Raw genomic sequence first — 262,309 nt, 5'->3', positions numbered from 1 at the left:
GAAGTAAAAGGTGGCCACTGGCTTTCACCACAGAAGTTTCTGAAATACCAAGCCATCATAGTAGAGCAAGATGATGTAGAGATAGTAGTGACTAATATTGTCAGCCCAGCTTCTTTTCTCAGCAGAATCAAAGAGAAGCAGTACACCATGATTGCCTAGAAACCATTGAAGCTACCTACTCCAGCTGCCCAGACTTAAAAGACACTCCTCTAGACGATGCAAAGACCTAGTTCACTGAAAGGAGCAGCTACATTGCCAGTGGAAAGCGACATGCAAAGTACACAGTGACTACCTGCAGAGAGATAATAGAGTCTAGACCCTTACCAACAGGTACCTCTGCACAGAAGGCTGAGATAAATGCATTGACCCATGCCTTAGAAACAGCAAAAGGCATTCAGAGTTGTACATGCACATAGAGCCATCTAGAAAGAGAAGAGACTGCTGACCTCACAGAGAAAGAAGAGACAATCCAGCTGCTAGAAGCAGTTCAGCTACCTGAAAAAGCATATTAAGGCACACCAGAGAGTGAGCTTAAAATTAGAAGAAAGAAATGAGCTGGCAGATAGAGGGGCAAAGAAAGCAGCAAAGAGTGAAGTACAGATTTTCCTTGAAGGTAAGCCATAATACAATAATACTAATCAAAAGAGACACACAACTACAAGGGGTGGGCTGCCATTGAAAGAGAGCTAGTAATCCCTTCCCATTTTCGTAGTTACTAGTGAAAGAAGAGCACTAGAAAACACACTAAAGCCTAACTACTTAAAAGCTTTTTATAGAGTGTAGCTCCTTTCTCAAAATGACCAAGGCTGCCAGTCACAAAGAGTGCATTGAAATGAAGTGTTGACTTTGAAGTAGTAATTTCCACAAGCTTTCTAGAACATACATCTGATTGAAAGAATTGTTGTCAGGAATTTATATGCCACTATTGCTCAAGTAAGCCGACAATGTGATCCTTGACTCCAGACTAACCCCAAAAATATCCCCCCGGCCGAAACTCAGTCAGACTGGGAGAGGCCATGGGCCTGCACAGCAGTAGCAAATTAACTTTTCAAAATTCCCAAGGAAAGGGGGGTATCAGTATTTACTGGTATTGGTAGATACATTTTCAAAGTGGCCAGAAACATTCCGCACCAGAACTGTCACAGCTCAAGAAGTGACCAGATTATTTTTACAAGAAATAATACCACACTTCAGAGTTCCAGCCATGATATCCTCAGATAAAGAATCATACTTCATTTCCAAAGCAGTGCAACAGATTAGTGGCCACCTGGGCATAGATTAAGAACTTCACACTCCATACTGCCCCAATCAAATAGCCAAGTAGAGAAAATGAATCATTTGATTAAGCAGCAGATTGTAACACTGAGGCAAGAAGTTAATCTACCGTAGCCCCAAGCTCTTCCACTAGCACTATTGCAATTTCAAACTAAACCTTGAGCTAAAGGAATGCTGAATCCTTTTGAAATGCCTTATAGAAGACCATATAGAATACAAAGAGAATATCCAGAATGTCCACCTACATGGTAGCTTTAAGCAAACAGCTCAGAGAAATTGAGAAACATGTGGCTGGAACTCAGAGCAAAGAGTTAGATAGCCTGGAGATGATGTATATGTTAAGTCTCTTACAGAGAAGACCTTAGAACCACAGTGGGAGAGACCACTGCAGGTACTTCTCACCACCTTCACTGCAATCAAAATCAAAGAGCAGAATGCCTAGATCCATCACTCTAGAGTGAAGAAAGCCCTAAAAGTCCCTTAGAGAATGATACCAGAAGAGAATGAACTGAGACTAAAACTTACTCGGGCAAAATGAGTATATTGCAGTCGAGAGTAGTTCATACTTTAGTTTACATAATTGTTTTGTATGTAATTGTAACTGAAGTTTCAGAACTAAAGAGTACCTCTATCCAAAGCAATGCTGAATAGCCTTAGTCCCAAGCTTTTAATCAGTATACTAGATCCATAAGAGAACCTTCTGAGATAAAAGATTTAAACGTATCTACTGTAGTAATCCATGAAAATCAAGTATATGAAGAGCAAGAATGGCAAGAATGAGAACTGTGGACACTTCAAAGAATCAGAAGAGAAGAAACCAAAGTAGGGTGCCAAGTCATCAATAGGACGGCTTATGAGAGACCAGATTCAGTTAGTGTCTCAACCTCTCCTAGTGTATATGAACACCAAGAAGTCTGGGATAACCTGAGTGAATCAGACTGTTGGTGTAATTTCACCTTGATACAGTCTGTAGAAGTGACCTGCCTTTGAGCTCGAGTTGCTATCAGACTTTCATTTAAATTCAAAGTAGACACTGCACTTTTTACAACAGCAGGGCCTTATACAACCCCTACTAGTTCAGACTCTACCCAAACTTGAACCTAAAGTGTATGAAATAGGCCCCTACGTAGTAAAAAATGTGAGTGAACAACAGCTATTATTCAATCTAGAATAGTCTCTCAAACGTGTGAAGTTGATAATGCAAATTAACATCTCAAAAATCCAACCAGCCTGCTCCTCCTTCCTAAAAACATCCTTTGAAGGCTAGACAATGTAGTTACAAAGACAGGCATATCTCAAGAGAAGAATAAGAAAATATCTAACTGGCATATTAGAGACAAGATTAAGAGTTTTAAATGAAATTGATTCAGAAATACTGATGAATAAACTAGCCACTGCAGCAAGTAGCCTAACAAAATTGAAGCAGCCTTTACAGTCAGCTCTATTAGCATTAAGAACTAGCCAGTGGCAGATTTCAAAAATACTGCCAAAGTGAGAAACGGCCAGAGACCAAGACCACAAGTTGATAGTAGAACACTTAGTACAGTTCAAGATAATGTGTGTTTAGCTTTCAGTTGTATACAAGCACAGTTATAGATGCAAGCAACAGCAGCTCTAATCATGCGAGAAAGGAGTGAAGGTAATTTTCCAGCTGAAATTCGGAAAATTGTGTGAGATAATGCAACAGATTTTGAAAGGAAGTTTCAATCCTAGTAGACTATAGTGAATTTCACCTATGATCCTGTTTCTAATGTAGCCACTGCCTTTGTGCTTACCATATATAATGCCACTGTTTATGTTATCCATCCCATCATTGCCCTAAGATTAAACCATAAAAAAACAATACCCTACCCTTCAGAACATAGAGTGTAAGCACGAAAGATGAATGAAAAGTGGCAAACAGTAAACTTAGAATCCTGCATTACTAAAGAGCAGATGAAATTCATTTGAGAAAGCAATACTATGAATACCCAAGATGTGTGTCTAGACACTGAACAGAGTATTTGTCACTTTGAAATTCATCCAGTCACTGATCAGAAAACTGTGCTCGTATATACTAGAAAAAAGTGCGTATGCCTGAGAACTGCCTGTGCTGCTGTAAAAATTGATAGCAATGATGTTATTTTGTCTAGTAGAAATCATTCTAATTTCTGTATTTGTAATTTTTTTAAGATTATTGAGTGTGATTTTTTGTACTCAGCCCCAGTGACATCCCACCAGCTAGTTAAAACAAATTACACAATGTAACACAGATTATCACCTACCCCTATTGAGATAGACCTTACATTAGTAAAACAATTAATTAAGCACCAAGACCTACTAGAAATCTTAAAGGAAATCCAAGGAAGTGTAAAGAAAACCTTAATTACTGTCCAACATGATACAAAAGAAATAACTAGAATTCAGCAAAGAATAGAACAAAATGCAGATCATCACTAGTGAGATGTGATCTTTAAGTAGTCACCAACTACAAATAGAATCTTTAATAAGTTGTGTCATCCCATTGTAGTTTTGTTAATATTAGTTGAAATAAGCTTAAGATCATCTATTATATTGTTAATTTAGAACTAGAAAATACTACAATGAATAGCTGTATTAACCTCTTTGTCAAACGTACATAGTAAAGCATTAAAAGACATTTATTGTCGTAAAAGTTTGCATTAAGTAAAAGAATTTACATATTTCCTTGGAAAGGGGGGAATGAGACAGAGTAAAAATCCATTTTGAATTAGGTGAAGTGTCTAAGAGAAGTGAAAAGTCTGTGAAGCCAAAGCTAAAGAGAAAAACTGCAGAGCAGAGATAGTGAAGAGACAGAAAAAACCCCAGAAATGACCACAAAGTCGATCTGCCCCCGACCTAAGAATTCTTTGAATAAAGAAGAACTGGCAATAAATGTCACGCAGAATGAATATATATGAACCTATTGTAAAACTGTATGCATATGTATTTAGAAGGGAAGATAAAAAGAGACCTGAAGTTCTCAGAGGTACTCATGCCTTTTGAAGAGAGTTTTCTCCGCATGTGTCCGACGCCGTAATAAAACATACCGAGCTTTACAACTTTTATAAAGTTGTGAAGTTTCTTCTTTTCTCAGCAAAACACTTGTGGAAAATGGGAGAGATTTCACGATTGCACATTTCCCCGGGTGGCTACTATTCGTGGAAATTAAGAGCCACAAGAGAACTGTTTTTCTTGTGGAGAAGTCTCCATAACAAGACGGACTTCTCTCCCTAAGTGAACTGAAGAAAGACTATTCTAGAGGTGGTAAACTAAGTGAAAAATTTAGGTTTTGTCTCTTTACATTGTCAGTGGGAAAGAAAAGGTTGTAGGGGGAGGAGAAGTGTCCTGAAGGTTTTGTTCTGATTCTTATTACTCTTTCTTTTAGTTACTGTAAATAAAATTTTCTTTATATCCTTTCAAAGTTTTGAGCCTGCTTTGCCTTTCTCTTAATTCTACCTCACAGCAAGAAATGAGTAAGTACATTCTAGTAAGTGCACTAGTGATTAGCCAACACTGAACCCACCACATTAATTAGTACATTGATCGGGAAATCTAAAATTAGCGAACCAAAACCACTACCACTAGGTTGTTTCAGAGTTTGGAGAGCCTCTGGCCTTTGGGCATACACAAGAACCAATAAAACCAACAGGGAACTCCCTCTCAGTCTGGATTGATGTGCGGTTGCCTGTAGTTTACTTGCCACATTGAGCCCGCATGTTTAGTTTCAGAGTTACTTTTAGTCCTTCTGTGGAAGTGATGATCTTCCAGTCATGGAGTTCTTCTACTTGTCCTTTTATTCTGCTAGTGTGAGTCCATCCTCGTTCTGCCATTTGTACAGCCAATTTGGTGGTCAGCAACACCTGAAAGGGATCTTCCCACTGGGGGATTAAAGGTTGCTCTTTCCATTATTTAACCATTACCCAATTCCCAGGATTGACATTATGAGTTTTTAAATCTAGGATAGTAGTCTGAGGGAGTATCCCTTTTCCCCGCAGTTCCTCTAGACAGAACATATTTCTTGACACTGTCTTCCCCTTCTTCATAAGTGTCAATATTAGTTGGTGAAATCAGAAAGGGTAAGCTGAACATCATTTCATAGGGTGAAATCCCTAAATCTGATCTAGGTCGTGTTCTGATTCTCAGCAAGGCTAGGGGTAGGCACTTGACCCGTGACATTTGGGTTTCAATCATCCATTTAGGCAGAGTTCTCTTGAGAGTTTGATTCATCCTTTCAACCCGCCCTGAATTCTGTGGGTGCCATGGAGTGTGTAACTCCCATTCTATACCCAGAGTTTGGACCACCTGCTGTATTATTTTGATGTGAAACGGGTTCCTCGATCTGAGACGATATTGTTCACTATTCCATACTGGAGAATGATTAGTTCTAGAAAAGAGTTTTGCATACAACATTGGCAGTAACTTTAACTGTTGGTACAGCCTCTACCCAGTGGGTTAGATGATCTGTTATTACTAACAAAAATTGAGGGAGTTCAGTGAAATCTACTAGGATACTTTGAAAGGGTCATAAGGCTAATTCTCACCCTCGTCAGTGTGGTCCCCTCATGACTTTTTTGCTTACTTTTTGGCATATTGCATACTTTTCAGTTATTTGCTTAGCTACTCCAAAAATTCCCATGCAACCCAAATTTCTCAGGAACAGAACACTCAGTGCTTGGGTACTCCAATGACTCTTATTATGCATGCTTTCTAATATTTTCCTTGCCAGTGGTTTATTTAACAACTGTCTCCCATCAGATAACATCCACTTCCCTTTATTGCCTTTTTTTGCTCCTATTTCAAGGAATTTCTTTTCCTCTGTTTTACTGAATACTGGTATATCCTGAATTTCTCCAGTAGGGGTCAGGATCATCATAACTTTCTCTTCCCCTGACTCAGCTGCATTTTTAGCCTCTAAGTCGGCTAAGTTGTTCTCTCTTATTTCTAAGGGGATCCCTTTCTGGTACTGCCGAATATGCACCACAGCAATTTCCTCTGGCGACTGTAAGGCTTCCAATACTTCTGAAATAAGCTTTTAATGAATTAATCCTTTCCCTTTTGAGTTTAGTGGTCGTCTTTCTTCCCAGATTTTCCCAAAAGTATGCACCATTCCAAAGGTGTGCTTGGAGTCAGTATACACAGTCCTCCTCTCATGTTAATTTCTCAAGGGCTCGTTTCAAAGCATATAAATCACATGTTTGAGCTGACCAGCTGGAGTGCAATATTCTCTTTTCTATGGTTACTAACTTCTCATCTATTTTAGCATATCCTGACATTCGCTGCCCCTGAATCACCCTTGAGGATCCATCAATGTGTAATCGCTTTTCCCCCTGAAGGGGTTGGTCTGTCAGATCTTCTCTCACTTTGGTTTGATAGTTTATAATTTCTAAGCAATCATGCAGTAGTTCTTCTACTGCTTCTCCATACAAAAACTGGGCAGGATTGAGGTGCTTATCTGTAATTAGTTCCAGATCATCTTTGTCTATTAAAATTGCTTCATATTTTAGCACTTGGGAATCAGTGAGCCATTGTTTTAGCTTTCTGGTTCAAAATATTTCTAACTGTATGTGGGGTGTGCACTTTCAATTTCCTCAGAAGGTAATTTTGTGCTTTCTTCTACTAGTAAGGCAGTGGAGGCTACTGCCTGGCTACAGATTGGCCACCCTCTGCTAACAGGGTCTAACAGTTTTGACAGATAGGCCACTGGTTTTATGGACCCCTGCCATTCTTGGGCTGGACTCAATGAGCTACCTCATTTTCCACATCTACAAATAGGTAAAAAGTTTAATCTAAAGCAGGAAGACTTAGAGCAGGGGCAGTAATCAATTTTTGTTTTAAACTTTTAAATCTCTGCCCATCCTCTTTTTCCCATGTAATCTCTTCTTTTACCAGTTTTTCATACAGGAATTTACCAGCTTGAGTGTACCCTTCTGTAGCAATGTACTTAAACAGCTTAGGCTACGGTGTGCTCCAGGCAAACCATTTTTAGTTATTCTTATCAGAACCCTCTGGAATTTGCCAAGGTTACTAAGACATAAATTGTGCTAAATTATGAAAGAAGAGGCTGAAAAACAAAATGCCAAGACCACAAGAACTAGATAAAGGAGGGCCTTGAAGCACTGGACTGCAACCAATCATATATCCTGAAAAGTGCACGCAGACCGCATGGACAAGATAGCGGCACCAATCAAGAAATGCGTGATTGCGTGTGCAGTAGTATTGAAATGTATAAATAGAGCATAATGTAAACAATAAAGTGGCTTCTGCTAAATCACACTGATTAGCTGTCCAGGAGTCCTGTGCTCCTGCATGCTGGTGAACTACAACGTGATGATGTAGACCGGACCCATTGGATTCTGAAGGGGATCTGCTGAGCAAGAAGGTGGGAGGCCTTAGTCGGAGAGCACTGTGGCAGGACCACGGTCAGGGGAGTTGGAGGACGGCTCCAGGAAAAGGATGCTTATGCTGCAGCAGACACTGGGAAAGGTGAGGCAAGCGGGGGCTGGTAGGATGGGAAAGGCACTGTCAAAAGAAGAACAGGCTACGTTAACTGTCCTCCAGATTATTCTCTCTAAGAGAGCAAATGTCCTGGGGTGACGTTATGATGCTTGTATCCCCATTCATCTGTTCTGTGCCTTTAAGAACGGCTCTGAAGAGTGGAAGTTTTGTTTGGGTTTCTCTTATTAGGGACACAGAGACGAGCAGTACATAGGGCTGTTTTTCACTTTTTGCTTTCAGCTTGCTGCTTTGCTTGCTCTCCTTTCTGCTCTCGCTTCTGCTCTGCTTTGGCCTCTGCTTATTAGCTAGTTCTAGCTAAACAGTCCACATTCCTTCCTGGACTGTTTCTCCTCTCCTGTTTCTGTGACCATCTCGAACCTGCTCCGGACTGGGACCCGGGAACACCGAAGGTTTGGCTGCAGCAGCTGCCCCAGCACCGGAGGGACTGAGAACAGAGCAACAACCCCCGAAAGAGACTTGCTGATTTTGTCATCTTTCTCAGAGCGGTGTCATCGGGTATTGCTCATTTTGTGTGCTGGGGGGTGTTGTGCCAGTCAAATAAACAGGTTCTTTCCACCTCTCTCCAAGGAATATTTTCCCGAACCGGTTGGGGGGAGGGGCCGTGTGGGTTTTGCTTTCTGGAGGGGCCCTCCTTTGCAGATTCTGTAACAAATTTGCCCTAAACCAGGACAGCAATTAAGTATGATCCAGAGGTCCTGAAAAGACTGTTGAGATGGGGTCAGGACAGAGGACTTTGTGCCACCCCTAAATCTGGAGTTCGATGCTCATCAATCAGATGGTTGTTTCCCTTCACTTTGTCAAATGGTGACCCCGACGTGATACTACGACACACCACGGAGGAGTGAAGAAACGGGTCGGGTTCCCAAGTAGCAGCCGGGACAGCAAAAGCGCGAAGAAAAAAAAAGCGGAGAAAAAAAGACGCCGAGACGTGCCGTGCTCTAGGTGATCGTAAAGGCGAGCCTGGCCGAAACGTGTGGCCGCGACCTTGAGGAGCTGCAAAAGCGCTTACAATTTATAGGTATGGAGAGGCAAGCCGCATATGATCTTTTTATTGCTTTTTTGCAGAAAAGGCAGATTAAAGGGATAGATTTGCAGAAAGAATTACCGGGACTTTTAGCTTATGGTTATGATAGAGGAGTTTTCCTTAACCCCCATACGGTTCACGAGTTAACGGAGTGGCGTAAATTCGGTGATATATTATGGCAGGCTACTTTAGAGGATGATAAAATTGCCAAGAAGTTGGGTAAATTATGGTGGGTCATTCAGAATGAATTGTTGCAGTTTCAGGCTGAAAAAAAGGCTGCTCAACAGGCTACTGCCGCTCATGACCGTAATAAAGATTACGCTCAAGATAGGGAATTCGATAAGGAGACGGGAAATCCACTGGGCCCCGCAATGAGGACGGTTTTATTACCTGCCTCACCGCCCCCCTCGACAAGCCAGGCTACACAGAGCGCTTTATTACCCGCTTCACCGCCCCCCTCGACAAGCCGGGCTACGCAGAGCGCTTTATTACCTGCTTCACCGCAGGCTACACAGAGCGCTTCTGAGCCTCCCGTACCTGCTGTATCACAGCAGCCATGGCCAAAACCGCCTAGTCAGTTCCCAAAAAGCAATCAGCCGATCCCTGGGGTGGATAATGACATAGTGGCGGCTATTGCGAGGGAAAGACGGGACGCGTGGGCTGCCTTGGCAAGAAATGCAATGGAAAAGGGAGATCAGGAGATTATAAGTGTGGCTACTGAGCTGGCTTGTCCGGTTATCTTCAGTCCTCAGGACGGGGGGGCATGCAGGCGACTATTACTGCTCTTGATTGGAAATTGTTGTCTCAACTACGAGCTACTGTGAGTCAGTTTGGAGTTAAAAGTGAGCCAGCCAAACAAATGCTAGATTATATTTTTGATACTAGCCTCCTTCTCATTAATGATTGTCGTGGATTAGCTAAATTGATTTTTACCCAACATCAGCAATTGTTATTTAATGCTCATTGGCAAGCGCTTGTTATCAAGTGTGTGGCAGTTCAGAGGCAGCTGGGTGACCCTCTCCATGGCATCACTGTTAATGAGCTTATGGACCTGGGATCTTTTCTTCGTACTGAGGCACAAGCTCTGTTGGGCCAGGAGAAGTGCCGGGAGGCTTTGAGGTTAGTTAGACTCGCTATAGAAAGGGTGAAAGAACCAGGAGGGGTACCTGTGTATATGGGAATCAAACAAGGCAGAGAAGAATCGTTTGGCTCATTTATTGATAAAGCTGCTTCTGCAATTGAAAGAGCTGGGGTACCCGAATATATGAGGGGAGCGCTACTCAAACAGTGCGCTCTTCAAAATTGTAATTCTGCTACTAGGAACATACTTAATACCCTAGGTGCCACTTGGACTATAGAAGAGGCATTAGAGAGAATGGCCCTAATACCTACCGGACAGCAGGCTTTTGTGGTAGATGCGATCAAACAGTTAGGAATAGGCTTGCAAGAACAGGCAAAGTCCTCTCAGAGTCAGGTGTTAGCTGCTCTTGCACCGCTCAAAGTGTCAGCTGCATTGACACCAGCAAATAGAGGAGGCCGCATGAAATGTTACCTGTCGCAGACATTTCTCCACAGAAATCCTTTCTTTCAGATTTCTGCGTCTTCGGGAGGCCAGAGGCCTCCGAAGAGAAGGTAAACAATTATTATCAGCTGCTGTGGAATGCAACAGGAACACCTTGATTGGCTCATTTCCTATGTTTATAATTAAGGGCCAATCACCAGTGCAAGCTAGGGGACTGAGTCCTTGAACACAACTTTGTTGTGGGGCTTCTTTTCTATCTCTTCCTAGCTAGCCTAGCTGCTCTGCAAACCTTTCTACTTATTCTTTTTAGTATAACTATAATGTATTATATCATATATTAATAAATCAAGCCTTCTGATTCAAGAAACAAGATTCACCATCTCTCTATCACCAGCAGCGCCCACTCAGGCGCAGTAATAGTTACCCATGCGGAGGCATGGGCCACATGCACTGGGAATGCCAGGCTGCTGCAGGACTCTGGTGCCAGAAATGCCGTTCGGACACTCATAATACGGGCGCTTGCAGACAGAAATTGGGAAACTTCCCCAGGAGCGTGCTTCGCAGTGGCCACGCCCCAACACAAGTTGCCGCTGCAGCAGCCACAGCACCCCCTCCTGCCTCCAACCCGCCATAGCAGGGAGCCTCGGCATGGACCTGGCAGCTGCAGTAGATGTTACACTGATGACTCCGCACCTGCAAAAAATCCCGACAGGGATCCAAGGACCTATTATCATACAGAATAAAGCGGTGGGTGGTTTGCTCTTCGGAAGATCATCTGCATCTATGTTGGGACTATTTGTTTTGCCTGGCGTTATTGACTCGGACTATACGGGAGAGATTATGGTGATGGCATACACCCCTTTTCCCCCATTTCAGATTAATAAGGGACAAAGGATTGCTCAGTTGGTACCACTCGAACAAATGACTAAGGGAATGCAACCCATAAAAGGTCAAGACAGGGGAGAAAGTGGTTTTGGCTCGATGGGATGCCTTACCTTGTTGACTCTAAACCTTTCTGAAAGACCCAAGAAAAGGGTAGAAGTAGAGTTCAAAGGACAAAAAAGGTCATTCTCAGGCCTACTGGATACTGGAGCAGATTCCAGCATCATTAGTCCTAGCTGCTGGCCTCAACACTGGCCTTTGCAGCCAGCAGCCACTGCAGTAACCGGGGTCGGAGGATTTACCCTGGCTAGCCGTTCGCCTCCCCTCTGAGCTCACATAGACGGAAACCAGCTCACAGCGATTTTTTCAGTGGTCCAGCTACCACCTACTGTTCAATGCCCTATAGGGCGGGACATTATGGCCCAGCAAGGGGTGGTTTTGACTAATGAACACCCTTTGGAGTAAAAGCCATTGCTTGGACTTTCCCAATTCCCATTACCTGGATTGTTGACACCCCGGTATGGGTTAAGAAATGGCCTTTGAAAGGGGAAAGTCTTCAACACGCACATCAGCTCGTCTCAGAACAATTTCAACAGGGGCACTTGTGCTTATCCACCAGCCCCTGGAATACTCCAATTTTTGTAATAAAGAAGAAGTCTGGAAAATACAGGTTGCTCCACGATTTGCGTGCTGTTAATGATCAGATGGAACCTATGGGCTCATTACAACCTGGATTACCTAACCCGGCCATGATTCCAACGGATTGGCCTCTGCTGATTATTGACCTAAAGGATTGCTTTTTCACTATCGCCCTCCATCCACAGGATATGCGACGGTTTGCTTTCACATTGCCTGCGATTAACAGAGAAGGACCTGATCAAAGGTTCGAGTGGACCGTGCTTCTGCAGGGAATGCGCAACAGCCCCACCTTGTGTCAGCTTTATGTTAATGCAGCATTGCAGCCACTTAGGAAACAATGGCCTAATACAGTGATATATCATTATATGGATGATGTATTATTTGCTCAGCCTATGCCTTTTACACAACAACAAATCCAGAAAATAAGGACCACACTGGCACAATATTCTCTAGTAGTAGCTCCTGAGAAAATCCAAACAACAGCCCCCTGGAAATACCTGGGATGGTCCATGACAGAACAAACCGTCAAACCTCAGAAATTACAAGTAAAAACAAAGATGACCACTTTAAATGAAGTTCAAAAATTTTTGGGTGATTTACAGTGGTTAAAACCAATAGTGGGAATACCCAATGAACTACTCCATGAGTTGCGCCCACTGTTAAAAGGAACTGACACAACTTGTCCGGTGTGTATCACTGACAAACAACAGCGGGTCATTCAGCAAATTGTGGACTGTGTTACATATGGGCATGTTTATCGAAGGGATCCAGACTTACCCATAGACTTGACCATTTGGAATGGCCCACAATATCTTTTGGGAGCACTTAGGCAATGTAAACAAGAAACGGGGGAAACACGGATATTAGAATGGATCTCCCCTCCGCTACAGCAAACTAAGACTCTTTTTCAAAAAATTGAAATGTTAGCGGATCTAATAAAGAAAGGCAGAGAAAGGATGTTGCAGGTGGCTGGGGCAGAACCAGCTACCATCAGGATGCCAATGAAAAAGGATACTTTGGACTGGTATTTGATTAATTCAGAAGAACTGCAGGAAGCTCTCTTAGGTGCATGTTGCCCCATTGAAATAGATAAATTTCGACCAGCTCTGATTCAGTGGATAGGGGATTGGGACTGGATAACTCGCCCAAAGCGAGAAAATTCTCCTATATCAGGTGCCATTACTGCATTTACAGATGCTGGCAGGAAGTCAAGAACTGCTGCAATAACCTGGCAGGAAAAGGGAGTATGGAAACATCACATTCTGCAAGCGGAAGCAGTGGACAGCTTACAAACCATGGAGTTGTTAGCAGTGGTATGGGCAATGGCACAGCTTAAGGAACCTTTGAATGTTGTTACAGACTCTTTGTACTTTGCAGGAGTTGTAGCAAGAATTGAAGACGCTTCCATAAAAGAGGTGCAAAATCAAAGACTGTATGAACTATTAATGCAGTTGAAGAGGGCTACAAGGTCCAGGGAGCATGCTTATGCCATAATTCATATTAGAAGTCACAAATGGAATGTTGGTTTAGGAGAAGGGAATGATAGGGCAGATAGACTGGTCACCATCACCCAAAGCACACCTCCGTCAAGTCACCAATTGGCACGAGAAGCCCACTCAATGTTTCACCAAAATGCAAAAGGCTTAAGTAGAGAATTTAAGATAACACTTACAGAAGCAAAAGCCATTGTGAGGGCCTGCCCGACTTGTAGTCACCATAATGGGGGAAGTGGTTTAGGCCTAGGAGTAAACCCACGAGGCCTGCAAACAAACGAATTATGGCAAATGGACATTACACATGTCCCTAGTTTTGGCAGGCTAAAATACGTACATGTGTCTATTGATACTTATAGCAAATATATATGGGTGTCGTGGGTTGACAGCCTTTATCCCAATATCGTGTGTTGTGTCTGGCAGCTGTGCCTTTTCTCTCTTCCCCCCCCCCCCGGCCGTCTTGCTGCGGCGGGGCGGGGAAGAGAGGGGGGAGTGTTTGACCAGGCCTTTTTGCTTTTGGCTTTTGCTGCTTGGCTTGGCTAGCCGCTTTGCTTGCTTGCTTTCTGCTTTTTTGTGCTGTTTTTTTCCTTTTCTCTTGCTCCCTCTTTCTTACCCTCCCCTGAAGATACTGGACCGGCTCCGGACGTGACCTGAAGACGTCCAGGACATCCGAAGCTTGCAGAGAAGCGCCGCGCCCTCTCAACACACAGTCTGTTTTTTCTGTTTTCTTTTCTTTTCTTGTGTTGGGGAGTGTTCTTTTGTTACTTGTAAATAAATAGGTTTTGTTTTCCACTTTGCTCCTCCGAGAAATTCCTTCCCGAACCCGGTGTTGGGGGAGGGGTGGTTGGAGGTTTGTTTTGTTTTTGGGGGGCTCCCTTTTGGAGATTTCCCCTAATTTGTCCTAAACCAGGACAATGGGCAACGGCTCAGACAGGAGAAAGAGCTATACACATGGAAAGGCATTTGTACAGTTGCTTTGCAGTGATGGGTACACCAAAAAGAATTAAAACGGATAATGGTTCTGCCTATATCAGTCAAAGGATAGGGAGATTCTTAAGAAGTTGGGGAATTGAACATGTTACAGGTATCCCAAATTCCCCAACAGGGCAAGCTATCATTGAAAGGGCACATGGTACCTTGAAGAAGTATTTAGCCAAGCATGAGGAAGTAACTGACCCCCAGGTGAGATTGTTAAAAAGTCTATTTGTGATTAATCACTTGTGTGTATTCGGAGATGTAGGGAACCCCCGGCAGAACTGCACTATAAGACACAAGAGATTGTTGAGCAGAAAAAGGAAATATGGGTAAAATACCGAGATCCCAAGACAGGGTTATGGAAGGATCCTGCTAAGGTCCTGTTCTGGGGAAGGGGATATCTCTGTATTTCCACCCCTGCAGGAGCACTGTGGGTACCTGCCAAGTGGACTAAACCTGTTCTTGATGCAGCGATTGGTGGACCAACTCACGGAAGAGGACAAGGACCATCTAGAGAAGAAGCTGCCCCTGATCCTGCGACCACTACTGCTACAACTGAAGGGACACTCGAAAGCGATCGACAGGGCCGTAACACGCCGTTGCCGGACGGCCAGGGAACTGATTGACATTGTCGAATCATTATCATCTTTCCACATAAGAGGACGGGCAAAAGAGAACTGCCTTGAATGCCACAGCCCGAATTGTGCTGCTTGGGTTGCACTGTGTTGTGGGGGTTGTGATAGGACCTTTTGGGTGGAACAGTCATCGCTTCTGCATTTGTGGTGTAGCCCCTGTAAATATAAACATACATGGGAACATAATTGGGAGTGGGCACTATGGAATCAGACAGGGCTAAACACTGCCTCAGCTTTAGATCTTTATGAATCTCACGAGCAGAAAATCTTGGCCTACTATCGGTGGGAGGTACAGTGTATTTTGAAAAGAGTTAAAGCTAAAAGTGCATCATACATAGCCTCTGCAAGGTGTAGAAAACTGGTACCCTTAACACAACATTCCATTGTAGGGCCCGTAAGAGGAGATCCCAATAAGGCATTAGATCACTGCATTAGGAGATTGCGGAGGTGTGGACTACAGGTATTGGGAACAGTAAGGTTAAAAACTGATAAAAAAAAGATGGTAAGAGAAAGAACAGAAAAATGAGGTTCGTTTTTGTTATATTGCTTAGTGTAGTGGTGGCTGAAGAAGTAAGGGTCACACACTTTGATCAACCTAGAGATAATATATGGATAACACTTGCTAGACAGATTAACCAGTCATCACTTTGTCTCAGCCTTGGAGGAGTTACTAACCCATTTCGAACGTGTTTGGTAGGACTTCCAGTATTGTCTCCTCAAGAATTTTGCAGTCTTATTAATAACCGCACTTTATGCATGCGCAATATGACGAATATTAAATTGCCCTCACAAAGAGGGTATACTGCCAGTCAGAGTGACGGCTACCGCCAATGTTTACTAATTCAATCACTTAATACTCCTTTGCACTCCCCTCCTGAGGAGTTAGATCTTTTCGGAAGTGCAAACGCTAGTATGACCAGCACTTCCAACGGCGGATGGTTCAGCTTTGATTCCTTAAATCTTCAACAGGTGAATCAGCATAGATGGACATGGGCTACTCTGGATTCATCCCTAAGTCTGGACACGGTGTCCAAGCAACTTTATAACCAATATAAAGGCTCTAGTATCATGACACCTAAGAAATTCCCCACAGGGATATTTTTAATTTGTGGAGATAGAGCCTGGAATGGTATACCAGCCCAGCCACAGGGTGGACCTTGTTACTTAGGCAAATTATCATTATTTCACCCCAATATATCTATATTAATGCAACTAAGCCAAAATACAAGCAGACAGAGGCGTAGCTTACATAACTAGACTGTAGTCAAATAGGGGATCCATGGTTCTGGAGTAAGTTGAAACAAGTGGTGATTTCAACTATCCTGCCAGGAGGTGCTGCGAACAAAGCGATGAATTTAGCAAAACAACTAGGGTGCTGGGCTAAGGGTGAATTAAATAAAACATCACCGATATTAGATATGTTAACTGCAGATGTACAAAGTGTTAATCATGCTGTTTTACAAAATAGAGCTGCTATAGATTTTCTGCTTTTAGCACAAGGCCATGGGTGTGAAGAGTTTGAAGGGATGTGCTGCATGAATTTATCTGATCATTCTGTATCTATTCATGCTAAGATAAAAGAGCTACAGCAAGCGCTTCACAATCTCAAGGAAGAAGAAGGATGGGGAATTGATGAATGGCTTAAAAGTTTAGGATTGGGACCATGGTTAAGAAACCTTGACATGTACGCTATAGGGATATTAGGTGTGCTTTTAGTGCTTTTACTTATTTTACCTTGTCTTTGTAGTTGTGTCCAAAATATGGTTGGTAGGATGATAGAGAAAACTTGGCAAACTAACCTCCTTGCTCAAAAAGAAAGAAACGGGGGAAGTGTGGAGAGCTTGGTTCAAACATGGCTTAAATAAAGAGGCCATGAAAATATACAGCTGATGGAAAAGTAAAAGGCAGCTGTAAGCAGCAGTTCCCAAGCCTGTTTCTGTAAATAACTAGGTTCTCAGGCACATTTTTACAAACAGCAGGATTCTCAGGCAGTCTTTTCATAACAGGTAAACATTCTGTCCTTGGCTGTTTTGGGAACAGACATGGATGTTTTGAGAACCCTTCATATCAGGGTGAGAACACAAATCTTGGTTTCAATAAACAAACCACAGGTATTGAAAACAAAGGGAGGGGTTAGTGTTTGATCTGTAGCCTATGGTGAGCTCGAGTTTTGCAATATGTATGAACTTAATTAACACGGTTATAAAAACGTGCCTTTTGGATCAATAAATCTGGAGTTCGATGCTCATGAATCAGATGGTCGTCTCCCTTCACTTCGTCACCCCTGGAAAAAACTGTGCGTGCACTGTTTTGACTTTCTTCTTTAACAGGTCATTACAGAGGCATTACCAACCTCTCTAATTGGTCCAGGAGCATGTCTATCTTCAGAGCGATCAGAGATTGTCTCTGTCAGACATGGTGGGAGCTTCTAGTAGCTTCTCAAAGAAACCACTTCTGTGGCCGTCCCCCGCTGCCAAAAAACCAGGCCATGCCAAATCAACACACAAGGTGATATGTATTTCTATGTATTTATGACTTTCTCATGATTGGAAAGAGGCTGAAAGAAAACACTGTGTATGACTGTATAATTTCCTCTCAATCTTTATTAGGCACTTTGCAAACATTGGAGAGATACAGCCCCAAAGAGCTTGTAGTCTGTAGAACAAGACTCAATCTTACTATTCTACAGTGGACAAAGTTAAAAAATTAACACAGCAAATATTAGCCAAGTCCTCACAAAGATCTGAGGGGATGAATGCCATACTTTGACCAAACTGAAAGTCAAAATATACTTCTAAAAAATTGTCTTCAATATAACAGAAATAATGGTTCAAATAAAGTACTGGTATTTTAGCTAATTCTTACATCTAGACAATATTGACATCTTAGTTTGTGAGGAATTTAAAATTTTGTGAGCTAAGTCACAAGGAGAAAAAAGAAAATCAATTTAGAAATAGTAATATATGGAGATGGCCTGCAAATACTTTATTTACATGAGAAATACTGCTTTAGTGACTGTGACAACTACTATACTTGGTTAAATGACAGGTCTGCAAGAATAGGACATAATACTTCTAATCCTCATTCCCTGCAAAAGTTTTTATCTTAAACCATATAAGCAGCTGCTCTTTATCCATTTGAGTACTGTTGAAAGAAATAACATTACTCAGGATAATGTTAGTAAAATCTAATTCTCTAACTATTGTACCAATTAGTCTTTATAGAATGTAATTGTATGAACTTTAAGATATATATGTATTTAGATATATATATATATTAACATTGTTTACTGCACAGTCATTGTTAAGTAAGCATGATTAAAGGATGCCATCTCATTGCAAAGAGAAGGACAGTCCCCACCCTGAAGCATAAAGAATACCCCTAGACTACTGAGAGTTAACACCAGCATCCTAGCTACTCTAACACCTCTGTGAAACACTCCCATTTTCTGGCATCATAGGTAAGTAACTGTAGCAAGATTGACTGCAGGGATGTTTAGATCAAGAAATAACAAGATGGATGATGATGCCTCTTGTGGTTTAACATGAGCTGGTAAGTAAGCACCACGCAGTCACATGTTCATTCCTCTGCGGTGGGATGGGGGAGAGAATCAGAAGAGTAAAAGTGAGAAAACTTGTGGGTTGAGATAAAGACAGTATAACAGGTAAAGCAAAAGCCACATATGCAAGCAAAGCCATTATCAGGTACTTTTGTCAGGCAGGTGTTCAGACATCTCCAGGAAAGCAGAGCTAACAGTTACATGGAAAGACAAAATGCCATTTCTCAAAATGTCCCCATGCCTCCTTCTTCCCCCAGCTTTATATGCTGAGCATGACATTGATATGGAATATCTCTTTGGTCAGTCAGGACCAGCTGTCCTGGCTGTGTCCCATCTCAGCATCTTGTGCATCCCCAGCCTACTCACTGGCAGAGCAGTGCAAGAAGCAGAAAAGGCCTTTGCTCTGTGTAAGCCCTGCTCAGAAACAATGAAAAACATCCCTGTATTATCAACACTGTTTCAGCACAAATCCAAAACACAGCACAATACTGGCCACTGTGAAGAAAATTAACTCTAGCCCAGTCAATACTAGCACGTGTGTCCTAGGGTGAGGTTATGATGCTTGTATCCCCATTCATGTGTTCTGTTAATGTTGGATATTATGTTCTGTACTTTTAAGACTGGCTCTGAAGAGTGAAAGTTTTGTTTTGGTTTTCTTATCAGCCTGGCGGAACACAGAGACTGCGGCTTTTTCTTTTTCTGCTTTTGCTTTTAGCTTTGCTTGCTCTCGCTCTCGCTTGCTTAGCTTCTGCTTGCTTTTGCTTTTGCTCATTAGCTAGTTTAGCTAAACAGTCCAAATTTCTTCCTGGAGTGTTTCTCCTTTCCTTTTTTTGACCATTTGGAACCTGCTCCAGACTGGGACCTGGGAACACCAAGAGTTTGCACCTTGTGGCTGCAGCAGCTGCCCCAGCACCAGAGGGACTGAGAACAGAGCGGCCACCCCCACAAGAGACTTTCTGAATTTGTCATCTTTTTTCAGAGTGGTGTCATCTGGTAATGCTAATTTTGTGTGCTGAGGGTGCTGTGCCTGTTTAATAAACAGGTTCTTTCCACTTCTCTCTGAGGAATTCTTCCCAAACCGGTTGGGGGTAGGGGCCCTGTGGGTTTGCTTTCTGGAGGGGCCCTCCTTTGGAAATTCTCTACCAAATTTGCCCTAAACCAGGACAACATGCTATAGAATTATATTTGCTTTGCAAAACAGCAGTATGAGTTAAGTAGTAATTGGTCAAATCATATTGTACCTTGATGATTGAAACATAAGAGCCTGGTGTAAAACACATTGGGCTGCCCAGCTGTGTTGGATTTGCATAGATGGGTTTATAGTGTGTGTGTGGGGGCACAGAGGCAGCTTCTCTGAGAAGCTGCTAGAAGCTTTCATGTCTGGCAGAGCCAATCCCTGATGGCTCTGAAGATGGACATGCTGCTGGCCAAGCCTGGGCCAATTAGAAATTGCGATAATGCCTCTGTGATAACATATTTAAGAAGATGTCCTAGGTTACAATATTAAGATGTATTCTATTCCCATCCTCAAGAGCTGTTGAAACCAGGAGGGGCATTGCTTTTTCCTTATCTCCTGTTGATGGGCCCATCAATGCCTTTCCTCATGACTCTGAGATAACTCCCTCTGGGAGCCATTTCTGTTTAATGGACCCACCGCATGACTCATAGAATGATATCAGCCCATTGTGAGATGCTCTGCCCAGGGAGGAGGAGCTAAGCATCCCCACCTGGATATAATTTGGGATTTGGGACACAACAAGCAGTCTTTCCACTGGGTTCCCAGAGGAACAGCTATCTTTTCCACTGGATCATCAGAGGAAGACTACACTCTTTTCTACAGGATTACTGTTCCAACAGAACCACATCTGCTACTCCAGGAGGACTGCAGCCACCAATCCAACTGGACTGCTACCATCACCCTAACTAGCAAGGTGTCAGGTTGTATTCTGACTTTGTCAGTGGTTTTTCTTTTGTATTATTGTATTTTGGTGCTTTTTTCCCTTTTCCCTAATAAATTGTATGTCTGACTTGGAGTCTCTCACTGGTTTTGGTTTCAAACCAGAACAGAAGAAAATCAAAACAAAGTGGGGCACAATTTTTTCCTAGCCAGAGAAGAGGAGGAGGTGGTGAGAACATGTGAGGGAAACAATATGGAGACACCAAGGTCAGTGAAGAAGGAGGGGCAGGAGGTACTCTAGGTGGTGATGCTGAGATTCCTCTGCAGGCCGTGGTGATGACTATGGTGAAGCAGGCTGTCCCCCTACAGCCCATGGGGGATGCAGAGATATGCCTGCACCCTGGGAGGGGAGGTGCCCATAGAGGAATAGGTGGATGCCTGGAGGAGGCTGTGATCCAGTGGGAGACCTGGGAGAGAGAGAGAGAGGGCCCTTGCTTCCAGGCTGAAGTAGCCTGTCCTTGGAGGACTGCACCCCATGGAAGAGTGACCCACACTACCACACTGTAGCAGTTTTGGCAGGACTATTTGCCTCTGGGAGGGACTCACGTTGCAGCAGTTTTGGGAGGACTGCTGCTTGTGAGATTGGAACTATGTTGGATAAGTTCATGGATAACTGTCTCCTGTGGGAAGGGACCCCACAGTGTAACAGGGGAAGGACTTCTCTTGCTTAGCCAAGTGGAAAACCTCAGGTCATGAACTGACCAAATCCCCCACACCTTGTCCCCTGTGCTGTTGGTGGGTAGGAAGGAGGGGTTGAGGGAAGAAAAGGTGTTTTTAAGGGCTTATTTTACTTCTCAGTATCCTCCTATGATTTTGTTAGTAATAAATTCACTTTGTACCTCTAAGCTGAGTTGATTTTGCCCTTGTAGTGTTTTTCTCCTGGTCCTTATCTCAACTAATGAAACCTTCATTAAATTTTTCTCTCCTCTGTTCAGATGTGGCAGGGGAGGGTGAGCAAGTGACTTTAATGGGTGCCTGGTGTTTGACCAGTGTCAAACCATGACACCAGTTTGAATGGGATACTTCATGCACATGAATAAAATAATTACCCTTATAATTCCATACTTTGTGTCCTAGCCTCTCTCCTCAGTTGGCACGGGCAGTTTCAAAATTTTTGTGACATGAGATTCTTAAATTACAAATATTTTGGAACACAGACTTTGCATTTTATGGGGAAAAAAAGCTTTGTTGGATCTAGACTAAAATTACTAGTCTTATTAAACTATTTTTTTCACAATAACAATTTCAAATCCCAGCTACCAGAAAACATCTAGCTTCTCACTTTTTCTAGATGCCCTAACATGGTGCACCTACAGCTGTCTCCTTTTGTAGGAAGGTGTGAAAAACACATTCACTCTCCTGTGAAAATTTAAACAGTTTAATAAAGGACAATAGGAGACAAAGACAGTAAAGCAAAGATTACGGCCTTGAAGAGCACACCTTCACCTTCGGGGATACCCCTTAAATACCTTTTCCATTACATCAGTCCATTGCATATTCATAGACCCTTATGCATATCCATAAACTAGTTTACATTTTCTAGGAACTATTTTACATGGCACTTCCTTGGGTCCGCCTTTTTAGAGCATGCGTGTTTCTTGGCTGTGGTTTTGGCTCCTTCTCCTTATCACTTCAAGTTTGGGCCTTGGTCCACACTTTCTTCAGACGGTGAGTGCTGATAGTTGGCATATCTGTCGTAGGTGTCCTCATTACATGTTCACTGGATGTTATCCTGATCAAACAGACAGTTCACTCACAACTATATCAGCTACCACTACTACTATGTCTAAGTTTTTGTTAATAGCAGAAATAAAAGCAAAGTTATTTTAACATTATACATATAACATTCATCCTAATATTTGCAAAAAGCCAACAACATAATATGTATTTATAACTGAAGGGGAAGGAAACCAAAAGCTGGGCAAGTTGCTTGCAGTGCTGTACTGGTAATGCTGTAACCTAATGCAGGAATTTACATCTACAGGTTTACTCATACCAGGTAAATTAATCCCAGTCAGGCCTAGGCAGGTATACAGCCATCCCAGTGCTTCCACAGAGCCCACCTCTAGCAAGGTCGAAAAACTGTTATGTCAGTGTGCAACCTCCCTGCGATGGAGCCTGCAGGCTCCAGAGGTGGCAGACTTCAGCAAGCATGGGCACAGGCACTCACACCCCTCTTCCTCTCCCCCTAGCTCACCATTCCCATCTTGCCCTATGAGGAGTGAACGCGGAGGAGGAAGGAAGGCGAATACACACGACCCCAGCAATGCGAGAGGCTAGAACCATTCCAGTCCAATCGCGGCAACACTCCCCTGCAGCGATATGTATCTAGCCTTCTAGAGCAGAGAAGGTCAGAGTCCGGCTAGCTGAGGTTAAGGCTGACACCTCGCTGCATAACCTGCCGGCACCCCTTGGCGTCGTAAGGCCTCGGGCTGTGCTGGTTGCGGACTGGATTGCTGCTAAACGACGAGAAGGAAGGAGCTGGACACTTGCCGGGGGGCTAAACTTGGTTTATTGGAAAGCCCACGATGTCCCAGCGAATGACCAAGAACAAAGGGTGCTTAGGGGTTATAAAGGGAAGGAGTGGACCCGGGAGGGGTTTATAGAAGACCAATAGGGGGAGAAGAGGGGATGAACTTAATACAAATGACATAGTGGAGAGCCCAATAGGTACCAGGTATGGGAGGGGCCCTGGGGCCACAGCCAACCACAACCCCCAAAGAGGAGAAGCTTCTGGAATACTAGGTGGAGTGGGGGGTGATTGACTTGGCCCAGAGAGGACAAAAAGCATACATATAAGGGAAAATGGGGAGGAGGAATTATATAACCTAACAGATTGACAATAGAACTGGCAGGGCTGTGGCGGGAAAACTGAGGACGGCAGAACCATTTTACACAAAATGGGGGGAGCAGATACATAAAATGGGGGAGGAATTAAATGAACTTAATGAACACACTACAACACTCCCCCTAATGCAGCAGGAAAGACAAGGAGCTGCGACGATATAAACACACCTACTACCCTTTCCCCCTCTCCTTCCCTCCCTGTAGCTTTTTCAATCACATGTTGCGAGGAGGCAGGGGTCAAGGTGTCACGTGAGAGCAGGAGTTTGGGATTGATGACCCAGACTGAAGGGGAAGATGGTGGTGGAGAGAGTGTTTCTGTTATTGGCGACTGTACGTCCCGCCGAATTTGAGGAGGTGGAAGATGGCAAGAATGTCTTTGCTAGCCCCGTGTCCACTTTGGAGGTGAGAGCCCGCCCGTCCTGCAGCTTCCCTCCCTCCTTCCCTGGTGCAGTCTGTTACTGCAGGGCTCAGTCATTGCCCAGACCCCTGTGGTAGAGTGTGATGGTGCCGGTTCCAAGGGGGCCCTCTCCAATTACCGGAGGTCTCTTCCTACCCCATCTCGGCCTCTAGCTGTTGCCCTCTGGGAGCAGCGGCTCCTCGGCCTGTGTCATTTGGTAGGGAGAGTTGCCTCACCAGGGGCCCTCTGGGGCCCTCAGCCCCACATGGACTCAGTTGCTCCCCTCAAGTCTTTTTATCTGTCCAAAAAGAGCAAAAAACAAAACCAAACCACAGCAAAGTCTTTCTCCAAATATCACACCTATAATTGTTCAAAGAAATCAAGAGTCTGAAAGACCTAAAAATGTCTTGTGAATGCATCTATAGATCACTCTTGCTTTCTGTGTTAGGAGTCTAATAAAGTCCATTACAACTGTATATGTAAATACTGTCTAGTTCTGAAAAATGCTTATATCTTCATTATCATGGGAACTTTTTTCTAAGGTGTAGCCATGTTTCACCCCAACTAGGTTCTTATGGAAAATATTTGTTTCCCCTGTACATAGTTAACTATTTAAAAAGAGAATTGTCTGTGTTCCTCTTCCTGAAGAGTTTCCTGCCCCTTATGATAGGATCACTGTGTATTTATATTTTGCTCTCTTGTTGGTCACATCAGTAAGTAAAGAAAGAGGCTCTTAACTATGTTTTTCAAAGGCACTTGCATTCTGTGAAGTAGTTTAAAAATGTTGGGATTTTTTTCTTTGTAGATAATTTGTGCAATGCTACAGAAAAATTGTGGAAAAATACTGTAAAGGAATAACAAATTATGTGATTTGTTCACCTGCAGTTGTCAAGAACTGTTTTAATAGGACTTATGCACATCTGTGTGTGGTGCAGGGTGTATTATTGGAATCTTGTTTTGTACTTTCAGAAAAACCAATAAAACATAAATAATTTCTTTATTGACTAAACTCCTAAGATATGTGATAGAATTAATGCCTAATCTGCAGTCTAACAATGAAAAGTCCTCATCTTAATGATTAAAAATAGTTACTGAAAACTTCTATAGCTGGGGAAAAAAGTGAAGAAATGCACTTCATATTGAGTGGTTTGGTTGACAGCTCTGTTGTGCTGCGTTGCTTCTGTGGTCAGTTTATTTGGAAGAAAGTAGTTAAGTAGTGAAGAGTAGCTTCCTTGCTTCAAGAGGCACTTTGAAGACAAAGCATGTTTTTACTTTTAATCAAATAGAGTGCCTAGGAAAGAATCCTCCTCTTGTGAATTTGTAGCCAGTTTGGAAGGAAGAGGCCATGAAGACTGAGTTTGAACTTCTCCCTACCTTAAAGCAAGATTGTTTAAGTGTACAGGGCACTTAGTCCAGAGAAGAATGATTTGACATGGTATGGGTCTAATTAAACTTATACATTTGAGTGTTGCTATAGTCCTATAATAAAGTACCTGTTTGTAAATGGCAATGGCAGCTCTATTAAAATGAAAACAGAGCTGACTTAATCCTGATCATGTGTTTGCTTGCTGATTAACTAAGAGGAGAGTATGACAGGTTACAGTGAGGTCCAAATCCAATTTATGTGAAGATTATAGCACTTTAAGAGAGTTTCTAACTGTTTTAATCTTGGAGCTGTTACCTTGCTTTTTGCATTATTAATTTCTGTTCTTGCCCCCCTCCCTCCCCCCCTCCCCTCCTCTCTTTTTGCCCCTGACAGAAGACATGCTGTTTTGTTTTTACCTATGTGACGTTGTTCACAGGGGTCTCAGGTTGAGGGAAGAGATGAGGATTTGACTCCATGTTTCAGAAGGCTTGATTTATTATTTTATTATATATATTACATTAAAACTATATTAAAAGAATAGAAGAAAGGATTTCATCAGAAGGCTAGCTAAGAATAGAATAGGAAAGAATGATAACAAAGGTTTGTGGCTGTGATTGGCCATTAATTAGAAACAACCAACATGGGCCAATCAAAAATCCACCTGTTGCATTCCACAGCAGCAGATAATCATTGTTTACATTTTGTTTCTGAGGTGTCTCAGCTTCTCAGGAGGAAAAATCCTAAGGAAAGGATTTTTCATAAAAGATGTCTGGAACATACCTACAATTTGGCTAAGCTAAGCTGTGGGAAAGCTGTAAAACCGCTAATACTTCTTCCATATAACTTCAGTGTTAACATTTGTTTTATAAGAGGAAATTTTGTTAACTTACCTTTGTTCCAACAAAATATAAATTTCATGTATATTATGAACAGTAAAAATGAAACTTTGAGATTTCCTATGGCTGCAAGGAGCTGTCTATTGCTTGAATGAAGCTAACTTGTTCACTTAATCTCTGAAAAACTGGTAAGAAGGACTTGGAGACTTTTTTCTGCATAGAAGAAATTACTACACAAAATCTAGATATAAGCCTTTCCAAAAAGACCTTTATAATTAAACTACATTCAGAATGCTATCAAGCTTATTCTAGATATTTCTGTAACAGTTTTAAATGTAAATGAAACTTGAGGAAGTGGTTTGGGGTTTGTTTGTTTTTTGTTTTTTTTTTTTTTTTTCATGACAAAGTAAAAGAGCTGCTGACTAGTTTGTAAACTTTCTTCGTTCTTATTGTAGGAAATGGAAATAGCTGACTGGGCTTCCTTTTTGTACATCTTGCTTGTTTCTTTGCAATGAAAGAATGTTTACTGAAACACTTATATATTGATATGTGACAACTAGTTCTCTGCTATTTCCCTTTTTTCTTAACAGTCAAGTCCTTCATCTGTAGAGCCAGCAAGTATTCCTACAAAAGACCTCAGCACAAACGCCAGTGGTCCAAAGCCAGTAGAAGTCATGCCAGATGACAATAGCGAAGACTTCTTTGCTAGTAACTGCCTTTTTTTTTCCCTTCTAATATGTCTGCATAGACTCTTTTCTTCTTAGACTTAAAGGGGTGTGCTTTTGTGAGGAGGAAAACCTTTTTATGCTGTAAAAGGTAATTTCCATGTCTTTAAGTAAATATGAAATGCAATTAAAATTCTGATTTTAAGCTTAAGCAATTTAACATTGTAAATCTTAGCCATTGTTCAACCTTCTGAAGATATACTTTCTGGAAAATTCAGTAAGTAATATGTTCCTTTGGATAGTAAGAGTATTGCTAGTCTTTGTCGATCATTCTTTATTTGATTTAATGATCACCTATTTAATTGAAGTCCTATTATCTTCTGCAATATACTGTCATTTATGAACTTGAAATAATTTGCAAGAAAAGTGGCATACTATAAAAGGAAAAACAGCTGAGTAAAACTTTTGTACAAAATTTGTTCTACTGTTGTTAATACATTTAGCTACTGCTTGAATATTACTGTAAAACTGTTTTGTAGTGTAGCCTTTTCTTTTTGAACTGGAAGTAGAAGAAATTATCTTGCTTATTAGGGAAATTAAAGTGATATGTGACTTCTCTTAAGGGTAGATGAGTCTCGTTTAAATTTAGTCGTAAATTAAAATTGGGGATTTTTCTCACCAAATTTGTGTGTTGTCATCTGAGCAGTAAACACTTTATTACACTCTTGATGATATATATTTTTAAAATGGAACTAGTAAGAATTACATACCAAAGCAATGTCACTTTGAGAAGCTTATTTGGTAGAAAAGTTAAATTTAAATGTCTTAAGCTTTTGCCAGTGATGTACAGAATTTTTTCTTGTGCGACTCTAGCTTTAGTTAAGTTTGATTACTAAATACATATTTGTCTGTAATATGTACTGTCACCGCATAGTGTGGCAGTACTGACTACTTAATAACTTGTTCTGCTGATGGTAATAGAGCATGTCTTGTTATGTAATAATATTCAACTTGGTGTGTGTCTAAAAACACTAGGCAAGTTAAAGACTTGTTTTCTACTGTAAAAACATTTGTAGTTGTTTCAGTCCTTTTTTACAAATATGAAGACTGATAATTCCAATCATATTGCAAGCTGGAGGGTATTTTTATTTATTAAAAGACTTGTTTTATTATTAAAAAAGAAGATGAGAAACAGACATATGGGATCAGTCCTGGCATTTCACTAGGGTAAGATTTAACAATACTGGATGTTTTGGAGAGATGTATGAAAGTTTTGATAAGTAATCAGTCAATGATACTTATTTTTGATCCTTGATCAGTCACTGCTTTGATGTTGGTTTTCTACAACCTATTTTTTCCACACATGAATTATAGTTACTGTCACAATTACAGGTGTAGAAGCATGTATTATTCAAGAAAGGCGATGTCACAGTACATATTCTAAACATTACAAAACATGGTTTTAAATATTTCTTCTCAATGCTAATGCTTTTCCTATTAGCAAGTCAGTTGGCAGTCTGCTTTGAATACATTCCTAATCTTATCTTTGTTTGTACCCTGATGTAATTATTTTGAAATAAAGTTCATAGCATTTAGTTCTGGGCTGCTTTATATAGATAAGTTTATACATGTGCCCATTACCTTTGTTCTTATCAAATTTATATTTGCATATATTTGAACTTACATTCTATCAGTGTCATAAGCAAGTTTATTGATTCATTTGCAAACTCTCTAAAACAGTCTCAAGAGAAATGGAGAATAATTAGGAATTCAGTGATAATTCTATTAGTTTTGTATTTCTATTACCTGATCTTGTGATCTACAAAGGCTAGGAACACTTAAATAGTACAAGAAAGCTTTATTTTAAATTTGGTTATATAGCTTCAGTATATGAAGCCAGCTTTTTATAACTGTAGGGCCATCTGGAATATATATTTTAGGAAATCAGATTCCCATTTAGCTAGAAAATATTAAATTAAGAAAAAAGGTGGCTGGACTGAATACTGATGGAATTCAGGCAGAAACAAGATGTTAGCAGCCAGATTGTTGCAAGTGAATGGAATACAGAAAAGACAGATAAATGATTTAATGAGTTTGAGTTTTACTATGGAAAACATATTTTTAAATTCAAGCAGCATCCGGCTGTGAAAGCATCTCACATGCTGTACTGCACTGCAGGTCTAATATGACTAAAAGTGATTTTTAAAAGGTCAGTTCATGTCCATATTCGTGTGTTCTTTCTGTATCTCAATAGGAAAGGCCCAGCAACAAATGGATTAATGAAATAGCCATTTTACTAAGACAAAATAAAAAGAGCAAATCATATGTCCTTTCAGATGGTGGGAACCCTGTGATCATGCAGAAACAGATGGACTTCAGATGTGTTTCTCTCATGGCATGCTACACAGATTCTGTCTGTGGAGGGAAGCTCCATCTTTTTTGTATTTGAGCTTTTATAGAATCAATAGAATGGCCTGAGTTGGAAGGGACCTTAAAGATCCTCTAGTTACAAGTCCCCCTACCAAGAATAGGGACACCTTGTACTACACCAGGTTGCTTAGAGCTCTATCCAACCTGGCCTTGAACATTTCCAGGGATGGGCTATCCACAACTTCTCTGGGCAACCAGTTCCAATGCCTTACCATCATCAAAGTAAAAAAAAAAATTCTTTATATTGAATCTATACCTATTCGCTTTTAGTTTGAAACCACTCCCCCTTGTCCTGTCACTACATGCTCTTGTTAAAAGTCCCTCTCCATCTTACTTGTAGGCTCCCTGTGGGATCTCAGCACCTCAGGACTGAGGTGCAGAGGGACCGAGACCACCCTTGGGGGGCTCGGGAGTCCTGGAATGTTGCCAGAAGTGTCTGGTGGCTGGACTTTGATCCTACACAGGAGACGACACCTGTATGAGGATGGGAGGATTTCACTGGGGTAAATGGTGAAGGGATAAGTTAATTAGAGTGTAAGACACAGGGTTTAGGATTTCTGTACAGGGGGGTCTAAAGAAGTAAGATGGAGGAATTGGGGCATGTCCTGTTCTTCTTCTTCTTCTTCTCGGCCTCCATCTTCCGTGGTGATGTTGGCACTTTGGGATTGGTTATTACTAAAAGTGCACTGGTTAATAAGGGTAAAAGGTATTGGGGAAAAATGATAAATATTTTATACGTAACTTCGAGTATAAAGATAGGTGACCGCCCCGGGGGCTCTCAGAGTGTGCTCATGGCTGGCTGCTGTGCAGACCTCTGTCGGGCCAAGAGAAAATCTTTTAGATAAACAATTAATAAACACCAAGACCGAGAAAAGATCTGGAGCCTCTTCTGGTCGTTTGAAGCGCAGGTTGTCCAAGGCCACCCCGGGCCTTTCCAGGTCACCTAAACAGAAAAAACCCGGCAGCTCCCTTCAGGTACTGGAAGGCCATAATTAGGTCATGCCAAAGTCTTCTTTTCAGTCTGAACAAACTCAATTCTCTCAGCCTTTCCTCATAGGAAAAGTGCTGCATCCCTCTAATCAACTTGGTGGCCTTCCTCTGGATCCACTCCAATGGGTCAATGCCCTTACTGCGCTGGGGACTCCAGAGCTGGATGCAGCACTCCAGGTGGAGTCTTACCAGAATGGAGTAGAAGATGGGCAGAATCACCTCCCTTGCCCTGCTGGCCACACTGCTTTGGATGCAACCCAGGATACAATTGGCTTTCTGAGCTGCAAGTGCACATTGCTAGCTCATGTCCAGCATCTCCTCCACCAGCATCCCCAAGTCCTTCTCAGCAGGGCTGATTTTGATTTGTTCATCCCCAGCCTGTATTGATACTGGGGGTTGCTCTGACCCAGGTGCAGCATCTTGCAATTGATCTTGTTAAACCTCATGAGAATTCCATGGGCCACTTCTTGAACTTGTCCAGATCCCTCTGGATGGCATCCTGTCCTTGAGGTATGTCAACCACACCACATAACTTGATGTCATCTGCAAATTTGCTGAGGGTGCACTCTGTCTAGGTCATTAATGTCACTGGTCCTAATACACACCCCTGAATATTACAGCGTCCTGAGTGGGTCGCTGGTGGTGAGAGAGAGGCGGTGAATCTTGTTTCTTGATCAGAAGGCTGGATTTATTGATCTATGATATATAATACATTATGACTATACTAAATAGAATAAAGAGAGAAGTTGCAGAGCTGCTAGCTAAGCTAAGAATAGAAAGAAAGAATCTATATCAAAGTTGTGTCCAGGGACTCGGTCCCCAGCTTGTTTCTGTGATTGGCCTTTAATCATAAACATGTGCTTGTTTATAACATGAGACCAATCAGGTGCATCCTATTGCATTCCACAGCAGCTGATAATAATTGTTTACATTCTCTTCTGAGGCCTCTGCCTTCCAGAAGATGCAGAAATCTGAAAGAAAGGATTTCTGTGAAAAAATGTCTGCGACATCTCACCTTTCTAAATTGTATAAATTAAAAGAAAAATGCTGATATGAAATGAACAGGAAATTTCTTCACCTGTAGAATATACAATAACTAACATATCACTAAAACAATCCTACAATCTAAGAAAACGCAAAAAACCAATGCAAAGAAAATTCAAGTCCATGCAGCTGAATTTCAGGAACAGTCCATCAGCTGAAGTTGTTTCTTTTGGAATATGTGAGAATCCTTTTTGGTCCTGAAAACAGCATAACACAATTTTAAACAATTTCAAACAATTTGAACAATTTTGCAATGTTCTTTTCTGGCCCTTCAATGCTTCAGTGCTTCAGAGATGCTGCCCGGTCTTTTCAATCTTTTTTATTTAATTTTTTTTTTTTTTTTTTTTTTTTTTTAAATCAGAAAAACAAAAGAGCAGCAGCCAAGCAGAGCAGTGCCAGAGAAGGAAAGGCCCTGGGGGCCCTGGCCCATGCTGGACCAGGAACCCCAAAACTGGCCCACAAAGGGGGACCAGGACCGGTAGGACAAACCAGAATTCCCAGAAACATCAGGAGGCCACGCAGTGGGCCCGGCCTAGGAACTTCCTGAGCCCAACGGCCCAGGCCAAACCCATGAAGCAGGCTCTGCATTCCCACAGGCCGGCACCCTGCTGCCAGCACAATGGCAGCACAGGTAGTGAGATGCTTCTTTTCCCCAAAACCACTGAGGCATGCCAGCAGCAGGGAAATAGAAACCTTCCCCAGCAATCCCATCTGGGGTCTGGAGATGTTTGTTTCCCACAGCAAACCAGCTATGGTCTCCTCCAGCTGTGCCCTCTCCCTCTGCAATGCATCGGGTTTGTCTCTCATCCGCCCCATGGCATCATCCCCTTCGGGCTGGGGATCAGAGGCAGGGCTCTCGGGATGCACCTGCCCCCCCATACCACTAGGACGCAGGAGAGGCGGTGGCCTCCATGGGACCATCCCCGAAAAGCCACCCCCCAAACCGCTGAGAATGCTGATCTTAAAAACAGGCAGCTGGACTGCCGCAACAGTCAGCTGGCAGGCAGCCCCCGCTCCACGGAAGGAGAGACCCCCTGCCGGGGCAGCTGCTACAGCAGCCAGTCTGGGATGGTCCGAGTTCGAACAAGCCGCCGGTGCCAGGGCAGTCTCTGATGCCGACCCGGAGGGCAGAGCCTCCGACAACGGCACAGCCACTGGGGCGGCCAGTCTGAGCGGCGAGAGGGCCGATGGAAGCGGCGGGGGAGAAGCTGGAACCGGGGAGGGAAGCACGCTGGGTGTAAGATCAGACGCGGGCTGCCCCGAGGTTCCTGCAGGTTCGGGGCCGTCTTCCACACCATCCTGAACAGGGACTGTCTTGGCTTGAGGCGGTGAGGAGGCCGATGGAAGCGGCGGAGGGGCCGAAGAGATCTCCTCCTCCGCTGAGCCGGAAGCTGGAGATGGATCGTCGTTGCCTAGCAACTCAGCGGGGACCGGAAGTGCTGTCTCTTCTGCCTTCTCCGACGCAGGCGCTGGCAGGGGCGGGGAGGCCTGTGAAACCGTGGGCAGGACCGCCTGGAGAGGCGGAGACGGGATCGCCTGGAGTGACAGAGCTGGCAGAGGCGGAGAAACCTCAGAGACCGGTGCTGCCCCCATGTCTGAAGGCGGAGTCTGAGAGGCCGGCTGTGGCAGCACCGCCTCCTCCCATCCCCCCGGAGAGAGAGAAGGGAGGGAAGGAGAAAACTCCCTCTGAGCATGCTCCGGAGAAAGAGTAAAAAAAACTTCTTCACGCGGCGAAGTTTCAGCCCCCCCCCGCTGCGAAGCCAGGGGGGCCGGGAAGCCCAAAGTCATCCCCCACGGGGTCTTCTCCCAGGGACGGTGGAAACAGACCCTGCCCATAGCAGTTAGAAATCCATTGAAAGGTAGCTGCTCTTCGTTTCAATACTGGGAAGAGCTTTATAAATGCTGGCTAGATAGAAGGCAAAGGACCCCCCTGACTGTAGACGAACTGGAGAATGGAGTCCAGGCATTCCCAGACAAAAACATCCAAAGCATATAGGACATCAGTAAAGAACCCAAAAAGCTTTGCCCATCGAAAGAACTCATAGAGATCTGTTGCTGACAGAAAAAAACCATCTTCTCTACACCAGTGTTGCCAGAGGGCAATAAGCTCCTCCTCTGAAGGAGTAAAACGAACCTCTTCCTCCAAGGCATGTGTCTGCCATACGAAAAGCCACAAGCTACGAAGGGCTGGTTCATCAGGAAGGGAAAAGCAAACAGTACCTTTTGAAAGAGTCCAGCTTGCTCTGGCCAGCTCCACGGGTCTGCTGCTCATTCTGAACATCTTCTTGAAGGTTTTCCAGAAGAAGGTTCACTTGTGGTCAGCCTTGGCTGTGAACTCTGTCCAAATCAGGATCTTCAGTTCTTCAGGTCCTGGCTTGAATCCATTTCTGTGGTCACTTCAAAGCAACCATCACAAGCTACACATACAGGATTTTTACCCAGTGCAGCAATTTTGCTCCTCTGGTCTTATCAAATTAATCTTTGCTCTGACACGAGGGGTCACCAGATATTACAGCGTCCTGAGTGGGTCGCTGGTGGTGAGAGAGAGGCGGTGAATCTTGTTTCTTGATCAGAAGGCTGGATTTATTGATCGATGATGTATAATACATTATGACTATACTAAATAGAATAAAGAGAGAAGTTGCAGAGCTGCTAGCTAAGCTAAGAATAGAAAGAAAGAATCTATATCAAAGTTGTGTCCAGGGACTCGGTCCCCAGCTTGTTTCTGTGATTGGCCTTTAATCATAAACATGTGCTTGTTTATAACATGAGACCAATCAGGTGCATCCTATTGCATTCCACAGCAGCTGATAACAATTGTTTACATTCTCTTCTGAGGCCTCTGCCTTCCAGAAGATGCAGAAATCTGAAAGAAAGGATTTCTGTGAAGAAACGTCTGCGACACCTGAAGGACATAATATAATATTGTATCTACTACCCATTAGTGATCTTCCATGAAGAGGGGGATGAAGTGGCAGCACATAGTCTGAGGGCAATCAAAAAGGATTTCAGGGCCTTGGGATGGTTGGTAAGGGAACCTGGGGCACAATGTATATTTCTCTATATACTTCCAGTTGAAGGCAGCAACGTTGGAAGAAACAGATGGGCTGTCTATTAATACATGGCTCTGCAGCTGGTGTCACTACCAAGATTTTGGGGTTTTTGACAATGGAATGGCCTACACAGCACTGGGCATGCTGGCATCAGGTGGGATTCACCATTCTTAGTGAGGGAGGAGAGTCTTTGCCCAGGAACTAGTGGGGTTTATTGGCAGGGCTTTAAACTAGATGTGATAGGGGAGTGGGAAAATATGAGGCTTGTCCCTGGCAAGCTGTGGGATGAGAAGCAAAGGTTTGAGGAACAGGGTGCTAGTGAGGGCCCTCTGCTGGTAACTCTGAAATGTACTGGTCACATTGAAGTACACTTGAAGTCTTACAGAGATGAGCCAGGGACTCCTGAGGTAACAGAAGTCAACAGGGAAACACCAGGGAAATATCTCACAGAAATAAAAGGGTGTTCCTCTAGGAAGGCAACATGGCTGACGCCCCAACTGAGGTGCTTTTACACCAATGCATACAGCATGGGCAACAAACAGGAGGAGTTGGAAGCCACTATGTTGCTAGAAAGTTATGACCTTGTTGCCATTACTGAAACTTGGTGGGATGAATCCCATGACTGGAGTGTGACTATTTATAGCTACAGGCTGTTCAGAAGAGACAAGAGAGGAAGGAGAGGCACATGGATTGCCCTCTACATCGAGAGGTAGATCGAGTGCAAAGAGTTGTGGGTTGAAAGCCTGTGGGTCAAAATAAGAAACCAAGGAAACAAAGGGCACCTTGTGGTTGGTGTTTACTACAGGCTGCCCAATCAAGGGGAACCTGATGATGAAGCCTTCTTGTTCCAGCTACAGGAGGCATCATGCTCACAGGCTCTTTTCCTGCTGGTGGACTTCAACCATCCTGACATCTGCTGTAAAAGTAGCATGGTGAGCTGTAGACAATCCAAATGACTCCTGGAATGCATGGAGGATTGTTGGGAAGTATGAATGACAAGAAAGTCTCACAGATACATATGCTCATCATAAAGATTTTTGAATGTAGAATCTGAAGAAGGAATAGACATGGAAGCAAGTTTTGATATAGAAGAAAATAATTGCTGAGCCAGTCTTACTGGATAACTAAGAAGGCAAAGGGTATGTTAGTTAGAAGGGAGTTTTTATGACTTAGAGCAAAGGATAAATCCACCTCAAACAAGAAGATATTTTTACCAAGCAGAAAGATACCACAGGCAAACAAGACTGCCAATGTTGCAAGTAGAAAAAATGTCTCAGAATTTTCCACTGCAAGAAAACTGTTCTAGCTTAAACTGTAATGTATTAACTTTTAGTGATTGGAGAATAGTAACATGAATGTGGTAATTATAGTAGTTATGATAGGCTATAGATAAAAGTTAAGGTTTATATTGGTTCTTATGTATTAAGATGCTCAGCAAAGAAAAGTATATAATGCATTGTAGCCAAAATTAAAGGGTCTCCAGGCTTGCCTGCAGCTGGAGCTGACAGCTGTAGGCACAGGCTCTGTTGCCCATGATCCTGGACTGCTGTAACATCTTGGATGTAATAAACTGCATTTTGAAGAGCCGCCAGGAGTCCCGCATCCCTCATTATGGCTCTTACAGAGGATAACTTTCTGATCCAGGTAATAGACAGTCCTACCAGAGGGGATGTGATAGTGGATGCATTTATCATCAATGCAAGTGAGCTAATTGGGGATATTAAGATTGGAGGGAACCTGGGCTGCAGTGACTGTGCACTGGTGGAGTTTGCAGTCCTGAGGGATATGGGTCAGGTTAGGTGTGAAGTCAGGCCCCTGAACTTAAAGGAAAACAAACTTCCAGCTCTTCAAGGAGGTAGTCAATAGGATCCCCTAGGAGACTGCCCTCAGAGTCAAGGGAGTAGAACAGAGCTGGCAGATTTTAAGCATGTTTTCCATAGAGCACAAGTGCCAGCAATCCCCAGGAGAAAGAAATTGAGTATGGAAGGCAAGAGACCAGCATGGCTGAGTAGGGACCTGCTGGTCAAACTAAAGGGCAAGGTACTCCACCTGGGTCAGAGCAATCCCCAGTATCAATACAGGCTGGGGATGAACAAATCAAAATCAGCCCTGCTGAGAAGGACTTGGGGATGCTGGTGGAGGAGATGCTGGACATGAGCTAGCAATGTGCACTTGCAGCTCAGAAAGCCAATTGTATCCTGGGTTGCATCCAAAGCAGTGTGGCCAGCAGGGCAAGGGAGGTGATTCTGCCCATCTTCTACTCCATTCTGGTGAGACTCCACCTGGAGTGCTGCATCCAGCTCTGGAGTCCCCAGCACAGTAAGGGCATTGACCCATTGGAGTGGATCCAGAGGAAGGCCACCAAGTTGATTAGAGGGATGCAGCACTTTTTCTATGAGGAAAGGCTGAGAGAATTGAGTTTTTTCAACATGGAAAAGAGATGTCTATCTTGTACTGAGGAGCCCAGAACTGGACACAGAACTCTAGATGTGCCTCACCAGCGCTGAGTAGAGGGGCAAAATCACCTCCCTAAAGCTGCTGGCAATGCTCTTCCTAATGCACACCAGGATACTATTGGCCTTCTTGGCCACAAGGGCACACGGCTGACTCATGGACTGCTTATTGTCCATCAGGACCCCCAGGTCTTTCTCCACAGAGCTGCTTTCCAGCAGGCCATCTCACAGCCTGTATTGTTGCATGAGGTTATTCCCCCCAGGTATAGGACTCTGTACTTGCATTTGTTGAATTTCAGACAGAGTTCTTTTCTGCCTGTCTCTCCAACCTGTTGAGGTCCTTCTGAAGGGCTGCACAGCCCTTTGGGGTATTGGCCACTCCTCCCAGTTTTGTGTCGTCAGCTAACTTGCTGAGGAGGCATCTGCCTCTTTGTCCAAGTTGTAGTATATGGTAGAGATAATTCATGCTGTTTATGTATAAAATATTGTAAAATCCAAGCTATGTCTTTTGACCACCCCAGCCGGGAGCAGGAGTCTTATTTGTATTTAGTTAGTTCCCAGACAACATTCAGATAATAACAAGTCTGTTAATGTATGAATGGGACCTTCCTGGGCAATGATCGATGACTTCCCTGGAATGTAGGAGTGATCTCGCACCTTGAAGACTGCATCTACTACACTCAAGCACCGAGGCGCCACCTTGCTACATGTGAATGCGGACTCTTCCCAAGTGTTCTGACAAACATCTAGACATCTGGAATCACTTTTGTCTATCCCTGTACATGTATGGCCCCAGTTCTGCATGTGAAGGGACACAAAGGAACATTCAGTCATCTCTGCCTCAGGCAGAATAAACTGTATATAAGCTCACTGCATGAAGCAGTCGGGGTGAACCAAGGGGGAGACTGACACTTTGGAGGTCAGATCCCGGTTCACCCAGTGCCGATCCCAGGTTTGACGCTGCCCGAGGCTGTGGTGGTTTTTTTTCTGATCGAAACTCTGTTTTGCTGAAAATCTAATAAATGATTGCTAAATTTTCTTATAAATTTGGCTCTCGATTTGATCATTTATAACACAAGTCATTGATGAATAACTTTAACCATAATGGGCCTATACTGAACCTATTCTACCTGGAGGCTATTGACAGGCCTCCAACTAGGCCCTGTGCCACCAATTACAAACCTCTGGAATCTCCTATTCAGACAGTTCTCAATCCACCTCAGTGTCTACTCATCCACTCCATACTTCCCAAATTTGCCTGTGAGTGTGCTGTGAGAGTGTCAAAAACCTGGCTGAAGTTGAGGTAGACAATACCCACTGCTCTCCCCTCATCCATCCAGGCAGTTGTTTGATTGTAGAAGGCAATCATGTTGGTCAAGCATGATTGCCCTTTAGTGAGTCCATGGTGACTACTCCTGATCACCTTCTTGTCATCCATCTGGAGAGATGGCTCCAGAATGAGGCACTTCATCACCTCCTAGGAATTGATGTGAGGCTGACTGGGTGGTAGTTCCCTGAGTCCTCCTTGCCCTTTTTGAAGACTGGAGTGACATTTGCTTTCTTCCAGTCCTTAGGCACCTTTCCTGATCACCATGACCTTCCAAAGATAATCATGAGTGGCCTAGCTATGATGTCCACCAGCTCGCTCAGCACTCTTGGATGCATCCTGTCAGGGCCCATGGACTTATGGATGTCAAGTTTGCCTAGGTGTTCTCTGACCCAATCCTCCTTGATCAAGGCAAAGTCTTCCTTCCAAGATTCCTTTACCCTGGTCTCCTGGGACAGAGATCCCTGAGGGCTGGTCTTGTCAGTGAAGACTGATGCAAAGTAGGTTCAGTAACTCTGCCTTCTCTGCATCCTCTGTTACCAGGGTCCTGCCTCCATTTAGTTACAGGTCCATATTGTCATTTATTTGCCTTTTGTTACTGATGTACTTGAAGCAGCCCTTCTTGCTGTCCTTGACATAATTGGCCAGATTTAATTCCAGATGGGTATTTGCCTTCTTTGTCTCATTTCTACTTACTCTGACAACCTCTCTATATTCAGTCCAAGTGACCTGTCCCTGCTTCCATCTCCTGTGTGTTTCCTGCTTACGCTTGTGTAACGACAGGAGTTCTTTATTTATCCATGCAGGTCTCTTGCCCCTTATTTCTTTGCCTGGAGGAAGTGATCCTTGAATACCAACCAACTCTCTTGGACCTCTTTTGCCTGCAGGACCTGTTCCCATGTGTCATGGCACGAGTGGAAACTTCAGACAAGCCCTGCCTTAGCCTCAGATTTGGCAAGAGTTTAAATTCAAGGAATCACTCTGGCCTAATGATGTGTTCAAATGATGGCAAATCAGATTTATTTATAAAAAAGGAATTATTTAATTAACAGACAAGAGGTAACGGGTGAAAGTTCTTAATCAGAATTACTTACTACACAGATTAAAACTAAAGAACTACCAGTAGATTACAGCATAACATAAAACAGTACATGATTTCAAGGTACCTGTATTAAAGCAAACAAAGGAAATAGTATTGATTAGTTCAATGTAACTTGCCAACAAAATGACAATAGTGTACACAGAGTCCTTTCACTTAACCTCTGGAGAGTAACTGTAAATCAGGCATCCCTACTCCTGGGAGAAAGTCCACATGTTTCCAGGAAAATGTATAGATTTCTGCTTTGTGAAAGTCTGGTGTGGCTTTTATAGTTTGTAAAGTGAGGTGTCTGTCAGTCAGAAATCCAGCTTATCTTTCCAGATCTTACTTCAACAGTAAGATGTTTATTGGCAGTTGGGAAATGCCAGACCATTGTTAACTCCATGGCACCAAAATAACTCACTACAAGACAGCTTGTCCTATTTGAGTTATCTGACCTGTTAACAAACAACAGATAAGCTGGGGGGGGGGGGGTGAGATGCCCTGCTACACTGTGGGATTCTTCCAAGAAGCTCCCTGAAAAGGCTAAAGTTATCTCTCCTGAAGTCCATGGTTACAATATTACTTGCTGCCTTGTGTCGTGGCTTGAACACTGGCCAGATGCCAGGTACCTATGAAAGCGACTCAGACACTCCCCTCTGGATCTGGACAGAGGAGAGAAATTATAATGGAAGATTCATGAGTTGACATAAAGACCAGGAGAGATCACTTAGCAAATACTGTCACAGGCAAAACAAGCTCAACTTAGAGATAAAACTTGAATTTTATTACTAACAAAATCAGAGCAGGATAATGAGAAGTAAAATAAGACCCTTAAAAACACCTTACCCCACCCCTCCCTCCTTCCCAGATCTACCTCCTATCCCAGTGTTGCAAGGAGACAGGGAATGGGGGTTATGGTCAGTCCATCACCAGTAGCTTCTCCCGCTGCTCAGGGAGAGGAGTCATTCCTCTGCTCCACCGTGGGGTCCCTCCCACAGGAAACAGTTCGTCACAAACTTCTCTGACATGAGTCCATCCCATGGGCAGCAGTCCCCCTCAAACTCCTTCAGCGTGGGTCGCTCTTCCATGGGGTGCAGTCCTTCAAGGACAGGCTGCTCCAGCATGGGAGCAGGGCCCCTCTCTCCACAAGTCTCCCACAGGATCACAGCCTCCTCCCAAGCATCCACCCACTCTGGCGTGGGGCTCCTCCACAGGCTGTGGGTGGACATCTGCTTCCCTGTGGACCTCCATGGGCCGCAGGGGGACAGCCTGCTTTGCCATGGTCATCACCACAGCCTGCAGAGGAATCTCAGCTCCAGTGCCTGGAGCACTTCTGTCCCCTCCTTCACTGACCTTGGTGTCTGCATAGTTGTTCTTTGCACATGTTCTCACCCCACTCTTCTCTGGCTGCAATTACAACTGCGCAATAACTTTTTTTCCTTTCTTTTTAAATGTATTATCACAGAGGGGTTACTACCATTTCTAATTGGCCCAGCCTTTACCAGCTGCACGTCCATCTTTGGAGCCACCAGGAATTGACTCTGCTGGACATGGAAGAAGCTTTTAGCAGCTTCTCATAGAAGCCACTCCTGTAGCCCCCCCTGCTACCAGAACCAGGCCATGCAAACCCAATACACCCTTCATGACAACAGTCCAGTCATGTGAGCTATCCCACCATGTCTCTAATTGCAATGAGATCAAAGCCCTGTGACTGCACACAGATCTCTAGTTCTTCCTGTTTATTCCCCATACTGTGTGCATAGGTGTACAGGCACTTTATAGAAGTGGGATTTTGTGTCAATATCTCAGTAGGGTGCAAGGAATTCCCCATACTCCTGTCTTGTGATTACATCTTTGGCTGCTTGCACTTGCTGGAGGTATCCCCTCTTAAGCGTTCTTTTGCTACTTGGGTGAGCACTATAGTTCTCCCCCTCCCACATCTTATCCCTGGTGAGCCTGGCTATGTCCCTGTTCCCCTTCAAATCTAGTTTAAAGCTCTCCCAACAATCCCTGCGGACTCCTGAGTCAGGATCCTTTTATCCATTTGAGACATGTGGACATGAGTTTTTGCCAGCAGGTTCAGTGTCATTTAAACTGCCCCATGATCAAAACCCCCAAAATTCTGCTGGTAACACCAGTCTCAAAGCCAGGTATTCATCTGCATGATTTTCCCATTTCTTGCCCCACTATTCCCTGCAAATGGAAGGAAAGAAGAGAACACAACTTGTGTGTCGGTTTTCTGCTTCCTTTTTCTACCTCTGTCGAGGTCAGGATTGAAGGCATTTGAGATGCTAGTTCGTGTTCAGACTCAGGTGTTTATTGTTTCTTATCAATGTTACAGTCTCACAGCAGTGAGTTCTGCAGTCTTTCATTAGCAAGGCACAAAATGGCTAACTATCTCTTGTTACAAGGTCTTTTAAGGCTAAACTATCCAATTAAGAAATGACACGTAAATTATTTTCTCTTTTAACCCACTAACTGATCACTTGAAATCCGCAATGCAGACTTTTTTGTCCAATTACAAAATACCACCCAAACCCATGAAGAAGGAAGAAGAAGGTAAAGAAGAACAACCTGTCTCTGCCCTAAAACCTCCATCTTTCTTCATATTTATTACTATAGTCTAATATTACGATCTGGGTTCTTGGGGTCTGTCTGACCCCGGCTGTCGTAGGTGTTCCAGATAACGAAGTCCCCCTAAGCACAATCTGTCTAGGTGTTCCAGGCAGGCTCCCAGCCGCAGGCAACCTTAGCAAGCAGCTTAGCTCTTAAGTGAGATCAGCTCTTCGGTGAATTCAGCTCTTTAGTGATTACAGCTCTTTGCTTGCTAAGTGCCTCGGCAGATGCAGGGATGAGAGAGAAGAAGAGCTGTGTGAGGTTCCACAGATGTGTCTTTATTGGCAGTCTCTGTGAAGAGTGTCAGGGACAGTTCTTCTGCCAAGCTGGGCAGAGGCAGGGGTTTATATAGGGTACATGGGTTTTGGGAAACAGTCCAATAGTAAGGGTCAAGGTGGATATGACCAATGGTTTTACACAGAGACATAACAAGGGTCCAAGGTGAAAGAGGGGTCTTATGGTCCAGTCATCATGACTAGGCATTTCTTAGGCAGCAGACTGCCAGGGAGGCCTTGCAGGCCCTGCGGCTACTACATCCTAAAACCCCAAACTCTAAGTTTTCTACCCTGTGATATTACACACTTCTAACCAACTACACACCCCAAATCCCAGTGCTATCAATAAATTTTGGAAGCCGGTTCCATGGCCTCAGGTCAAATGCAGTGCTCTCCTGGGGGTCAGTGCCTGTGTCCTGGTTTGAAAATGAAATTAGTTTTTTGGGATGCTGTGGTCAATCCAATCAGTTCTCAGATTTAAATATTGGCACCTGGTGTGGCCACTGAAGACATGGATACACCTCTGAGAACACAGGGGGTTAAAAGCAGAGAACTCCCAGGAGGAAACTCTCTTGGTTCCAGTCTGTGAAAGAGGTCAGACCTCCCCTTCCCAGCTGCGGGCTGGGAGGGGGAGGGGAAGCCATGCGGCCGGAGTGAGGTAGGCCGGAGCCTTGGACAGAGAAGGGGGGGTGAAGGCCCCTGCAGGATGGAAGGGTGGAGGAGCACTGAGAGGCATCGGGCAGCCACCCTCCAACCCCGGGAGAGAGAGAGAGCCTGTGCCTGTGCTACCTTGAAATTTGATATCATGTGCGGGCAGGCTGGCCGAGAAGGAGAAGGGGAGTGCAGTGAGAAAGTGCCCGGCAGGGCAGCGTGGGAGTTCTGGACAGACAGAGCCTGAGATTTTAACCCTTTTCTTAGATGATGGAAACCTTACAAATGTTGATCCTCCTGGAGCTGAATGAGAAGAGAGAGATGAAATAGGAAGAAATGGGCAAGTGCGATGAAAGTTTGTGCAAGTGAAAGATGTCAGAAGTTGAGAAGAATCCAAAGTGAGAAGAGATGATGGAGTCGCCTTTGACTGGACTTTTCTTGTATAGCGATGGACAGAACCATTTTTTCCTGTGACACAGAGACTGCATTTAGGGGGAGGTAACGGCTTAGAGTCAAGAGAGTACAGTGATGTTATGTGAACGAGTGCATGAACAGAGACGGATGAGAAAGGTGTTGTCCTCTGTCTTCAGTGGAGAAGATGATCTCAGTTCTTGAGACCCCTCGGCCCCAAGGGGTGAATTTGGAGGGGATTGGAGTCCCGAACGTAAGAGACTGTTGCTTTTTTGGAACTGGGCAAAGCATCCTTAAAAGAAGAACCCTAGAAGCAGCCCTGGTCCATGTGCAGTGGTGAGAGCACTGTACGTAGAAGGAAGATGTCACGATAGCAAATGATCTCTGGGTAGTGCCACATGTGACATGGAAACACAAGAGGTTTCAATTGTGTTTCCTGGGGAAGCCTATGGTACAAGAGAGACTCCTCTTTTCTTGATGAACTGGGAATTGATTATCTGAGGAGTAGTAACTTGATTGATATCCAAAGTTTTGTCTCACTGTGCTCTGTTAGAAATTTGGGGGGAGGGTCAAGGAGGAAAAATGTCTTTGGAAGGTTTTCATTCTGAGTTCTGTGTGTGTTTCTTTTTACATATAGTTGTAAGTTAATAAAGTTTTTTTCCCTATATTCCTAAGTTGAAACCTGCTTTACTCTATTTCTAGTCACATCTCACAACAGACATTAAAAAAAAAAATATTTTCATAGAAGCACTAACATTGCGCCAGCATCAAACCATGACAGCCTGTCAGCACAAAAAGTCTAAAATTCTCAGCATCCAGGGTTCCAATAGTTGTGCTCCAGTTTCTTTGACCAGTTGTCCCAAGGCCCTGATGTCCCTCTTGATTGTCCACAGTCTTCTTGTTGCAACTTGGTCAGTACCCTGCTGGAAAACCAGTAGTGAATAATGGTCAGTGGGCTGTACCAGACTGGGAAGTTTCTAGGTGATATCTCTTACCAAGACCCTAGGGTGGGCAGCACATCTCCCTATAGGTTGGGTCCAGTTGGCATATCAGGCTCTCAATTCCTTTTAAAAAGGAGTCACCGATGACTACTACCTTACTTTTTTTCTTAACTGTGGAGGTCATGATGCTGGAGATTTCTCTGCCCTGCCCTAAGTGACGTCTCCAAGCTGGATGGACCTTCATCTACTTCCTCATTTCCCTGGTCCTCAAATTCCAGGGCCTCATATTTATTGTGTAAGGGCACCTGGGGAAGTGAGGTAGGTTGGGAGGGATTTGTCTGCCACCTGGAGTAGAAACCCATTTCTATTCTCCTCCGTCTCTAAGGTCCCCTCCATCTGGCTAGTGGTAAGAGGGTAGGGGATCCATTGATTCTTGTGAAGTGGATGGCAAGTCTGTTTGTCTGAGGCTTGGTAGAGTGAGGCTTCCCCAGTCAATCTCTTCTTCAGAGTCCCTAATACTTCTTAGTCTTTTTACTTCACGTCTCAGTTAGGCCACTAGGCTAAGTATATTGTTGACCTGATTGCACCTCACACAGCTGTTCTTTCTTCTGCCTTCAGAGCATCCTAGAGTACTGAAGGAGCTATCAGCTATTATGCTAGGACACTCTTGATCATCTACCAAAGGTCTTGGGAGTTCCCTGCTGACTGGTACCTCATGGAGAGGGGAGAGTTTAGATAAGTCCCTGCCTTTGCCCAGGTTTTTGGCGGTAGGCAGCAGTTTTATTGAGGTGGCCAGCACCCCAAAACTTACTCTTCTTCACAAGTTCTTAATAATGACTGATCAGGTCTATTATAACATGAATTATTTATTCAATAGACACAAGGAAAACAGACATTAGACTTTAACAGTCTTACTTACTGCACAAGATAAACAAAAGAGACGCTACTAGTAGGTCCATGAGGCAGTGCACGATAATAAAGGTACCTATACTACAGCTAGCGAAGAAATAGTATAGATTAGGAGCCAATGTCACATACTAACGAATTATAGTGGTGTGCAGAAATCTCCTTCCTCTCAATCACCAGGAAAGTAACTCAAGGCCGACGTCTCAGCTTTTGAAGAGAGCTCTTCACACACTCAGAGAGTGTATAAGAGATTTGTGATTTTATGAAAATTATAGTGATCTTTTATAGTTTGTAAAAGTGCGATGTCTGTCAGTCATGAATTTTTACTTCTCCTTTCCCATGCATTCAAGGCAGAATGTTTATTGCTGGCTAAGGATGTTCTCAGCCAAGATAATTCACCACAAGACAAACCATTCTGGCCTGGCTTAGCCATCTAGGGGGAAAGCAGATAAGCTTTTGCTTTGTCAGGGTGAGAGGTCCTGTCACACCTTGGCAGTGTTATTCCACTTTACAAGAAGGGAGCAAGGTAAAACCCAGGGAAGTACAGACCTGTTAGTCTAACCTCGGCTTCAAGAAAAATTATGGGGAAGGTTATACTAGGTACTATTGAAAGGCATTTAAAGTACAGTGTAATCATCAGGCACAGTCAATATGGATTCACAAAGCAAAAGTCCTCTAAGTAATTTGATATCCTTCTAGGATAAGGTCACTCACCTAGTGGATGAAGGAAACGTGATGGATGTAGTTTTTCTGGATTTTAGTGAGGTTTTTGATACTGTCCCTCACAGTATTTTCACCAAATTACCGAAAACTGAGTAAAATAAAACTCCTTAATGTCACAATATAAGCAGACAGGACTCTTGTTTCTTCATGCAGAAAAGCCCAATCTTTATTGCATAGCTCATATTTTTATATGTGTTAAATCCAATTGGTTAACGATATGCTGACAGTTCATTGATCTCTAAATGGCCATTGTGCATGTCCATCAAACTTCTCTATTTTTAGATAGTTTACATATTTTTGTTCACTGATTCTCATGAGATAGATTTCTTGGTTTTGCAGGTGCAACCTATTTTTCTTACAAGAATAGATTGTTATGCAAACTGATTTTCATTCTCATAATTCTTTCTCATGGGAGCTTAACAGGCTAGCTGCTAGCTGCACCCACCTGAATGAGCAGGCCTAAGCCATAGTATCAGAAGGCCTTTCTTTTATAATGTTTTTACCTATATGCAACACCTTAACATCAGTTTTAGTGTTAAAGAGGGCATAATTTATTCAGGCACCTGGAGTGGCATGGGGGATAACTCCTCCTAACATGCCCCCTGATTGTTACAAGTGTGTTGCTCATATACAGTCACTACACATATTATAATTTTCCCATTACCATAAAAAGCCTCCCCATGTTCCCCAAATTCCCCAACTCAGTACTTGTTTTGGCTGTAGCTGCATTCCTGAGCCCAATGTCTCTTCTTTATCTTCCAACATCCTTGCTTGGAAAACTATTTCTGCATGCCTTGCTTCTCTGCTAAAGGTGCACAGACAGTGTCTTCTCTGCTAAAATTTCACAGTCACAGTGTATTTCTACTAAAAGCTCACAGTTACAGTAGAAACTGAATTAACCTTTTTGGTATCAGTTCCCCTCTCTGAAACTTCTCAATTTCCTTAAAGCCATTTGACAAATTTCAACTCAATCTTTACCTATAGTAGCATACATTCCCACAAGATTATGAATGATCATTTTGTGTACTCAGCTAATAGTAAGGCTGATAGTTATTATGATTACAACTATAATTGTGATGGTTTCCAGTATTCCAGCTAGCCATCTTCTCAGGGACCATCCCCCAATTCCTTGAAGAATTTTATTGAACCAATTAGTTTCAAAGGCCTTTTGGATAGCCTTGCTATCCTCAGCAACTTGCCACATTTTCTTAAGTTATTTTTGGAGATCTGTGACATTTGGGATGTGTACACAACACTGTTCTCTATTCAATTTTAAAATTTTAAAGCCCTTGTTCTTTGGCCAGCAATAGATCTAAGGCTAGCCTGTTTTGTAATGTCGGTTTAGTATTTGCCTATTTATAATTTGAAATCCCCTTTCTGTGGCTTTGGATAGTTTCCTTACTTCCGAGTTAGATTACCTAACAAAATTCTGTTTTCTAGAGCCATTTTTCCTGGTAAGAGAAAACTCTGTAGGGCCCATTCAAACTGTATGGAAGCTGAAGGCCCTGTCCATTCATCCTCAGTGTCTCCTTCTATCTTACTCTGATATTGGGCTCTTATGAGCTGCTTCTCCACATTGGGCATAAAGTTAACCCTAAGGTAACTAGCTAGGTGGTCAGTCCAAGCAGGAGTCAGGTGGTCCAATATCCATCCAAAGTAACCCAGACAGTGTAACCTTCCCCAAGTATTTCCATCATCCTTCTAAGGGTTTTTTCCAGGTACGAGGTTTGCTTTGGACAGTTTTACATTCTGGCATTTCTGAAACATTTTGGGTGTGATTTTTAGTAACACATAAATCTAACAACCCAGCTGCTTCTTCTCCTGATGTTGGTCCAGATTATGGGACCCTGTTGGACACACTTGCCTCTTTTTTTTTTCCCAAAAAAAAATTTCTATCATCTCTTGGCCCCCAAGTTATCAGATCTTCAGAAATACCATCTCCTCATCACCTACATCTCTCCTTCCCATCCAAAAAATGGGTGATATTTGCAATTACTATTGACAGATCTATATGGATAATTCACTAAAGAATGTTTCCCTGTTGAACTGGGGATAGGGAGGGAATCTGTAATGCTGGACAGATTGTGCATCTTACCAAACCCTTGGACTAAAGTTAATATGAAATTTTTTCAGCCCCTTCCCCTAAAGACAAAAAGATTCCCATAAATATTAGTCTATGCATTTCACTACTTGTGTACAGATGTCTGAGATTTTCAGCTGCAGAGGTCCAGTGCTTTCCATCATTCACTCTGAGTTGAGACCCTTCTTAATTTGCATGCAGTGAAACCAGGAGTTAAGTCCTTTTATATTTACTGCCATCCTTGTAGTCAACAGAACTAGATAAGGTCCTTTCCACTGCTCCTGAAGTGGCTCCAATTTCCAGGTCTTGATGTATATGTGATCCCTGGGCTGAAATTAATGAACTGGAGTGTCCAGAGTAAGAGGTTCTGAGAGAATGATAAACCTTTTTAGTTAATTCAAAGATTTTCCCAATCAAATTAAATATTGTTCCATTTCCTGTTTCCCAAATTGTTCCTCAGATCCTGGGAAAGTTTTAACAGAATACTGTCTCCCAAACATCAACTCATACTGTTGCCTGGAAATGGAACAAATCTTCCCAAAAAATGTTGAAGTGATAATATAAAAGCAAATTTTTACTTGAAAGCCTTCAGATACACAATATGGTGAAAACTGCCCGTGGTACAGTAATTCTACAATTTTATAAGGTTAGTTGATTAGTATGCCTATCATATATTGTCCAATTAAGTTAGTTGGTTAGGTAATAATTCCCTGGGTATTGCCCTACTGGAAGTGGTCCAGGGGCTTCATTGCCCCACTTTTGTTCGGTCTTTCCAGGTTCTGGTTGAAAAACAGAACATCCTTGTAGCTGGTTCTCTTCTCAGAATAAGACTAAACAGTATTTTAGGAATGTGTTAGAAGGTTAGCTTATTCCTAAATGTAGGGGAAAAAGGTAAGAAAAGTACTAGGAGCTACAGCCATGCATTAGAAATCTACAAAGCTACACATATTTGAAAAATATGAAAAAGCTAAAAGTCTTAGGCATCAATATGGGCTTACTTTCAGGTTAGTTCAGGGTTGCACTCTAATTAATAACAAAGCTAGTGGTAACACCTGTGGTCATTTCGAGGAAGTTTCCTGACACAGTTTGCTAATTTGTCTCTTTAAAGTTTGATTCTATTTGCTCAACTTTTCTGCTAGATTGTGGTCTCCATGGAGTATGTAAATCTCAATTTAGACCCAACTGTTTACGAAGTTACTATAATGTTTCAGATATAAAATGAGATCTCCTATTAGATGACATTCCTATAGGCATCCCAAACCTGGGTATGATCTCTGAGGAGTGTCGTGGTTACTTCCCTAGCCTTGTTGGTGTGGCAGGGGAAAGCTTCTGGCCACCCGGAAAAGGTATCTACTAACACTAGGAGATACCTATATCCTTGTTGTCATGGTAGCTCAGAAAAATCAACTTGCCAGTAATTTCTGTGAGTGTTTCCTCTTTTAGTGATCCTTGGATGTAGTCTTTTTAAATTCCAAGGATTATTTTTAATACTTATTAGGCAATTTTCTCTAACAGACTTGACAGTTTTTGTCATATGGATTCTGAGTATCTGCCTTGGAGTGATTTATGATGATGGTCTATTTCATGATGATGATGGTATATTCCATGATCCTCTGTTTTATGCCCAAAAGTGGTTGCTGTATCTTTAAGGTGTGGGCCAGGGGAGGGGGGAGTTTTGGGATCTTTGGCAGGTTTTTTCAATGCCTCACTTTCCTGGCGTTCTGTGGTGTGGCGTGGTTGTAGTTTTACTTGGCTAGCTTGGTTTTGTTGGTCCAGGCAAGAAGCTTTTCCCTTCCCTGGCCTTGGAGAAGCTGCAGCAGCAATCCTTCAGCTACCTTTTGAGGTGAACTGAACATCGGGACCAGTGGGGGAGGGATTGCTCCACTCCAGCCCCCAAACCTCAGGAAGCCGAGCCAGGGAGAGAAAACACACAAAGAGACTCCAGCTCAGCTACTTTGTCTGCCATGGAGAGGTGGTTGATGCTAGAGAGTCACCAGATTTTCATCTGCTTCCCGAACTGCTGCGTGAAACTCCTGTTTGGTTGGTCGGTTGGGTGTTTTTTTTTCCTCTTTCTTCCCTAAGAGAGAAGCTGGCGTCATCTTGTACCGCTTGTTGTGAGCAGGTATTTTCCCTGGCATTCTGGGTTTTTGTTCCGGTGTGCATGTGGAGGGGTAAGGTCTGACAGATTAATATCTAGCAGTTATATACTTTTTTTTTTCCCTTTTCCTTGTGGGCATTCTGTTTGTTAATAAACTGTTTGTGGGGGGTTTTTTCCACTTCATCCATTAGTATTCATTTTCTATTGGTGGAAAGGGATTATTAGAACCCTTTTAGAAGAGACGACTCATTCCAGAGTGGCTTTTCCTATATTTGTTTCAAAAATGAGACAGTATCTGAGTTCATAGACTTGTCACCATAGCCATAGCATTGATTTCCTAGTGTGTTTGTTGGTGTTTCTCCTTTCAATTTGTAACATTAGCTGTGGTGGGTCTATCACCGTGTTATTGGAAGTTACTAGCCATCTACCCTCTTTATTCTGGGCTTTTAGGTAAGTAGCTAATTTTAAATCTTCCTGACTATATCCAGGGCTAACTTCTGGAAGCAAAATAGCTTTCTCAGGTATTAATGCCAGGATGTCTTGTTGTGCAACCTCTCATGCAGCTTTATCTTCAATTCTATTACCTATATGAATTTGGGAATCCCTATATTGGTTTGCTTTGCAATGTATTACAGCCACTTCTTTGAGCAGTTGGATAGTATGAAGAAGGGACAATATTTCTTGTTTATATTTAATCTGAGATGCCTATGCTGTTAATAGACTTCTTTCTTCCTATATGGCTCCATGGGCATGAACAATGCTAAAAGCATAATTTGATTCAGTCTGTATGTTTACTTTTTTCCCTGCTGCCAGTTCCAGTGCTCTTTGTAACACTATGAGTTCTGCCCTTTGTGCTGAGGTGTCCACAGGTAGCGGTGCAGCTTCTGTTACCTTGGTTAATGTTACCACTACATAGCTAGCTCATTACCTATCTTGCACCAAACAACTTGCATCTGTAAAGAACTCTGTCTCTAGGTGTTCTATGAGTGCATCTTGTAGGTGTGGTCAGCTTGCATAAACTTGCTCAATCATCTGTAAGCAATCGTGGTTTAGGTGCTCTTCCCCTTGCATCAGGGTCTTCAGGAATTGGGCTGGATTTACTGCTGTGGTTACTTTCAACTCCACATCCTCTTGCTCCATTAGAACAGTGATATTTCAACATACGGCTCAGGGAAATCCAATGCCCCCCTTTTTGGCCTAATGCAGTGGTTACAGTGTCCAAAGTGTATACTATTATCTTTTGTGCCAAAGTCAAATTCCTGGCCTCTTGGATAAGGAGAACAGTGTGTACTACAGTTCACAGGCATCCAGGCCTTCCCTGGCTTACAGTGTCAAGTTGTTTCGAAAAGTACTCCACAGGCCTTTTGAGGTCTCCTACGTTCTGAGCCAGGACTCCAAGGTCAAAGTGCTGTTGTTCATGCACAAAAAGCTCAAAGGGCTTTCTTAAATCTGGAAGTCCTAAGGCGAGTGCAGACATCAGGACTGTCTTTAAGTAATGGAACACACGTTCACTCTCAGGAATACAAATCAAAGGTCCTTCCAGGGCCTCCTTTAAAAGCTCATACTGTGGTTTAACTAAAAGTCCATAATTTGAGACCCACAGTCTACACCACCCTGCCATGCCCAAGAATTCTGTTACATCTCGGGCAGTTGCAGGTTGATGTACCTGGCAGATGGCGTCTTTTCTGTCTGTTCTGAATTTTCACTGTCCTGGAATATAAAAAATCCCAGGTAGATAACTTGTTGTTTCATGATTTGAGCTTTTTCCCAAGATACTTTGTAGCCTCCTTGGCCTTGGAAATTTAGAAGACTGATAGTCAATTCCACGCACTTTTCATTAGTTTCAGTTACGAGTAAGATGTCATCAACATCCTGCAGGATCAACCCTTCAGGGTTCTCTTTTTCCCAGATCTCTAATTCCTTTGCCAAATGGTTCCCAAAAATTGTTTGGCTATTTTTAAATCCTTGTGGCAACATAGTTCAGGCAAGCTGAGTCTTCCGACCAGTTTGGGAATTTTCCCATTCAAAGGCAAAAATGCTCTGACTTTGTTTATCGGGAGATATGCAAAAGAAGGCATTCTTCAAATTTATTACTGTAAACCATTGGTGAAATCTTGTAAGGGCTTTTAACAGGGTATAGGAATTGGCTACGACAGGGTAGATGTCCTGAACTATTTGATTGGTGTTAAGTCTTGCTTTAACCTGTACCTGTCTGTTCCATGCTTTTAACTGGCAAACTAAGTGTTATATTCTGATTTACATCCTATCAATAATCCAAATTCCTTGACATTTTCTATTAGTCTCTTGATTCCTTTTCTAGCTTCTAATTTTAAAGGATATTGTTTCTTCCTTACCAGTTTTGATCCAGGTTTTACGGTAATGCTTACAGGTTGAGCTCATTGGTATGTCCTGGAGTTTCACTGGCCCAAACCAAGGCTATTACTGCATTTTCTATGACTTCTGGTATTCCTTCAGAGTTGTCTGGTTCCAGTGTACCCTGTAACAAAAGTTCTGGCCTTGATGGCTTTAGTCCCAGATGACAATGATTATATTTCTCCATCTTTAAATATAATTTTAGCCTCCAATTTACTTAATAGGTCTTTTTCTTAAAGAGGAATCAAACAGTCCAGCACACATAGGTCCATCGTTTGCCAAATTTAAAATTATTGGTGTTAAGAATGTTTGGTTTTTTGTTCTCCTTGTTGCACCAACAATATTTACCATTCTTTGGCTTAATTCTCCCTGGTTTGCATTTATTACCGAACAAGTAGCCCCAGTGTCTATTAAAAAGTCAATCTTCTGGTCTGTTTAACCAGTCTTTGGCAATTTCTGATATCTTTGAAGAAGACTTCCTGTTTACACTTGGAACAGCTGAGCATGTTTAACACTTGAGTACAATATTGTACCGAAAATCTCTTTTAGATTACATATTAAGTTTTTGTACTGCACTCCTGAGTACTATCTCTTTCTTTTTTTCCTCACACACACAGACACACAGCGCACACACTGACATACAGTGTATACACCCTGAAACAAGAGACACATACAGACACAGTGCACAGAGTCACAGCACAGACACAGTGCACAGAAAGCACATACAGAGTACACAAGGTGAGGATGAGACAACATCAGCTGTAAAATGGTCACTTTCAAACTTCTTTCAGTCTTTTTGCCTTTCCATACGCAAAAAATAAAGCACATATTACATACACACAGAAAACAGTACAAATCAATTACTTTAAAAGCCCAACAGACACTCAGGTGCATTCCCACACTCTCTCAGTAAGCAGGCTCTATATATCTCACAGGCATCCCCATATTCATATGCCGTCAAACTCAAATCAACACAAACTATTTGCTCCCATGCAAACACTTCCAGAGTCCAAAAAGAATTCACAGCATCTGAGTAAATTTTTTCAACTGAGAATTAAAAATATCATCTCCCACTTCAGTTTTAGAAGAAACTATCCCCATATTCGATTATACAAGTAACAACCATCAGAAAGTGATTTCAACAGGTACTTCAGACAGATACAGAAAATTCCTGCAGCAGTTTCTGGGCTGGGGTAGGACAGGGAGGAAGGTTGCCCAGGCATGGTCATGGGTGCTGCTTGGGGCAGGGAAGTTGTGTGGGGTGGTGGTGGCAGCCGGGCTCAGACTCAGGCTCGGGTTTCTGTGTTGCAAATCTAGGGTTTTTTTCTTTTCTTCTTCCCCCCCCCCTCCCCCCACCACTGCCACTGCTTAGGGCCAAGATGACAGAGGCCATGCACTTCATGGTGGCTGAGTGGAGCCATGGCTGAGCTGCTGCTGCAGGGCGGGGGGCGGGGAGGGGAACTGCCTGCCCGCCTGCTCTTGCCCATGCTGGGAGCTTGGCATGCAATGCTCAAGGGGCAGGGGGCATGTCTAGCAGCACGACACAGAACAGTACACACAGACAACAGTTTTTCTCTCCCCATTTTTTTTCTTTTTCTCTTTACTGCATGTGCGGCTACTGGGAAACATTTGGTCGGGCATAGTGCTTCAAGTTCTCAGGGGGAAAATGAAACCCCTTATCCAGGCATGGCCAAGGCACTACAGCTACTCAGCCAGGTACAACACTTTAGGTTTCTAGACACAACAAAGGTGCTATAGCAGCTCAGCCGGGTACAAGGCTTTCAGAGGGGAATCAAACCCCTTATCAGGTCCCCTGGACCTGGGGGGGGGGGGGGGGGGGCTCTAACCCCCAGTAAGCTTACCAACAGATGGTACAGGGACTAAAAACCCTACCAGGGGCTCAAACCCTATTACCACAGTTACCAGAATTAACAGAAACTTAGTGTGGGGTTAGTACCCTCTGGTCAATAACCCCAAAATTTAAATGATGCCTTTTTGATGCCCAGGGATCTTGCCTCAAGCCCCTTGGTGGTCTGCAGTAGAGGGTCTCCCCAAGAATTCCTCTGTGCCGGCTGGAGGTCTGTCAACCATGGATCTGCAGAGGCTCAGAGGTCGAGGTCCCATCTGGGTTGACAATTACTGTCACCAAATTACTGAAAACCGGGTAAAATAAAACTTCCTAACACCAATTTTAGTGTTAAAGAGGGCATAATTAACTCAGGTGCCTAGAGTGGCATGGGGGATATATCCTAACATGCCCCCTGATTGTTACAGGTGTGTTGCTCATATACAGTCATTACACATATTATAATTTGCCCATTACCATAAAAACCCTCCCCAAGTTCCAAATCTCAGTACTTGTTTTGGCTGTAGCTGCATTCCTGAGCCTGATGTCTCTTCTTTCTCTTCTTTATCTTCCAACATCCTTGCTTGGAGAACAATTTCTGCATGCCTTGCTTCTTTGATAAAGGTCTGCAAACACAATGTGTTCTCTGCTAAAAGTTCACAGTCAGTGTCTTTCTACTAAAAGCTCTCAGTTACAGTAGAAATTGAAATAACCTTTTTGGTATCAGTATTCTTCTGGAGAAGTTGTCCAACTGTGGGATGGACAGGTTCACATTGCGCTGGGTGAATCGCTGGCAGAAGCTTAAAGGGTTGTAGTCAATGTGGCTACATCTGGCTGGTGACCAGTCACCAGCAGTGTTCTTTTGGGCTCAATTCTAGGGCCAGTTCTGGTCAATATAGAGTTGAAGGTACCATGAGCAAGTTTGCTGATAATACCAAACTTTGAGGTGCTGTTTACTCTCTAGAGGGACAGGAGGCCTTGCAGAGGGATCTAGATAGACTGGAACATTGAGCAATCACCAATGGGATGAAATTTAACAAGTTGAAATGCTGGATTCTGTACTTGGGATGGAGTAATGCAAGGCACAAGTGTAAATTGGGAGAGGCGTGGCTGGAGAGAAGCCCGTCAGAAAGGGATCTCCAGGTGCTGGTTGATAGGAAGCTCAGTATGAGTCAGCAGTGAGCCCTGTCAGCCAAGAGGGCAAACTGCATCCTGGGGTGCATTAAACACAATTTAACCAGACGATCAAAACAGGGCATTATCCTGCTCTATTCAGCATTGGTGCACCTTCACCTTCAGTCCTGTGTGCAGTTCTGGGCCCCACAACTTTAAAAGGATATGAAGGTCCCTGAATGTATCCAGAGGAGGGCAACAGAGCTGGTGAAAGGGCTGGAAGAAATGTCCTATGAGGAGGGCTGAGGACTTTAAGGTTGTGTAGTTTGGAGAAAAGGAGGCAGAGGGGTGACCTCATTGCTCTCTACAGCTTCCTGAAAGAAAGTGGAGAAGGAGGTGCTGATCTCCTCTCCCTGGTATCCATTGACAGGATGTGTTGGAATGGTTCAAAGCCACACCAGGAGAGGTTCAGACTGGACATTAGGAAGCATTTCTTTACCAAGAGTGTGGTCAAACACTGAAGCAGGTTTCCTAGAGAGGTGATGGATGCCCCACGTCTGTCACTGTTTGAGACATTTGGACAATGCCCTTAATAACATGCTTTAACTTTTGGCAAGCCCTGAAGTGGTCAGGCAGTTGGACTAGATGATCGTTTGTTGTGGTTTGACACTGGCCAAACACCAGGCACCCACGAGAGTCATTCACTCACTGTTATAGATAGATAATGCAATAGTTGGCTCTCACAATTCAGAGATAAATATTATGTGTATGTTAAGCGAAAACTTAATAGAGGTATAGTTGTGTTATTTTTGTATGTTCTCCCCATAGTCCTCTTTCCCTTCCCCCTTGTATTGTAGTAACTAGTCAAAGCATATAGGGGAGGGCAGGCTTGTTACTAGGAGGCACGACATGGCAACACCTCACCTCAAATCAAGTTGTAAGAAAGTGGTCTCCACCAACAGACGTCAAAGAAGGAGTTGACTGACAAGACTTTGGAAGGGGCTAAGAGTATAAAAAGCAGAGTATCCATTTTGTAAATGAGTATGTAGCTGCTAATCACAGAGACTCCCAGCACTGTAATTTTTCCTTATTCAGTCCTTTGTTGTATTTTTTTTGTTAAGGTTTAATAAACCTTTGAAATTTTAAAAGTGAGCTTTATTTCTCACCAGTACAGGCTCAGTCCAGGATATAAAACCTCATCTCTGTGGCCCTAGGAGATTTCGGACAAATGGCGCATCCCTGCTGAATTTGGTGGCTCGAACAACCTCTCCTGGTACTATCAGTGATTGCAGGTCGACACCCCGGAGACAACAAAGACTGGATAATGAAAAAGAAGAGGGAGAAGAAGAGAAAAAACCCCTGAAAAAACTGCAGATATAGAAGATTGTGAGTATTTATGCGTGTAAGAGTTGGGAGTATGCTTGGAGTGTGAGTGAGGTAGTTCCGGGAGTATGCTTGGGGTGGGTATGAAACTTAAAAGATCCTCATAATTGTTTTGGCCAGATTATTCGGCTGTAATCTGGGTGTACAAACATCAGCTCCAAGCAAGTAGTACACGGGATCTGTTCCAGGAGTCCGTTGGAGCTTAAGGACAATTGGGCAATTAGACATATAAGGCAGAACTCAAGAGCATCTGGGAATGTCAGATTGAGAGTTACCAGGTTTAAAGGCGGGATGCGGAGAAAAAGGGAGGTAGGAGACCTGTGGCCGGCAGGATGCGAACAAAAGAGGGGTAGGAAAAAGCTGCGGGCGGGATCGCCAGCAGGGGGAACCAAAAGCAGAGGCAGATTCATGTAAACTGTGTTCAGTAGACCTAAGCACAGTAAAGCTTAGCACAGGGCCGGCTCTGGCGGCAGCAAAACCATCATTTGGCGAGAATCGCATGCGCAGGTTTTCTGGGGGGGAGAATGCAGGTAAGGAGGAGAGCGGGCTTTCCTTGAGCAGAGCTGTGGTGGCTTCCCTGACCCACCAATACAAAAGAAGCTGGGGAGCAGGTCCACGTGGAGTGGCGCACGCGGCCATGCTTGTCACAGTAAGCTTCTGGTGCACACCAACCCAATGAGGGGGGGTGCAGCACAGACCCAATGTGCTGACTGTGATTGCACACATCACTGCTGGCGGTTGGGGACTGGCCAAGCAGTATGGGTGTCCCCAGACTGAAGTGCAGAACCGCAGCAGCTTCCCTATAAAACCTGCCAGCATAAAGCTGTAAGACCAGAGCGCTACGTGAGTAGGGGCACCTGGAAGTGGCAGAAAGCCACAGGCAGTGAGGGGGCTGCCAGTGTCGACTAGGACGGCTTTCGCTGAGTGTAAGGGCACCCGGCAGGGCAGGCCTGGTTGCGTGGGGTTTCCAGGCCAGGGACTGCGTGGGCCCACATGGGTGGTAGTGGGCTGGGGGCGCCCGACATGGTGACTTTCAGTGGTGCTGACCCGACTGAGAGTGACAGCAGCGGCCAGAAACACTGGAGCCCCGAAACACTAGTCCACCAGTGCAGGGCTGCTGGCGGGGAGGGCTGCACTCATAGACTGGGGGGGTTTGGAGGCATGGTGCTGCTAGCAGCAGGAGCCATGGATGACAGGGTCCATGGGTGGCGAGGGGCTGTGGCTGGGTGTGGCAAGTTGGGATGCATGGGGCGTAGTTTGCGCTCAGCACTGCCAGGGGTCAAGAGCTAGCTCTGTTATGCGGGGGTCTCAGGGGCCACAGGCGGGGGCCCACGTGGGTGGCTTTCGGTGATTGCTCCGTGCTAGTAAACCGAGAGGCATCAGAGAGCTGGACCATGGCAGCAAAAAGAGCAGCAGAGCCGACCTGGTAGCACAGGAGTCCCCAAATCACAAGCAGGTTGTTTTTTTTCGTTTTTGCTTTTCAGGAAGAAAGTAAGGTTCTTTTTTTTCCCCTTTCCTTTCTTCCTCTTTTGTTCCTTCTTCACTTGTTTTCTGTCTTTCTCCTTGTAGTTAATTGGGAAGGCGGGCCTTGCTGAGAGGGCCTGTAGTTGGCTGATTAAGATAGGACTGAAAGCAAGTAAGAAGTCCCCAAAAGGAGAAGGAGGATCCTTTCCCCTCTTCCCTTGCCCTCCTGTGGGCTGCTAAAGCTCTGAGCTTTTCTTTTTCCTTAATCTTTAGGCTTTTCATTTAGTAGTTACCAAGCAAATTAAGAAAGAGCGCACTGGCAGATGAGTTTTAGACTAGAGTGCGCCTGTTGTTTCCTGCCATAGTTTAGATCCCTGTTGCCTCTCAGAGCCACTGACCACCTTGTGGTTGGGGCTTGTCCTGGTTTAGGGCAAATTTGTTAAAGAATCTGCAAAGGAGGGCCCCTCCAGAAAGCAAAACCCACACGGCCCCTCCCCCCAACCAGTTTGGGAAAAAATTCCTTGGAGAGAAGTGGAAAGAACCTGTTTATTTCAGGCACAGCACCCCCCAGCACACAAAATGAACAATACCAGATGACACCGCTCTGAGAAAGATGACAAAATCAGAAAGTCTCTTTCGGGGGTGGTTGCTCTGTTCTCAGTCCCTCCGGCGCTGGGGCAGCTGCTGCAGCCGAACAGTGCAAACCCTCGGTGTTTCCCAGGTCCCAGTCCGGAGCAGGTTTGAGATGGTCACAGAAACAGGAGAGGAGAAACAGTCCAGGAAGGAATTTGGACTGTTTACCTAGAACTAGATAATAAGCAGAGGCCAAAGCAGAGCAGAAGCAAGAGCAGAAAAGGGAGCAAGCAAAGCAGCAAGCTAAAGCAAGAAGTGAAAAAACAGCCCTATGTACTGCTTGTCTCTGTGTCCCTAATAAGAGAAACCCAAACAAAACTTCCACTCTTCAGAGCCGGTCTTAAAGGCACAGAACAGATGAATGGGGATACAAGCATCATAACGTCACCCCAGGACAGGGCTGCTGGGGAGCACTGCACAAGCTCCTTAAGTTGGGCAGGCATGGAGAGAGTATAAAAAGCTAGTTTCCTCTTTGTGTCTGCCTTCCCATTGTTCCAAACTGGTGCAGCCCCATTTCTATGAGGCTGGAAGAGTGTGAAATGCCCAAACCAGACTGCCTGCCCTGTTTTACTCACTGGGCCCAGCTCTGTGCCCATGTCTAATGATTTCCTCTCTTGATCAGCTCCTGGGAGTTATTGGGGTACACAAAACAGAGAATACTTTAGACCTTATTAGTATAAGAGATTTGATAAACAAAATGCCTTGGCAAGAGCAAACAGAACTTAGAGAATTAAATCAAGATTGCAAGAAGATTAAATCAAACAGATTTACCGGAAAAAGAAAATTACATCAAACTCTGCAAGCAAGAGATGTTGTAAAATGCATACATTTGTTTATGTGATTTTTAACCCAATCATTGTGGTAAAACATTACTAGCCTTCCTAAAATACTATATAAGCATTTGTACTCCACAATAAATTGGGATTCTTTGACCATCACAGAGTCCCCATCTCTCTCATCATCGCCGATAGGAGTTTTTCTTCAGCTGAGGGCTGTGTCCTGAAAGCTACACTCTGCTTCTCCTTCCAGGCTCTCCTCCCACAGCCAAGAACAAACACTCTTAAGAGTGGCAGAGCTACAGAGGATCATGTCATAAAACTGTGAAATGAGCACAATTTCAGATCTGTACCTGCATATAAGACCTGTCATGCCAGTCATTTACTGTGCAGTGTCCTGCAGCCTCCTGCTCTAGTGGCTTCAGGAAGATCCTGCTTTGTGTGTAACTAATTAGTCAGCACCTGTGGCGAAGTGAGAGGGAAAGTCAAGGAGCTGCCAGCATGTGGATGTGTGTCCTCCTTCTGGCAGACATACTTGAGAAAGAGGGGAAAGAAATTGGAGATTTTCCCCGATTACGTCTCACTGCACATTACAGTTCTAATGCAGTAACATTTCCCCTTTGTTTGTGGCTTCCTCTGCTGTTTTAGAGTTGAGGGAGTATCTGGCTCCTGGCAGACTATTTTTTATAGTTTGTAGCCCTCTCTCCCCTGTGGTTTCACAGAGTCACAGAAATTCTAGGTTGGAAGAGACCTTTAAGATCATCGAGTCCAACCCATGTTCTAACACCTCAACTAGATCATGGCACCAAGTGCCATATCCAGTCTGTTTTTAAACTCTTTGAGGGATGGTGACTCTACCACCTCCCTGGGTAGATGATTCCAGTATTTGACCACTCTTTCTGTAAAATACTTCCTCCTTAATTCTAGCCTGTATCTCCCTTGGCACAGCTTGAGACTGTGTCCTCTTGTTCTGTCTGTTGTTGCCCGGAGAAAGAGGCCGACCCCCAGCTCACCACAGCCACCCTTCAGGAAGTTGAAGAGAGTGATAGGGTCACCCCTGAGTCTCCTTTTCTCCAGGCTGAACAACCCCAGCTCCCTCAGTCGTTCTTCATATGGCTTGTGTTCCAAGCCCCTCACCAGCCTCGTTGCTCTCCTTTGGACTCGCTCAAGCATCTCAACGTCCCTCCTAAAGTGAGGGGCCCAGAACTGGACGCAATACTCCAGGTGAGGCCTCACCAGTGCTGAGTACAGGGGAAGAATGACCTCCCTGCTCCTGCTGGCCACACCGTTCCTGATACTGGCCAGGATGCCATTGGCCTTCTTGGCCACCTGGGCACACTGCTGGCTCATATTTAATCGACTGTCAACCAGCACCCCCAGGTCCCTTTCCACCTGAACACTGTCCAGCCACACCATTCCTAGCTTATATTGTTGCAGGGGGTTATTGTGGCCAAAGTGCAGGACTCGGCACTTGGACTTATTGAACTTCATCCCATTAGATTCTGCCCATCCATCCAACTGTTCCAAGTCCCTCTGCAAAGCCCTCTGTCCCTCTAATAGATCAACACACGTTCCCAGCTTAGTGTCATCTGCAAATTTGCTAATAAAGGACTCTAAACCCTCATCCATGTCATCAATAAAAATATTAAACAGAACTGGCCCCAGCACAGACCCCTGAGGGACACCACTGGTGACTGGCTGCCAGCTGGATGCAGCACCATTCACCACCACTCTCTGGGCCCGGCCATGCAGCCAGTTCTGAATCCAGCAAAGAGTGCTCTTGTCCAAGCCACGGCCTGCCAGTTTGTCTAGGAGAATGCTGTGGGAGACAGTGTCAAAGGCCTTGCTGATATCCAAGTAAACAACATCTACAGCCTGCCCTGCATCTACTAGGTGGGTTACCTGGTCATAACAGGTGACCAGGTTGGTCAAACATGACCTACCCCTCCTAAATCCATGCTGGCTGGGTCTGATACCCTGGCCATCTTGTAAATTTTGCATGATGGCGCTTAATATAAACTGATTTGATGCTTCCTTCATCACTCAACTCCTCTGTTGTGTTCTTTTCCTTCTCCGGGGCATTTCCTGCTTCCCTGCAACATTGCCAAGTGTTGGAAAGAGCAAGAACAGCCTTCAGCAAAGCCCTGTGCCTGTAATGAAGCTAGTCCTTGCATTTCCAGCCTTGAAAACGATCCGTGCTAGAGGTGGGGAGGGTTATATTTACCAAACATGTTATATTCTTCTGTTTCCTGCAAGCAGAGTCCTGTTAGAACATCTGTCATGCTTTGAACTCCTTTAGCTAGAAGTTTTGGGCTGCCTACTTCGAATCCATAATGCTGCAGAGATTTTAGACAAAAACTGCTTTTTCTTTAAGTAATTGTTCTTGAAAAAACACAGAGGCCAAGTACGAGCCTCGGCTTAAGGGAGTGCTGCATTTTCTTCCTTTCTTTTGCCACCTTTTATCTTTTTCTCTGTGTTACACTAATCTTAGATTAAGTATAGCACAGAACAGTTGTTTTCCACTCCAACACTGGAAAAGTGCTACTTCTCTTTCAGGTTAAGAGAAGAGCTTGAGTGTCAAAACCTTGGATATTTTTTCCATGTATAACACAGAAGAGCTCTAAGAAATTACCTTTCCCTCTTTCAGTCTGAGATTTCTCATGTCAAAACTGGTCTAGCCTTTCTTGTTTGTTCAGAGAAGGAACTCACTGTCCACCAAAAATATTCTCTTTCCAGCATAGATTCTCTACTAGGAAAGAGATTTCTAAGTTGCCCTTTAGTTAATTATCTCATTGCCCCCCCTTCTGAACCTCACCAAAGGGAGATGACCAATAAATTGTCCCCAAAGACATGGTTCTATGTGGCCTTGTATTGCCTGCAAAGATACCGAACCTATCTTAAAAGTGTGTGAGGAAGAGAGCTAAAAAAATAAAACTTATAATAGCATGTTTTGCTTCCCCCTCCTGCCCCCATCCTCACCATATCGTGATCCCACAAGGAGAGATGCCTGAAGGGGGTCAGGGCCAAGAGGGCTCTAGAGAGTGCTGTGCACGTGTGCCAGTGTGCAGAGCCCCGGGTGTACACACAGGTGCTGTGCACGTGTGCTAGTATGCATATCTGCATGCACATAAGTTTTCTAGTGTACCCAGGTGTAAGTGAACATGTGTGCTAGTGTGCATAGCACTATGCACATAGATGTACTAAAGTGTACTCATGTTGTGTGCACACTCAGGTATAATTAAGTCTGTGTACATACTCTGTGAGTGTGCACAGGCTCTGCAAGTGTGAGTATAGCTCTGTGTTATGGTTTGGGCCTGGCAAAGCCAGAGCCCCCATGAGTACACCTTCTCCCCGGTGTCTGCTGTGAGATGTGACCAGGAATAAGCAAAGCAGGCTCCAAACTTAAACATAAAAAAAATTTTATTTACTAAGCTACACACAAACAATTACTAAACTACACACAAAAGAAGAAAGAAAGAAAGAAAGAAAGAAAGAAAGAAAGAAAGAAAGAACGAGGAAAATGAAAACCTCACAAAAAAAACACTCTCCCCCTCCTCCCCCCTAAATTCCCAATACAATACATCCTCCAAAATCACCAATTCTAGGTCCAACACCACCCTTTAGATTGCTCAAACTTTCAACTCCTCAAGAGGAGAGGGAGTCCTTCCATGTGTCATGGTGGCCTCTTCCGTCCTTGTTCCGGTGCTCTCACCACTGAACAGGGATCAGGGCTGCTTCCAGGGTTGTCTTTTTTAAGGATGCTTTGTCCAGTTCCAGAAAAGCACAGTATCTCACCTTCTCACCTTTGGGACATCTATCCCCCCCATATTTTATATACCCCCTGGGGCCGAGGGGTACCCACACTGAATCTTCTCTGGCACTGGGACATTTCTCCCCCTGGACTCAGTCTCTGTATCTCACGGAAACATAGCTCTGTCCATGGCTACACAAAAGAGTCCAGCATAAAATGCCACTCCATCTTCTCCCTTCTTTCAACATCTCTCACTCTCTCTCTCTCTGGTCCAGACCTCCATCACTCGTTCATTTCCTTCGTCCTGCTCCACTCTTATCACTCGTCTAGGAAGGGTTAATGTTCTGTAGGGTTTTCATTGTCCAAAAGGGGTTAAAAACTCCTCCAGGCAGCTGGACTCCTGGCTGCACCCCCCCCCATCTCCTCAGCTGGGCTGCCTGCTGCCAGCACATATTTACTGAATTTCAAGGTAACGAGGTAACCGACACAGGCTGCACTCTCTCTCTCTCTCTATCTGTCTCCGGGGGGGGGGGGGGGGGGGGAAGGCTGTCCGATGTCTCTTGGGGCTCTTCCTCCACCCTTCCATCCTCAAGGGCCTCCTCACTCCCATGTCTGTCCAGGCCCAGGCCTACCGCATGGCTGCCCCTCCCCCGCCCAGCAGCAGAGGCTGGACAGGGGAGAGATCCGACCTCGGTCCCTCGAAGTCCTAAGAGAGCCTCCCAGGGCCGAAGCTCTGCTTTTAACCCCTGGGTGTTCTCGGGGGTGTGTCCTAAAACCCACTGGCTACCCCAGGTGCCAATATCAAAATCCAAGCACCCATTGGTTTGACCACAACATCCCAGAATTCCCACTTCTTTCTGGTCAAACCACCACACTCTGTGTGAAATGTACGTGTGTTGATGTGTATAACACTGCACACATTGGTGTGCATAGCTCTATATACACGTGTTAGTATGCTCAGCTCCATACTGCTGTGCACAGAGTGTGGCAGTTTGGGGTGTGCAGAGCGTAGTTTGCGCTTGGCTCTGCCAGAGATCGAAGGTTGTTTCTGTTGTGCAGAGGAGGGGTGGTGCCGACCTGACAGGGTTAACCACAGCAGTCAGAGGCCCTGGGGCCCTGGTCCGCTGGTGTGGGCTGCTGGTAGTGAGGGCCACGCTTGTGGACCAGGGGATTTGGAGGTGTGGAGCCGCTGGTGGCGGGGCCGCAGACAGCGGGGGCTGCGGGCGGCGAGAGACTGTGGTGGTTCAGGGTGCGTGGGGCACTTCACGTGCGATGCTGCTGGGGATGGGGGCGGGGTCAGTTGCAGCATGGGACCGAGCAGACATGGAACGGGGACATGCGCGGGCATAGTGCCAGCTGTTGCCCCCAGCGCTGCCAGCTCAGCGGGGAGGGGTGGCAGCTTGGGGTGTGAGATGCAGTCAGGGCCCCCTCTCTCGACCGAGTCCCCCACTCGATCACAGCCTCCTCCAGGCATCCACCTGCTCCAGCATGAGCACCTCCCCCACGGGCTGCGGGTGGATCTCTGCATTCCCTGTGGACCTCCTTGGGCTGCAAGCGAGCAGCCTGCTTCACCATGGTGTTGGAGTTTAGGATTTTTCCTTTTGTTTCTTTCTCTCTGGGAATTTTCTCCCATATATTGCTAAGAGACACTAACGACTGGATACTTGAGACAAATGAAGTTGCCTTGGAAAGGGTTCGGCTGACTACTCCTTACCTGGAGGGTTTCTCTTGGAGGGTCTGAGATACCACAAGAATTGGGCTGGGGAAAAGGGGGCTGGGCACAGCTCTTAGCCCTCTTGCTCTCAGCTTTGAAGGACAATGGTGGAGTTGCTGCTTGCTGGGGATAGTATTCGCTGCTGCTTCTGCTGCTGCTGCTGGAGCCCAGCCCTGTCCTCCTCCTTCCGTCCTTAGAGAGCAGCCATTGAACTGGGACCTTATTGTGAGAAACAATACTCTCTTTCAAAAAATGTAAAAGGTTTATTAAAACCTTATCAAAAATGCAACAGAAGACTGAATAAAGAAAAATACAGCGCTAGGAGCAAAGGACTCCATCACCACGTGCTCATCCACAAAATGGATGTTCCACCCTTTATATCTCTAGCTCCTCCCAAAGTCTTGTCAATTAACTCCTTCTTCGCTATCCAGTGGTGGAAGTCACTTTCTTACATCTTGATTGCAGGTCAGGTGCAACCATAGCAACAAGCTGACCCTCCCAAATGCCCCTACTACTAAGGCCATCCTGTGATAACAATGCAAGGGGGAGGGGAAACATAACTATACATCTACAAAACTTCTCTTAACATATACTTAATATTCTCTCTTTAACTGTGAGTCAACCATTGCATTACTAATCTATAGCATTATTAATACCCTACTGTGACAGTGGTCACAAGGGTTCTTGGATGAGGGAAGAGACGAGAATGTTGACTCCATGTTCAGAAGGCTTGATTTATTATTTTATGATATATATATTACATTATAACTAGACTAAAAAGAATAGAAGGAAAAGTTCTCAGAAGTCTAGCTAAGCTAAGAATAGAAAAGAATGATAACAAAGGCAGCTGGATCCGACAGAGAGCGAGAGCCAGTTCTGCCATGACTGGTCACTAAATCAAAACATCCGCTGGAGACCAATCACGGATCCACCTGTTGCATTCCACAGCAGCAGATAATCATTGTTTACATTTTGTTTCTGAGGCCTCAGCTCCTCAGAAGAGAAAAATCCTAAAGAAAAGGATTTTCACAAAAAGATGTCTGTGACACCCTACCTCACTAAAAAATGGATTTTCACCATCTACTCAGGTGCCTCACGGGAAACCCTGGAATCCTGAGCTCTTTCCCCCTCCCAGGGAACCTCTTCCTGCTGTTTTCAGGAGCCGGGCTGTCGCTGCTCAGCCCCCCCCATTTCTTTGCCACTGCTCCAGGTTTTCGCTACATTTTAGCCCTGCACCCCCTGCCTGCCAGGAGTCCCGCGGTTCCAGCTACAGCTGTGGAGCTTCTGAATACATCTCATCTATCACTCTGTGATTTTGCTCATCCCTGCCATTCCAGCTTGCTGCTTCTGAAGTCCCTGCTACAGCTCCTTTTGCTATCCAGAGGGGCACCAGGATCGGCTGCCTTTGAGGGTTTCTAACAGAAGCCCCTTTTCCATCCTTTCTGCCGGCTGCGCCCGCCATTACCACGTGCATAGGCACCACTGAACTTGCACCACAGCGCCCCCTGCAGCCACGGGAGAATCATCACAACTGCCCTGCCTGGCCGGGGAGCCACCAGCACCCCTGCCAGCTGTGATCGTAGCTACACCAAAGGGGAAAGTGCCTGACAGCTAAGTGAAGGCTGTTACTGGGTTTCTGATTTTGTTTGTTGCTGCTGCTGCTGCTGTTGATGTTTGTTTGCCTTGTTATCCATATGCATAGTAATAAAGAACTGTTTTTCCTTTTCCTATATCTTTGCCTGAAAGCCCCGTAATTTCAAAAGTATAACAATTTGGGGGGAAGGGGGTCATATTCTCCATTTCAAGGGAGATTCCCACTTCCTTTGGCAGACACCTGTCTTTCAAAGCATGACACATGGTCATTGCCACGGCCTGCAGAGGAATCTCAGCTCCAGTGCCTGGAGCACCTCCTCCCTCTCCTTCTTCACTGACCTTGGTGTCTTCATGTTGTTTCTCTCACATGTTCTCACCTCCTCCTCTTTTCTGCCTAGAAAAAAACACTGTGTCCCCCTTTGTTTTGATTTTCTTCTTAAATATGTTATCACAGGCGTTACCATCATCTCTCATTGGCCCAGGCTTTGCCAGCAGCATTTCCATCTTCAGAGCCATCAGGGATTGGCTCTGCCTTACATGGTGGAAGCTTCTAGCAGCTTCTCAGAGAAGCCATCTCTGTGCCCTCCTGCTACTAAAAACCAGGCTGTGCAAAACCAACACATCATTATAGGTCACTTCCGACTAAAATATTCGATTTGAAATGTATGGTTTGCTGGTGGTCAAAATCAAGTAGTGGAGGAAAGAAAGCATAAAGGGTTTGCAGAGCAGAGATATACATACTCTTTAAATATAGATGAACTATCTACAATCTGAAGAAAGTAAAAATAGGTAGTTTGTTTTACTGGTCAGAATTCCTCATCTACTAATATTTGTATTTTACGAGTTGCGGGCTTTTGGTAGGGGGTGTATATGTATAACTTTTATGCTCAATATGCCTATATGACAATCAGCAGTTGTTCAGAATGCAAAAACTACATTTGACATAGGTGCTAAAAAAAGCAGTCTGTGGTGGAAAAAATGTCATTTATATTCATCATATATAGAAATGAATGATTTAGCAGTTTGTGACTACTGCAAAAGACTTTATGCAGCAGCAGAGAAAATTGTCTACTTAATTTTACTTAAACCTATTGGTCACTAGAAGCTCGGATGTCACCTCTAGTTTTACTGACGTATTTAAATTATCTGACCGAGAAATGGATGCTGTTTATAAATTATTTTATTAAACTTATGTATTATCACTTTTTAATGTTCATGCTTGGTATCTTTTGTGGTGTACATATATCTCTATGAAAAATATCTTTTTTGTGAACTCAAAATCTTTATCTAGAAGCCACAGAAGAAGTTTCATTGGACAGTCCAGTGAGGGATCCAGTACTTTCACCAGAATCTACTCCTGGAATCGCTCCTGTAACACCTACTACATTAGTAGCTGCCAGAATGAATTCGAAAAGTGTAACAGCCCCTGTGATTTTTGATAGGTACAGAGAAGAGGTACTGAGAATATTTTTAAGTTATATTTTGATGACTATGGAAATGTCTTTGTGTGTGTGTGGCATGTGTTTACTATTTGCAGGTTTTGGTTTTTTAATGCAGTTCCTAACTACTGGAACACTTCTTGTTAAAGGGAAGTATGCAAGAGAACAACTATTCTGTTTATTTTGTGTTTAATATGTATTTGACTCATCAAATCATATGTGTTCATTGCTTAGGTGATAAGAGATCTGTAGTATGAGGAGTAACATGCTCCATTTCTACAGGATAGGCATTGCAAAAGTGTGTGAAGGGAACAGGTGTTGAGCTATGTGTTAAAGATGTGTATTAATTGATGCTAGCATGTTACAGTTTTTAACTCAGATTTCTGAAGCTGCTGTTAATAAGGAAATTGAGGAAAATGTTGTTAGCATTATTCTGCATACTAACAAACAGATAAGGCTGTTCATAGTTTTACCACCTAATTTGCTATTTACATTTGTCATTCCATTCAAAGTCTGTGCATTGGCAAATACCATTTATTCTACAATATGCTCCTAGAAAATGTCACTGATGAGTGAGGTTTGGCAAATAAGACTGGCTTGGGACTTGATGGCTGCTTTCCCAGATTCCCTAAGTTGACATTTCATTCAGAATTTTTTTCCTTCTCAGCCTTGACACATTGTTCTGTCATGGTCTTTCTTTACTTCTGTTCTAATAAACTTATGTATATTGCACAAAAGATTAGGAAATTCTGTTATTACACAGCTCAGGGAAGTATCTGAAAATTCCATAGATGTTCCTTTCCTCATCCCCAACTCTTCAACCTCAGATACCATTAATAATGAGGAATATAGCTGTCTTTTGATTAGAAGCTTATAGAAACATTGCAAGTGAGAGCATTTTAGAACCTCTGTGCCTGCTAGGATTGGAGGAGATAAAATGAGCATTGCCCTGAGATAAATGTTTACTAAAGCTCTGAGTCCAACAAGTCTGAAGAAGTTGCCACACTAAAATATTTTCAGGAAGACTCAAAATGAGAAACCAAGATGTGAAATTATGTTCACTTTAAATTGGATGGTAGATCTAGAAGAGCTTTTTAGTCATTGAGACACACTGACTCTTCCTTCACATATATCCTTATCTTTGTACCAATATGTTGCTTTAATGCACATTAACTTATAAAAAATGACATACATTTTTCTAGATTGAAGAGGAAGCAAATGGAGATTTGTTTGAAATAGAAATCAATGTATAAGTCCCAGAAAAAATTGGTAAGTTACTTGAACCTATTATGTTAGTCTGTCTTATCTCTTAGAGACTTCTGAAATGTTAGTACAATTCCTTATTCAGTTATCTTTTGATGGTTTTAGCATGTGAATAAAAAGCTATTTCATGTGTATTTTGGAAAAATAAAGTGTGTGGAGGGATTAAAATAACTTACAAGTATTTTAATTTTATTACAGGGGATGGCATGAATGCTTATATGGCTTACAGAGTAACAACAAAGGTAACTAGTGCAACAAATATATTGGCAAATAACTTTATATCACAGCTGAGTAAAAGTATCAGTAAGTCATAACTAAAATGAATCTTTTTTTAGACATCTCTTTCCGTGTTTCACAAAAATGCATTCTCTGTTAAAAGATGATTCAGTGATTTCCTTGGCTTGCACAGCAAATTAGCAATGAAGTACATGCATATTGGTTACATTGTGCCTCCCGCTCCAGAAAAAAGTATTGTAGCTAAGTCTACTTTCTGCAAGGTTGAATGTATGCCTGTAATTTCAGTACTATAATATAAATGAAATATTTTAATACCAATTGTGCTTGTACAATAAATGTACATGGAACGTGGTAAAATGGCGGGACTTACTGTTATGTAAGCAAGCTCTGGGTGTAACTTAAAGTCCTCATGAAGAGACTTTCTTTGGCTATGGATAAGTTGGGAATACTCACAGACTGTTGGACCTTTCTCTAAAGACCACGAAGCTCCTACTTGAAACTTAAACTGCCAACCTTTCACTTCTTGGGCAGTATTTAGTCCCATCTAAAAGTGTATAGTCCACATGTTTATAATCTTGGAGAGAAGAAGGAAAAATATAGTTGTCTAGGCTGATTTAAAATGAGGCATCTTGAAGCAGAGAGCTGACAAAGCAGTTTGAAGTAGATGACATGCATTTACACCACTCACATGTTTATTGTATTTTACTTTTTAGGACTGATGTCTTAATATGAAATGTCCCGCTTTCAGGATTTAACACTGGTAGGCAGATAAGCACCACACAGCTGCCCAATCGCTCCCTCTGACAAGAGAATCAGAAGGGTAAGAGTGAAAAAACTCATGGGTTGAGATGATAAAGACAATACAAAAAGGAAGAGAAAAAAAAAACCTAATGCATAAATAAAATCAAAACCTAGATAAACAAGTGATGCAAAAAAACCAAATTGCTCGCTACCATCTGACCAACGCACAGCCAGTCCCTGAGTAACAGCAGCGCTAGAAACACACACTCCACCCTGTCACCTGTTTTTTTTGCTAAGTGATGTCATATGGTACAGAATATCCCTTTGGTCAGTTGGGGTCAGCTGTCCTAGCTGTGTCCCCTCTCAACTTCTTGTGCACCCCCAGCCTATTCACTGGCAGGGCAGTGTGTAAGAGTAGGCCTTGACACTGTAAATCTGTCTTGGTTTGAAAAGACAGGTGTGTGCTAAGGAAGGCAGGATCCTTCCCTAAATTGGAAAATGTAAACCCCCTCCCTCCAAATTTTTATAAATTTGAAAATAAGGGGGGCTCTCAGGCAAAGATATGGGATCAGGAATAACAGCTCTTTATTAGGGAAGAAAAAATAAATTTAAAAAAATAAACAATGCAGTAAAAGAAAACAACACTGACAGAGTCAGAATAGGACCTGACACCCTGTGGGTCAGGGTGTTGGTAGCAGTCCAATTGAAATGGTGACTGCAGTCCTCCTGAAGTGGCAGATGTGGTTCTGTTGAAGCAGTGATCTTGTAGAAGGGTGTAGTCTTCCTCTGAAGATCCAGTGGAAGAGGCAGCTGCTCCTCTGGGAATCCAGTGGAAAGGCTGTGCTAGTGTCCCAAAAATCTCTGATTATGTCCAGTTAGAAATGCTTGGCTCCTCCCTCTGGGCAGAGCATCTCACAATGGGATGCTGTAATTTTTATTGGTCATGCAGTGACATTTGATGGCCCATTAACAGCAAATGTTTCCCCAGAGGGAGGATTGGTTTGTGGAAGAGATAAAGAAAACTGCCCAATTAACAGAAGATAAATGCCACACCTCTAGCAGATGGCAAATAGAATACACATTGCCTTGCAATCTAGGACAAAGCCTTGCTCCGCAAGAACTAAAACATCCCAGTGTTATCAACACTGTTTTCATCACAAATTCAAAACATAGCACTATATGAACTGCTATGAAGAAAATTGACTCCATCCTAGCCAGATCCAGTACCATCTCCACCCCTTATTTCATACTGTTTACATCATGCTCAGGTCCCACATTATCCCATTCATTATTAACTACCACCACTCTTCCCACCCTTTGATATACACACAGACATAATTCCTTTAGTCTTATGGGCCATCCCTGTAAAATGTCCATAAAATGGCAATAAAAATGTCTGTTGAGTTTATTTACTCTATGACTTTGGGGTCTGGCTGTTATGGTGGTCACTCAAAACAGGCAGAATTGTGCGTTGTGTTGGAATGTTGTGTAACAAAACCAGCTCTGGTTGCATCACTGCTGTACTTGCCTGCTTTCTCATGAGATTCATGCTTCATTGGTTTGTGTGATTCTTGCTGTAATATCTTTGACATATGGCAGCCCCAGAAGTGGTGACATACAGCACCATAAAACACTGGCATCATACAGCAAGTCCACAACAGAAGGCTCTTCCAAGAGGCCAGGCAGGGTAGATAGTTGTTTAATTTTCTCCATACTCAAGGCAGTTATACCAAAAGCCCACCTTGAAGTACCCTCTCCCAAGATAGTCTATGCCAAGGATGCATGTACCTTCCTGGCCAGTCACAATAGGATGCTTTTGCCACTTACTCCCAGTTAGGCTTACCTTAACCTACAACACAGACAGTTGTTCGGATTCCCCTATCACTCCAGAAATACAGATGGGTTGTGCTCCTTTGTAACCTGATGGCATTAGGGTACACTATACACTGGTGTCAACCACAGCCTTATACTGCTTTGAGTCCAGTGTGCAAGGCCACTGAACCCACACAGTCCAGTAAATCCAGTTGTTGGTTTCCTTCAACTGGCTGGAGGCAGGGCCCATTTATTTCTGGTTGGAGTATTTATTACTTATTTTTTGTAACTGCATACCAGAAGTCCCTTCTTTAGGGTTAGAAGTAAGATCAGCCCTTCTACTCTGCCAAATAGAAACTGAAGCAGTGATTTTCCTCTATGGACATTATTGGAATAATACCAATATAGCCGGATGGGACGTGCCTGAGCTTGTCTGGCCCTTGGTGCTGAACCAAATAGCAGCTACTGTGGTGGTTTCACCCCAGAGACACTTTTGGCTAGCTGGATGCTGCAGCTGGGCACTTGGAGGCAAGTCCAGGCATGCAGGAGCTCCGGTGGCTGTGGGATGGAGCTTCCCTGTAACAGTGTCTGCTCCTCGGGTTTACCTTTGGCAGAGAAGCTTTAAGGCGATGGTGAAGGAAAGGAGTCGGTTCTGATGGAGGATTTTGATCCAAAGCTTTATTCTGGCCCACAGGCCTCTGAATCCAGCAACAGCTCCAACAGAACTCTCAAACCGCATGGTTGCTGGGTCTTTTAACCCCGTGGAGAGGAGGAGAGAAGGGGTAGGAATCCCACCAACCAGGTACATAGAAGGAGGTCTTAAGGTACAAAGGACACCTGGATGGTCCAATGCCCCTCCAGGGGTAGAGGGCATCCTTTGAATCTGCCAATCACTCAACGCCCTTCTGGAATTCCAGGATTGACAGACAGTACTCCGTGACACTCATCTGGGAGGGAATTATCAGGGGAGGGACCCGAGGTTCTGGGGTAAACCCTGAAATCACAACACAACAGGGCATCTGTTGGCTGTTGTGAGAAAAACAGACTTGACTTGAAGTATTTGACTCAAATTTTAAGAATTAATTACTAATTTGGGTATTGGGGTGTCATGGTTTAGGAATGGTATTCCCTAATTTAGTGCTGCCACCTAAACAACACCAGCACTTGCTTCCCCTCCCCCTCCAGTTAGAAGCAAAAAAGGCAAAGATCATGGGTTGAGATAAGAGCAATCTACAGGAAATAGCAATGAGATAAGAAAATTAAGAGTAACAGCAACAATACTAATAACAAAAGTGTACAAAGAGAGGGTGATTTACATGCAATATACTCACCAAGTCCGGGACAATGCAAAACAATGGCAAACAAACTCTCTGCCCAATGCTTTCCCTTGACTGGAAAGGAACACCCTTTATTCTCAGAGGCAAGAGAGAGTCCCTTTTCCCCACTATACACACACACACACACACACACACAACACACAAGTATTATTTCCATAGTCAATGGCCATCCTTCCAAGATGTCTGATGAGTTCATTTAGGTCATGACTGTGGCTTCTATATGTCCTTAATGTCTTTCAGGGCAGGAGGGCTGGTGTACTGTCAGCTGGTTGCAAGCTGCATCAGGAGCTCATGATGATGTATCTGGAGCAGTCTATATTCATTGTCCATGGTAGTTATGACAAACAGTGGCAGTGTCATTCAGCAACCAATATTATGCAATTCAACATTACAGACTGTTCTCAACCAAAAATCAAATCCCCTTGTGTTACACATCATGTTTCCCCATCCCACTGCATTACCCACCAAGTGCACCCAGGTCCTTGAGAAAAACAATCCCATGGATGGGTTTGTCTTTGCTTGAGGTGGCACTAATCCAAACTGTCTTCCCTAACTCATTTCTCATATGCACCAAGGGGACTTTATCCCCTCTACCATACATGGTAGTTTTGATTGGGCAGGGCCAGCTCAATTGGTAGGGCCTCTAATGTTAACTAACCAGGTGGACTTTGCTAAATGTAGATTCCGATGTTTGAAGGTCACACCACTCATTGTTTTCAATGTGGTTTTTAACAGTCCATTGTACCATTAAATTTTCCCCGAGGCTGGTGCATGATAGGGAATATGATATACCCACTCAATATTGTGCTCTCTGGCCCAGGTGTCTATGAGGCTATTTTTCAAATGAGTCCTATTGTCCAAGTTTATTTTTTCCGAGGTTCAATGTCACCACAGGACTTGCTTTTCAAGGCCCAGAATGGTGTTCTGGACAGTGGTGTGAGGCACAAGGTACATGTCCAGCCATCCAGTGGTTGTTTCCACCACTAAGCATGTAGCTCTTGTCTTGGTAGGTTTCTGTGAGTGTGATGTTATCAATCTGCCAGGCCTCCCCATATTTATATATAGTTTGATCATTGTCCACCATACCAGAGGGGCCTTACCCACTTAGGCTTGCTTGATTGCAGCGCATTTCACAGTTAGGGATAACCTGGGAGATGGTGTCCATGGTTAAATCTCCCCCTCAATCACAAGCCTATCTGTATGTTGCATCTCTTCCCTGATGACCTGAGGCGTCATGGGCCCAGTGAGCCATAAATCACCCTTATTTTGCCAGTCTAGATCCATCTGAGACACAAATCCTGGCAGTTTGATCCACCTGTCTGTTGTTACAATGTTCTTCAGTAGCGTGACTTTCAGGTCCGTGCGTGTCTACATAACATACTTTTACAGCCAACTTCTCTATCCAGGCAGCTGTGTCTTGCCACAATTCCAATTGATCTTTTTCCATCAGTTTACCTCCCCCTCCCCAGAGCATTTGTTACCATCCATGAGTCAGTGTAGGGGTAGAGCACGGCCCATTTCTCTCGTTCAGCCATATCTAAAGCCAACTGGATGGCTTTCAGCTCTGCAACCTTACTTGATCCACCTTGTCCTTCAAGCTTCTGCAACTCGCCATGTAGGACTTCATATGGCAGCTTTCCGTTTTCGATGTATCCCTACAATATGGCAGGAACCATCAGTGAAGAGGGTTTATGGTCTTTCACTCTCCAGTAGCTCATTATATGGCGGGGCTTCCTCAGCACATGTCACATTTTCCTCCTCTAATGATGACGATAGTCTGAAACTGTTAGGAGAGTAACTAAGAATTAGAAAAGTACAAGGCCGTGGCTAATTCTAAGTCTTGCACCTGCAAGATAGCATGTCCTTGAGCCTAGCTGTAGTATGATAACAAATAGTGAAAGAGACATGAGAAAAGAGAGATGTAACCCCTAAAGAATGAAGAAGAGCTGATGCTGTAGTGTGGCCAATAGACGGTGTAAATTACAGAATATTCATAAGCTTATTACTTGCTGTATAAGTGTCTGATGCTCTCTTCAATAAACGGAGCTTGCTGAACACTCATATTGAGAGTCTCGAGCCTTCCCTGCACCGAGACAAATGGCCAGCTGCAACATGAAACTTTCACTTTTGGGCCAGTTCATGATGACTTTCAAGATCCCTGGGCTAGTGGGCTTTCTTATTTGAGCTCACTGTGTGACCAGCAAGACCCACTTACTCTGCGTAGCATCAGTGGCATTTATGTGGAGGGGACTTTCTCTTTGAACATCCAGCTGACAGTCAGGGTGCCAGGAGGTGTTATAATAGCCTCCTCGAGCCAGGTCTCATAAGCTCTTGGAGGTCTATAACACACCCAAGAGAGCTCAGCTACCCTTGGAGGCATAAAAACCAGCAGGATGGCTTCTGTTGCAGTGTTGGAAACAAAAAGGTTTAATAAAAGGCAAAATAACAAACAGAGAAAAACTGAGAAAGGTGCAGGAGGTTCTTGCTCCTGGCAGAACACCTTACAAAAGTGATTAGTTTCTTTGTTCACTTCTTTTTCTAGTAAATTGCCCAGGCGGGACTTTTTGGCTTCTGTCCAATTGGCTATCCTTAAGTTTGAGGTGAAGTCCCCTAGGCCTGTGAGGTGGCTTTTTCACCTAATTAGGAAGAGAAACTTCTGGGCTTCTTTCCTTTTTGAGGGGACAAAGGATAGTTTTGTCACTCTGTCAACAGGGGGCACATTCCTACAAGGAGGAGCTGTGCTTTGGTGCCAATTACTTCTGAAGCAGCTCCAACCCCTTTCCTAAGATGCCAATATTTCTTTTTCCATTCAGGTGTGTCATGGTTGGGGGGGGGTGGGAGGGGGGGGAGCTTAGTGCAGTGTGGGTGCATCTAAATTGCTATTCTATACCACTTACATTATCGCTGGGGGGCATAGTTTCGGGATGAAAATGACCCCACCCCACGGAAGTGGCTGACATTTTTGTCTTGCTCTCTCTCCAGTGGAGGGACTGTCAGGATCAGCCCCTGTGGACCTGGGTCCTTCTCCTGCCCCACCAGTCCCCTTCCCAGTTTTTTATAGAGCATGGCTACAGGACATGGTGCTGAAGGGAAAACAGCAAAACACAAATTGACGTGTTGAACAGCAGCACAAGTGGGGAGGCTGCCAGCAGGGAGCCGACCAGGGGTATGGCCCCTAGTCCAGCCAAGGGGAGCCCAGATGACAGGAATGGAGTTGAGCCCCATCCAGCTGAGCCGAGCTAAAGGGAGCATGGCAGAGCAATGGGAAAGTGACAGTGACCCATGGGGCTGACATCAAACACAGTGAAGTGGTGGAGGCAGCAGCACAGGCACCAGTGTGGAACTGAGCCCAGCAAAATGGCAGCACAACCTGACTCAGATGACCTACCTCTCCATTCTCGGCTGTTGTCCCGGCCTGGTTAGGCTCAGGATGGCCTTGAGGCAGCCCGCGCTCCAAAGGACGAAAGGAGTCTTCAGGTTTTTCAGTTCTTCAGTGTTGTTTATTAATTCTTATCTACAGTGTTGTCTCCCGGCCCGACAGAGATCCGCACAGCAAGTCAGTCATGGGCACACTGACCTCCCTCGGGGCGGCCGCTTATTTTTATACCAAAAACTACGTGTAGGATATTTACCTTTTCCTCCCAATACCTTTCACTCTTATTGACAAGTGCAAATTGAGTAAGAACCAATCTCTAAGTGCCACCATCACCATCAAAGATGGATGACAAGAAGAAGAAGGACAGGACACGCCCCAATTCCTCCATCTTGTCTCCTAAAACCCCCCTGTACCGAAATTCTAAAACCTGTGTTTTCACCCTATAATTAATCTATCCCTTCACCATTTATCTCCACGTGATCCTCTCGTCCTCACACAGGTGTTGCATCCCGTGCAGGGTCAAAGTCTAGCCACCAAGCACTTCTGGCAACGTTCCAGGCTTTCCAAGCCCCCCCCCCCCAAGGGTTGTCTTGGCAACTCTGGACATCAGGAGTGATGTGCGGAGTTCCCACACCTACCATTGGGGGAGTTTTGTTCATTATTGTTTCTCATTGTTTCGGGCTGGGGGGGCAGAAAATATTAGCCATGGGACTGCCGTCACTATCTTGCTTTTGTTCCCGACAGCCAAGTGGCATGGCATGTGGGAATAGTCTCCATCTTATCTTTGCCTGGGGAAGCCATGTAGACATGGCCTACAGTAAGCATCCACCAACTTTTTCTGTTCCCAATGGCGAACACCTTTTTTGTGGGTAAAACATCTTCTCTTTTTGCATACTTTTGGTATTAATATTGCTGTTGTTACCGTGAGTTTCTTATTCCATTGCCTTTTGCTTTCAGTAAATTGTTATTTCAATTCATAATCTCTGCTTTTGTCCCTCCCTTACCAGAAGGGGCAGGGGAAGAGGAGTGGCTTATTTGGAGTTTAATTTCCTGCTGGTGTTAAACCACCACAGGGTGTAACAGGCCTTGAATCCTTTCTATTCCCAATGCCAGAACCCCAGGGGTCATCCTCAAGTCTCCCCAGGTATTTTTAGCCAGACGCTCCAGAAAGGACCATTCTCCCCAGCTTGCAGTGTAGAGCACATTTTCACATCTTGTCCTGTCCTGACTGGCCCAAGGGCTACTGCATGAACAATCTCCTGCTTAATTTGTTCAAAAGCTTGTTGTTCAGGACCCCACTTAAAACCATTCTTCTTCCTGGTCGGATGATAAGGGTGTACAATCTGCTTGTAATCTGGAATTGGTATCCTCCAAAAACCCTCAGTGCTTAGGAAAGCCTGTGTTTCCCTCTTGCTGGTTGGTGGGATATAGCTGCTAATTTGTTGACCATGTCCATTGGAATCTGATGATGTCCATCTTGCCATTTTACTCCTAAAACCTGAATTTCCTGGGCAGGTACCTTGACCTTACTTTGCTTTATTGCAAAATTGGCCTTCAGGAGGATTTGAATTATCTTCTCTCTTTTCTCAAAACTTCCTCTGCTGTGTTGCCCCATGCGATGATGTCATCAATATACGGCAAGGGTTCTGGAGCCTCACCCTTTCTTCTGGTGCAGTCTGGATGAGTCCATAGAAAATAGTGGGGCTGTGTTTTCACCCATGGGGTAGTCAGTTCTAGGTGTACTGGATGCCGCCCCATGTGAAAGCAACCTGTGGCCTGCACTCTGTTGCTAAAGGAGTGGAGAAAAATACATTTAGCAGTACTGATGGTGGCACATTGTGAGGCAGTGTCAACTAAAGCCTTATACTCTTGTGGGTCTCATGTGTCAGGCCATCAGATCCCCACAGTCCAATAGGTCTAATTGTCTCTTTCTTCCACCTGGCTGGAGGCAGAGCCTCTCTAGTCCTGGTCATAGTAGTCATTGCTCATTTCTTGTAAATATGAACTGGAGGTCCCTTCAAAAGAATCGGACATAACATCATCCCTTCTATTCTGCCTGAGGACTTGCCCACGGGAAACTGGAGTGGCATTAATCTGTCAGAATTCAGGACATCCCTCTGGCTGTCCTGGACTGTCAAGACCCCTGCCAGGGGGCTCAGAGAACCTGGCACAGAGCCCAAGATGCTTGTGGTTTTGATTATGACCCATGGAGCAAATTACCAACCTTATATGAAGATCTGCAACTCACAACAGTTTAAGTAGAATGATAGCGAATTTATCATGGGGTGGAAAAATATATTTTTAGGGTTTTTAGAATGGGGGTTCAAGGGGCAAGATGGACGGATCTGGGTGTGTCCAGCCTTTCTCCTTCTTATTGGCCTCCATCTTCTGGTGTGATGTTGGTACTTTTAGATTGGTTTAGAGTAGAAGCTCACTGTCTAACATAGGTGATAGGTATTGGAAAGTAATTGTAAATATTGTTTACATAGTTTTTAGTATAAAAAGATAACACCGCCTCTGAGGCAGGCAGGGTGCCTCTGACTGTCTTGCTGAGAGGACCTTGGCTGGACAGGAGAAAAAATTTTATAGATAAGATACAATAAACAATCTTGAGACCAAGAACTGAAGAGCTCTGACTCCTTCTTCGAGCACCAGACTGGGAAAAGAGACTTTCTAACGTATCTCAGGGTCACTCTGACCAGCTAGAGATCCCGAGATTAATCCTTGAAGACTTTCCTGCAGTGGCTATTCTTCCTCTCAACTCATGTACCCATGCTGCTAGGGCAGAGGTGGGTTTTCCATTACATTTCCTTATGTCCTCTCCATGGTCATGCAGGTAAAACCACAGGTTACTTCATGGTGTGTACCCTCTCTCTTGATCAGGAGGTCACTTGCTCCCAATAGCAGAGACTGGTATATACTGGAGGGGTATGGGACATTTCCTCTCTAGTTTGCTCCAGTCTTTCAAGTCTGTCTGCTGGCTTTGATACTCTTTCCACAGTGAAGGGGCAGCTCGGTAGGGAGGAAAAAGATGATCTTCATATTGACAGAGTTGGGTAGTCACCTGATGCACTCTTTGTTTTCTTTCTTTCATTGACATCAATGCCAGTGAGTTGGCATACAATGATGGTGTGCTCCACGCAAACTTCTGCCACATGGATTGTGTACACTGGATCTCATCTGGATTGACAGAGGACTACTCATTATTTGTTTCCCTATAGATTACCTCCAACAAGAACACACTTTCCTTAACATCCAAAGGGATTTCAAAATTCTCAAAAGCTGTTGTAACATGCCTCAAGGAAGAAAAGGGAGTGACAGACTGGAGAAAATCATCCTTCCCTGTTCCCCACACAGGCTGGGTATGATTATTAATAGATTCCCAGATAGCACTCCAGGCCAGAGCAGGAGAGCAACACTGAATACATATCCCAAAATATCCTCATTTCTTGTGGGATCTCAGCACCTCAGGATGGAGGTGCAGAGTGGCCGAGACCACCCTTGGGGGGCTCGGGAGTCCTGGAATGTTGCCAGAAGTGTCTGGTGGATGGACTTTGATCCGACACAGGAGACGACACCTGTATGAGGACTGGGAAGGTTTCACTGGGTGAATGGTGAAGGGATAAGTTAGTTAGAGTGTAAAACACAGGGTTTAGGATTTCGGTACAGGGGGGTCTAAAGAAGTAAGATGGAGGAATTGGGGCGTGTCCTGTCCTTCTTCTTCTTCTTCTTGGCCTCCATCTTCTGTGGTGATGGTGGCACTTTGGGATTGGTTATTACTAGAAGTGCACCGGTTAATAAGGGTAGAAGGTATTGGGGAAAAATTATAAATATTGTATACGTAACTTCAGGTATAAAGATAAGTGACCACCCCGGGGGCTCGCAGTGTGCTCATGGCTGGCTTGCTGTGCAGACCTCTGTCGGGCTGAAAGAAAATCTTTTAGATAAACAAGTAATAAACACCGAGACCAAGAAAAGATCAGAAGTCTCTTCTCGTCCTTTGAAGCGTCGGCTCTTCAAGGCCATCCCTGGGCCTTTCCAGGCCACCTAAACAGCCGAGAAACCGAGCAAGTGGCATCCCTGACCTATCTCCGGACATAAATCAGCAAAGAGAAACATGAAAATCTACAATTTCTCTTGAAGTTATCATGTGATAAACTGATATCCCACAGTACAGCAACAAAGTAATGCTGATTCTTTTCCCGCTCTGGAACAGCTCCCCATGAGGAGCACATATGGGAATATATACAGGATTAGGTACCATACCCACATGAACAGACTTACGGCAAATGCTTAGACCAAATTTGTTTCCAACCCACTCTGGGCAGATCTGTTGTTATCTCAACCCTTTATGCACCATGTTAGGCACCAATTAAGGCTGTCAGTGGTTTAGGAATGGAATTCACCAATTTAGTGCTCCCACTGAAACTGCACCAACACTTGCTTCCCCTCCCCCTCACATTTGAAGCACAAAAGGCAAAGATCACAGGTTGAGATAAGAACAATTTACTGGAAATTGCAATGAGATAAGAAAATTAGCAGTAACAGAAACAATACTAATAACAAAAGTATACAAAGAGAGGTTGATTGTCCTGATTTCAGCTTCAGTAGCTGGTACAGTGCTCTTTTGGATTCAGAATGAGAATAGTGTTGATAACCCACTGATGTTTTGGCTTTTGCTTAGCCATGTTTATCCTGAGTCAAGGACTTTTTTTTTTCTTGTCTCATGCTCTGCCAGTGAGGAGGTACACAAAAAACACAAACTGAGAGGAAGCATTGCCAGGACAGGTGACCCAAACTCACCAAAGGGATATTCCACACCATAGAACGTCATGCCCAGCATGGCCAAGAAACTGTGTTATTCAATACCATCTTATGTTATTGCCAGGTGTGGGGGAAAGGTACTCCCTCTCACTTCCAAGAAGAAAGGACATTCCTTTCTGGTTGAAGGAAAGCATCGTGGGCAGAGGTTCTGTCCACCATTTTTTCCCTCATCTTGGGCTTGGTGAATCACTGGCATGGTTTAAGCCCAGATGGAGATTAAGCACCACACAGCCACTCACTCAACCACCCCTCTCTCTCCCCCAACCCTGGTGGAATGGGGAGGAGAATCAAAGTAAAACTTGTATGTTAAGAACAGTTTAATGATTGAAAAGAAAATCAAATACACTAATAATTAAAAATTATAACAATAAGGGAAAAACAAGTGATGCACAATGCAATTGCTCACTACCCACTGACTGATTGCCCGATCCCCCTTCCCAAACCCAGATTGGCCACCCTTCCGGGTAACTTCCCCCAGTTACTAAAAACCTTTGATCACAATAGATGTATTACAGGAAATTGCATATTTCATCGTTCTGTTTCCCACAAAAGTGTGCAGCATACAGTGTTTGTGTTCTTTGCATTCCTATGTGGTGTTTTCATTGTAATTTGGCTTAAGATTATCTGAGCTTAATCTTTCAGTCATATCAGTTAGATTAATGATTTCTTTATGATAACATAACATTAGCATGATGCACTCTTCTTCAAAGGCATGACCAAGGTGAAAATAGGCAAGGAAGATTCTTCATCTGCTGAATTTGTAGAAAAAAGAAGAGCAGCATTAGAAAGGTAATGTATGTATCTAACTAAAACTTGTTTAGCGTCAAAAGGAATTTTAATATATTACATGGAGTCTGTAACTGGGATCTGAACCACTTGTACTTAGGTGGATTCTGGAGTCTGTACACAATTTCACAACTTTTGTGTAGAAATCGAATACTTTACATTAATAGGAAATATATAGGGAAAATTATAGTTACCTTTTTTCAAACAGGTAACTTGTTAAAACTGAGGTTGCAGAGTTCCAGTAAGAAAAACTTTTTTCAACTTACTTAAACACTGTAATTTTAAGGCATTAAATCACTTCAGTGAAACCATTTTATATAAAATTGACTGTTGGGCAGGGGGAAGGATGAAAGAAACCTTTAGTCAGTTGAAACTATAGAATAGTGGAATCATAGAATGGTTGGAAGGGACCTTAAAGATCATCAAGTTCCACCCTCCCAGCCATGGGCAGGGACACCTTCCACTAGACCAGGTTGCTCAAAGCCCCATCCAGCCTGGCCTTGAACACCTCCAGGGATGGGGCATTTCTGTGAGCAGAGTGGGAGCTTCAGACAAAGTTTATTAGAGAAACCTTTATTAGAGTCACAAGGTGCAGAAAAGACCCCTTTGCTTTCTAAACTCCTTCTCAGAGAGGAGTCTGGGTGTGGCTGGATCCAATCCTAGTCACAGACTTGGTCAATTGCACCTATACAATCTTTTAGACATAAACAATGGTTTATGTCTAAAAGATTGTATAGGTGTAATTGAACCTTTATACAACTTTGTCCCACAGGATTGAGGATGCCAACCCAGATATATTTATATAAAAATAATTTGGTTATTATTATAATGTTTAAACAAAATATCTTAATCAGAATTATTTACTACATAGTATAGTAACTATAGCTACTAGTAAAATAGCTATAACTATTAGTACAGTATAGTGCACTATTTTTAAAGCAATATTAAAGCAATTATATTAAAGATAGCAAATTATTATATTAAAGATAGCAAAAAGATTTATTAAATTGAGATTGATGTTGCTCACCCATACCTAGGGAGTGTGGGCAAATCTCTTTCACTCAGCCTCAAGGAGTAAACTTGAGGGATGTCCCCCTCAAGGGAGAAATCTCCACACATAGTCCAAGAAGAGATATGTTAGAAAACCCTGTCAGTTAGAAAGTGGGACTGGGATTTTATAGTATGAAGTACTGGACTGTTAGTCATTAGTCTCCAGGCTATCTGTGTCAGGTTAGCAACTTTAGGTAAGTTTTCAGTAGTATCCCTTGTTTGCTCCTTTATTAGGAACTTTGCCAAGTCTGCCATATCTTCACCTTGCTATCAGGTTATTTAACTTCGGGATTGATGAGTCAGACTAGTTTCAGCATTCTTCAACACCAAAAGCAGCATGACCTCCCTTCTCCATTCACCACTGGAAGCTTTGCAAATAGGGCATTATTTGAATTATTTAACCCTCACTCCAGGCAGAGCATCCTGCTGCAAGGGCTTCCACAGCTTCTCTGGGCAACCTGTTTCAGTGCCTCACCACCCTCACAGTAAAGAATTTCTTCCTAATATCTAATCTAAACCTACCTTCCTTCAGTTTGAAGCCATTCCCCCCTGTCCTGTCACTACATGCCCTTGTAAAAAGTCCTTCTTCAGTTTTTTTGTAGGCTCCATTTGGTACTGGAAGGCTTCTATAGGGTCTTACCAGTGTATTCCCTTATCCAGGCTGAACAAGCCCAACTCTATAAGCCTGTTTTTACAGAAGAGGTGCTCCAGCCCTCTGATCATCTTTGTGGCCCTCTGGACCTGCTCCAACAGGTCCATGTCATTCTGGTGCTGAAGACTTCAGACCTGGATGCAATACTCCAGGTTGGGTCTCACCAGGGCAGAGTAGAGGGGGAGAATACCCTCCCTCAACCTGCTGGCCATGCTTAAAAAGATATTATTGGTTTGCTGGGCCACAAGCGTGCATTGCCAGATCATGTCAAGCTTTTCATCCACCAACATTTCCCAGACCTTCTTCTCAGGGCTGCTTTTAATCCATTCTCTGCCCAGTCTGTACTTGTGCTTGGGATTGCCCTGACCCATGTGCAGGAACTTGCACTTCAACTTGTTGAACTTAATGAGGTTTGCACAGGCCCACCCATCAAGCCTATCAAGGTCCCTCTGGATAGCATCCCTTCATTTCAGCATGTTGACTGTACCACTCAGCTTGGTGTTATTGGCAACCTTGCTGAGGGTGCACTCAATTCCATTGTCCATGTTGCTGACAAAGATGTTAAATAATGCCAGTCCAAATATGGACCCCTGAGGAAGACCACTTGTCACTGGTCTCCACATGGACATTGAGCCATTGACCACAGCTGAGTGCAAACATTCAGTTAATTATTATCCACCAAGTGGTCCATCCATCAAATTCATGTATGTCTAGTTTAAAGACAAGGATGTCATGCAGGGCAGTGTCAAAAGTTTTGTACAAGTCGAGGTAGATGATAACAGTCACTCATCCACCATCACTGTAATCCTGTTGTAGAAGGCCATCAAATATTTCAGTCATGATATTCTCCTAGTGAAGTCATGGTGGCTGTCACCAAGCACTTCCTTCTTTTCCATATGCCTTAGCATAGTTTCCAGAAGGATCGACTCCATGAATTTGCCAGACACTGAATTGAGACTGACCAGCCTATAGTTCCCTGGGTCTATCATTTTCCCCTTTTTAAAAATGGGGGTTATGCTTCCCCTTTTTCATTCAGTGGGAGCTTCACCAAACTGCCACAACAGATATGATGGATAGTGGTTTAGCCACTTTGCCAGTTCCTTCAAGACCTGCATATGCATCTTATCACGTCCCATTGACTTGTGCACCTTCAGGTTCCTTAGATAGTCTCAAACCAGATCCTCTCCTACAATGGTGTTACAACACATCCCGGGAAATGAGAGTAAGCCAGGTTCTTGTTAATACATCTCTTGGGGTGGATTAGAATTAAACAACATTGGATGATCGATGTTTGTAAATAGATGTATTTAGGGCTTAGTTTAGAACAATTTGATTGCAAAGGAAAGCAAGTATGTAGCCATTTTGATTATCTATAACATTATCTATAATATTATCTGCCCCATCAGAATCTCCCAGGGGAAGGGAGGAGGAAGAGTTTTACAACCCAGTGGTTTGTGTAAGGGAGGGCAATTTAGCATGACAAGATCTTCCATCTCTTATTTCACTCATAGCCAATGATTCACCCTCTGTCCATTACATACCCAAAAGCCTGCCTCCCCCACCTCCAAACATAGCTCCAGCAAAGCACTCTGAGCCTTCCCAACTTAGAAATGCTTTGAGTCATTAACCCATAAAAGTCCAGTCTCTCATGTATGGGTAGTTCTTCATTCTCCCAATCCCTGCCTTTCCCTTCTGTGACTTAGCTGATGTCACTGGGACACTCGCTGGTGAAGACAAGCAAAAAAATTGTTTAGTACCTCATCCTTCTCCATGTTTTCCCTATTCCTTTTATCACCAGTATACCTACAGAAGCTTTTCTTGTTGCCCTTCATGTCCCTGGAGAGATTTCATTCTATCAGGGCTTTAGCTTTCCTAACCTTATCCCTGACTGCTCAGATAATCCCTCTGAATTTCTCCCAGGCTACATGTCTTTGCTTCCACTCTCTCTAGGCTTCCTTTTAATGTTTGAGTTTTTCCAGGAGCTCCTTGTTCAGCCATGCAGGCCTCCTGGCATTTTTGCCTGACTTCGTCTTTGTTGGGATGCATCACTCCTGAGCTTGGAGGAGGTGATCCTTGAATATTGACCAGCTTTGTTGGGCTTCTCTTCTGTCCAGGTCTTTATCCCATGGTCCTTTACCAAGCAGATTCCTGAAGAGGCCAAAGTCTGCTCTCCTGTATAACAGCCTTCTGATGACTTATATTGCATTAGCATAACCAGCTGTGTTTTGCTATGAGATAGCAGATCTCTGACACCCAGAACTGGCATAAAACTTGTATTGTTCGCATACCTTTGCTGTGGAAAGGTGTTACAAGACTAGATTAGATCACTCAGATCTGATCTAGTAGTTAGTTTATTGAGTTCTAATCAGTAAATGTAGGTATGTAAGATAGTTAATGAGTAAAGATGGATTAGCAGTCAATGCTCTATGATCTACTACACTTAAAGTTAGCATGCAAAACAAAGACCATTGTAAAATCTTACTCTATGTATCTAAATGTTACATGCATGCAAAAAATGTCACTTTGCAACCCATCGATGCCTGGTGTCAGGTAGGGGATCTCTCAGCTTTGAGGGGTAACCTTGAGAAGCATCTCCACTTGAGGGGAGATGACTGTTGCTTAGTCAGCTGCTATGGAGGAAGAGCTCAACAGACCCTGATGGCTGCACATATTGGTAGTGTCAAGTGACTGACTCATAGTCAGATTTTGTGCTGTGTTCATGCAGTTTCAGGCACTTATGAGCCCTGTTTCCAACTAAATGAGGTTTGTGGTTTTGGTGCTGTGTTTACTGATAGCCTCACACAACAGGATTAACTTTGAATAGGCCTACTTGTTAAGCACCTGCCCACACCAAAGTTCAGTTATTTTAAACAGGAAGAGTGTGCCCAACATATTCTCCACCCTGTGACTACAGTCAATCCATTTTACTTCCCAGAGTGGTGGTATGGTCATTTCTTGCCTCTGTGCCATAAATAAAGGGTGCCAAAGACATCACCTTTTTTATAGGCTGGTAAATACATTAAAATATTAGATTCTCTGATTCTTTAATATCAACATGTGTACTCATAGCTATTATACATTGAGATAATCACTGTAATTTGATATATAAACAAAGGGTTAGCAATAAACACAAAAATACAAAGATTAACAAGGCTACAATTGGGTGTAACATCAAATTCAAAGCTTCAGTTGACATTGTTGACCATTCAAGTAGTTCCCACCAGTGATGTTCTCCACTTTCTTCACTCTTTCTAAGACATGGTGTATCTCATCTGTGCCATGATTAAGGTACTTTGTCCTCTTTTTTTAACTCATTTTATCAATTGACACAGGTCTTTCTACTGCCACAGTTTTCTTACCAATGTGAGATTGATTCCTATAGGGGTAGGTAATAAATCTTGATACAATGTATAGTTAGATTGTAACAGGAGCTCAATGCCTAATGACATCCCATAATTTCACTAAAATTGAAAATACAGATATTTGCATATCTACAGTGGTGTTGTCTATAAATAGAAAATAGCAAAGGGTTCTATCCTGCTTTAATCCCAGCTGGCAACTAAGCACCACACAGCCACTCACTCACTCACTCACTCACTCTCTCCTGGTGGGATACGGGAGAGATTCAGAAGAGTAAAAGGGAGAAAACTCATGGGTTGAGATAGTTTAATAGGCAAAGCAAAAGACACACGCACATCAAAGCAAAACAAGGAATTCATTCACTGCTTCCCATGGGCAGGCAGGTGTTCAGCCAATTTCAAGAAAGCAGGACTCCATCACACCTAATGGTGACTTGAGAAGTCAAACACTGTAACTTCAGATGTGCCCCATTCCTTCTTCTTCCCCCAGCTTTATATGATGAGCATGACATCATACCGTATGGAATTTTCCTTTGGTCCACCAGAATCAATTGTCATGGCTGTGTCCCCTCCCAACCTCCTGTGCATCCCCAGCCTACTCACTGGTGGTGATGCCTTAAAGAACCTACAAATAAAACAACAAACTTTTGAGATAAAATTAATATAGGAGGTAATATAAAGGCTGGTCTTTATCGGAGGCCTCTAAGGGGTAGATATGAAAAATACCTAAAATGCCCACTCCCATATGGGGTGAATACAGTTTTATAAGTTTAGCAAATTAGCATAATTGACAAAAATCACCAATTAGCAGCACAAATGGTGAGGTAATTCCCCCCCGGTTCAACCTACTCTGAATCCTGTCCATTCAATACCATGTTCTCTGGCCCAGGTGTTAATAAGGCCCTTCTTGAAATGGGTCCCATTGTCTGACTCTATTCTCTCAGGGGTGCCATGTCTCCACAGGACTTGCTTTTCTAGGCCCAAGATGGTGTTCTGGGCATTAGCATGAGGCACAGGGTAGGTCTCTAGCCATCCAGTGCTGGCTTCCACCATGGTCAGCACATAGCACTTTCCTTGGTGTGTCTGGGGCAGTGTGATGTAGTTAAACTGCCAGGCCTCCCCATACTTATATTTGGACCACCACCCACCAAACCATAGGGGCTTCACTTGCTTTGCCTGCTTGATGGCAACACATGTCTCACAGTCATGGATAACCTGCAAAATACTGTCCATGGTTAGATCCACCCCTCGGTCTCATGCCTGTTTATAGGTAGCATCTCTGCCCTGATGACCTGAGGCATCATGAGCCCATCGAGCTAGGAACAACTCCCCTTTATGTTGCTAATCTATCTTTGATACCTTTGTCTTTGCAGCTGTGGTCTACCTGCTCATTGTTTTGGTGCTCCTCATTAGCTTGACTCTTGGGGCCATGGACATCTACGTGACGGACTTTCACAGGTAACTTCTGTACCCAAGACACAATGTCTTCCCACTCATTAGCAGCCCAGACTGGTTTTCCTCTGCACTGCCAGTTGGGCTTTTTCCACCTTTCCAGGCAGCCCCACAGAGCATTGGTTACCATCCAAGAATCGGTATAAAGGTATAGCTTTGGCGACTTCTCTCTTTCAGCAATGTCCAGGGCCTTGAGTTCAGAAAGTTGACTTGATCCACCTTCTCCTTTGGTAGCTTGTACAACTTGTTGTGGGGGGCTCCATAGGGCTGCTTTCTACTTCTGGTTCATCCCTATGATGTGACAGGAACCGTCAGTGAAAAGAGTGTAGTGTGTTTCCTCTCCTGGTAGTTGGTTGTATGGTGGAGCTTCCTCAGCATGTGTCACTTGCTCTTGTTCCTCTTCATCAGTGAGACCAAAGTTTTCACCTTCCAGCAAGTTTGTAATTATGGCCAAAATCCCTGGGCAATTTGGGTTTCCAATATGGGTGTGCTGTGTGATGAGGGCAATCCATTTGCTCCATGTAGCATCGGTGGCATGGTGAATAGTGGGAAACTTTTCTTTAAACATCCACCCCAGCACCAGTAGTCGGGGTGCCAAGAGGAGTTGTGCTTCTGTGCCAATCACCTCTGAGGCGGCTTGGACTCCTTCATAGGTGGCCAAGATTTCCTTCTCTGTGAGAGCGTAGTTGGCTTTGGACCCTCTGTAACTTTGGCTCCAGAATCCCAGTGGTCGGCCTTGAGTCTCCCTAGGCACCTTCTGCCAAATGCAAATGCAAATATGCAAATAGTACAAACAAAAAAAAACCCCACTGACAGAGTCAGAATACGACCTGACACCATGTTGGTCAGGGTGTTCGTCGCAGTCCTATTAGATGGTGGCTGCAGTCTTCCTGGAGTGACAAATGTGGTTCTGTTGAAGCAGTAATCCTGTAGAAGGGTGTAGTTTTCCTCTGGAGGTCCGGTGGTGGTGTAGATGGGCTTGGTCTTCCTCTGGGAATCCAGTGGAGAAGGCTGCCTGTAGTGTTCCAAATGTCAGATTACATCCAGGTTGGAATGCTTGTCTCCTCCCTCTGGGCGGAGCTTCTCACAATGGAATGATGTAATATTATCAGTCATGCAGTGAGACTCAATGGCCCATTAGCAGAAGACATCTCTCCAGACAGAGGATTGGTTGCGGAAGAGATAAAGAAATTTGCCCAATTAACAAAAGATAACTGCCCCACCTCTAACAGATGTCAAATAGAATACACACCCCCATTTCCAACCTAAGACACTGTACAACACATATCAACATCATCAGTGTAACATTTGTTCCCATTTTTTGGTCCCATACTCTCTGTTCTAAAAGATATAGTTCCATAGTGATTTAATCTTAGCGCAAGGATTAGGTATATAGTATATACCAAAGCATTGTGTATTTATAAAAACAAAAGCTATGGTTGTACTTTTGGTGGGGTCATAAGCAAAGTTGATTAGATACCACTAAGACTGGAAATCCTTTTCAAATTGAGTTGATTTTCTCAAAGTAAATTTTGAATCTCACTGGGTAATGTACCCTCATCACCTTTCTTTATAATTGCTGCTGAAGCTGATTGCACCCTGTCGTAGTTTGACACTGGCCCAACGCCAGGCACCCACTAGAGTCTCTCGCTTACCCTCTCCTGCCATAGCTGGGCAGAGGAGAGGGAAAAAAATGTAACGAATGCTTCATGAGATGAGATAAGGACCAGGAGAAAACACTTCAAGGGCAAAAGGGATGCAACTTAAGGTTGCACAGTGAAATTTATTACTAACAGAATCAGAGTAGCATAATGAGGAGCAAAATAAGCCCTTAAAACAACATTTCTCCCCAGTCAGTCTTTCCTTCCCAACGACAGTGCAGGGAGACAGGGCATGGAGGTTTTGGTCAGTTCATCACAGAGATTTTCTTCCACAGCTCTGGGAGAGGAGTCCTTCCCCTGTGAGACCATGGGGTCCCTCCCACAGGAGACAGTTTTCCATTAACTTCTCCAGTGTGGGTCCACTCTCATGAGCAGCAGCCATACTGCACCTGCTGCAATGTGAGTCCCTCACACGGGCAAACAGTCCTACCAAAACCGCTACAACATGGGTCTCTCCCCAGGATGCCATCCTCCAAGGACAGGCTTCTCCAGCCTGGAAGCAAGGGCCCTCTCTCTCCACCGGGTCTTCCACTGGATCACAGCCTCCTCCAGGCATCTACCTGCTCCAGCATGGGCACCTCCCCCATGCGCTGCAGGTGGATTTCTGCATCCCCAGTGGACCCATGGGCTGCAGAGGCACAACCTGCTTTAACATGGTCCTCACCACAGCCTGCAGAGCAATCTCAGCTCTGTCACCTGGGGCACCTCCTCCCCCTCCTTCTCCACTGAGCTTGGTGTTGCTCTGTTGTTTCCCTCATGTTCTCACCTCCTACTCTTCTCTGATTAGGAGAAAGAAATTGTGACCTTTTTTTTTATTTTCTTCCTAAATATGTAATCACAGAGGTATTACCAACCTCTCTCATTGGCCCAGGTTTGGCCAGCAGCAAGTCCATTTTCAAAGCCATCAGCCATTGGCTCTGATGGACATGGTAGAATCTTCCAGGAGTTTATCACAGGAGCCATCTTTGTGGCCCCCTCACTACCAAAAAACAGGCCGTAAAAACCAATACACACCCATAAGTGAACTTGCATACAGGTAAGAGCTAGAGAAACATTCTTCTGGGCGATGGTGTCTACAACTAGCTGGTGATCCTTCTCATTCATTCTTTCCCATTTAGGCAATATAACAGTGTCCTGGTTTAGGGCAAATTTGGGAGAAAACCTCCAAAAGGGGGCCCCTCCAGAAAGCAAACCCACACGGCCCCTCCCCCCAACTGGTTCGGGAAGGATTCCTAGGAGAGAAGTGGAAAGAACCTGTTTATTCAACAGGCAAAACACCCCCCAGCACAAAAAATGAACAATACCGGATGACAACACTCTTTCACCACTCTGAAAAAGATGACAAATTCAGAAAGTCTCTCCTGGGAGTGGTCACTCTGTTATCGGTCCCTCTGGCCCTGGGAATAGCTGCTGCAGGCCACAAGGTGCAAACTCTTGGTGTTTCCCAGGTCCCAGTCCAGAGCAGGCTTTACTGGTTCCAAGAAAGGGAAAGGAAACACAGTCCAGGGAAAATTCAGGCTGCTTAGCTAAACTAACTAATGAGCAGAAGCAAAAAGCAAGAGCAAAGCAGAAGCAAGAGCAAGAGCAAAGCAAAAAGCCAGGCAAAAAGCAAAAGCTACACTATGTACTGCCCTGTCTGTGTCCCGCCAGCTGTGGGGGAGCAGGCTGATAACAAAACCAAAAAAAAACATTCGCTCTTCAGAGCCAGTCTTGAAGGCACAGAACATAATATCCAGCATAAACAGAACAGATGACTGGGGATACAAGCATCATAATGTCACCCTAGGACAAACAGCTAAGAGACATTGAGTAGTTCCTAGTGCCAGCAAAGAAGATCTTAACAGATGTTCCAATTTATACAAATCACTTGTTTCCAAGCTTAATTTGTTTGCTAAAACTTCAGCATCTATGCTGTTTAATACTCCTAATCCTGTTCCCATAATGCCAATCACATCTCTCCTTGCTTGTTTTGGAGGTGAGGGTTTGCCCATGCAACCATGTCAACCACCCTGTACAGGATTTTGAAAAAAGCCAACCACTTGTTTTAAAAATTTAAAAGTTTAATAGTAATAAGATGGTTATAAAAATAGCAATACAAATTTGAGCTATAAGAATTTGGACAATCAGAATTAGGACAATAAAAAAGCAAAGAATTATGGAGGTCCGGATGCTTTCCTCAAAAAAAGCATGTCTGCAAGCAAAGTATTTACCCTTAAAAGCAATAGCCTGTTTTTATAAATGATCAAATTGGTAGCCAAATTTATGAAAAATTTAACAAAGATTTGTTAGATCAATAACAAAAAAAAAAAAAAAAAAAAAAGAAAAAACACCACAGCCGAGACAGCATCAGCCCTGGGTACAGGCGCTGGGTGATTGTGGTGGTTTGACCAGAAAGAAGTGGGAATTCTGGGATGTTCTGGTCAAACCAATGGGTGCTTGGATTTTGATATTGGCACCTGGGGTAGCCAGTGGGTTTTAGGACACACCTCCGAGAACACCCAGGGGTTAAAAGCAGAGCTTCGGCCCTGGGAGGCTCTCTTGGGACTTCGAGGGACCGAGGTCGGAGCTCTCCCCCGTTCAGCCGCTGCCGCTGGGCGGGGGAGGGGCAGCCATGCGGTAGGCCTGGGCCTGGACAGACATGGGAGTGAGGAGGCCTTGGATGATGGAAGGGTGGAGGAAGAGCCCCAAGAGACATCGGACAGCCTTCCCCCCCCCCCCCCCCCCCCCCCCCCCGAGACAGATAGAGAGAGAGAGTGCAGCCTGTGTCGTTACCTTGAAATTCAGTAAATATGTGCTGGCAGCAGGCAGCCCGGCTGAGGAGATGGGGGGGGGGGTGCAGCCAGGAGTCCAGCCGCCTGGAGGAGTTTTTAACCCCTTTTGGACAATGAAAACCCTACAGAACATTAACCCTTCCTAGACGAGTGATAAGAGTGGAGGAGGACGAAGGAAATGAACGAGTGATGGGGGTCTGGACCAGAGAGAGAGAGAGTGAGAGATGTTGAAAGAAGGGAGAAGATGGAGTGGCATTTTATGCTGGACTCTTTTGTGTAGCCATGGACAGAGCTATGTTTCCGTGAGATACAGAGACTGAGTCCAGGGGGAGAAATGTCCCAGTGCCAGAGAAGATTCAGTGTGGGTACCCCTCGGCCCCAGGGGGTATATAAAATATGGGGGGGACGGATGTCCCAAAGGTGAGAAGGTGAGATACTGTGTTTTTCTGGAACTGGACAAAGCATCCTTAAAAAAAGACAACCCTGGAAGCAGCCCTGATCCCTGTTCGGTGGTGAGAGCACCGGAACAAGGACGGAAGAGGCCACCATGACACACAGAAGGACTCCCTCTCCTCTTGAGGAGCTGAAAGTCTGAGCAATCTGAAGGGTGGTGTTGGACCTAGAATTGGTGATTTGGAGGATGTATTGTATTGGGAATTTAGGGGGGAGGAGGAGGAGAGTGTTTTTGTGAGGTTTTCATTTTCCTTGGTTTTTTTTTTCTTTTGTGTGTAGTTTAGTAATTGTTTGTGTGTAGCTTAGTTAATAAAATTTTCTTTATGTTTAAGTTTGGAGCCGGCTTTGCTTATTCCTGGTCACATCTCACAGCAGACACCGGGGAGAAGGTGTACCCATGGGGCTCTGGCTTTGCCAGGCCCAAACCATAACAGTGATCTAGGGTTCCGGCTTGAAATAAACAAGGGCCAGGAGACTTCTCCTTTTTAATGCCTTTATTAAAAGTGATCAGCTCAGGATTGGGCGGCTCGGCGGGTCTGCAGCGTCCCGTCGTCTCCCAGGGCGACTCAGAGGAGGAGGATATGCGCAGCTCTGTCCACCAGGGGCAGAGCTAGGGGAATTCGGTCCTCGTGGGAGCCTTTAGGGATGTCCCCGTCAGATGTTAGTTCGGTCCGGGTCTCCAGACCTCCCAGTCCTGGCCCGGGGGATCTCGAGAACAGGGTGAGGAACGACGAAGGTTTCCCGCATCTCTGCAGGCCCAGCGCCCTGCTCCTCACATCCAGACATCACTCCAGTCGCTCAACTCTTATTTGGCTCGTTGTTTTTGGGGTTTTCTCCGTGCAGTGGGGGACCCATGCTGCATTGTGGTCTTGGAGTCACTTTGCATAACCCCCCCCCCTACCTTCTCAGGTGTCTTCACTATGAGAAAGGTACAACTTAGCCTCGGGAAGGTCCCCACCCGTTACAGTTTCAGGAGAAGGGCCATTAACTCGCCCCAGCCAGGGCTTTTACTAATACAAAAACAACCATCAACGACAACGACCCGTGATTACAATAACAAAACACGCAGAACTTCGGCAGCGACAGTGATCTGGCTGCCTTTTTGTAACCTTTTCTCACAAAAAAAATATTAACCGAATTTTTGTTCATAACACGGCTGACAGAGAGACAGCATTTTCCCAGAGGTACATCCCGAGTGCTTCCAGTGGCCAGCTTATATACAGTTTATTCTGCCTGAGGCAGGGATCACCACATATTTCTTTGTCTCCCTTCACATGTAGAGTTGGATCCATACAGGTGTAGGAACAGACGAAGGCGAATCCGGAGATGCAGACGAATGTCTGAGTATCCAGACAGAAGCTGCATTCACATGTAATAGAATGATACCAGTTCCTGAGAACCGGGATGCAATCATGTCCAGGTGCAGGTCCTGTGAGCTCCTCGAGACATTCCATTCCAGGAAGGTCCAGATGCTATCATGTCCAGGTGTAGGTGCCAGAGGAAATCCTCTGTAATAAGCAGAGACCGTCCCATTCATACGGTAACAGACCTGATATTATCTTAAGGCTGTCCAGGAACTGGTTACAATAAGAATAGAACTCTGTTCCCAGCCAGAGTGGTCAGAGGCATAACTTTGAATCTTCACAATATTTTATACACATATATATCTACTTCTATATTATGAATTATCTCTACCATATGCTACACCTGTTGCATATTCATATATCTCATACATGATGCAAACATTCCTTTGAATCGAAGGATTTTTCTGTTTATTGTCAACTTCCCCCCCTTCATCTTGTAAATCGTGGTTTGGCTTCGTGAAGTCTGGAAGGAGGTAGAAGGAGCCTGATTCTTCCCGATAAGGAGGCAGTAATTCTTCTCTTTTCGATTTTACTGTCTTGTTGCTGTTATCGCTGTGCGAAGAATTTCGTGATTATCTTATCCAGTTCTTGAGCTAGTTAGAATAATTATCTTACATTGCATAGTTTTTATTTTAATATTATGTTATCACTTAAACTATATTTAACACACTACTTAAAAAGATCAATACAGTACTACAAAATTATTGCAACATAACTTTCCAACATAACACATATAGTATTTTTTTAATAATATGCATTTTTCACAGGATGCATTTAGGAATGGTGAGCAGGTGGGTTTAATTGCAGAGATATTAACTTGCATTGATAGTTCAAATTACTCAAGGACCATGATGGATTACACACCACTTGTTGCTACTCTTTTTTTAATAGCATAAGGTCCATCTTCAAAAACCTGTGGGGATAAGGTCACCAGTCTTATCACGGGTCTTAGAGACAGTAGGATGTATTGTGGACAGACTGTTCTTTTATTTCTATCTGATTCACCATTTTTATAGTTAAAAGGGTGTTTCTGTTTGTGTAGTCTAATAAAGATGATTCTGCATTGTGGGACAAAAAAGTGACAGTTCCCTTCTACCTTTTCAGATTTTAGCCACTTACTGTATTGTTGACTAATGACTGGTTTTGTTAATTTTTTTGTTTTATTCCCCAATATTCCTGTATTTCCAACAATCTTAAATGTATAATTTAGAAAGTACTGTGACGCTGTTGAGTCAGGGATGGATGAAATGAATCCATGGTTCAGAAGGCAAAAAAGAGAGAATCTTTTTTAAGAGGTAGCATCATTTTATAACCAGGATTGCTAAGGTGAAATCTGATTGGTGTCAAAGTAAAAACCTTTCACACTATTGGTGAACTATGAATAACACACTCTGAAGGTACATATCTATAAACAACATGAACAGAAAGAGAGATGATAATTGTTTTCATTCTTCCTCTCTAAGTTTCCCAGACCTGAAGCCTGGGAGAATTCTCTTCAACTGAACTGAGAATCTCCACAGTACTGCACTTACCATATTGATTAGTACAAATAAAAGAATTGTGAGCTTCCACCCCATGTGTTGGACTTGTCAATGTATAAACTGGATCTGATTCATACTGGAGATGATTAGTCTTGTGGCAAGGATAAGTATTCTTCCAGTGTTAGACCATCTCCAGGGAAGGTGTTTTGGTATTGTCACTGGTACTGTTCCTGGAAAGGGAAATAAAATAACTCTAATCAGGGAGACTGGATTGAATACCCTTTCTAGTGAGTGCCTAGGGTATATTCACCCTGAGCTAATATGATGTTTAGCTCCACTGTTGTCTTTTGTTTTGTACAGTGCTTGCCAAATGGCAGCAGCAGCTTGTCCAACAATTCAGCAAGAGCTGCATGAGCTATAGTGGGTGAATGTTTATAGCCATGAGAAAGTCTGTTAAGAGTGAATTGTAACCTATTGTATGTTGTTGGAGGTTAGGATTGTTCATTTTTTTTTCTTTTTCTCTCAGGGAATTTTTGCCCATATGTTCCCTAAGAGATAATAATGACTGGTACTTAAGAGAGACAAAAGAAGTGGCTAAGATGGGGGGAAAGGGGGCAGCTGCACTCTCCTAGCAGAGGGACTTACTTTTGGAAGGGCAGAGATACCTTGAGAAATTTGGTTGCGGGTTGAGAGGCTGGGCTTGGCTTCTGTCTCTCTTGCTCTCAGGATAGGAGAAACAGGCAGTGGTTGCCATGGGAAGAATTCACCACTACTGCAGTCTCGTCTCCTAGTGTCTTCTACTGTGAGTGAGGCTCTGCTCGTAAGAGCGCCCGTTGCACTGGGACCCTATAAACACCCTACTTGACTGGAAAGGACCCTCACCATCTACTCAGATGCCTCAGGGGAAAACCCAGGACCCCAAGCCCACTCTGAGGGAGCCTCTCTCAGTCACAGACATCTTTTGTGAAAAATCCTTTCTTTAGGATTTTTCTCCCTTCTGAGAAGCTGTGGCCTCAGCAACAAATGTAAACAATGGTTATCTGCTGCTGTGGAATGTAACAGGTGGATCCGTGATTGGTGTCCTGTGGATGTTTGGATTTACTGACCACTCACGGCAGAGCTGTTCTCGCTTTCTGCCGGGACACAGAACTTTGTTATTCATTCCTATTCTATTCTTAGCTTAGCTAGCCTTCTGAGAACTTTCTCTCTATTCTTTTTAGTATAGTTATAATGTAGTATATGTATCATAAAATAATAAATCAAGCCTTCTGAACATGAGGTCAACATTATCATCTCTCTCTTCACCCTGAAAACCCTTGCAAGCCCTGTAACATCTCTCGGCTGTGTTTGGGAGCCTGGCTGCCGCTACCCAGCCCTGTCGGTTTTTCTGCCACTGCTCCAGGTTTTTCGCTACACTGTAACCCAGAGCCCTGTGCCTGCTGGGACACCCCTCATCTCCTGTTACAGTTGCGGAGTTTCTGCTACATTTAGTGTACTACCCCGCGTGTGCTTGCCTCTGCCGTTCCAGCCACTGCTCCAAGGATCCTGTTACAGCCCATTTCGCTATCTGGAGGGACATCGGGACCGGCTGCCCCTGTGAGGTTGTAAAGGAAGCCCCTTTTCTATCTCTTCCCCTGGCGTGCCCCCCAGTAACTTCGTGGAGAAGACAACTGAGCTTGCGCCACAGCACCCCCTGAAGCCATGGGGGAATCATCGCACCTGCCCTGCCGGCTGTGACCATAACTACACTAAAGGGGAAAGTGCTTGACAACCGAGAGAAGGCTGTTACTGCATTTCTGTTTTTGTCTGTTGTTGCTGCCATTGCTGTTGCTTGTTTGCCTTGTGTCCTAAGTGTCGAGGTCCACCCGAGTGAACGGGTGACGGATGATATATTTGTGCAAAAATAACCAACAAGGCACAGGGGGTTTGCAGTAATAAATCAACAAAATGCAATTTTATTGAAATAACCACAGCTGATATGCGTTGGTGAGGGAATCTGGGGAAGAAAAGGATAAGATAAGGGAAGAGGGAGGAAAGGAGGACAGGGGGGGTGTATGGCTACTGAGACGTGACGCCGTCGTTTGGGGTCCAGCCGTCAAAGCTCACTGGGCATGTCCAGGGAGATCTCAAAGCACGGTCAGAACTGCACCCCAAAATATACTGGTTTTCGTTGGGGGAAGGGTGGCCGAAATAAGGTCTCCAAGAAGAGAAAAGAATAGGAAAAGAAGGAGGGGGTGTTCACTCCATTGCTTTCATGGCCCAATGCTCACAGGTGCATTTATTCTGGTCAGTTTTCCCCCCCTTCGTGCACACCTACCCCGAGCTGGAGGGGTGTTCAGTCCCAGTCTCTGGAAGGGGTGCCAGGGGGGTTTCTTGTACCGGGATTTCTTGTCTCGGTTCCTTGATGAAAAGGCTCACATCTCTGTTTGTCTGTCACGGTGGTTGAAGGCAGGCAAGAGGGGTCTTCTCTTGGAGGGGGGAAACCACCCCAGAGCTCAGACCAGCCAGGTCAGGAGGTAGGGAGAAAGTCCAGATCCATTGTTCAGAAAGGGCAGCATGCCCCCTTCGAGTTCAGCATGGCATGTTCTGCAAACAACACCCGTGAACTCACTGAATAAGCATAAGACTTTCCCTCCCAACTGGCTCAACAGTTTTTAACCTTTCAGTGGTCTTTCTCTTCATGACAATTGTGAGGCAAAAATGAAAGATTTTCGGACAGACTCTCACACTAAGGTGACTTTATGATGTTTATATTCCCAGTCATCTGTTCTGCTTATGCTGGATGTTGAGTTCTGTGCTATTAAGACTAGACCTGAGACCCAAGGAAGGCAGAAGCTGTGGTGTGCAGTTTGCAGAAGCTTCACTCTACTCCCCCGCATTCCTCACTCTCATGGACTGTGTTGTCTGCAGCACAGACAGTGGGAGGGAGCTCTCCTTTGCTTTTAGTTAGGGTTTTTTTTTTTGGCTAGCTGAGGCAGAGAAGTTCCCCAGACCGTGGCTTTTCTTTTTCTTGGAACTGATCAGCCCTGATCTGGACCAAAAACCCAGAAAAACACCAGGAGCTCATGCCTGTGGCCCACCGGGGCCTGGGACACAGCATTTTCCAGCGCAGGAAAAGGACTCTCTGAATTTGCCATCTCTTCAGAATGTAATATATGTTATGAAATAATTTATGCTTTTATAGAGAATGTATTTAATAAGATTGTAAAATCCAAATGAGTCTCTGACCACAAGCAGCCCAGAGGCAGATATCTACATCAGAATCTCGAAATTCCTGAAGGCAGCAGGAGAACAATACCCCGTTTACTTATGAATAGACATGGCCAGCGCCGATGATCCGATGATCGCTGCTCCTCAGAGTAATTGGAAGACTCCCAAGAATGATCATCACTCATCAGATACCATCGATGGAGATAACAGAAGTCACCAGAAAGATACATCTGAGTACTCGACTTCCCCTACCACGATCAACACTGGCTACTGCTCAGGAAACAGCAATTGTCCAGCTCTGCACAGTGAAAGAAACTTTCATGCATATGCAGAGTTACAATAGAAATCGGGACTCCTCTGCCTCAGGCATAAGAAATTTATAAAATAGCCTTGCTGGAAGCGGCACTCATGAACAGAGAGAGGTCTGATGTGATAGAGGTCAGATCTAGGTTCACCCAGTGCTGATCCTGGGCTCGATGCTGTCTCTTTGGTCGTGAAAAAAAAATATTTTTCGCATTTTGATAAATTTGGCTTTTCGATTGATCATTTATAACAAGAAAAATGAGAGGTTTCATTGATAAATATTATTCATCTTCGCATGTTTGTGAGTACTTTGCTTGCTAAATAAACAGTTTTTTCCACTTTTCTCCAAGGAGATTATTCTCCCTAACTGATTGGGGAAGGGGCAACTGAAATCTGCTTTTTTTAGAGGAGATAACTTCAGAAGTTTCCTCCCAAAAATTGCCCTAAATCATGACACTTTATTATGCATATACATACTAGTAAAGAACTGTTATACCTTTTGAAATAAACAAGGGCCAGGAGACTTCTTCTCCTTTTTAATGCCTTTATTAAAAGTGTTCAGCTCAGGATTGGGTAGCTCGGTGGGGCTGCAGTCTCCCGTCGTCTCTCCCAGGGCGACTCAGAGGAGGAAGATATGCACAGCTCTGTCCACCAGGGGCAGAGCTGGGGATCAGATCCTCTTGGGAGCCTTTAGGGCCTGCTGATCCCGTCAGATGGTGCCCCTCCCACTCAGTCGGCCTGGTCTCACCGCCGGGGTCAACTCCCATGGTCAGGGCGAGAGGGTCCAAAGGTGTTCCGCGTCTCTGCAGGCTCAGCACTCGGCTCCTCACGTCCAGACATCACTCCAGTCTCTCAACTCTTAGGTGGCTCGTTGTTTTTGGGGTTTCTCCGTGGGTTTGGAGTCGGGGGTTCCACAAAGCATTCTGGTCTTGGGAGTCACTTTGCATAACCCCCCCCACCTCTCAGGTGTCTTCACTATTCTGGGAAAGGTACAACTTAGCCTTGGGAAGGTCCCCACCCATTACAGTCTCAGGAGAAGGGCCATTAACTCGCCCCAGCCAGGGCTTTTACTAATACAAAAACAACCATTAACGACAACGACCCGTGATTACAATAACAAAGGCAGCAGCCCAGCAGTAGTGGTAACTTTTTCTCACAGAAAAAAATATTAACCGAATTTTTGTTCATAACAGTCCCCCCTCTTTTTCTTTGATCGAGCTTAAATTCTAAGCTCGCATCAACTCCCAATTTTTGTCTTGAATCTACTATAAATCTCTTGTGCACTTTGGTAATCATGGTTACTTAACCTTGTTACTTTCCTTGGTTTCTTCAGGTTGGTCTGCACAGCAAGTACTATTCTACTAAAACAGATAAATAAACATAGTAAAAAAAGCAATCCTCCAAGTACACACACAGTGAGAAAAACTACCTTTTCCCATACATCCTTTTTGAAAATCTCCAGGTTCTCCCACCCACTGGGATCAAGTGTAGGAGTTTGTTCTTCATTATTTACACATGCTAACCTTTTTATTTCGTTTGAAATGTTCCTAATAATTGAATTCTTTATTTTTAATACTGCCTGGAGCCAGATAACTTTGTTTAACATAGATATTGGGATCCGAATTTGGCTTTTACAATCTCTATTTCACTTTGCCTGTTCTGTTTAATTCCCAAATCATTATATATATGAACTCCCAAACTTGATCCAGTTTCTTTGGGTAATAAGAAAATTGGTTTTATCACTCTAGCGGTGCAGCTGCCAGATGAGATCAAACCTAGGGGTTTAAGGCTCCCCTGAAATGTGTTCCAAAAGGGGTTTATCTCTTTTCCAGTACACTCATATAAATACTTGTAAGAAACAATTTTTCTTACCATTTTCACCATTTCTTTGCTTTTCACTATATCTGCTGAGCTTGTTTCAGCAGCATCACATTCAAAGCACAACCAGGCTTCCCCTATAGAGCACTCTCCTAGGAGTGGCTGCCTAAAAGTGGCAGTATTGTATGCTCTCCAATACACTCTCTTATTTTTCTGGTAAAAGACCAATTGGGAGAGGTTAACACAATCAGGGTTAGAACTGATGTGGACTCTCGACAAGGAGCTCACTTCCTCCTCACAGAGGGGTTGGCAGCATTCATTGCACGGCTCAGCTGGGCTCCCCTGAGCACCACCAGCAATCAGAGCCATCAGTACTACCCTTCCCAAGAGTCCGGTATGGGCCATCTGCCTTCCGCCTGCCCACCCGGCCTTGCCTCTTGGGGAATTTTACTGAGGAAAAGCTTCCAGGCTCTTTAGAGTCCCTTCTATCCGCTTCTCTGCTTAAACCTCTCTTGGTCTGTTCCCTACCAATTTTGGTTTCCCCTCCCAGGGGAGTGTTCTGTAGAGGATTAACCTGGAGTCTTTAGAATTAAATTGGGGAACTTAACCAGACTTACTTATTTACAGTCTTAAACTTTTTACCAACATAGTTTACACAGAACAGTCTTAAAACATTTTAAGCAATATTAGAACTCTTAACAAACAATTTTTTCCACACAGTTTAGTCTTTTTGACTCTTCCTTCTGAGAGTCAACTTTAAATGTTTTGGTCCTTTTACCACAGTGTACTCAGGTGATTTAGCTTGTGAAGCAGATGAATCTTGTCCAGCGCCGGGGGGTGAGAGTGGTGTGGACTCTGGTCCAATGCCAGAGGGGGAAGCTGATGTTGGATCCGGTCCCGTACCTGGGGGTGAGACTGGCCCTTTTATTCTTGTGATATGAGTCCAACCTTTTTCTTTGGTCCGCACAGCTGAATTTGTGATCAGGAGCACCTGGAAGGGGCCTTCAAATTTAGGCATTAATGTTCCCGTAGTCCATGATTTTGCAAAACCCAATCTCCTGGACTAATGTTGTGAACTTTTGTGTCGAGAGGGGAAGTTTGAGGAAGGTATCCTTTCTTTCTAAGTCCCTCCAGAGTTCTTCCAATTATTTCTAAATACTTTCTGGTAGCTTCTTCCCCTTCCAGATAGTCTCCTGTGCTATAAGGTGTTAACAAGAATGGCAGCCCAAACATCATTTCATAAGGTGAAATTCTTATGTCAGCTCGAGGTCTTGTTCTGATGCGCAATAGCGCTAGGGGCAAACACTTCAGCCAATTCATCTTTGTTTCCTCAATCAATTTAGTTAATACATTTTTGAGAGTTTTGTTCATTCGCTCCACCCTCCCAGAACTCTGGGGGTGCCACGGAGTATGCAACCTCCATTTCATTCCTAAAGCCTCAATTATATTTTGTAATGTTTGGGACACAAAATGTGGACCTCGGTCTGAGTCTATGGTGTTCACAATACCATATCTGGGGATAATATTCTCTAGGATTGCTTTTGCCACGACTTGAGCTGTTTCCCTCCTGGTCGGGAAGGCTTCTACCCAGTGTGTGAGATGATCAACTATAACCAGTAAATATCTGTATCCTTGCACTGGGGGCATTTCAGTGAAATCTATCTGTATGCTTTGGAAGGGTCTCAAGGCTAATTCCCTTCCTCCAGGTGCTACTTTTCTCATAACTTTCTGGTTCACTTTTTGACAAATGATACACCCTCTGGTAACAGCTTTAGCCAGGCTATATACCCCGATGCATAGGTTATTTCTTAGGAAATGATCACATAGTCCTTGGACTCCCCAGTGAGTTAATTTATGTAGTTCTGTTAGCACTGTCCGAGCCAGTGCTTTATTCAAAAACACCCGTCCATCTGAGGTTAACCACTCTCCCTGTTGTCCTTGATGTAACTTTAAATCTTTTATTGCTTCCAGTTCTTCTTCACTAAATATTGGTTCTTCCCCTTTTTCGGGTGTCATTTTTGTCTTCAAAATTTTTACTGGATCCCCTGGTTCTAGAGCTGCTTCTTTGGCTATCTGATCAGCCAGTCGGTTTCCTTTAACTTCTAAACTGTCTCCTCTTTGGTGCCCCTTTATATGGACCACTGCTATTTCTGTAGGGCTTCTAGTACTGATCAGACTAGGTTCTCATGGGCTAAGCTCTTTCCCTTTGAACTTAAATACCCACGTTCCTCCCACATTTTCCCAAATGTGTGAACTGTCCCATACGCATATTGGGAGTGCATATTGGGAGTCCGTATAAATGGTTCCCCGGTCCCCCTCCAGTAAGTCCAGTCCCCTTTTCAGGGCATATATTTCACAACTTTGGGCTGACCAGCTTGGGGATAGTTTCCCTTTTTCTGCAATTTGTAATGTTTCTCCATCTATAATGGCATAACCTGAAGCTCTTTTTCCATTTACTACTCTCGAAGAGCCATGTATGAATAAGCTTCTTCCAGTTGCTAGAGGCTGATCTTCCAAATCTTCTCTTACTTTTGTTTGGAGATAAACCAATATTACCGCGCCTGAGTGGGCGCGGCTGGTGAGAGAGAGACGGTGAATCTTGTTTCTTGAATCAGAAGGCTTGATTTATTAATATATGATATAATACATTATAGTTATACTAAAAAGAATAAGGAGAGAGGTTTGCAGAGAAGCTAGGCTAGCTAAGAATAGATAGAAAAGAATCTACAACAAAGTTGTGTTCAAGGACTCAGTCCCCTAGCTTGCACTGGTGATTGACTCTTAATTATAAACATAGAAAATGAGCCAATCAAGGTGTTCCTGTTGCATTCCCCAGCAGCTGATAATAATTGTTTACCTTCTCTTCGGGGGCCTCTGGCCTCCCGAAGACGCAGAAATCTGAAAGAAAGGATTTCTGTGGAGAAATGTCTGCGACATCTCACCTTTCTAAATTGTATAAAAATAAAAGAAAAATGCTGATGTGGAATGAACAGGAAATTCCTTCACCTATAAAATATAGAATACTAACAATTCACTAAAACAATCCTACAATATAAGAAAATTGCCAAAAACAATGCAAAGGAAATTGAAGTCCATGCGGCCGAGTTTCAGGAACAGTCCAAGAGCCGAAGTTGTTTCCCTTGGAATATCTGAGAGTCCTTTTGGTCCTGAAACAGACTTCTGCAAAAGAGTTCCATCAATAGTTATCAAAAACCATTGACAGTCTTAATACAATTTAAAACAATTTAAAACAATTTGTACAGTTTTGAAATGTCCTTTCTGGCCTTTCTGTGCTTCAGCGCTTCAGAGCTGCTGCCCACTATTTTCAATCTTTTTTATTTAATTTTTAATTTTTTTTTTTTTTTTTTTGATCGAAAAGCAAAAGGGCAGCACCCGAGCAGAGCAGTGCCAGAGAAGGAAAGGCCCTGGGGGCCCTGACCCATGCTGGACCAGGAACCCCAAAACTGGCTCACAAAGGGGGACCCGTACCGGTAGGACAAACCAGAGTCCCCAAAAACATAAGGAGGCCAAGTGACGGCCCTGGCCCAGGAACTCCCTGAGCCAAACAGCCCAGGCCAAACCCATGAGGAAGGCTCTGCATATCCACAGGCCTGAACCCTGCTGCCAGCACAATGGCAGCACGGGTAGTGAGACGCTTCCTTTCCCCTAAACCACTGAGGCATGCCAGCAGCAGGGAAATAGAAGCCTTCCCCAGCAATCCCATCTGGGGTCTGGAGATGTTTGTTTCCCACAGCAAAACAGCTATGGTCTCCTCCAACTGTGCCCTCTCCCTCTGCAATGCATCGGGTTTGTCTCTCATCCGCCCCGTGGCATCATCCCCAACCCCTCCGGGCTGGGGATCAAAGGCAGAACTCTCTGGATGCACCTGCCCCCCATGCCACTAGGACACAAGAGAGGCGGCGGCCTCCATGGGACAATCCCCGAAAAACCACCCCCCAAACCGCCGAGAATGCTGATCTTAAAAACAGGCAGCTGGACTGTCGCAACAGTCAGCTGGCGGGCAGCCCCCGCTCCACGGAAGGAGAGACCCCCCTCCAGGGCGGCTGCTACAGCAGCCGGCCCGGGACGGCCCGAACTCGAACAAGCCGCCGGTGCCAGGGCAGTCTCTGATGCCGACCCGGAGGGCAGAGCCGCTGGGACGTCCGGTGGAAGCAGCGGGGGGGAAGCCGGAACTGGGGAGGGAACCACGCTGAGTGTGGGATCCGCCGCGGGCTGCTCCGAGGGTCCCGCAGGTTCAGCAGCGTTTTCTGCCGCTGACTCCGGGGTCCGCTGCGGAGGCGCAGCCGCAGTCTCTGTCGCAGCGTAAACAGGCAGCAGTGGAGCCGGGAGAGGCGGCGGAGCGTCGCTGTTGCTTAGAAACAGGTCAATCGCCGGAAGTGCTGTCTCTTCTGCCTTCTCTGATACAGGCTCTGGGGGGGCGGGGAGGCCGGTGAAACCGTGGGCGGGACCACCTGGAGAGGCGGAGACGAGATCTCCTGGAGTGACGGCTCTGGCAGGGGAGTGGAGGAAATCTCAGAGACCGGTGCCGCCCCCATGTGTGAAGGAGGCGGAGTCTGAGAGGCCGGCACTGGCTTGAGCAGCCGCTCCCATCCCCCCAGAGACAGAGAAGGGGGGGGAGGAGAAGGCTCCATCTGAGCATGCTCCGGAGCAAGAGTATAAAAAACTTCTTCGCGCCGCGAAGTTTCAGCCCCCCCGCCGCGAAGCAAGGGGGGGCAGAAAGCCCAAAGTCATCACCCACCGGCTCTTATGCCAAGGGTGGTGGAAACTGAGCCTGGCCATAACAGTTAGAGATCCATTGAAAACAAGCTGCTCTACGTTTCAGGACAGGGAAAAGCTTTATAAATGCTGGGTAGATAGAAGGCAACACGCGTCCCTCAATGTAGACGCACTGGATAATGGAGTCCATGCACTCCCAGACAAAAACATCTAAAGCATATAAGACATCAGCAAAGAACCCAAAAAGCTTTGCCCATCGAAAGAATTCATAGATATCTGTTTCTGACAAAAGGAAACCATCTTCCCTGCACCAATGTTTCCAGAGGGCTATTATTTTCTCCTCTGAAGGAGAGAATTGAATCTCTTCTGGCAAGGCATGTGTCTGCCATACGAAAAGCCACAAGCTACGAAGGGCTGGTTCATCAGGGATAGAAAAGTGAACAGTACCTTTTGAAAGAGTCCAGCTTGCTCTGGCCAGCTCCACAGGTCTGCTGCTCTTTTCCATCATCTTTCCTGATGGTTTTCCAGAAGAAGGTTCTCTTTTTGGTCAGCCTTGGCTGTGAACTCTGTCCAAATCTGGATCTTTAGTTCTTCAGCTCCTGGCTTGAATCCACTTTCTGTGGTCACTTCAAAGCAACCATCAAATGCTACACATACAGGATTTTACCCAGTGCAGCAATTTTGCTCCTCTGGTCTTATCAAACTAATTTCTGCTCTCACACGTCGGGTCACCAGATATTACCGCGCCTGAGTGGGCGCGGCTGGTGAGAGAGAGACGGTGAATCTTGTTTCTTGAATCAGAAGGCTTGATTTATTAATATATGATATAATACATTATAGTTATACTAAAAAGAATAAGGAGAGAGGTTTGCAGAGAAGCTAGGCTAGCTAAGAATAGATAGAAAAGAATCTACAACAAAGTTGTGTTCAAGGACTCAGTCCCCTAGCTTGCACTGGTAATTGGCTCTTAATTATAAACATAGAAAATGAGCCAATCAAGGTGTTCCTGTTGCATTCCCCAGCAGCTGATAATAATTGTTTACCTTCTCTTCGGGGGCCTCTGGCCTCCCGAAGACACAGAAATCTGAAAGAAAGGATTAAGGATTTCTGTGGAGAAATGTCTGCGACAAACCAATTCTAGACAATCATGTTCTGAATTCTCTATAGGCTCTCCCATTAGGAATTGTGCTGGATTGAGGGCATTTGATGTGATAAATTCTAAGTCCTCTGTATTCATTAGTATTATCTCATATTTTAATATTCTAGCATCGGTTAACCACTGTGGAGCTCTCTGTCTCAGTACTGCCTTAAGATCATGAGGAGTATGCACTTTAATTTTTCCCTGTAAGGTCAATTTTTGAGTCTCTTCTATCAGGATTGCGGTTGCTGCTACTGCCTGTATACAAACTGGCCAGCCTCTAGCCACTGGATCTAACAATTTGGAGATGTATGCCACGGGTTTCCTGCACCCTCCCCACTCTTGAGTTAATACTCCATAGGCTATACCTCCTTCTGCACTCACAAACAGGTCAAAGCCCTTTCTGAGATCTGGTAAGCTTAGGACCGGGGCAGAAGACAATTTGTTTTTTAAGTTTTCCAATTGTTGATCATCTTCAGCTGTCCAAATTAGGGGTTCTGGATCCACTAGTTTATTATACAGAAATTTCACACTCTGTGTGTATTGATCCAACCATAACTTACAATACCCGAACAAGCCCAGGAGTTTTCTCACATCTCTTTTCGTTTTTGGGGCTGGGAGAGCTAAAATACCTGAAATTCTGTCAGGGCTCAGTTTCTTATACCCTCCCCCTATTATGTGCCCCAAGTATGTTACTTCTGATTGCACAAATTGTAGTTTCCCTTGGGAAACTTTTAGTCCTTTCTCCCCTAGAAAATTCAAAAGTTTAATACTAGTTTGTCTGACCTGATCTTTTTCCTTTCCTGATACCATCAGGTCATCAACATACTGCAAGATCTGCACTTCTTGTTCAGGGACAAATTGTTCCAACAAACTCTCTAAAGCTTGTCCAAAGAGATTGGGGGATTCAGTGAACCCCTGTGGTAATCGGGTCCACCTTAACTGTTGTCTCCTTTTCGTACTCGGGTCCTCCCATTCAAAGGCAAACCAATCCCTACATTCTGTTGCCAGAGGACACGCCCAGAAAGCATCCTTCAAATCTATGACAGTGAACCAAGCATGTTCTCTTGGAATTCTGCTTAGAAGACTATATGGTTTGGGCACAACTGGATGTCTGGCAATGGTTCTTTTGTTGACTTCCCTCAGATCTTGTACCAGCCTATATTTCCCTTCAGCCTTTTTAACTGCCAGTATAGGGGTATTATGTGGTGACATGCAGGGTTCTAAAATTCCCTCCTGCAACAGTTGCTCAATGACTATAGCAAGCCCCTTCTTTCCTTCTAGGGAAATCGGATACTGTTTAACCCGTATGGGTGAGGTATCACCCTGCATTTTTATTGTTATCGGTGGAATGTCTAATAAGCCTCTCTTTCCCCCCTCAGCCCATACCTCAGGATTTATCTCTGCAACATCTCCTTGAGACAGCTTCATCACTTGTACTACCATCCTCCCTTCCCTTGGAACAATCCCAACCCCCAAATGGACTTGCAGGTCCCTTCCTAACAAACTTTTTTCTAAGTTAGGCAGATAAAGAAAATTAGCTTTACATTGCCTTGAGTTTCCAATTATTTTCACTTCTTCAATCACCGATGCTCTAAATGGTCTCCCCTCTGCACCCAATACTTCACAAAATTGTCTCCCAATTTCCATACCTTGTGGTGTTTTGTTGAGACAGGACTTATCTGCCCCTGTATCAACCAAAAATTCAAATTCCTCATTTAGGGGTCCCACTTCAAAGTTTACCAAGGGCTCTTCTAGATGTTTCATCGGGTCCCCTATAGTAAAAAGCCCTTGGCACCCCTCGTCCTCCCCCTTAAGAATCCTTCCTAAATTGTCCTGTTCCTTGGCTATTGCCTCATCAAGACTGAGCTTTTTACAAAACCTCCTGATGTGTCCTGCCTCCCCACAGTAATAACACTGTCGTCCTCTCAAAGGGACTTCTTGAAGTCTCTCCGTCCTTCGTGCACCGGTCAGTACTGGCCTACCTCTGCCTCCTCCTGGTGGTGGACCCACCCACCCTGCACTTTCTCTAGCTACTGCAACCATGATCTTAGCCTTGGCCTTTACTTTTTCTTCCTCCCTCCTTAAATACACCTTCAATGCCTCCTTTAATAACTCATGAATGTCCTTCTCTTGCCAATCTTCCATCTTTTCCAGTTTTCTCCTTATATCAGGCCAAGATTTGGTAACAAATTGGACTTTTAGCAGCATTTGACCTTCTGAGGTGTCTGGGTTTATTCTAGAGTACAACTGGAAGTTCCGCCTTAGGCGATTAAGCCAGGCAGCAGGAGCTTCATCCTTCTCCTGTGTACCCTCAAATGCCAATTGGGTATTAGTTCCTTTGGGAACTGACTTTTTGATCCCCCGTATTATCAAAGACCTATATTCCCTCATGGCCTTCCTCCCCTCCTCCTGGTTAGGGTTCCAGCTGGGCTCCGTTAATGGCAATTTCTGTTCACCTGTTGGCACCTGGGGTCCTGGACTGTTATCTTTCTCCCATATTTTTATGCCAGCTGCCCTAATCATCTGGACCACTTCTGGGGAAAATAATATACTCAGGATGGAATTCATCTCCCCCCAAGTGTAGATATTTGGACCTAGAAATTGATCCACTTGGTTGGCTATGCCCACTGGGTCCTCAACCAAATGCCCCAACTCTTTCTTGAATCCTCTCACCTCAGAAGCAGTTAGGGGAGTATTCACCAAGCCAACACCTCCCGCCATTCCTCCCATAGGAACCTCTGTGAGTGGAAAGAGTCTCTCTGTCTTGGAGGTCTTGGATCTGGTGCTACAGTATGGCCCATCTTCAGGTGCCAAACTACTTTGAGGGTTCTCTGGGTTACCCTGAACGTTCTGCCCATCAGCAGGTGTATTTGCTGATAGCTGTTTATCGGGTGAGGAGGCATTTGTGTCCCAACTAGGAGGAGGTAAAGGGACAGCAATAGGAGGGGGAGAGGGACCTGAGTAGATATTAAGCGGAGCTGGAGAAGGGGTGGAGAATGCAGCAGGTGGAGTAGGCACTTGTGGTGGTGCAGAAGGGACTGGAGGAGATACTGGGTTCATCATAGCGGAAGCTGAAGAGGTAGAAGGAGGAGTTTGAGCAGGTGGTAATGAGATGGCAGCCGGGGGAGGAACCGGACCTGCCATTTGAGGTGCTTGAAGAAGAGGATTATGAGGTGGAGGGGCAGAAGGAGGCAAATAATCCAGGGGGTCCCATCTTTTACTAGTTCTATCATCCCCTCCTTCATTCCCCTCTTTCTTCCTCTGTACCTTACAAATTCGCACCCCTTCATCCTCAACAGCACTCTTTAACCAGCAAGATACATACAGTAATTGCTCAGGATCAGTATCGCCTCGAGCTGTCAGATAATTATTTAGTTGTTGGCACATCCACTTTTCTTTTGTCCCACACCAATGCCATCCTCCTTGCACCTCTAATTCTGGCCATACTTCCATACAATAATGGATCATTTTCACTTTATCTAATGCCTCCGTGGCCTCTATAGAATCCCATTTTACTAACAGTTCTCCTAAGGGACTACTGGGAGGTATATCCCTCAGTCTCTTGCCGGTCTTTTTACTATTACACCCTCCCATTTTTCAGGTCTCAATAAAAAAGTCCCAAAGGTGCCTCTACTGACCGGGAATTTCAGAAAAAACCTTGTTTGAGGAGCTTCAGCCTCCTCCACTGAACTTCAAATTTCTGCCTGATGCTCAGGACTTTATACTGAAACAACTGCCCAATCTCTTGATTGCCCAACTTCCCAATGTCAGGTCTTACATCTATCGGGACTTAAACACACGAAGCTTCGGCCAAGAATCCGGGTCGTGCCTGACTCCCTCAGTCAGGAAAAACAACTGCCTGATTTTTAGTTTGCCTAACCTGCCAATTTTTAGGCTTCACTGTATCAGGACTTAAAAGCAAACCGCAGCCTCCTTCGCTGGGGTTTGTGCCTGACTCCCTTTGTCAGGACTTACTTTGCCTGCAGGGCTTGTGAAACACCCGAATCCTTCTCGGGACTGACAAATCTTACTCGAATCCTTCTCAAGACTTACAAAAGTGCCTGACCTCCCTCTGTCAGGACTTACTTTAGGTGCGTGCCATTCATACACAGTAATTCACTCCGCACGCCCGGAGTGGGGGGGCCCTTTATTCCCCCTTGGGAGACGACTCACTCACACTAATTCCACTTGCTTTCCCCTGTTTCCGGCCTGCCCCTTCGCAGGAGTCAGGAAACGCGGTACTGAGGGGTCCCTCTCACTTCGAAGGTCCGGCTGCCGGCCCGCGTCTCACTCACACACACATGCGCACGTCTCCCACTCCCGCCACCGGATTTCTCACCAGTCCAGTGCTCCGGTGCTCCTCTGCGTCGCTGTCCTTAGCCGATCTCTCTGGTCCTGGTAGCCAGCTGTCCTCTGAAGATCCAAGATGGCCAGTCCTGAGTCCTCTTGCGGCGTGGCTATTCCGGACGAGTGCCCCCAGCTGAAATAAACAAGGACCAGGAGACTTCTTCTCCTTTTTAATGCCTTTATTAAAAGTGTTCAGCTCAGGATTGGGTAGCTCGGTGGGGCTGCAGTCTCCCGTCGTCTCTCCCAGGGCGACTCAGAGGAGGAAGATATGCACAGCTCTGTCCACCAGGGGCAGAGCTGGGGATCAGATCCTCTTGGGAGCCTTTAGGGCCTGCTGATCCCGTCAGATGGTGCCCCTCCCACTCAGTCGGCCTGGTCTCACCGCCGGGGTCAACTCCCATGGTCAGGGCGAGAGGGTCCAAAGGTGTTCCGCGTCTCTGCAGGCTCAGCACTCGGCTCCTCACGTCCAGACATCACTCCAGTCTCTCAACTCTTAGGTGGCTCGTTGTTTTTGGGGTTTCTCCGTGGGTTTGGAGTCGGGGGTTCCACAAAGCATTCTGGTCTTGGGAGTCACTTTGCATAACCCCCCCCACCTCTCAGGTGTCTTCACTATTCTGGGAAAGGTACAACTTAGCCTTGGGAAGGTCCCCACCCGTTACAGTCTCAGGAGAAGGGCCATTAACTCGCCCCAGCCAGGGCTTTTACTAATACAAAAACAACCATTAACGACAACGACCCGTGATTACAATAACAAAGGCAGCAGCCCAGCAGTAGTGGTAACTTTTTCTCACAGAAAAAAATATTAACCGAATTTTTGTTCATAACATTGGCTCTGGTGATTTTTCCTTTTTTTCGAAATTTCTATTTTTGTTATTGATCTAACAAATCTTTGTTAAATTTTTCATAAATTTGTCTACCGATTTGATAATTTATAACAGTTATAATAATTCAGAGGGAAGGGGGTAATATTTTCCATTCCAAGGGACATGCCTGCCTTCCTTGGCAGACACCCGTCTTTTAAACAAAAGCATAGGTAAAAGCAAATCTTTCCTTATCTTCCTCCTGTAGCAGCACCTTAAAGAACATATATTTTATATCTAGTACTGTCATCGAGGGGTGAGCAGCTGCCTGAAGGGTGACAGTTAATGCAGCAATGTTCAGGATAGCAGTTGTGAGAGTGTTACCAAAAATTCAGTAAAATAAAATAACTCCATAACACCAATGTCACAGTGGTCACAAGGGTTTTCAGGGTGAGAGAGAGATGAGAATGTTGACCTCATGTTCAGAAGGCTTGATTTATTATTTTATGATAAATATTACATTGTGACGACACTAAAAGAAATAGAAGGAAATGTTCTCAGAAGGCTAGCTAGGCTAAGAATAGAAAAGAATGAATAACAAAGGAGCTCTCTCTGACTCTGTCCCAGAGAGAGCTCGGTCCTTGATTGGCCATTAACTATACACATCCAACATGGGCCAATCACAGATGCACCTGTTGCATTCCACAGCAGCAGATAACCATTGTTTACATTCTTTTTCTGGGGCCTCAGCTTCCCAGAAGGGAAAAATCCTAAAGAAAGGATTTTTAAGAAAAGATGTCTGTGACACACCAATGTAGCATTGAGAGGCAGGCATTCTTTATTCAGCTGGATGCATGAAGGGGTAGCTCCTCCTAAAGTCATGCACGATGAGTACAGGAAAGTTTCTGATTATATATAGTATTTTACATACATATTCATTGATTTTCCCAGAATAAACATAAATATGATAATCATTCCCCAAAATCATTAACATCGGAGTCAAGAGGTATTACAGAAAAAGACATCCTCAAGACTGAGCACCATGAACTATTTGTATTCCCCTTTCAGTGCTGTCAAGAGTGTGTATGGATTAGCTACTATTAGATGAATATCAGGGACCTTTTATTAATGGCCCTAAAATCTTGTACTAATATATATTCCCTAGTTTGATTTTTAACTGGTAATATTGGTGTGCTATATTCTGATTAGCACTCTTTCAATAACCTAGTTCTGAAAATTTTTCTATAAGCTTCTCCAACTTTTTACTTGCCTTCCCCTTAATAAGATATTGTTTTTGAGTTACCGGTCTGGTTTCAGGTTTGTGAGTAATCCTCACTGGTTTGGCCATCTTTGATCATCCAGGCATCTCAGTTGCCCACACCAGTGAGGTTACAGCATTCTCTACCTCCTTTGGGATTTCTTCCCACTCATTTGATTCCTGTAATATAAATATCTTTGCCTTGACTGTTTTTCATTCTGGTATTTGAATTTTTATTTCCCCATCCCGCAAAGTTATTTGAGCATCCAATTTTCCCAATAAATCTCTCCCCAACAAGGGGATTGGGCATTCAGGCATATACACTTTGGTGTGTCCTCCACTTTTTTCTTAATTTAAATAGTAATGGTTGTAAAAAAGGCATGTTCTCTTTCCTCCTTGTCAAACCCATAATGCTTACAAGTTCCAAGCTAAGTTGTCCTCTGTACGTATTTAGTGCTGAATAAGTTGCTCCTGTATCAATTTTAAAAAAATTACATTTTCATTCCCCAGCCATAATGTAACCAGGAGCTCATCTGAGGATGATTCCCCCTGGTCCCCTTCAGGGAAATCCTTAATTTTCACTTAAGGTCTTGAGCTTAATGGTTTGAAGAGCCAGGTTTATGTTTCCTGTCTGATTTCCCCTGGCTTTGGGGCACTCCCTTTTCCAATGTCCCCTTTCTTTACAAATTGCTAAATATACTTCAGCCACCAACTATTACAATATTCAACCAATTGTTTCCAAGTGAGGGGGTCCTGAATCGTAATTGTGATTTCAAATACTTTAGCAATTCTCTTTGGATCTTCCTTATAAACTCCTGCCACCTTTCTTCAAACATTAAATTCACTATTAAAAATGGGGTTACTGGACCGTGATTCCTGACTGCCTGCTGTGGGGGGAGCCATAAGAACTTTCCTGGCATCTCCCCCAACATTTACTTTCTGCCTTCTAGTGCATCTCACAATCGGACTAAAATCCTCTCATCCGCTAAAACATTCTCTCCATTCCAGTCCACTTTGCCACAATGTACTCATAGGTCTAAACATATTTCCCAGTGATGCATCATTCCCCTCCCCCATTCTTTGCCACAGAGTAACCACCAGCTCTAAATCCTCCTCCTCCTCTCACCCACACTTTACAAACTTGTCATATGCTGCATGCAGAACAACATTGCTTCAACCCTTTCCCTTTCTTTTCCTTTCCTTTTCAAATGTTAAAATTAATCAATCTTGTGGGGTCCTCCCACATTCCTTTTGCCACTGTCTAGGTTTCTTGGTTTAGGGTAAATTTAGGAGAAAACCTCTTAAGGGGTCCCTCTAGACAGCTGATTCAAGCGGCCTCTCCACCAACTGGTTTGGGAAAATATTTCTTTGGAGAAAAGTGGAAAAAAATTGTTTATTTGATAGGCAAAGCATTCACTAGCAAAACCCCCCCGCCCCCCCATCAATATTAAATAATAAAACCTCTTGCTGCTCTGAAGAGATGATAAACTCAGGAAGTCCTCTTTGTGGGTTGTAGTTCAGCTAACTTAGTCTGTTATTAGTCCCTCTGGTGCAGGAAATGCTGTGGCCTAGGCCAGGCCCAGTGGGCCACAGATGTGAGCTGCTGGTGCTCTTCTGGGTCTTTAGAGCAGGTATGAAAAATGTATATTTTATGATTGGCTTTTCACAAATATTAAAATGGATATTATATGTGTTATGTTAGAAAGTTATGCTGTATTAATTTTTTTAAGTAGTGTCTTAAATATAGTTTTAGGTTATAACAATGTTAAAATAGAAACGATGCTATGTAAAATACTTTTTAACTAGCTCAAGAAAGAGATGAGATAATCAAGAAATTCTTCGCACAGAGATAACAGCAACAAGACCCTAAAATCCTAGAGAAAGAATTATTGCCTCCTTATCATGAAGAACTAGTCTCCTTGCAGACTCCATGAAGTCTGATCATGATTTACAAGATGCAGGGGGGAAGTTGACCATAACCAGAAAACACCCTTTGTTTGAAAAGAGTTTTTGAATCATGTATGAGATGTATGAATATGCAACAGGCTATTGCTTTTAAGGGTTAATCCTTTGTTAGTGAGCCATGCTTTTTTTAAGGAAAGCATCCGAACGTTTGTATTCTTTGCTTTGCTTGTCCTAACTCTGATTGTCGAAATTCTTATTGCTCTAATTTGTATTAGTATTTTTATAACCATTTTATTGCTAACAAACTTTTAAAATTTTAAAACAAGTGATCGGCGTTTTTCACAGCAGGTTTGAACAGTTCCAAGAAAAAGAAAAACCACAGTCTACGGGACTTTTCTGCCTTAGCTAGTTAAAAACTAACTAATAAGCAAAGGAGAGCTCTGTCCTGCTGTTTGTCCATCCACAGACAATACAGTCTAGGAGAAGGAATGTGTAGGAGTGAGTGCAGTTTCTGAAAACAAACTGAGTGCTTTTTCTCTCCCCTCCCTTCACTCTCAGAACTAGTCTTAAAGGTGCAAAACTTATTTCTGAGCTAAACAGACAAATGGGCATACAAGCATTATAAAGTCACCCCAAAACATTCCACCCCTGTCCTGGTTTAGGGCAAATTTGGGAGAGAACTCCTAAATGGGTTCTTCTAGAAAAGTAGATTCAATTGGTCTCTCTCCTAACTAGTTTGGGAAAAAATACCTCCTTGGAGAAAAGTGGAAAAAACTGTTTATTAAAAAATAAAACCTAAACAATATTAAACAATAAAACTTTTTGCTGCTTCAAAAGAGATGACAAACTCAGAAAAGTGTCTTCCCTAGGTTGCAGCTCGGCTCACTCAGTCTCTTATCAGTCCCTCTGGCACCAGAAATGTCACGGCCCAGGCCTGGCCTAGTGGGCTTTAGGTGTGAGTTGCTGGTGCTCTTCTGGGTGTTTAGAGTAGTTTTAAATAGGTCTAAAGAAAATGGAAAAAAAACAAAGTCCAGGGAACTTTTTTGCTTCAGCTAACTAAAACTAACTAAAACAAAGGAGAGCTCTGTCTTGCTCTCTGTCTATTTGCAGACAATAACAGTCTAGGAGTAGGAATGTGGAGGAGTGAGTGCAGTGTATGAACAAACTGCGCACTTCTTCTCTCTCCCTTTCACTCTCTGGAACAAGTCTTAAAGGTGCAAAACTTATTATTCAGCATAAAAAGAACAGACGATTGGGGATAAAAGTATCATATAGTCAACCCAGGACAACCCCTTATCTCTATATAATCGACTTAGTACTAAAACTTATATTTTAACTCTACAAACACATACATTATATATACATATATATATATACACACACAGTATATAACTATATGTAGACAATGGTAGTGACATTCAGCAAATAGTTATATTTATACATGGTTCTCAATTAATAATCAGATCTCCCTGAGGTAAACATCGTGTCATTCCATCTCTTTGCATTATTTACTATGTGCAACCAGGTCCCTGAGCAAAGATAATCTTACAAATGGGTTTGTCTGTACTCAAGGCAGAATTGATTTAAACAATTTTTTTATAAAATTTCTGGCATGTACTGAGACAGAGTAGAGATTCATTCTGAATTAGGTGAAGTGTCTAAGAGAGGTGAAAAGTCTGTGAGGTCAAAGCTGAAGGAAAAGTCAGATGCCGGAGACAGCAAGACGACAGAGAAAGAAAAACAGAAATGACCACAAAGTCGATTTGCCCCCGACCTAAGAATTCCTTTGATAAAGGAGAACTGGCGATAAATGTCACGCGGAATGAATATGTATTGTTTTGCGGAGAAAAGAGGAAACCTCACAACTTTTATAAAGTTGTAAAGCCCGGTATGCTTTTATTACGATGCGCGCCGGACGCAAGTCCCCCAACAAGGCATGCATGCCTCTGAAGACTTCAGCTCTCCTTTTATCCCCCTTCCAAATGCATATGCATACAGTTTCACAGTAAGTTCATACATATTCATTCCGTGTGACATTTAGCACCAGTTCTTCTTTATCAAAGGAATTTCTATGTCTGGGGCAGATTGACCTTGTGGTCATTTCTGTTTTTCTTTCTCTGTCTCCTTGTTGTCTCCGGCATCTGACTTTTCCTTCAGCTCTGGCCTCACAGACCCCTCACCTCTTCCAGACACTTCACCTAATTCAGAATGGATCTTTACTCTGTCTCATTCCCCCCTTTCCTAGGAAATAAGTAAATTCTTTTACTTAATGAAAACCTTCACGACAATAAGTGTCTTTTAGTGCTTCACCATGTACGTTTGACAAAGAGGTTAGTACAGCTATTCGTTGTAGCATTCTCCAGTTCCAAATTAACAATATAATAGATAATCCTAAGCTTATCCCAACTAATATTAGTAAAACTGCAATGGGGTGGCACAACTTATTAAAGATTCCATTTGCAGTTGGTGACCACCCAAAAATCACATCCCACCAGTGATGATCCATATTTTGTTTTATTCTTTGTAGAACTCTGGTTATCTCCTTTGTATCATGTTGGACAGTAATTAAGGTTTTCTTTCTGCTTCCTTGGATTCCTTTCAAGCCTTCCAATAGGTCTTGGTGCTTAATTAATTGTTTTACCAATGTAAGGTTCATCCCACTAGGGGTAGGTGGTAGTCTGTGATACAATGTGTACTTGGCTTAAATCAGCTGGTGGGATGTTACTGGTACCAAATACGAAAAATCACACCCAATAATCTTAACAAAATTACAAATACAGAGATTAGAATGGCTTCTACTAGACAGAATAACATCATTGCTATCAATTTGTACAGCAGCACAAGCAGTTCTCAAGCATACACCCTTTTCCAGTATATACGAGCACAGTTTTCTGGTCAGTGACTGGATGAATTTCAAAGTGACAAATACTCTGTTCAGTGTCCAAACACACATCCTGAGCATTAATAGTATTGCTTTCACAAATGAATTCCATCTGTTCTCTAGTAATGCAGGATTCCAAGTTTACTGTCTGCCACTTTCCATTCATCTTTTGTGCCCACACTCTATGTTCTGAAGGATAGAGTATTGTTTTTTCATGGTTTAATCCTAGAACAACGATGGGATGGATATCATAAACAGTGGCATTATGTATGGTAAGCACAAAGGCAGTTGCCACATTAGAAACAGGATCATAGGTGAAATTCACCATAGTCCACCAGGACTGAAACTTCCTTTCAATATCAATTGCATTATCCCACACAATTTCTTGAATTTCAGCTGGAAAATTACCTTCACCCCTTTCCCATATGATCAGAGCTGCTGTTGCTTGTATCCATAACTGTGCTTGTATACAACTGAAAGCTAAAGACACATTATCTTGAACTATATTAAGTGCTTCTACTATCAACTTGTGGTCTTGGTCCCCGGCCTTTTCATACTTCCTTACTTTGGCAGTACTTTTGAAATCTGTCACTGGCTAGTTCCTAATGCCAATAGAGATTACTATAAAGGCTGCTTCAATTTTGTTAGGCTACCTGCTGCAGTGGCCAGTTTATTCATCAGTATTTCTGAATCAATTCCATTTAAAACTCCTAATCTTGTCCCTGATATGCCAGTTAAATGTTTGTTATGGGGAACAGGAACTGCTTTCTGTCCATGACCATCCCTCCCTGCCAGAGGGATGTGCTGGGCTCACACTGCAAATTCAGACACACTTCACAAGTGTATCTGACAGAGGTTTAGTTCCTGTTTGAGGCAGATGTTTGTTCTGAAATGTAGAGACTTCAGGGAATCTCCTTCCCCCTCCAAAGCACCTGATTTCCCAGATGTGTGGCAAGCAGGAATGTCTCTCCTGGTCTACAAAACCTCACCCACCTTGCCCCTAGCTTCAGGTCCATGCCTCAAGTTAATAATGAAGGGGAAGTCTAAGAGAAGAGCCTAAATTCATTGCAGTGACTCAGAAGAAACTGGGATCAGGTTTCTTCTACTTGAAACACTCAGCACAAAAGTGATGCTCAAAATCTTACAGCCTGCTGCTGAGCTCTGAGAGGGGGGGTCTCTCTCTCTACCTCTTTTAAGCAGAATACAACCGCCTCAGACTGGTACAATCACTGATCCAGATCTCAGTAGGAAAAGGGATAGCTATAAATAAAGCAAATCACCTTCCTTGCTTGGGTTAATTTACCACCTGCAGTTCAGCACCCTTTACCAGACATTGCCTGAGTGTTCAGCCAACCAGCTTGGAAAATGACCTAAGGAAACTGATTTCTTGGTGTTCCTGGTTTTAGGCACCAGGAGAGCTGGCTCCTTCCTTTCTTGTTCTGCTCCTGAGATATGCCTTTTTTTGTAACCATGTTGTCCAGCCCTCAAAGGAAGTTTTTAGGAAGGAGGAGCAGGCTGGTTGGATTTTTGAGATGTTAATTTGCATTATCAACTCCACACATTTGAGAGACCATTCTGGATTGAATAATAGCTGTTGTTCAGTCACATTCTTTACTACGTTAGGTTCAAGTTTTGACTTTGGGTAGAGTCTGAACTAGTATGGGGTGTATAAGGCCCTGCTGTGGTAAAAAGTGCAGTGTCCACTTTGAATTCAAATGAAAGTCTGATAGTAATTCGAGCTCAAAGGCGGGTCACTTCTACAGGCTGTATCAAGGTGAAATTACACCAACAGTCTGATTCACTTAGGTTATCACAGACTTCCTGGTGTTCATATACACCAGGAGAGGTTCAGACACTAATTACATCTGGTCTCTCATAAGCCCTCCTATTGATGACCCAGCACTTTACTTTGATTTCTTCTCCTCAGATTCCTTGAAGTGTTCACAGTTCCTGTTCCTGCTATTCTTGCTCCTCACATACCTGATTCTCGTGGATTACTACAGTAGATATGTTTAAATCTTTTATCTCAGAAGGTTTTCCCATGGATCCAGTATACTGATTAAATGCCTGGGACCAAGGCCATTCAGCATTGCTTTGGATAGAGGTACTCTCTAGTTCTAAAACTGCAGTTATAATTCCATACAAAACAATCCTGTAAACGAAAGTATGAACTATTCCCAACTGCAATATACTCATTTTGCCCGAGTAAGTTTTAGTCTCAGTTCATTGTCTCCTGGTGTCACTCCTGAAGGGGCTTCTGGGCCTTCTTTACCCAAGAGTGATGGATCCAGGCATCCTGCTCCTTGATTTTGATTGCAGTGAAGGTGGTGAGAAGTACTTGCAGTGGTCTCTCCCACTGTGGTTCCGAAGTCTTCTCTGTAAGAGACTTAACATATACATCATCCCCAGGCTATCTAACTCCCTGCTCCGAGTTCCAGCCACATGTTTCTCAATTACTCTGAGCTGTTTGCTAAATGCCACCCTGTAGATGGACATTCTGGACATTCCCCTTGTATTCTATATGGTCTTCTATAAGGCATTCTAAAAGGATTCAGCATTCCTTTAGCTCAAGGTTTAGTTTGAATTTGCAATAGTGCTAGTGGAAGAGCTTGGGCTAGGGTAGATTAACTTCTTGCCCCAGTCTTATGATTTGCTGCTTAATCAGCAAATTGGGGGCGGTATGGGGTGTGAAGTTCTTAATCTATGCCCAGTTGGCTACTAATCTGTGGCACTATTTTGGAAATGAAATGTGATTCTTTATCTGAGGATATCATGGCTGGAACTCTGAAGCGTGGTATTATTTCTTGTAGAAAAAATCTGGTCACCTCTTGAGCTTTGACAGTTCTGGTGGGGAATGTTTCTGGCCATCCTGAAAATGTATCTATCAATACCAGTAAATACTGATACCCCCCTTTCCTTGGGAGTTCTGAAAAGTTAATTTGCCACTGCTGTACAGGCCCATGGCCTCTCCCAGTCTGACCGAGTTTTGGCCGGGGGGTATTTTGGGGTTAGTCTGGAGGCAAGGATCACATTGTCGGCTTACCTGAGTGATAGTGGCATATAAATTCCTGACAACAATACAACGATTGTTTCAATCAGATGTGTGTTCTAGAAAGCCTGTGGAAATTACTGCTTCAAAGTCAACACTTCATTTCAATGCACTCTGTATCACTCGCAGCCTTGGTCATTTCGAGAATGGAGCCACACTCTATAAAAGGCTTCTAAGTAGTTAGGCCCTAGTGTGCTTTCTAGTGCCCTTCCTTCACTAGTAACCACGAAAATGGGAAGGGATTACTAGCTCTCTTTCAATGGTAGCCCACCCCTTGCAGTTGTACGTCTCTTTTGATTAGTATTATTGTATTATGGCTTACCTTCGAGGAAAATCTGTACCTCACCCTTTGCTGCTTTCTTTGCCTCTCCATCTGCCAGCTCATTTCTTCCCTCCAATTTTAAGCTCACTCTCTGGTGTGCCTTAATATGCTTTTCCAGGTAGCTGAACTGCTTCTAGCAGCTGGATTGTCTCTTCTTTCCCTGTGAGGTCAGCAGTCCCCTCTCCTTCCAGATGGCTCCATGTGCATGTATGACTCCAAATGCATACCTTGAGTCTGTGTAGATGGTTATTCTCCTCCCTTTTGCCCTTTCCAGGGCACGGGTCAGGGCAATTATCTCAGCCTTCTGCGCAGAGGTACCTGTTGGTAAGGGTTCAGACTCGATTACCTCTCTGTAGGTGGTCACTGCATACCCAGCATGTCGCTTCCCATTGGCAACGTAGTTGCCCCCGTCAGTGAACCAGGTCTCCGCATCATCCAAAGGAGTGTCCTTTAAGTCTGGGCGGCTGGAGTAGGTAGCTTCAATGGTCTCCAGGCAATCATGGTGTACTGCTTCTCCTTGATTTCCACTGAGAAAAGAAGCTGCGTTGACAATATTAGTCACCACAATCTCTACATCATCTTGCTCTACTATGATGGCCTGGTGTTTCACAAACCTCTGTGGTGAAAGCCAGTTGCCACCCTTTACTTCCAGTACTGCGGACACTGTGTGGGACACTAGCACAGTCATTTTTGTCCCAGGGTAAACTTGCGTGCCTCTTGAATATTCAGCACAACTGCTGCTACAGCTCTGAGGCAACCTGGCCATCCTTTGGCTGTTGCATCTAGTTGCTTAGAGAAGTAAGAAACTACCCTTCAGTATGGGCCCAAGTCCTGAGCCAATATTCCCTGGGCAATTCCTTGCGTGGAAAAATAGGAAGAATGGTTTACTTACATCTGTAAGTTTCAAATCTGAAGCCAACATGAGGGCACTCTCTCTAGCTGGCGAAAGGCCCGTGTGGCGTCTTTTGTCCACTGGAGATCTCAGTTTCCATTGGCAATAAGAGCATAGAGGGGTCTGGCGAACAGTCTATAATTATAAACAGCTGGCACTACCCTACCATGCCTAAGAAGGTTCAGAGTTCCTTCGTTGTCTGGGGTTTCAGGGTTTGGCATATGGCTTCCCTGCCTTAAAGTCTGCTGCTCAGCACTCACTTCTTACCCCAGGTAGATTACCTTCTGTTTCAATACCTGTGCCTTTTTCTTTGAGACTCTGCATCCTTGGAGTCCTACGAAATTCAAAAGGCTTACCGTCCAGGCTTCTCTTGCTTCCCTCATCCGTGTGGCTACTACAAAATCATCCACGTACTACAACAGCCTCCTTTCCTCTTGTGGAGCTTCCCGGGACTCTGGGTCTTTGCAAGCTGTTCTCCAATCGGAGTGGGGAATTTTGAAGCCTTCAGGCACATGGACTATGTGAGCTTGAGTTTGAATGCAAAAATTTTCTGGCTGGCTTCGTGGATAGGGAGGCAAAAGAAGGCATCTCTTAGGCCTAAAACAGTGAACTAGGTTAGATCAGTTGTTAAACAAGTTAGTAAAGTATATGGATTTGCTACCATAGGGTATAAATTCTGTGTCATCTTATTAACAGCCCTTAATCCGGTACTATCAGTTATTGGGCTGATTCCTTCCTTATCTTCCTTTTGAGGGTACTACTCAGTTCTCACTAGTTGTGTTCTTTCCTTAAGCTTGATTCTCATGGGGGAGCATCTTTCACTCTCCCTGGTACAGCAGAGGCCCATACCTTTGAAAACACTTATTTATTTATTCTAATATCTCCTTACTAATGTCTTTAATTTCAGTGTCTGTTAATGTTAAGCCTAACCTCTTTATATCATTTGCCTCCAGAGTAACCTTTCTCATTTGAGAATGTTTAGGAAATTGAGCGAATTGTACAAAAGCTTTTAGATACACATAGTGCACATTACTTTAAAGGTTTGCACAAGTATGCCTTCTCAGACTGGCCAGTTGTTCATTCCCCACAATACAACATAAACATTCTCCACAGGTACTAAAGCTTTATTTAAAACTGAATATATGACCCTTGTATCAACAAAAATTCTTCCCTTTTGGGGAGGTCATCTTTATCCTCCCTCCCTTACCTTGGGAGGAGCCTTTAGCAAATCATATGTACTCATTTTGCGAACTGTGATTGCTTTGCATTTCAGCATGATAATCTTTGTTTGACTTCATACATTGCTATCTTATGCTGTATGCTGAACAACATGGTTTGATTTACTTTGTCTTTGCCTTGTTCTCCTTTTCAAGGGCCAAGACCAGAGGGCGGTCTGATCTCACAGTCTCTTTGCCATTCTGGGTGATTTCTTAAAACAAAAAGACATATCAGCATGCAAAAAACTCTATCCCATTTATCTTCCTATTTTAAAACAGTACTAACTGCAATGAAGTATTATAAATCTTATTATTTTCTGAGCTGCTCTTACTGTCAACCTCCTCCAAGTGAGCCCCTCCCAAAAGGGGCTAATTTAGGAACCTGTTTGCGTTTGCTCTGGTCAGTTCTCATTATTTATTTCTCCTTGCCCTATGTCGCTTCCACTCAAACCTCTTTTCACAGACCTTCACAGTAGTTTCTCAGTTTTCCTCCTACACACACACAGCTCCAGGTGGCAGGTATCAGATGTGATTCCCACACACAAGCTCTAAGAGCTTAGGTTCTGAATCCGCTTGATCAGAAACCTCTAATTTGCACTCGGGGCATGTGCCCTGACGCTTATTAGAACAACAAAACAGCAATACCAGTGTTTCTCATAAACACCGCACTGCAATAATACCTGCACATCCAGCTTTTGCCCACAGGCCATTCCCGTGTTCCCTGGGGAGACGGGGCAGCCAGAGCTGTCCCTGTGCCCAGGGGACAGCCACTGTCACCTCACACAGCATGCTAATCAAAAACGTGACATAGACACTATGTTCTGATCAAACAAAATATCAGTCTTTTCTAGTTCTCTTCTTGCACAATCTAATTAAGCACTGTGTTTACTTACACTTGTTTTACTGCTTTGCAAAAAGGCTGTGCTAGTCACAGCCGAAACTCTGATATGCCCACAGACACACGCATCCGCACCCCCCCCCCCTTATCTCAAATTCACTAGAGCCAAGGCTTGAATTGCTGTGAGGGGGAGAATTCTTGGAATTCCTTTAACTCGCTTTATCATAGTTAAGCATAAATCACCGTACTATAGTTCTCCTGTGTAAAATGCTACTCTTGTTGCAACGAAATCTTAAAATCGCCACAAACACTACTATATAATCTGAGAATCAAATTACCACAATGCAGCGGTAGAAAATCACCACACAAAATCACTAGAAAAGGGCATATTTCTCAAAGTGCTCACTTTTCTCAACACAACACAGCATACCATAATTCGGCATTTACTCACATCAGTTTTTCCTGGACACAATCAAAATAACAGCACACAGTCTAGAGAGGAAATCCAAACATCCAAGGCAAAGGAACTCTCTGAGCTCATACTCACGGTTAAAATGTACCAAATCTACACAAATCACTACATTTAAACACGATAAATAGCATCACTGACATTCCTCCACTCGCTTCTCCGCAGGGCACTTCTCTCCCTGCCCCCGCAGCCTGCTGCAGCCGGTGCCTCAGGCCTCACTCGGCTGCTTCAAACACGGGTAGTACTGACCCCCCCCCCCCGCACTGTAGGGCACTGTAGATCTGTAGATTTACTCTCCTTTATACACCATACACTTTTCACTTGCACGATTACAAACACAGTGCACTGACCACACAATGCACACATTAACCATACAGCAACACAGTGTCCGGACATCACACACACACACACACAAACAAAACACACACGGGCTCAGCAGTTCTGCTCTATCAGAACAATGAACCCCCAATACACACATACACGGGTTCACCCGGCTCACCCCCAGAACCGCTTGCGGTCTGCTCTATCAGAACGATGAACCCCGTCTCCAATACAGCTGGTCTATGAGCTGAACCCAGACATCTCTGGGTGGTTTACTCCTTTGCTCTCCTTTCCCTCCCTCAGGGGCCCCTCAGTACATACCGTATCTTCCTTTCGCAGGCCAGCAGGTCCTTGTCTGTCCTCGCAGGTGGCAAGTTGAGACGAGCGGAGCCCCACCAGGAAAAAAAAAACCTAGGGCACGCCTTGGAGGTACGTCTATCCCCCCTGCCCCTGCGGGGACAGAGAAATCCCACCTGGCTCGCCATAATGTTTTGCGGAGAAAAGAAGAAACCTCACAACTTTATAAAAGTTGTAAAGCCCGGTATGCTTTTATTACGACGCGCGCCGGACGCAAGTCCCCCAACAAGGCATGCATGCCTCTGAAGACCTCGGGTCTTCTTTTATCCCCCTACCAAATGCATATCGTACGTGGACGATCTTCTAGTAGCCACTCGGACAAGGGAAGCGAGAGAAGCCTGGACGGTAAGCCTTTTGAATTTCCTAGGACTCCAAGGATGCAGAGTCTCAAAGGAAAAGGCACAGGTATTGAAACAGAAGGTAATCTACCTGGGGTAAGAAGTGAGTGCTGAGCAGCAGACTTTAAGGCAGGGATGCCATATGCCAAACCTTTAAGTTTTAGAACTAGAGAGTACCTCTATCCAAACCAATGCTGAGTGGCCTTGGTCCCAGGCGTTTAATCAGTATACTAGGTCCATGAGAAAACCTTCTTGTCGCAGTCGAGGCGGTCATGACATAAAGCAGAGACCACAAGCAGTCTCAGTTGGTAACACTTGGCAACAGTTTATTAATGAAAATGGCTGATCTTTTATACACTTTCCAGTTGTTTACCCTTCCTCTACCTTAGCTATTGGCCACAATAATTCAATACCATGCCATTGGTGAAAAGTTACTCTGACTCCACCTAACTTTCTAAAAACGCTTCATCCAGCTGCAAAATGCTCTTATCTTCCTTCTCTCAATCTCCTTGGTTATGGCCTTGGAGAAAGCTCCTTATCAGCTTCTTCTTCTTCTTACTTCTCGCTCCTTTAGCTAACAGGCCCGCTGCTAGCCCCTTCCACACCTTCTGAGATAAAAGATTTAAACGTATCTACTGTAGTAATCCATGAGAATCAGGTATATGAGGAGCAAGAATGGCAGGAACAGGAACTGTGGACACGTCAAGGAATCAGAGGAGAAGAAATCAAAGTTAAGTGCTGGGTCATCAATAGGACGGCTTATGGGAGACCAGATGTAATTAGTGTCTGAACCTCCCCTGGTGTATATGAACACCAGGAAGTCTGTGACCTCTTCTCTCAGATGTCCCCTTCATCATTTACTTGAGGCTTGGACCTGCCCTGAACACAGTCCACAGCTTGATCTTAGCTAGGGGCAAGGTGGTTGAAGTTTTGTAGACCAGGAGAGACATTCCTGCTTGCCACACATCTGGGAAATCAGGTGCTTTGGAGGGGGAAGGAGAGGTTTGTGGGATCTCAGCACCTCAGGACTGAGGTGCAGAGGGACCGAGACCACCCTTGGGGGGGCTCGGGAGTCCTGGAATGTTGCCAGAAGTGTCTGGTGGCTTGACTTTGATCCTACACAGGAGACGACACCTGTATGAGGATAGGAGGATTTCACTGGGGTAAATGGTGAAGGGATAAGTTAATTAGAGTGTAAGACACAGGGTTTAGGATTTCTGTACAGGGGGGGTCTAAAGAAGTAAGATGGAGGAATTGGGGCGTGTCCTGTCCTTCTTCTTCTTCTTCTCGGCCTCCATCTTCTGTGGTGATGTTGGCACTTTGGGATTGGTTATTACTAAAAGTGCACTGGTTAATAAGGGTAAAAGGTATTGGGGAAAAATTATAAATATTGTATACGTAACTTCGAGTATAAAGATAGGTGACCGCCCCGGGGGCTCGCAGTGTGCTCATGGCTGGCTGCTGTGCAGACCTCTGTCGGGCCAAGAGAAAATCTTTTAGATAAACAATTAATAAACACCAAGACCGAGAAAAGATCTGGAGCCTCTTCTCGTCCTTTGAAGCGCGGGTTGTCCAAGGCCACCCCAGGCCTTTCCAGGTCACCTAAACAGCCGAGAAACCGACAGAGGTTAGATTCCCTGAGGTCTCTACATTTCAGAACAAACATCTGCTTCAAGTATGACCTAAACCTCTGTCAGATACACTTGTGAAGTGTGTCTGAATTTGCAGTGTGAGCCCAGCACATCCCTCTGGCAGGGAGGGATGGTCATGGACAGAAAGCAGTTCCTGTTCCTCATAACAAACATCTAACTGGCATATTAGGGACAGGATTAGGAGTTTTAAATGGAATTGATTCAGAAATACTGATGAATAGACTGGCCACTGCAGCAGGTAGCCTAACAAAATTGAAGCAGCCTTTATAGTAATCTCTATTGGCATTAGGAACTAGCCAGTGACAGATTTCAAAGTACTGCCAAAGTAAGGAAGTATGAAAAGGCCAGGGACCAAGACCACAAGTTAATAGTAGAAGCACTTAGTACAGTTCAAGATAATGTGTCTTTAGCTTTCAGTTGTATACAAGCACAGTTATAGATGCAAGCAACAGCAGCTCTGCCTGTTTCTAATGTGGCCACTGCCTTTGTGCTTACCATACATAATGCCACTGTTTATGTTATCCATCCCATCGTTGCCTAGGATTAAACCATGAAAAAACAATACTCTATCCTTCAGAACATAGAGTGTGGGCACGAAAGATGAATGAAAAGTGGCAGACAGTAAACTTAGAATCCTGCATTACTAGAGAACAGATGGGATTCATTTGCAAAAGCAATACTATTAATGCTCAGGATGTGTGTTTGGACACTGAACAGAGTATTTGTCACTTTGAAATTCATCCAGTCACTGACCAGAAAACTGTGCTTGTATATACTAGAAAAGGGTGTATATGTCTGAGAGCTGCCTGTGCTCCTGTGCTGCTGTAAAAATTGATAGCAATGGTTTTATTCTGTCTAGTAGAAATCATTCTAATTTCTGTATTTGTAATTTTGTTAAGATTATTGGGTGTGATTTTTCGTACTTGGCCCCAGTGACATCCCACCAGCTGAATAAAGCTAACTACACGATGTATCACAGACTACCACCTACTCCTATTGGGATGAACCCTACATTAGTAAAACAATTAATTAAGCACCAAGGCCTATTGGAGATCTTAAAGAAAATCCAAGAAAGTAGAAAGAAAACCTTAATTACTGTCCAACATGATACAAAGGAGATAACCAGAGTTCTACAAAGAATAAAACAAAATATGGATCATCACTGGTGGGATGTGATCTTTGGGTGGTCACCAACTGCAAATGGAATCTTTAATAAGTTGTGCCACCCCATTGTAGTTTTACTAATATTAGTTGGGATAAGCTTAGGATTATCTATTATATTGTTAATTTGGGACTGGAGAATACACCAACGAATAGCTGTATTAACCTATTTATCAAACGTACATGGTGAAGCATTAAAATACACTTATTGTCATGAGAGTTTTCATTAAGTAAAAGAATTTACTTATTTCCTAGGAAAGAGGGGAATGAGACAGAGTAGAGATCCATTCTGAATTAGGTGAAGTGTCTAAGAGAGGTGAAAAGTCTGTGAGGCCAAAGCTGAAGGAAAAGTCAGATGCCAGAGACAGCAAGACGACAGAGAAAGAAAAACAGAAATGACCACAAGGTCAATTTTCCCCCGACCTAAGAATTCCTTTGATAAAGGAGAACTGGCGATAAATGTCACGCGGAATGAATATGTATGAACCTATTGTGAAACTGTATGCATATGCATTTGGAAGGGGGATAAAAGGAGAGCTGAAGTCTTCAGGGGTATGCATGCCTTTTGGGGAGGCTTGCATCTGGCCTGCGTGGTAATAAAGGCATACCGGGCTTTACAACTTTTATAAAGTTGTGAGGTTTCTTCTTTTCTCCACAAAACAGTACTACTGGGACTTTGTCTACTGTATGCAGCTGCTCAGATTGGGTAGGGTCTGCTTGGTTGGTGGAACTTCAGGTGTTAACTAACTAAGTGGCCTTTGCTAGATGTTGCTTTTAATTTTTGAAAGATCTCTCTGCTGCTTTTAAGGTGGTTTTTAACAGTCCATTGTACCTCTCCACTTTGCTTGCAGCTGGTGCATGGTAGGGGATATGGTACACCCACTTAATGCTGTGTTCTTTAGCTCAGGTGTTGATAAGGCTGTTTCTGAAATGTCTCATTGTTTGATTCAATCCTCTCAGGGGTACCATGTCTCCACAGGATTTGCTTTTCAAGGCTTAGGATGGTGTTACAGGCTGTAGCATGAGGCATAGGGTAGGTCTCTATCCATCCAGTGGTGGCTTCTACTATTGTGAGCACACAGTGCTTGCCTTGGTGGGTTTGAGGCAGTGTGATATAATCGATCTGCTAGGCCTCCCCATACTTATATTTGGACCATCGCCCACTATACTATAGGGGTTTTAACTGCCTGGTCTGCTTGATGGCAGCACACATTTCAGTCATGGATAACTTGACAAATATTGTTCATGGTTAGATCTACTCCTCAGTCTCATGCCTACTTATAGGTGGCATCTTTACTTTGATGACTTGAGGCATCATGAGCCTATCTAGCTAGGAACAACTCTCTTGTGTTGCTAATCTAAGTCTGTCTTTGACACCTCTATCTTTGCAGCTTGATCTACCTGCTGATTGTTTTGGTGCTTTTCATTAGCTCTACTCTTGGGGACATGGGCATTTACATGGCAGACTTTCACAGTTAGTTTCTTTATCCTGGTAGCAATGTCTTTTTACTCTTCAGCAGTCTAAATTGGTTTTCTCTTACGCTGCTAATTAGACTTTTTAGATTTCTCCAGCCATCCCCATAGAGTATTGGCTACTATCTATGAATCAGTGTAGAGATAGAGCTTTGGCTACCTCTCTCTTTTAGCAATGTCTAGGGCTAGTTGAACAGCTTTGAGTTCAGCAAGTTGACTTGATTTACTTTCTTTTTTAGTATCTTCTGCAATTTGTTGTGTGGGGCTCTATATGGTTGCTTTCTACTTTTGTTTTATTCTTACAATGCAATAAGAACTATTAGTAAAAATAGTATAATGTGTTTCTTCTGTTGGCAGTTGGTTGTATGGTGGAGTTTCTTCAGCCCATGTCACTTCTTGTTTCTCTCCATCAGTGAGATTAAAGTTTTCACTTTCAGGCTAATTTGGAATTATTTCTAAAATCCCAGGGAGATTCAGTTTTCTAATATGGGCACGCTGTGTGATGAGGTTAATCTACTTGCTTTATGTGGTATTGGTGGTATGGTGGGTAGAGGGAACCTTTGCTTTGAACATCTACTCTAGCACTGGTGGTTGGGGTGCCAGGAGGGTTGTGCTTTAGTGCTTATTACTTCTGAGATGGCCTGGACTCCTTCATAGGCTGCTAAAATTTCCTTCTCTGTTGGAGTGTAGTTGGCTTCAGACTTTTTGTAGCTTTGACTCTAAAATTGTAGTGGTGGACCTTGAGTCTCACTAGGTACCTTCTGCTAAAGGCTTTAGGACAGAATATGGGTTTTGGCTGTGGAGTAGAGCACGTTCTTTACATCTGGTCCTGTCCTGACTGGGCTAAGGGCTACTCCATGAGTGATCTCTTGCTTAATCTGGGCAAAGGTTTGTTGCTGTTCAGGGCCCCACTGGAAACTGTTTTTCCTGTGGGTGATTGGGTAGAGAGGGCTCACAATCTGGTTGTACTCAGGAATATGCATTTTTTAAAAGCCTACGGTGCCTAGGAAATTTGTGTTTCTTTCTTGTTGGTTGGTGGAGACATTGCTGTGATCTTGTTGATGACATTGGTGGGAATCTGACGCTGTCTTGCCACTTTATTTTCACCAACTGGATCTCTTGAGCATGTCCCTAAACTTTGTTCTTTTTGATGGCAAAACTGGCTTTCAGGAGAACCTGGATGATTTTCTTTCCTTTCTCAAACACCTCTGTTCTTGTGCTCCCACACACAATGTCATCTATGTACTGCAGATGTTTTGGAGCTTCACCTTTTTCTAGTGCAGTTTGGATCACTCTATAGCAGACGGTAGGATTGTGCTTCCATTGCTGGGTTATTGGTTCTAGATGTACTGCACTCCCCTCTAAGTGAAGGCAAACTGACACTTGTATTTTGTTGCTAAAGTAATGGAGAAAAATGCATTGGCAATGTTAATAGTGGCATACTACTTTGCTGCCTTAGACTCTAGCTTGTGTTAGAGCTCTAACATGTTTGGCACAGCAGCGCTCAGCGGTGGAGTCACTTCATTCAAGGCACAATAGTCCACAGTCAATCTCTATTCTCCTTCAGATTTGCGCACAGGCCAAATAGGGCTGTTGAAGGGTGAGTGGGTTTTGCTGACTACTTTTTGGCTTTCTAGCTCAGGGATAATTTTGTGGATGGGGATCACAGCATCTTGAATTGTTCTGTCCTGTCAGCAATGCATTGTTGAGGTGGCAATTGGTACTCGTTGCTTTTTTACTTTTAAGAGTCTTACTGTAGATGGCTTCTCTGATAGTCCAGGCAAGATGTTCAATTACTGGGCGCCCTCTGTCACTACAGCTGCTATTCCAAACATCCACTTAAGTCCTTTTGGGTCTTTTAAAGGAAGTCTATGGCCAAAATGCATGGAGTCTCTGGGCCAGTCACAATAGGTTGTTTCTTCCACTCATTTCTAGTTAGGCTCACATCAGCTTCCACCAAAGTGAAATCTTGTGATCTTCTTGTCATGCCAGCAATAGAAACAGATTCTGTCCCCACATGTCTCAATGGGATTAATGTGCACTGTGCACCAGTGTCGACCAAGGTCTCATATTCTTGTGGTTCTGATGTGCCAGGCTGTGGTGGTTTGACCAGGAAGAAGTGGGAATTCTGGGATGTTGTGGTAAAACCAATGGGTGCTTGGATTTTGATATTGGCACCTGGGGTAGCCAGTGGGTTTTTGGACACACCTCCGAGAACACACAGGGGTTAAAAGCAGAGCTTCGGCCCTGGGAGGCTCTCTTGGGACTTCGAGGGACAGAGGTCGGATCTCCCTTCCCCCGTCCAGCCGCTGCTGCTGGGCGGGGGAGGGGCAGCCATGTGGTAGGCCTGGGCCTGGACAGAGATGGGAGGTGAGGAGGCCTTGGAGGATGGAAGGGTGGAGGAGCCCCAAGAGACATCGGGCAGCCATTCCTCCCCCCCCCACCCCCCTTGGAGACAGACAGAGAGAGTGCAGCCTGTGTCGTTATCTTGAAACTCAGTAAATATGTGCTGGCAGCAGGCAGCCCAGCTGAGGAGATGGGGGGGTGCAGCCAGGAGTCCAGCTGCCTGGAGGAGTTTTTAACCCTTTTTGGACAATGAAAACCTTACAGAACATTAACACTTCCTAGACGAGTGATAAGAGTGGAGGAGGACGAAGGAAATGAACGAGTGATGGAGGTCTGGACCAGAGAGAGAGAGAGAGTGAGAGATGTTGAAAGAATGGAGAAGATAGAGTGGCATTTTATGCTGGACTCTTTCGTGTAGCCATGGACAGAGCCATGTTTCCGTGTGATACAGAGACTGAGTCCAGGGGGAGAAATGTCCCAGTGCCAAAGAAGATTCAGTGTGGGTACCCCTCGGCCCCAGGGGGTATATAAAATATGGGGGGACAGATGTCCCAAAGGTGAGAAGGTGAGATACTGTGTTTTTCTGGAACTGGACAAAGCATCCTTAAAAAGACAACCCTGGAAGCAGTCCTGATCCCTGTTCGGTGGTGAGAGCACCGGAACAAGGATGGAAAAGGCCACCACGACACATGGAAGGACTCCCTCTCCTCTTGAGGAACTGAAAGTTTGAGCAATCTAAAGGGTGGTGTTGGACCCAGAACTGGTGATTTTGGAGGATGTATTGTATTGGGAATTAAGGGGGGAGGAGGGGGAGAGTGTTTTTTGTGAGGTTTTCATTTTCCTCGTGTTTTCTTTTTTTCTTTTGTATGTAGTTTAGTAATTGTTTGTGTGTAGTTTAGTTAATAAACTTTTCTTTATGTTTAAGCTGGAGCCTGCTTTGCTTATTCCTGGTCACATCTCACAGCAGACACCGGGGAGAAGGTGTACTTATGGGGGCTCTGGCTTTGCCAGGCCAAAACCATAACAAATCCACACAGTCTAAAAGACATGGTTTTCCCTAGCCTTCACCTGGCTAGAGGCAGGGCCTCTCTAAGCCTGGTTATCCTTCTTTCTCTGGGTGTACGTCTTGGAGGTTCCTTCAAGGGGATTGGACATGTCATCAACATCATACCTGGCAGTTCAGCTACAGGCTACTGGAGCCGCTTTCCTTTTCATGGAACTTCCTCTCTGAGTGTTGCTGTCCTTCAATTCAAGCACCTGTTGTGCCAGAGCAGCACTAGATTTTCCATCCCACCTCCTCATGTTTTCTCCACAACCATGCAGGAAGAACCACAGCTCAGCTCATGGGGTGTACCTTCTCTCCCTATCTGGGGGATGTTTGCATTTGGTCTAGAACTTCTGATTTGTACTGCTGAGATTTGGAGAAAGCCCTCTTTCATCTCTTCTCTAATCTCTTCTCTGAGTTTCTTGTGATTCTCTTCTATCTTATAATTTCTGCAGAGGTGTTTCCACTGCTGTGATTCTGGCATGTGTTGGGCCATGCACAGCATCTGCATATGCTCAGAGCTTCTTCGTCATATCAAGCACGGTCTCTTCCCTGTCATCCCACTTCATTATTGCTAAAGCAGAAGCATATTCTTGCGGCCAAAGTTGTAAAAGTTTTCGCTACGTCATGGATGTACATGGTACTAAGTCCGGATTTACAGTGTTTAGGTAATCTGAGAAAACAATCTCTGCCACTGCCATTTCTTTCAAGCATTGAGTCCTTTGTTCTATGGTTTTTTACTGGGTTTGCTGCATATAGAGGTCATCTGAACATAGATATCTTTGTGCCACACTTCCCAGGACCCATGCCTAAAGACTGTGAGGGTTAGCCCCCCTCATAATTCTTTGGTCGATAATTGGGTCATATGACAGGGATCCCAAATGCCTCGCTTCAGTGCTGCCCAGAATTGTAGCCTTGCCTGCAGCATCTTAAACACAGATTAACTAACTAATTATAGATTCATCAGGTCATTGAGTGCAATCTTTTCTTAGGTCATGAAGGTCCTTCAGGGAAAAGGACTCAATTGTGACTTGTGATTTTATGTCAGTAATTAATTGGCTTTGAGGGTCCTTCCCCTGGTACATCATCTACTGGCTGATCAGTTTTGGTTGCATGTTTTTCACCTCTCGTGGTAGGAGCAACAATCATTGTTTGAAGCTCACTGTCTGGTTTAGCTACAGCCTGAGTAGCTGGGGTGTTGGCTGTAGCCTGAGTGACTGGGGTAGCTGCTGATTTATCCCCCTGCCCCCCTTCCTCTATCTGTTGCCCTACAGTATTTAGTAGCTTGTGCTAAGCATATGCCAGGGCTCAGCTTATTGCAATGAATTTTTTCTCTTTAGAGTCATTGTGGCAGTTCTCTTCCAGATATTTCCTCACCTGATTTTGGCTCTGAATTTGTTTACATAAAAATTCCCAGGCTGGGGGATCAGAGAATTATTTCAGGGTTTGACCCATTCTCTCTCATTCTCTACACCACTCAGGATTTTCCACACCTGGGTCTGCTTCTGGGTCAGGGGTCTCATCAGCTCGTCTAGAAATCTCAGCCCTCATTCTAGAGAAGCTGCATACTGTGTAGATGAAGCTTACTAGATGAAATACCAGGAAGGTGGTATCTTTGGCATGGAGGGGAAATTGAATATTCTCAAAAACTGATGTAACAGATTCAAAGGAGAAAAAGGAAAGGCTGAAAAGCCTCATTCCCTTCTCTTCCTCTAACAAGCTGGGTGCAATTACTAATAAACTTCTAAAGCATGTTATTGGAACTGGGATGTAGGGTAGGACGAAGAAACCATAAACCATACATATCTTGAACAGACTCCAGTACCTTTGTAAACTCCCTATGAATCATTATCACCGAGCCCAGCACAATAGCTATTTTAATCTGTGCCCCTCTACTGTAAAAACTACATGTTTGGGACAATATTGGAGCTATTTCTGGATAAGAAAATAATCCTAGGGACCAGAAAGGTATTAAAACTTCAGAAAATCCTAGGGACCAGAAACACATGAAGGTCTCTACCCTGAGAGACATTACGAATTCAAGCAACATGACTACTGACTGCTTTATTCCAATAAAGTACAACTAAAATGCAATCAGTACAGGTTTTTTCCACTTTATCAAGCCCTACGTTGGGCGCCAAAAAACATATTTGTCTTGGTTTAGGGAAAATTTGGGAGAAAACCTCTAAAGGGTCCCTTTAGAAGGCAGATTCAAATGGCCCCTCCACCAACTGGTTCAGGAAAATATTTCCTTGGAGAAAAGTGGAAAAAACCTGTTTATTTAACAGGCAAAGCATTCACCTGCACCAAAAAAAATTAACAATATTTAACAATAAAACCTCTTGCCGCTCCAAAAGAGATGATAAACTCAGAAAGTCCACTTCGTGGGTTGTAGCTCAGCTAACTCGGTTATCAGTCCCTCTGGTGCTGTAAATGCTGTGGCCTAAGCCAGGCCCAGTGGGCCACAGGTGTGAGCTCTCAGTGTTTTTCTGGGTCTTTAGTCCAGAGCAGGTTTGAACAGTTCCAAGAAAAACAAAAATCACAGTCTAGGGAACTTTTTCCGCTTCAGCTAGCTAAAAACTAACTAAAAAGCAAAGGAGAACTCTGTCCTGCTGTTTGTCCATCCACAGACAACACAGTCTAGGAGAAGGAATGTGTAGGAGTGAGGGAGTGAGTGCAGTTTCTGAAAACTAACTGAGCGCTTTTTCTCCTCCCCCCCCCCCCCCCCCCCCCCCCCCCCCCGCTTTCGCTCTCAGAACTAGTCTTAAAGGTGCAAAACTTATTTCTGGGCTAAACAGATGAATGGGGATACAAGCATCATAAAGTCACCCCAGGACAGCCACTCTGGATGATTTCTTAAGGTGAAAAGCTGGTCAACATAGGGAACTTCATACCACTTACTCTCCTTTCTACAAAACAACATTAATTACAATATGGTATACTGTAATGTTCCATCCTTATGCCACTTCTCTTTATTTTCCAATGTATAAAGTGGTCACCACTAAGTACAATATTTTTTAGTTTTTCTCGTGTAAGGGGATCACCCTCAATTTGTCTCTGATGTTTCAAGATACATTCCTGTGGTGATACCTGTGATGCCTCTTTTGAGGTTTTGTTTCATATTATAACCAATTACCATTTAGGAGCTCCTAGAAGGCACTCTAACCCTTCCCTGTTCCCACCTTAGGTACCTTTAAACTGAACCCTGCATAGCTTTTGCTGCACCTTACAGGCAGGTTAACAGTTAACACCTTTAAAGTAAAGAATGCCTTTATCTTACCAGGGGTCTTGCTCTGATTTCCTTCTTACCGGGGATCAAAGGTTCTCCCTGAGAATCCCTTGGTGACAGCTCAGATGCCTTGAAATTCAGGAGTACGTTTCACCTGGGTGTCCAAAACTGTTACCAAAAATTCTATAAAATAAAAAACTCCTTAACACCAATGTAGCATTAAGAAGCAGGCATTCTTTATTCTGCTGGATGCATGGGGTGATAGCTCTTCCCACTGCCAATTGTTTGAAATATCAGAATAAAAGTCTCCAACACCGAAGTTGTGTTAGTGATGCCTTTTTCTGGTCCTAAATTCATGAGTCAGACACAGTTAGGTGATAAAATGTGGTTACCTTTCTAAAGAACCCTTTCTGGTGCACAACATGCTGAGATGCACACTTAAAATGCACTGAAGGTACGGCCCATGATATAAAGTGGGCACAATTTTCTGAGTTTATCAAATTAGCATAACTGGCAAGAATCCCCAATTAGAGACACAGGTGATGAGGTAATTCCTCCCTTGGTTCAACCCTCTTCTGTTCATCCCCTTTAGATACTAACAAAACTTTGTTTATGGGAAAGTGTCTCGAGAAGCTGGTTTAACCTTGGTTCTCGGAGGAAGCAAGATTGAGATTGGCGCCTTTAAGAACGTGTTTTGTATTTCTGTCTAACAGAGTTGGTGAAATGCTAGGTATCAATCTCTGTAGTTATACAATAATTGGCTACAGAGCTACAAATATATATGAAGAATATATAAAGAATATATCAAAGCAAAAAGGCAAAAATCAGTTTGGCATCAAAAGAGAGCATCATCTATTCAGGCCTGAGGTTCACGAAGGACATTCTAACCCCATGTGGACATAAGATTCTACAAGTGTGTTGCTTATATACAATCACTACATACGTATTACAATTTACCCATTACCATAAATCCCATCCCAAGTTCCCAGAGATTCAGTCCTTTGTTTTGTCTGTCATGGCATTCTTGAGCCAGATTTCTTGTTATCTTCCAAAGGTTCTTGCTGATAGCAGCTTTTGCATGCCTTGTTTCTCTGCTTAAAGTTTCACAGAAACAGTAAAAATTTAATTAACCCTTTTGATATCATGGGAAAAGTGGGCAGAAAAGCAATTTGCCTTTTTTTAAAATTCACTGATGGTTATGGCTTAGAATAGTGAACTTAAGTATTACAAGCCTGACAGGTGTCTTCACGCATACCTGTAGTTGTCTCCACTGAAAATGCTAGTTAACACTCTTGCAGTAAGTGCTATTCCCTAGTAGCAAAGTTCAAAAGAAAAAACTATTTGCCATGTCAGATAGTACTTGTTAATGACTGACAGTGAAGGTACAATTGACACCGAAGCCAGTTCTAAGAATCAGGGCTTTATTGTTCTTCAGTACAACCTTTTATACCCTTCATCTTACATGCATTACACCTGTGTGTCCTCTGTACCCTTTTGTGATTGGTCAGTACACCTGGGCACTCCATGTCTCATTACCTTCAATACTGGTCACCTGTCCTACACAGTTGTAACCCATTAGATATGAGGCTCAGCCATAGCCCCACTCCCAATTTCCACAAACTGTGCCTACAATTCCCCCTTTCTTTTCTTTTAAATAAATGCTGTGTCTACCATCCTTCTATGGGGCCCTTGTAGAAGGGATGCTACAAGCATGGTACAAGTATCTTTTGTGTAGGCTCCACTAATTCTGGACTGCATTGGTGTACTGACCTTAATTCCTTCCCCAAACCAACATACATATCAAAGTTTTTTACTTATGGGATATTAACAAGCACCATCAAAGTCTTTATACTTATGACTATGGAATCAGTTTTCATACCTATGCCTATGGACTATTAACAAAGATTAATAGCTGCAATTCACTATCACAACACATATGTTTCACCAGCAAATGTACACATTGTATTGAATAATAGATCTACTCTGTCTCTCACTCCCACTGCTGCTATAGTAAATTCTCTTGTTCCTTTTTCAGTTTTTGTTGCTTTTGTCTGCTGTAATTTCAGTTCTTCTGTCTGCTGAAGCAATGTCTCTGCTTGCTGCTTCTCTCCCTCTTGTCTTGTTCTTTTCAACGCTTCCCCTTGTTTAGTTTTGTACTTGTTTTCATAACATCCATCCATAGCTGTGAGGGCAAGACTGTTCCCACTCTTTGGTAATTGGCACAGCTGCAATTTATCAGGGGCAAGACTGCCTTCAGCACTATCGCTATCTGTCCCCCTACAACTCCCCCATTCTTCTTTAATTATAAAATTGCAACATCCCTAGAAAGACATGTTTAGGTAAATTGACATTATGACATATTTCACATCTTTCACTTGTGGCTAATAGGTAGAAAGACATGTTGAAGTACAACACATAGGTTTTACTAGCAAATAAACACATTGTACTGAGTATTCAGCTCTCAATATTTCGGCTTCCATGCTGCCAGTTCCAAAATTAATCTGTTGATCTCCTCTGATTTGGCTTCAAGCACTTGATCTTGTTCAAACTGAGTCTGGCCTTGTCCTTCTAATGTCATCTTTTAGTTTTCTGTCTATGCTGGTATATTTCCCTTGCAGAGCTACTGTTTTACTTTCTAGATTTCAAATAGTAGATTTTTTTTTTTTTTAGTTTTTCTAACTCTTTTATCCTGTCATCTTTAGTCCTAAAAGCCTCCAACAGGCATTCAAAGTCCCTTTCTTCTCCCTCATAGTTGGTAATGTTCTCCCGCACCCTATCAAAATCCCTATACCTATACCTACAGAATATTGACAAGGTCAATAGCTGTACAACTTTATAAAACAACACACAAGAATAAGCTAAAGGCCATATATCAGGATAGTAACAAATACAACAGCTATACAATTCTGTCAATAGCTATACAACTTTAATTGCATCAATAACTATACAGCTTCATAAAGTAACATGCAAGAATAAGATAGAGTCTATATGTTCCCATCATCCACATGTTTCTGCTGTCTCCCTTGCATTACTATTTCTACCCGTCCTAATGCATCAAGCTCTCCTGGGGATAAGCTCTTGGACGATAACAAGGAGGGATCACCTTTAATACATCAAAAAGTGGTGCCAACAGCACATTCAATAATTCCAACAGTGGCCTGATCCAATTAATTGCACTTAGCAATTTTTGCAAGTAGGTCAATGTTTGTATAAAATGCAGAATAGTCACCATCTGCAGTTCAACAGTTTGGTCTAAGATTTCCATTCCCAAAGACTTCCAGGGAGTGTGTTGCTGTACCATGGAGTCAAACAATCACATCCCTTCAAATCTAAAGGTACTGAGATTATATAAGGGCAGATTGTAGCTACCTGCCCATCAGGATTAACAAGACTCACAGGTACTGGACCTTGGCAACTGTCAGTTGTTGCCCCAACTCCTGCCACTGCTGCAGATATTACTGTGGGCCAAGTAAAAGGTCATTGTGTCTTTGAAATAATAGTGACATCAGCTCCAGTGTCAGATCTACCAGCAACAGTCACTTGCAGGGGTCGGGGAGGGGGGAAAACCTCATATGTGTAAACAACACTTCCTATTAGATCTAGAGTCAGTAACCATTTAGGTCCAAAGACCTTGGGGGTGCCGGTAGATCTGAAACCTCCAGCTTCTCTTTCAAGAGATTCGGCACTAGGTACTTGCATTGCAAAATGTATCTGCTAGAGGAACTTCATATTGAGACATCACAGCTTTCTTAGTATCCTTCATACTTTTCCCCGTTTTCCTACTGCCTCCAATGACCTATTTCTGTCCATTTTTAAGAGACCAACTAATCTAACTGCATCTCTTGCCAACATCAGATTTTTACAAATGCATTATAGTGACTCTGAAATTCTTGAGTCCTCTCACCTTTAACTGAGATCTAGGGTTTATTCAAGATGCTTTGGATCAGTGCATGAGTGCAAACTACCTTTTGTAGTTAAACATTTTTGAAAAATAATGTAGTGAAAAAGAAAATAGGAATATCCTGTGGCTCATTTCCTTCCTTATATTATTCACCTGCTAAATTATGTATCTATATAGACATAGACATATGTAAAGCAATTGAACAATACGAGCACTCACACCATGGCACTAATCTGCCCAAGATAGTCCACATCAATAACCAGTAATGTACTTACCCTGTATCCCAAAGGTACAAAAGCATCCATCGATATTTCATGTACCTTGGTCTTGCCTATGGTGACTTAGGCAGGTGTGATCACATCCACTCCGGCACTACCCCTGGTTCTGGCACTGAGTGTGCCGCATAAGCCTGGAAAGGGTATCTGGACCTATTCCCAGCCCCCGGCGGCCCTCTGGGTGGCAATGCTCGTACTTTGCTATCAAACTTAGAATAGCACTGTTTGGCATAGTGTCCCGGTCAGCTGCAGTGTACACACAGTCCGACAGGGCGTTGCCTGCTGTTCCCTGGCACCGAAAAACCACCGGGCTGATTGGAGCAATTTCTCTTGAAATGCCCTCTTTGACCACATTGAAAACAACTTCTGGAGATTTGCACAGCTGCAGTAACCTGTTTTGTAACCTGCTCCATTTGATGTTGTGTTGTCCCAACTTTGCTGCAAGCCTCAATCATATCTACTAGCATAGGATTCTGCAGTGGCAATAAGGCTTGCTTACACTCTGTATTAGCATTATCTTTAGCCAGTTGTAAAAGCAAAGCCTCTTGGGCTGCTACATTATCAATTTGTTTCTCAATCACCTCCCTAAGGCAATCTATAAACGTGATATATGGCTCACTAGGCTTCTGTTTAATAGTCGCCCATGACTGACAAGGAGCCCCCATATCCGGCACATGCTGCATAGCAAAAAATGCAAGATCTTTTCCTTCCTCTAGCACTAAGGGGTGCAGCCTGGCTTGTAGCTGTGGGGCGTTATTTGGAGGGTCTCCCATGAGCTGGGGCGGACCCTTTCCAAAGCAAGGGTCATCCTGAGAGCGTTTTACATTACTTAAGACGACCTCATTCACTAACCATCTCCAACGTGCCTCAAAAATCAACATCTGAGTTGAGGACAAGCAAATCGGAGCTATCTGCCAACAACTGAAGGGGGTTAACTCAGTAGTAAAGATCCCTTGCACCATAGACTGAGCGAAATGAGAAGTAAAACCATGCTGCATCATCGTGTATCTTAAGTCTTTGATCACACTCCAGTGAAAATGTTCCCACTCATCTGGGCTGTCACTATTATTTCAGATCATGGGACATGCTAGAATCTGATTTGCCAAGTCTAGTTCCCCCATCTCCTTTGCTTGTTCATAGAATTTTTGCTAAAATCTTTTTGGATCTGCCCTTCTTACCAGAACTGTCACTGGTTCTGGTACAAGTATTTCTTGAAGCAGAGGGGTGGTTGGCAGACATCTTACTTCCTTTAACTCTGTTGACTCAAATGAATCGATCAAAACATGCTCTGGTTGTGAACAGGATGCACCATCTGCTTTTGCCTGTGGGGTGTGTGCCTGCCCATCTGCAGCCTCCACGCAGCCTCTGCTACAGTGTCCTGATGGCTGCAGAGGATAGACAGGAGTCATTCAATGTTGCTGATACAGCCCTACCAATTCTCCCCAGGGCTCAGCAGCCCCAGCTCTGTCTGCGGCAGCAGCGCTCGGAAGCAGCTTCTGGTTATCTCCATACTTCCCATGTAGTGGCAGAGGTGGTTGTTTGCCAAGGGGAGCTGCAGCAGCTGGCAGCCCTTTCTCAGCAACCTGCGCAGGCTCCTGGCCGCCACCCCAAACCTCTGTGGGCCTCCACGTTCATGTGGGCGGTGGGGTCGCAGTGGTTCTACCATGGCCAGGCTAGACCAGTGCTGCTTCCCAAGATCTTGGAATTTCATCATCAGTGTCTGGGAGAAGAGGGAAATTCTCAGGCAATACAATCAGGATAGGACTGTTCACAGAAGGAGCAGTCATGGAGGGAGGGGGAGACAAAGGGGACATGGCTGCAGCAGGGGGGTCAGCTGCCGAAGCGGCAACTGAGAGCGGAGCTGGGGGACCGATGGCGGGGACTACCATTTCTCTCTTGACCTGTATTTGTAACAAGGTATCCCAAACTACACATCACATTGTAAGCAACCCTGCAGCTGTCTCGTCCCCCAGTGTAGCTGTGTCCCACAGTGCATGCCCTGCTTCTTCCCATGTTTCAAAAAAGAAGGCAGTCTGTGCATTCATAGTCATTCTGTTTCATCCAAACCAAACGAACAAAATGGTAGCGCCCATTCCTTACACTTTTTACCTTTCCTATGTAGAATTCACAGCAGGATGTCCAAGATGGACTTTTCCTCTGCTGATATCTGAGCCCCCATTCCTAAGATCCCAGCTGCTCACCTGGGGGTGGTGTGCTTGTTTGAAAGTCACCCGCTCAGTTCCTCAGGCTCTTGCCTGGTTCAGTTCTGCTGGGCCCCATCATCTTACCGCTCTTGGGTCCACAGTCGTCTACCCAAATTACCTTGGAATCATATCAGAGTCAGCAGATTATGGTGTGTAACAGTTTGACGCTGGCACAATGCCAGTGCCCCCATGAAAAATACATTCTCCCTGGTGTCTGCTGTAAGATGTAACCAGGAATAGAGCAAAGCAGGCTTCAACTTAGGAATAAAGAAGAGAAAACTTTATTAACCTACAACTATACGTAAAAAGAAACACACAGAAAGAATGAAAACCTGTCACGGCGCAGGGAAATTTGGGACGGTCAATATGAGAATCAGCCAGCTTCGTTTATTAATTAGAGCACCAGACATTTATTTACAAGTAATAAGCTCAAGCATATTCTGTAAGCTAAGTAGTCTATTGGTTATATTACAATATCAGCTCTTCCTCATTCTTTAGAACGTACATTTCTTTTTCTCATGTCTCTCTCACTACTTGTTATCGTACCACAGCTATGCTCAAGGACACTGTTTTGGCAGCTGCAGGGACTCAATTGAGCCACGGCCTTGTACTTTTCTAATTCCTGGTTAGCTATTATTCCAACAAAAACCTTCCAAAAACATTCCTCCTCCCCCCACCAAATTTCCAATACATCCATCCCTCAGATCACCAACTCTCTCAGTCCATAACCATCCTTTAGATAATCAATTCTCAGTTCATCAACAAGTGAGGAGTCCCTCTTGTGCCATAGGCTTTCCCTGGAAACACAGTTGAGACCTCTTGTGTTTCCATGTCACACATGGCACTGCCCGAAGATCATTTGCCATCGTGACATCTTCCTTCCATGCCCAGTGTTCTCACCACTGCGCATGGACCAGAGCTGCTTCTAGGGTTTTCCTTTTAAGGGTGCTTTGTCCAGGTCCAAAAAAGCACACAGTCTCTCACTTTTTGGGACACCTGCCCCCACCCAAATTTCACGCCCTGGGGTCAAGGGGTCTCAAGAACAGAGATCTTCTTCTTCCCTGAAGACAGAGGGTACCACCACCACCCTCCTCACCCGTTGTCTCTGTTCACGCACTCCTCCACATAACATCACTGCACTCCCTTGGCTCCAAGCCATTGCCTCCCCCCTAAATGCAGTCTTTGTGTCACAGGAAAAAAAAAAAAGGTTCTGTCCATGGCTATACAAGAAAAGTCATGCCAAAGGCCACTCCATCACCTCCACCCACCCAAGATTCTTCTCCACTTCTCTCGTGGCCCATTTCCTCTTATCTCATCTCTATCTCTCTTCTCATTCAACTCCAGGAGGATCAGCATTTGTAAGGTTTCCATCATCCAAGAAAAGGGTTAAAAATCTCAGGCTCTGCCTGTCCAGTACTCCCACAGCTGCCCTGCCGGGGCACCTTCTCACCGCACACCCCCCCTCCTTCTCCTCCTCATGTTATCAAATTTCAAGGTGGCACAGGCACAGACACCGTCTCTCTCTATCTCTCTCCTGGGGGGGGGGGGGGCAGTGGCTGCCCAATGTCTCTTGGTGCTCCTCCACCCTTCCATCTTCAGGATCCTGGCTCACCTCACTCGGCTTCATGGCTTTCCCTCCCCCGCCCAGCCTGCAGCAGCTGGGCAGGGGAGGTCTGTACCTTTCACTGACCGGAACCAAGAGAAGGTTTTCCTGGGAGTTCTCTGCTTTTAACCCTCTATGTTCTCAGAGGCGTATCCATGTCCTCAGTGGCCACACCAGGTGCCAGTATTCAAATCTGAGCACCTATTGGTTTGACCACAGCATCCAAAAAATCTCACTTCCTCTCAACCCCTGACATGGTGGAGGTACGATTGACTCCAAAGATGGTTCTAAGAATCAGGGCTTTATTGTTCTTCAGTACAACCTTTTATACCCTTCATCTTACATGCATTACACCTCTGTGCTCTCTGTACCCTTTTGTGATTGGTCAGTACACCTGGGCGCTCCATGTCTCATTACCTTCAATATTGGTCACCTCTCCTACACAGTTGTAACCCATTAGATATAAGGCTCAGCCACAGCCCCACTCCCAATTTCCACAAACTGTGCCTACAGTTGACTATCAGAACAAGCAAGTGAAGGTTGAGCAATCTAATGTATGAAAAAGTTTTGCTGCAACTCTTAGCTTCTTTAGGAAGAAAAATAAGGGTCTGGTGACCATATCTAATGGAGGATAGAGACAATACATTCTGTTTACAATATCGATGTACTCAAACTTTCAGTTAAGTCCCAGTCTATATAACTTTCTGGGACAGTTTCCAAGCAATTTGTGCCTGTAATGGATCAGTTTTGGTACTTTACAGCTGAGGCTTGAGCAAACTTAAAGCTCTGCAAAAAATACAAATGCTGCTAATGATGTTTTGTTATTGCATCTTAATTGGCAATATTGAATACTTTCTCATGCTCTCATGGTATTTTCAAGTATTAAGTTTCTGTAAAGCATTCTTCTAAATGACAGACACTTTCTGTTAATATATAATATTAAAAACAGTTTGGACAAACTTGCAGCAGTTTTTAGTGAATTAGAAATGTAGAAATTTCCATCTTCAACTTATTTGTACAATCAATGGTTTTTAGAGCCAAGCAGAAATGCAAAAAAATGCTAAAAGAAAGACTTGCACTAATTTAACTTCTGGGTGGATGAGTCCTTTAAAACTAATATAGGTAGAAGGCTGTCTAGCCAACAAATAAATAGTTCATTTAAATTGGTAGTTGTTAGAACAGGAAGCCTTCACTGAGGTGTTGAAAATACCGGGTATATTATTTTAATACTGTGCAACATAGATTTATGGCACATTATGACACCTTCAATTTAATATAAACAAACTAGGTTAGAAACCACTGCCAACAACTTGTCTCTAGAGATGACTACAACTGTTCAAACCCCATTAGATAATAAAAAAAGTTACATGCTGCCTGCATTGTACCCATTCTTTATGTAAAGGATACTTTCCAATGCCATCAGGCACATAAAGTCCATTTTGTTACCTAATATTTGAACTTTTTTAAATCATAGGTATCTACAAAGAACAGTAAAACACCCTACCTTGTTGCAAGAACCAGATTTAAGGCTATTCTTGGAAAGTTCTGAGGTATTTAGTCTTTTAAATTCTTTATTTGTTTCAAGATGTGGTAATCTACCAAGTAATGCACTCTTTGTATTGAGACCTTATCTCCTAAATTAATATGAAATCAAATTGGATTGTACTGTTCATGGGACAGAGTGACAAAAGGCTACTTAGGTAATTGTGTACAAAGCCTACTCCCACTGCCTTTGATAAATCTTAGGTTAGTAGTGACCAAAAGCTATCCGCTGTTCAATGACTTCTGCCAAGTGAGTTGGTCTTTCCGGTTCTGTGTGCAGCTCATCATACACAGAATAAAAGTCCATAATCAGTGCTACTGAGAGTTAATTAAAATAATGAATTAGACTGGCTTGGAAGCAGTTCTTGCCTCTAGGAGTCAAGCTTGATGTTTATTGGCATAACGTGAACAAGCATGCCGTGCTGCTGGCCACACTAGACATTTTGAGGACTTCAGTCACCAGTACTATCAATCTGGCCCCTTTCACAAAATGAAATATTTTGTGGTTGTCTATTATGTCTCCAAAAACACGTCTATAAATGTACACAGTTGATTTGCTGTAATAGTGGGTTATATTTTGGCCATTGTCAGTATCTTAGCTATGCTAATAAGTCACAGAGGCCTCATTACTGACAGAAGCATAATTGATAGATAACTTAAAAGTGTCAGTGCTGCTGACACAAAGTATCCGATATGAAGGGTAAATGGACTGATATATTCAGACTAATGTTAACAAAGAATAATATCAATTTCAAGTTTGTTAACTTATTAATGAGGATTTTTGCAGTACCTCAAAATGCACAGTTATCTCAATATTCATGAGGTAGGTTTTGAAACCTGGCCTATATTTAAAAGCAAAAAGACATCAACTTTCTATGAACTGTACACAGTGTGAATCGTGCATTATAATGAAGTGGTTTACAGAATTTATGTATGAAATTATAAATCTAAGCTTTTCTGTTTCTGTAGTGGCAGTTTTTTCTTGGTAGTATATAGTTGACTAGCTATGACCTTCGGCTAGTTCATAACTTCTGAAAAGTAGGTTGTTTGTTCCATTTAAATATAAAGGTGCAGAAGTAAAGTAAATAGTCTGTATTGTTAAGTTTTCCTCTGAGAATGTAAAATTAGTAAAACTGAGAAATTGTATTTCACTAAATTATAACACATAGGAGTAAAGAAAATAGTTTATCCTTTTATCCCCCTTGCACCCAGTTAAACCTTCAGCCTTTTAACCAATCTGTTTGCCCTTATTTGTCATTAATTTCCAGCTACCTAGAGTGGTTAACACCCAGGCTCTGAGTGGAGCAGGAATATTGAGGATGGTAAACAAGGATGCTGATGCTGTCAACAAAATGACAATTAAGATGAATGAATCAGTTGCAGTAAGGCTTAATTTTTTAAAATTTAAATAATGAATGAATCAAATTAATGAAGCTCAACAATTGTATTTTAAAGCTGTGCACATAGAAAATAGAATAGTAATCTGCTTTATGGGCTTGGATTCTTAGCTGTATCAATTGACCATCCTAGCAATAAATGAATCATTTGCTTCTTTAAAACAAGGAATGCTGTTGGTAATCTAAATTATAATGCTAGACTTTTCCCTCTTTTGTGAGTGGTTTGAAGAAAAACAGGAGCAATTTGAGAATCTGGATCAGCAACTTGGGAAACTTCATGCCAGTGTTGAAGCATTAGTCTGCCACAAAAAAGGTAGCTTGACTTTTACATGACTGCATGAGCCTAAGTGCTTAGAGCTTTAGAAAATGTTTATGAAACAGGAACTTAGTATGTCAAAAGTCTTAACTAGAAAATACTTTTGCAGTAAATTTCAATGCAAAAGTCTTCTAACATTACCTTTTTGTTTAAACTGCTCTAGCATTTCTGGTATATCTGTATATCTGTTTTTAATCTTAATTTTATAAAAAATATATATCATACCTTCCACTGAACTTGAAAGTTACTGTATTGATTAGCATGGCTTTTTTTTTCTTGCAGAGATTTAATAGCTTAACTAATAAGTGATATGCTACAGTAGCCATCGATAAATGTATCTAGATCACATGGTGTCACCTGAAACCAAGGGGACAGACAGGTTTTTTCAGGGATCTTTGGCAAAATGATGACAGCACTAAGTCGTAGTTACAGCTGAAGATTTATTTTACTTAACAGGATTTTATGATTAGTATAGAATATAATTTATAAATCAGAATAATACAAGATTTCTATAAGCAGAATCAATGTAGTACAATTTTATAAAGTAGCATAGTGTTACCAAAAAATTAGTAAAAATAAAAATGCCTTAACACCAATGAAGCATTAAGAAGCATGCATTCTTTATTTGGCTGGATGCATGAAGGGATAGATCCTCCTAAAGTCATGCATGCTGAGTACAGGAAAGTTCCTGTTTAGATATGATATTTTACATACATATTCATTGATTTTCCCAAAATAAACATACATATGATAGCTATTTCCCTGAAATCATTAACATATATTCCCTCCCCTTTACGCATGCATTCTTCTGTCTTTGAGGTCACTTTGGTGGTCCCTGGTGGTCAGTAACTCCAAAGTCATACTTGACTACCCAGTGAACTGGTAAAAGCTGGCACAAGTGGTCTGCTTGCTTTCCAGTTCTTCTTACACAATGGACATTGTGCAGTTCCACAGACCAGTGGGTTTTGAAGAATAAGCATTGCGTTATCTTACCAGGTGTAGACAATTTTTCATCTGGCAACAGTAGTACAGAATTTTATAGCACCACTTAGCTTATGGTTTCTAATCACCTGGACCCTCTGCAGGTCAGGTCACATCTTAGTATTTGGTTTACTGTATCAACATAGCAATCATAATCTAGATTTGAAAAACATATAAAAGAACACTTGTCACTCAGTCCTCGGAGGAAGCAGGTGACAGTGGAGGCACCCCTGGCCACTGGGAGGTCACAGGTCTCACTGATGAGCAGCAGTTCTGGTCCAAGTTCCCACTTAGAACTTGTAATTGCTCTGTTATGCTTCCCTATTCTGTGACGGAGTCACCAACAACACCTGGTTATCTGGGTGCCCAGGACTTTCAAGGCCAGTAAGGAGGGGAGTAGCTATCCTGGCACCCTGGAATCTTGAGGCCAGTAGGGTAGGAAAGAAGAAATGTGATTCATCTGCTTGGTTCACAGGACCTTCAGGGCCTGATAATGAGGAGAAAGGGGGCTAATATATAACCAGGTTGGTCACAGAGAATGTCTGTTTGCCTTATAAAATGACATTAGTTATGCTAACCATATTACCAGGGGTTGGGAGCAGGGGGCACCAGTCACACCCCACCCCCAACACCATCACAAACAGGGAAGGACACCAGTGGTGGTGGCACCATCACCTCTTGCCCATGACCTGCAATTTAGTAATTGAGTCATAAAGAGGACTCCACGGCAGTAATGGGCCACTTGTTGTCTGAAGGCTGTTCATTCGAGGAGGGAGGAGACTATAAAACATTAATTTTTAGAAACAAATATGCATAAAGATTTAAAGCAAGATATAATACAAAATAACATAATTCCAACAGCCATAGTAAGAGCTAATGTTAACAGAACATGACAGGCCCATGGTCTGAAGTAAAGTAACCAAGACCACAGCCAAAACTAGGCAGTTCATAGACCTTCTGACAAGAGTTGCTCGAGTTATTTGGTGAAAGGTATGAACTTGTCTTGATGCCTTAAGTTTTAGCTCTCATATTTTTCAGATTCTGTACTGCATTAGTATACAACTCTGAACTTCATATAGAGTGTTAGCAAGTTCTCTTCACAGTTTAGTTAGACAAAACAATCCTTTTCCAGCCTGTGAAACAAGGTCACCATTGCAGCCTCAGGCCCCAAAAGTATAAACAAAAGTGAATTGGGGGGAGCAAACTAGGAGAATGTGACTTCATTACCTGAAGCTGTAATTGGACAATTAACCCCAATATGCAAATGGAACAAACTTATAAAAGTGTGAAAATTCATGACCCATCATCCATCTTGGGTGTAGCCTCAGCCAGGCTCTTGTACTGCCCAAGGTATTTCTTTTGAAGGCCTTTTTAATAAATACCTACTTTATCCTTTAACTATGTCTAGCTTTTGCTCTAGGTAGCCTCTCAAGGCATCGGTCTTTGAATTATGTTTATATGATATTTGATTTGTTTAGATTCATTAGTATAAAAACAAATGGTGTTTGGCAGTTCGCATACACCTCCTTGTGATGCTAGAAGATAGTCTATGGCTTAATGGTTTTGAATAGCTAATTGTGATATAGGTGTAAATAGGTGTTTTTATCAGAGGTTTAATCACAAAATGCTTATGGCATACAGGCTAATGGTTGTGTGAAAAGAGAATAGTTAAATTTTTGGTTTGAAATGCACAGGAAGCAAGATGTGCTATGATTCAAGTACTTCCTTCCCATTGTGGTGGAAGACTTTTATATGTGTTTCTGCTACAGAGCCAGAACTATCCACATGCTAGAATGGTAGGCCACCAATTTGATTTCATAAGAATATTGAGGGAAATATTCCTCATACCATTGATAAATCTCCTTTTCATTGTCAAGATGATGAGATTTGAGTAGGCAAGTGTGGTTTGTTCAAATAGTATGAAAAAGAACTTGCATATGTAGAGCCTGTCATGTTATGCCAGTTACAGGTGGTCCAATTGTTGTTTTTACTTAGTCACAAAGGCTTGTTTTTCCCACACTGTATTTATGTGTTTGGGCATTGTAATGCACCATGGGGTTTTATCATAAAAATGTGCCTTAAAAGTTTGGACTTCATAAGTTGGAGGATTGGGAAGTAAGTATACCAGTTTAGATTGATACCAAGATGTTTCAGGAACAGATTCAGCTAACCATGCGGAATTAGCATGTAAAGACTGAGAATGGTGTAAACAATACCAAAAGTTTGATTCATTACCCATTTGAGAGATAATGTTCATGAACTGAATGACATGATTATTGTTCCAGTCAAGAACAGCATCACCCTGAGAAAAGGAACAGGCTGACAGCAGGGGTTTTAAAAGTTTTGTTGTTTGGAGACCAGAAAAATGAGCTCATTCCACTGGGCAGCTGGCGGGTGTCTGTCAGTTATTTAAGCATCAGACAGCCTCAGGTAGGGCTTTGCTTTGTTTTTCTGTATATAAGTTGAGCTCTAGAGTTCATTTTATTTGATCATTCCATCTCTCAACCACGCCATTACTTTGGAGTCTGTTGGGCAGGTAGAATAGTCAGGCAGCTCCATTATGTTCACATCACTCTTGTACAATTTTAAATGAGAGCCATTGTCAGACTGCACAGCAGAAGGCATAGGAGTGTCAGAAAACTATCCGTTAAGTCCTGCCACAGGAGTTAGACCATCAACTTTCCTGCATGGAAAAACATTCCCTGAGCCCAATATTATTTCAACTTCAGTAAGGATATAACATCACTTGTCAGGTATTTGAGGGAAAGGTTTGGCATAATCAATTTGCCAAGTGGACATGGGGACTTATTTCCCATCCCCTAACTATTTGATGCTGAAAAAGGTAACAAGCATTTTTTCTTTATCAGTTGTTTCAAAAACCTGTTTAGTTTTGTGTCGCAGACATCTTTTCATTAAAATCCTTTCATTGGGATTTTTCCTGCTGAAGCTGAGAAGTTTCAGCAACAAAGTTTGGGCAGTGGTTGTCTGCTGCTGTGGAGTGCAGCGGGTGGATCCGTGGTTGGTCTCCTGTGGATGTTTGGATTTGCTGACCACTCATGGCAGAGCTGGGTCTCGCTCTCTGCCAGGAGACAGACCTTTGTTATTCATTCCTTTTCTATTCTTACCTTAGCTAGCCTTCTGAGAACTTTTCCTTCTATTTCCTTTTAGTATAGTCATAATGTAATATGTATCATAAAATAATAAATCAAGCCTTCTGAACATGAGGTCAACATTCTCGGCTCTCTCTCACCCTGAAGACCCTTGTGACCACTGTCACAGTTTTGCCCTGTATCCAGCTTTTGCCTCACAGAATATCCATACACGTTATATTTAAGTTTTTTAGCAGCATTCACTACTGGGGCGGGAGGGGGCACAAGGATGACTATGGGTGAAAAAAGGAAATTCCAATCATACCTTAACTATTGAGTAAGGAACCACTACTCCATTTAATCGATTCACTAATATTTTCTGATGTGTCAGAGGGATGACTTCAGGACATGATTCTGCTTTAATCATGAATGATTGTGCTCCAGTATCTCTGAGGAAAATAGTTTTTAATTTATCACTTACTATGACCTCTTCCAAGTCAAATCTCTGGTCTAGTTTCCCCAACACTACTTTCTGATAGGAGACAAATAGAGATATTTTTGCGGTTTTAAGGAGTTTCTCTGTATGGGAGGAGCACTAGGCAAAGGTGTGGATAGCTTTTCCTCCTTTTCTCTTTCTTTTTTTAGAAATTGTAGTTTTTGAGAGAAGTGTTCATAAGCTTAATATTTTAATCATCCATGTAGCAGTTTTGTCAATATTGCTTTCAGTCAGATGTTTTTTTATTGTAAATTAAATAAATCAAAGTTTGATTTCTAGTACATGAAAGACCATAAATGTACCCTCTGACACAGATGCATTATATTTAAGTACAGGGTCACCTTTTAACTCTGCACTTTTAAAAGTACATGAAAATGTGTGGCCTATGTCAGTGAAGACTCCGAGGCAATCTGCACGGACAGATGTGCTCTGGAGCTCAAGATCGTGCTGAGGGAGGAAGATGAGCTTTCCTAACCAGCAAGACCTTGATACCAGAGCAGAGAGGGGTGCCCCAGACCCTCATAGATAAGCAACTCACAGAGAGCAAGAGTGACCAGGAGTGTGGAAGTTCATGCAGGCAGAGCAGGAAGTGGGCTGAGGCATTGCCACCTCAGTTAGCTCAGTTAGTGGTCATCACCCTTGCAAAGAGAGCTCAGCTATGGTGTACACTCAGGCAAAAGTTGTTTCCTTTGTGCATACCAGAAAGGATGTGGCAACTCAGACAGAATGCCCATGAAAGCATGCAGGGGTCCATGTCTCAGGTTGCAGGGAGTGCCAGAGCCTGGTGCTGCTCTTAGAGGGTGCAATCAGGTCAACAATATACTTAGCCTAGTGGTCTAACTGAGAGTTGAAGTAAAAAGACTAAGAAGTATTAGGGACTCTGAAGAAGAGATTGACTGGGGAAGCCTCACTCTACCAAGCCTCAGACAAACAGACTTGCCATCCACTTCACAAGAATCAATGGATCCCCTACCCTCTTACCGCTAGCCAGATGGAGGGGACCTTCGAGGAGAATAGAAATGGGTTTCTACTCCAGGTGGCAGACAAATCTCTCCCAACCTACCTCACTTCCCCAGGTGCCCTTACAAAATAAATTTGAGGACCAGGGAAATGAGGAAGTAGATGAAGGTCCATCCAGCTTGGAGACGTCACTTAGGGCAGGGCAGAGAAGCCTCCAGCATCATGACCTCCACAGTTAAGAAAAAAAGTAAGGTAGTAGTCATCGGTGACTCCTTTTTAAAAGGAATTGAGAGCCTGATATGCCAACTGGACCCAACCTATAGGGAGATGTGCTGCCCCCCTTAGGGTCTCGGTAAGAGATATCACCTAGAAGCTTCCCAGTCTGGTACAGCCCACTGACTATTACTCACTACTGGTTTTCCAGCAGGGTACTGACCAAGTTGCAATAAGAAGGCTGTGGACAATAAAGAGGGACCTCAGGGCCTTGGGACAACCGGTCAAGGGATCTGGAGCACAAGTTGTGTTCTCTTCTGTCCCGCAATTGGCAGGGAACGGTGGGGCAAGAAATGGGAAAATCATGCAGATGAACATGTGGCTTCGAGACTGATGTTACCAGCAGAATTTTAGGGGTTTTGATCATGGGGCAGTTTAAATGACGCTGAGCTTGCTGGCAACAAATGATGTCCACATGTCTCAAATGGATAAAAGGATCCTGACTCAGGAGTTAGCAGGGATTGTTGGGAGAGCTTTAAACTAGATTTGAAGGGGAACAGGGACATAGCCAGGCTCGACAGGGATAAGATGTGGGAGGGGGAGAACTATAGTGCTCACCCAAGTAGCGAAAGAACGCTTAAGAGGGGATACCTCCAGCAAGTGCAAGCAGCCAAAGATGCAATCACAAGACAGGAGTATGGGGAATTCCTTGCACCCTACTGAGATATTGACACAAAATCCCACTTCTGTAAAGTGCCTGTATGTGACAGTGGTCACAGGGGTCTTCAGGTGAGGGGAGAGATGAGAATGTTGACTCCATGTTCAGAAGGCTTGATTTATTATTTTATGATATATATATTACATTATAAATAACTAAAAAGAAATGGAAGGAAAAGTTTTCTCTCAGAAGGCTAGCTAAGAATAGAATAGAATGAATAACAAAGGTCTGTGGCTCGGACAGAGAGTCTAAGCTATCTGGTCTGTGGTTGGCCATTAATTGTAAACATTCAAGATGGCCCAATCACAGACACACCTGATGCATTCCACAGCAGCAGATAACCATTGTTTACATTTTGTTTCTGAGGCCTCAGCTTCTCAGAAGGGAAAAAAATCCTAAGAAAGGACTTTCAAAAAAGATGTCTGCAACATCTGTACACCTATGCACACAGTATGGGGAACAAACAGTAGGAACTAGAGATCTGTGTGCAGTCACAGGGCTTTGATCTCATTGCAATTAGAGACGTGGTGGGATAGCTCACATGACTGGACTGCTGTCATGAAGGGTATATTGGGTTTGCATTGCCTGGTTTTGGTAGCAGGGGGGGCTACAGGAGTGGCTTCTATGAGAAGCTGCTAAAAGCTTCTTCCATGTTGTCACAGTTTGATGCTGGCGCAATGCCAGTGCCCCCATGAAAATACATTCTCCCTGGTGTCTGCTGTAAGATGTAACCAGGAATAGAGCAAACCAGGCTCCAACTTAGGAATAAAGAAGAGAAAACTTTATTAACCCACAACTATACGTAAAAAGAAACACACAAAAAGAATGAAAACCTTCCAAAAACATTCCTCCTCCCCCCACCAAATTTCCAATATATCCATCCCTCAGATCACCAACTCTCTCAGTCCATAACCATCCTTTAGATAATCAATTCTCAGTTCATCAACAAGTGAGGAGTCCCTCTTGTGCCATAGGCTTCCCCTGGAAACACAGTTGAGACCGCTTGTGTTTCCATGTCACATGTGATACCGCCCGGAGATCATTTGCCATCATGTCATCTTCCTTCCATGCCCAGTGCTCTCACCACTGCGTATGGACCAGAGCTGCTTCTAGGGTTTTCCTTTTAAGGGTGTGTCCTGGTTTAGGGCAAATTTGGTTGAGAGTTTCCAAAGGAGGGCCCCTCCAGAAAGCAAACCCACAGGGCCCCTCCCCCCAACCAGTTCGGAAAGAATTTCTCAGAGAGAAGTGGAGAGAACCTGTTTATTTACCAGGAACAGCACCCCCCAGCACACAAAATGAACAATACTGGATGACACCACTCTGAAAAAAGATGACAAATTCAGAAAGTCTCTCTTGGGGGTGGTCGCTCTGTTATCAGTCCTTCCGACGCTGGGGCAGCTGCTGCAGCCACAAGGTGCAAACTCTCGGTCTTTCCAGGTCCCAGTCCGGAGCAGGTTCGAGATGGTCGGAGAAAGGAGAGGACAAACAGTCCAGGAAGAAATATGGACTGTTTAGCTAAACTAGCTAAAGAGCAGAAGCAAAAAGCAAGCAGAAGCGAAGTGAAGCAGAAGCAAGTGCAAGAGCAAAGCGAAAAGCAAAAGCAAAAAAAAAAAGCAAAAGCAGCCCTCTGTGTCCCGCCAGGCTGATAAGAAAAACCCAAACAAAACTTCCACTTTTCAGAGCCAGTCTTAAAAGGCACAGAACATAATATCCAACATAAACAGAGCACATGAAAGGGGATACAAGCATCATAACGTCACCCTAGGACAGGGTGCTTTGTCCAGGTCCAAAAAAGAGCACTTTCGGGACACCTGTCCCCCCCCCCAAATTTCACCCCCTGGGGCTGAGGGGTCTCAAAAACAGAGATCTTTTCCTCCACTGAAGATTGAGCGCACCAAATACCCTCCTCACCCATTGTCTCTGTTCACGCACTCCTCCACATAACATCACTGCACTCCCTTGGCTCCAAGCCATTGCCTCCCCCTAAATGCAGTCTCTGTGTCACAGGGAAAAAAATGGTTCTGTCCATGGCTATACAAGAAAAGTCATGCCAAAGGCCACTCCATCACCTCCTCCCACCTAATATTCTTCTTCACTTCTCTCATGGCCCATGTCCTCTTATCTCATCTCTATCTCTCTTCTCATTCAGCTCCAGTAGGATCAGCATTTGTAAAGTTTCCATCATCCAAGAAAAGGGTTAAAAATCTCAGGCTCTGCCTGTCCAGTACTCCCACAGCTACCCTGCCGGGGCACCTTCTTGCCGCCCCCCCGCCCCTTATCCTTCTCAGCTGGCCTGCTGTCAAATTTCAAGGTGGCACAAGCACTGGCACAGTCTCTCCCTCTCTCTCTCTCTCCTGGGGAGGGGTGGTTGCCCAATGACTCTCCAATGTTCCTCCACCCTTCCATCCTGGAAGGGCCTCTTCACCTCCCCTCTCTGTCCAAGGCCCTACCTCACCCTGCCGCATGGCTTTCCCTCCCCCGCCCAGCCAGCAGCAGCTGGGCAGGGGAGGTCTGAACCTTTCACTGACCGGAATCAAGAGAAAGTTTTCCTGGGAGTTCTCTGCTTTTAACCCTCTGTGTTCTCAGAGGCGTATCCATGTCCTCAGTGGCCACGCCAGGTGCCAATATTCAAATCTGAGCACCTATTGGTTTGACCACAGCATCCCAAAAAACCCATTTCCTCTCAAACCGTGACACATGTCCAGCAGAGTCAATTCCTGGTGGCTCCAAAGATGGACGTGCAGCTGGTGAAGGCTGGGCCAATTAGAAATGGTGGTAACCCCTCTGTGATAATACATTTAAAAAGAAAGGAAAAAAAGTTATTGCGCAGTTGTAATTGCAGCCAGAGAAGAGAGGGGTGAGAACATGTGCAAAGAACAGCTATGCAGACACCAAGGTCAGTGAAGAAGGAGGGGACAGAAGTGCTCCAGGCACCGGAGCTGAGATTCCTCTGCAGGCTGTGGTGATGACCAGGGCAAAGCAGGCTGTCCCCCTGCGGCCCATGGAGGTCCACAGGGAAGCAGATGTCCACCCGCAGCCCATGGAGGAGCCCCAAGCCAGAGTGGGTGGATGCTTGGGAGGAGGTTGTGATCCTGTGGAAGACTTGTAGAGAGACTGGCCCCACTCCCATGCTGGAGCAGCCTGTCCTTGAAGGACTGCACCCCATGGAAGTGATTTGCAGAAGGAAAAAAGCTCCATCACTTTGTAAAAGTTGTAAAGCCGGTATGTTTATTACAGTGCTGGACGCATGTGGGGATTGTTCCCCGTAAAGGACATGCGCACCCCTGAGAACTCTTGATCCTTTTTTATCTCCCTTACTGGTACATATGCATAGAATTTCACAATAGGTTTATACATATTCATTTTACTGGTTTCCTGTTAAACTTGCAGCTAGTTTTTTTATCAGAAAGTACAGAAAGAACTCCTGGGTCATCTTGCCCTGTCTCCTGCAGCCTCAGCCTTGGTTTTCATCTGTTTCAAAGTTCAAGGGGTCCTTATCTCTCTCGCATTTTTCCTTCAGCTGAGGCAGTTTTTTTAAACAGCACATTTCACCTAAATCTGAAATGGATTTCCACCCTGGTAAATTACCACTGTTTCATAAGAGTGACCCACGCTGGAGCAGTTTGAGGGGGACTGCTGCCCATGGGATGGACTCATATCAGAGAAGTTCATGGAGAACTGTCTCCCGTGGGAGGGACCCCACGGCGGAGCAGGAGAACGACTCCTTTCCCTGAGCAGCGGGAGAAGCTATGGGTGATGGACTGACCATAACCCCCATTCCCTGTCTCCTTGCACCACTGGGATGATAGGAGGTAGAGCTGGGAAGGAGGGAGGGGTGGAGGAAGGTCTTTTTAAGGGTCTTATTTTACTTCTCTGTTACATGGCTTTTCAAGGGTTCCTCAGGGTGAGAGAGATAGACGAGAATCTTGCTTCATGATCAGAAGGCTGGATTTATTAATTTATGATATATATTACATTAAGACTATACTATAAGTGTCGGGAGTTTAGTTCAAGCATGGCTTAAAGAAAAAGGCCACGAAGCCATGCAGCTGAGAGAAAAGTAACAGGTAGCTGTGAAGCAGTTTCAAAGCAGTTTCCAGCCTGACTTCTATAAACAATTAGTCTCTCTCAGGCATCCTTGCATAAACAATAAAGTTCTCAGGCAGTCTTCCCATAACAAAGGTAACATCCTCTTTGGGAAAAGATGGCACCCTGGGAACAGTTATGGAAGTTTTGAGAACCGTTCGTATCACAGTGAGAACACTGATTTTGTTTGATGTAAACAATCAACGGTATTGTAAAACAAAAGGAGTGGTTAGAGTTTTCTCTGTTAGCCTATCATAAAGCTGTATTTTGGAATATGCATGAAGTTAATTAACACTGTTATTTAAAGTGACTGATCGATCAATAAATTTGGAGTTCGATGCATTATAGGATGGTCGTTCTCCCCCTCACTTCAACAAATTGGTGACACCCGGACGTGATAGCGGACACCACGACGATCGCGGCCATCACGGGGATTGCGAACACCAAAGGATAAGTGAGGAATGGTTCAGGCTCCGAAGCAGCGGGAGCGGCAATAAGCGCGAAATTAAAGCGGAGGAAAAAAGAAAACCGCCGATACGCGCCGTGCCCTGGCGACCATAATTAGATGGGCCAGCTGATACGTGCGGCATAGAAGTCTTGGAATACGCTGCTAGGTGAAAGTGCGCACTTAAAAAGAGGTATGGAAAGACAAGCCGCATATGAACTTTTTATTACATTTTTGCAAAAAAGGCAAATTAAGGGTATAGACTTACAGAAAGAATTGCAAGGTCTTTTGGCTTATGGTCTGGAAAGGGGAGTCTTTGTGAATCCCCACACGGTTCACGAGTTGTCGGAGTGGCGTAAATTTGGTGATATATTATGGCAGGCTACGTTAGACGATGATAAAACTGCTAGGAAAATGGGTAAATTATGGCGGGTTATTAACAACGAACTGTTGCAGTTTCAGGCGGAAAAGAGGGCTGCCTATCAGGCTACTGCCGCTCACGATCGTAATAAAGAATACGATCAAGAGAGGGAGTTTGATAAAGAGTCGGGGACTCCTCTTGGCCCTGCAATGAGGACGGTTTCATTACCGACCTTGCCTCCTCCCTCGGCAAGCCAGGCGCCAAGCCAGGCTGTGAGCCAGGTACCGAGCCAGGCTGTGAGTCCAGCTACATGCCAGGCTCCAAGCCAAGCTCCACAGGGCGCTTTACTACCCTCCGCGCCGCTTCTACCGCCTCCTTTAACGAGCCAGCCCCCCCTGACGAGCCAAGCTCCGCAGGGTGCTCCGCAGGGTGCTTTATTGCCCGCTTTGCCGCAGGCTATGCATAGCGCTTCTGAGTCTCCCGTATTGCTTGCATCGCAGCAGCCAGGGCCACAAACGTGTGTCCCGTTCCCGAAAAGTAATCAGAGCCCTGGGTTGGAAAACGATCGAGCGGTGATGATTGCACGGGAAAGACGGGATGCGTGGGCAGCTCTTGCCAAAGATGCAATGGAGAAGGGAGACCAGGAGTTGATAAGCTTAGCGAGCGAACTGGCTTGTCCGGTTATTTTCACCCCCCAGGCTGGCGGAGGTATGCAAGCGACAATTAGTGCTTTAGATTGGAAGATGTTATCTCAGTTGCGAGCTACTGTTAGCCAGTTTGGCTTTAAAAGCGAACCAGCCAAGCAAATGCTCGACTATATTTTTGACACCAGTATTCTTCTTATTAATGATTGTCGTGGCATAGTTAAATTAATCTTTACCCAACATCAGCAATTGCTGTTTAATGCTCATTGGCAAGCGCTCGTTAGCGAGTGCGTGGCAGTACAAAGGCAGCAGGGTGACCCCCTCCATGGCGTCACTGTTAGTGAGCTTATGGGTCTGGGACCTTTCTTTCGTCCTGAGGCACAAGCCTTAATAGGTCAAGAGAAGTGCCGGGAGGCAATAAGGTTAGTCAGACTCGCGATGGAAAGGGTAAAGGAACCAGAAGAGAGACCTGTATATATAGGAATCAAGCAAGGCAGAGAGGAATCATTTAGCTCTTTTATTGACAAGGTTGCTGCAGAAATTGAAAGAGCTGAGGTGCCAAAATATCTTAGGGGAGTATTGCTCAGGGAGTGTGCTCTCCGAAATTGTAATTCTACTACTAGGAGAGTACTTAACACCCTAGGTACTAATTGGACTATAGAAGAGGCATTAGAGAAGATGGCCCTCATATCTACGGGACAGCAGGCTTTTGTGGTAGATGCGATCAAACAGAAATCAACGTCAGGAATAGGCTTGCAAGAACAGGCAAAGTCCTCTCAGAGTCAGGTATTAGCCGCTCTTGCACCTCACCAAGCGTCAGCTGCATTTGCAAATCAAATAATATGGGCCCAAAAATGCCGCTCGGACGACCAGGCACCAACAGAAGTCATCGCTGCAGCATCGGCACCTTCTTCTGTCTCCAACCCGACACCACAGGAAGCCGCCGCGGGGAGAGAGCGAAGCCGCCGCAGGGGGAGCAGCCACGGGTGCAGCGGTGCCTGCAGCAGAGTCAGCCTGCCGGCGAGTAAACAAAGAATCCAGCGCAGGGGGGGGGGTTTCGCCCGCTCCGTCACACGCACCGCGGGACTGGAGCGCTTTTTGCAGCAGGAGCATTTCTCCTTCCCCCCACAGCCGGCAAAAGCTTCAGTTTAAGACCTAACAGCCTAATGGATGTAACTTTTGTCAACAAAAGGAAAAGATCCCTGTTGAAATTAAGAAACCAGTGATGGTAAACAAGGAAAGTTAAAAGCACTTCAGTTCTTCCTGGCAGAGAATGAAACAGGAATCAGCGTACTGTATGCATGGGTCAAATTTCGGCCGGTTTGGCTCGGCATTGGTTGCTGTCTTGAAATCACCTGTATTGGCAGAGACTTTAACATCAGAAGCCCAGATGGCTCAGTCAGTGGAACATCAGACTCTAGAATTATATTTTGAAAAGTTTAAAAATGTTAAGATATGTTAGACTGATTGTATGAGTGAGATGTTGTGAGTGTGCTTTTTGATATAGAAATGCTATAGCAAACACGTGAACAAAGTTATTTTAGCTTAATATTTTAGAATCGGGCCTGTAAGTAAGTTATAGTAAATGCTATATTTTATGTCTATAGTAAGTTTTATCTGTTATTAAGTAGTTTAAGTTAAATTAAATGCTAAATACTATTAAGGTTAAGTTTGTTAAGTTTATTTGCTGTTAAGTTCGAGGTCTGTTAAGGTTAAATCATATTAGGTTTAAGATAAGTTAGATTCTGTTAAGTTTGATCTTACATTATTTACAAATAAGTCTAAAATCAGTTAGATTTTGTTATAGTTTTGTTAGAATTAAGAGATTTTACATGTAAGTTCTGTTGATTTAAAATTCTATTAAGTTTAAGTAAAGATAAGTTTAAGTAATGTTAAGTTCTATTAAGTTTAAATATTTTAAGTTTAAGTATTTTAAGTATAAGTGCTATTAAGTTTAAGTGATGTTAGATAGATTTATGCTTTTACGATAGGTGTTTGTTTTATGACTTGTGTTCAAAGTGTTGTTGTAAACATCAGAGAAACCTTGCTAGCTGAAAATACTATTTAGTTATTAGAATTGCCTATTCTTATTTTGCAAAGAGTGTAGCACAGTTAGCCCATAGAATTTTGAAGCCAGTTAAGTTCTATTAATTTGAAAATAAGTCTGCTAAGTTAAGTATTTTAAGTGCTTCAAGTGCATACTACTTTCTCACCACTCCAAATCAACAAAGGACTGAGAATCGCCCAGCTGATGCCATTTCAGCCAAATGACTAAAGGATTACAGACTATAAAACTGATTTTGAACATTTTTGAGAAACCCAGGGAAGAGGTGGATGTGAAAATCTCATGGACAGAAAGGATCGTTTTCAGACTTGTCATTCACCTCCTCTCCAGGTTCACATGAATGAAAACAGCTAACAGCTTTCTTTTCTTAGTCCAATTACCACCTACCGTGCAATGCCTGATAAGGCCGGACATTGTGGCTCAGCTGAGGGTGGTTTTAACCCTTTGGGATAAAACGCTGTTGCCAGACGACCAAGGAACTGATTGACATTATTGAATTATCATCTTTCCATATAAAAGGATAGGCAAAAGAGAACTGCCTTGAATGTCACAGCCCACATTGTGCTGCTTGGGTTGCACTGTGTTGTGGAGGTTGTGATGAGACCTTTTGGGTGGATCAGTTGTCACTTTCTCGTTTATGGTGTGATACCTGTAATCATAGACATAACTGGGAATATAATTGGGAGTGGGCTCTACGAAATGCAACAGGACTCAACACTGCCTCAGCTTTAGGTCTTTATGAGTCACATGAGCAGAAAATCTTGGCTTATTATCGATGGGAGGTACAGTGTATTTTAAAAAGGGTTAAAGCTCAAAGTGCATCATATATAGCCTCTGTAAGGTGTAGAAAACTGGTGCCTTTAACACAACATTCCATTGTAGGGCCTATAAAAGGAGATCCCAATCAGGCATTAGACAACTGCATTAAAAAGTTACAAAGGTGTGGTCTTCAGGTCTCGGGAACAGTAAGGTTAAAAACTGACAAGAAGAAGAAGGTCAAAGTAAAACCAGAAAAATGAGGTTTCCTTTTATTATATTATTTAGTGTAGTGGTAGCTGAAGAATTTAAGTTAACACATTTTAGTCAACCTAGAAATAATGTATGGCTAACACTTGCTAGGCAGATTAATCAGACTTCGCTTTGTCTCAGCATTGGAGGAGTTACCAACCCCTTTCGAACCTGTTTGGTAGGACTCCCAGTATGGTCTCCTCAAGAATTCTGCAGTTTTATTAATAACCGTGCCTTATGTATGCACAGTATGGTAAATATTAAATTGCCTGCACAGAAAGGGTATACTGCCAGTCAGAGTGATGGCTACCGACAATGTCTGTTAATTCAATCACTTAATACTCCTTTGCATTCTCCACCTGAGGAGTTAGAGCTTTTTGGAAGTGCAAATGCTAGCATGACCAGCACTTCCAACGGTGGATGGTTTAACTTTGATTATTTTAATCCTCAAAAGATGAATCCATATAAACAAACATGGGCAACTTTGGATTCAGCCCTAAAGCCAAACATAGTATCTAAACAACTCTACAGCCATTGTAAAGGCTCTAGCATCATGACATCTAAGAAGTTACCTACAGGAATATTTCTAATTTGCGGAGATAGAGCCTGGAATGGTATACCTGCTCAACCTCAGGGTGGACCTTGTTATTTAGGCAAGTTATCACTATTTCACCCTAATATATCTGTGCTGATGCAATTAAGTCATCAGGTAAGCAGGCAAAAGCGTAGCTTACACAATTTGGACTGTAGTCAAATAGGAGATCCGTGGTTCTGGAGTAAATTTAAACAAGTGATGGTTTCAGCTTTCCTACCCTGGGGTGCTGCAAGCAAAGCATTGACTCTAGCAAAACAAATAGGGTGTTGGGCTAAGGGTGAACTAAATAGAACTTCACAGATATTAGATATGTTATCTTCAGATGTACAAAGTGTTAACCACACTGATTTACAAAATAGAGCTGCTATAGATTTCTTATTATTAGCTCAAGGCCATGGGTGTGAAGAGTTTAAAGGAATGTGTTGCATGAACCTGTCTAATCATTCTGTATCTATTCATGCTAAGTTGAAAGAGCTACGGCTAGGGCTTAACAGCCTTAAGGAAGAAGAAGGATTGGGTATTGATGAGTGCCTTAAAAGTTTAGGATTGGGACCATGGCTAAGAAACCTTGTAAAATATGCTATAGGGATATTAGGGGTACTCTTATTGCTTTTACTTATATTACCTTGTTTCTGTGGCTGTATCCAAAAAATGGTTAGTAGGATGATAGAGAAAATGTGGCAAACTAACCTCCTTTCTTTTAAAGAAAAAGACGGGGGAAATGTCGGGAGTTTAGTTCAAGCATGGCTTAAAGAAAAAGGCCACGAAGCCATGCAGCTGAGAGAAAAGTAACAGGTAGCTGTGAAGCAGTTTCAAAGCAGTTTCCAGCCTGACTTCTATAAACAATTAGTCTCTCTCAGGCATCCTTGCATAAACAATAAAGTTCTCAGGCAGTCTTCCCATAACAAAGGTAACATCCTCTCTGGGAAAAGATGGCACCCTGGGAACAGTTATGGAAGTTTTGAGAACCGTTCGTATCACAGTGAGAACACTGATTTTGTTTGATGTAAACAATCAACGGTATTGTAAAACAAAAGGAGTGGTTAGAGTTTTCTCTGTTAGCCTATCATAAAGCTGTATTTTGGAATATGCATGAAGTTAATTAACACTGTTATTTAAAGTGACTGATCGATCAATAAATTTGGAGTTCGATGCATTATAGGATGGTCGTTCTCCCCCTCACTTCAACATATAAGGAATAGATAGAGAAGTTGCAGAAGCTGCTAAGCTAAGAATAGAATAGGAATAGGAATCTCCAAACACAAGAGAGCTCTCTGTGAATCTGTCCCAGAGAGCTTGGTCCTGATTGGCCCTTAATTGTACACATGGAACATGGGCCAATCATAGGTGCACCTGCTACATTCCACAGCAGCCGATAACAATTGTTTACATTTTTCTTCTGGGGCCTCAGCTTCCCAGAAGAGGAAAAATCCTAAAAGAAAGGATTTTATGAAAGAATGTCCGTGACACTTCTCATTATCCTGCTCTGATTTTCTTAGTAATACATTCCAGTTTAATCTCTAAGTTGAGTCTGTTTTGCCTGTGACAGTATTTGGTGAGTGATCTCTACCAGTCCTTATCTCAAGTCATGAACTCTTCATTATGTTTTCTCTCCTCAGTCCTGATGCGGAGGGGAGTGATAGAAGAGCTTTGGTAGGTGCCTGGCATCTGGTCAGCATCAACCCACTAGAAAGAGTGACACTGTTTAGGAATGGCAGACCAGGAAGGTACAGTGGTGTAGTGGTCCTTTATGTGAGGCAACACATTGTGTATTGAGCTCTGTCTTGGGGTGGATGACAAGCGAGTTGAGACTTTATAGATTAGGATAAAAGGGCAGACTAGTAAGGGTGACACTGTCATGGGTATTTGCTATAGGCCACCTGATCAGGAGGAAGAAGGGGATGAGACCTTCTACAGGCAGGAAAAAGCAGCCTCACAGTCATAGGCCCTGGTTCTTGTGGGAGACTTTAACTGCCCTGACATCTGCTGGAGAAGTAACACAGTGAAGCACAAACAGCCCAGGAAGTTCCTGAAAACCACTGATGACAACTTCCTGTCACAGGTAGTGGAGGATCCCACAAGGAATGGTATGTTGCTTGACTTCATACCAACAAAAAGGGAAAGTCTAGTTGGAGAGTGTGGAGGACAACTTTTTGTCACAGCTGGTGAGTGAGCCCACCAGGGGAGGGACTGTGCTAGACATAGTGTTTGCAAATAGAGATGGGCTAGTAGGAGATGTAGTGGTTGAAGGCCGTCTGGGGCACAGTGATCATGAAATTATAGAGTTTTCAATATTTGGTGAAATAAGGAGGGGCATCAATAAAACTTCCACACTGGACTTCAGGAAGGCAGATTTCGGCCTTTTCAGGCGACTTATTCAGAGAGTCCCTTAGGAAGCAGCACTTAAAAACAAAGGAGTCCAGGAAGGGTAGGCTTGCTTCAAAGCAGAGATCTTGAGGGCCCAGGAACAGATTGCCCCTGTGTGCTGAAAGATGAGTTGATGAGGCAAATGTCCAGCCTGGATGGGCAAGGAGCTTTTGAAGGAACTAAGGAATAAAAAGAGGATGTGTCATCTTTGGAATGAGGGTCAGGTATCTCAGGAAATATTTAAAGGTGTTGCTAGGGCATGTAGAAAAAAAATTAGGGAGGCCAAAGCTCAGTTTGAACTTAATTTGGCAACTTTTGTAAAGGATAATAAAACATGTTTTTACAAATATATTAATGACAAAAGGGAGGGTAAGAACAACCTTGGTTCTCTACTGGATGCAGAAGGGAATTTAGTGACTACAGATGAGAAGGCAGAAGTGCTTAACGCCTTCTTTGCCTCACTCTTTAGTGGGAAGACAGCTTGTCCTCAGGACAACTGTCCTGCTGGGCTGGTTCACGGTGTTAGGGAGCAGAACGGTCCCCCTGTTATCCAGGAGGAAGCAGTCAGAGAACTGCTGAGCTGTTTGGATGTTCATAAATCCTTGGGGTCAGATGAGATCCATCCCGAGGTGATGAGGGAACTGGCAGATGAGCTTGTGAAGCTGCTCTCTGTCATTTACCAACAGTCCTGGCTCACTGGTGAGGTTCCAGATGACTGGAATCTGGCCAATGTGACACCCATTCGCAATAAGGGTTGGAAGGAGGATCCTGGAAATTATAGGCCAATCAGTCTGGCCTCAGTACCTGGTAAGATAATGGAACAGTTTATATTGAGTGTCATCATGGGGTACCTACAGGATGGTCAGGGTATCAGACCTAGCCAGCATGGGTTTAGGAGGAATGGGTCATGTTTAACCAACCTGATCTCCTTTTCTGACCAGGTGACCCACCTAGTGGATGCGGGAAAGGCTGTGGATGTTATTTATTTGGACTTCAGCAAAGCCTTTGGCACTGTCTCCCACAGTAAACTCCTGGAAAAGTTGGCAGCCCACAGCTTGGACAGGAGCACTCTTTGCTGGGTTAAGAACTGGCTGGATGGCCGGGCCCAGAGTGGTAGTGAACAGTGTTGCATTCAGTTGGCAGCCAATCACTAGCGGTATCCCTCAGGGATCTGTGCTGGGGCCAGTTCTGTTCAATATTTTTGTTGACATTATGAATGAAGGTATTGAGTCTACCATTAGTAAGTTTGTAGATGACACTAAGCTGGGAGTGTGTCGATCTGTTGGAAGGTAGGAGGGCTCTGCAGAGAGACTTGGAATGGTTGGATAGATGGGCAGAGTCCTATAAGATGAAGTTTAACAAGTCCAAGTGCTAAGTCCTGCATTTTGGCCACAATAACCCCTTGCAATGCTATAGGCTGGGGATGGTGTGGCTGGACAGTGCCCCAGCAGAAAGGGACCTGGGGGTACTGGTCGACAGCCAACTGAATATGAGCCAGCAGTGTGTCCTGGTGGCCAAAAAGGCCAACAGCATCCTGGCCTATATCAGGAATATTGGCAATGGAGAGAGACAGGGACAACTGACTGTTGATCAGAATTAGATTTTATTGTGGACTACATATGCTTATATACCATTCTAGGAAGGCTAGTAATTTTTTACTACAATGAATGAGTTAATCATCACACAAACAAACTTATATATTTTTGCAACATCTCTTCTGCTTGCAGAAATTGATTCAATCTTCTTCCCAGTCGCCAGTCTGATCTAATCCTCTTGCAGTCTTCAAAGCTCAGTTTGTTCTTGCCAAGGCAACCTGATTATCAAATCTCTTACACTAATCAAGTCCAAAGTACAGCAACGAATAGTGTGGCCAGCAGGACAGGACCAGGGAAGTCATTCTTCCCCTGTACTTGGCACTGGTGAGGCTGCACCTTGAGTACTGTGTCCAGTTCTGGGCACCTCAGTTTAGGAAGGATGTTGAGACACTTGAATGCATCCAAAAGAGGGCAACAGGACTGGTGAGGGGCTTGGAACACAAGCCATATGAGGAATGACTAAGGGAGCTGGGATTGTCTAGCCTGGAGAAAAGGAGACACTGAGGTGACCTTATCACTCTCTACAACTACCTGAAAGGTGGTTGTTGTCAGGTGGGGGTCGGTCTCTTTCTCCAGGCAACAAGTGACAGAACAAGAGGACACAGCCTTAAGCTGCACCAAGGGAAATATAAGTTGGATATTAGGGAAAAGTTTTTTACAGAAGGAGTGATAAAGTACTGGAATTGTCTGACCGAGGAGGTGGTGGAGTCACCATCCCTAGATGTGTTTAAAACAAGACTGGATGTGGCACTCTGTCCAGACATCTTTTCATTAAAATCCTTTCATTAGGATTTTTCCTGCTGAGAAGCTGAGAAGCTTCAGCAACAAAATGTAAACAATAGTTATCTGCTGCTGTGGAATGCAACAGGTGTATCTGTGATTGGCCCATCTTCAATGTTTACAATTAATGGCCAACCACAGCCCAGTTAGCTTGGACTCTCTGTCCGAGACACAAACCTTTGTTATTCATTCCTTTCTATTCTTAGCTTAGCTAGCCTTCTGAGATGAAACTTTTCCTTCTATTCTTTTTAGTATAGTTTTAATGTAATATATATCATAAAATAATAAATCAAGCCTTCTGAAATATGGAGTCAAATCCTCGTCTCTCCCCCTCATCCTGAAAACCCCTGTGAACACTGTCACAGCACTCAGTGCCATGGTTTAGTTGAGGTGTTAGGGCATGGGTTGGACTCGATGATCTTGAAGGTCTCTTCCAACCTAGCGATTCTGTGATTCTGTGATTCTGAGATGTGAAGGTTGGGTGCAGCCTTGGCTGCAGTGACTGTGACATTGTGGAGTTCAGTATCTGGTGAGGAGGAAGCAAGACAGCAAGTAAGATTGCAACCATGGACTTCAGGAGAGCTAACTTTAGGCACTTCAGGGATCTTCTTGAAAGAATCCCATGAGAACAGATGTGGCAGCAGCTCTCTGGTCACAGAGAGCAACAGACAACTTTCCCAGGCATTGTTCTGGGAAAGGCTGTGAGAAGCTTAGAGAGAAGAATTCTAAACAATTCTTATCTTAACTTGATGCACCTGGTGTTTTGAACAATAGGAATGTGTTATGGAGATATGTTTACCAAAAAAGGTGGCTTCTTAATTAGCCAATGGTGATGGTGCTTTAATTAAAGGACCAATCAGATCCACCTGTAGCGAACTAGGGTATAAAAAGCAATGGGTTTCTTAATAAAGTGAATTAGCCTTTTGTGAATGTCTTGAGAGTCTATGTCACTTATTACCTGGTCCTGACCTGTTGCGCTGACAAACAGACCCTGCAGGAAAGAGAGAGCTGCTTCAAACACAGTTTCATCCAGGCTCAAGAATGGTATATCCCAATGAGCAAGAAATCAGGTATAAAGGGACAAGAGATGTGTCATGATCCAGTTATTAAAGTTCTTAGAAATGGCTCTACCCAAATTAGAGTGCAAACAAGACCATATGCCAATGTTAATAGTATAGGTTTTATTTATTTATAGTAAATATGAGAGAGAGAGAGAGAGAAAAGAGGGGGGAAAGAAGAGAAAGAAGGAGAGAATAGGTGGAAGGGAGAGAAAGAGAGGGACAGAGACAGACATAAGGAAAATATCACCACTCTGTGGATCCCAGTAATGTTCCATTGAGCCTCTTCAGCTGGTCTTCTTGGCAGTGAAGGTTCCCCCAAAAAGCATAGAACCTGATGGGTTAATATATGCTCAGGCTAGGTACCTCTCAGGGCAGGGGGGGGGGAAAGGAGGGTCAGGTTGCCATTGTCTCTTACAACAGACTGGGTTTGTTGCATCACATGCAGTCCTGTAGTGCAAGGCTTCAGGAATGACTCTGGGGGGCACTTCAGGGGGGTCTTTGATAGATTATGACAACCCTTCAGCTGCTTCTCATGTGAATGTCCCATGGATGTGGCCTGTGGGGTTGGGGGTTCCACAGCTGGGCCAGTTTGTGTGAGGGAGGATGGGTGTTCATTGCCTCTAACCAGAGGTTATACCCGAAACCTCCTCCCCCACCTTGTTTCAGGGGGAGTAAACATGACTTCTGTGGTCTGTGGTCTCCTCCATCCCAAATTTAGCCTGGGAAGAATCTCTGCTGCGTTTGGCTTTCTTGTGGATGCATTCTTCTCCCTCAGCCATGTTTGTTTTTCCCTAGGCTGGGATGATTGAACAAGTGTTATTTAGATTACTTAACTTACAGTCCAAAGTTCCAGTCATGTATCTTCAGGGAGGCTTCTTTGGTTGCAGCTTCTTTATACAGTGTTTGTTATAATGGGCAAAACTCTTATATCAAAGTTTGAGGCATGAACTATTTCTGTCTCTGACAACATGCATGGATTAACAAGGAACTCCTGTCAATACTCAAGCACAAGTGGGAAATACACAGGAAATGGAAGCAGGGACAGGTCACTAGGAGTGATTATAGAGAGGTTGTTAGAATAAGTTAAAATGAGACAAGGAAGACCAACACACATCTGGAATGAAATCTGCCTAATGATGTCAAGGACTTCAAGATTGGTTTCTTCAAATACATCAATAACAAAAGGAAAACAAAGGATAATATGGAGGCGGGACCCTGGTAACAGAGGACACAGAGAAGGCAGAGTTTCTGAATGCCTTCTTTGCATTGGCCTTCACTGACAAAACCAGCCGTCAGGAATATCTGACCCAGGAGAACATGGTTAAGGAATCTTGGAAGGAAGACTTTACCTTGGTCAAGGAGGATTGGGTCAGAGAACACCTAGGCAAATTTGACATCCACAAGTCCATGGGCTCTGACAGGATGCATCCAAGAGTGCTGAGTGAGCTGGTGGACATCATAGCTAGGCCACTCACAATCAACTTTGGAAGTTTGTGGTGATCAGGAGAGGTGCTTGAGGACTGGAAGAAAGCAAATGTCACTCCAGTCTTCAAAAAGGGCAAGAAGGAGAACCCAGGGAACTACCGTCCAGTCAGCCTCACGTCAATTCCTGGAAAAGGGATGGAGTGCCTTGTTGCAGTTGGGGGAGACAGAGAGATGACACAACATCGGGTTTTGTGCAGCAGAGAGAGCTTTCATGGCTTACACAGCTCTTATATACCCTATTTGTAAGACTCTGCGTTCAACTGATTGGCTATGATTGGTTACCACCCAGCTCATTGACCAATAGCTGCCTGCTTACATCTGTTGTCAGGGATTAGCTAGTCTGCTCTCTGTGACCAAACCAGTCCAGCTGTATCACTGTCATAGTGCCTCATTCAGGAGGCAATCTCTCTCCACATGCATGACAAGAATGTGAATCCATGCTGACTACTTCTGATCACCAAATGTAAATCATGCTTGACCAGCCTGATTGCCTTCTATGATGATATGACTCCCTGGATGGATAAGGGCAGGGCAGAGGACGATGTCTACCTTGAGTTCAGCAAAGCTTTCAATACTGTCTCTCGTGACTTCCTCAAAGGCAAACTCAGGAAGTGTGGACTGGATTGAAAACTGGCTGAATGGCAAATCCCAGAAGGTTGTAATCAGTGGCACAGGGTCTAATTGGAGGCCTGTCACTGGTGGTGTCCCCCAGGGTTCAGTACTGGACCCAGTACTATTTAACTTATGCATCAGTGACTTGGATGAAGGGGTAGATGCCTCCTCAGCAAGTTCACGGACAACAAAAAACTGGGAGGAGTGACCGATACCCCAGAGAGCTGTGCAGCTCTTCAGAAGGACCTCAATAGGTTGGAGAGATGAGCAGAGAGGAACTGTCTGAAATCCAACAAAGACAAGTGCAGGCTAAGAATAACCCCATGCACTAGTACAGACTGGAGATTGACCTGCTGGAAAGCAGCTCTGCCAAGAAGGACCAGGAGGTTCCTGGTCAACAACTGTCCATGAGCCAGCAGTGTGCCCTTGTGGCCAAGAAGACCAATGGCATTCTGGAATGCCTTAGGAAAAGCATTTGCAGCAGGTCTAGGGAGATGACTTTGCCCCTCTACTCAGCCCTGATGAGGTCACATCTAGAGTGCTGTGTCCAGTTCTGGGCTCCTCAGTACAAGAGAGACATGGAGCTCCTGGAGTGGGTCTAGTGAAGGGTGACAAAGATAAGGGACCAGGGTGTCTCTCTTTATGTGTCAGGAAATTACTGGATGTGACATTTAGTGCAATGGTCTATTTGACAAGGTTGTGATCAAAGTATGGACTCACAGAATGAGATAATCAATTAGGTTATGGAAAAGACCTCTGTGATCATCAAATTCATCCTTTGTCCAAACAAAACCATGTCAACTAAACCATGGCACTAAGTGCCATGTCCAGTTGTTTCTTGAACACCTCCAAGGATGGTGACTCCACCACCTCCCTGGGCACACTGTTCCAATGCTTGACAACCCTTTCTGTGAAGAAATTCCACATAATGTCCAGCCTGAACCTTCCCTGGCACAGCTTGAGTCTATGTCCTCTTGTCCTGTCACTAGTTACCTTGGAGAAGAGGCCGATCCCCAACTGTCTGCAACCTCCTTTCACATAGTTGTAGAGAGCAATAAGGTCTCACTTGAGCCTCCTTATCTCCAAGCTAAACAACCCCAGCTCCCTCAGCCATTCCTTGTAGGACTTGTGTTCTAGACTCTTCACCATATCTGTTGCCCTTCTCTGAACATGCTGCAGCACCTCAATGTCTTTGAGGGGCCCAGAACTGGACACAGTACTCAAGGTGCAGCCTCACCAGTGCTGAGTACAGAGGGACAATTGTGGAGATTCTCAGTTCAGTTGAAGAGAATTCTCCCAGGCTTCAGGCCTGGGAAACTTAGAGAGGAAGAATGAAAACAATTATTATCTCTTTCTCTTCATGTTGTTTATAGATATGTACCTTCAGAGTGTGCTATTCATAGTTCACCAATAGTGTGGAAGGTTTTTACTTTGAGACCAATCAGATTTCACCTTAGCAATCCTGGTTATAAAAGGATGCTACCTCTTAATAAAGTACCTCTCTTTTTCACCTTCTGTACCATGGAGTCATTTCGTCCGTCCCTGACTCAACAGCGTCAATCACTGTCCTTATCCTGCTGGTCACACTATTTCTGATACAAGCCAGGATGCCCTTGGCCTTCTTGGCCACCCAGACACACCGCCATCTCATGTTCAGCCAGCTGTCGACCAGCACCCCCAGGTCTTTTTCCGCTGGACTGCTTTCCAGCCACTCAGTTCCCAGCCTGTAGCGCTGCCTGGGGTTGTTGTGGAGGAAGCATAGTGAGGCAGAGTGGAAATTTTGCAGGGCAGAAATCCATTTTGATTTAGATGGAATGTACATCTTTGAGTTAAGTCTGTAGCTTGCTGTTTAGTCTGACTGCCTGTTCTCTCAAAGGGCCTGTGCTTGGAAGGACTGCTTCAGCCAAAGGACAAGAGATAAGGGGGGAGGAGGGGGGCAGACAGAGCAGGGCAACCTGACCCAGGAGTTCCTTCTGAAGAATTAGTGGCAAGTGTCACACGAAATCAGTAGAATGAATATGTATGAACCTATTGAGAAATTGCATGCATATGTGTTTGAGAGGGAGATAAAGGGAGATCTGGAGTTCCCAGGGGTACGCATGTAATTTTAGGGAAACGATTCCCACATGCGTCCAGTGCTGTAATAAACATACTGGCTTTACAACTTCCAGAAAAGTTGTGTTTTGTTTACCTCCACTAAACAATAGGACCCAGCACTTGTTCTTGTTGAAACTCATACTGTTGGTCTTGGCCCATTGATTCAGCCTTTCCAGATCCCTCTGCAGAGCCTTCCTACTCTCCAGCAGATCAACACGCTCATCAAACTTGGTGTCATCATCGAATTTATTGAGGGTGCACTTGATCCCCTGTAGTGGTTTTGGTTCACTAATTTGAGATTTTGCCAATTTTGAGATTTCTAGGCCAACTCACAAATGAGTGTGGTGGGTTTCAGTGCTGACCAATCACCAGTGCACTCACTTCCTGCTGTGAGGTAGGATTAGGAGAAAGGCAAAACAGGCTCAAAACTTTTAAAGGGTATAAAAAGAAATTTATTAACCTTAACTAAAAGAAAGAGTGATAAGAATCAGAACAAAACTTTCAGAACACTTCTCGTCCCAAACCTTTTCTTTCCCACTGACAATGTAAAGAAACAAAACCTAAAATTTCAGTCAGTTTATGACCTCTAGAATAGTCTTTCTTCAGTTCACTTAGGGAGAGAAATCCCTCTTGTTAATGCTATGGAGACTTCTCCACAAGAAAAAAGAGTTCTCTCGTGGCTCTCAATTTTCCAGGAATAGCAGCCGCCTGGGGAAATCTGCAACTATTAATTCTCTCCCATTTTCCACAAGCTCTTCCCACAGCTGTGTTTATGGGCCATGTCAACTTATGGGGTACTGTTTTAAACATGAGCTGTTTAAAGGCAAAGGTTCTTTTTACCTATGTCTAGATTCATCTTCATCTCTGAGAACAGAGATCTTCTTCTTTCCCTGGGGACACAGGGTCTCATCGCTCTTCTCTCTTTCTTTGTTCAAACTTCTCATGGGATTGAAACAGAGTGGAAATTTACCAGGGTGGAAATCCATTTCTGATTTAGGTGAAATGTGCTGTTTTGAATTATTAAGTCTGTAGCTTGCTTGTGTCCAAGACTGCCTGTTCTCGCAAAAAAACCCATGTTCGATAAAACCTGACTCAGCCAAAGGAAAAATGTGAGAGAGATAAGAGGGACCCCTTAAACTTTGGAACAGACGAAAACCAAAGCTGAGGCTGCAGAAGACAGGGCAAGATTGAGACAGAGTAAAGATCCATTCTGAATTAGGTGAAGTGTCTAAGAGAGGTGAAAAGTCTGTGAGGCCAAAGCTGAATGAAAAACTCACATGCCGAGACAGCAAGGAGACAGAGAAAGAAAAACAGAAAAGACCACAAGGTCGATTTGCCCCCGACTTAGAAATTCCTTTGATAAAGAAGAACTGGTGCTAAATGTCACACGGAATGAATATGTATGAACTTATTGTGAAACTGTATGCATATGCATTTGGAAGGGGGATAAAAGAAGACCCGAGGTCTTCAGAGGCACGCATGCCTTGTTGGGGGACTTGCGTCCGGCGCGCGTCATAAATAAACATACTGGGCTTTACAACTTTTATAAAGTTGTGAGGTTTCTTCTTTTCTCCGCAAAACAAGATGACCCAGGAGTTCTTTCTGTACTTTCTGATAAAAAAAAACAGCTACAAGTGTAATGGAAAACCAGTAAAATGAATATGTATAAACCTGTTGTGAAATTCTATGCATATGTACCAGTAAGGGGGATAAAAAAGGATCAACATTTCTCAGGGGTGTGCATGTCCTTTATGGGGAATGATCCTTACATGCGTCCAGTGCTGTAATGAACATACTGGATTTACAACTTTTACAAAGTTGTGGAGTTTCTTTTTCTTTCGCAAATCATTTTGGCGAGCCAGTCAGGAGATCATCTCTGTCCCCGCAGGGGCGAAGGGGAGTACGAACCTCTGAGGTGTGCCCCAGGATTTTCCCTGGAGGAGCTCCATCCGTCTCAGCTTGCCTCCTGCAAAGACAGACAAGGACCTGCTGGTGTGCGGATAAACAGTATGTATATCAGAGGACCCCGGGGGATATAGGGCTGCTGATAAGTCACTCAGAGACATCTGAGCACACAGCCTTGTCCCTGTGCTTGCAGACAGCCATTGGCTGAGAGCACAGTTGGCGGCAGAGGTCACTGGTTGATAGAGCAACTTGGGGATGGGTTCACTGTTCGATAGAGTGACCTCTAGTTATTCTGGGGGTGAGTTGAGTGAACCCGAACTTTGTGTCCTTGTGATGTGTCCAGACATGTGTTTGTAATTGTGTGAATGTGTAGTGTATAATAAACAGCGAGTGAGTGTACCCACAGTGAGTGGGGGGCAGTTCTACCTGCGTCTGAAGCGGCCGGGTGAGGAGGCCTGGGGCGCTGGCTGGGGCAACCTGTGGGGGCAGGGAGTGCCTCGTGGAGAAGTAGAACAAGTGGAGAAATGTGGATGAGGACATTTATTGTGTTTAAAGGTAGTGATTTGTGTAGATTGTGCACATTTTAACTGTAGCTTGACAAACTCAGGGGGTTCCTCTGCCCTAGTAGTTTGGACTGGATCCCTGGAATTTTACTGTGTGCTGTTATTTTGATTGTGTCCAGAGTGTGTGAAGACCAGAGAAAGCTGATGTGGGTAAATGCTGAAGTGTTGTATGCTGTATTGTGTTGAGAAAAGTGGGCATTTTGAGAGATGCCCCTTTCCCGGTGAGTTTGTGTAGTCCTTCCCCAGCATTGTAGTAATTTGATTCTTGGGATTGTATGGTTGTGTTTGTGGAGATTTTAGGATTTTGTTGGTGACAAGTGTAGCATTTTACGCAGAAGAACTACAGTATGGTGATTTATGTTTAACTGTGGTAAAACAAATTAAAGGAATTCCAGGAATTCCCCTCCCACAGCAACTTAAGCCCTCACTCTCATGAATTTGAAATACGAGGCGGGGGCGGGGGGGGGTGTCTGTGTTTGTGAGCATATCAGAGGTTTTGCTGTAACAGGCACAGCCTTTTGCAAGGCAGTAAAGTAAATGTCAGTGGGAACAATGCTTTAATTAGATTATGCGGGGAGAGAACTGGAAAAGACTGAGACTTTGTAAAACAGAATTTTGGTGGAGGAGACCAAGACAGGCACTTTTTCATTTGTGTTATTCTAAGGAAAATGAGACAAAGATCCATTCTAAATTAAGTGAAGTGTCTAAGAAAGGTGAAAAGTCTGTGAGGCCAAAGCTGAAAGAAAAACTCGCATGCCGAGACAGCAAGGAGACAGAGAAAGAAAAACAGAAAAGACCACAAAGTCGATTTGCCCCCGACTTAGACATTCCTTTGATAAAGAAGAACTAGTGCTAAATGTCACGCAAAATGAATATGTATGAACTTATTGTGGAACTGTATGCATATGCATTTAGAAAAGAGATAAAAGAAGACCCGAAGTCTTCAGAGGCACGCTTGCCTTTTTGGGGAGGCTTGCGTCCGGCGCGCGTCGTAATAAAAGCATACCAAGCTTTACAACTTTTATAAAGTTGTGAAGTTTCTTCTTTTCTCCGCAAAACATTATGGCGAGCCAGCGAGGAGATTCCAAGAGTTCTCTGTCCCCGCAGGGGCAGGGGGGATAGACAGACCTCCAAAGCGCGCCCTAAGATTTTTTTCCTGGTAGGGCTCCTCTCGTCTCAACTTGCCACCTGCGAGGACAGACAAAGACCTGCTAACCTGCAGAAGAAGATACAGTATGTACTGAGGAGCCCCTAGGAGAAAGAAAAGAGAGCAAAAGAGAAAACCACCTGGAGACTTCTAGGTTCAGCTGATAGAGCAGCTGTATTAGAGACAGGGTTCATCGTTCTGATAGAGCAGACCACAAGTGGTTCTGGGGGTGAGCCGGGTGAACCCGTGTATGTGTGTTAAGAGTTCATTGTTCTGATAGAGCAGAACCGCTAGAGGCTCTAAGAGTGAGCCGGGTGAACCCGTGTATGTGTGTGTTAGGAGTTCATTGTTCTGATGGAGCAAGACCGCTGAGCCCATGTGTGTTTTGTTTGTTTGTGTGTGTGATGTCCAGACACTGTGTTGCTGTATGGTTAATGTGTGCATTGTGTGGTCAGTGCACTGTGTTTGTAATCGTGCAAGTGTATAAGTGTATAGTGTATAAAAGAGAATAAATCTACAGTGCCCTACAGTGCGGGGGAAGTGAGTACTACCCGTGTTTGAAGCAGCCGAGTGAAGCCTGAGGCGCCGGCTGCAGCAGGCTGCGGGGGCAAAGAGAGAAGTGCCCCGCAGAGAAACGAGTGGAGGAATGTCAGTGATGGTATTTATCATATTTAAATGTAGTGATTTGTGTAAATTTGGTACATTTTAACCGTGAGTACGAGCTCAGAGAGTTCCTTTGCCTTAGATGCTTGATTTTGATCTCTAGACTGTACGCTGTTATTTCGATTGTGTCCAAGAAAATTGATGTGAGTAAATGCCAAATTATAGTATGCTGTGTTGTGTTGAGAAAAGTGAGCACTTTGAGAGATATGCCCTTTCCCAGTGATTTTGTGTAGTGATTTTCTTCCGCTGCATTGTAGTAATTTGATTCTCAGATTGTATAGTAGTGTTTGTGGAGATTTTAAGATTTTGTTTGCAACAAGAGTAGTATTTTACATAAGAGAACTATAGTACGGTGATTTATGCTTAACTACGATAAAGCGAGTTAAAGGAATTCCAAGAATTCTCCCCCTCACAGCAATTCAAGCCTTAGCTCTAGTGAATTTGAGATAAAGGAGGAGTGCGAGTGCGTGTGTCTGTGTCTGTGGGCATATCAGAGTTTCAACTGTGACTAGCACAGCCTTTTTGCAAAGTAGTAAAACAAGTGTAAGTAAACACAGTGCTTGATTAGATTGTGCAAGAAGAGAACTAGAAAAGACTAATATTTTGTTTGATCAGAACATAGTGTCTATGTCACGTTTTTGATTAACATGTTGTGTGAAGTGACAGTGGCTGTCCCCTGAGCACAGAGACAGCTCTGGCTGCCCCGTCTCCCCAGAGAACACGAGAATGGCCTGTGAGCAAAAGCTAGATGTGCAAGTATTATTGCAGTGCAGTGTTTATGAGAAACACTAGTATTGCTGTTTTGCTGTTCTAATAAATGTCAGAGCACTTGCCCCGAGTGTAAATTAGAAGTTTCTAGTCAAGCAGATTCAGAACCTAAAGTCTTAGAGCTTGTGTGTAAGAATCACATCTGATACCTGCCACCTGGAGCTGTGTGTGTGTAAGAAGAAAACTGAGAAACTACTGTGAAAGTCTGTGAAAAGAAGTTTGAGTAGAAGCGAGATAAGGCAGAGAGAAAGAGATAATGAGAACTTGTGGGATCTCAGCACCTCAGGACTGATGTGCCAAGTCACTGAGACCACCCTTGGGGGGCTCGGAGGTCCTGGAATGTTGCCAGAAGTGTCTGGTGGCTGGACTTTGATCCTGCACAGGAGACGACACCTGTATGAGGATGGGAGGATTTCACTGGGATAAATGGTGAAGGGATAGGTTAATTCGAGTGTGAAACACAGGTTTTAGAATTTTGGTACAGGGGGGTCTAGAGAAGTAAGATGGAGGAATTGGGGCGTGTCCTGTCCTTCTTCTTCTTCTTGGCCTCCATCTTCTGTGGTGGTGGTGGCACTTTGGGATTGGTTCTTACTAAAAGTGCACTTGTCAATAAGGGTGTGCTCATGGCTGGCGTGCTGTGCAGACCTCTGTCGGGCCGAGAGAAAATCTTGTAGATAAAAAACTAATAAACACTGAAGACCGAGAAAAAACCTGAAGACTCTTTTCGTCCTTTGGAGCGCGGGCTGCCCAAGGACATCCCGAGCCTTTCCAGTCCATAAAAACAGACGAGAACGGGACAAGTGGCGTCCGCTGTGTGGTCTACTCCCACCAAGCAGGGGGGTATTAGCCCTGAAGAGCCGAGAGGGCAGCTCCGGATTTGGACGAATTCCCAGGAGAGCACTGATAACTCCTGGGGAGAGAAGCCAGAAGAAAAAAAGAAAACGGCCAGGAGAGTCTGAAGAAGACAGCAGTCACTGAGAATTACACCTCTCAGCTTCTGCCGAAGAAAGTTCGTAGCAGAGCAGCCCGGATCGGAACCAGAAAGGTGCCTCTGGATCCATCTCCTGTGACCTGCTGGACAGAGATCGGGAGCCTTCGGACCGCTCTGACGACAGAGATTCGGTGAGAAGGTCAAAAATAAGAACATGGGGGGCACACTCTCCCAGGAACAGCTGGGAATTTTGTCCGCCTTACAAGGCGTGGCTGCATCATATACGGTTGGGATCCCAAAGAAGGAGCTGAAACAGCTTTTATTGTGGGTGAGACTTAATTATCCATTTTCAGAGACATGTCTGCTATTCAAAGTAGGTTTTTGGCAGGAAATTAATAGGCACTTAGATCTCTTAGCCACAAAAAAAGATGAAACAGCGTTAAAGCTGCTGTCTCCTGCAAGAATAATGTTAGAAGGCATTTCTGTGCAGTCAAAAAGACTAGAAAGGCAACAAGAAGTTGCGGGACCCTTAGAAGTAGGGGGAGGAGAGCAAGGCTCTCGGCAGAGATTAGCTCTGGCCCCAGTTAGCCAGGGGGAAAAAGCTCTTGAGGAACGGGAGCAGGAAATAATATCAAAGCCTCCGATTCCAAGACCCAGAAACCCCAAGAAATCCCTAAAACGTCCTGAAACCCCAGAGAGTACAGGGGCTTCCGGCTCCGACTCAGAAGCGAGATTGGAAAGGGGGATGCAGAGGGGAGAAAAGGGGTCAGGAGATGCGCTTTCTCGCGGCGGGCACAGCGGCGCGGCGGCAGCAGAGCAGGGCGGCGCGGCTGCGGCAGTGTGGGCGCAGGCGGGGGGTGCGGGTAAGGAGGTAATGGGAGATACGAGTTCCGGTGCGGCTTTCATCAGCACAACTCCGGGAGCGGCGGCTGCTCCGGCCAGCAAGGTGCCAAACCCTGGGGGGGAGTCACAAACCAGTCAGACACGGGCGGCGAGTTGGGGGAAGCTGCACAGCCCCAAAGGGCCACCGTAGAGAGACGCAGGAGGCGCGCGGTTGTGACGTCAGACCCGGTGCGGAGGTCGGCTCGTATTGCGGAGCGGGCCCGGGTGCTGACGGGGGGCGGGCTGCGCGCACCGGTGGGGGGAGTGGACACAGCGTCAGAGGAGGAGGAGAGAGAGTCGGGGACAGACTGAGGGGAGGAGATTTCAGAGGTGGAACGGGGGGGAGAGAGTGACGTTAGCTCGGGAGAGACAGGGAGCGGCTCCGAAAGCACGCATGCACGGAGATCCCCTGTGACGTCTCGGGCAAGGAGGGGCCGTGCTCGGGGTTCCACATCCCGAGCCTCCACCCCCTCTCCAGACTCGGTGCCTTTAATCAAAACCCTTGGAGTCCAAGCCTCTTCCCTTCAAGGGAGACGTCCTGGTGTCCGAGCTCCATTTTCAGCTGAATTAAAAGCCATGCAGACTCGGTCTCAAACGAGATCGCAAACAGCAGTCGGCCGGAAGAAGAGCAGTCGAGTTCATTCCGTCATCCGAGCCACGGAGTCCGGTGACAGCGCCACCTCGTGGGGGAATGACAGAAATGCACGACATGCCGGATCTGTTCGGTGGAGCCACAACGCCATCTCGTGGCGAGACTGCAACAATGCAGCAATTTTTTCCAACAATATAGAAAAAGAAAAGTACTTCTAAGAAGACAATGATAACACAACAAACGGATTATCCTTCAACTTCAGGATTTCGCGAAGACGATGAAAGTTCAGATGAAACACTGCAACAAGCAGAAGATGTCATACGGATCACAGCATCGGAGGGTGTTCCGGCATGGATGCTGTCAGCAGCAGAAGCAGGAAAAAGCTTCTTGGATTCATTTGATACAGCAAAAAAGAAATATCAACAGGGTCCTCAAGTTTCCTTTTCGGATTTAGGAGCGAGGCCAAAAACCTCAAGGTGAAAAATGAGGTACGATGAATCACCGATGACATCCACAACCCCGTTATTCATGCAAATCCCAATGGAGTCTCAAGAGGAAGAATTTCAACAGCCGGTGAAGACGATGGATTGGAAGCGCATCAGAAAAGCATTGGCAAAAGACAAGCATTTATTTCCGGGATCAGGAGATTTGACAATGCCGGTGACATATGATGCCCAGGGACAGAATCCAAGATGGAAAAGGATGGGTCATGAGACACTCAAAGACTTAGGGAAAGCGGCTCAAACTTTTGGGCTGGACTCACAATATTTCAAACAGCTATTAAGAGGGACATTCACCACGTATGACCTCACGCCATATGATATTTGAAGCATTGTAGCAATGATTCTCACTGACACACAGAGTCTCGTCTGGGAAAAAAGGTGGAGAAAGTATCTTTCTGAGTTGCGGAATAGATATCAAGGTGGGCCAAACGCAAATCTCACAGAAGCACAGTTAGCAGGGGATCCTCCAGATGACAACCCAGGGGAGCAAGCAGTGCGGCTTCCACGAAGAGTGTTAAGCGACATCAAAGAAGCAGCACGAATGGCAATCATGCAGATTACACCAACAGGAGCTCCAGATGTTCCGTTCTCTTGCATCAGGCAAGGTCCCGCAGAACCATTCATGTCGTTCATCGATCGACTCACCCAAGCCCTGGATCGACAGGTGATGATTGAAGAAGCAAGAGGCCTCTCTTGGAGAGCTTAGCTTTTGGCAATGCCAACCCGGATTGTCAACGGGTCATTAGCACCATGCCAGGACGGCCATCCTTGGCAGAGATGGTGGAGGCATGCAGCAAGGTGGGGACACCTCAGCATGTCGCATCGATTGTGAAGAACGAATTAAGAGAGGAATGGGAAGAACAGATAAAGGGACACTCAGAGAGGCAATCAGAAGACAAGACGTTAGAAAAGATGCTCAAAAAAATACTCTATCAACAGAACGAGAACACCAACAAAGTTCTTGCAACGATGCAGAAAAAGAGCAATCCCCTGGGAGGACAGTGCTACAAATGTGGGGAGTTTGGACACATAAGGAAGAATTTTCCACGAACACATACACCAGAGCCAGCACAGAAAGCAGAAAGGCCAATTTGTGCGCGGTGTGGAAAAGGAAGACACTCTGTGAAAGAATGTTATTCCCAGACAGACGTGGAAGGAAATCCATTACCGCATCCGGGAAACAGAAGACTCAGCCTGGGAAATCGCCAGCGCACTCAGACACAAGTACTGGCAGTGGCACAAGAGCAGACAGGGCAATCATCAGTGAGCGACAAGCAGATGCCCTCAGCAAAACCCTCAGTCAATTCCATAGCGACCCAGACCTCCTCCCACCAGGGGCACAGTGTGCATTGGCAGCTTCAAAACTAGTATGCTTTCTAGATGAAAATCATGCAGAGATACCAACGGGTATCCGCAGGGATTCATACAAAAAACAAGATTTCTTGATAGTTGGGCAAGATAAATGCAGTATCCTTGGACTCATAGTTCATCCTACAGTTGACTCAGCAGACAAAAATACAGAATTGACAGTTTTGGCAAGAGCGCTTCATCCACCATTGACTGTACCGGAAAATACTGTGGTTGCGAGAGCTTTTGCCTTGCCGCCACACACAGTTGGAGAAGTCATGTCAATCTTCGACGAAGAAGGGTTCCCTATGAAGGAACATGTTGAAGTACACACAAATCGGTGATCACGTGGAGAAACTCAACGACAGGGGATTGGGAATCAGATGTAAAGATGGTTCAGGGCTCTCCACAAATTGTGGAGTTGGCACCGTTGTCCGAGCATTTCAGTTGTTCAAACAACCCCTCAATCTGGTCACAGATTCCGCATATGTTGCGGGTGTGGTCAAGAGATTGGAGTGTTCGCTCTTGAAAGTAGTCAGTAATGAGGTTTTATACTCATATCTGACGAGCTTGAAAATATTGCTAGAGAGCAGGGAAAGAGAATATTTTATCACGCACATTAGAGCTCACACAACACTTCTGGGGTTTTTAGCGGAAAGGAATGCTCGGGTGGACAGGTTGACAATGCCCATTTCACAAACACTGCCGGACATTTTTGAGCAGGCAAGATTAAGTCATGCGTTCTTTCATCAGAATGCACAAGCGCTGATGGAGTCCTTTCATCTCACAAAGAGTCAGGCGAGGGAGATCATTAGTGCTTGTCCAGACTGTCAGCTTGTGCAGCCACCTTCTTCTACCAGAGCAATCAATCCGCGGGGACTGCAAAGTCTTCAATTGTGGCAAGTTGATGTCACAAAGTATCCATCCTTTGGGAGGCTCAAAAATGTTCATGTTTCTGTAGATACATTCTCAGGTGCAGTCTTTGCTTCAGCACATGCAGGGGAAACAGCAGACCATGCTTGTCGACATTTTCTGCAAGCATTCGCATCATTAAGTGTGCCTCAGGAGATAAAAACAGACAATGGCCCAACGTATACAGGCAGGGTGCTTGACAAATTCCTGAAAAGATGGGGTGTCAAACATACGTTTGGTATTCCACATTCGCCCACAGGTCAGGCAATCATTGAAAGAACACATCACACCCTGAAATCCCTTCTGGACAGACAAAGAAGGGGTGAGCCAGAGGCAACACCTCACATGAAATTAAATAAGGCGCTGTATGTGTTGAATTTCCTAAATAGTTCATCCTCAGAACCTAGTCCACCAATCGTGAGGCATTTTTTAAACAGCACACAGGCAAAGCTAAGGGAAAATCCTTTAGTTTTGATCAGAAACCCAGAGACAGGACAAATAGAGGGTCCTTTCAAACTAATCACTTGGGGCAAGGGTTTCGCTTGTGTTTCCACAGATCGAGGTCTGAAGTGGGTGTCAGCGCGACACGTGAAGCCATTTCGAAGGCGAGAACACAAGAACGCTGATCTGAGAAACAAAGAGACAAGTACTCAGACAGAAGTCGAGACTCAGACTGCAAAAAACGACTCAGAAGAAAAATAAAAAGAAACTAAGGACTTTGGGAATTTTTCCTTTGAGGTCTTGAATGAAAAACAAAACAATGATTTCACACAAAAGCGAAGTCATGAGATTCATGATGCTTTTGTACATAATTTTTTCATTCATTGCAATAAGCAATGGGGCAAATTTACCTATTAATCAACCAAAGCAAAATGTATGGGAAGCTTTAGCTCAAGCAGCGAATTTGGATAGTATTTGTCTGACACACTCGAGGCCAGGGAAACCATTTTCAGCATGCATGGTTGGATTGCCAGTGGACGAATGGCCAATTCCAGGGCACTCTGCAGTTAACATCTCGCAGGTCATTAAAGATCCTGTGAAAGAGTGGTGTGCTTGGACACATCTACTTCCTGTGGCTTCTACAGAACCTCAGGAATTGGAGATTTTTGGGTCCATGACAATGGAACTCTGCATGCAGTTTGAAACTCCAAAGGTCACAAAGACAAAAACTATTGATTTGACTCCCAATCATGAATTCTAAAGGAATGCATCAGCATGGTGTAAATACACAGAGAAAACTGCCAGAGGATCGATCCGAATCCCAGTGCAATTGCCACGGGGTTTGTTTCTAATTTGCGGGGAAAGAATTTGGCACGGCATTCCTGCTAATGCCACGGGAGGTCCATGCAGCGTTGGGGAAATTTCAATGTTATCGCCTGATTTGAACTTGCTAAGAGAGAAAAAGCGCAAAGAAAAAAGATCAATACAACATTATGTGGCAGATTGCAATGACGAAATATTTACTTGGGACAAGGCAGTGAGAGTTGCTACAGCAATCTTCTTACCTCAAGCAGCATCAGGGGTGGCCTTGACTCAAATCGACCGCATGGGTTGTTGGTTGAGCAAACATGCTCGGTCTGTGTCTGTCGCATTGAGTGACATGTTTAAAGACATCAGTGGTGTAAGACAGGCGACTCTTCAAAACAGAGCAGCGATTGATTATCTATTGCTCGCTCATGGACATGGGTGTGAAGAGTTTGAAGGAATGTGCTGCATGAATCTCTCAGACCATTCAAGATCAATTCATGAAAGTATTCAAAAAATAAAGGACAGCAAAAAAAAACTTGGCGAGATCACAGGATCATGGATCGATGATCTGGTAGAATTCTTTGACATCTCTCCCATATGGAGAGGAATTTTAAAGATAGCATTCTATATCTTAATAATTCTCTTAGTCCTCATACTTGTTGTCCCATGCATCTTTGCATGTCTAAGACGTGTCATGAGTCAGGTAGCAAAAGAAGTCTTTTTAGTGCAAACAGAAGGGGGAGATGTGGGATCTCAGCACCTCAGGACTGATGTGCCAAGTCACCGAGACCACCCTTGGGGGGCTCGGAGGTCCTGGAATGTTGCCAGAAGTGTCTGGTGGCTGGACTTTGATCCTGCACAGGAGACGACACCTGTATGAGGATGGGAGGATTTCACTGGGATAAATGGTGAAGGGATAGGTTAATTAGAGTGTGCAACACAGGTTTTAGAATTTCGGTACAGGGGGGTCTAGAGAAGTAAGATGGAGGAATTGGGGCATGTCATGTCCTTCTTCTTCTTCTTCTTGGCCTCCATCTTCTGTGGTGGTGGTGGCACTTTGGGATTGGTTCTTACTAAAAGTGCACTTGTCAATAAGGGTGTGCTCATGGCTGGCGTGCTGTGCAGACCTCTGTTGGGCCGAGAGAAAATCTTGTAGATAAAAAACTAATAAACACTGAAGACCGAGAAAAAACCTGAAGACTCCTTTCGTCTCTTGTGCTGAGATCCCACAAGAACTGACCAGAGCAAAGAGGTTCCTAAATTAGCCCCTTTTAGGAGAGGCTCACTGAGAGAAGGCTGCCAGTAAGAGCAGCTCAGAAAATAAAAAGATTTATAATACTTCATTACAGTTAGTACTGTTTTAAAATAAGAAGATAAATGAGATGGAGTTTTTGTATGCTGAAATGTCTTTTTGTTTTAAGAAATCACCCGAGATGGCAAAGAGACTGTAAGGTCAGACCGCCCTCTAGTCTTAGCCCTTGAAAAAAGAAAACAAGGCAAAGAGAAAGCAAATCAAACATGTTGTTCAGCATGCAGCATAAGATAGCAACGTATGAAATCAGGCAAAGATTATCATGCTGAAATGCAAAGCAATCACAGTTCGCAAAATGAGTACATATGATTTGCTAAAAGCTCCTTCCAAGGAAAGAGAAGAAAGGTAAAGATAACCTCCCCAAAAGAGAAGAATTTTTGTCGACACAAAGGTCATATATTCAGTTTTAATAAAGCTTTAGTACCTGTGAAGAATGTCTATGTTGTAGTGTGGAGAATGAACAACTAGCCAGTCTGAGAAGGCATACTTGTGCAAACCTTTAAAGTAACATATGTACTATGTGAACCTAAAAGCTTTTGTGCAATTTGCTCAATTGGATAAACATTCTCAAATGAGAAAGGTTACTCTAGAGGCAAATGATATAAATAAGTTAGGCTTAACATTAACAGACAGTGAAATTAAAGACATTAGTAAAGAGATATTAGAATAAGTAAACAAGTGTTTTCAAGAGTATAGGCCTCTGCTGTACCAAGGAGAGTGAAAGATGCTCCCCATGAGCATCAAGCTTAAGGAAAGAACACAACTAGTGAGAACTGAGTAGTACCCTCAAAAAGAAGATAAAGAAAGAATCAGCCCAATAACTGATAGTACTAGATTAAGAGCTGTCAATAAGATAACACAGAATCTATACCCTGTACTAGCAAATCCATATACCTTACTAACTTGTTTAACAACTGATCTAACCTAGTTCACTGTTTTAGGCCTAAGAGATGCCTTCTTTTGCCTCCCTATCCACGAAGCCAGCCAAAAAATTTTTGCATTCAAACACAAGCTCACATAGTTCGTGTGCCTGAAGGCTTCAAAATTCCCCACTCCGATTAGAGAACAGCTTGCAAAGACCCAGAGTCCCGAGAAGCTGCACAAGAAGAAAAGAAGCTGTTGCAGTACGTAGACGATCTTCTAGTAGCTACTCAGACGAGGGAAGCAAAAGAAGCCTGGACAGCAAGCCTTTCGAATTTCCTAAGACTCCAAAGACGCAGAGTGTCAAAGAAAAAGGCACAGGTAGTGAAACAGAAAGTAATCTACCTGGGGTAAGAAGTGAGTGCTGAGCAGCAGACTTTAAGGCAGAGAAGCCCTATGCCAAACCCTGAAACCCCAGACAACGAAAGAACTCCGAACCTTCTTAAGCATGGCAAGGTAGTGCCAGCTGTAATTTTATAATTATGGACTGTTCGCCAGACCCCTCTATGCTCTTATTGCCAATAAAAACAGAGATCTCCAGTGGACAAAAGACACCACACAGGCCTTTCACCAGCTAAAGAGTGCCCTCATGTCGGCTCCAGCTTTGAAACTTCCAGATGTAAGTAAAGCACTCTTTCTATTTTTCCACGCAAAGAATTGCCCTGAGAATATTGGCTCAGGACTTGAGTCCCTACCAGAGAGTAGTTCCTTACTTCTCTAAGCTACTAGATGCAACAGCCAAGAGCTGCCAAGTTGCCTCAGAGCCGTAGCAGCAGTTGTGCTGAATATTCAAGAAGCACGCAAGTTTACCCTGAGACAAAAATGACTGTGCTAGTGTCCCACACAGTGTCCGCAGTACTAGAAGTAAAGAGTGGCCACTGGCTTTCACCACAGAACTTTCTAAAATGCCAAGCCATCATAGAAGGGCAAGACGATGTAGAGATAGTGGTGACTAACATTGTCAACCCAGCTTCTTTTCTCAGTAGAATCAAAGAGAAGCAGTGCACCATAGTTGCCTAGCGACCATTGAAGCTACCTACTCCAGCCGCCCAGACTTAAAGAACCTTAAAAGACACTCCTCCAAACGATGCAGAGACCTAGTTCACTGACAAGAAAGCGACATTGCAAAGTACACAGTGACTACCTGCAGAGAGGTAATAGAGTCTAGACCCTTACGAACAGGTACCTCTGCACAAAATGCTGAGATAAATGCATTGACCCATGCCTTAGAAACAGCAAAAGGCATTCAGAGTTGTGCATGCACCATAGAGCCATCTAGAAAGAGAAGAGACTGCTGAACTCACAGGGAAAGAAGAGACAATCCAGCTGCTAGAAGCAGTTCAGCTACCTGAAAAAGCATATTAAGGCACACCAGAAAGTGAGCTTAAAATTAGAAGAAAGAAATGACCTAGCAGATGGAGAGGCAAAGAAAGCAGCAAAGAGTGAAGTACAGATTTTCCTCGAAAGTAAGCCATAATACAATAATACTAATCAAAAGAGACGTACAACTGCAAGGGGTGAGCTACCATTGAAAGACAGCTAGTAATCCCTTCCCATTTTCGTAGTTACTAGTAAAGAAAGGGCACTAGAAAACACACTAGAGCCTAACTACTTAAAAGCCTTTTATAGAGTGTAGCTCCTTTCTCAAAATGACCAAAGCTGCGAGTGATACAGAGCGCATTGAAATAAAGTGTTAACTTTAAAGTAGTAATTTCCACAAGCTTTCTAGAACACACATCTGATTGAAAGAATCGTTGTATCGTTGTCAAGAATTTATATGCCACTATCACTCAAGTGAGCCAACAGTGTGATCCTTGCCTCCAGACTAACCCTAAAAAACCCCCCAGCCAAAACTCGGTCAGACTGAGAGAGGCCATGGACCTGTACAGCAGTAGCAAATTAACTTTTCAGAACTCCCAAAGAAAAGGAAGTATCAGTATTTACTGGTATTGATAGATACATTTCCAGAGTGGCCAGAAACATTTCCCACCAGAACTGTCAAAGCTCAAGAGGTGACCAAATTATTTTTACAAGAAATAATACCACGCTTCAGAGTTCCAGCCACGATATCCTCAGATAAATAATCACATTTCATTTCCAAAATAGTGCAACAGATAAGTAGCAATCTAGGCATAGATTAGGAACTTCACACCCCATACCACCCCCAATCAAGCAGCCAGGTGGAGAGAATGAATTGTTTGATTAAGCAGCAAATCATAAGACTGGGGCAAGAAGTTAATCTACCCTAGCCCAAGCTCTTCCACTAGCACCATTGCAAATTCAAACTAAACCTTGAGCTAAAGGAATGCTGAGTCCTTTTAGAATGCCTTAGAGAAGACCATATAGAATACAAAAAGAATGTCCAAAATGTCCACCTACAGGGTGGCTTTAAGCAAACAGCTCAGAGAGATTGAGAAACATGTAGCTAAAACTCGGAGCAAAGAGGTAGATTGCCTGGAGATGATGTATATGGTAAGTCTCTTACAGAGAAGACTTCAGAACCACAGTGAGAGAGACCACTGCAAGTACTTCTCACCACCTTCACTGCAATCAAAATCAAGGAGCAGGACGCCTGGATTCATCACTCTCAAGTAAAGAGAGCCCAGAAACCCCTAAAGAGTGACGCCAGGAGACAATGAACTGAAATTAAAACTTACTGGAGCAAAATGAGTATATTGCAGTCAAGCGTAGTTCATATTTTAGTTTGTAAAATTGTTTTGTGTGTAATCATAACTGAAGTTTTAGAACTAGAGAGTACCTCTATTCAAAGTAATGCTAAATGGCCTTAGTCCCTGGCATTTAATCAGTATACTAGAACCATAAGAAAACCTTCTGAGATAAAAGATTTAAACCTATCTACTGTAGTAATCCACAAGAATCAAGTATGTGAAGAGCAAGAATAGCAAGAACAAGAACTGTGGACACTTCAAAGAATCAGAAAAGAAGAAATCAAAGTAGAGTGCCAAGTCATCAATAAAGTAGCTTATGAGACACCAGATGTAATTAGTGTCTGAACCTCCCCTAGTGTATATGAACACCAAAAAATCTGTGATAACCTAAGTGAATCTGACTGTTAGTGTAATTTCACCTTGATATAGCCTGTAAAAGTGACCTGCCTTTGAGCTCGAATTACTATCAGACTTTCATTTGAATTCAAAGTAGACACTGCACTTTTTACCACAGCAGGGCCTTATACACCCCATACTAGTTCAAACTCTACCCAAACTCCAAACTTGAACCTAATGTAGTAAAGAATGTGACTGAACAACAGCTATTATTCAATCCAAAATAGTCTCTCAAATGTGTAGAGTTGATAATGCAAATTAACATCTCAAAAATCCAACCAGCCTGCTTCTCCTTCCTAAAAACTTCCTTTGAGGGCTAGACAACGTGGTTACAAAAACAAGCATATCTCAGGAGCAGAACAAGAAAGAAAGAAGCCAGCTCTCCTGGTGCCTAAAACCAAGAACACCAAGAAATCAGTTTCCTTGAGTCATTTTCCAAGCTAGTTAGCTGAACACTCAGGCAATGGCTAGTAAAAAGTGCTGAACTGCAAGTAGTGAATTAACCCAAGCAAAGAAAGAGATTTTCTTTATTTTTAGCTATCCTTTTTCCTACTGAGATTTAGATCAGTGATTGTCCCAGTCTAAAGCAGTTAGATTCTGCTTAAAAGAAGTAGAGAGACCCCCCCTCAGAGCTCAGCAGCAGGCAGTAAGACTTTGAGCATCACTTGTGCTGAGTGTTTCAAGTAGCAGAAACCTGATCCCAGTTTCTTCTGAGGCACTGCAATGAATTTAAGCTCTTCTCTCAAACTTCCCCCTCATTATTTACTTGAACCTTAGACCTGAAGCTAAGAGCAAGATAGGTGAAGTTTTGTAGACCAAGAGAGACATTCCTGCTTGCCACACATCTAAGAAATCAAGTGCTTTAGAGAGAGAAAGCGATTCCCTGAAGTCTCTACATTTCAAAACAAACATCTGCCTCAAATATGACCTAAACCTCTGTCAGATACACTTGTGAAGTGTGTCTGAATTTGCAGTGTGAACCCAGCACATCCCTCTGGCAGAGAGGGATAATCATGGAGAGAAAGCAGTTCCTATTCTCCATAACAAACATCTAACTGGCATATTAAAGACAAGATTAAGAGTTTTAAATAGAATTGATTCAAAAATACTAGTGAATAAAATAGCCACTGCAGCAAGTAGCCTAACAAAATTGAAGCAGCCTTTATAGTAATCTCCATTGATATTAAGAACTAGCCAGTGACAGATTTCAAAAGTACTGCCAAAGTAAAAAAGTATGAAAAAGCCAGAAACCAAGACCACAAGTTGATAGTAGAAGCACTTAGTATAGTTCAAGATAATGTGTCTTTAGCTTTCAGTTGTATACAAGCACAGTTATAGATACAAGCCACAGCAGCTCTGACCATATGGGAAAAGGGTGAAGGTAATTTTCCAGCTGAAATTCAAGAAATTGTGTGAGATTATGCAATTGATTTTGAAAAGAAGTTTCAATCTTGGTGGACTATAGTGAATTTCACCTATGATCCTCTTTCTAATGTAGCAACTGCCTTTGTGCTTACCATACGTAATGCCGCTGTTTATGTTATCCATCCCACCATTGCCCTAAGATTAAACCATGAAAAAACAATACTCTATCCTTCAAAACATAGAGTGTGGGCACGAAAGATGAATAGAGAGTGGCAAACAGTAAACTTAGAATCCTGCATTACTAGAGAACAGATGGGATTCATTTGTGAAAGCAATACTATTAATGCTCAAGATGTGTGTTTAGACACTGAACAGAAGATTTGTCATTTTGAAGTTCATCCAGTCACTGACCAGAAAACTGTGCTCATATATACTAGAAAAGAGTGTGTGTGTCTGAGAACTGACTGTGCTGCTGTACAAATTGATAGCAATGATGTTATTCTGTCTAGTAGAAACCATTCTAATTGCTGTATTTCTAATTTTGTTAAGATTATTGAGTGTGATTTTTCATATTTAGTACCAGTAACATCTCACCAGCTGATTAAAGCCAATTATACACTGTATTACAGACTACCACCTACCCCTATTGAGATGAACCTTACATTAGTGAAACAATTAATTAAGCACCAAGACCTATTAGAAAGCTTGAGAGAAATCCAAGAAAGAAGAAAGAAAACCTTAATTACTGTCCAACATGATACAAAGGAGATAACTACAGTTCTACAAAGAATAAAACAAAATATAGATCATCACTAGTGAGATGTGATCTTTAGGTAGTCACCAACTACAAATAGAATCTTTAATAAGTTGTGCCACCCCATTGTAGTTTTACTAATATTAGTTAGAATAAGCTTAAGATTAGATTATCTATTATATTGTTAATTTAGAACTAGAGAATGCTACAACAAATAGCTGTACTAACATCTTTGTCAAACGTACATAGTGAAGCACTAAAAGACACTTACTGTCGTGAAAGTTTTCATTAAGTAAAAGAATTTACTTATTTCCTAGGAAAGGGGGGAATGAGACAGAGTAAAGATCCATTCTAAATTAAGTGAAGTGTCTAAGAAAGGTGAAAAGTCTGTGAGGCCAAAGCTGAAAGAAAAACTCACATGCCGAGACAGCAAAGAGACAGAGAAAGAAAAACAGAAAAGACCACAAAGTTGATTTGCCTCCGACTTAGAAATTCCTTTGATAAAGAAGAACTAGTGCTAAACGTCACGCAAAATGAATATGTATGAACTTATTGTGGAACTGTATGCATATGCATTTAGAAAAGAGATAAAAGAAGACCCGAAGTCTTCAGAGGCACGCTTGCCTTTTTGGGGAGGCTTGCGTCTGGCGCGCGTCGTAATAAAAGCATACCAAGCTTTACAACTTTTATAAAGTTGTGAAGTTTCTTCTTTTCTCCGCAAAACAAAACGAAGGCTGCTCAGAGAGCTATAAGGATTTTAGTGGCAATCAGTCATGAGAAACAAAGAAGTAACAGGATGTTTAAATTATTAGAGAGTTTCAAGTAATTTAAGAAACCCAACAAAAATAATTAAAGCTGAGTGTGCTCAGCCTATTTTATACCCCAAGCCTTAAATTAAGGCAAATAGTTAGGAGGGATAGAAAGATGAGAACTAAGAAAATTGAGTTTTTAGTAGACATGGGGGCAACATATTCAGTGTTAATAAAACCTCAATACCTATAAGAGATGATTATGTTATGGTAAGGGGGCAACTGGCCAATCTGGAAAAGTATACCTTGAAAACCATCAAAATATTCATAAGTTTTTGTATATGCCCAACTCTCCAAAGGCCCTGTTGTGTAAGAACTTGTTGGAGCAGCTGGAAGCAAAGAACACATTTAAAGATGGGGAAATTATTGTGGAGGTAAAGGATCAACAATATGTAGGCATACTTGACTTAATTTTAACAATTAGTGAAACTGAAATTGAAAATAAGGATGAAATTAACAAGAAAATAATAAATCCGATGTTTCCTGGGGTATGGGCCTCTAACATACCAGGGAGGGCAGAGAAGGCACCTCCTGTGCAAGTTAAAAAAAACAACCAGCTAAAGTCAGGCAGTAAAAGCCTGATCTGCACCCAGTGGTGGCAAACCCATACACCTTGCTAACATGTCTGAACAACTGAACTAACCTAGATTACCGTTTTAGATCTGAAAGATGCCTTCTTTTGCCTCCCTCTCCATGAAACCAGCCATACAATTTTTGCATTCGAATGGAAAAGCCCTATAAGCAGGCGCAAAACCCAGCTCACACAGATTGTGTTGCCTCAAGGTCCTCAAGGCTTCATAATTCCCCTACTCTGTTTAGGGAAAAACCTGCAAAAGATCTAGAGTACTGAGAAGCTCCACAAGAAGAAGGAAGGATACTGCAGTATGTAGATAATCTAGTAGCCACTCGGACAAGGGAAGCATGTGTGGTCTAGACGGTAAACCTTTTGAATATCTCAGGCTCCAAGGATACAGAGTATCAATGAAAAAGGCACAGGTAGTGAAACAGAAGGTAATCTACCTAGAGTACATAGTCAGTGCTAGGCAACGGACTTTAGGGCAGGCTCACAAGGAAGGCATATGCCAAACCCCAAAACCCCAGACAACAAAGGAACTCCGAACCTACTTAGGCATGGCAGGGTAGTGCTGGCTGTGGCTTTACAATTACAGACTGCTCATAAGACCCCCACTATGCTCCTATTGCCATTGGAAACAGAGATCTCCAGTGGACAAAGGAAGCCACATGGGCCTTTCACCAGCTAAAGAGCGCCCCCATGTCAGCTCCAGCTTTGGGACTTCCAGATGTAAGTAAACCATTCTTTCTGTTTTCATGAAAGGCAGAGAATTGCCCTAGGAATATTAGCTCAGGACTTGGGTCCCTATTAGAGAGCAGTTGCTTACTTCTCCAAGCAACTAGATGCAACAGCCAAAGGATGGCCAGGTTGCCTCAGAGCTGTAGCAGCAATTGTGCTGAATATTCAAGAGGCATGCAGGTTTACCCTGGGACAGAAAATGACTGTGCTAGTGTCCCACACAGTGTCCACAGTACTGGCAGTAAAGGGCGGCCACTGGATTTCACCACAGAGGTTCCTGAAATTCCAGAGCATCACTGTACAACAAGATGATGTAGAGATAGTGGTGACTAATATTGTCAACCAAGCTTCCTTTTTCAGTAGAAATCAAGGAGAAGCAGTACACCACAATTCCCTGGAGACCATTGAAGCTACTTACTCCAGCTGCCCAGACTTGAAGGACACTCCTCTGGATGATGCAGAGACCTGGTTCACTGACGGGAGTAGCCACGTTACCAGTGGAAAGCGGCATGCTGGATATGCAGTCACTACCTGCAGAGAGGTAATAGAATCTGGACCCTTACCAACAGGGACCTCTGCACAGAAGGCTGAGATAATTGCCGTGACCTGTGCCTTGGAAATGGGAAAAGGAAAGATAATAAACATCTACACGGACTCAAGGTATGCATTCGGAGTCTTGCATGCACATGGAACCATCTGGAAAGAGAGGGGACTGCTAACCTCACAGAGAAAGAACATCAGACTTGCGCAAGAGATAATCCAGCTGCTAGAAGCAGTTCAGCTGCCTGAAAAGGTAGCAATTATGCATATTAAGGCACACCAGATAGTGAGCTCAGAATTAAAATAAGGAAATGAGCTTGCAGATAGAGAGGCAAAGGAAGCAGTGAAAGGTGAAGTAACTATTGAAAGAGCTCTAATTCCAGATAGACAAATTTCCCTTGAATGTAAGCCAGAAAAGATAGAAAACTAATCAAAGATCAAAAAGGGACATATAACCAAGAAGGGTGGGCTACCATTCAAGAGAAACTAGTAATTCCTTCCCATTTGTTGTAGTCACTAGTAAGGGAGGAGCACCGGAGCACCAGAAAACACACTAGGGAGTAGATGCCCTAAACACCTATTTAAGTGAAGGAATCATTGCCAAGAATTTATATGCTGCTATTACTCAAGTGACCCGACAGTGTGATCTTTGCCTCCAGACTAACCCCAAAAATACCCCCAGACCAAGACTCGGTCAGATTGGGAGGGGCCATGGGCCTAGACAATAGTGGAAAATTAACTTTTCAGAACTCCCAAGGAAAGGGGAGTATCAGTATTTATTAGTATTGACAGATACATATTCAGGGTGGCCAGAAGCAATCCCCACCAGAACTCTCAACACTCAAAAAGTGACCAGGGTATTATTACAAGAAATAATACCAAGCTTCGGAGTTCCAGCCACAACATCCTTGGATAGAGGATCACATTTCATTTCCAAAATAGTGCAACAGATTAGTAGCCACCTGGGCATAGATTGGGAACTTCATACTCCATACCACCCCCAATCAAGCAGCCAAGTAGAGAAAATTAATAATTTGATTAAGCAGCAAATTGTAAGACTGGGGCAGGAAGTTAATCTACCCTGGCCCCAAGCTCTTCCACTGGCACTGTTGCAAATTCAAACTAAACCTAGAGCTAAAGAAAAGCTGAGTCCCTTTGAAATGCTTTATGGAAGACCAAATAGAATACAAAGGGAATGTCCACCCACATTGAAAAAGTAACATTAGCCCCTATTTAGTGGCTTTAAGTAAACAACTCAGAAAAATTAAAAAAAACATGTAACTAAAACTCAGAGCAGAGAGCTAGATGGATCAGTACATAACATACAGCCTAGGAATTATGTGTATGTTAAGCCTCTTGCAGAAAAGACTTTGGAACCACAGTGGGAAGGACTATTCCAGGTGCTTCTCACCACCTTCACCGCAATCAAAATCAAGGAGCAGAATGCCTGGATCCATCACTCTTGGGTGAAGAAGGCCCAGAAGCCCCTTAGAAAGTGACACCAAGAGACAATGAACTGAGACTAAAACTTATGCAGGCAAAATGAGTATATTGTAGCCAGGGGTAGTTTGTAATTTCATGTACAGAATTGTTTTGTGTATAATTATAATTGTAATCTTAGAATTAGAGACCACCTCTATCCAAACTGATGCTAAATGGCGTTAGTCCCAAGCTTTTTATCAGTATACTGGATCCATGGGAGAACCTACTGAGATAAAAATATTTAAACCTATCCACTGTAGTAATCCATGGGAATCAGGTATATGAGGAGCAGGAGTAGAAAGAATAGAATCTATGGACACTTCAGTGGATCAGAGGAGAAGAAATCAGGGTAGAATACCAGGTGGTCAATAGGACCTCTCATGAGAGACCAAATCAAATTAGTGTCTCAACCTCTCCTGTATACAGGTACCGGGAGGTTTTGATTGTTCAAATAAATCAAATTGTTAGTGTAATTTCACATCAATACAGCCTGTAGAAGTGACTTGTCTTTGGACTCATGATGCTATCAAGCTCTCATTTAAATTTACAATAAATCCTATAATTGCTAATGCAAATTAACATCTCAGAAATCCAACCAGCCTGCTCCTTTCCTAAGGACATCCTTTGAAAGCTGGACAACGTAGTTACAATGACAAGTGCACCTCAAGAGCAGAATAAGAAAAGATCTAACTGAGATATTAGAGACAAGATTGAGAGTTTTAAATGAAATTAATTCAGAAATAATGATGAACACTCTGGCCACTGCAGCAGTCTAGCAAAATTAAAACAGCCCTTACCATCATCTCTATTAGAATTAGGAACTAGCCAGTGGCAAATTTCAAAAGTACTGCCAAAGTAGGAGAAGGCCAAGGACCAAGACCACAAGTTAATAGTAGAAGCACTTAGTACAGTTCAAGATAATGTGTCTTTAGCTTTCAGTTATATACAAGCACAGTTATGGATGCAGGCAGCAGCAGCTCTGATCATACGGGAAGGGGTAAAGGTAATTTTCCAGCTAAAATTCAAGAGATTGTCTTGGATAATGTGATTGGTTGTGAAAGAAAGTTTCAGTCCTAGTGGACTATGGTAAATTTCACCTATGATCCTAGTTCTAATGTAGCCACTGACTTTGTGCTTACTATATGTAATGCCACTGTTCATATTATTTGTCCTGGTTTAGGACAAATTTGGGAGAAAACCTCCAAAAGGGTCCCCTGCAGAAAGCAAACCTACACAGCCCCCCCCCCCTCCCCTTCAACTGTTTCGGGAAGGATTTCCTCAGAGAGGAGTGGAAAGAACCTGTTTATTTAACAGGCAAAGCACTCCCCAGCAGACAAAATGAACAGTACTGGATAACAAAACTCATTTGCTGCTCTGAAGAGATGACAAATTCAGAAAGTCTTTCCGGTGGGTGGTTGTTCTGTTATCAGTCCCTCCAGCACTGGGAAAGGCTGCAGAGTAGGCCCCGGCAGGCTACAAAGTGCAAGCTCTCGGTGTTTCCCCAGGTCCCAGTCCGGAGCAGGTTGGTCCCAAGAAAAGGGAAAGAAAACCAGTCCAGGGGAAACTCGGACTGCCTCAGCTAGCTAAACTAACTAAAAAGCAAAAGGAGTGCTCTGTTTTGCTCCATCCATGCCCAGACAACAACAGTGTTCCAGCCCACTGTGGAGGAGTGAGTCCAGTCCCTGATATCAAAACTCTGTGCTTCTTCTTCTCCCTGCCTTCGTTCTCAGCCAGTCTTGAAGGCACAGAATATAATATCCAGCATAAACAGAACACACGATTGGGGATACAAACATCATAATGTCACCCTAGGACAGTTATCCACCCCATCATCACACTAAGAATAAATAATGAAAAAACAGTGCTCTACCCCTCAGAACATAGAGTGTGGGCACAAAAGGTTAATGAAAAGTAGCAAACAGTAAGCTTAGAATCTTCTGTTACTAAGGAACGACTAGGATTAGCGCTCAAGATGTGTGTCTCAACACCGAACAAAGTATTTGTCACTTCGAGATTGATCCAGTCACTAATAAGAAAACTGTACTTGTATGTACTAGTAAAGGTTGTGTATACTTAAAAAACCTCCTTATCAAATGTACATAGTAAAGCATTAAGAGACACTTGTTAGCGTAGGGATTTACATTAAGGTCCTAGGGTGACGTTAGGATGCTTGTATCCCCATTCGTGTGTGCTGTTTATGCTGGATATTATGTTCTGTGCCTTCAATACTGGCTCTGAAGAGTGAAAGTTTTGTTTTGGTTTGTTATCAGCCACTCCCCCACAGCCGGCGGGACATACAGATGGGACAGTACATTGTGCTGCTTTTTGCTTTTTGCCTGGCTTTTCGCTTTGCTCTTGCTCTTGCTCTTGCTTCTGCTTTGCTTCTGCTCGCTCTTGCTTCTGCTCACTAGCTGGTTTAGCTAAACAGTCCAAATTTCTTCCTGGACTGTTTCTCCTTTCCTTTTTTGGACCTACTCAAACCTGCTCTGGACTGGGACCTGGGAACACTGAGAGTTTGCACCCTGTGGCCTGCAGCAGCTGCCCCAGCACCGGAGAGAGACTTTCTGAATTTGTCATCTTTTTCAGAGCGGAGAAAGAGTGGTGTCATCTGGTATTGTTTATTTTGTGTGCTGGGGGGTACTGTGCCTGTTAAATAAACAGATTCTTTCCACTTCTCTCTGAGGAATTCTTTCTGACCTGGTTGGGGGGAGGGGCCCTGTGGGTTTGTTTTCTGGAGGGGCCCCCCTTTGGAGATTCTCTCCCAAATTTGCCCTAAACCAGGACAAAATTTGGGGCTCAACGTGTAGGGCTCGAGAGAGAGTGGAAAAAACCTGTTTTGAGTGCATTTTGGTTGCCATTACTCTGTGTTGGTATAAAGCAGCTAATAGCCATGTTTTTTCAATTCATAATGTCTATTGGGGTGAAGGGTTGAATGCATTTCTTGTCCCTAGGATTTTCTGAGATCTTAATACCTCTATGGTCCCTAGGATTATTTTCTTATCCAGAAATAGCTCTAGTATTGTCCCTAATACATAGTTTTTACAGCAGAGGGGCAGTGACCAGAGTAGCTATTCTGCTGGGATTGGTAGAAATGGTTTGTAAGAAGTTTATAAGCATGCTGGGGTCTGCTCCAGGTATGAATGGTTTGTGGCTATGGTCATGCACCCAGCTTGTTAGAGGAGGAGCAGGGGATGAGGCTTTTCAGCCTTTGCTTCTATTCTTCTCCTCTTAATCTGTTGCATCACTATTGAAGAATGTGCAGTTTCCCCTGAATGTTAAAGAGACCATCTTTCTGGTATTCAATCTGGTAACATTCTTCTATACAGTCTGCAGCTTCTCTAGAATGAGGGCTGAAATTTCTAGATGGGCTGATGAGACCCCTGACCCAGGAGTAGACCCAGGTGTGGAAAATCCTAAGTGGTGTGGGAAATGGGAGGATATGGGCCAAATCCTGAAGGAATTCTCTGACCCTATAGTCTGGGACTTTCCCCATGGACAAATTCAGAACCCAGCTGAGGTGAGGAAATACCTGAAAGAGAAGTACCAGGATGACCCTAAGGAGAAAAAGATCATTGCAGTGAGCTGGGCCTTGGCATATGCTTATTGCACACTGCTAGATACTGTAGGGCAGCAGACAGAGGCAGAGGGGCAGGGAGCTACATAAGCTATCCCAGTCACTCAGGCTGCAGCCAACACCCCAGGCTCGAAGCCAGCAGCGAAACTAGATAATGAGCCTAAGCCAGCAGCTAAACAAATGGCTGTTGCTACTAGCATTAGAAGTGGAAAATGCACAGACAAGACTAATTGACCAGTGGATGATGATGATGATGATGATGATGATGATGATGATGATGATGATGCAGGAGAAGGACCCTCAATGCCTCCTGACAAAATCAGGAGTCAAAGCAGCAGGTGCAAGATCAGAAGCGAATATTGAGTTCTTTTCCCTGAAGGACCTTCTTGGCCTAAGGAAGGATTACACTCAAAGACCTGATGAATCCATAATTAGTTGGTTAGTCCGTCTCCGGGATGATGCAGGAAAGGCTACAATTCTTGATGGCACTGAAGCAAGGGATTTGGGATCCCTGTCACATGATCCTGTCATTGACCAAGGAATGATGAGAGGGGCTAATCCACACAGCCTCTGGGTACGGGTCTTGGACAGTGTTGCACGAAGATACCTGTGTGCAGATGATCTTTATATGCAGCAAACACAGTGGAAGGCCATAGAGCAAGGGATCCAACGCCTGAGAGAAATGGCAGTGGCAGAGATTATCTTCTCAGATGACGTAACATCTAGGAATCCAGACTTGGTACCATGCATGTCTGTGATGTGGCAAATACTTGTGTGACTTGGACCACATGAGTATTCTTCTGCCTTAGCCATAATGAAGAGGGATGAGAGGGATGAGACCGTGCTTGATATGGCAAAGAAGCTCCAAGCATATGCAGATGCTGTACATGGGCCAACGCATGCCAGAATCTCAGCGGTGGAAACACGTCTGCAGAATTAGAGGATAAGATAGAGGAGAATCACAAGAAGCTCAGAGACGAGTTAAAAGGAGACCTTTTCCAAATCTCAGAAGTACAGATCAGAGGTTCTGGTACCCAACGAAGCCATTCCCCAGATGGCGAGAGAAGGTACACCCCACGAGTTGAGCTGTGGTTCTTCCTGCGTGATTGTGGAGAAAACATGAGGAGATGGGATAGAAAACCTACTGCTGCTCTGGCATATCGGGTGCATGAATTGAAGCAAGACAGGGCTCAGAGAGGAAGTTCCATGAAAAGGAAAGCAGCTACAGTTGCCCGTAGCCAAACTGCCAGGTATGATGATGATGACATGTCCGATCCCCTTCAAGGAACCTCCAAGACATATGTCCAGGGAAAGAAGGATAACCAGGCTTAGAGGGGCCCTGCTTCTAGCCAGGTAGAGACTAGGAAAAAACGTGTTTTCTGGACTGTGTGGATTTGTTATGGCATGGCACATCGGAAGCACGAGAATATAAAGCTTTGGTAGATACTGGTGCGCAATGCACATTAATCTCATCAAGACATGTGGGGACAGAGTCTGTTTCTATTGCTGGTGTGACAGGGGGATCCCAGGATTTCACTTTGGTGGAAGCTGATGTGTGCCTAACTGGAAATGAGTGGAAGAAACCTCCTATTGTGACTGGCCAAGAGTCCCCAAGTATTAAGGGCATAGACTACCTTCAAAGTGGGTATTTCAAAGACCCAAAAGGACTCAGGTGGGCATTTGGGATAGCAGCTGTAGTGACAGAGGGCATCCGGCAATTGAACAACTTGCCTGGGCTTTCTGAGAATCCGTCTGTAGTAGGATGCCTGATGGGAGAAGAGCAACAGGTGCCAATTGCCACTTCCACAGTGCATCGACGACAGTATAGAACCATTCGATATGCTGTGATTCCCATTCATAAGACGATCGATGAGCTGGAGAGCCAAGGGATGGTCAGCAAGACCCACTCACCCTTCAACAGCCCCATTTGGCCTGTGCGAAAATCTGAAGGAGAATGGAGATTGACTGTGGACTAACGTGCATTGGATGAAGTGATTCCACCACTGAGTGCTGCCGTGCCAGACATATTAGAGCTCCAGTATGAGCTTGAGTCCAAGGCAGCAAGGTGGTACACCACTATAGACATTGTCAATGCATTTTTCTCCATTCCCCTGGCAGCAGAATGCAGGCCTCAGTTTGCTTTCACATGGAGGGGAGTGCAGTATACCTGGAACTGACTGTCCCAGGGGTGGAAGCACAATCCTACCATCTGCCATGGACTGATTCAGACTGCACTAGAAAAGGGTGGGGCTCCAGAACACCTACAGCATATTGATGACATCATTGTTGTGTGGGGGAACACAGCTGCGGAAGTGTTTGAGAAAGGAAAGAGAATCATCCAAATCCTCCTGGGAGCTGATTTCACCATAAAAAAGAGCAAAGTAAAGGGACCAGCTCGTGAGATTCAGTACCTAGGAGTAAAGTGGCAAGATGGAAGGCATCAGATTCCTACACGTCATCAACAAGATCACAGCTATGTCTCCACCAACCAATAAAAAGGAGACACAAGCTTTCCTAGGTGCCATAGGCTTTTGGAGAATGCATATTCCTGAGTACAGTGAGATCGTGAGCCCTCTTTACCTGGTCACCTGCAAGAGGAACAATTTCCTCTGGGGCCACGAGCAGCAACAAGCTTTTGCCCAGATCAAGCAGGAAATCGCTCATGCAGTAGCCCTTGGCCCAGTCAGGACAGGACCAGATGTGAAGAACATGCTCTACTCTGCAGCCAGGAACAATGGCTTGTCCTGGAGCCTTTGTCAGAAGGTGCCTGGGGAGACTCGGGGTCGATCACTAGGATTTTGGAGTCAAAGCTACAGATGCTCTGAAGCCAGCAACACTCCCACAGAGAAGGAAATCTTGGCTGCCTATGAAGGGTTCTAAGCTGCCTCAGAGGTGATTGGTACAGAAGCAAAACTCCTCCTGGCAGCCCGACTATCAGTGCTGGGATGGATGTTCAAAGGCAAGGTTCCCTCCACTCACCATGCCACCAGTGCTACATGGTGCAAGTGGATTGCTCTTATTACTCAGTGAGCCCATATAGGTAAACTGAATCGCCCTGGGATTTTGGAGGTAATTACAAATTGGCCCGAAGGTGAGAATTTTGGTTTCAGAAATGAAGAACAAGAACCAGTGACACGTGCTGAAGAAGCTCTTCCGTAAAACCGACTGACACAAACGGAAACGCGCTACGCTCTTTTCACTGATGGCTCCTGTCGCATCATAGGGATGAACTGGGAGTGGAAGGCAGCTGTATGGAGCCCCACACAACAGGTCACACAAGCTACCAAAGAAGGTGGATCGAGCCAACTTGCTAAACTCAAAGCCTTTCAATTGGCCCTGGACTTTGCAGAAAGAGAGAAGTGGCCAAGGCTCTACCTTTACACTGATTCATGGATGGTAGCCAACGCTCTTTGGGGATGGCTGGAGAGGTGGAAAGAGGCTAACTGGCAGTATAGAGGAAAACCAATTTGGGCTGCTGAAGAGTGGAAAGACATCGCTACCAGGGTAGGGAGGCTACCTGTGAAAGTCCACCATGTAGATGCCCTTGTTGTCAAGAGTAGAGCCAATGAGGAGCACCAAAAGAATGAGCAGGTAGACCAGGCTGCTAAGATAGGGGTGTCCAAGATAGACCTAGATTGGCAACACAACGGAGAGTTATTCCTAGCTCGATGGGCCCATGATGCCTCAGGCCATCAGGGCAGAGATGCCACCTATAAGTGGGCACGAGACCGAGGGGTGGATTTAGCCACGGAGAGTATTTTGCAGGTTATCCATGACTGTGAGACATGTGCCGCCATCAAGCAGGCCAAGTGAGTGAAGCCCCTGTGGTATGGTGGGCGGTGGTCCAAGTACAAGTATGGGGAGGCCTGGCAGATTGACTACATCCCACTGCCCCCCTGCCTCCAAAGGACCTGCTTTTCGAGGCCCAGGTTGGTGTTACGGGCAGTAGCATGAGACACAGAGTAGGTTTCCATCCATCCTGTGGTGGCTTCTACCATTGTGAGCACATGGCACTTGCCTTGGCATGTCTGGGGCAGTCTGTAAAAGAATTTACTTATTTTCTAGGAAAGGGGGCAATGAAACTGAGGGGAAATTTACTAGGGTGGAAATCCATTTCTGATTTAGGTGAAATGTGCTGTTTTAAGTTACTAAATCTGTAGCTTGCTTATTCCCAGGACTGCCTTTTCTCACAAAAAAACCTATGTTCGAAAAAAACCTGCTTTAGCTGAAGGAAAAATGCAAGAGAGAGAAGAGCGTAATATGTGATGTAAAGAAATTCATGCTTGGGTAGAAAATGTAAAAATAAAATAAAAATTGTAAAATAAATTAGGCATGTAACGAAAATCCAATGAGCCTCTGACCATGGACAGCCCAGAGACAGATTACCACACCGAAGTTGCGAAACTCCTTGTGGCAGCAGGAAAGAATGCCTCGTTAACAAGTAAAAGGACATGGATGGTGCGGAGATGGGCTTCTCCCGGGAACCACCTGGGAACACCCAAGGATGATCAGCACTTGATAAATATCATCATTAAAGATAACCAAAGTCGTCAAGAACATACATCTGAATACAGGAGTTCTCCTGACATGATCAGCACCTGCCACCACCCAAGAAACAGCAATTGTCCAGCCCTGTACAGTAAAAAGAATCTTCATACATATGCAGGGTGACAAAAGAAATCAGAGCACCTCTGTCTCAGGTATAAAAAACTGTATAAAACAGCCCTGCCAGGGACGGCATGTATGAACAGAGGGAGGCCCGATGCCATGGAAGTCAGATCTAGGTTCACCCAGTGCCGTCCCCTGGGCTCGATGCTGTCTCTTTGACTGTGGCTATCGAGGACTGCATTTTCGGTTGTGAAAATAAAATCTTTCACTATTATTATTAATTTGGCTTTCTCGCTGATCATTTATAACAAGAGGAACCCCTTGAACTTTGAAACAGATGAAAACCAAAACTGAGGCTACGGGAGATAGGGCAAGATGACCCAGGAGTTCTTTCTGTACTTTCTGATAAAAAAACTCGCTGCAAGTTTAACTGGAAACCAGTAAAATGAATATGTATGAACCTATTGTGGAATTCTATGCATATGTACCAGTTAAGGGGATAAAAAAGGAACAACAGTTCTCAGGGGTGTGCATGTCCTTTATGGGGAGCTATCCCCACATGTGTCCAGTGCTGTAATAAACATACCAGCTTTACAACTTTTAAAAAGTTGTGGAGTTTTTGTGCAGTTTTTTTTTTTTCTTTCCGCAAATCAGGATCACAGCTACTTTAACATCTGCTTGCTTAGCATGGAGGCCTTTACTCAATACCTACAATTTGAACACTTTCATCTCCCCATACTTTCATGTGTTATAGGGAAAAAGTCTTTTCCTCCATAGCTTTACAAGAGGATTTCAGCCCCAAGATCAAGGCATCTCCTCATCCCTCCTATCTGGTACTTGACTCTTGCTTCACTGACCTCGATGTCTTCATGTTGCTTCTTTACATGCCTGCATTGTCCTTCTTCTCTCACTCAAGGGAGGATTGAAGCACTGAAAGAGTTAATATCTGCAGATGGTCACCTCAGCATGGCTGAGCTGGGCAGCTTGCAGCGGGAATTGTGGCTGGGAGGGGTGGCTTGGATCTACTCAGCCACGCCAGAACTCAGCAGCAGCACGCCGGGGGAAGGGGTGGGGTTGGGGGAGGTTGTTTCTCCTTCTCCCTGCATGGTGGTTGCGGGCAAACTTCCATGGTAGCAAAATCTTGGCCAAACTGGCCCAGCACAGGGCTGCTTCTGGGGGCCAGCGGACTTGGCTTGGCCCCTGACTAGTGGCAAGATGTTAGAAATCGCAGCCATGGTCCGACCCAGCTCGGCCTGGCACTCCCTCCCTTGCCCAGCAGCCGATGGGTGGCTCGTGGGTGCCCTGGGGGAAAAGGGACAGGCGTTGCCCAGCCCAGCCTGGCCAACAGAGGGGGCCGAGGCATGTTACCTCTTTGCCAGCCGGAAGAGAAAGAGGTAGTTCCCAGGTTTTTTTCATCTTTAACATGCGTTTTTCACAGAGGAATGTACAATTTTCTAGTGGCTAAAAGCTTTGCATCACTTCCATAAATGTCTCCCATGCAAAACCAGAACATCCCCCTATTCAGATCATCAATAAAGACATTGTTGGATCTGGACGCGGCACCATTCACCACCATTCTCTGAGCCCAGACATCCATCCAGTTCATAACGCAGGGAAGAGTGCACCTGTCCAAGCCATGGGCAGCCTTCTTTTCCAGGAAAATGCCATGGGAGACAGTATCAAAGGCTTTACTGAAACCCAGATGGACTACATCCACAGCCTTTCCCTCATCCACCAGGCTGGTCACCTGGTCATAAAAGGAGATAAGGTTGGTCAGGCAGGACCTGCCTTTCCTAAACCCATACTGTCTGGGCTGCATCCCCTGGTTGTCCTGTATGTGCCATGTGATTGCACTCAAGATGATCCACTCCATAACCTTCCTGAGCACCAAGTCAGGCTGACAGGCCTGCAGTTTCCCAGATCCTCCTGGCCCTTCTTGTGGGTGGGTGTGTCGGGAGTTTAGTTCAAGCATGGCTTAAAGAAAAAGGCCATGAAGCCATGCAATTGAGAGAAAAGTAACAGGTAGCTGTGAAGTAGTTCCAAAGCAGTTCCCAGCCTGACTTCTATAAACAATTAGTCTCTCTCAGGCATCATTGTATAAACAATAAGGTTCTCAGGCAGTCTTCCCATAACAAGTGAAACACCCTCTCTGGGAAAAGATGGCACCCTGGGAACAGATGTGGAAGTTTTGGGAACCTTTCATATCACAGTGAGAACACTGGTTTTATTTTGTGTAAACAATCAATGGTATTGTAAAACAAAAGGAGTGGTTAGAGTTTTCTCTGTTAGCCTATCGTAAACCTGGATTTTGGAATATGCATGAAGTTAATTAACACTGTTATTTAAAGTGACTGATCGATCAATAAATCGGAGTTCGATGCATTATAGGATGGTCGTTCTCCCCCTCACTTCAACATGGGTGTCACATTGGCCAGCTTCCAGTCATCTGGGACCTCCCCAGCTAACCAGGACTGATGTTAAATGATGGAGAGACGCTTAGCGAGCTCTTTCTGCCAGCTCTGTCAGCACCCTGGGATGAATCCCATCTGGTCCCATAGACTTGTGAGTGTCTAAGTGGCACAGCAGGTCAGTAACTACTTCCTCCTGGGTTGCAGGGGGTTTATTCTGATCCCACTTCCTGTCTACCAGCTCAGGGGGCTGTTTGATGTGAGGATAACCCATCTTACTGTTGAGGACTGAGGCAAAGAAGGCATTAAGTACCTCACCCTTGGTGACAATATTCCCCCCCCTCCATCCAATAAAGAATGGAGGTTTTCCTTGTCTCCTTTTTTGTTGTTTATGTATTTGTAAAAACACTTATTGTTATCTTTCACAGCAGTGGTCGGATTGAGATCTAGTTGAGTTTTCGCCTTTCTAATTTTCTTTCTATACAACTTAACGACATTCTTGTACTCTTCATGAGTTGCCTGCTTCTTTTTCCAAAGGTGAGACGCCCTCTTTTTTCACCTGAATTCCTGAGAAAGTTTCCTATTCAGCCAGGCCTATCTTCTTTCCCTACAGCTCATCTTTCAGCACATAGGCATGCTCCTGTGCCTTCAAGATTTCTTCCTTAAAGTGACGTGTTGGTGTTTGTATGTCTAAGACTTAACACATGACAGACCTCCCATGCTTCATCAGCCAAACAGCCTGGTTTATTGTTTCCAACCACCTTTTATAGGCAATTCAAAAACTCTCGGTGCTACACAGCCATTCATCTAATCTCCATGCCTCACAGACTCTCAACCAGTCAAATGCTTGCATTTTAGGAGAGTTGTTATTGGTTGGAACCTCTGTCAGCCCAGAGTCTGGTTCGTGGAGCTGGGCTGGATTTCTTATTTATAACTGGATTAATGCTAACCACAGATCAGCTTGCACTGCAACATTAAAGTATGTCCAGACTTCCTGGACACCTTTACTTTTAAGGTCTTTTTCCCAGGGGACTTTCTTAACCAGTGTCCTGAGTAGGGCAAAGTCTGCCCTCCAGAAGTCCAAAGCAAAGGTTTTGTTGACCCCCTTCCTTACTTCATTGAGTATTAAAAATTATCATTTCATGGTCCCTGTGCCCAAGACAGCCTCTGACCACCCCATCTTCCAAGAGCCCTTCTCGGTTCCTAAACAGCAGGTCTAGTGGGCCATGACTCCTATTAGTCTAACTCACCACCTGTGTCAGGAATAAGAGTAGATGATCTCAGAGATTTTTTGTAACCTAAATGATTCTGTGATTCCTATGACGATAGGCTGAGTTCAGCCTCAAGAAGAGATGACTGAGAGAGCACCTCATCAATGTCTATAAGTATCTGAAAGGTGGGTGTCAAGAAGATGGAGCCAGGCTCTTCTCGGTGATGTCAAACAACAGGACAAGAGTTGGAGAGCAGAAACTGATGGACAGGAAGTTCCACCTGAATATGAAAAAGAACTTCGTTACTGTGCAGGTGATGGGGCACTGCAAATGATTGTCCCAAGAAGTTGTGGAGTCTCCCTCACTGCAGATATTCAAGAACCATCTGGATGCAATTCTGTGCAATATGCTCTAGAATGACCCTGCTTGAACAGGGAGGTTGGACCAGATGACACACTGTGGTCTTTTCCAACCTTACCCATTCTGTGATTCTGTGTCTTCAGTTGCTTTCTCATACCTCTACCAGGAATTATTCTCTGTAGAGGCAGATGTCTCTGATATCAGATGTCCTCAAGGTTAAAAAGTATTTTAAGAAGTAATGAAAATGGGAATGTGTCTCATTACTGCTGATTTGACACCTTATCTTAGATTTCAAGTAATGCTTTTTTTTTTGAGTGGCATTTAAATTGTGATAGTTTTAAATATCTGAAGACATTTCTACAGATATGATGTTCTGATGATTCAGTAAAAGTGGCAGTTATAAACAAACCTATGCTTTTAATTATTAACTAAATTGGATTGCAATGAGATTTTGTTCAAAGGTTCTTCAGAGGAGTTGGCATTGTACACAACTTGAGGTTTGATAACACAGTTCCCTAAGAGTTTGTTAATGAATAAGCTCAAAACATCAGCTTTATGGATGCCAGGCACAAAGTCACATGCCTTTTTTTAAAGGCATATCTAAACATGGCAATATATTACAGTATAAACAGTCTTGTTAAGTATACTTCAGTCAGTGGAGCAGTATAATGGAAGCAAATTCTACTCTGGTGTTGATGTTGCCATTGAATAATTTTCTTCCTCTTCTTTCCCCCTTCCCCAGCTGCATGGAACAACTTCACTACAGACCAGTTCAGATTGTCTTGAATTTGCTGTATGGGAGACTTGACTTTTGGTTTGTGTGAGGCAGAGTTGAAATTTTCCAGAGTAGAAATTAATTTTAATTTAAGTAAAATGTACATGTTTAAGTCTGTAGCTTGCTGTTTAGCCTGACTGCCTGTTCTCGCGAAGGGCCTGTGCTTAGAAAGACTGCTTCAGCTGAAAGACGAGATAAGGGGGAAGGGGGAGGCAGACAGAGCAGGGCAACCTGACCCAGGAGTTCTTTCTGATAAAGAAGAATTAGTGGCATGTGTCACACGAAATCAATGGAATGAATATGTATGAACCTATTGTGAAATTGCATGCATATGTATTTGAGAGGGAGATAAAAGGAAATCTAGAGTTCCCAGGGGTACGCATGTAATTTTAGGGGAACGATTCCCACATGCGTCCAGCTCTGTAATAAACATACCTGTGGGAACTCAGCACATCACTCCGGATATCCAGAGTTACCGAGAGAACCCTTGAAGGGCTCGGAGATCCTGGAATGTTGCCAAAAGTGCCTGGTGGCTTGACTTTGACCCTTCGAGGGATGTGCCACCTGTTTGAGGACGTGAGAGTCACTTGGGAATGAATGGTGTAAGAATGATGTATTTACAGGGTGAAATATAGATCTTAGGGTTTTGGTACAGGGGGGTTATGGAGACAAGATGGAGGGATCAGGGCGTGTCTTGTCCTTCTTCTTTCTTCTTCTTGTCATCCATTTTCAGTGGTGATGTTGGCACTTTGGGATTGGTCCATGGTGAAGGAGCACTTGCTAATATGGGTGAAAGGTATTGGGAAATAAAGGTAAATATGATGCACGTAGTTTTTAGTATAAAAAGAGACGACCGCCCAGTAGGAGGTCAGAGTGCCCTTGGCTGCCTTGCTGGTCAGACCTCTGTCGGGCAGAAAGAAAATTCTGTAGCTAAGAAATAATAAACAATCCGAAGACTGAAAATCTGAAGAGTCCAAACTCGTCCTTTGAAGCACGGGCTGTCCCAAGGCCATCCTACGCATGTCCGGGCAGAGACAAACAGCCGGACCGGACACATATCGGCTTTACAACTTTCAGAAAAGTTGTGGAGTTTGTTTGTTTCTGCAAATCATGTGGGTTTGAACTTTTTCTGAACTTTGCAATTGGATAATACTGAAGTGACAGTTTCTTCTATGTGTTTTGCAAAACACAATAGGTATCACATAACAGGCTCAGCAAATCATTTACTGGTTTTGGAGAGTTTTGTGTTCACTATATTCTCCTAAATGGTTTTTCATTGTTATGTCCTTGAGTATTTTATCATGAGCTTTGGGAAATATAATTTATATTTTTCAGTTGATAAACTTACATTTCCTGTAGGACAGAGGTCTGCTTGGTTGACTGATCTATCTTGAAGAGTAACATAATAAATTAACTTCATTTTATTGGATGTCACTCCTGTATTTCAGAGCTTTCAGCCAACACAGCTGCCTTTGCTGAAAGTGCTGTCATGTTAGGTAATTCTGAGGACCACACTGCTCTATCTAGAGCTTTGTCTCAGCTTGCAGAGGTTGAGGAGAAGATAGATGAGTTGCACCAAGAACAAATTTTTGCTGATTTTTAGGTCTTCTCAGAACTACTTTGTGACTACATTCATCTTATTACTGCAGTAAAACTAACTGCTGCTAGGAAAAATGTATAATTTTTGTGTTTATTATCACATTTTGCAGTTTGTATATTTAAGGTAAATAACCAGGTTGGATGGGGCTTTGAGCAACCTGATCTAATGGAAGGTGTCTCTGCCCATGGCAGAGGGGTTGGAACTAGATGATCTTTAAGGTGCCTTCCAACCCAAACCATTCTATGATTCTATGAACATTTGTATGCATTTGCACACTTCATTATGCAGTTAAGACTTCCTGAGTTTTTGTTTGAAATTCCAATCAAGTAAAATGAATTAATCCATGATCAGTTATTCCCATGTTAAAAATTGTTGTAACAAAAAATGGGCATGGATTAATAAGATCCAGACAAAATCTAAATGGTGACTATCTTCTAATTTGATTAATGTTAATATCATACTAGTTAGCATGCTGTACATGTTTCTTTCAAGTAACTGATTTTTACACTATGCTCATAAAATGTTTTCAAGAACATAATTTGGCTATATTATATAACCAATAGCTTCAGTAAAGAAGCAACAAATATTGCTTGACAATTTACATCTCATTAAAGAGTATTCAATTTTGGTGTACAGTACAATTAGATTTTGACATGGAGAGGGGTTGCATTGGGTTTATGTGGCAAGGTTTTGGTAGCAGATGACTTCAGGGGTGACCTCTGTGAGAAGACATCAGGCACAGCTGGTTCCAGACAGCTCCTCAATGGACCCACCATGGGTCAAAATAAAGCAAACCAGCAAAGCTGGTGGTACCTTTGTGAAAACATATTTAATAAAGGTCAAATTACTGTTTAGCAGTGTGTGTGTGTGAGAAGGAAGTGTAAGAAACAATCCTGCACACACCAAGGTCAAAGAAGGAGAGGAAGGAGGTGCTTGCAGGTGTTTCCCAGCAGCCTGTGGAGAGGACCACTCCTGAGCAAGTGGATATGCCCTGAAGAAAGCTTCAGTCCTAGAAAACCCACATGGGAGTAGGCTCCTGACAGAATCTGTGGCCTGTGGAGAGGAGCCCACGCAGGAGCAGTCCTTGCAGGACTGCAGCCTGGGGGAAGGACTCATACTGGAACAGGGGGAAAGTGTGAGGAGGAAGAAGTGTCAGAGAGGAACTGTTGTGAACTGACTGCACCTCTTTATCCTTCCTGTGCTGCTCAGGCAGGGGGAGGTAGATGAGTTGGGAATGAAGGAGTGAAGTTGAGCTTGGGAAGAAGGAGGGAGGGGAGAGGTGTTTTAGTTTTTGCCTTTGATTCTCATCATTCTATTCTGGTTTTAATTGTCAATAAAATAATCTTTCCCAAGTTAAATCAGTTTTGCCTGTGATGGTAATTGGTAAGTGATCTCCCTGTCTTTGTACTGACTTGTGAGCTTCTTTTCATCTCTTTTTCTCCCCCTGCCCTGTTGAGGAGAGGGAATGAGAAAGCAGCTGTGGGTGAGAGTCTGGCAGCCAGCAAGCCAAGTGTCAAGCCAGTGATGTCTTAGAATTTTATCCAGAAATAACTTTGAAAGTGTCAAACTGTCGGGAAAATATTTTTAAATTTTATAAGCATTCACTTGCATTATGTATATAGTTATAGTCTATCAAATACACATAATATATAAAAAAAATTATACTTTGATTCTTCTGCTTCCATCCATTGTTAACAAAAATGTACTGCCAATTATGCATATAGTGAATGAAAAGGTTTGCTAGAATCTGTATTTATATAAGCATTTGGGTATTATAGCATTTTACAGTGGTTGCTTTGGTAGTATTGTGATGGAACAAGGAAAAAAAAATTAAAGCATCAAGGTGTTTGCTCTAAAGAGGCTTCTTGAACGCCCTCTGTTATTTTTAGATGGTATTTAGCTGTGCAAGGATGATGTCAAATTAAATCTAAGACACAGTGAAGTTTCTTTTGAGTACACTTGTTCCAGTTTTATCCAGAAATAACTTTTTCTAACAGGAATTTAGACAGCTTTAACAGCTGCAATTGCTTAATAAGTGCCCATACTTACAGGAGGTGTTTGATCATCAGATGAAATCCTGGCAGAAATGGCAAGAAGCTCAGGTCACTTTACAAAAAAAGGTGAAACTGAAGCAAAGCTCCAACTTGCCAACAGATCTGATAAACTGCAGCAAGCTAAAGATGATATAAAAGAGGTAATGTTGTCAAGTATAAATATTATTCTGTCAGCCAGACTTTTTTAATTAATTCATTCCCCTTTACTGTCCCATTTAATACAATTTTTTTTTTACAAATTGCGTATTAGCGATTTCCATATTTACTGACATATTTAAATGGAGTTTATTTAAAATATGAGATGGATATTATTGTTACCCATTCTGAGATAGTTAAGGCAGTCAAATACAGTCTCTAAAAAGTCAGGGAGATGGGAAGAGGAGAACATGAACAAGTTTAAAAATGCTTTTAACTGTTACAGATGACTTGGATAGTCAGAAGAACATTTCTTGGTTTCTAAAGCTAAAATCTAGCTAAAAGGACTAAAGGAGAACTGTTCTCATGTTTTGCTTACATTTATATTTAATTTTTAAAACATATACATATCATTTCAGTAAAAATCAAAAATGCAGAAATTTCAGAGAGTATACATTTTTTTAAACATGCTTCACTAAGGAAATTGAAGAGGTAAGACAGCTTAATTATTTAACATTATTGTATTCTAGTCATGAACCACTATTTTCTCATTAAATAATGGAGAACATAATTGCAGATTTCAATCTCTTATGTACTTTGTTTGGTTGCCTCATTTGTCACTAACTCAAGTTGCTTTGTTCTTTATGCACTTCAATATATTTTACATACAGTGTTGAAGTTTCTCATTAACATGGCTTTCTTATTTTCTTTAAAAAGGACCTTGTTCACTAGGAGAAAAAAAAAGTCACTTTTTTGTGATCACATTCTTACTGGTTGGCTCTCTTGATGTCATCCATCCATCATGCAGAAGTGAGCTGGAACTCATTGGCAAAACTGATTCCTGACTGTTTGGAGCAGTAGGAAATACTAAATGACCCTTTCTCATCCTTAATATAAAAATAATAATGATTTTGTTCTTGAAGGATTTTTTTTCTACTTTATTGTGTGCTTAGAGAAGCTTGTTAAGTAAACTTGAAATTTGAGTATGCTGGCAGAAAATTATTGCTTCCACTGAAATATATTCAGAGTTGCTGAATTCTTTAATAGTAGTCCTTTTGACAGAGATATTGAAAAGTGGAAGCCTATCCAGCTTGAGCTTCATATGTGACTCAGTTCCTTTGTTCAGATAAAAGGTAAAAGAGTAGTCCTCAAAACAGGATATAAACAAGAGGGTGATTTTTCCTTGTCAGAAACTGTAAGATGGCAAAATCACTGAAGTCTTGGGCACCTCTAAAGATGCTGTAATACGAAGGAACAAGTTATTTCAAAGCAGTCCTAATCTCTCTTTCCTAGACTGAATTTTATATAGTTTTAGTTATTAGCTAACTCTCTAGGCTGTGTACATATTAATGTTTCCTTGAAGCACATCCTGTTATGACTTATTGCATAGCTCCATAAGAGTACATCTGGAAAGACATTAAGAGAATTTTGAATAAATACAGACTAAATACATAAATATCTCAAGATATTTATTTGAATAGATGTTCATTACATATCACAACAGTAAGATAACACTGCACCACAAAATGCTCTGGTGATTAAATAGCACCACTAGATTGCTAGCAGGAATACATTTTATTGGTGCATGTTGATTCTTGGCTGCATTTTTTCAGAGGAAGATAGCTGTTACCAGATCTATTAGCTCCCATAATTCAGTTAGTATATTGAGATTAACAGATACAGCTGCATTTTTATAATTTCTGTTAGCATGTATATGTCTGAAGTGTCAGGATGATAGCTTTTTTCATAATATACTAACACAGATGGTGTAAATTTAGCAATATAACAGTTACAGAAAAGCAGGAGCAAAGGAAGGTCTAGCAATAAGATAATACAGCTGGTGATGCTTTCTTAATTGTGTAGCTGAATGTCTTTTGACATAAAATAAGGATAAACATGACCAAGTGTTTTGTAGTATTGATATTAATGCCTTGTTACCAGTATGGCAAAACCCTACAACCAACTTCACTTCCTCTGAATTTTCCTTCTGTGCTCTTACCTGCATTTCTTTCTTTTTTTTTCTTTTTTTTAAATTCCTGCTGTCTCTTAAACAATTCCCACTGAGCAAGAGAGCTTGTGTTTTGTCTTGCCTAAACAACATACATTCTGACCAATAAACACATCCCTGTTAGCTTGTCATCTGCAGGAGAAATGTGGCAAAAAAAACATTTACTTGACCATAGGTGGGGATGAAGATTTAATAATCTCTTATGTAAATAGGAAAGTACAGAAAACTATTTTTTGAGACTTTTTCACATTTGATTGAACAGATAAGAAAGCTTAAAGGTTTAGATTCCTTTCCTAGCAGTTCTTGTAAAGGGAATAGCTAATAGAGATCCTTTCTTTTCATTAAAGAATTTTTTAACTTCTTGTTTCTTAATATTGCTGATAACAATATTAAGATATTTTTATATTTGGTATGAAGATAATATTGCCCTAGATATAATTGTTTTAACTGATCTGATGGTATTCTTCTCTATAAATTGTTGTTTTGAAATTACTGTACTGAGACTTTCCCTTAAGTATGTAAAAAACAAATAGGTGCTTTTCAAATCTTGAATAACTATACCTAATATACTAAAAATAAAGTTCAGATAGTGATAGACTTAACATTGAATGCTGTCTTATTTCTGTATGTTTTTCCTTTCCCAGTGGGAGACAAAAGTTCAGCAAGGGGAAAATGATTTTTAACAGATCTCCAAAACCATTCGTGAGGAAAAGATTTGAGGCACGTATAATTTTGTCAAAAAAAATTATAGTTTTGCTTTAGATAATATTGATGTTCCAAGGAAACTTGGTTAAGAGGTTAATCTGCCATAATTATTTACTTGATAAACAGAGGGAACGATTGAAAGACTTTAAAACTGGTATTATCAAGTACCTAGAATCATTAGTGCAAACACAACAGCAGGTAAGAAATTTAAAACTTTTTGAACAAGTTAATATGTTCCATATTAGGTTAGTTATAAAAGGCAAGCTTTAAGTACAGCATTTTCTAAAACATGAAGAACTAACTCTAGTCTGTAATCTGTTGCAGAAGGACATAGTGATTGCTATTTCCTGGCTATTACTGTTCTTACTTGCAGAGCCCTAATTCAGGGAGATGGGAAGGGAGTGGAGGGTCTATTCAAATAATACTTTTACTTGTAGATTGGAGTAAAATACATGCTTAGGCTTACTGAAGAGACTTGAATATTCAAATGTTTATCTGCTTAAAGAAAAAAAAGTTCTGAATGTTGTACAGCAATAAAACAGCCTTTGGTGACTCAGAAGTAGGCCTGGTTCCCAAACTAATTTCCTTTTTTTTCTCCAATGTGGGAATATAGCACTCCAGCTTTGATTTTAAAAATTAAAATAATTAAAGAAACCCCAAAGAGGGAAGAATGGCAAACTCACACTGCAAACAAATTCTGTACAGCTATATTCTGTACTCACTGGGTAAGAATAACTCTGATTGCACAAGCAGATTTGTGTGTTTATTACTAGTGTTTTTCTTGCATAATATAATAATATGAATGGATGATTAATGAATGGAAAATGGATAAGCATCTGTGTTCTTACTTTGTCTAGTGAAGACAAGGTCATTACAAGAGGAAGAGTATGAGTGGGTTTTTCCAGCATTGAATACTTAAAGTAAGGTAGCTTTTTTTTCCTTCTCTACAAGCTAATAAAATACTGGGAAGCATTCCTACCTGAAGCTAAATCCATTGCCTAAAAGAAGACTATTCCAAATAGCAAAAGAGTCTGGCTGTTTCTCCTGGATAAAAAATAAAATTCCACACTGAAATCACTTCAAAATAATTCAAATAACCACTATATATATCATGAATTAACACATGGTGGTATTATATACCACAGCATTTTATTAATAAACTGCATGTTGTGACCCTCTTTGAAGTAGACTGTGTGTCCTGGGTTGACTATATGATGCTTTTATCCCCAATCGTCTCATTCTGTTTATGTTGAATAATAAGTTTTGTACCTTTAAGAGTGTTCCAGAGAGTGAAGGGGGGGAGAGAAGAAGTGCGCAGCTTGTTTTCAGACACTGCACTCACTCCTCCACATTCCTGCTCCTGACTGTGTTGTCTGCGGACAGACAGCGGGACAGAGAGCTCTTCTTTTGCTTTTTAGTTAGTTTTTAGCTAGCTGAGGCAAAGAAGTTCCCTGGACTGTTTTTTTTCCATTTTCTTTGGACCTCTTGGAACTGCTCTGGACTGAACACCCAGGAGAGCACCGGCAGCTGCAATTGTGGCCCACCGGGGCAGGCCTGGCCTGCGACAATTCCAGCACTGGAGGGACTGACCAGAGATTGAGCAAGCTGCTGCTTGAACCCGGGGTTTTCTCAGTTTGTCATCTCTTTTAGAGTGGCAAGGGGTCTCATACTTTGATATTGTTTTGGTTTTATTGTTTAATAAACAGGTTTTTTCCACCTTTCTCCAAGGAGGCATTTTTTTTTTCCCTCCCGGACCAGTTGGGAGGGAGGGGACGATTGGATCTGCTTTTCCCACCGGAGCTCCTTTGGGGGAATTCTTCCCCAAATTTGCTCTAAACCTGGACAAATACATGAATTGGTGCCCAATGTGGGGCTGGAAAAGGTGGAAAAAAGCTCTATTAATTGTGTGTTTGTTGTTGTTAAAGCAGTTAGTAGCCATGCTGCTTGGACCCCTGATGTCTCTAGTTGTGAAAGCCTCTGTGTGGCTCTGGGCTCTAGACCTGTTTGCGGTTTCAGTACCTTTCTGGTCATTAGGATTATTGTCCTTAACAAGTAATTTTTACGGTAGAGGGGTACGGATTGGAATAGCTGTTGTGCTGGCCTTGGTGATAATGATTTATAAAGCGTTTACAAAGATACTGGCCTCTGTTTATGATATGTATGGTTTATGGTTTCTTCATCCTATCCTGTATCCCAATTCCAGTAGTACGTTTTGGGAATTTATTAGTAATTACACTCAGTCTGTTGGAGGAGGAGCCAAGAATGAGACTTCCCAGCCTTCCCTTTCCCTCTTCTCCTTTGGATTGGTTATGTCACTTCTTGAGAATGTTCAGTTTCCGCTGAATGCTAAAGAGACCATCTTTCTGGTATTTAATCTGGTAAGCTTCCTCTATATGGTCTGCAGCTTCTCTAGAATGAGGGCTGAGATATCCAGAGGAGCTGGTGAGACCCCTGACCCAGAAGCAGATGCAGGCGTGAAAAATCCTGAGTAGTGTGGACAATGGGAAAATATAGGCCAAACCCTGAAGGAATTTTCTGATCCTGTAGACTGGGATTTTCCACAGGAACAAATTCAGAACACAGCAGAAGTGGGGAAATACCTAAAAGAGAAGTGCCATGACAATTCTAAGGAGATAAGGCTAATTGCAATAAGCTGGGCCCTGGCCTATGCTTATCACACTTTGTTAGATAGTGTAGGGCAGCAGACAGAGGCAGGGGGGCAGGGAGATAAATCAGCTATCCCAGTCACTCAAGCTGTAGCCAACAGCCCAGGCTCAAAGCCAGCAGCCAAACCAGATAATGAGCCTAAGCCAGCATCTAAACCCATGGCTGTTGCTACCGGTACTAGAAGTGGGAAATGCATGGAAAAAACTGATCGACCAGTGGATGATGATGATGATGATGGTGATGGTGATACAGGAGAAGGAACCTCAATGCCTCCTGACATAAAATCAGGAGTCAAAGCAGCAGGTGCAAGATCAGACACAAATATTGAGTCTTATTCCCTGAAGGACCTTTGTGGCCTAAGGAAGGATTACACCCGACGACCTGATGAATCCATAATTAGTTGACTGGTCCGTCTCTGGGATGCTGCAGGCGAGGCTACAATTCTGGACGACACTGAAGCCAGGCATTTGGGATCCCTGTCACAGGATCCTGTCATAGACCAAGGAATGATGAGCGGGGCTAACTCTCACAGCCTCTGGGAATGGGTCCTAAGAAGTGTAGCAGAAAGATACCTGTGCGCAGATGATCTCTATATGCAGCAAACCCAGTGGAAAACCATAGAACAAGAGATTCGACGCTTGAGGGAAATGGCAGTGGCCGAGATTGTCTTCTCAGATGATGGAAACACTGTAAATCCAGACTTGGTACCATGCACATCGTTGATGTGGAGAAAACTTGTACGACTTGGGCCACGAGAATACGCTTCTGCTTTAGCAATAATGAAGCAGGATGATGGTGAGGAGACTGTGCTGGATATGGCAAAGAAGATCCGAGCATATGCAGACGCTGTGCATGGCCCAACACATGCCAGAATCGCAGCCGTGGAAACACGTCTGCAAAAATTAGAGGACAAGATAGAGGAGGGTCAAAAGAAACTGAGGGAGGAGATTAAAGAGAGCTTTCTCCAAATCTCAGCAGTACAGATCAGAGGTTCTGGTACCCAACGCAGACGTTTCCCAGATAGCGAGAGAAGGTACATCCCAGAAGCTGAGCTGTGGTTCTACCTGCGTGATTGTGGACAAGACATGGGGAGATGGCATAGAAAACCTACCACTGCTCTGGCACAATGGGTGCGTGAACTGAAGACTCAGAGAGGAAGTTCCAAACGGGAAGCTGCTCCAGTGGCCAGTAACCAAACTGTCACATATGATGATAATGACAATATTTTTGATCCCCTTGAAGGAACCTCCAAGACATATGCCCAGGGAAAGAAGGATAACCTGGCTTAGAGGGGCCCTGCCTCTAGCCAGGTAGAGGCTGGGGAAAACCGTGTTTTTTGGACTGTGTGGATTCGTTGGCCTGGCACATCTGAACCACAAGAATACAAAGCTTTGGTTGACACTGGTGCACAATGTACATTAATGTCGGGAGTTTAGTTCAAGCATGGCTTAAAGAAAAAGGCCATGAAGCCATGCAACTGAGAGAAAAGTAACAGGTAGCTGTGAAGCAGTTTCCAGCCTGACTTCTATAAACAATTAGTCTCTCTCAGGCATCCTTGTATAAACAATAAAGTTCTCAGGCAGTCTTCCCATAACAAAGGTAACATCCTCTCTGGGAAAAGATGGCACCCTGGGAACAGTTATGGAAGTTTTGAGAACCGTTCGTATCACAGTGAGAACACCGATTTTGTTTGATGTAAACAATCAACGGTATTGTAAAACAAAAGGAGTGGTTAGAGTTTTCTCTGTTAGCCTATCGTAAACCTGGATTTTGGAATATGCATGAAGTTAATTAACACTGTTATTTAAAGTGACTGATCGATCAATAAATTTGGAGTTCGATGCACAATGGTCGTTCTCCCCCTCACTTCAACAAATTGGTGACACCCGGACGTGATAGCGGACACCACGACGATCGCGGCCACCACGGGGATTGCGAACACCAAAGGATAAGTGAGGACTGGTTCAGGCTCCGAAGCAGCGGGAGCGGCAATAAGCGCGAAATTAAAGCGGAGGAAAAAAGAAAACCACCGATACGCGCCGTGCCCTGGCGACCATATTAGATGGGACCAGCTGACACGTGCGGCATAGTCTGGGAAAACGCTGCTAGGTGAAAGTGCGCACTTAAAAAGAGGTATGGAAAGACAAGCCGCATATGAACTTTTTATTATGTTTTTGCAAAAAAGGCAAATTAAGGGAATAGACTTACAGAAGGAATTGCAAGGTCTTTTGGCTTATGGTCTGGAACGGGGAATCTTTGTGAATCCCCACACAGTTTACGAGTTAACGGAATTGCGTGAATTCGGTGATTTATTGTCAGAGGCCGCTTTAGAGAGTGGTAAATCTGCCAAGAAGCTAAGCAGGCCATGGCGAGTGATATATGGTGCACTATTTTACTATCTCTCTGAGTGCAAGAGAGCGGCCGCAGCTCGTGGCGCTTCCGAGTCTGTGCTACTCCGAACTCGGCACGGGCGCTCCGCCTTGGGGAGCAGCCGCGGCGAGCGACCGCCTAAAATGCTGCGCTGCAGCGGCGGGGAGAGCGGAGCCGCCGCCGCAGGAGCCGAGGCGCGCTGCCCCGGGAGAGAGCGAAGCCACCGCGGGGGGAGAGCGAAGCCGCCGCGGGGGGAGCCACGGGTGCAGCGGTGCCTGCAGCGGAGTCAGCCTGCCGGCGAGTAAACAAAGAGCCCAGCGCAGGGGGGGGGTTTCGCCCGCTCCGACACACGCGCCGCGGGACTGGAGCGCTTTTTGCAGCGGGAGCGTTTCTCCCCCCCCCTACAGCCGGCAAAAGCTTCAGTTTAAGACCTAACAGCCTAATGGATGTAACTTTTGTCAACAAAAGGAAAAGATCCCTGTTGAAATTAAGAAACAAGTGATGGTAAACAAAGAAAGTTAAAGGCACTTTAGTTCTTCCTGGCAGAGACTGAAACAGGAATCAGCGAACTGTATGCATGGGTCAAATTTCGTCCGGTTTGGCTCGGCATTGGTTATGCTGTCTTGAAATCACCTGTATTGGCAGAGACTTTAACATCAGAAGCCCAGATGGCTCAGTCAGTGGAACATCAGACTCTAGAATTATATTTTGAAAAGTTTAAAAATGTTAAGAAATGTTAGACTGATTGTATGAGTGAGATGTTGTGAGTGTACTTTTTGATATAGAAATGCTATAGCAAACACGTGAACAAAGTTATTTTAGCTTAATATTTTAGAATCAGGCCTGTAAGTAAGTTATAGTAAATGCTATATTTTATGTCTATAGTAAGTTTTATCTGTTATTAAGTAGTTTAAGTTAAATTAAATGCTAAATACTATTAAGGTTAAGTTTGTTAAGTTTATTTTCTGTTAAGTTCGAGGTCTGTTAAGGTTAAATCATATTAGGTTTAAGATAAGTTAGATTCTGTTAAGTTTGATCTTACATTATTTACAAATAATTCTAAAATCAGTTAAATTTTGTTATAGTTAAGTTTTGTTAGAATTAAGAGATTTTACATGTAAGTTCTGTTGATTTAAAATTCTATTAAGTTTAAGTAAAGATAAGTTTAAGTAATGTTAAGTTCTATTAAGTTTAAATATTTTAAGTTTAAGTATTTTAAGTATAAGTGCTATTAAGTTTAAGTGATGTTAGATAGATTTATGCTTTTACGATAGGTGTTTGTTTTATGACTTGTGTTCAAAGTGTTGTTGTGAACATCAGAGAAACCTTGCTAGCTGAAAATACTATTTAGTTATTAGAATTGCCTATTCTTATGTTGCAAAGAGTGTAGCACAGTTAGCCCATAGAATTTTGAAGCCAGTTAAGTTCTATTAATTTGAAAATAAGTCTGCTAAGTTAAGTATTTTAAGTGCTTCAAGTGCATACTACTTTCTCACCACTCCAAATCAACAAAGGACTGAGAATCGCCCAGCTGATGCCATTTCAGCCAAATGACTAAAGGATTACAGACTATAAAGCTGATTTTGAACATTTTTGAGAAACCCAGGGAAGAGGTGGATGTGAAAATCTCAAGGACAGAAAGGATCGTTTTCAGACTTGCCATTCACCTCCTCTCCAGGTTCACATACATGAAAACAGCTAACAGCTTTCTTTTCTTAGTCCAATTACCACCTACCGTGCAATGCCTGATAAGGCCGGACATTGTGGCTCAGCTGAGAGTAGTTTTAACCCTTTGGGATAAAACGCTGTTGCCGGACGACCAGGGAACTGATTGACATTATTGAATCATTATCATCTTTCCATATAAAAGGACCGGCAAAAGAGAACTGCCTTGAATGTCACAGCCCACATTGTGCTGCTTGGGTGCACTGTGTTGTGGAGGTTGTGATGAGACCTTTTGGGTGGATCAGTTGTCACTTTTTTGTTTATGGTGTGATACCTGTAATCATAGACATAACTGGGAACATAATTGGGAGTGGGCTCTAAGGAACGAAACAGGACTAAACACTGCCTCAGCTTTAGATCTTTATGAATCACATGAGCAGAAAATCTTGGCTTATTATCGGTGGGAGGTACAATGTATTTTGAAAAGGGTTAAAGGTTAAAAACTGATAAGAAAAAAAAGGTCAAAGTAAAAACAGAAAAATGAGGTTTACTTTTGTTATATTGCTAGGTGTAGTGGTAGCTGAAGAATTAAGGGTAATACAGTTTAATCAACCTAGAGATAATGTATGAATAACACTTGCTAGACAGATTAATCAGTCGTCGCTTTGTCTCAGCATTGCCAGTATCGTCTCCTCAAGAATTCTGCAGTCTTATTAATAATCGTGCTTTATGTATGCACAATATGGTAAATATTAAATTGCCTGCACAGAAAGGGTATACTGCCAGTCAGAGTGATGGCTACCGACAATGTCTGTTAATTCAATCACTTAATACTCCTTTGCATTTTCCACCTGAGGAGTTGGAGCTTTTTGGAAGTGCAAATGTTAGCATGACCAGCACTTCCAACAGTGGATGGTTTAGCTTTGATTATTCTAATCCTCAAAAGATGAATCCATATAAACAGACATGGGCTACTCTGGATTCATCTCTAAGCCTAGACATAGTGTCCAAACAGCTTTATAATCAATGTAAAGGCTCTAGCATCGTGACACCTAAGAAATTACCTACAGGAATATTTCTGATTTGCGGAGATAGAGCCTGGAATGGTATACCTGCCCAGCCTCAGGGTGGACCTTGTTATTTAGGCAAGTTATCACTATTTCTCCCTAATATATCTGTGCTGATGCAATTAAGTCATCAGGTAAGCAGGCAAAAGCGTAGCTTACATAATTTAGACTGTAGTCAAATAGGAGATCCATGGTTCTGGAGTAAATTTAAACAAGTGATTGTTCCAGCTCTCCTACCATGGGGTGCTGCAAGCAAAGCATTGACTCTAGCAAAACAAATAGGGTGTTGGGCTAAAGGTGAACTAAATAAAACTTCACAGATATTAGATATGTTATCTTCAGATGTACAAAGTGTTAACCACACTGTTTTACAAAATAGAGCTGCTATAGATTTCTTGTTATTGGCTCAAGGCCATGGATGTGAGGAGTTTAAAGGGATGTGTTGCATGAACCTGTCTGATCATTCTGTATCTATTCATGCTAAGTTGAAAGAGCTACGGCTAGGGCTTAACAGCCTTAAGGAAGAAGAAGGATTGGGTATTGATGAGTGGCTTAAAAGTTTAAGATTGGGACCATGGCTAAGAAACCTTGTAAAATATGCTATAGGGATATTAGGTGTACTCTTATTGCTTTTACTTATCTTACCTTGTTTCTGTAGCTGTATCCAAAAGATGGTTAGTAGGATGACAGAGAAAATGTGGCAAACTAACCTCCTTTCTTTTAAAGAAAAAGACGGGGGAAATGTCGGGAGTTTAGTTCAAGCATGGCTTAAAGAAAAAGGCCATGAAGCCATGCAACTGAGAGAAAAGTAACAGGTAGCTGTGAAGTAGTTTCCAGCCTGACTTCTATAAACAATTAGTCTCTCTCAGGCATCCTTGTATAAACAATAAAGTTCTCAGGCAGTCTTCCCATAACAAAGGTAACATCCTCTCTGGGAAAAGATGGCACCCTGGGAACAGTTATGGAAGTTTTCAGAACCGTTCGTATCACAGTGAGAACACCGATTTTGTTTGATGTAAACAATCAACGGTATTGTAAAACAAAAGGAGTGGTTAGAGTTTTCTCTGTTAGCCTATCGTAAACCTGGATTTTGGAATATGCATGAAGTTAATTAACACTGTTATTTAAAGTGACTGATCGATCAATAAATTTGGAGTTCGATGCACAATGGTCGTTCTCCCCCTCACTTCAACACATTAATCCCATCAAGACGTGGGGACAGAGTCTGTTTCTATTGCTGGTGTGACAGGGGGATCACAGGATTTTAATTTGGAGGAAGCTGATGTGAGCCTGACTGGAAATGAGTGGAAGAAACACTCTATTGTGACTGGCCCAGATGCCCCATGTATTTTGGGCATAGACTACCTTTGAAGTGGGTATTTCATAGACACAAAAGGACTCAGATGGGCATTTGGAATAGCTGCTGTAGAGACAGAGGGTGTCAAGCAGTTGAACAGCTTGCCTGGACTGTCAGAAAGCCCATCTGCAGTAGGTCTCCTGAAGGCGGAAGAGCAACGAGTGCCAATTGCCACTTCCACAGTGCACCGGTGGCAGTACCGAATGAATCGTGATGCTGTGATCCCCATCCACAAAATGATTCGTGAGCTGGAGAGCCAAGGGGTGGTCAGCAAGACCCACTCACCCTTCAACAGCCCCATTTGGCCTGTGCGTAAATCTGAAGGAGAATGGAGATTGACAGTGGACTATCGTGCATTGAATGAAGTGACTCCACCCCTGAGCGCTGCTGTGCCTGACATGCTGGAACTCCAGTACGAGCTGGAGTCCAAGGCAGCAAGGTGGTACGCCACTATAGACATTGTCAATGCATTTTTTCTCCATTCCTCTGGCAGCAGAATACAGACCTCAGTTTGCTTTCACCTGGAGAAGCGTGCAGTACACCTGGAACCGACTGCCCCAGGGATGGAAGCACAGCCCCACCATCTGCCATGGACTGATCCAGGCTGCACTGGAAAAGGGTGAGGCTCCAGAACACCTGCAATATATTGATGACATCATTGTGTGGGGGAAGACAGCAGCAGAAGTGTTCAAAAAAGGGGAGAAAATCATCCAGATTCTCCTAAAAACTGGCTTTGCCATTAAGAAGAACAAAGTCAAGGGACCTGCTCAAGAGATCCAGTTTCTGGGAGTGAAGTGGCAAGACGGACGGCATCAGATTCCCACCAATGTCATCAACAAGATCACAGCTATGTCTCCACCCACCAATAAGAAAGAGACACAAGCTTTCCTAGGCGCCATAGGTTTTTGGAGGATGCGTATTCCCGAATACAGTCAGATCGTGAGCCCTCTCTACCTGGTCACCCGTAAGAAGAACACTTTCCACTGGGGCCCTGAGCAGCAACAAGCCTTTGCACAGATCAAGCAGGAGATTGCTCATGCAGTAGCCCTTGGCCCAGTCAGGACAGGACCAGAGGTGAAGAACATGCTCTACTCTGCAGCCGGGAACCATGGCTTGTCCTGGAGCCTTTGGCAGAAGGTGCCTGGGGAGACTCGAGGCCGACCACTAGGATTTTGGAGTTGAAGCTACAGAGGGTCTGAAGCCAACTATACTCCAACAGAGAAAGAAATCTTGGCTGCCTATGAAGGAGTCCAGGCTGCCTCAGAGGTAATAGGCACTGAAGCACAACTCCTCCTGGCACCCCGACTACCAGTATTGGGGTGGATGTTCAAAGCAAAGGTTCCCTCTACGCACCATGCCACCAATGCTACATGGAGCAAATGGATTGCTATTATCACACAGCACGCCCGTATTGGAAAACTGAATTGCCCTGGGATTCTGGAAATAATTACAAATTGGCCGGAAGGTGAAAACTTTGGTCTCTCTGATGAAGGGGAACAAGAAGTGACATGGGCTGAAGAAGCTCCACCATACAACCAACTGCCAGCAGAAGATACACGATACGCTCTCTTTACTGATGGTTCTTGCCGCATTGTGGGAATTAAAAGGAAGTGGAAAGCAGCCATATGGAGCCCCACACGACAGGTGGCAGAGGCCACTGAAGGAGAAGGTGGATCAAGTCAACTTGTTGAACTCAAAGCTGTTCAACTGGCCCTGGACATTGCTGAGAGAGAGAAGTGGCCAAAGCTCTACCTTTATACTGATTCATGGATGGTAGCCAATGCTCTGTGGGGATGGCTGGAGAGGTGGAAAGAGGCCAACTGGCAGCATAGACGAAAACCAATTTGGGCTGCTGAAGTGTGGAAAGACAGTGCTACCAGGGTAGGGAAACTGCCTGTGAAGGTCTGCCATGTAGATGCCCATGTACCCAAGAGTAGAGCTAATGAGGAGCACCAAAACAATGAGCAAGCAGACCAGGCTGCAAAGATAGGGGTGTCCAAAATAGACCTAGTTTGGGAACATAAGGGAGAGTTATTCCTAGCTCGATGGGCCCATGATGCCTCAGGCCATCAGGGCAGGGATGCCACCTATATGTGGGCACGAGACCGAGGGGTGGATTTAACCATGGACAGTATTTCCCAGGTTATCCATGACTGTGAAACGTGTTCTGCCATCAAGCAGGCCAAACGAGTGAAGCCCCTCTGGTACGGTGGGCGGTGGTCCAAGCACAAGTATGGCGAGGCCTGGCAGATTGACTACATCACACTGCCCCAGACACGCCAGGGCAAGCGCTACGTGCTGACCATGGTGGAAGCCACCACTGGATGGCTGGAAACCTACCCTGTGTCTCATGCTACGGCCCGGAACACCATCCTGGGCCTTGAAAAGCAAGTTCTGTGGAGACATGGCACCCCTGAGAGGATCGAGTCAGACAATGGGACTCATTTCAAGAACAGCCTTATCAACACCTGGGCTAGGGAACATGGCATTGAGTGGGTGTACCATATCCCCTACCATGCACCAGCTGCAGGCAAAGTGGAGAGGTACAACAGACTGTTAAAAACCACATTGAAAGCATTAGGTGGGAGATCTTTCAAGAACTGGGAGCAGCATCTGGCAAAAGCCACCTGGTTAGTTAACACCCGAGACTCTACTAACTGAGTGGGCCCTGCCCAATCTGAGCCTTTGCAGGGAGTAGATGGAGACAAAGTCCCAGTGGTATATGTCAGAGGTTTATTAGGGAAGACAGTTTGGATTAATCCTGCCTCGAATACAGACAAACCCATTCGTGGGATTGTTTTTGCTCAGGGACCAGGTTGCACATGGTGGATAATGCAAAAAGATGGAAGAACACGATGTGTACCTCAGGGAGATCTGATTGTTGGATAAAACCTGTGTAAATATCACTGTTTGCTGGATGTTGTTACCATGGTCTGTGTATAGCTGTATAATGGATGTATCATGTATGTACTTGTAGAGTTAGAATTTATATTAGTGTTAGCAGTTAGCAGACAATATGGGGATAAGGGGTGGAACCAAAGAAAAAGGAAAAAAAACAGTGCATTCATGTATTTGTCCAGGTTTAGAGCAAATTTGGGGAAGAATTCTCCCAAGGAGCTCCGGTGGGAAAAACAGATCCAATCGGCCCCTCCCTCCCAAGTGGTCCGGGAGGGAAAAAAAATACCTCATTGGAGAAAGGTGGAAAAAAACTGTTTATTAAGCAATAAAACCAAAACAATATCAAACAATGAGACCCCTTACCACTCTAAAAGAGATGACAAACTGAGAAAACCCCGGGTTCAAGCAGCAGCTCAGTCTCTGGTCAGTCCCTCCGGTGCTGGAATTGTCGCAGGCCAGGCCTGCCCCGGGTGGCCACAGCTGCAGCTGCCAGTGCTCTCCTGGGTGTTCAGTCCAGAGCAGTTCCAAGAGGTCCAAAGAAAATGGAAAAAAAACAGTCCAGGGAACTTCTTTGCCTCAGCTAGCTAAAAACTAACTAAAAAGCAAAAGAAGAGCTCTCTGTCCCGCTGTCTGTCCGCAGACAACACAGTCAGGAGCAGGAATGTGGAGGAGTGAGTGCAGTGTCTGAAAACAAGCTGCGCACTTCTTCTCTCCCCCCCTTCACTCTCTGGAACACTCTTAAAGGTACAAAACTTATTATTCAACATAAACAGAATGAGACGATTGGGGATAAAAGCATCATATAGTCAACCCAGGACACTGTGGCATGATGTTCTGCAATACATTGCTGAATTGAACACTATTGCATCTTAATACTTTGCGCCAAAAGCAGATATTTTTATTCTTTACAGTAGTGTTCTGTAGTATGTTTACCTGATCTTTGAAACAAAACTAATTGTATTGACTAATGTTCACTTACACATTCCTGTACAAAATCATGTTTCTGTAATTATGATAACAGAGAAATGTATCTTGTGAAACATTAAACTTTTATTTTGTTTCTCTAGATATCTTTTAGTGCTTTTAAAAGTAGCATTTATAACAGATTGAGATTATATCAAAGGCAGCAACACATAGAGTTACAGAATGGTTTCGGTTGCAGAGGATCTTTTAGAGATCACCTAATGTCATAGTTTAAGCCAAGCTGGCTACTGTTACCAAAAATCAGTAAAAATAAAAACTCCTTACCACAAATGCAGCATTAAGAAGCAGGCATTCTTTATTTGGACAGATGCATGAGGAGATAGCTCCTCTGAAATATTGTGCATTCTGAGTACAGAAAAGCTCCTGTTTATATACTGTATTTTACATTCATATTCATTGATTTTCCCAGAATAAGCATACATATGATAATAATTTCCCTGAAGTCCTTAACATATGTTCCCTCCCCTTTATGCATGCATTCTTCTGTCCTGGAGGTCTCTTTGGTGGTCCCTGGTGGGCGGTGACCCCAAAGTCATACCTGACGGCCTGGTGAGCTGGTAAAAGTTGGCACAATTGGACGAGTTGCTTTCCAGTTCTTCTTCCTACAGAATAAGCATTGTGCAGTTCCATAGGCCAGTGTTTTCTGAAGAATAAGCATTGTGTTAGCTTACCAGGTGCAAACAATTTTTCATCTGGCAACATTCTCCCCCTTTGAGGCTGATGTAGCTTGTCTTCCCTTCAATCTTTCATAAGCCTCACTTTGCTTTTTTTACTAACATCACATAAGTTCCTCACATTGCATTGATGATCATGTTTTATATGCACCTTAAAGCAAGTATCATACTCACAATTATTACAATGATCACAATTATACTTTGCAAAAGTGAGACCAACCAACTAAAGAAAATCCAAATCCTCTAAATATTTCTTTTAATCAGTTACTTTCTAATCCTGCCCTTAATTTTCTGCTAGATACAGCAACCAAATTTATCTTCTCTATCTGACCATCCAATTTAGCAGTCACATTTGGAATGTGCACATGAAAAATATTGTTGTTTAAATTCACATAACTACATATTCCATGTTCATGTAACAGCAATAGGTCTAAAGCAAATTTGTTTTGTAAGGTCATTTAAGTCGTGGCTTACAATTGTTCATTTATTTCAGTAAATCCCAACTGAGTTGTATTTGATAAAGTTTCCATTTGTAGAGTCAAATTGCATATGGCTAGTCTGTTCCTAAAGGTAGGTATTTGAGGAGTAAAGATGGATTCTAAAATCCATCCCACTATATCACAGAATCACAGAATCAACTAGGTTGGAAAAAACTTTTGAGATCATCAAGTCCAACCTATGACCTAACATCACTTTATCAACTAAACTGTGGCACTAAGTGCCACAACCAGTCTTTTTGTAAACACCACCAGGGACAGTAACTCCACCACCTGCCTGGGCAGCCCATTCCAATGCCCAATCACTCTTTCTGAAAGGAAGTTTTCTCTACCGTCTAGCCTAAACTTCTCCTGGCACAGCTTAAGACTGTGTCCTCCTTTCCCTGGTTGCCTGGAAGAAGAGGCTGCTGCCCCACCTGGCTACATCCTCCTTTCAGGTAGTTGTAGTGTGATAAGGTCTTACTTGAGCCTCCTTTTCTCCAAGCTAAACATCCCCAGCTCCCTCAGCCACTCTTCAAAGGGCTTGTGTTCTAGACCCTTCACCAGCCTTGTTGCCCTTCTCTGCATGCATTCAAGCATCTCAACATTGTTCCTGAATTAAGGGGCCCAGAAGTGGACACAGTACTCAAGGTGCAGCCTCACTAGTGCCAAGTACAGGAGAAGAATGACTTCCCTAGTCCTGCTGGCCACACTATTCCTGATACAGGCCAGGATGCCATTGGCCTTCTTGGCCACCAGGGCACACTGCTGGCTCACATTCAGTCGGCTGTTGTCCAGCACCCCCAGGTCCCTTTTTGCCTGGCTGCTATCCAGCCACTCTGTCCCCAGCCTGTAGTGCTGCAAGGGGATTGTAGTGGCCAGAGTGCAGGACCCAGCACTTGGACTTATTAAACCTCATATTGTTGGACTCAGCCTATCTATACAGCCTGTCTGGGTCCCTCTGCAGAGCCCTCCTACCCTTCAACAGATTGACATTCTCTCCCAGCTTAGTGTCATTTGCAAATTAGCTGATGGTGGGCTCAAACCCCTCATCCAGATCATCGATAAAGATGTTGAACAGGACTGGGCCCAACACAGATCTCTGAGGGACACCACTGGTGACTGGCCATCAGTTGGATGCAGAACCATTCACCACCACTCTCTGGGCCCGACCATCTAGCCAGTTCTTAACCCAGTGAAGAGTACACCTAGCCAAGCCATGGGCTGCCAGCTTTTCCAGGAGTATGCTATAGAAGAAAGTGTCAAAGGCTTTGCTGAAATCCAGATAGGCTACATCCACAGTCTTTCCTTCATCAACTAGGTGGGTCACCTGGTCAGAAAAGGAGATCGGATTGTTCAGGCAGGATCCACCCCTCCTAAATCCATGCTGGTTGGGTCTGATACTCTTGGCAATCTTGCAGGTGCCATATGATGACACTCAGGATGATCTATTCCATAATCTTGTGGGGCACAGAGGTGAGGTCGACAGGCCTGTAGTTACCTGGGTCTTCCTTACAGCCCTTCTTATGGATGGGTGTCACATTGGCATATCCAGTCATCTGGGACTTCCCTGGTTAACCAGGACTGATGATAAATGATGGAGAGCGGCTTGGCAAGCTCATCTGCCAGTTCCCTCAGCAGCCTAGGATGGATCCCATCTGGTCTCAAAAACTTGTGAGCATCCAAGTGGCTCAGCAGGTCGCTAATTGCTTCCTCCTGGATTCCTGGGGGGCTATTCTGCTCCCTGACCCCCTCTACCAGCTCAGGAGGCCAATTGTCCTAAGGACGACCTGTCTTACTGTTGAAAATTGAGGTAAAGGTGTTAAGTACCTCTGCCTTTTCCTCATCTTTAGTTACTAAATTCCCTCCCACATCCAACAAAGAATGGAGGTTGTCCTCACCCCTCCTTTTGCCATTAATGCATTTATAAAAATATTTTCTATTGTCCTTGATAGAAGTGGCCAGATTAGGTTCTAATTTGTTTTCCTACATGACCTAGTAACATCCTTAAACATTTCCTGAGTTACCTGCCTCTGTTTCCAAATGTGATACACCCTCTTTTTTTCCCCTTAGTTCCTTCAAAAGTTCCTTGCCCATCCAGGCTTGTCATCTTCCCTGTTGGCTCATCTTATGGCACATAGGGACAGTCTGCTCCTGTGTCGCTATAGGACATGAAAGAACACAAGCACACCACCGTTCTCAAGGTGAAGGAAAAAAGGGAAGTTTTATTCTCTGACTCCAATATTTATAGTTTTACAGAAGTGACAGTGGATTGGAAGGTGACAGTGACACCTCTCCAATGACACTGGTCAAACCAACAGTCCATCAACTCTCTCCTTTTCCATAAAGGAATGCAAAACAATGAGTTATTTACAGAAAGTGTGTGAGAAAGTTCACTATAAGAATGTCAACATCAGAAGGCTTAGAAAATCTTAAAAAAACAGGGTGACATCTCACCCTTTTCTGTTTAAAAAAGAAAAAGAAAAAAGAAAATGAACAATGTGAAAAGGAAAATATGAACAATGTTCAGTGTCCACTTGCAGAGGAATCATCGGAGTGATCACTCTCATTATCTGCATCCAAAGCATCACTCAATGATTCACCTGCTTGATGCCTTTCAGGTTGGTCACGGTTTCCATCTTGCTCATCAGCTGGATTCTGTCTCTGCGGTCGCAGGTCAGGGCGAACACATTTTGAAGGTACCCAGCGTACCCCAGTATCTGTGGATACACAAGCATACCCGTGCCCCGAAGCGATAAGGTCATAGGGACCTTCCCACTGTTTGGTGACTAAATTCCGCACCCGAACCTTCACTCGAGGCTGGTGTGCCTCGTCCACAGCCTGCAACGAGAGATGGTGATTCAAAATGATAGGGTTATTTGAGTTCTGCGGCACAGTGAGATGATTGATTGTGCACAAAGCTTTTGCCAACCGACTGTGCGGGGTTTCACCCTGCATTCCCCGTTTTTGTTTTTGAAGAACCTGCTTCAGAGTACCATGAGCGCGTTCTACAATAGCTTGATCAGTCAGAGAATGAGGGATACCAAACTTGTGCGAGACACCCCACAACTGCAGGAACTGCCGCACCTTTTGCGATGCGTAAGCAGGACCATTTTTGGTTTTCACAGCAGAAGATATGCCCAGAACGGCAAAGGCCTGCCTCCAGTGGGCAAGGACATCACGGGCCTTCTCCCCAGTGTGAGCTGAAGCCCACATCGCAGAGGAGAATGTGTCCACAGTGGCATGCACATACTTGAGCCGGCCAAACTCAGCAATCTGGGTGACATTGGTCTGCCAAAGCTCCAAGGCCCTAAGGCCTCTGGGGTTTACCCCTGCCGGCAAAGGCGAACAAGTGCATGGCAGTCATCACATGACTCAACAATGTCATGAGCCTCAGTTGGCGTCAGCTGAAACTGCTTCTGCAGGGTATGTGCGTTTTGGTGGAAAAACCCACGCGATGCCTTGGCCTGTGCGAGTGTATCAGGCTGAGGCGCTACCCACGCTGGGTTAGCCAACTTGTCAGCCCTCACGTTACCTTCCACTATAAAACCTGGCAAATCGGTGTGACTCCTCACATGCAGAACATAAAATGGATGAACTCGGGCCTGAATAGCACACCACAAGGTCTTCAGTAAATGAAACAAGGCAGGATTACTGACCTCCTTCAAAACCAAATGACCCAACCGCTGTGCGATATCAGCCACATAGGCAGAATCCGTGACCAAGTTGAAAGGTTCCTGAGAAAATTTCTCAAATGCCACGACAGCAGCCCTCAGTTCAACCAATTGGGCTGACCCATCCTCGTGGCCTTCCAGAACCTGACACTCAGATCCATCCCTCCAGGTAACAATAGCCTTTCCTGTTCTCCCTGAACTGTCAGTGAAGATGGTGGGTCCTTGCATGGGTTCCTGGCTATTCTTGGGCCGCAAAGAAATTTGTGTGGATTTCGCCATATGCAACAGCCTATGGCTGGGCAGATGATAAGTGATCTGCCCTGAAAAATTTTCCAGAGCGCTCTGCAGGGACACACTGTTTGCAAAGCTCCAGTCAAAATCCTCCCGTTGCACCGGGAGTATGATCTTTGCAGGATCCGCACCCATCAATTGCAAACACCGTTGCCGGCATTTGATTATCAAGCGAGCAATCAGCTCAAACAATGCAGTTGCCGTCTTCTGCGGCTGATGGGGCAGGAAAACCCATTCCAGAACGTGCAAGGAATCAGACTATTCGTCACTCCATTGGCCAATGATGCCTGTAGGATGTGAATCTGGAGTGCTGATGAACACAGTGACATCAACGGAGGGATCAATGCGATAAACCTGACAAGTTGAAACAGCTTGCTGAACCACCTGCAATGCCTTACGCGCCTCAGGGGTCAGTGTGCGAGGTGACTTTAGATCAGAGTCTCCTTTCAACAAATCATACAGAGGAGACAGCTGTGCATTGGTTAGTCCCAAGTACGGATGTAACCAAGTGATGACATCTACCAATTTCTGAGCATCATTCAGTGTCTTCACAGAATGCACAAATTGCACCTCCTGGTGAGGGATCGTCCGTTCCAGAATTTTGACCCCCAAGTACTTCCAAGGTGTTTTTTGTTGAACCTTTTCTGGAGCCACCTACAGTCCATGAGCATGCAAAGCATTGAGCAACTGAGGCTGAATCCTCAGCAGCTCATCCTCAGCGGACGCAGCCACCAAAATGTTGTCCATATAATGATACAGACGAGCATCAGGAAACTGCTCGTGAACTCCAGACAAGGCACGGGCCACATACCACTGGCATATGGCAGGGGAATTATGCATGCCCTGAGGCAATGTCCTCCATTGATATCTCTGTGCGGGCTCAGCCTCGTTAATAGCTGGCACCGAGAAGGCAAACTTTGGTATGTCATCAGGATGCAAAGGAATTGTAAAGAAACAATCCTTCAGATCCACAATGAGGACCGGCCAGTCTTCGGGAAGCATGGTAGGCGATGGCATGCCCGCCTGCAATGGTCTCATGCTTTCCATCACAGCATAGACCTTCCAGAGGTCTTGCAACAACCTCCATTTCCCAGATTTCTTTTTGATACAGAAGACAGGAGTGTTCCAAGGACTGGTAGAAGGCTCCAGATGACCCTGGTCCAATTGGTCCTGCACCAAATTCTGAATGGCAACTAATTTATCTTCAGGGAGGGATCACTGCTTCTCCCAAACGGGTTTGTCCACCAGCCACCGTATAGGAGGCATAGGACACTCTGTACCCTTCACTGCAGTGGCCCCCATCAAAAATCCATCCCGATGCGCACCCCCTAGGCAGACAGAACATCCCTCCCCCAGAGGTTGGCAGGAGTAGAAGTAACATGAGGCCTAACCCAGGCCATCTGTCCCTCCGGGTTCGTGACCAGCACGGGCTGCTGGCTCACGTAGCATTGGGCCGTCCCTCCCAGGCCTGTGACAGACGTCTCCACTGGATCCAGGGGCCACTCCGAGGGTCAGGTGGCAAGGGAGAGAACCGTGATGTCAGCACCGCTGTCGAGAAGCCCACAGAGGTGGATTTCCGACGGTGTCGCACCAGGAACGGACAGGGTACACAGCATCTCGGGATGGTCCTTGGTCAGGACAGCAGTCCAGTGAACCTGAGGCGGCCCAGTGGATCCAAAACCACCAGCTCCACGTGACCGGTCAGCTGTAATGCGAACAGAAGACTTAAAAGGCACAAGTTGAGCAAGCCGTGTCCCTTTTGGGATTGTGACAGGGAGACTGGGTGTGGAGACCATGGCACAAATCTGCCCTGTGAAATCTGCATCAATGAGCCCCAGGTGCACAATGATGCCCTGAAGGGTGGCACTAGACCTCCCCATAAGGAGAGCACACATGCCCCCACCCAAGGGACCAAAGGCATCCAGGGGAACCTTGCGTATCTCAGACGAGTCTAAGACAACTCTTGCTGCGGTGCAGACATTCACACCTGATGATCCGCGGGTGCTGGCTGCAAGCCGGCAAAGGTGACCTCCAACGGCACCTGGGTCTGGAGAGAAGCTTGTGTCTGAGCGCGCCCCTCCTACTGCGCGCTCTGCTTGATGTTTCCCGAGCCCGGTAAAGCCTGACCATTAACATGAACAGTCACCTTACAAACGTTAGACATGTGATTCGGCCTACCACACCGACCGCACAAGAACATGGGGAATTTGACCTTCTGCACCTTCTTCCCCCGCTTCCTGCCAGCCTGCGCATTCCCCTGCTGTGGCCGCCTGCCCTGTGGTGCTGCCCAGACTGGCTGCACAGCGGCAGCCACAGCGGCCAACTTCCGTCGTGAGGGAACGATGCCCGCACAGGCCTCCACCATCTCCCAGATACTAGGATCACCAGGCATAGCCGCTATAACCTTCCTACAAGCTTCATTACAATTACACTTGACAAGGTTTGCAATCGTAACGTCCCCAGCCAGAGGATCAGGCACCTGCCTCTCCACGGACGCAATCAACCTCGCCACAAATAACATAAAAGGCTCATCATCCTCCTGGACAATGGTTGGAAACGGCTGCTTCGGAGCAGCCTTTTCCGGGGTCTGAACAATCGCTCCCATGCCCAGCGTGTTGCACTGATCAAGCACAAGGGAATCGAATCCAACCTGCCCCTGAACATTCTCATAACTCCCTGTCCCCATCAGCATGTCAACAACAACTCCATGCCTGGGGTCCTGCGGCGCCAGCACAGCATTCCGCCTCACCGCTTGGGCCACCAAACGAGCCCACTTGGTCTCAAAAACACCAAATTGCACAGGGTCAAAAAGAGAATGTGCCACACAACGGACATCGTGAGGTGTCAGCACGTCCTCAGCAAGCCTCCGAAGAGTGTGCATAACCTCAGCAGACCCCAAACCATGCTGAGCAACCTCTTCACAGAGTTCCTTCTCCAGCTTATATGAAAGGGGTTCATGGGTGTTATGAATAACTCCCCTGAGCACAGGGAAAACCAAGGGACCCCCTGGCTGAGGGATCTCAGCACCTCAGGACGGAGGTGAAGAGTGACCGAGACCACCCTTGGGGGGCTCGGGAGTCCTGGAATGTTGCCAGAAGTGTCTGGTGGCTGGACTTTGGTCCTACACAGGAGACGACACCTGTATGAGGGTGGGAGGATTTCACTGGGTGAATGGTGAAGGGATAAGTTAATTAGAGTGTAAGACACAGGGTTTAGGATTTCTGTACAGGGGGGGTCTAAAGAAGTAAGATGGAGGAATTGGGGCGTGTCCTGTTCTTCTTCTTCTTCTTCTTGGCCTCCATCTTCTGTGGTGATGTTGGCACTTTGGGATTGGTTGTTACTAGAAGTGCACCGGTTAATAAGGGTAGAAGGTATTGGGGAAAAATAATAAATATTGTGTACGTAACTTCGAGTATAAAGATAGGTGACCGCCCCGGGGGCTCTCAGTGTGCCCATGGCTGACTTGCTGTGCAGACCTCTGTTGGGCTGAAAGAAAATCTTTTAGATAAACAATTAATAAACACCGAGACCGAGAAAAGATCTGAAGTCTCTTCTTGTCCTTTGAAGCGTCGGCTCTTCAAGGCCATCCCTGGGCCTTTCCAGGCCACCTAAACAGCCGAGAAACCGACACCTGGCAAAGCCACCGCACCTGCTGTGTCCTGATCCTTGGGTCCCACAGAGACAAGAGGGAGTGATTGACCGGGAGCCGGGGCAACACCACTCCTCCCTGCGCCCCCTGCAGCACCAGCCGAGCCAGAGGAGCCCGCTCCGCGACCCTGCAGATGCTGTGAGGAGACAGGCTCATTCATCTCGTCGGTCTTGGTTTTGGCCGCTCGCCAGAAACGTTCGGGGTGCTTCGGACGCACGGTCACCTGGCACGCAGGAAGCGTCCAATGACTTGAGGAGAAAGCGCCATGGCCCCGGGCACCCACCGGCCTCCCGCCGGCCGTGTCAGCAGTTGCACTAAAGGTAAACACCCCAGCACCCTGCCGCACTGCAGCTCTGGCAGGGGCCGCCTTGGCCCTCAAATTCGGTGCAGCTCCGGATGAGACCAGCGCGGGGCCCCTATCCCTCGATACGGGGGCGGGGCAGGACGCCAAGGGAGGCATGGCCCGCGGAGCCGCGTCGCTGTGAGGCGGCACAAGGGAGCCGGGCAGGCCCCGTATGACAGCCCGCCCCAAGCCGCAAGACTCCACAGCGGGCACCGCCCCCACCGAGTGGAGAGGGACGGGCTGCCCCCCCACCAGAGCGGGGCCAGGCAGAGCACCGACCGACGCCCCGCCCCCAGCTGCCTTCACCGGCTGCGCATGCCCAGAGACGGGCAATGTCCCGCCCCCGACTGCCTCCACCGACTACGCATGCCCAGCAGGCTGCACACACCCAGAGGCAGGCGAAATCACCCCCCCCGCTGAGGAACCCGAATCGGGGGCGGGACACTGTTGGTTTCTCGGCTGTTTCAATGACCTGGAAAGGCCTGGGGTGGCCTTGGACAGCCCACGCTTCAAAGGACGAGAAGAGGCTTCAGGTTTTTTCTCGGTCTCGGTGTTTATTAATTGTTTATCTAAAAGATTTTCTCTCAGCCCAACAGAGGTCTGCACAGCAAGCCAGCCATGAACACACTGCGAGCCCCCGGGGCGGTCACCTATCTTTATACTCAAAATTACGTATACAATATTTATCATTTTTCCCCAATACCTTTTGCCCTTATTAACCAGTGCACTTTTAGTAATAACCAATCCCAAAGTGCCAACCTCACCACAGAAGATGGAGGCCAAGAAGAAAAAGAAGAACAGGACACGCCCCAATTCCTCCATCTTACTTCTTTAGACCCCCCTGTACAGAAATCCTAAACCCTGTGTCTTACACTCTAATTAACTTATCCCTTCACCATTTACCCCAGTGAAATCCTCCCATCCTCACACAGGTGTCGTCTCCCTTGTAGGATCAAAGTCCAGCCACCAGACACTTCTGGTAACATTCCAGGACTCCCGAGCCCCCCAAGGGTGGTCTCGGTCACTCTTCACATCAGTCCTGAGGTGCTGAGATCCCACAGGACACCCCACCCCCACCGCGCTCAGGGAGAACGTGGTGGACACACCGCAATTTGGACAAAAAGTCGTTACCGAATCAGCCTCAAGTCGAGGTGGAGGCTGACCCTCAAAGGCCGGGAAGGCACAAAGAGAGGGCAACCCGTCCCCCGTCCCGCCACCCGCGCAGGGCGAGGTGGGGCGAGGACAGCCCGCCGAATCCAGAGAGCCCCCCGGACCTGGGACCAGCTGGCTGTGAGATCAATCCACCCTGGGCAAACAATGGCCACTCCCCAGCACACCATCCAGGGACGGGGAAGGGGACTCCACATCGCACAGAGGCTCACCCTCCCCCTCGTCCACGTCCGAGACAGAAGGGCTTCCCTGGGAACTCCGAGGGGTACAAGAACCTGACCCCCGCCAAAGCTCCTCACATTTCTTCCACTGCACTAGCAGTGGTCCCACGTCTACAGTGCAATCATCAAAGAGGGCGTCCATGAGGTGGACCCCCACGAGAGACCACTCCTCCCTGGAGAACACCTTCCCACGGACTGAAAAGAACCCTTGCTCTCGGGCCCACAGAATCAATCTTTCAAAATCATCCCCGGAAACAGAAACCTGTTTCCACTTCAGGACCCTCTTCCAGAGATCCAAAATGAGGGAATCATCCTGGAAAACCACAGAGGTTTCCATTGCCCCAAGAACAGCAGGCAAAGCACCAAAAAGAGGGGGAGAAACCTCACCGCAATCCGCTGTCCGTGTCTCAGCCTAGGCTGCAATACACTTCGGCGGTCACCAGATGTCGCTATAGGACACAAAAGAACACAAGCACACCACCGTTCTCAAGGTGAAGGAAAAAGGGAAGTTTTATTCTCTGACTCCAATATTTATAGTTTTACAAAAGTGACAGCGGATTGGAAGGTGACAGTGACACCTCTCCAATGACACTGGTCAAACCAACAGTACATCAACTCTCTCCTCCTCCATAAAGGAATGCAAAACAATGAGTTATTTACAGAAAGTGTGTGAGAAAGTTCACTACAAGAATGTCAACATCAGAAGGCTTAGAAAATCTTAAAAAACCAGGGTGACACTCCTGCAGCTTCAAGATTTCTTTTTTGAAGTATGTCCATCCTTCCTTGACCCCTTTGTTTTTAAGGGCTGTTTCCCAAGATACTCTCCAAATCAGTCTCTTGAACAGGCTGAACTGCCCTCTGCAAGTCCAGTGTGGAAGTTTTGTTGATGACTGAATATTGTGAACTCTGTAGTTCCCATACTGGGATGTTTTCAAGTTTCATCACATTCAGCTTTTCCCAATAGTCAGGTTCCCAACAGTGACTCCTTTCACAAGGGACATAATGTTAATACTCCCAGTCTCCATTGCACTCTTAGATTCTCCTAAGGGCAAAAGTGTTGTCCAAATTCCTACCCATACTATGGGTCCTAATGATTTTACTCTGTCCTGCTGACAGTCTATATGTCTCCAAGTCTCATTGTTTGTTAGGTGAGACCAGGTGTCATTAAGAAAGGTAGAATAATTTCTACCAACATATTGCAACCATTGAGTCTGGGCCATAGTCATGAGCCGCTGTACATCAGGATTCCTACTAGTACAAGTGTATGTCTGAGTGCAATTCTACTTTTCCTTCGTCCTTGGATCCTTTTGCTTTGACCTCATTAAATCAGAATATTTTATATATATTGGAATAAATCAGTCAAGGCTCCACTTTCTTCATCCAGAAAAGCCAATTCTTTATTCACATGATTCATTTTTATACAGTTTTCATAGACCTTGTGTTTGACTCCCATTTGTTAGTAGTTTTCTTGCCACCAAATTCATTGGTTTGTAAATAGTATTTTACTTGTCTATCAAATCTCTCTATTCTTGGATTGTTTACATACTTTTTCTACTGGTTCTCATGGGACAAATCCCTTGTTATTGCAGGTGCATCTGTTTTTCACCCTCAGAATAGGTTGTTATGTTAATGAACTATTCATTCTCAAAATAGCTTCGTATGGGAACATGAAAACTGCTTGATAGCTGCACTTCAAAGAAGTGACAGGGCAGCACTGGCAATTTAGCAAAGCGAGGCCTGATTTCATAAGGCCTTTCTTTTATAATTTTTCTACCTATCTGCAACATATACATACCTGTAAGGGGTCCTCTGGGAGGCCTGGACTCCCTTCTCATTCTAGACAACACTGAACTGTCTGGATATATTCCCATTGCCCTGCTTGAGGGCTATTCTGTAGCTGCATTTCTCTTCGCAGAGAAAAGCAAGGTACAACTTCCCAAGAATATTTGTGGGATTCACATTCTCTGAACCTCAGAGAAAGAAAAAACAGTTATCTCATTTACTGCTCTTGTTGTTCACAAGTGGAATGCATTGTGGAAGATTATTTACCTGAAGGGAATAGGTAATTGGATTCTGGTGTGAGTGTTTTGATTCGTTGACCAATTGAATCTGTGTGTGTATGTCAGGACTGTTGGCTGACAGTCATGAGATTCTGGGCAGTTGAGTTGGGTGCTTGTGCAGTTTCAGTTTATATGTAATGTAATATAGTGTAATATAGTATAGAATAATATATTATAATAAAGTAATTAATTAGCCTTCTGATATCAATGGAGTCAGATGCATCCTTTCTCTCCCCTTCATTGGGGTTGCCTTGATTTACTATACTATTCCAAACTTCTGGTGTTTGACATCCCCAAGGGATATTAGAGCAATTTGTTAGCTGATTAATATTTCCTGAGTTGATTTCCAGATCTGTTTTTGAGATATTACAATTATCAACAGTATTGTTCTTATGTGTCCATCATAAGGAATATCCCCCTTCTATCCCTGTCCAATTGGCATGAGTACTCTTTCCTCCCACCAGGAGGACTTGATATGGTCCCTTCCACCTCTGGATTGGTCCAAAATTCCAGATTCTGATGCACACCTGGTTTGAAGGAATGTACAGGCAAGTCTGGTCCTAATGACCTGTTGATAACAGTGTACCTTTTAAGAATTAAAAGAGTTAACCCTAGTGTTATTAAATATTAATTTTAGCAAATTGGCTTTTGCACACTGTAATAGTTGACTAATTTCTTCTTTGTACTTAATAGGAGACCTCTGTGCTGATAACAATCCCCTTTCCTTCCATATGGCTCCATGGGAGTGTCTTATTCCAAAAACATATGTTAAATCAGTCCGTATGCTTACCCTTTTTCCTTCAGCCATTTCTAGCACTTGGTGTAAGGCCATTAATTCTGCTTTTTGTGCTGCTGTATTAAAAGGTAAAGCCTGGACTTCTATTACCTGGGTTGAGGTTACCACTGCATACCCAGCTGCCCATTTTCCATTTTGTACCATGCTGCTCCCACTGGTGTGCAGGTCCAGTTCCAGGTCCTGCATGGGATTGCTCTTGAGATCCAGTCTGCCAGAACACACTTGTTCAATGGTTACCTGGCAGTCATAGTACAAAGGTCTCTGGATTTCTTCTGAAGCCTGGAGAAACATGGATGGGTTCAAAATAGTCATTACCTTAAGTTAGACACAGTGCTCTAGTAGGGCAACCTGATATTTCAGCATCCTGTTGGCAATATCCAATGTTCCCCTTTTTGTTCCAAAACAGCTATTACCATGTGGGGTACCATACCAGCTTTCATGCTTCCTGGATTCAAAGCCCTGCAGCTACCACCACTCTCAAATATCCGGGTCATACAATGTCCAATTGTTTGGACAGGCTGCTTCCATGACCCCAAATGCTGTGCCAGTACTCCTAGTTCCAGGTGCATCATTTCATGCACAAATAATTCAAATGGTTTGGTTTATGTGTTGGAGTCCCAATGCAGGGGTTGCCATTAAGGCTCTTTTAGGGCTTCACAGGCCCTCTGACTCTCAGGAGTCCATACCAAGTATTTTTTGGGGGAGGACCATACAAGGGTTTCACCAGTACTCCACAGCTGGCAATTCATAACCCACACCATCTGGCTGCACCTAAGAAGACTTGTAGTCCTTGACTCTGGAATCTGGCAAACAGCTTCTTTTCAGCTGTTTCCCAAACTGCCTTTTTTTTTTTTCAACTGATTTTCAAATATAGTGGGGCTCTTTTGAAGCCCTGGGGTAGCACAGTCCATGTTAGCTGTGCATTTTACCCAGTGTTTGGATTCCCCCACTCAGAAGCTGTTGCCTTCTGGTGCAAGGCAAGGCGACCTGGTTCTGAGGATCAGCACGGTGACCCAAAACTCCCCAGGGTCGCTCGGGCCAATGAAACACGCGGACACCAATGTGGTGGACAGTCAAAGGCGTTTATTACTTCTTCTCGTGGGGTTTTATAGTCTAAGGGGTTCTCTACGTCAAAAGGGGGTCTGTCCTTATTATCTATGGTTAGTAAGGAATGGAAAATTACTGGGTAAGGAATGGAAAGTTACTAGCACTACTGTTAGTGGGGCCACACTCCTAGGGTAATCTCTTATCTTAGGGGAACAGGGGGTCCTGCCTTTCCATGACATCGCGTAATCTTCCGGAGCGCCTGTCCCTATCTACCACATCTCTCCCCACTTTTTCACAAATGAATGAGGTAGTCATATACATAGGTACTAAAATGAGGTATAAGGTTGTAACTTGACAAGGGAAAGGGGTTTTGGAAAACCTGAGTAAGCTTTTGCCAGACAAGTTTGGAAAATCTTGTGACTGGCAGTGTTCCCTGGTTGAATTCACAGCAACTGTCGTCGGCCTAAGAACAGGATGTTGGTCCGTTCCAGGCGGCTCTGAACGAACGAGACCAGCTTGTTCAGCAGACATGGTCTGAAGGTAACTGTTAGAAGCAGCATCGCCAATGGACCTATCAGGGCAGAAATCAGAGTGGTTAGCCAAGGTGATTGATTGAACCAGGACTCGTACCAGCCCTGTTGGGCTTCCCTGTCTTTCTGTCTCTGAGCCAGTCGGTTCCGGAGTTCTGCCATGGAGTCTCTCACTACTCCCGTGTGGTCTGCAAAGAAACAACACTCCTCTTTTAAGGCGGCACACAGGCCCCCTTGCTGCATGAACAGGAGGTCCAGGCCTCGCCTGTTCTGCAAGACCACTTCTGAGAGTGAGGAGACTGACTTCTCTAGAAAGGAGATGGATTTCTCGATCCTTTGCAGGTCCTCATCAATGGTCTGTTGCAGCTGGGTTCCTCAAGAAGATGGTACACTTCTTCGTCTGAGTGGTACAGGACCCTAGGAACAATCAGAACTTGGACACAGAAGTCGTTAGAGTTATTGAATTTGGGAAGGAACACACAAGGACTCACTCCAGATCGCTGGCAAACCCACATCCCAGATGCGGATGGGACTGCCCACATATTGTTTTTCCTGTTAGGCTTGACAATTTTGGTGCAGATGTTGCCTCCCCGCTTAGCTAGGGTTGCATTACCAAAGCATCTGCCTCAGCCTGTGACTTGACTCAGGGTGATTCCTTTGCGAGGGGTATCCCATCTGCACTGGTGAGGGGCATCGGCTGAGGAATAACTGAAGGGAGTGTTTAGAGCGACTCCTTCGTAAAAGGGGGGTTTGACATCGTAACAAAGCCAGCAGGATTCGGTTAGGTTAGGGTTGGATTCGTTCAGGGATACAAAGGTAGCTTCTAACATATGAAGGATTGGGTCTGAGTCTGACTCGGTTAAGCAGCTCATCTGAAAGGTTTCTGCTTGACCGGTCGGGACATTGCTGACCCCTGTGGGTAAGGTTTTGGAGTAGGTTACGTTTCTCCCTTTCGACACGCTTTTAATCGCTTTGTTGGGTCCAACCGCTCGGGGTGCCGACAGTTGGAGCCTGATAATTCGCACGTTCACCCTCTCTTTTGACCCTTGAAGGACTACTGTCCACGTTTTGCCTGTGGCCCATTAGCCTCTGTATGCTGGAGCCGTGCAGTGGATGGTCTGCCCCTGTTACCAAGGCTAGCTGTTTGATGCAATTATCCTCCCATTCTTGTTTAAAAACGATCATCTCTGCACCATCAAATATCATTCTACACGTCTGCTTAATATCAAAGGGAAGCATATCGTCCCCACCAAAAAGGCCGTCAATGAGTGTGCAAACCATGGCAGAATTAATTCCCTTATCCGCAATCGCTTTAACAATTGCCTGCACATCTTTCGGATTGACTGGTGAATAAGTCCTTTGGTTTCCGCCTGCACCCCCCACATGGACCGGGAACACCAGTGTGGCAGACGGAGCCCATTCCGCGCAAACCATTTTTATTTTCCGCCAGTTTGTAAGCGGGGTTCGGTCTTTCTCTGGTAACCCCATCACCCATGCGGGAGCGCTGTGGCTAGTGACCTTACATGCCGCTGCTCTCTCTCTGTTAAAGCTAGAATCTGAGTCGGAATCCTCCGATCCCCTCTCGAGCTCAGAGCTCAAGTCCGAGTCCGAGCCGGAAGTCGAGTAACTAGACGCTTCCGGGCTGCTCTGCCTTTTCCTCGGGCTCCGACCCCGCCCCTTCCTGCGGGGGTCGGGCCGTTCCCTCCCCCTGGGGTCCCCCCGCCTCCTGCTGGGGGAGGTCCTTGCCCTATAAGGACTTAATTTGAATAGAGCGCTCTGATTGGTCTTACACGCCTCCGCGGGGGCCGCCCCATCTCCCCGCTCGCCTGCGCATGCATTGTTAAGCAGCCTGACTGCATTTCCGCCCCCCGCCTCCTCCTTTCCGCCCTGACCACACGGTTTGGTGGGGGGGCATTTTTATCGATCCCTATGGGGTCCGACAATCCGGCCGCGTTCCGCGCCTCCTCCACGAGCCCCCGCCAGAACGCCCGCGCGTGTTCCCCCCCTCCGATGGTGAGTCCGCTCGCTGAGGAGGATCTGGCGTTCGCGCCTCCGCGCGCCCGTCCGGATCAAAACCCTCCGCGGTTTGTGTCGCCGCGCCCACCCCCAACTGCGGCATGGCTAATAAACAAGTCTGCGCGGCTGTCCAGGTTTCTTGCTCTTGTCGAGCTTTTTGCAGAGCCTGGACAACTCTGCCCCATGATTTTAGGGCTTTCCCTGAGCCCGAGGACATAGTGTCCTCCGCCAGAGCTTTTGTACAATTATCCCACACGTCCGAATGTAGGACGTCCACAGGGCTTTCTATAGCCCCAAGCTTAATCAGTCTCGGCAATGCGAGAGTTAGATCTCTAAGTTTACATTCTATACCCCATTGTGCATGCATTTCTGTTACGACCTTTGCTATGGCTTCCATGGTCCACGCTGGTCCGGAGGCGTCCCTCCTGCTGTGGTCAGGCCTGCTGCCACAGCCGCCGTCCTCTGTCCAGGAGAATCCCCGTTCCCCGGGCGCAGATCGGCTCCCAGGTTTCGGGCACCAGATGTTGCCTTCTGGTGCAAGGCAAGGCGACCTGGTTCTGAGGATCAGCACGGCGACCCAAAACTCCCCAGGGTCGCTCGGGCCAATGAAACACGTGGACACCAATGTGGTGGACGGTCAAAGGCGTTTATTACTTCTTCTCGTGGGGTTTTATAGTCTAAGGGGTTCTCTACATCAAAAGGGGGTCTGTCCTTATTATCTATGGTTAGTAAGGAATGGAAAATTACTGGGTAAGGAATGGAAAGTTACTAGCACTACTGTTAGTGGGGCCACACTCCTAGGGTAATCTCTTATCTTAGGGGAACAGGGGGTCCTGCCTTTCCGTGACATCGCGTAATCTTCCCGAGCGCCTGTCCCTATCTACCACAAGAAGCAAACAATTTCTAACTGTCTGGATCAAGAGGTATCACAGAAAAAGACATCCTTAAGATCAAGTACCATGAACTGCTTTTATTCTTCCTTCAGTGCTGTCAAGAGTGAGTGCAGATTAGCTACTACTGGTTGAATATCAGGTACTTTTTATTAATGGTTCCTAAATCTTGTACTAATGTATAATCCCCATTTTGCTTTTTAACTGGTAATATTGGTGTGTTATATTATGATTCACACTCTTTCAATAACCCGGTTTTAAAAATTTTTTAGAAAATACAACCCGTTCCTTGCCTCCCACTTAATAGGGTATCGTTTTTGCCTTACCAGCTTAACATCAGGTTTGAGAGTAACTCTCACAGGTCTGGCCACCTTTGATCATCCAGGCATCTCAGTTGCCCACACCAATGAGGTTACAGCATTCTCTACCTCCTTTGGGATTTCTTCCCACTCATTTAATTCCTGTAACATAAATATCTTTGCCTCAACAGTTTTTCATTCTGGTATTTGAATTTCTATTTCCCCATCCCGGAAAGTTATTTGAGTATCCAATTTTCTCAATAAATCTCTTCCCAACAAGGGGATTGGGCATTCAGGCATGTACAATTTGGTGTGTCCTCCACTTTTTTCTTAATTTAAATAATAATGGTTGTAAAAAAGGCCTGTTGTCTTTCCTCCTTGTCATACCCATAATGCTTACAAGTTCCAAGCTAAGTTTTCCTCTGTATGTATTTAGTGCTGAATAAGTTGCTCCTGTATCAATTAAAAAAAAAATTGCCTTTTCATTCCCCAGCAATAATGTAACCAATTGGTACAATGCAAATTGCCAAAGTATACTTCAGCCACCAATTATTGCAATACTCAATTGTTTCCAAGTGAGAGAGTTATCCTGCACTCCTTTTGCCATTCTGGATGATTTCTTAGGGTGAAAAAAAAGGTGACTTAAGGAACTTTATTCCACTTATTCGCCCTTCTACAAAACAACATTATTGCAATATGGTATTATTTCCCGCGTAAGGGCATCTCCCCCAATTTGTTTCCAGTGTTTCAAGATACATTCCAGCAGTGACACCTGTGATACCTTTTTCAACATTCTGTTTCCCATTATAACTAATTGCTATTTAGGAGCTCCTAGAGGGGACTCTAACCCTTCCCTGTTCCCACCTTAGGTACCTCTAAACCCAACCCTGAAAAGCTTTTGCAGTGCCTTACAGGCAGGTTAACACCTGCAAAGTAAAGTAAAGAATGCCTTTATCTTACCAGGGGTCTTGCTCTGATTTCCTTCAGACCAGGGAATGAAGGTTCTCCCCAAGAATCCCTTGGTGCCAGCTTGAGGTCCCACGATCCCTTGGATCTGTTGAAATTCAGGAGTATGTTTCATCTGGGTCACCAAAATGGTAACCAAAAATTCGGTAAAATAAAAAAAATTCCTTTGATGCCTTGTGAAGGTTGACCTAGAACAGAGGCTAGACGGAGTTAAAGAATAAGTTAGGTTGTGGCAGCAGCTCTCTGGCCACAGAGAGCAGACACAGGCCTTCCCAGGCATTTTCCCTGAAGAAGGCTGTGAGAAGCTGTGAGAAAGCTCAGAGAAAGAATTTAAAACAATTCTTATCTCCACTTGCTGCACCTGTTGCTAGGAAAATGTGGAATGTGTTATGGAGATTTGTTTACCAAAAGGTGGTGGTGTTTTGGTTGGTTGACCAATGAAGTCAAAGCTGTATCGGACAGGCTGGAAGGGGTTACTGGTTTCTTAAGAATAGAGTATAATTATAGTATAGAAGAACAAAGCAATGGTTCAGCCTTCTGCATCTTGGAGTCAGTGCTAATTACGCTTGCGTCAGGGGTACCCCTGCATTGACAGTAGGTATTTATTAAAAGGCTTCAATAGATACACCTTGGGCAGTATAAGAGCCCAGCCAGGGCTACAACCAAGGTGAACCCAAAATGATCACAAAATGGACAATCGGTCATGAGGTCTCTCACTTTTATAAGTTCTGGTCCATTAGCATATTGGAGTTAATTGTCCAATTATAGCTTTAGGTTATGAAGTCCCATCCTTCTTGTATTTCTCTCTTCAGTCCACATTGTTTATGCTCTTGGGCCTGAAATTTGGGTGGTTGTCCTTGATCCCAAGCTACAAAAGGAATTGTTTTGTCTAGCTTCTCTGTGAAGAGAGCTTACTACCCCTTAATATGAAGCTCAAAATTACACACTAAAGCAGTACAAAATCTAAAAAAATATGAAAGCTAAAACTTAAGGCATCATTTCCCCCCTTTAGAGGCTTGACAAGGCCTTTACCTTGTCAAATCTCTATTCTAAATATCTACTAATAATAGGTATTTAATAACAGATAAGTATCTAACAATAGTAAACAACTATCACTATAAAATTCTAATAATAAGCATCTAACAACAGATAAATAATAGTAAATAAACAACTAATACTAGATAAACATCTGACAGTAAATATCTCATAATAGATAAATATATAACAATATTAATAACAATAAGCAATGATATACCATAATAGACGTCTAACAACAATAATGCCTTGCACAGTCAGGTATCATGCAAAGAAGAATAATGATTATTGTTAACAGTTCTTTAGGCACAGAAGAGGAATCATTTAAAACATGTTTTTGTCTGCACCAGTCTCTGTTTTTACAGTTGTTTCAAGAGCAGAAGCTTTCTTAACTCTGGAGTAGTAAATCCAGGGTCCTTTGCCAGCAACTTTGACTGCGGTGAGGATGGTCAGTAGAACTTGGAATGGTCCTCTCCACTTGGCTTGTAGAGGATCACTGTCCCACCACTTATTATAGACCCAGTCTCCAGGTTGGAACAGATGTGCAGGTGTGTCCAGTCCTATGGGTCTGGATAGCATGATGTGATTATAGAGCTTCTGCAAAGGGGAACCTAAAGCCATTAGATATCTCTGTAAATCAAGTTTTGCCTTTATGTGAATTTCACCTGGAATGGGACACGGCCTGTCATACAGTATTTCATAGGGACTGATGTTATCCCTCCGCCTTGGTTGTATGTGCAGTCTCAGTAAAGCTATAGGCATGGCTTGAACCCATGTCATGTGTGAAAAATGCATGTTATATGACTGGCTCTTCGCAAATATTAAAATGAATACTATATGTGTTATGTTGCAAAGTTATGCTGTATTTATCTCTTTTAAGCAGTGCTGTATTAATATCTTTAAAGTAGTGTAGTAAATACAGTTTTTAGGCTATAGCATAGTATTAAAATAAAAATGATTTGATGTAAGATACTTTTTGTAACTAACTCAAGGAATGGAAAAGATAATCAAGAAATTCTTCACAGAGATAACAGCAACAAGACACCAAGATCTCAAGAAAAGAATTATTGCCTCCTTATCGGGAAAACTCAGATTTCAAGGAACCAAGAAAATTGTTTTACAAGATGCAGTATGATAAATTATATAATTGTTAGATGTGATGATTGTTTAGTAATTAAATGTAATTATTATATAACCATAAGAAGAATAATGAGAAACTATGTTGGAAATTCAGAGAGGGGCTAAATTTATGTATACAATAGAACAATATAAGTTTAATAATTAACATGAAAGTTATATAACAATAGAGTATAAAAACATGATCATTTCGGATGTATGGTCGGAATCAGATTTGGGTTGAGTATACCCCAATTCCCAGAGCTCTTAATAAAAAGCACCACATATAATCCCCCGTGATTATGTGTTTTTGAACGCTAACACAAGTAATTCCCAAAACCCAGCTAACTTCTTTAACCACCGTTGCAACAAAGTGTGGTCCCCTATCTGATGACATTTCCAAGGGAACTCTGAACCTTGGGATTATATGATTTAGCAAAACTTTCACCACATGCTTGGTTGTGTTAGTGCGACAGAGGTAAGCCTCTGGCCATCCAATGAAGGTGTCAATTAATACCAGTATGTATCAGTATCCCTCTTTGTGTGGTAACTCCACAAAATCTATTTGCCAGTAATTTCCAGGAAGATCCCCTGCCTTTCTTATTCTTAGCACAACTCTTTTCCTTGTATCAGGGTTGTGTTTACAGCAGATTTCACATTTGCTCACTGCTGATTGTATGATATCAGTCATTCCCTTTCTTATTACTACCTTTTTAAGATGTTTTAGAAGATTTTCAACCCCAAAATGTGTGTTTTCATGTTTGCTCTGAGCTACCTCCCAAAGGATCAGGGGTGGGACTACAACCTGATTTGCTGGTGTAACAGCCCATCCACTCTCTGTGATCTCAGCTTTAAGAAACTTAATTAGTTTGTGGTCTGCTCGGTCATATTTTGGAGTGAACCCCAACAAATCAATCTCTTTCTGTGGAATTACTGCAATAATACCTTTTTCTGCAATTCCTCTTGCTGTTTTATCAGCAAAACAATTTCCCAATTCTGGAGTGGTTTTCCCACTTTGGTAACCTCTATGATGCATCATAGCTACTTCTGCAGGTTTTTTAATACTCTCTAAGAGGGCAAGTATTTGTTCAGCATGTTTGATTTGATTACCTTGAGACTTTAGAAGTCCTCTCTCCTTCCACATGGCTCCATGGTCATGAACAACACTAAATGCATATTTAGAATTAGTCCTATATTTACCTTCTTTCCCTCACTCAGGTCTAGGGCTCTCATCAGTGCCATCAGTTTGGCTTTCTGTGATGACACATCTGCTGGCAGGGCCTTTGCCTCTTGGTCACTGCATAGCCTGTCATCCTTTTGCCATTTTTCTTAAAGTTGTTTCCATCTGTAAAAAGCTCCCAATCTGGATTTTCCAGGGGCATGTCTTTCAGGTCTGGTCATCTGGAATAGATCTCTTCAATTGCCTGTAGACAGTCATGTTCAGGCTCATTGTCAATTAAGGTGGAGGACAAAAACATGGCAGGGTTAACAACAGAAGTTGTGTTCAGGCTAACATCATCTTGTTCTAAAATTAGTGATTGATATTCAAGCATCTGTTTGCCGGACAGCCAATGTCCCCCCTTTTATTCCAGCACAGCTGCTACTGCATGGGGTACATACACTACAAGGTGTTGAAGCAAAGTGAAAATTTTCCATAAGAGAAATCCATTTTAATTTAGGTGAAATGTACGTTTTTGAGTTGAGTCTGTGGTTAGAAATCGCAATTATTTAGCCAGACTGCAAGGCCTAAGCTCAGTGAAGTTACTTCAGCGAAGGACAGAGATAAAGGGGAGGAGACAGAAGGTGATAGAGAGAGACAGGGACTGCTGTAAGGGCAAGTCAGCCTGACCTTGGAATTCTTTCTGATAAAAAGGAACTAGTGGTAAAAGTCACACGAAACCCATAAAAATGAATATGTATGAACCTATTGTGAAACTGTATGCATATGTATTTGAGAGAGAGATAAAAGGAGATCTGAAGTTCTCAGAGGTACGCATGCCTTTTTTGAGGAGAGCAATCTCCGCATGCGTCCAGCGCTGTAATAAACATACCAAGCTTTACAACTTTTACAAAGCTGTGAGGTTTCTTCTTTTCTCCGCAGAACAGTGTTGCCCAAGGGTGAGTTCTCTGGCCTTCTGGATCAAGATGACAGTGGCTGCCACAGCCTTGAGGCACCCTGGCCAGCCTTGGGTAACACTGTCTAGCTGTTCAGAAAAGTAGGCCACAGCCCTTCGTTGGTTCCTGAGGTGCTGTGCTAGTACCCCCAAAGCCACATTCAATCTCTCATATGTAAAAAGTTCAAAAGGTTTAGGTAAGTCTGGCAGTCTCAGTGCTGGACTGACATTAGAGAGTGTTTCAACTGTTTACAAGCTGCTCTGGTATTTTCAGTCCATATGATTATTCCTTTTTCAGCTGCTTTTAGTGCTCAATTTAGGAGTTTTACCAGCAGTCCACAATTTGCTATCCACAAACAACACCAACCTACCATTCCCAGGAAAGCTTGCATCTCTCTCACGGTATGGGGCTTTAGTATTGGCGATGGAGAGAGATGGGGAGACTGACTGTTGATCAGAATCCGATTTTATTGTGGACTACATACGCTTATATACTATTCTAGAAAGGATAGTAATTTTTTACTACAATGACTGGGTTAATCATCACATAAGAAATTTATGCATTTTGCAACATCTCTTGCTTGCAGAAGTTATTCAATCTTCTTTCCTGTTAGTCAGTCCTGATTCAATCTTCAAAGCTCAGTTTGTTCTTGCCAAGGCATCATGATTATCAAATCTCTTATTCTTATCAGATCCAAAGTACATCATCTCCCCCTTCTCTTTTCAACCATAACCACTCCTTTAATGGCCTTATTAATTAATCTCTGCACACATTGAAGCAAGCAAGGTATTATGATGAATAAAATTATTATCAAAAATCATCACATACATACCCGTCCTAAAAAATCTTTCAGCTAAGGTGCCAAACCCCAGCCACTAAAAGCTCAGGCTGGATCTCCACAAACCAAGAATATTCCCCATGACAGCCACAGGGGGGGGCATTACTGGATTTAGAAATACTGCCAGAAGTGTAATTGTATCAAAAGGTTTGATTCTTGTGTACAGGGTGATAGGGAAAAACATCTTTAGACTGATTCTTTCCTGTGTATTTAAAATTAACACAAAAATCCATTTTCACAGAACCCATCTAATTTTTGGAGCTTCAAGGGTGCTTCAGGAAGGTAAGGGATAAAATTTGATTTGATTTGATTTCAAAATTTTTTGTGTAAATATTAGTGTAAAGTTCTTGAGGAGCTATACTCCCTCTTTTTTATTTTTTAATCACGTGTGTTTCTTGTTATGAACGTGAAGGCAACATAAAAGCAAAACAATAAACTTACACTACGTAAATATAAATCAGATGATATGTACAATTAGTAGTACATGAAAAATAGAATGGTAATTTAAAACAATGCATTATCAATTTCTTAACTATCGTGCTATTACTTAGAGTCTGTAGTAATTGGCAAGCTTCATTTTAAAGTGAGGGCTTGGAGAACTATTCCCAGGTAAGTTTTCCAAGTTCACTTTAAAAGGAAGTTTAGCTATTATAGGACTAAATTTGGCAAGTCAAAATGACTTTACTATAGGTTTGGTGTAGAAAACACTTGGGTTTATTGGTATATTTCTCGACTTGTCAAGGCTAGGACTCAGCCAGGGTCCAGGCTTTTACTGGAAGAGTCTCTTTAATATATTCTAAAAACCTCTTAGTAGATAGGAAAGTTCTTTAAAATAATATATGTCTTATAAATAGCTATGCAACAATATGTGAAGGTTTGTAAAGCAGCTGGCTTTGTCCTTTAGCTAAATAGTAACAAAAAAGGTGTTAAACAGCTTACAACTGATAGCAATCATAATATGAAATTGTTACTCATTCTTCAGTACTACTCATAAAAAATGAAATAGCAAAATTGTTTTTATTTCTATAACAAAATAGTAGTAGCTCACAATTGAAATGAGCAAATTTTGACAAAAGTTCATTCAGGCTTTATGTCATTCACTTGTATAGCAAAGGAATTATATCTCATAATTAAAACAGGTATATTTCAACAAAACAAAATCAACTTCACTAAAACTTAACCTTTGTAAAATATATCTAAAAGAACTTAAAGTTAACATCACTGAGACTAAACAAAAATTAATCTTAACAGGAATTAACTTATTTAAACTCTATTATTACAAAAAGGTTACTGAAAATTTGTCATATAACAGTTAAACATCAAGGTAATTATGCAAGTAAACAACTGTATTGAGATAGTAGCAATGTGAATTTACTGTAGGAATGTCCTGGGGTGATTTTATGATGTTCATATCCCCATTCGTTTGTTTAGCCCCCAAAAATAAGTTTTGCACTTTAAAGATTGGTTTTGAGAGTGAAGGGGAGGGGGGGGGCGGGGGGCGGGGGGGGGAAGAAGTAGCACACAGTTTGTTTTCAGAAACTGCACTCCTACACCTTCCTGCTCTGTTGTTGCCTGTGGACGGACAGACGGCGGGACAGAGCTCTCCTATGCTTTTAGTTAGTTTTTAGCTAGCTGAGGCAGAGAAGCTCCCTGGACTGTGGGTTTTCTTTTTCTTTGGACCTGTTGAAACCTGCTCTGGACTTAACACCCAGAAGAGCACCAGCAGCTCACACCTGCAGCCCACTGGGACCTGGCCTGGCCTGGGCTGTGGCATTTCCAGTGCCAGAGGGACTGATAAGAGACTGAGTGAGCTGAGCTACAACGTACAAAGGGGACTTTCTGAGTTTGTCATCTCTTTTGGAGCGGCAAGAGGTTTTATTGTTAATATTGTGGTTTTTTTTGGTTTTATTTTTTTTCTGTGCTGGTGAATGCTTTACCTGTTAAATAAAAAGTTTTTTCCACTTTTCTCCAAGGAAATATTTTTCCTGAACCAGTTGGGGGAGAGGCTGCTTGAATTTGTTTTTCTACTAGAAACCCCTTTGGAGGTTTTTCTCCCAAAATTGCCCTAAACCAGCACAAATACATTTACTGGAGCCCAGTGTGAGGCTTGAGAAAAGGAAAAAAACCTGTACTGATTGCATTTTAGTTGTACTTACTCTTTATTGGGATAGTCAGTAGCCATGTTGCTTGAATTTGTAATGTCTCTTGGAGTGGAGGCCTTCATATGCCTCTGGTCCCTAGGCTTTTCTGAGGTTTTAATACCTTTCTGGTCCCTAGGATTATTTTCTTATCCAGAAATAGCTCAAATATTGTCCCAAACATGTAGTTTTTACAGTAGAGGGGCACAGATTAAAATAGCTATTGTGCTGGGCTCGGCGATAATGATTCATAGGGAGTTTACAAAGATACTGGAGTCTGTTCAAGATATGTATGGTTTATGGTTTCTTCATCCTACCCTACGTCCCAGTTCCAATAGCATGCTTTAGAAGTTTATTAGTAATTGCTCCCAGTTTGTTAGAGGAAGAGCAGGGGATGAAGCTTTTCAGCCTTTTCTTTCCTTCTTCTCCTTTGAATCTGTTACATCACTTTTGGAGAAAGTTCAGTTTCCCCTGAATGTTAAAGATACCACTTTGCTGGTTTTTTATCTGGTAGGCTTCCTCTATATGGTTTTCAGCTTGTCTAGAATGAGGGCTGTGATGTCCAGAGGAGCCAATGAGACCCCAGAACCAGGAGTAGAACCAGGCTTGGAAAATCCTGGGTGGTGTGGAGAATGGGAGAGAATGGGTTGAACCCTGAAGGAGTTTTCTGATCCCCTGGCCTGGGAATTTTCATATGAACAAATTCAGAATCCAGATGAGGTGGGGAAATATCTGGAAGAGAACTGCAATGACAACTCTAAGGAGAAAAACTTGATTGCAATAAGCTGGGCCCTGGCATATGCTTATCGCATGCTGCTAGATACTGTAGGGCAGCATATGGGGGCAGGGAGATAAATCAGCAGCTACCCCAGTCACTCAGGCTGCAGCCAACACCCCAGCTACTAAGGTTGTAGCTAAACCAGAAAGTGAGCCTAAGCCACTGGCAATCGCTGCTGTGGGAAAGAAGCACAAAAGAAAACCTGATAGACCAGTGGATGATGATGATCTGGGCGAAGGACCCTCAAAGCCAGCTCCAGAAAATGACACAAAATCAGAAGTCACTATTGAGTCCTTTTCCTTGACAGACTGTCATGGCCTAAGAAAAGATTACTCTGAACAACCTGATGAATCTATAATTAGTTGGTGAGTCCATCTTTGGGATGCTGCAGGCTAGGTTACAATTCTGGATGGTACTGAAGCAAGGCATTTGGGATCCCTTTCATGTGATCTGGTTATCGACCAAAGAATGATGAGGGGGGCTAACCCACACAGTCCCTGGGCAGAACTCTTAGTAAGTATGGCACAAAGATATCAGTGTGCAGATGATCTCTATATGCAGAAAACTCAGTAAAAGATCATAGAACAAGGAATTCAATGCTTGAGAGAAATGGCAGTGGCAGAGATTGTCTTCTCAGATCACCTAAACACTGTAAATCCAGACTTGGTACCATGTACAAGTGATGTGGGGAAAACCTGTATGACCTGGGCCACAAGAATACACTTCTGCTTTAGCCATAATGAAACGGGATGACAGGGATGAGACTGTGCTGGATATGGCCAAGAAGATCCGAGCATATGCAAATGCTGTGCATGGCCCAACACATGCAAGAATCACAGCCGTGGAAACACATCTGTACAAATAAGAAGATACGATAGAGGAGAATCACAAGAAACTCAGAGAGGAGATTAAAGAGGGCTGTGGGATTCACACTTTCTGAACCTGAGATAAGCAGTGAGAGAGGCAGAGAAGAGAATGATCAAAACAATTCTTATCTCATTTGCTGCTCCTGTGTTTGTGCACAAGTGGAATGCATTATGGAAGATTGTTTACCTGAAGGTACTTGGTAATTGGATTCTGGTGTGAGTGTTGTTTTCTTGACCAATCTCTGCAAGTTGTGTCCTGATGGTGGGTCAGGAGACAGTCACGAGATTTGGTTCAGTTGAGTTGAGTTCTTGTTCAGATTCAGTTTAGATGCAGTGTAATATAGTACAGAATAATATAGTATATTGAAGTAATTAATTAGACTTCTGAAATTGTGGAGTCCTGCTCATGATTCATCCCGCTCGTCGGGCAAAATTTCACTGATAGAGGGCCTTCTCCAAATCTCATCAGTACAGATCAGAGGTTCTGGTACCTAACGCAAATGTCCCACAGATAGGGAGAGAAGGTACACCCCACAAGGTGAGCTGTGGTTCTTTCTGCATCGTTGTGGAGAAACATGAGAAGGTGGGATGGAAAATCTAGTGCTGCTCTGGCACAACAGGTGCTTAAATTGAAGGACAGCAAGACTCAGAGAGGAAGTTCCATGAAAAGGAAAGTAGCTCCAGTAGCCTGCAGCTAAACTCCCAGGTATGATGATGATGATGACATGTCCGATCCCCTTGAAGGAACATCCAAGACATATGCCCAGGGAAAGAAGGATAACCAGGCTTAGAGGGGCCCTGCCTCCAGCCAGATGGAGGCTAGGGAAAACCATGTCTTTTGGACTGTGTGGATTTGTTGGCCTGACACATCAGAACCACAAAAATATGAGGCCTTGGTCGACACTGGTGCGCAGTGCACATAAATCCCGTCAAGACATGTGGGGGCAGAATCTGTTTCTATTGCTGGTGTGACAGGGGGATCATAGGATTTCACTTTGGTGGAAGCTGATATGAGCCTGACTGGAAATGACTGGAAGAAACACCCTGTTGTTACTGGCCCAGAGGCCCCATGCATTTTGGGCATGGACTTCGTCCAAAGTGGGTATTTCAAAGACCCAAAAGGACTCAGGTGGGCATTTGAGATAGCGGCTGTAGAGATGGAGGGCATTAAGCAATTGAACACCTTGCCTGGACTATCAGAGAACCCGTCTGCAGTAGGACTTCTGAAGGTGGAAGAGCAATGAGTACCAATTGCCACCTTGACAGTACATCTACTCGAGTTTGACAGTACCGAACTACTCGAGATGCTGTGATTCCCATCCACAAAATGATCCATGAGCTGGAGACCCAAGGGCTGGTCAGCAAGACCCACTCACCCTTCAACAGCCCCATTTGGCCTGTGCGTAAATCTGAAGGAAAATGGAGATTGACTGTGGACTACTGTGCATTGAATGAAGTGACTCCACCGTTGAGCACTGCTGTGCCAGATATGGTGGAGCTCTTGTATGAGCTATAGTGAAAGGCAGTGAAGTGGTATGCCACTATCGATATTGCCAATGCCTTTTTCTCCATTCCTTTGGAAGCAGAATGCAGGCCTCAGTTTGCCTTCATGTGGAGGGGATTGCAGTATACATGGAACTGACTGCCCCAGGGGTGGAAGCACAGTCCTACCATCTGCCATGTACTGATTCAGACTGCACTAGAAAAGGGTGAGGCTCCAGAACACCTTCAGTACATTGATGATAATGTTGTGTGGGGGAACACAGCAGCAGAAGTGTTTGAGAAAAAAGATCATCCAAATCTTCCTGAAAGCCTGTTTTGCCATCAAGAAGAGTAAAGGTAAGGGACCTGCCTGAGAGATCCAGTTCCTGGGAGTAAAGTGGCAAGATGGACAGCATCAGATTCCCACCGATGTCATCAAGATCACAGCAATATCTCCACCAACCAGCAAGAAGGAAACACAAGCTTTCTTAGGTACCATAGGCTTTTGGAGAATGCATATTCCTGAGTACAGCCACATTGTGAGCCCACTCTAGCTGTTACCCAGAAGAAGAATGATTTCCAGTGGGGGCCGGAACAGCAACAAGCCTTTGCCCAGATCAAGCAGGAAATCACTCATGCAGTATCCCTTGGTCCAGTCAGGTGAAGAATGTGCTCTACACTGCAGCTAGTGGCCGTGGTCTGTCCTCGAGCCTTTGGCAGAAGGTGCCTGGGGAGACTCAGAGTCAACCACTAGGATTCTGGAGTTGAAGCTACAGAGGGTCTGAAGCCAACTACACTCCAACAGAGAAGGAAATTTTAGCAGCCTATGAAGGAATCCAAGCTGCTTCAGAGGTAATAGGCACTGAAGCACAACTCCTCCTGGCACCCTGACTACCAGTGCTGGGGTGGATGTTCAAAGCAAAGGTTCCCTCTACCCACCATGCCACCAATGCCACATGGAGCAAGTGGATTGCTCTCATCACACAGCGTTCCCATACTGGGAAACTGAATTGCCCTGGGATTCTGGAGATAATTACAAATTGACCTGAAGGTGAAAACTTTGGTCTCACAGATGAAGAGGAACAAGAGCAAGTGACACGTGCTGAGGGAGCTCCACTGTACCACCAACTGCCAGCAAAAGAAGCATGATATGCTCTTTTTACTGATGGTTTTTGTTGCATCGTAGGGATGAACCGGAAGTGGAAGGCAGCCATATGGAGCCCCACACTACAGGTCACAGAAGCTACCGAAGGAGAAGGTGGATCAAGCCAACTTGCTAAACTCAAAGCTGTTCAACTGGCCCTGGACATTGCAGAAAGAAAGAAGTTGCCAAAGCTCTACCTCTACACTGATTCATGAATGGTAGCCAATACTCTATGGGGATGGCTGGACAGGTGGCAAAAGGCTGATTGGCAGTGTAGGGGTGTCTTGATTTGAAAAGACAGGTGTCTGCTAAAGAAGGCAGTAGCCTTCCTTGAAATGGAAAATGTAAACCCCCTCCCTCTGAATTATAATTTTTAAATTAAGAGGCTCTCAGGCAAAGATATGGGAATAGGAATAATGGCTCTTTACTAGGAAAATCAATAATACAAATGCAGTAGTACAAAAAAATAAAGCAAACAACTGACAGAGTCAGAATACGACATGACACCCTCTTGGTCAAGGTGTTGGTAGCAGTCTGATTAAATGATGGCTGCAGTCCTTCTGGAGTGACAGATGTGGTTCTGTTGAAGCAGTGATCCTGTAGAAGGGTGTAGTTTTCCTCTGGAGGTCCAGTGGTGGTGTGGATGGGCCTGGTCTTCCTCTGGGAATACAGTGGAGAAGACAGCTACTCCTCTGGGAAGCCATTGGGAAAAGGCTGATCGGGTGTTTCAAATCTCAGATTATATCCAAGTAGGAATTCTTGACTCCTCTCCCTGGGTGGAGCATCTCATGATGGGATAATATAATTTTATCAGTCATGCAGTTAGACTCAATGGCCCATTAACAGAAGATATTTCCTGGAGGGAGGATTGGTTTGTGGAAGAGTTAAAGAACACTGCCCAATTAACAGAAGATAACTGCCCCACCTCTAACAGATGGCAAATAAAATACATATCTTACAACCCAGGACAAGGGGAAAAAACAATTTGGGCTGCTGAAGAAAGACATCCTTACCAGCGTAGAGAAACTACCTGTAAAAGTCAGCCATGTAGATGCCCATGTCCCCAAGAGTAGAGCTAATGAGGAGTACCAAAATAAACAGGTAGATCAGGCTGCAAAGATAGAGGTGTCAAAGATAGACCTAGATTGGGTTCCTAGCTTGATGGGCTCATGATGCCTCAGGTCATCAGGGAAGAGATGCCACCTATAATTGGGCATGAGACCGAGGGGTGGATTTAACCATGGACAGTATTTCTCAGGTTATCCATGACTGTGAGACGTGTGCTGCCATCAAGCAGGCCAAGCAGGTGAAATCCCTATGGTATGGTGGGCGGTGGTCCAAATATAAGTATGGAGAGGCCTGGCAGATTGATTACATTACACTGCCCCAGACACACCAAGGTAAGTGCTATGTGCTCACAATGGTAGATACTACCACTGGATGGTTGGAGACCTACCCTGTGCCTCACACTACAGCCCGTAACACTATCCTAGGCCTTGAAAAGCAAGTCCTATGGAGGCATGGTACCCCTGAGATAATTGAATCAGACAACAGGACTCATTTCAAGAACAGCCTTATCAACACCTGGGCTAGGGAACACGGCATTGAGTGGGTGTACCATATCTCCTACCTGCAGACAAAGTGGAGAGGTACAATGGACTGTTAACAACCACCTTGAAAGTATTGGGTGGGGATCTTTAAAAAATTGGGAGCAGCATCTACCAAAGGCCACCTGGTTAGTTAACACACGAGGTTCCCCCAACTGAGCAAGCCCTGCCCAATCTGATCCCCTTCATACAGTAGACAGAGACCAAGTCCCAATGGTACATGTCAGAGGTTTGTTAGGAAAAAC

General features: G+C 43.9%; 1 pseudogene; it reads left to right on the top strand.

Annotated features, from left to right (window-relative positions):
* Positions 1-23,618: 23,618 nt before the first annotated feature.
* Positions 23,619-217,837, top strand: LOC132086135 (sorting nexin-2-like; annotated as a pseudogene).
* Positions 217,838-262,309: the final 44,472 nt, after the last annotated feature.

Source organism: Ammospiza nelsoni, chromosome W (assembly GCF_027579445.1).
Source record: "Ammospiza nelsoni isolate bAmmNel1 chromosome W, bAmmNel1.pri, whole genome shotgun sequence".
NCBI lineage: Eukaryota > Metazoa > Chordata > Aves > Passeriformes > Passerellidae > Ammospiza > Ammospiza nelsoni.
The sequence above is the reverse complement of the archived record's forward strand: the minus strand, read 5'-3'. Positions and strand labels throughout refer to the sequence as shown.